The following is a 286,858-nucleotide window of genomic DNA, read 5'->3' as shown; positions in this document are numbered from 1 at the left end:
GTTCAGGTTTAAGTTGTTCCAGTACATATTTATTTGTCTTTTTAGCAGTATTTTTAGAACTCTCTTATAGGGTTGCCATAATTGTCCACTATTAAGAGCATATACTGCAATTACAATAAAATTAACTCTCTCCTTAAATTAGACTTAAGTAGATCTTATTGCTGTGTACTTCCTGAAGTGGTATCATTACATATTAAGTATGTATGCTGATTTTAGTTAAACAATAATAGACATGTTGGTATGTGGTACTCTAGGTCCAACACCACATACTGACATGTCTATTATTGTTTAACTAAAATCAGCATACATACTTAATATGTAATGATACCACTTCAGGAAGTACTCAGCAATAAGATCTACTTAAGTCTAATTTAAGGAGAGAGTTAATTTTATTGTAATTGCAGTATATGCTCTTAATATAGATATTGCAGATACAAATACATAACTGTATTTGTAATAAAATGGAAGCAGAAAAATAGTGCTATGTTATGGTACTATCTTACACCAATTGTGTCCACTGATCATATACCAAAAATTAGAATTCAGCAAAAAATGAGGTTTCTGGCACAGAGGCAAATCAATAACAGGAACAGTTCTATTCCTATTTTTTGCATTAATGCTTTGTCATTGAACTTTACTGGGTGTTGGATTATTGTTACCCTCTGGTTTCATTTGCGTATTATTTCTTAGTTATCATTTGACTTCTTGTTTGTTATTCATTGTAATATTTTATTTATTATGGCAATTAACCAAAAAAGGTTAACTGAGCTCACCTTTGGGGGGAAGATTGGGAAAGGGGGGGGGGGTACAGAGACTGGAAAGTATACACCCAATCTCATTAAGTATTCTACTGCTCCTCACCTTTTTTACTGGTTTAATATGTATCTTCTTTCCAGAAGTACATGATGTTATTTATTTATTTAAATATTTCTATCCCACCCTGTAGCAAAAGGGCAGCATCAAGTAAAATCAGTACAGAGGGCCTTTCGTTTCCATTGGGGTTTGGTTCCAGGCTCCCTCACACACACCATGGATACCAAAATCTGTGGATGCTCAAGTTCCATTATATACAATTGCATAGTAAAATCGTGTCCCTTATATAGAATAGTAAAATTAAGGTTTGCTGTTTGGAATTTATATATTTTTATAATATTATCAAGAAGCAGATGACTGATTCCATAGATACTGGAAGCTGACTGTACTAACAATTTAGACCAATTTAGAATTATACAAATAATTCAAATAGACTAAGAACATATTAAACATATTAACCAGTTAAAACAGGTTTTAAAGATTAAAACCATTTACAAACTCTGAGCAAAACATTTGGAATAAATCAGTAAAGCCCAAAGACTAATAAGTAGTCATGATTTTACTTGGTGCCTAAGTGAAACCAGCATTGATACCAATAGGCCTCCAAAAGGAGGGTCATTGCACCATTGGGTACCTGAGAAGCCCCTCTCTTGTGTCTTCATTCGGTGTATTGGCGTCGTTGGTGGAACATAGGAGAGGACTCCTCGCCTTTCAGCAGACCTCAGTCTTCAGGCTTGCACATTTAAAGGGAGAGGGGTTTTTTTAGGGCTTAACATCATTACAAGCATCTTGAATTCAGACCTGAACCATATTGACAGCCATTTAACACTCATTATATGATGTTTATATGGTATTCCAGTCAACAATCAAACTGCTGTGTTTTATACTAGCTCCAGCTTCCAAGGCATCTTCAAAGGTAGCCCTACATAAAGTCCTAACAGTAGTGCAGGAATTACTATGGCTAGATTATCTCTATTCAAGAAAGTCCATCCCTGCTGCACCAATAAAAACTGGCACCAAGCATTCTGAGCCACAGAGTTCACTTGGGTTGGATGAGGACCAATAAACTGATCCAAGAGTACCACCTAGCTATGCACTTGCTACTTCAAGGGAAGTGTAATCCCTATATGGGATAGGATATTTATCCAATTCCTGGACATGAGACCGTCAATCAACACATATGCCTTATTAGTGTTAAGCTTCAGTTTATTGGCCATCATCCAACCCAGTGAGATTCTTCCTGCTGTATCCTCTGCAGAGTATTCTAGCCTGAGAGAGTCACTTGCCCAAAGCCAGAGTTTGAAGTCTTACTTAACAACTCCCATTATCTTCAGGCTACACTGGCTGTGGAATTTTACCGTTGTAGTAACACTGTTCAAGGGCCTTCACAATGACCTTCAAGATAGAGGTATAACTCTCCAATCCAAATTTAAAATTCTGTTCACCACATTGCCATTATAGGTGCCATACACACACACTCATATTACATCACATCATTATATATCATTATATGCCATTAAATGTGTGAACAAAAGAGCCAAGAGCTAAAAATATGTCCGGCAAGATTGGTTTCTCAATCAGGAATTTAGGTTCGTGACCAATTAGCTTATATATTTTATGGTTCATTGAAATGCCTCTAAACTCAGAATGTTTGCTTATAACTGGGTGATGTGGTGCTCCAAGCAGAATCTGGAAAAATGATACAGCTAGGCTTGTGACATGCAGAGGGACCAAGCTTACACTTGCTAATTTATAGGTCAGTAGTGCATTGTGCTAAACAGTCACACTTCATCTGCTTCAAAATGTGTCGCAGCTCTTCATTGTGCCTAATAAGAAAGGACAATAGAACAATAACCAGCATAAAGAGTGAAATAGCATTTTCCACAGAAGATTGAGCCTGAGTCACTATTGACATATTGCAGAAACAGATGGCTGTATCTAGCCCATAGGTATCAAACATTGCAGCTCATAATGATATGTTAGCCATTTAAAATGTAATATATTACTGAAACGCTTGAGTAAACATAGTTTGACAATTCAAAGAGAATTTGTAAAAGAACCTTTCAGGATATATTTGCCAAGTTGAGTATCCCTTCATTCATAAATTGATGGAGAGAACATCCCCCCCCCCCCCCGAAATACCATGTTGTCAAACACCATTAATTTCATTTGGTATCTGCCTGTCTGTCTGTTTAAGGGTATTAGGTCAGTGTAATGATAATCTGCCTCTTGATATTAGTATCTCAGTGACTTTTAGGTGGTAAGAGAAGATACAGAAACAATTTCCATATGACATAAGTACCAAAAACAGGAAACTGCTTTACACCAAGAATGGGATTTCAGATTCTAGAGCTGAACCTGGATCTGATAGGGTTTGAAATCAGCTCTTGAGTACCCCAATGGCCACACCCCCTTCTTCACAACACTAACATTTGATATTTTCCGGGTTCTCTACCCCCATTTTAGACAGCTGAAATGCTCAGTTATCAACTATATGCAAGCTGCTCTGAGAGCCTTTAGGGCTGAAGGGCGGGGTATAAATACCATATATAAAATATAATAAATAGGTGCTGATACCTTTGCTCCCACCGTTATGCAATTGTATAATGTTAAAAATAAAGTACAATGCATTGTAATTAAAAATACAACACAGTAAAACTCAAGTTTTAAAAGGCACCACAGGACACTCCCAACACAAGAAATTATCTGAAGTTAAATATGGCTTTCGGGTCATCATGATCCTGATACACAAAAGAAGCTCCCCCCCATGCATACCAAAAAATAAAATAAAATAAGCATAGCAACATTAATCCTATATATTTTGATTAATAATTTTCCAAAACATATTCAGTCTTCAAATTACTTCACGTGTAGTATAACGTATCAGACCTGTAAGACAGACTGACTGTCCCTATAGACAGGAGAATAAAGCTGAAGCATACCATGTCAGTGGTAGACTGCAATAGTAGTAGAGTGAGACCTTTTTTATTGTGCGCTTTCAAGTTGTTTCTGACTTGTGGTGATCCTAAGGTGTACTTATCATGGGGTTTTCTTGGCAAGTTTCTACAGAGAGAGTTTTCCATTGCCATCTTCTGAAGCTGAGAGAATGTGACTTGCCCATGGCTGCACTGGGATTCAAACCTTGGTCTCCAGAGTCATAGTCCAACGTTCAAACCACCATGCTGGCTCCTAATACAGTACAATACAGATGTATTGTAAATGAAATATATTAAAAATAAAATAAAACACAATGTAATTAAAAATACAACACTGTAAAAACCAAGCTTTAAAAATGACCATTTTAAGCAGTCCAAAATATGCAATCACCTCCCACAGCCTTTTTGTTTAATGGGAGTTCTTTAAAAGGGCTCCATAAGAGGATGTTGATAAAGGAGCTACCAAGAGATTTAAAAAAAAAAAAGCATGAGAGCATATCTCTAGAAAGGGTTGTCTGCAGCCAAAATGATCATCTCCTTAGGAGCTACTTGCCATGCTTTTTGGAAGAGGCATGCGAAGCAGGGACTCTGAGAAGGCTCTGAAGTTCAGGTAGGTAAATACAGAAGGCAATCTTTCAGGTAAGTTGGTCTCAAGTCATTAAATGAGAAATGTACTCCAGTGTTGTTGTTGACAAAATGTTGTAAAGCTGTGCTATTGTTAAAGGGACTTCTATTTATCCTGCTGACAAGTTTCAGGAAGAACCTTCTTCAAGAGCTGATTCTTCTGTTTTTCTCTTTCTGTGGCCAGAGTTTCTAACATTGATGCCATTTAAGACTGTGGCCAGAATCCTGTATCAGCTACTTAAGTACAGTTGACCCTCCACATTTGTGGCTTTGACTTTTGTGTATTTGGTTATTTGCAGATTTGAATAATATGTTCTCTCTAGGTCCTCCAGCACAACTCTGATGGACATTGACCATAACATTGTGCTGGAGAACCTAGAACTGCCTAGAGAAAACACTTCTCTGGGCACTGTAGGTTCTTTAACATGGTTTTATAATCAACCTCTGGCAGATGTTAATTGTAGAGTTGCACCGGAGGACCTGGAGATTCCTACAGAGGTGTTTTCTTATGTAAAAAGAATAGTGGTTTTTTATTTGTGTTTTTTCCACATTCACGGGGGTCCTTCACCCTAACCCCAGTGAATGTGGAGGAACCACTGTATACTTAATTAAACAACCTCTTCTGGCCTGATGCCCCTGATGGAAACATTCAGCCATCTTCCAATTGCTGGAAGAAAGGATCTCCTCCTCTTTATGCTGCTGATATACAGTAAAGTAGGTTTGAAGTGTAGGTATAATTGTGTCACAATTGTGCCTGTGTAGTGATCATGAATACGAAACAATTATCTGAATTTACTCCTCCACAACTGTTACATATTTGTGATTGGTACCCAATCACAATTTTGATACTATTACCATGATTGCAACTGCATGGCAATAAGGAGATACAGTGGACCCTTGATATACGCTGGGATTTGGTTCCAAGATCCCCTGTGTATAACAAAATCCGTGGATGCTCAAGTCCCATTAAATATAATGACATAGCAAAATGGTGTCCCTTATAAAAAAAAAAAATAGAAAATCAAGATTTGATATTTGAAATTTATAATTTTTGAACATTTTCAAACCGTGGATGCTTGAATCCATTTATAAAAAATCTGTGTATAAGAAGGTCTGACTGTACATTTTGTTGGCAATTGGAGTGTGGTTGAATTACATTTCTGTCAGGTTGGGTGGGGGATCAGAAGTGATTGCTTACTTAAACATACTTAACTAAGGGCCAAAACAGGCAGCCCTAAAGGAGTGGCTTCATACCACCCTTTGATTGCCAGATCGGGACTGTGGCAACCACACACCAAGGCCCTGATCCACTGTTTTTCCATCCCAAAAAGATTTGGTAAAATGACATTCCTTTTTGCACTGGAAAAAAGCCACTCTTTTTGCCACCACTGTGGCTTTTCAGTGCTCCTGCGGTGGGTGGCATCTAAACAGTGTGCCACCAGAGTGCCATAAAGCTGCCACCATGGAAACATTGTGCTTACACCATGCCTCCAAGCTGCCAAGAAGCTAGCTTATTTTGCCAGTCTGTTCTGGCCCTAAATAGCTGAGACAGGATTCCAGCCAGTCTAAGAAATGGACTGAAATCCAGAGGGTACTATGATCAAAATGACATAAAGAAAAAAGATTTCTTGTTTATATATATACAAAGGCCATTAACAATAATAATCTGCAGTGGTTTTAGTAACTTTATTTTTGCATCTTGCTTTACTGTCTGCATCATGCAGAGAGTAAATTCTCTCTCTCTCTCTCTCTCTCTCTCTCTCTCTCTCTCTCACACACACACACACACACACACACACACGTCTTATTCACATCTAGTACATAAAATATACACATAATGTGCCACAGCTTCTATACTAATGTTAATAGTCACTAGTAAAATGAAGCTAATATTGAATCTAGTTAATATTTTAGGAACAGGAGAGAGAGGCGTAGTGATTTAAGTGTAAGACACTTCGGGGTTTGATTGTCCACTTGGCCATGGAAACCCACTGGGTAATTTTGAGCGAATCACATGCTCTCAGCCCCAGTAAACCCTGTGATAGGTTCACCTCAGGGTCTTCATGAGTCAGAAACAACTTGAAGGCACACAACGGCAACAGCAAAAGAGTAACATTCCCAAATGTAGGATGTATTTTCTAAAAACAGTGTGCAGCGTTACAACCTATGTGCTATTTTTCAGACATAATTATGTCTTGCTGGAGAGTTAATACAATAACAGAAGCAGTAACTATAACATTTACAGCCCAAAATAAACAACAAAGAATTTTGGAGGAAGAAGACTGTTGTGTTATTGTCCAAGTATTATGTTTGTGAAGATGGACAAAGGTTTTATTTGTAAAGTGTCTGGGGGAGCACCTCTATTCAGAGGCACCCCATTGCTCAGTGGAGTAAATTGCCAGTACGTTGCCAGGGGATTAAATGTTGTTTGTTATCCCACCTTTTCCCCAAAACTACGACTCAGGGTAGCTCACAACATTAAAAAAGTACAATTAAAAACATACAAAAATAGTACATTAAAATAAAATAAAATTATTACAATATTAAAACAAGTTACATGTTAAAAGAATAAAAAAGATAAAAATGTTAAAATAAAAAATACATTCTGCTTTAAATACCTATCTAAACAGGTTGATCTTAGCCTACTGACAGAAGGACAACAAAGAAGAGGGCATTCTGATCTACCCAGGAAGGGAGTTTCAGAGTCTAGGGCCACAGAAAAGGCCCTCTCTTGTGTCCCCACCCACTGTTCTTGGTGGGATGGAGAGAAGGGCCTCTCCTGAGGATCTAAGAACCTCGGCTGGTTCATAAAGGGAGATACAGTCTGCCAACTAGCCTGGACCTGAGCCATATAGGGCTTTATAAGTCATAACCAGCACTTTCAATTGTGTTCAGAAAAAAAAGCAGCCAATGGAGCTGTGTAACGGGTGTTGTGTGAGCTCTGTAGCCTGCCCCTGTTAACAGCCTGGCCTCAGTTCCCAAACACTCTTCAAAGGCAGCCCCCAAGTAGAGTGTGTTACAGTAGTCCAAATGGGATATAACCAAGACATGTACCCCCTTGGCCAGATCTGGCATATCAAGGAGCAGGTGCAGCTGGTGCACAGGTTTTCAGTGTTAAAATAGTGGTATATCCATACCACACATATCTAACACTTGAATCCCACTTTTAATTGCTATGAAATCATCACATTAGTTGTGTGTGTGTGTGTGTACTTGGAACTTTCTGGGGGGGGGGAGGGGAAGGCACACTAATGTTAGTTCAGAGGAATGCACTACAAAATGTAAAGTTCCTTACCAGACCTCAAATCCCAGGATTCTGCAGGAGAGAGCTGTGGCAGTGAAAGTGGCATTGATCTACAATAATTGTACAGTGTGGATACAACTTGTACAATTGTGATAAACCTTACAAAATATTACAGTGCTATTTATTCTTCTCTCCTTGCCCATTGTCAACAGCCAGAGAGGGGGGGGGGGGGGAATGTGACATTTTCAAAACTACTGGAAATATAAGTTGGGTTTGGGGGTATGTACAAGATAGCAGTTTCTATTGTGCTCTCTTCAAGTGTTCCATATTTGCTTCATAAGGAACACTAATAAATTGGTTCGAGTTGTAGAGATTGTTTTTTTTATATCAGAAAATACATTACTAGGCACAGGGATAGACTTCATATTTTAGAAAATCTGATGAGCTGATGCTAGTCCAAATCAGACACTGCTGCAGGAAGAGACTTGTGCAACTTGCTCCTGCTGGGTGGGGGGACATTATCATCCAGATTGGGAGCCATGTCCTTGCTATGTACCTACTGGACAGGGAGGCACAAAGTGGAGAAGGAATATTTTGCCTCTATCAAATAGGAAAAGCAAGGAGCCCAGTTCACACTGGATCTGCAGCAGGGGTGAAGAGATATTACCTTGTACAAATATTAAGATATCCGTAAGTAAAATGTAACTTTATATATGCCTAGTCAGAAGTAAACCCCAGTGAGTCTGGTGGGAGCTATTCCCATGGAAGTGTGTTTGGACTTCTGCCTAAATGATAAACCCAATGCATCTGAATCATATTTTATACCATAAACAGTTCATCCTGATTCTTAACAATTTGCCAGCTCAGCAAGCCCTAGCAATGGCTTGTAGCCTCTGAAGAAATGGAAAGTACAATATAGTGAAATTTCATACAATTAATTCATAGGTGAAGCCGTCCTAAAGTGGAAGGCAAGGTTTGTGACAAAGGAGACGCCACCCCTTAAACCATGCTTCTTTAGTCTGGATGGGGGTGGTGGGTTAGTTTTTGTTTTCTTCCTCAATGTCTCCAGTAGCTGGGAACTTACTATATCTATGTCTTGTGCTGTTGCATTTTCTTGTTCCAAGAAGCAGACCCAGGACCAAGCAGACTTCAGGCTGCTCTAACCCCCCCCCCCCCAAACTATATTTGACCCCAATTCTGGCTAAGCATTGCCAGTGGTTCTCTCACACAGGTAGAGCAATGCAAAGCCTCTGTAGGTGAATGTACCTCTTTAGGTGGATCTGCCTGTCTTCTCATAGAGGAGGAGGTCTGCCATACCATGTGGACAGCCCCAGCTGTGCCTTCAAGTTGTTTTCAACTTATGGTGACCCTAAGGGCTTTCTTGGCATGTTTCTTCAGAGGGGGTTTGCCATTGCCATCCTCTGAGACTGAGAAAGTGTGAATTGCCCAAGGTCACTTAGTGGGTTTACATGGCTGAGCCAGGAATTGAACCCTGACTTCCAGAGTCATAGTCCAACACTCAAACCACTATACCACACTGGCTCTCCTAGGAACCATATTATCACACCTTAAAATGAAATCTGATACAATTAGCCTCCATATTTCTGTTCAACTGTAATTCCAGCCAGCCTTGGCTATTATAGGCAATGGTAAGAGATTACAGGAGTTCCACTTTGAATTCCTGAACAGTCACAAGTTGCTCACCTTGCAGAAAACAAAGTTTAGGTTTGAGAGAAATCCTGAGTGGTGGGAAATGGATTGAATGCTGAGTGGCAACTGAGAAACAAGTCATTTTCCAAAATCTCGCCCCTACTTTCATGATAAAAACTCATGGAAACTGAAATGCAGTATTGCTAGGCACAATTTTGTGAAGCAAATGTGAATTCAGTTTGATTTTTCTGAAGAAAATGGAGCTGATTGTATCTCTTCTTTGCAAATTATAGAATGGGATGTAAGAAAAATAATTACCTTCCTCTATCTTCATTTCTAGCTGTTTGTTGTAAAGATCGTCCTCTCCCCAATTGTGCATTCCCTAGAGAAGAATTCCAACAGCGAACAGTTCATTAGTTTTCTTTGTACAGTTTCATTTCAAGGCAATGTTAAATAATTAGTAACCTATGTGAATAATTTACCAATAATTTTAGGTGACACTGAATAAATAAATAGGTAGTCCAAGTTATTCCTATTGATCACACAAATGCAATCTGGCATGCTCATGGCAATATACTTTCTGAAATGCAGAGAATACTCATCAATAAGTCACAAGTATAGTTAGGGCTTCCTCTAGAGAACAAATATCTACTCTCCAAAATTCAAAAATATTGAGAAAGAGTGTTACACATCCAGACTTAGAATCTGAATTTTTAGACCAGGGGTGAGCAACAGCAGAGGAAGTAGAAGCCATTCCTGCTTCACTATTCTCCTGTGCCTCCCCTAACCCAACTGGAAATTGCATCATTTATAGTTTGGGAATTGCCTAAAATATGGCCAACCATTGCTGTTGGAGGCAGGGATGTAGTGACAGGGAAGTGGGGCCCAGCCCACCATGTTTTGGGACAATTTGGTGATTTTTTTTCCTGTTCCACACTTACATTTGGATCGGGATCTGACAAGTTTGGGAGTTTAGAGGAGATTCATTCACTGTAAAACAGTACCTCCAAGTCCCATCCCAGAGAGGTGGCCCAGAAGGATGCCATGGTCGATGGTATCGAAAGCCACTGAGAGGTCCAGGAGAACTAACAGGGATATGCTCCCCCTCTCCAGTTCCCTGCGTAGATCATCTACCAAGGCAAGCCTGAAACTAGATTGAAATGGATCTAGATAATCTGTTTCATCCAGAAACCCCTGGAGTTAGCCGATAATTCTTTATTATAGCAGGATTGAGGGGTGGCTTTTTAAACTCTGCCTTGTTATAGGGAGGCACTGACTACCTCCTTCACCCAGTCATTAAGTCCCCCTTTGGCCTGTTTAATAAGGCAAGAAGGACAAGGGTCTAAGACACATGTAGTGGCTTTCATCTCTCCAAGGATCCTCTTCAGTTTATTTGCTCCCCCCCCCCCAAAAAAAAAAAAACCCAAAGGCTGGCTATCTGGAATAAAGTGGAAAGCAATTATTTTCTGAGAAGATAAAAGGTCAGAAACAGTACAGTGTTACAGTAAAGACACTAACAGTACAGACACTAACAGTGTCTGAAGATATCCAGTGGGGCTGGGGTGTTCTGTACTATTACTGTATAGGAAAATCATTCCACACCATGCAGTGTCTACAATGCCTCTGGTCCCCTCAATGGCACGTAAACAATCCAGAAGTATAACCACCCACAAGGAGAAACAAGATCTGCCATTTTCAATGGCACACACATAACAGAGTCCTTTTTCATGGAACTAATGTGTTCATCATTAACCCATCTCTACATACAATAACATTATTAAGCCAACAGTAATATTGAGACTATTATTATTAGACTTCTCTAGTAAAGTTAGCCTGAACCTTTATAATAATAGCAATATACCTCTTATAAGTAATTATTAGGAACCTCTGGATAGATGATCTACCAGAGCAAATTTGCTCATGCTGCGGGTAGCTATGTTGCCAGGGGAGACTTCTCTGTTGCTGTGGCAACCACCTCAACGGAGCCATGGTTGTCAGGCCCAATCCATTGGAGCATATTTGCAATCATCTCCTTCCAAGCAGAATATGTAGTGAAGGTAACTAAGGTGGTGGAGCTCAGCTGTAATGTCAGATTTGAAGGGTGACTAGGATTGACCCTTGTGGGACTCACCTCAGGGAAAATCAGTAGGTAAAGCACTGTTCAGGATCTTTCCATTGTGATCTTTTGGTCTATCATTCATTAGCATGGCTTGCTTGATGCCAGTCCACATTCACTTGCATGTCCAGAAACTTCTAGAAGGCTCATCAGTTTTCCAAAGCCATGCTGCCATGCCCTCTGTGCACTTCCATCCATTGCATACCCACCATCAATGGCCCTTTATGCTCCTACATGGGATCTTTTTACAGTATACATTTCTAGTGCCTATATTCCACTCCAGTGACCATCGCAGCATTCTCTGGAATCCTGTGGTTTGTACTTAAGGGAGGGGCATTTAAAATTCTTAGCAAGTGTTCAAGTGCCTCGCCAAACTACAAGTCCCAAGATTCCATAGGATTATTGCTATAGCAATTAAAGTGGAATATAGCTTTATAATCATGTAGTGTGAATGGTTTCCCCAGAAATAAATGCCTGACCTTGGAGCTATCCACCCTGTTGACTGTGGGACTGGTGCAGACAGACACTGTTGCGTAGCTCAGGATTTCCCTAGCTATGTGTTTCTTCCTCACAATCTTTTCCTAGCACTCCTTTTCTCCCACACAGCTGCCTAACCCATGTTTCCAGTGTCAGAGCATTTCTTTACTTTTAATTTACAATGCACCACATCAGATTTGTATATTTTAAAACTAAATGAAACCTTCTAATTCTCCCTGTTTTGTTCATTTCACGTCACCCACATCTCTTATTTTCTCATTTTCCTCCTGTCCTTCCCTCTCCTTATGCACTGCCAAAGAAAATCTGTTGAAAGGCCAGACTTTGCCAGAGGGAGGCTTCGCAGCAGTACATCACAGCAACTGGCATCTGATATGGGAGGAAGGCAGAAACCACTTCAAATTAACAGTATTTGATAGTTCTCTTTGTAGACTGAAAACACTCCCAGAAAATGTAAACAGAGTAACATGTAAGAGTTATCTTGCCATGGTAATGCTAAAATGTTAAGGGCCATTATAAAGGCTTTGAAGAAACAGACATTATCCCAAGCTGCTCTTTTTTTTTAATGCAGCATGCTTCCACTGCTTTGATCAGAGATGTGAGCTGCTTGTGCATTTTCCTTACTGTTGTCTGTCCTTTCGTCCTTCCCTCCCTCATAAATATCTCTTCTTTCCTATTTCTAGTCTCATAGTCCCATAACTATGAGAGCCGAGTGCTGTGGCCTTTCCTGTGTTAAAAACCATATCCAAAAGTGTGGAAATTACTCTACATCTAGGTGTTACCCAAGTAGAAAAAAACTGAAGCTCCCATAAGTGGGTTGCAACATGTATGCACCCTTTATTCTTTTAAACTGTTGCCTGATACTGGTATCCTCTTAAATATTTTGTCTGGTATGACGGGCGGTTAAGCCAGTATATGTGCTCTTTTGACTATTGCACAAGGATGTTTCAAGTACCTCCTTGTGCAGTATTTTTCTCCAGCTGCAAAATAGCTTTGGGAAGACAGCTCCATCCCTTGACCCAAACTATTACAGTGTTAATTACTGGAGACTCTATATGTGTGGATTAAGATATGTGAAAACCAAATTCAGTGTCAAACAGAATTAAATGGAAACTAAGGCCCGTTACAGACCGACCAAAAGAGGCGGTCTTGGGCCGCTGCCGGTTGCAGTGCGGGGAAGCCGATGCAGCCAAACCGTGCGACTCCCCCGCGCTGTAAAAAAGGAGCGCGAAAATCGCGCTCCTTCCGGCAACCCGGAAGAGACGTCGCAAGTGCCAAAGCGCGCACTCGCGACGTCTATTCCAGGTTTAGACGTCCGGACGCTGTGCGTCCATTACGTCAAGATGGCCGCACCCATCTGTATAGGGCACCGCCATCTTGCTGTACGGAATACGCGCGAGGGGCAAGGCGCATCCGGAAGCGCCGCCCCTCGCGCGTGTTCCTGGCGCAATGACGGCACCGCTTTGGCCCCTCTGTAAGGCGCCTAAGTCACTGATTCTCTGGAGGGGTACTGAGAGACCTTCTTCTCATTGTTGTAGAGCGAACAGTGGTCACACTCACAGACCTGGTGGAATATTATGCTCTGCCAGCATCACAGAGAATATTGGCCTTTTATATACATATAGCATCATCAGTTGTATATATTTACCTTTAGAATGGGGACCAGTAAGAATGGGGAAAGTGGCTATGAAAGAACTAGAAAAGATCCTGAAATGCAAAGATATACAACTGAGTACAGAAGTTAGAATCATACAAGCCATTGTGTTCCCTATTACCATGTATGGACGTGAGAGCTGGACAGCTAAGAAAGAAGTTAGGAAGAAAATCATTTCATTCAAGATGTGGTGCTGGAGAAGAGTGCTGAGGATTCTGTGGACAGCCAAACAGACACAAATGGGTCCTAGAGCAGGTCAAGCCAGAAATCTCCATGGAAGACAAAATGTCAAGCCTTAGGCTGTCGTACTTTGGACACATCATGAGAAGGCACGACTCACTGGAAAAAACAAAAATGCTAGGAAAGGTGGAGGGAAGTAGAAACAGAGGAAGGTCACATTCTAGATGGAGGGACTTTAATAAGGAGGTCACAGGCATGACTTTGCAGGAATTATATTATTATTCACCAGGGCTTCCCCTCTGCTTTGGTCAGTCAAGAAATAATTGAGTGGTTGTACCAGCCCCAATGAGAACATGTTTGGTGGTGGTGTTTGAGTGCTGGACTAGGACTCTGGGAGAGCAGAGTTCAAATCTCTGCATGGCCATGGAAATCCAATAGGTGGCTTTGGGCAACTCACACTGCCTTAGCTTCAGAATAAGGCAGTTGCAAACCTCCTTTGAATAAGCCTTGCCAAGAAATCCCTAGGAGAGGGTCACCATAAGTCAGAATCGAATAGAATGTATAAAGCAGCAGTCACCAGGCCCAAACAGTTCCTATTTAACTGTAGAGGTAAACAGCCATTTATTGACTGTGCTGAGTTTATATGGTCCTTTTCTGCTCCTAAGTGGCTGTCAGAGGACTATATGGGGTGCTTGAAAGTGACTTCAAGTAGAGTAAGGCTAGACTTCCAGGACCTTGGACAGCTCCAAGCATACAACTATTTTTGTTGTGTTCTGAAGCAAAGAAAACACCTTTTATCCTTCTTGTACAACAGTAGCCTTCTTAGTTTCTGTGTCTTTCCAGAAGAAAATACCTTAAGGGTAGCATTTTGGGGTGGAGTTTACCATGCCACTACTTCTTGGATAATTTCTGCCTTGTGCTACAATGGGTAACCAACATAGCTTGAAAAGAAAATTACTCTTTGGATGGTATCTCCCAGAATCTCTCAGCCTCCATGACCAGTGGCCTCTGGGAGTTGTAGTTCAAAAAGTAACTTTACTAATCTCTGGAAAGCATTGGCTTCGAGAATTTTATTTCTAGGAAATGCAACAACAGAAATGTATATTGAATTTATCTTACTCATACAGGAATTACTCTGGAAAGTTATTAGTAGCAACACAGGCAGGAAGTAATAAAACCAATTCAGTGTTCCCTTGGGAAAGGTAATATCACAATACTATGATGTTCCTGAGATGATATCACACACCAGACTGGAAGTGAGTAGATAACAATGATAAAAGATAGATTGGAGCCACTGTTCCTTTTGAAATGTTTCAGCAAGGGGCAAGGGAGAATATTGAATAGGCAGGTTGGAAATTTTCCAGTGAAGAAAAATAGTAGCAGAACTGTGCAGCACTGGAATCAATAGCATAGCTTTTCAGTTTCAAAACATGGGCAAATGTAAGATGAGAATAATGAACAGATGTTCCATCATTATTTCAGAGGTCTGAGCAAGAGCCTCATTTTTTAATGTATGTTTAGATCATGAACTCTGAAGTAATTCTGTGTATCTTAAATTGATCAAATGTTTAACAAATAAGAATGTATATTATAGGTAAAAATGTAAATTTTGGGGAAAACTGAAGACATGGAAAAAACCCACCCACTCCCCTTCAGAGTAATGAGGTGTAGAAAACCACCTTTTGAGGGAAAACTGGGAAAATGTGCAATACTAGCCTCTTTTTAAAAAAACAAAACAAAAACCCTCCTCTCTACACATCTCAAGTCACCCTATTACTTTATTTTTTCATTCAGTCAATAATCCCAAATTTTCAACTGAATTTAAATCTATATACAGTATTTCATATTTCTTATAACAAATGAAACTATAGGGTTCAAAATCACCCCAAGCAATTGTAATCTCCATAGAGCTGCTACTGCTGCAGACAACAGGGGAAAATAGAAGTAACAGAATATGAGAACGCCAGTATAGAAACTGTTGCATGTCTCACAACCCAGGAGGTCCCATTGGTGAGTACAGAAGACAGGACTTTCTCATTAGTAATACCTGAGTGGTGGAACTCAATCGCGAGGGAAGGCACATTGGTTCCATCAGGCAGCCTAGACTTCACTGTTTTCTAGGGTCATTGTTCCTGAAACCAGGGTTGGCTTTCGTGAGTCTTAACTGTGTGAGGTTTTTCAGACTGTGTTTAAAATGTTTTTTTAAAATGTTTGTATCTATTAAGGGCCTAGTGAGTTGAGAGAGAAAGGATATACATTCTAAACAAATAAAACATAAGAGCCAAGACATTTATAGACCAAGAAAATAATTATATCAAGGGATAGCCTTGTTGGGTATGTAGCAAAGTACAATAAGATCCGAAATCCACAGAACAGTAATACCTTTATTGTCTGCACTGGAGTTTCACTGGCTTCTTCGTCAGACAAAGATGTTAAAAATCATATGGGAGGGGGGAAAATATGGCGATGTTAGTCACAAGCCTGCATTTTGTCAAGATGTTGCTGTTCTCAGTTCAGGAGCTGTTGGAGAGACATTCATGCAGGCCGGCCTCTCCTTCTCCTAGTCATGTGGGTACTTCAGGGGGGAAATTAAGTCCATTAGCAAGACAAAAAGAGATGCTTCTCTTGAGATCCAAGTTGAGCTTTGAAAGCTTGCAACATGTATTTGGTGCATTTTGGCTGGCCAATGAAGGTATCCCTGTTTTGTGGATTCAAGAGAATAAGGTTAAATTGTATAGTAGAAGAAAAAGGAAGTCAACACAGTGACTAATGTACACTCAGTGCAGACAACCAGCTTATCAAGTATGTAGGTTTTCTGCACAATTTTGCCTGGTCTTCTCTATTAGTAGACAGATAGCATGTGTGTATTTTCCTTTCACATGTGTTGCTGTGTAGAAAAGGCTGACAGCCTTTTCGAGTGGCAAAGCTTCCCTGCATTTTACAGTTCATAATTCTACCATTTGTTTTCACCTATGGTCAGACTGACAAATGTATATGGCTCTTTTCTCCCCTTCTCATCTATCATAATGACACAATATGTTCTTGGAAAGTATCACTATGGTGGTGGATGGTGGCAGGATAAATGGTGGCTGCAGCCTTAATTTGTGAAAAAGAGCTGTCTAGTTGTTCTTGGTGTAAGGAGTTGGCTATATGCAATCTGAGTTTTATAAATTGTCTACCTTGTGACTAAGTACATACCTATTATTTTTGTCTGTTCACTTTCAGCATTAAATTCTGATTCTGCCTTATGTTTTCCAGGGGAAATCAAACTATCAAAGGTAACACAATAAATCTTGTTCCTGGAGTGGTTGTTTCAAATACAGTTTGGGGGTGGTTTTGTGTTAGAAATAGCAATAACAGTAGCCTGCTTTCATAAATTCACATACTTTTGCTTTATTCTAACACTGCAACCTAGAGATTGTACTTACCAGTTACTACAATGTTCATTCATTTTTCAGTACAGTAATATTCTTCTAGTTCATGTATGATGTTGAAGGGCATGGCATGGACTGTCAATTGTGACAGATTAAGAGTGTCCAGTAATGTTCCTGTCTCTCTTGTTAAAAACAGGGAGCCACAGACTAGGCAAAGCATTGTTGTGTGCATTGAAGTCATCTTTGACTTATGTTGACCCTAGGGTGATCCTATCATAGTGTTTCTGAGGCTCAGAGTGTGTGACTTGCCTAGGATCACCCAATGGGTTTCCACAGCTGAGTCGGGATTTGAACCCTGATCTCCAAAGTCATAGCCCAATGTTCAAACCAGTACACCACACTAGCTCTCTAGAAAGTTATAATGCTATGCTCAAGATAACCACAACTGACCAGTGGAGCAAACAGGATAAATCTCTGGCACCCAAACCATTATCCTACCTCTGAGCATGGATGACTTTAGCATGTCATTATATTTATTTTTGTCAAAAGTTACAAACACTGAACTCAGAAGTAGGCTTTATCTAGTATTCTCCACTTTAGGGAAGTGAAAAGGAGCTAGTCAGAATTTTTAAAGGGACCAAAAGGATTTAAGTCAGATGAGGAAAGATTCACAGTCAGCTTTAAAGGCTTGCTGTTGGACGTTTATAGGAAATTAAATTGTGAGCAAAACAAAAGCCATTATATTTTAAGAGTTTTGCTTCTCTTTGTACTTTGTAACCTAAGCATCAGCAGCACAGGGCTGTCACCTTACAGTGAAGCTATGGGATTTGCCTGCTGTACAAATAGTGTACGTACGCCCATTTAGTTGTTGATAATTGAGCAATCCGTGTGTAGAACCAGTGAGTCGGCCAGAGAGAGTTCCATGATGAGTAATCACACTGAACTAGAAAGAGGGAGAAAGGAAGCTTCAGCTTTCTAAGTGGTGCCCTAAGGAGGTTTACTTCAGAGAGTCTGCACCAATTATGGTCACAGATCCACTGGTAGATCAGCCGGGGGCTAGAGGAACCTCACCCTGGAAACAGCTCCCACTGGGACTAATTTCTCTGCTTCTGTGTAAAGTTCTCAGAACGGAAAAGAACTGTCTCTGGTATGTCGTTATTATCCTTGTGAGACTGATGAAGCTTCACATAGATCCAGGGAACATGACCAGAAATCCCTAGATTTCTGGTGATATCACTTTTCCGAATTACGGTTGGACTGTATCATATTTCAAATATAAATTGAAAATGTTATGAACTCATGTGTAATTTATGGCCAATGCATAATTAAATATCACTGGAATGAACAGAATGAAACAGTGCTTACTTATACATGAATGCTTCATTTTGCAAAAGCATCATCAGAAACTGTACAAAAGGGTAATGGCAGCATCTATGATGGTCATTTTAATCAACCCAGCTAATAATAATCTGCTCTCAGCATATTGTAGCTTCTTTCTGATGGCAGGTCAGCATGGGTATTGATAGCATCCTATTCCAGAGTCCTGAGGCATGGAGACCTTTTATGAATATGTACACTGAGGGCTGATTGATCCAGCAATGTAGAAATGTTGCTTAAGGCCAGGCAGAACAATGATTTTTTTGGAAAAGGAGAACTCTGAATTGATTATATGAATTAAATCCAGCCTAGAGGGCAAAATAACCCATCATTGTCCTGTCAATTCAGGTTGTTTCAGGCCAACAAACACCATTTTCTCTGTGGCATTTAGTTTCGACAATACCACAAAATGTTTCCTTATCCTGTTATAAAACTAAAATAGCATCGTAAACGGAATAGAATTTAGTCACCCTTTTAATAATAATTTGTTTTATTTATATACCGCTATTCCAAAGAACATAGCGGTGAACAGCAAGTAAGCTAATTAGCAAGTAAGCTAATTTGCCCCCAACAGTCTGGGTACTCATTTTAGCGACCTCGGAAGGATGCAAGCCTGAGTCGAGCTTGGGCCCTTTTGCTGGTCTTGAACTCGCAACCTTGTGGTTTTGAGTGAATGGCTGCAGTACAGGCATTTAACCACTGCGCCACCAGGGTACCCTTTTCATTACAGTTTAACATTCAGTCCTCAGCATAGATTTTTGAAAACATTCTTAATGAAATACAAGAACATCCAAAATCAACATTTAGGGCCAACTAACATGCATAAAATATATGTTGCAAGCTTTCGAAGCAACATGTATTTTATGAATTTTGGTAGGCCCAATATTACTGTTTTGTGGGTTTTGGGTGTTATTGTACTTTATTATTGTCCAGCATGGCTATCCCTGGTATTCTTAACGAAGTTTAGGATAGAGCTAAGTGAGAATTTTGTTTAGGTCACTCTTCATGAAGGACTTCCTCAAGTTTGAAAAGTTCTTCATAATTCTGATGGAGAAAAAAGATTAAAAAACAATGACAAAACAAATGTGGGACAAATGTGGGAGTGAGAGCACAATCCACCCAGCCAGAGCACTTCACATGTTTAGTTCTTGTAAAAAGCACACTTTGAGCCCCTTTCTTTTCAGACATATGTGGTGGCCACCTCTTTTTTCCCCTAACCCTAACCCTAACCTCATGTTTAACAGCTACAGGGCAGGCATGATATAATCTTCTCTATCTTGGTAATAGCCTGCACTAGGAAAAATAATAATAAAATGTACATATGCACAAGTGGGCAACAGTAGAGAGGTTAGCAAAGCAAGCTCTCTATTGTCACCTTATTTTGTGTTATTGGGACAATAATAAATTGAGATTGGATGGCAGCTATAAATGGTACTACACAAGCAGTTTCACTTTGTTGGCAGTTGTACAGTGTCAGTATCTTGCTCTGCATACAGACAGCCTGACATGCCAGTGTAAGGTGTTAGGCTACTAGATGCACTGCCTAGAAGATCCTGAGTGTTGTGGGTGGCTGGGGAGTTGAACTGATAGTTGTGTAATGGAAGAATGTATGACTGCAATGTCACTTGCACAATGTATTGCCTAATGTGGCGATCTAGTAACTCCAGTAAAGATAGGATGGGATAAGTTTATACCATGCAGGCAATGAACAAGATCTACAGCCAAGGCCTGTAGATTCTTTCTCTACAATATTGCTAAAATCTGTCCATTTCTCTCAGCCTCTACTGTCAAAATTCTGGTCCACGCTCTGGTTGTCTCGTGACTAGATTATTTTAACCTCCTCACCTCTGTCCTTTAATTTCTGTCCAGCATTCAGCTGCACACATTATTATATCCTCTTGTCGCTTTGACCATGTTTCTCCTCTATTATCATCCCTTCACTGGCTTCCCTTCCCCTTCTGTATTCAGTATAAGCTCCTGTTGTTGATTTTTAAAGCCCTGCATGGGCTGGCCCCTCATTATTTATCTGAACTTCTTTCTCCTTATATTCCCACCTGTACCTTCTGTTCTAGTAGTCAAGGTCTGCTGTCTCAGCCCAGGATTTTCTCTGCTCCATCCCAGATTCATCCCTTTTCACTTGCTGGCCCTCACTCCTGGAATCTCCTTCCCCCACGAACACAGGTCATCACTTCTTTAATCAGTTTCAAAACTGAGTTGAAGAGTATACTGTTTGGGGAAGCGTTCCAGGCATTGTGTGATTATTTATTGGATTGTTATCTGATATTTGATTTGATATTTGATGTTTTTAATTTGTTGCCTGCTTATTTTATCTAATTCTATCTTGTATTATTATCTATTGTTTTTTATGTATTTTATAGAATCTACACCATTGGCAGGTTTCATTTTTATTGATTTTATTGTTTGTATGTACAGTGCTGTGTAAATATACAATGCTATATAAATAAAGTATAATAATAATAATCTCAGCCTTAGTATCTACAGTTTATTAATGAGCTTCACTATTTTGTGAAGCTTTCCATCACTTGAATTAAGCACAGACACATTTGAGACCTTGGTTAACTTGTACACTCTGGGTTTGAGGATATCTATCTGTTTTTGTCTATGTCTCTTTCTAGTTTATACCTCTCCCTCCTCTTAGAGTTGCAATGTAAAGAAATTACAACATGGCTAAAGAGTACAGTAAAAATGGAATGAGCTGTATATGTTAAAATATAAATTTATTAAACTACTAAAAGACCAACCAAGACAATTTAAAACACCACAGTAGTCATAGTACTGAACATTCACATTTGTTTTAAAAGTCATCACTTCTATAAACCATGAAAACTAGCTCTAGTCTTACTGGTACAGACAGTTCGCTTAGTGTATTTGATTGATTTTGTCCCAGGGTACGTTACAGTCTGAATGCCTAACATACTCAAATGTTTCTAAAAATGAAAGTGACACATTGTCAGGAGATGGTGCTATTGTCCAATTGTGAGTTTTTTCCCCAGCCAAAAGGATGTCGCAATGCTGTTAGAGCCCTTCCAGCTGTTATGGTTATGGATGCTTGTCTGTGTGTGTGATGGGTGTTGCAGAGTCTAGACAGAGAATAGTGGAGCTAAAAGATAAAATAATACTTCTACAGATATGAAGAAGCCTGATTTTGCTTCATGGCCTACAGTGATAATCCATTTTTTATGGACTGGGCTTTTAAATTATAGAAGTAATTACTACATGCCAGATGTGACATAATCTAATATAGATATAAATTTATTGCATAGTCCTTGCAGAGTATATGCATGCTATATATTCAGGTATTTTTAAAAGGAGGGGAAAAGAAAGAAAAGAACCAGTTCTCTTTTGTATAAATAAAATATAGAAAGCTAAAACACTTTTAAAATTAATTAAAATTAGATTTTCTTCTAACCTAGCTGCTAAAACAGACCTAAGGTCTTAGAAGTGGACTAAGGAAGATTAACTTAGCTTCTAAACAGAATAGCAATATTAACAATGCTGTTAAACTTGAAAGCATTATACTGTGCTATTATTAATAATTAGAGATGGACTGGAGGTAAGATTTTTTTTTAAAAAAATTATAAAATTTGCTAAAAATTTCCTAGTGTCACCATTGCATTCGAAGTGTCTGGGCAAAACTAGAAACTCAATAGGTTTCTGGTGGTTTCTAGAGGCCTCCATAGCACTAGAAATATAACAAAGGAATATTCAGATTGTGCAAAATATGTATTATCCAGGCCATGTGTTGGCAGGGCCTGCGGTCCCATGGGCGTCAATACCCTTTGAGGCTCCATGATAATGGGTTTGCGTTCCTCCCGTTATTAAACCACCACTCAAGCCAGGAGAGCAGTCAACAGTCCAACTTTATTTCCAACAAGTCCCGAGGTGGAAGACCTTTCCCCCACTCCCTAGTTACTTCACTGGGCGTGGGATGGCTGTTAACGACACAGCCCTCACTTCTCCGTGGGCGTCTCTGCCTGCTCACTCGAGCGCTAGTCCTCCAGGACGAGCCGGATGGTAGGCTTGTCTGGCCTGCGGCTGCTCTTCTCCCGGCCCCACCACTGGCACGGTTGCCTCTCCCAGGTTGCCCCTGTTCCTCCACTCCCACCAGGTGGGTTCCGCTCTCTCTCTACCTCCTTCACCCCGGCCGGCTCCCGGGTTAAAAGGCTCTCCCCTTTCAGGCCTCTGGCCCCTTGGACTCACCGGCACGCACGTGGCAGGGTCCGGCTCTTATCCTCCCAGCCCGCGTTGGGGAGTTAAAGCTGGTGCTGGGTGTTGCCGGGAGGGAACCCCGTCCTCTTTCCCTGATACCTCCTCGAACCCCTCTTCCGCGTATCCCGTCTCCTCCCCTTTCCTCTTCCTCCCTTGGCCATATATGGCCCTCCTCCTGGGGACCCTCCCCTGGCCGCCTTCCTGGCGCCAGCTGCAACTCTTCTTCCCCTGCACTCAGCTGGGAATTCTTCCATCCTGCCTCTGCCCCTGGGTCCTCCCTTCCCCCTCCTTCTTCCTCCTTCGCCCATCCAACCCTCCCCTGCTCTCCCTCTTTACACCATGACTTTCATATATGAGTAAAATCTGCTATAGGATTATCACAGTGCTAGTGTTAATCTGGATTATGTTCTCTGAATGAAGGCAAATCTTAATGTCCAACCTATTATTAAATTTTATTTTGATCACAGTTTGGGTAATAGTGACAGATGCAGGGAAATTATGAGTGTCAGAAAATGTTCGAAATGTTTCACACACTTTGGCGGGTTACAGACCGCCGAAAAGCAGTGGCCTGCACCCGCCCCTTTCCCAGCCAGATTGGGGCTTCAGTGGCCAGAGCGGCAGCCGCTGAGGCCCTGATCCGCCACTTTCCAGGCTGCGGGGAAGCGGCAAAAGGCCCCTTCCCCGAGGCCTGGAAAGGGGTATCCTTGGGGCTTCAAGCCCCAAGGACACCCCATGGCGGCGGGGAGGAGGAGAAAGGGGCTGCTTGGCCCCTTTCTCCTCTGCGTCGCTGGGCGCAGCCATCTGAAGGCTGCGCCCAGTGACGCAAACGGCAAAAGGAGCTCCATTTGGGAGCTCCTTTTGCGGCCGGGGAACGGGCGTACTATGTGCCCTGGCGCGGCGTGACGATGTCACATCCACGCCGCCCCGTATAGAGGCGGCGCAGTTGTGACGTCATAATGATGGCAGCCGTGTGGAACGGCTGCCGCCATTTTGTGCGCACTCCGCATGTGCTAGGGTTGGGGGCGTCCGGAAAGGATGCCCCTGTCTAAGCCTAGCACGCGCGGAGCGCACACTTTAAGGCCCGTCTGTAATGGGCCTACGTTATATTTATTTGATCTTGTTTGATTTATATCCCACTTTTCTACCAATATGGGACCCAAAGAGATGTCTCACATCATTTAACACATTAAGCTACATACCGTCTGAAAGCCAGAGGAAACTAGTCCTTTGAATTTCAGATATAAACCTTTATATCTGATCCAAGGTTTCAACCCACATGAGAATTGATTTTAAAATGTCAATTCATATAATACTAAGGTACTGTTTTACACCTCGAATGGTATTTGCAATATTTTTTTCCTTTAGCATCTTTCAGGCATCTTTTCCTAATCCAGTTGATTCCACCAGAATATGACAAATCAACAATTTTGTACATGCCATGGATTCAGTAGTTCTAGTCTAGTTGGGAGTAACAACTGAATTTCGGTCTTAAAAGAAGAAATATTGTCCAGAATCCTGTTGGGGAGTTACAAATGCACTGTAGGTATGGTGTTATCCAGTGACACCTGTCCGAATGTCCATTTACTGGTCAGCCATCTCTGCAATCTTTGGGGTTCTGCTCCCTTGTTGATTGGGAAGCAACTAGCCGATAGCCCAACTCCCTCCTGTGAGCGATTGCCAGTGTGAAATGTCAAAGCAGGATCCCTGTTGCACTTCCCCCTCATGCTGAAGGACTGGAATTGGGCTGTCATGCAGGTGCTTCCCAAACAATATGGGAACAGATCCCTATTGAACACAGTGGCTACTGCCTGTTAAGTGGGACTTGGGCTACTTTTACAGTTCCCATTTATCTCCTAAACAAGGGACTGCATAGGAATGGTAAATACAAAACAGCCATGACTGTGTACCATTCAACTGTGTTATTGTTTAAATCTTTGCAGCTTTACTAGATTAGAGAGCCTTAACCTTTGACCCTTCAGATGTCTTTATGTCAATTCCACAGATCCCTGGTTGTTGGCTATGCTGGATGGGTCATCTAGGAATGGAGTCCAGGGGCCAAAGGAAGAGTCAGAAATATGCAGTCCTTCAGATATTGGTCCAACACACACTGCAGAAATAATCCAATTTGAGACCACTTTAACAGCCCTGGCTCAGGGTTAGGCAATCCTGGGAATTATAGATTATTGTGGCAGAACTCTCTGACAGAGAAGGCTAAATGTCCATTACTGAATTTAAATTCCTGATATTTCTTTCTATTCAGTTCAACATCTGGAATGATTCAAAAATTCCTAGTTTTTTGTGTTTTTTTTCTGGGTTGTATGGCCATGTTCTAGAAGAGTTGATTCCCGACGTTTTGTCAGCATCTGTGGCTGGCATCTTCAGAGAAAAACTAAGTTTGAGGAATGTTGCAATTCCCTAGTCACCTAAGAATTAGCATCTGATCTCCATTACTCCTTAATTAGTTCATTTTAAAAACAGATTATTATTATATGTCCCACGTATTCCCAGAAACCAGAACAAACAACAAAAAGTCAGTTAAGATGTGACCTTCCATTTATATTGTATTAACAAAAGAAACTGTATTGCATTTAATTAGGCACTCGAGACGATTTCCTACCTAAAGTGAATATCTAAGGGGTAGGGAATGTCAGCCTTCAAAGACAAAATGTAATACAAAGTGCAATAATGGCATATAACTGGAAAACAACTAGAATCCAAACTGAATGAAAAACCTAATACTTACTGACAGCAACAATAAAAACCATTTCAACTGTGTAACAGACAATATACAAATTCAGTGTAACTTTGGCAATAAAGAACAAAAATAAAATAAACATGGATTGATAATGCAACATGAAATTTACGAAAAGTCTATATGGAATACACTACAACATGAAACTTCAAAAATCACAAAAATATGCTGTATATAAATAATGATAGGTAATCAGAAAGAGAATTGAGGGTAATTAAAAATAGAATCTATACAACCTCTCCAGACATTATGATGATGTTTCAACAGGATCTTCCACAAGTTAATTCTCACATTTATTTTTTCAAACAAACTTGAGATGTGAAGTTGATTTAGCAACCTCACTCCAATATATATCTAAATTGATTCAGAAATCTTAATTCCACAAAAAAAAACTCAATAAGGTATACGAGGAGCCATTTTCATCCAACAAATATATCTCATAAGGAAAAGAAATCTAATGGAAAATTTCCTACTCTCGTGTAATATATAGGAAAGCAGTTCAATGTTACTCTTTAACAGATGAAAACAACATTCAATTAATGACTGGCAATTCTTAATCACATTGAATCCACATTTCAGTTGGCCTGATTACTTAACTCATTCAGCTTGAAAGTCCTACTTGGATATACCTATCAAGAGTCGTAGTCAAAATGACAAATTACAGAAATCAAGAAAAAAGTAGTAAATGAATCTTTTCAATTACAAAATAATCCCAAAGAATCCAGACTATGATTAATGTTAGAAAAGTGGACAATAGAAGGGACATCTACATTATGACTCCTAATGCTACTCTTACTATCACTACTCTGTTTCTGATTTTAAGCGACCTAGTTGTCTATGTATAATTTATTGCACAGAATGATGTAAATTACTTCCTTGAAATTACAATTAGTGAAGTCTTTAAGATTAATTTTTTTGTAACACAACGTATGAACCTCTTAATTTCAAGACGTTGTCTACAACATAAACAGTGACCACATTTAGAATGTCTCATAAGACATGGTAAGTGATCATCAGAAAATCAGTACAATCTGAACTAATTTGTCTCTTACGTTGGCAGAGCTATCAAAGCCTATAATATGTGATTATATTCAGGTGAATGAAATCCATCTAAATATGATGTTAACAGTTCTAAAAGTGATCCTAATCATGACACTATGGTTAACCCAGGAGATTGAAAACCAGATTTACGAATTTTGGGTAAAATGTAAAATACTGGGACATGTGAGTGTTCATTACATGAAGTCTTGGCCAAAACTGAAAGTAAAACATGTTTATTATTTTACACTGAAACCTCAGGCTCTTCCAAACTATGGCAGAGAATCAAGAGCGCTCACAGTAAACATTGACAGTTGTCCCTTGCCCACCACCTGAGCATTCACTCACAGTCTGTAAAAGGCGAGGAGGGAGAATAAAAGAAGCCATGTGAAGCCAATTTTCATTCAAATCTCCACATCTTTGCTCACTATTGGCTTTGGAGACATGGTCAACCATCATGTAGATCTCAAAACTGACCAATCATCAGTTCTCTTCCACGTCTTTGCCTACTACTGGCTGTAGACCTTGGATCAGCATGTCTTTTTTTTAAAGGTACAGTGTTTCAAAAAAAAAATCTTACAGTAGTGATAAAGAACCTTGTGCTTCTCCTCCAGTGAGGAGAAGAAAGAATCTGCTTGAACTGCAAGTACAGAACCACATGATTTTTTTGGCTTTTTGCCCTGCAATGTATTCTGGAATAAACCCCATCTATCCATGGATGGAAGTAAAAAGTTTGCTAATGCTGGATTTACCATAAAATATTCCAGGATAACAGTAATGTTTTGGGTATGTTAAAATAAAAATTGAGATTTACCAGTGCTGTAAGCTTTCATAACATTTCAACTTTCTTGAGAACCCTTCCATCTAGAATGGAAAAAACACTATGTTTATCTGTGTATGTTTTGTATTCTGTGGGCAACATCTGGCTGAGTTTCAAAGGAACCAGACAGAACAGTGTTTTTGCTATTATATAATTCATCCTTGACCCAGTAATGGCTACCATAGTTAGGCCTGTTATGCAATTTGAAAATTATAAACAGGAAAAATATTGACTTGTTTTATATATGTGTGCAGCTAAATGGTAAAATGAAGTTTAGATTGAAAAAGAAGATCAACAGATGGGATTGTTGGCTAGAATGACAGTAAGAGCCAGAAGGCACACACACTTACCACTAAAAGAAATCTAGTAGGTCAATACAGGGAATAAGAAGGTTCAGAACTTCTGTCCAAGGTCCTTTTTAAACAAAAGACAGTTGTTCTGGCTAAGAAATTTATAAAACATAATGGTGGAACATTACAGAAAATGAAGCCTCAGAGTTTTAAAAAGGTAAAATAGATGGGACAACCACTTTGATTCATCACAACCTGATACAAATGCTGAGTTACTCTTATATTTATATGTCCATTTGCTTATGTGTATATGGCGACATCATTGGACTGCAACTCTTATTTTTAAGCCAATAACATATGGAGGGCTGCACAGTTCCCACCTGCTCTTCAGCTTTCTCTTATGAAGAATGATTCTATCACGTATCAAAAATATTCCCAGTCCCTAAGAATCTTTGAATAGGTTTTAGTTGGTTGCAGTATTGGCTAAAGCATGCCTAACATGTCATGACCAACATCCTCACTAATATTGGCTTGTTTTAGAAAAGACATTCTTCATACAGTGATGTCACATGCTGCTGTATGTTTCTAATGTCCCCCCCCCCCTCAGTTTAAGAACATCTGGTTTACGTTATTGTAAATGTATTCTGACAAGTCAACAATTTCTCTTTACACACTGTGGCATTTAGTAGTTGTTGTCTAAGCTGTAGGATTAGTTTCTGGCACTATCTGCACCCACTTTTCACAATCTCAACTTCAGGGGCCTAGGGCCATCTTGTAAATGCTTACCACTAAGCTTCTAGTCCTGAGGCCTTATTTTTTGTTATGCAGCTGAATGCCTTTCAGTTCACTTTTTCCAGGTCATTCAACATCTGAATTTTCCTGTCAAAATTTCTACCTCATCTCCTAGCTATTTTACCTTCATGTATATTTGTAGCTGCATCTTATATGTGTACCTTTTGCAGCTGATAGTAAAATCAGACTGCAAATTAACATCGTAAAACCTTTTATACAAACAAGCATGAAGAGTAGAATTAATATATTCGGACTATTTTAAAATCTTATTTCAGAGAGGTAAATGTCAAAGGAGCCAGCTCCCATTTTCTTTCCCTGTGTGGGTTGGGGCTGCCACAGAGAGGTTTTCAAAAGGCTGGCAAGAGGGGTGAATTTAGGGGCAAAGCAGATGGCTCCAAAGGAGCAGCTTGCCATCACCCCTTTGAGTTCTGGATCAGGGCTGCAGCAACCACGTAATGTAGCCCCAATCTGGCATTTTTCCAGCCCCAACAGAAGTGGCAAAATCCAGCTCCTTTTGGGAGTGGAAAAAGTGCCAATGTGGCGGCATTTGGGGCGCTCCTTTTGGCATGCAGTGTATGAATGCCACGCCAAAGGATTGATGTAATGCCACTCACCATGAAGTCAGGAGGGCAGCATGACAGCAGCATGAGGATGGAGTCAAGGCATGTGACATGTGACATGTGGCTACCATGCCCCCATTCCACCCCTGATGCTGACCCTTTTGGCTGGTCTGTTTAGCCTCTTAATTAATGGCCAGAGCTTCCCCATTTCTGGTTAACCAGCAAGAAAGTTCTTATTTGTACTGGAATGTTGCTTATCTTAATAATAATAATAATAATAATAATAATAATAATATTTATTTATATCCTGCCTCTCTACAAAAGCAATCGGGGCGGCTTACAAAGTTAAAATATACAGTCCAAACCCTCAACCCACCCCCTGGGTAATCATTTTAGTAGCCTCAGAAGGATGCTAGACTGAATCGACCCTGAACCCCTGGCTGGTATTGAACCCACAACCTTATGGTTTGTGAGTGAGTTGCTGCAATACAAGCATTTAACCACAGCAACTTTGTGCTATTGCAGCAACTTTGTGAATTAGGCTACAAACAGAGGGAATGACTAGCTAAGACTATACAATAAGCATTATAGCTCAGCAGGGTTTGGGCCTATCTCTCTCACATCCAAGGTATATCCATGTCCAGAATTGTCTAAGCGGCACAGTTAAGTTGTACCATCATATGTTCCCTTGTTAGCAGGCCATACAGCTATATAGTTTTCTTACAGTAAAACAATAAGTACATAAGGCATTTTCCTTTTCTATAAGCTAAGGGGTTAGTAAACCCAAGACTGGCTTAATAGATTTATCTGAGACGATCCAGAGAGAGAGAGAGAGAGAGAGAGAGGGAGGGAGAGAGACAGAGAAGAGTGATTAACAAACATTAACTTAGTTGTTCAATTAATAAGCAAAAGTCATCCCTAAGGGGCAGCCTGCAGCTGCCTTCAGCTGTGTTGGATTGGGGCCACACCAACCACATGCTGTGGCCCCAATCTGGCCTTTCCAGGGCACAAAAAGGAGCTGCAAAAAGTGGGTCCTTTTTGCCCCCTGGAAAGGGTGCAATAGACATGGCGCAGTGGCTTTAAAGTGCTCCTTTTGTGTTGTGTCATGTGGACACAGTGGCAGAGGAACACCTTGATGCTGTGTGCAGTGTGAAGCAGTGCATGGTGTGACACAGCCCTGGGGCGGAGTCGAGGCATGTGCCATCTGGATGCCACACCCCAACTCCACCCCCAGGCTGGCCTTTATGGCCAGTGTGCACAGCCCCTTAGTTGCTTAAAATAAAGGTGACTGTGGAACCAAGGTGGCTGTTACTTTGAACAGCTACTCATAGCCCAAGTGTATATACAAATACCAATGAGGTTCAAATCAGTGCTCCCTTTGTTGTCCCCTGAAGTGCTTGGGATTCTGTGTAGTAGAATTTTCAGTATTCTTTCACTTATCTTCTCCCTGTTCCACATGAGAATGCACTTCTCATCTCGCAAGAAGTGATGTCCAGTTAAATTGTTAAGTGGAGGCCCTGATTGTGACAGTCCACAAGGACAGTCCAAAAATACAAGTGGCTATGTTGATCTACCTATCATTCTAGCAGTTTTCATATCTGTCAAGAGTAGATATTTTATAAATTCTTGCACACTTAAACCACCCAAAAATACTCTGAATTAAATTGAAATAGCTCATAACAATACATTATCCATTTTCTTTCAAGCTACCATATAGATTGAAAATGAACTCAGAAGGAACAGTTGATCTCAAGGGGGTGATATATACTGCCATGGTCTCTACTAATAAAAAAGTCTTAACCTACTAATAAAAAGTTTTAACCCCACAAGCCTTGGTCCATTGAACCACTGGTCCAAGGATACCACAGATGGAATTAAACACAAGCAAAGATTTTCAGGACCTGAACTGATAAGCAGAAGGCAAGGGCACTATTTGCACTATTATGACTAAAATACCAGCATTAGTAACTTCTAGTGCCCAGAATTGTGGTTTAGAGGTCCTAGTTGTTACCCCAAATACTAGAGTTCTAGAAGGGCACCCACAAATATTATTTCAATTGAGGGGATTGATTTAGTTTGATAGGAAGTAGTGAGAGGGCTTCAGGAAACTTTAAAGCCTGAACACAAGCCTATGTATAACAATTCTGAATTCAAGAACTCCAGAAGCAGGTTCCAAATAAAACTTATTGATTAAAAGGAAACTCAGTACACACGTAAAAGGCTGTCTCATGCTCATATGCAAGAACTAAGATATAAAAGGTGGTAGCAGACAACAAATTAAAGGATTTTAGTGGGTGGATACTTGACTGATTTCAAAACAAAGCTCTTATCTGGGGGAAGACTGTCAGTCAAATGGAGCTCAGTACTCTGCTTTGTGGTGCAGCCAATAGTACAAAGGTCAAGCTTGAATCCAACAGAGTTTCTGCCTTATTCCAACTGGACCAAATTGGAATTGACAAAATCAGCATATTTATAGTGGGAAATGTGTCCTGAGGCAGTTTCGCAGGAGCAGAGTGGATTTAACTGCTTTGATCTTTTTGGAAAGGCAGTATATAAATAAATTTATTATTATTATTATTATTATTATTATTATTATTATTATTATCCAGGAGGAAGAATGGTCAGAGATATGTGGGAATGGCTGGACAATCAATGCAAATGTTTTACACAAAGAGTTATAATCTCTGGAGGGAAGTTCTTTTTGATTTCCAGATTTCTGGCAAACACTTGGTCTATCACTCACCATCATACTCTTAAGTGAAGAGATTATGAAGAGTCTGATCATAATTGATCTATCCTAGCTAAGTGCCATTGGGTTTCCCCCATCCTGAGCCAGTAGGATCTATGTCAGGGCCAGTTTCCTGCACTGGAGATGCCCTTTCAGCTACCTGCCTAGAACATTCATTATTATTATTATTATTAACATTTATTTATAGAGCATTGTAAAGCTTGCACAGCGCTTTATATAGCAAGGGTCAAATAAAATAAGGGGGGGGGGAATAAAAAACCTGCCAAATGGCATACAATCTAAAACCACAACAACATTACATGATTAAAATATCTCTAAAATAATACTAACTAGTATACAATAAAAACAAAGTAGACAGCTGATTAACAACCATTAATTTGGAATGCCTCCCTAAACAAGAGTGTCTTCAATTCAGCCTAAAAATTAGCCAAGGAAGTAATAGTTCTTAGCAACACAGGAGAAGGGGTGGATTCGAGCAGGGGGGGAGGAGACCCTTGGCTGGGTCAGGAGACCAGTGTCATAAGATCTCAATGCACATGGAGTGTGATAAGGAGAGATGAGCGCTGACAAATAAGAGGGATCCAAGCCAAAGGTCAGGAGAAGAATTTTATATTGGATTCTGAAAGGAATGGGGAGCCAATGGAGGGATAACAACAAAGGGGTAACATGATCAAAGTGACGGCAGAGAAGATGATCCTGGTCACTGAGCATTGCACAACATTAAGGGGCTAAGATGGGAAATAGGAAGACCCACTAGCAAAGAAACAGTCAAATTCTGATGAGATTATAAAGAAAGAATCTGCATGACTTGGCTGTAGCCTGGATCTGTGGAGAGAACGATAATGAAGAGTCAAATAGGAAGCCATGACTACGGGCCTCATTGACAGATTGAATAGAAATGTCATTTACAGTAACTGACAAAGAACATTGCAAAAATGGCTTGGGTGGGAAGACAAGTAGCTCAGTTTTGGCCATGTTGAGCTTCAGGCACGGGTGAATCATCCACTCAGAGACAGCAGCAAGACACAGTGATAATTGCTGCTCAACACCTGGAGAAATCTCAGGTCTTGAAGTAAATCCACCAAGAGACCATGATAAGCAGTGTCAAATGCAGCAGAGAGATTCAGGAGGAGTAGAATAGAATAAAGACTTTTAGATTTAGTCAGTAAAAGATCATCAGTGATCTTACTAAGAGCAGTCTCAGTTGAATGCAGTGGGTGAAACCAGACAGAAAAGGATCAAGAGTAGAATTAGCAGTGAGAAACTCCAGGCGAAAATAACATGTTCTAGAACCTTAGATAGAAGAGTAAGAAGTTATATCAATATTAAATTGATATCAAAGGTCAACTGGGGTGAAGGAGGACTAGACCTGGCAGTAACATAGGAACTGAAAAATTGTATAGAAAAGTTTTAAATGCCACCAACAGTAATTGCATGATAAACCGTAGAATATCATGTTGAAGGCAAACTTGTACAGGGATCACTTAAATTTGTTTTATTATATATAAAACGCTAAGCAACTTGTCTTTTAACTATAGCTTATTTTCTAGTCAGTAAACAGATGGCAAAGACATCAGTAAAATCTCCTTAGTAAAATTAGTCCAATAAACTGTTCTAGTCTAACAGATTTGATATGTGTACCTTGTGGTTTACTGTAAATAACACTCATTCCGGCAAGGATTACAAAATGTAGATACTTTTTCTGTCTCACTGCAGGAAACACATTTGGCCAATTGATAAAAAGTACTTTGGAGTACATATATAATTGTATGAAGGAGAGGTAAAGGAAAGATATTTAACAAAGTTAATTCTCTGCCTAACAGAGCCATGATGTTAGAGAACACACACACACAGTGTCCTACAGATGTTTTGCACTTCAAATCCCAGAAACATGTTCAGTGGAAAGGAATGGAGGGAGCTGCAATCTAAAACATTTGCAGGGTACCAGCCTGGCAAAAGCTTATCTAGATTGAGAATTTTGAAATAAAATATCTATTATTATGTCTTGATCCATGCATAAGCACCAGAGAATATGAAAGTAGATTCTATGTAACTGCAGTGGCATCCCTGACCCCAGTGTCTTCTGGTGGTGGTGGTGGTGATGGGGCTTTCAGGCAGGGGGCAGTACCTGGGTTTAAGGCAGGGCTTCTGCGTCAGCAGCCAACAGGGTGTACTCATCCCCTCTTTACTGCTGCAGATGTGGGCCACTCTACCCATGAGTAGAGTGGGGGAGGGCCCAATTGTGGCAGTAAGATCAGGAGGGCCATGTTTGGCCCTTTCCTTCACTGCCAAGGTGTCATTCTCCTCATGAGTAGAGCAGTGCCATGGCAGGGGATTCGGCAGGGCTGCACCCAGCCCTCTCCTTCACTGCCATGGCATTGTTCTCCTCATGAGTAGAGCAGCACTAAGGCAGCAAGGTCTGCAGGGCTACCTTCATCTCCTTCACTGCCATGGTGTCATTCTCCTCATGAGTAGAGTGGTGCTGAGGCAGTCAGGTTGGTAGGGCCCTCTCCTTCATTGCTGCAGTGTCATTCTCCTCGTGAGAATGGCACCACAACAACGTCAGGAGAGTTGAAGAGGAGGCTCATACTGCTGCAGGGGAACCATGAGGAGTGCACTTGCCACTCCTCACCCTGCAGCAGGAGAGGACACCTCTTCTGGGGTGTTACCTAGTGCAGGCCGTACCCCCTGCACCCTCTAGTGACACCACTGTGTCACCATATATATAGGAGGTGAAGTAACTTGCAGAGTGAATATCGCCTCCTATACCACATGCCTTACACATGTATGTGATCACCTGGTATGATTCCCCTCCATCCATGCACTTGTTGAAAGCTTAGAGGAAGTGCCACTTAAACTAGTGTACTATTGCAATTTGTCACTATTTCTGACAGAAAGGCAAAACTTAAATTTATGGTGTACATGTATTGCTTAGTGCTTGTTAGGGGGTGCTGGAGCATGGAGGAGGAAAAGAACCTAGAGCCCAGTTTGGACATGTTCCAAATCTTCCACCTTCTCATAAACAATTATTACTAGAGGGTGCTGGCATCAAAGGGCAGGTACATTGCTTGTCTGATTCAACATCATAATTTTTTAAAAAAGATATATAGGCCAAAAACAGATGGTGGTAAAGGGGCAGCTTAATGCTGCCCCTTTGAGCACTGGGTTGGGGCCACAGCAGCCACACACCATGCCCCCAACCTAGCATTTTCCTGGCACAAAAAGAAGTGGCAGAAAGCCACTCCTTTGCCATTGTATTTTTTCCAGGATTCATCAGCATGTGGTGCCTAAATGCCATGCTACTGCAACACCGCTGCATGTTCCTGGCATCCACCTGTCGGGGATGCTTTGATTTGGATTTCCTGCATGGCAGGAGGTTGGACTGGATGGCTCTTGAGGCCTCTTCCAACTCTATTATTCTATGATTCTATGATCTTAGGGGCATGCGTCATGCAAAAGCCATGCCCCGAAGCTGCCGGGAAGCTGGTTCTTTTTGCTGGTCTATACCAGCAGATAATTTCTATAATATAATACTATTCATTATCATCTTTTAAACAAGGGTTTGTGGAAAATAAGGAATATTGATATGCATCTCAGTAGTTTTGGGTTTCTGGTCCTTATTCAGAACCAATCCATTTTCAGCCAAATTTATTGACTGCATCATTTGGCTGATATGAAAGTATATAAATCTGACTATAACAAATGTGGGATGGGATTGTAATGCAATGGCAGCATTCTATTTACCAAGCTCAGCTGCATTGATCTAATGGACCCAATGGAAAGAAAGCACACCATAATGAACAGCACCTCCATAACGAATATTTTCAATGCACTGCACAGTGATATTAGAAAGAAAAATCTGACTGATTTGATAAGCTGCCCTTTAAAGTAAGTTATATTAGCATGATATTGGCAGTTAGCAGTATGTATCCAGTCCAGTCAGCTTTTTTCAGACCCTACAATTCAAATCTCTCCTTTGTAGACAGCTTATGTAAAATCTAATCAAGCCTCACAGCAATATTTTTTAATAAGTTTGAGTTTCCCATTTTTCAAAACCAAAACAGAATGAGACCAAATTGGTTTCCTCAGAACCCCTTATGAATTCTCAAAGTGTTTAAGGATAGACACTTTGAGTGCTTGGACAGCAATATTAGAATGCTTTCTTTACTTGGGAAGTTCTTCCAGTTATACTACTAGCCAAAAGCCATCTAGTGGGGAAGACTTGCAGCGCAATGGTAGAACACCTTGGTTTGCATATTGAAAGACCTAGGTTCAACCTTTGGCATGTCTCGTTCAAAGGATTCCAATAGTTCTTCCTGAAAACACCATAGATTATAGAGCGCTTGCCAGCAGCCAGTTACAACAAAATAGAGGGTTAGATGGACCAAGAGGCTAATTCAGAAGAAGACAGCTACCTTCATGTACTCTCAAAGTGCTTTACTGGGAATGGGAAAATAGTAGAAATGCTTTAGGCACATAGAGAAACCTTTTTGGACTCTGCCTGCACGTAGACCAACATCTGGGCACCTTTCAAGGACAACCATAATTGAACAAGAACGTGCCAATGAATCCATCAAATATTCAAGAATAAACTTACATTGCAACAAAAAAGGGCAGGTGTCCAGATGTCCTCAGTTGCCCAGGCTGGAATATGAACTGTACTAGCACTTTTTAAGCAAAATTTTGGTCTGAATCCCCTTGTTATTCCAACTACAGTATATCTACAGATTCGATGAGATTTACCTATGTGTTCATTCAGCACTAAAATAATTGATTCAATAGGTCTTCTCTAGCAGGAACTAGCCAATAGGAGGCTGGCCATACTTTCCAAATAATGAATACTTAATAGCAAGGATATCTGCCAAATTGACAGACCCATTTAGTCCAATGCTTCATTGACTGACTGTGATTTCAGTAATTTCAGTTACTGCTATACCATGTGCACCAAAAGAATGCATTTAAAAAGCATTACAGGCAAGGACAGCATTAAAGCGTTACTTGCTTGAATAGGAATGGGACTGAATCAGTCTTTTATGATTTAAGTTTTTTAACACCAGTAAGCATATTTTATCTCAAGGTGGCACATGTTTACAAGTAAAGTCCCCCTTTCAAACAAACAGCCATTAGTGAAACAATAGGAGCTTCTAATCTTACTAATCCTCTGGAAGATTGCAGTGATTGTATTGTATGAATAAAGCTGCTGCTGTCATGGGCCCCTGCTTTACTATAGAGGTAGAAGCAGATGACCCCCTTTCCAGTCCCATGTGGAACTGGATATGCAAATGTATTTGCTATAGGATATATAAAAAGGCTACTGCACATGCTTTGAGAATCCAGAATCCAGCTAGTACCTATTTCACGAGCAGGACTCACCTCTCAATGGACTTTATTTTCGCTTTTTAGGATCCTTCCTAGCAGACATGTAAGTGCATTTTAAAATATGCATGACTCTGATGTGTGGTCTCTGTCCATAATTGTCTATAGTATTACAGCAATCCCACAGCAGAAATAAGTAGAGTGCAGTGTGAGCATGATGTATATTGTAAATGGCAGATCATTATACTGAGCACACAATGCTCTGTGTGTTTCTTGATTGTGTGCCTTTTGTGTTGTCCAGACTGGTCCTTCATACTACAAAAATAGAGCTGTTTGGGTATGGTAACAAAAGCAGGAGGAAGACATGCTAGTATGCACTGCAGAGAAAGTCAGTGTCACACATGTGACAGCCAAAAGGAGAAGGGAAAAAAAGAAGACCTGTTTAATAATTTTTCTGTCAGCCATCTTAATTCCTGGCAATGAAATCTTCTGACTGTAGATATCGAGAAGATTGCTGAAGTAAAAATCAAAGAAAAGTGTGACAGTTTTCGAGTGTATAATGAATAAAGTGTGTTTGGTATGACAGTGTACAGGCAGTGACCATTTCAGTGCTTACGTCTACCTTGCAGATTTGTTGAAATTGCCCTGAAGTTTTTGTCTAAAAGCCCAGAAGTGAGGGCATTATTTTGTATGTGTGGTACATTACTTTCCTCCACGGAAAGAAAGTGCAAATCCTTTGTTTCCCATCTCTTCCTATATGATGTGTATTTTCACATTGAACATTATGCTGTAGAATAAATAAAGCAGCACACTTACACATATTTACATACTGATTTACACACTTACAGTCAAAAAGTTACAGCACTGTTCCAGAATTGTATTGCCACATAACAGAGAAAAATAAAAAATGAGCATCAAGCTGTGGAAGTAATTGGCCATTAAAGCTTCCCCTTATTGCACATCACATGAGGCAAATTGTTAGGGGAAAATTCAATTACATTTTCTCATTTGCAACATCCAACCATAGGGAAAATTATTTTGATTCAAACTTGTGTCTAGAAGGAAGTTTCATTATTCCTTTCCCTCATTTCATAATTTCATGATTTGAGCTGATTAAATGTTTGTGGCACAATCAGTGTTCTGTGGATATGAAAAGTGTGCATACATGCTTCCACATGTTTAAATCACAGCATTTCCAGTTTGGGACTTTGACATCACATTCACCCCTACCCCACCATACAGTTATGTTTCTAAATGACACAGAACTGATAAAGGAGGGTCAGGAACCTAGTCAATGAGAAAGATTAAGGTCAAATTTGGATTATTGCACAGTGTTAAATCCATAGCATCCATTCATATGAGTTCAGAAATGTCAGTAGTCAGCAGTGTCAACAAATGAATCAGAACTAGAGCTGGATGGGCCAGGAAGGGATAGACTGCAAAGAAACACCTTCATGCAGGATAAAATAAATCCAGCAACAATGGCCTAAATGCAATTGCCAGTCACAATTAGAGTAGATCCAATGAATCACTGGGACTTATCTGAATGCTTACTTACTGTTCTGCAGTTGATTCAATGGATCTACTTTAGCTAAGGAGTCATTCCCACTGGCAGGATGAATCGCTTCCTGATTTACTCTTGCCCCGGTTTGGAAAGCAATTTCAAAAGATCCCTTGTTCCTAATACAAAAGGTTTTTTTTTTTCCTTACACAGTGTGAAACGTTTTTTTTTTGGCACGATTGTGGTTCCTACTGACCGTGCTGCTTCAAAATCCCCTGTCAGTCATCTGACGTAAGCCCAGCTTGGAAATTATTTTTTTGGGGGGGTTGGAGGCTGAGAGAGTGTGACCTGAGGCTGAGAGAGTGTGAGGCTGAGATAGTGTGACAAGGAGGATGGCAATGGAGTAAGGCCAGGGGGGAGCAGAGAAGAGGAGGAGGATGATGGAGGCAAGTCTGGAAAGGGGTGGCAGTGGGGAGTGAGACCCCTGGAGGCCCCTCTCAGGCCCCTGTCACCCTTGGATCGCCCAATCCATGGGTGAGAGTGGGGAGGGAGATGCCTGGAGGTCCTTCTCGGGTGCCAGCCACCCTTAGATCGCCCTATCCATGGGGGAGGGAGACCCCCAGAGGTCCCTCTCGGGCCCCTGTCACCCTTGGATCGCCCTATCCATGGGTTGCAGTGGGGAGGGAGATGCCCGGAGGGGCCCCAGCCACCCTTGGATCACCCTATCCATGGATTTCAGTGGGGAGGGAGATGTCCGGAGGGGCTCCAGCCACCCTTGGATCACCCTATCCATGGGTGGCAGTGGGGAGGGAGATGCCCGGAGGGGCCCCAGCCACCCTTGGATCACCCTATCCATGGATTGCAGTGGGGAGGGAGATGTCCGGAGGGGCTCCAGCCACCCTTGGATCACCCTATCCATGGATTGCAGTGGGGAGGGAGATGTCCAGAGGGGCTCCAGCCACCCTTGGATCACCCTATCCATGGGTGGCAGTGGGGAGGGAGACCCCCAGAGGATCCCTCTTGGGCCCCTGCTACCCTTGAATCGTGTGGGATCAACTTGAATAGACACACACAATACAGAACTTGTGTACAAGGGATTAATTACACACAAAAATATAGGCATTGTTTTCAGAAAATATCTAGGATATCTTTCTTAAAATTTCTTTTGTAGAATGATGCATTGTGTTGCTATCACTGCTTCTCCTTTATTGTGGGGAAGAGGACAAAACTCCTTTATCATGGTAACTATGGAATTTGAATCTATATCACCGAGTTTTTTAAAAAATAAAAATAATAACAATATTCAGATGATAGTTTTATTTGTATTTTTCAAACAAAGGATTTCCTAAATGGTGAGAAAGACATTATGATGAAATTATGAATGAGCCAGCAGCATGGGTAGCTTGTAGACTGATCATTAGACCAATTTGTGCATGAGTGTGTTGACTTCCTCATATCATGGGTTTGTATCTGAAAATGTTGTTTGATTTATCAATTGTGTATTAGAATAAGGGGAGGATAGCTGTTGTGAGGCAGCAGAGAATTGAATATTGATAAATACTGATTGGTGGGACGTTTTAGATTTGCATACGGTTCGTGAATGACAGCTGAGAGTTAGTTGGCCTAGGGGTTGAGTAGTGTGCAGTTTGAATGTCGTCAGTGTGGCCAACAGGTGTAATATCTGCATTACTGAAATATAAGAAAGGGTTTGGTATTGAATCCCTCTGATAAAGAAAAAACATTGATACAAATTTACAGTGCTCACCTTTTTGGATTGTGTGAGGTTTTTTTTAAGGTGTTATTCATTTTTGTGCAACAACTGACAAATCCTATACCTGGAGTAAAGGTGTTTCTGCCTCTTAATACCATCTGCTTGAATACATTCTATTTGGTTCTATTGGTAAAATAGTTACATTATATTATTACTCCATGCCTCGGATTGCATTCATAGATAAATGATGCAATCCTATACTTATTTGCTCTGATGTTAATATTTTTGATTTCATTGAGTCTTACCACCAGGTAAATTGATAGAATTGCTGCCTTGAGTGTGTTAATGTTTTCTTCAGTGTTATTCATGAGCCAGGAGAGTCTGCGGATTGGGATCCAACAGCGCATGAAGTTAAACGCATCTTTGGCTGAAGTACAACAGCCTTAGTCTAGTCATCCTGGCTTCCAGGGAGATTTCTGGATTGATCTGTTTTTGCACCCATTTACTTGACTTCTTGACTGTCCAAGGTATCCTCAGTTCTTCTCCAGCACCACATTTTGAATGAATTGTTTTCCTTCCTATTCGCTTTCCTAACTGTCCAGCTCTCACATCCATACATGATCATAGGGAATACAATAGCTTGCATGATTCTAACTTTTGTGCTGAGTTGCATATGTTACATTTTAGGATCTTTTCTAGTTCTTTCATAGCTGCCCTTCCCATTCTTAATTGTCTTCTGATTTCATGGCTGCAGTCCCCGTTCTTAATAATGTTTGATCCCAGGTATGAGAATTTGTTTACGGTTTCTATTTCCTCAATGGAGTTTATCACACAGTGTGTGTGTATTGGGACTTTAAACAGTGATTAACCTGAGAAAATCATGCAATTGACATTAAAATACGATTAAGAGCCATTATCCTGTGAATAACCAGGGAATATTCAGGCAATAAGCAGCAAAAAGTTGTTCACGGGAAAATCCCATGAACGAGTTGCTGCTGTTTCTTGCCTGGTTATTCACAGGTTAATGGCACTTTAATCATGTTTCACCTTGACATCATGTGAAAACCAACAGTGTGATAATAATGGGTTATTCATGGGATAATCTCACTTTGAACATGATGTCGTGTAAAAACCAAAGTGCAATTGCGGGATTATCATGGGTTAATCACTGTTTATACACTCATCCCTCCATATTTGCAGCTTTGATATTTGCAGATTTGGTTATTCACGGATTTGATTCGTATGTTCTCTTTAGGAATCTCAAGGTCCTCCAGTGCAACTCTATGGTCAACTTTGACTAAAGGTTGCACTGAAAGACCTAGAGATTCCTAGAGAGAATACTCTACTAGGCCTTTGTAGCTCCTCCAGCGCAGTTCTATGGTCAGTGTCTGTCAGATGTAGACCATAGAGTTGCACTGGAGGACCTAGAGATTCCCAGAGAGGCATCCTCTCAGGACAAAACATGGTGTTTTTGTTAGTTGTGATTTTTCCATATTCACGGGGGTCTTGAGCCCCTAACCCTAGTGAATACGGAGGGACAAGTGTACTTACAATTGTCCACTGTGTGATAAACTCCTAAGTCTAGATTGTATTTGTGTAAATTCATCATGGCCATTATCTTTGTTTTCTTTATGTTCAACAATAAGCCTGCCTTTGCATTTTCTTCCTGAAACTACATACATGTAAATACACTTAGGATGTGCATATGTTATTGTAATTTAAAGGTATACTTTTAATTTTGCTAGTTGTTTATGTCATAACTATTGCCATTATGTTCAGTGATATATGGGAATTATGATTTATGTGTAACATTAGTAGAAAACATGACTAAGGATTCTGTATGGTGTGGTATGGGAGTAAAAGGTCAATGGGGTGTGTGTGTGTGTGGTGACACCATACGTTTACCGCACGATGTCAACCCTAATGACACATTGATCTTTACTTGTTAAGTTTGTTTAGTTTCTACTCAAACACTTGGCATCTTTTCTGCTCTGGGCACCCCTGATGGCCTTGGCTTGAGGTCACCACCCAGGGGGACCAGGTGTCCTAACCACAAAGGAAGACAAGGCACTGCAAAATGTAGGACTGTCAAGAAAAATGGAGGACACAACCAAAGGAAAAAACACTCATAAATATTAATCCATGGTTCTTAGTCCTGCTCAAAATGGAGGGCGTTTTGGAATTCAGAAGGCTGAAATAGAGGATATGTCCTGGAAAAGGAGGATGTCTGGACACCTTGTAGACCAAGACCCAAGCCTTCTTGGTGCAGGATGACCAGATGTCCCAACAGCGAAGGAGGACAAGGCACTGCAAAAAACGTAGGACTGTTGAGAAACATGGAGGAGCTGAACAAATAAAAGTTAAAAACACTTAATACTGTTATAAATTCAGGCTTCTTAGTCATTCGCAAAACGGTGGGCAGTGTGAAATGTAGGACAGTCGAGGGAAGTGGAGGACATGACCAAATAAAAGCCAAGAACACTTAATATAAAATGTAAATCAAGGGTCTTAGTCATGCTCAAAAGGGAGGGCCGTGTGAAATGTAGGACAGTCGAGGGAAGTGGAGGACATGACCAAATAAAAGCCAACAACACTTAATATAAAATGTAAATCAAGGGTCTTAGTCATGCTCAAAAGGGAGGGCAGTGTGAAATGTAGGACAGTCGAGGGAAGTGGAGGACATGACCCCAAGAACACTTAATATAAAATGTAAATCAAGGGTCTTAGTCATGCTCAAAAGGGAGGGCAGTGTGAAATGTAGGACAGTCGAGGGAAGTGGAGGACATGACCAAATAAAAGCCAACAACACTTAATATAAAATGTAAATCAAGGGTCTTAGTCATGCTCAAAAGGGAGGGCAGTGTGAAATGTAGGACAGTGGAGGAAAGTGGAGGGCAGGATCAAGAAAAATCCTAGGAACACTGAGGATAAATACAAGTCCATGCTTCTTATTAGTCCTGCATTTGGAAATGCCTCCTGGGCAGAAGGCTGCAAGGGCTGCATCCACACTGTTTGGCACCACTTTTAACTGTTTGTCTGGCTCAAGGCTATGGAATTCTGGGAGTTGGAGTTTGTTGTGGGGTCCAGACCGCTCTGGACCCCACAACAAACTCCAACTCCCAGAATTCCATAGCCTTGAGCCAGACAAACAGTTAAAAGTGGTGCCAAACCGGGTTATTTCTCCAGTGTGGTTGCAGCCTTAAGGCATCTCCATCCCTTCTCTTTTTGCTGCTTCGCTGGGAAAGAGTGAGCATGTGCAAAGCTGGGGAGGGGAGGGGGGCTGGCATTGCCTTGCACATGCCCAGTAAAGGCCCTTTGCACCTGCAGTAATGTGTCACCAGGAATAGAGAAGAGCAAGGAGGGAGGGAGGGAAACCCAGCCCAAGCAAAGTGGCCAAATGCCATGGCTGCAAAGGAGGACAGTCCAGGCAGAAAGGGAGGACAGGACCAAGAGAAAGCCAGGCTGCTCCAAAGGATGGAGGGCATTTGGACATTCCTCCAGGAGAGAAGGCTGGGAATGGAGGGCAAGTCCTGGAAAAGGAGGACAAGCCCCAAGCCTCCCATTGCATTTGGTGACCAGACGTCCTCCCAGGAAAGGAGGACGCCCCCTCCCAAAAGAGGACATTCAGGAAGAATCTAGGTCACAAGGCAAAACGCACGCGAAAAAGCCCAGAAATAGAAATCCAGGCTTTCTTTAGCCCTGCTAGGAATGGTCCTGGAAAAGGAGGACGGGTCTGGCCACGTCCTCTCCGCCAAGGAGGACAAGGCGGGGCCCAAAATGGAGGACCTTCCAGAAAAAGGCAGGGCATGACTAAACTAAAAGCTCCAAACACTCATAGATAAATAAATAAATCCAGATTCCTTCTCAGTCCTGCTCGAAATGGAGGTCATCCAAGAGACAGGGAGGAGATGCCAAAAGCTAAAACACACTCCTCTCAGCGTCACTCCAGGCCTCTTAGTCAGGCTCCAAATGGAGGACGTGGGGGGAAAGGGAGGACGGGGACCAAATCAAAAGCTAAAGCCTTCAATCTTTGCCTCAGCCCTGCTCCAAGTGGGGGCATCCGAGGGGGAAGAAAAAGGGAGGCTATTGCCACACAGAAGCTGAAACGTATCCATATAATCAGAAATCCTCCCAAAAAAAGAGAGGGGGAGGACGTTTTGGACACAGGGCAGGAGGCTGGCATGGAGGGCAGCTCCTCCTTTCCCTCCTCCATGCCAGCCTTGTGGAAGGTAGGGCAGGTCCTGGGGAAAACGAGGACCCCAGCCCTCCTCCTCCAGTGCTGCCCAGCCAGGAGTCTCCTCAGCTGTGGAGGGTGAGGAGGGGGTCTCCTTCTTCTTGCCCTCCTCCTCCTCCTCCTCTTTCCCGCCCAGCTGGGTGTTTGAGGGGGGACCCAACCAAGCCTCCCCCAGGGTTGCCAGGCTCCAGAGTGACATCACTCCCGTCCAATCAGAGAGCGGGGTTCTCTTGGTTTTCCCACCCCCCCCCCCCCCATCTCCATCTCCAATTCTCCATCCTCATCCCCACCTTCACCCATCCCTCCAGTTGTCTCTAGGCTTCTCAAGGAAGGGAGGGCAGCTAGCAAGGGCTCCTGGAGGGAAGGAGGGATTGAAGGGGGAGGAAGAGGAGGAAGAGTGGGGAGTGCGTGGCCACAGGAGAAAAGAGAGAGAGAGAGAGAGAGAGAGCCCTCAGGTGGGCGCCAGGAGCAGCCCTTCACTCGCCTGGGCAGCAGCAGCAGCAGCAGCCGCCGCCTTCCCCTCCAAAGCCCAGGTAAGTCCAGGCAAGCCCTTCCCATCCCTTAGAGAAGAAGGAGAAGAGGCCAAGGGCTGGGTCAGGGGTGTGTGCTGGTGTGTCTGGGGTGTGTTTGCATGTTTTATTCCACTCCCTGCTGCACCAAAAGCCCTGCCTTTCCCACCTTTTTTGGGTGGAGTGTGGTTGTGGGAATTAAAAAAGAGGAGGGGGGAGAAGAGGAGGCAGGGGGCTAGTTTGCTTTTAATCATCATAATAATGATTAAATTATTAAAATATGTATTATTATTATTATTATTATTTTAATGTGTTGAGTAGAGGCGGGGAATAAATCACAATCATGATAATTTATTTCTCACCTCTCCTCAATATATTAAAATAATAATAATACAATTTTATTTTTTATCCCGCCTCTTTAAGTGCATTAAAAAGCAACAACAACAACAACAACAACAACATCAACCCACCACTGAAATGCCCCTTGGGTGGGAAGCTGTGAGGCTCAAGGGAAGATGCAGTCCCTTTTGGGGAGGGAAATGTGGGTCAGGGGAGATATAACATGCCAGAGCTTCTCCTCCCCCCCCCCATCCATTGCCTTGCTTTCTATCCAAAGGCAGAGGAGCATCCCTCCTCCTCCCCCCCCCCTTTGCAGCCAAGCCGGTTGCATAACACATCTCTGGGCCCTTTTTGCTGGTGGGGAAGGGAGCCAAGGGGATGGATGCTCTTGCTTTGAGTTCTCCAAGGAGAAAGGCGTGCAGATTGGAAGGATTGCTCTTGCTACCTCTGTTCTGGGCTCCAGGCAGCAAGGGCTGCACCCACACTGCAGAGGCAATCCGCTTTGACACCCCTTTGAACCGCCCTGGCTCAGTGCTGTGGGGACCAGGGTTTGTTGAGGCACCAGAGCTCTCTCTGACGAATGTATCACACTGGGGCCTTAAAGGGAGATTAAAGGGCATTTAAAGCATCCCGCCACACATGGCAGGTAATGACACAAATGATTACCACACACACTTGTGAAAAAAAATATTAGAATCCCTTAATATTGGCACTGAAATGCCGAAAGTACAAAGATGCACTTTAATGGCAGGTTTTGTGTGACAATGTGTGGCATCGTTGCACATAATTACACAATTTTTCTGGGATATTCATGGGATAAATTCCCAATTGCCTTTGTATGATAAAGGGGTTGTTTGCACTATGGTTTAAACCGGATTTCAATCCGGTTAAACCACCGGTTCTCACTTAATTTGAATCCCTGAAGCATTTCTGTCCCCAGTATGACTATGGTTTCTATTCATTTTTACCAATTTAACCCATGTCAAAAAGACGCTGGTAAAATGGGGTGTTTGGGGGGTTGAATCGATGTATTTGGAAATAAATCGATTCAGCCCAAGTGGGAACCACTGGAATCAAATCAGATTCGAATCTACCTGGTTCCCACTGGTAGCGGCTTTCTCATCCATGCCTCCATGCTCCGTCCTCCTGCCTGCCTCTCCTCCACTCCCAGTATGGCCAGGAGAATGGAAGAAGGCATGGCAGGGAAGCCACAGCTGGCTTCACTGATTCTTGGAGCCAGCACAAACATAGTGGAAACCACTCTGTTTTCAGGAATCGGTGCAGGAAGCGAATCAAGAGGCAAGAGAGAGAGAAGTCTAAATGCCTCACAAAACTACAGTCCCTAGTATCCCATAGCATTGGAGTGGTCTCAAACCGGGTTATTTCTGCAGTGCAGATGCAGCCTAGGGTGGCAAGGAGGGAAAAAACGATTCTTTTCAAGCTTGGTTTTTATACACGCTCACACACACACATGCACTGGTGCCACAACAAACTACAACCTCCAGAATTTCATAGCATTGAGCCATTGCGGTTCAGTTGGTGTCAAACTGGATTGTTTCTGCAGTGTGGATGCAGTGTAGGATGGCAAGGAGAAAGAAAACAAGATTCTTTTCAAGCTTGGTTTTACACACCTCTAGTGTCACAACAAACAACAGTTGGCCAGAATTCCATACCATTGAGCCAGGACAGTTAAAAGTGGTGTCAAACTGGATTATTTCTGCAGTGTAGATACAGTTTAGGATGGCAAAGAGAAAGAAAAGAAGATTCTTTTCAAGCTTAGTTTTTACACACACACACACACACAGACACTGGTGCCACAACAAACGTATTCCTTAGCATCGAGCCATGGCAGTTAAAACTAATGTCAAACTGGATTATTTCTGCAGTTCAGATGCAGCCTAGGACAGCAAAGAAAAAGAAAACAAAATTCTTTTCAAGCTTGGTTTTTTTACACACACACATACACTTAAACACACACTATATCTCACTCAGAAATGACATTTTCAGTGGGATAATGTTCCCAGAAGCTTTCCTAAGTACCTACTAATTTACGATGGCTGAGTGAAGAGGAGTATTCGCTGAGGAGAAGCCCCAGCATGAGGCTCGCTTTGGAGTAGTGTGTGACACTTGACATCTGCAGAGAAAAAAATCCAATGAGGCATTTTATTGCTTTAGTAGGTAGATCCCGATACAAGAGATTAGAGATGTATGTTAGGGATTCAAAGGAGTATTCTTAGCACCATGGTTTAGGGCTGTTTTCTTCCAAGTATGTAGATTCATTCACCAAACATTGTGAAGCCATCATGAAAGTGCAGATTCTAGGAATCCAATACAGTATTATCATTGTGTGAGTATGTGCCTTCAAGTTACCTGTTGATGTATGGTGACCCCATCAATTTCGTAGTGTTTTTTTTAATGCAAGGAATCCTCCAGTCCCTTCCCTGGAGATACACAGCACCTGGTACTAATTGGTGGTCTCCCATCCAAGTACTATCCAGGGCTGGCCCTGTTTAGCTTCCAAAATCAGACAGGGTCTGGTGCCTTTAGGGTATTTAAGCCCTTACGATACCATCCTCAGATTTCAGCAGCTTCATAGATGGAAATGGGATATTACATAAAAGTAGGCTAGACTTGCATCATAGAGCTGCTTGAGTGGAGAAAGGCTGAGCAACCTAGTTTTGCTTAATAGCTAGGATATTTTGTGGCATATATATGAACAATACAGGCCGGGTTACCTTTTGTTGACATTTGTATATCCATGTTAGCCCTGCTGTAGTTGCTTAATGACATTTTGGGTAGCAACTATTTGAACTGCAGAAGGGAGAAGGCAGCTAAATTTCCCTGATAATTTTTTGTCCAAAACTTTAAATATTTATAGAATAATGGGGAAATAATTTTTTTTCTTGAAATGCAAATTGTCTTTTTATTTTAAAATCTGTATATATGCTTCAATTTATCCTTGGTTATAGTAACACCTGCTGGTGAGAACAGAGAAAATATTTCCAGGGTCTTTCACTGATGAGTTCTGCTTAGCATTTTTTCCTCTAACCATTCAATATGAAAAAGTAAGTATCTCAAGCTGTGAGGAAAATTATTCCTTTTACTATTCTTTACTCATGACGGATAAGAAATAAGGATGATAGTATTTGATATTATATTGTACACACACACACACACACACACACACACACACACACACTTATACAATATATAACTATAAAAAAATATCAAGGGAAACCATGGTTAGTAAACAAAAAATATTGATAACTTGTGCCCATACTTCTTTCCGCTTGTGGCAAGCAGACATGCTGATCCCATTAATTTATAAATAATTGCTGATTTCTGTACTTTACATTAATGATTCCCTATAATATAAGGAATATTGGATAATCATTTTATAATATATATCACTAATAATGGTGAGATCCCATGACCTTTATCCATAGAGTGTGATAATGGACGTAATGCTTCTTGTGGCCTGTGGGCCATAGATCCCTATCATAATGCCCATCGTAATGCTTGTTGGTGAATGGTCAGGCCTCAGAGTGGAAGGAATATGCAAGAAGGTTTTGTGTCTATTTAATTAATGATCCATTGTCTGCTGGGAAACCCCCTGACCCTGGGTGATGTTCATTTGCATGTGCTGAATCTTGATTTTGGTGAGTCTTAATTTTGTTTACCCTTAAAGTAAACAAAGTTTGGATACAAGTCCTGAAAAACACCAAAATTAAGACTCAGCGCATGTAAATGAACATCACCCAGTGTTAAGGGGTTTCCCAGCAGAAAATGGATCACTAATTAAACAGACACAAAGCCTTCTCACATATTCCTCCCACCCTGAGGCCTGGCCATTTACCAACAGGCCAACACAGATTAACATGTAAATCAATTCCCCCCAACCAAGGGTCACACACAGTATATATCCCCCACATACCTCCATGCCACCATTCTCTGAAGATGCCAGCTACAGATTTAGGCGAAATGTCAGGAATAAACTTTTCTAGAACATGGCCACATAGCCCGAAAAACCCACAAAAACCTAATTCTATCATATAGATATCTTGCTGTCAGAGTGTCATGTGCATGAGGTTTCTCCCATTTTTATCCATGGAAGAACTTTGTGAAGAGGACAAGATGTCTAGCAAAATGCATGCCCAGGTCTCCTAAATTCAGCACTCTAACATCTATATTCCACTCACACTCCTCCAATTATATGCCCTGAATTTCTAATTCAACATCTGATCCCACTGAATAGTATTCCTAGCCTAGGTATCACCCATTGGACAGCAGGTTCTTACATTTTCTAAAGGTTCTTTCCCCATTTTCTTAATAGACAACAAAAGAGTCTTGCTTGGTTATGTCTTAAGGGCTCATCCATAAAATAATTGATTCATAAATATTTTGAATGGGTGTCAGATTAAAGGTGCTCAGTGCTGAAGGACAATAGGATTTTGTTGCTGTGCTGAGAAGTTGGAATCCCAGAGTAACATAAACATAGATGTTTGATGAGGCACATAATTATGGTTACTTAGAAAGTATTGTTTTGAAGACAAGTCCTTATGTGGATTCTTTGGGGGGTCAGCTAGATTTTTCAGGATCAAAAAATAAGTTCCAATGTTTTAAAGAATAGAGTAGAAGAGTGGGGAACCTATACCCTTCTAGATGTTGTTGGCCTCCATTTTCACCACCAGCATGACAAATAATGAGGAATAATGGGTATAGTAGTTTCATCCTTATCTGGCTGACAGGATCTCTTCTTTAAGCTATCTACTTTCCCAGGCTTGGTCTAAGAGGTCTCTTCTTCTCTAAGTCCCAGCTGAGATTACAGACCACAAAGGATATTTTATGGTTTCAATTTAAATGTCTCTAGTGCAGTGCTTTCTTCTCACAGCTGTTGAAATTGGCTACTTTGGAATTCTGTTTTTAATAGTTTTAAATATTATGAATTGCTATCTTACAACCATAAGTTCCTACTCTCATCTTAAGAGGAGTCTTTGATGCCAGAGTCATTCTGAACCCAACTAAATTATTTCTGCATGTTTACCACAAATTATGAGGCTGATATATAACCATGTTTCTTTTTGACTACTGGTTGTGTCACTCTTGTTTCAACACACTTCTCTTACTAGCCAGTTGTATTTATTTCTGAATGCTATAATTACAGTTTACAGTTGTTTATGGATGATATTGGATACCTGTTTGTAATACAGTTGTATTGTGCCATATTAGCCATGCTGTGGCTTCTTTTGGCTTATTTTTAATATTGCTTAAGGTGTCTTTCAGTAAAACAACATGAACAATTCAATAAAATAGTGAAAGGGCCAGAGTATGCTGTCAAAATGAGCAAGACATTTGTTTGGGATGTCTGCTTACTGCACTTTTTTTGTGACAAATTGCCAGACCCTGCAGCTGTCACTGTAATGGTATTTTGGTCTGCAGCAGCGGCACTCAGCAGGTGATTGTGTCTAACCCTGTGGCCTATGCCATAAAAATCCATCACCTGCTTTTTGTTTTGCATTTAACATCTCCGTTAAACACAAACAAAGACAGTAAGCTTGTTTGGCTATTTGGCAGTAGCCTTGTTGTTTGGCAGGAACCCCGCCCCCCAACACCCCATATCTAAGTCAGTAGGATGCTAATATCACTGCCAATTTTTCAAACAGCATTTGTAAGTGTGCTCCTTTTAATGAGTTGATTTGAAGGAGAGACTTGTTGAAGAGATAGTTAATGCAGACGGCAAGGAGTGAGGAAGTACAACTTCATTTTGGGGTAATATTTCTGTACATGAATTGAGAGGTTTTTTTTTACAGTTTTGGTGACATTTTCTTGAAAAGCTGTGGCATCCATGAGAGATGTGATATTTTTGAATGTTTAATAGTGAGCTATTGCTGGATGAAGGTGGGGGGCTAACCACTCCCAGTTTTGTTCACCTGAGTTCTCTGTACAAAAGCAAGGTGGGGAGATGTAGTTCAGTGATCTGTTGGGATTCCAACCTTTTGACCAGATGCCATGTCCCATGGTCTGCTAAGTTTGAGTGTAAGGATCATGAATTTGCAGGACATGAGCAAAGCAGTGGAGGACAGGAGGTCTTGGAGATGTCTCAGCCACAGGGCTGCCATGAGTCAGGGTCAACTCAAGGGCAGCTAACAACAACAATAATTCAAAAGTGAATGGCCACAAAAGAATAGGGATTCACCTGGTGTATTGCCCACCCTGCTGCTTAACTTTCTGAGCTGGCTGAATTTGTCTCAGTGTCAGTGGCAATGTTGGAGTCAGTGGCTTGTTGTGCTAGGGGACTTCAGCATGAATATGGAGACCGCTGTCAGTAACAGCTCAGGACTTCATGTCCACCATGACAACCATGAGCTCGGGGAGCCACACATGCTACAAATTTGTTTCTTTTAATTTCTATGCCACCTTTCTCACAGAAAGGGACCCAGGACAGCTCACAAATAAAACTATTTAAAAACATTACAATAAATTTAAAAACAACTAGCTAAACATAATATAACATTGCATAAACATATAAAAGTTAAAAACAAAACTAAAGCACACACCCCATACAAAAGGCTCCCTGACATGATTATACATTAAAAGCCTGCTTGGATAAAATGTTTTTTCCTGCTGGCAAAAAGAAAGCAGGAAGGGGTCCAGCCCAGACTCCTATGGGAGGGGGGGTTCCAGAGGATGGGAGCAGCCACCAATAAGACTGTCTCTTATGTCCTCACCATAAGGCTGTCTCTCATGTCCTGTGATGGTGGCAGAATAAAGAAAAAGCCTTCCCCTAGAGATCATAGGATTCTCACAAGTTCATATGGGGAGGTACAGTCTGTCAGATAGTCTGAATCTAATCCATGTAGGGCTTTATAGGTCATAACCAGCACTTTGAATTGTATCCAGTGGAGCTGTTTCGAAAAGGGAGTTAAATGTTCCCTATAACTGGCCCCATTCAGCGTTCTGGCCATGGCATTTTGAACCCACTGAAGTTTCTGAATAGTTTCCAATGGCAGACCATGTGTCTGAAGGAATGGCTGCAGGCAGTTCACTAGTTTAAGCTGTGCATCCAGGCTTAGAGCTGAGTCCAGGAGACCACACAAGCTCCAATCCTGATATTTTAGAGGACACCTAACCCCATTCAACACAGGCAAAGTCCCTATTCTTTGATTTGCCTTACAACTGAACAAGAAGACCTCTGTTGCATCTGGATTAAGTTTCAGTTAGTTTGCCTTTATCCATTCCATTACTGAAAGCAGATATTGGTTCAGCACAAAGACAACTTCCTTGAAATCAGATGGAAAGGAGACCTGTGGGTCATCTGCATACTGGTGACACCACACCCCAAAACTCTAGATAACCTCTCCCAGTGGTTTCATGTAGATGCTGAATAACATAGGGGACAATGCAGCATCTGTGAGACTCCAGAGCCCATTGTCCAGGGAGTTGAACAGGAGTCCCCGAACACCTCCTTCTGAGTTAGCCCCTCCAAGAAGTAACAGTGCCCCCAAGTCCCATCTCAGAGAGGCAGCCCAGAAAGATGCCTTAGGGCCAGAAAACAGAGTGCAACAATAATCTATTTTGAGATCACGTTAATTGCCCTGGCTCAGTGCTAGGAAATTTTGGGAAGTGTAGTTTATTGTGGTGTAAAGCTCTCTCACAGAGAAGGCTAAATGGCTCACAAAACTACAGTTCCCAGAATTCCCTAGCATTGAACCAAGGCAGTTAAAGTGATGTCAAGCTGGATTATTTCTGCAGTCTGTTTTGATACCATAGTCTGTGGTATCAAAAGCGGCTGAAAGGCCAAGCAGAATCAACACACACATTGTCCTGTTCCCTGCATAGGCCATCCACCAAGGCAGCCAAAGCTGTCTCTGCCCCATAGCCAGTTCTGAAGCCAATCTGAACTGGATCTAGATAATCCATTTTATCCAGAAACCTTTGGAGCTGGGAAGCCACCATTTACTGTAGAACCTTGTCCAAGAATGGAATATTAGAAACTGGCTGATAGTTATTGAGAATGATGGGATCCAGGGAGGCCTTTTTCAGTAATAGCCTCATCCTAGCCTCCTTTAGGCAGGATGGAAACCTCCATTGCTGCAGTGAAGCATTCACCACACCCTCTCAGCCAGTCTCTCTCTAGCTGCTTTCAGGAGCAAGGAAAGGCAAGGATCCAATATACATGTGGTGGCCTTCACTTCTGCAAGGATCCTGTCCACATCTACAGGTTGCACAAATTGAAACCTATCGAATAATACAGGACAAACAGGCACCAAGATTATATTCACTAAACCTGTCTCACTACAGCATTCAAGTCAGAGCAGATCCAAGCAATTCTTTCTGGAAAGTATCTTGCAAAGTTACCTGTGGAGTGCTCTCTATTTTTTTCTTGTAGTCTGAGTATAAAGTGTCATTTGTGTTTTTAATTCTACTGTGCTTTTAAATTGTAAGCCGTGTTGAGTCCCAATTTAGGGGGAAAGCAGGATAAAAATACATGTAACAGCAGCAACAACAACAACAAGAGGCCTCTGACCACACAAGATAGCTCTTCTAGGTGACACTGTCCAAATGCAGTGGTGGCAGAGCAGTATCATTTCCACGCTGCCACCATCACCATGGCGTAGGCCTTCAAGTGAGTTCTAGTTTGTGTTCAGTTGGACTTCCTCTGAGTCTTCCACCATTGTCACTCTAGTCTCTGCCCCACTTGTTTCATCACTGCCAGCTCCCTAGTGAAGCATGGGGCTTGTTTGGCCAGGGATGGGGCATTTCCCTATTCCAGAGATCACCAAGGGCTTTGACAGGATCACCTGCCAAGGCAACAGGGAATTTCTCAAGAGCCATGAGGAATCCATCTGGATCCACAAGTCTCTTCGGGTGGACCGTCTTAATCAACCCCCCACCGTTGCAGAGGTTCTGAGCCCCAGTGAGTCTAACTCTATCAGATAGTGATTAGTGTACGACATAGGAACTACAGAAAGTTCCTCCACGCATTTTGCTATTGGCTCCTTGTCATGCATTTTGCTATTGCCACCAGGCAGGTTATTTAAAAGTTACAAACAACCCAATGCACCCTTGTCCTCCCAGCTAGAGAGACTTGCCTTTGCCTTTGCTCTCCCCTTTAGTGGCAACCCTACTGCCAGCTGGCCTGTTACAGCAGGCAACCAGCTTTTATCACCTTCCCTAGGAGACAGATGGTCCTACCTAGTTATACAGCCAGTAATTGCCTGGGTGCCTGGTTTTGGAGGGAGTTGTCTCCACCAGGCAGCAGTCCACTAGTTGAGGCTAACAGCAACAAGCAAGCAGGCAGGTGGCAGACCTTTTTCTTGGGGTAGTGAGGGTGGGCTGTTCTTCTCCTTCCTGCCCCCATGTGCCTGTACCCCTCATTCACAGCACATACTCCTGGTCTGATTTTCTGTGCTGGGTGGGATGATGGTCATCTGGGTGTGGAGGAATTTTCTATAGTTCCTTTGTCACTGCTTGATCACTATCTGGTGAGGTTTAGACTCACTGGAAATTCAGAGTTGCAGCAGTTTGCTTTATCCTGAGCCTACTGGGAACAGCAAGATTTTGCCTTTCAGTCACCCCTGCTGAGTTCATTGAGTGCAAACTATTTTTGAATTTTGAACTCAGTAAGTAAGCTGTCAAAAGAGATGAAAGTGGGAGGAGGAAAGAGAATGCAGGATATTTTAAAAGCAATTGAAAAAAATGGGATAACAGGTTTAATCAGGACTCCACCTACCAAACTGGGACAGTTGGAATATATACTGATTTGTCTTTAGACTGACCAGAAAGACCTCTGTCTTTTTGGGATTAATTTCAGTTTCTTTGCCCACATCCAGTCCATTACTGATGACAGGCCCTGGTTTAAAACGGAAAGAGCTTCCTTGGATTGAGGTGGGAAAAAAATAGTGTTTGATGTCATTTGCATACTGATGGCCCAGATGCCAGTATGTTGCTGTTTAGGTTAGATTGTATGGAAGTAGTATCTAAGATTTTAACACTGAACTAATTTATAAGGGAATAATCCACAATAAATTCAGTTAGATTGTGCTGATTAAACATGCAAAAATGCATTTTCAAAGCTTGGGCAACTGCCATGTATTTATTTTGTAGTTCTTCCCCCTGACATCTCCAGCCCAAGCCTGACAAATTTAAACACTTTATTTTTTTTCTGAACACTTGATATGGGAGCTTTCTTTTTCAAAATCATATTACCACCATACAGATGGGCTAGTCTTGGAAAGAGATATTAATCTGTACTTCATTATAAGGATGAGATGGAATAAAAGACAAATTGGACATGACCAAAGCATACTTCTTGAAATTAGGATGTATCGCACATTGCTCAGAATGTTGGACAAGTATAAAGAAAGGTTTGTAGTGAAGACAGACCTAGATTTGTGATCCAGCACAGCTGTTGCTATGCCATTCATACTGTCTTATTATCAAATGTTCTTTGGAATTTTTGCAAGCAGCTGAACCAGTCCTTAAGTGTGGTTGATCTGTACAAACCTGCATTATGTTAGCATATTACTGAAGAATTCAAAGGAAGTGATGGCCTTTATTCCTTCTCATTTTTTCTTTTTGAATCTGGCTGCAGAAGCCACTCATGTTACCCATAGCTGACTTTACAGAATTGCTGCAATTTGTTATCTAGAATTACACCAGCATTATCAGCATTAAGAATTCACAGTGGAATAACCATTTGCCATTTCTCACCCTTCAAAATGGATATTCAGTGTAAACTGCATTTGTGAATGGTGTGTATTTTATAAAGTGTCATTACCCATAATGACTGCTTTATGTTTTAAAACCAGATTAGAGAGAGTGGAAGTTGCTTTTACCTTGCCTTCTGATATTGCCTCAAATCCATATTGGAATAAATCAAGCATGAAGGAACAATATAGTGATGAAAGGGCAGTGTTAGGTTCACTGACTTCTTTCTTAGATTTAAACCCAGGATGTCTATGTCAAAATTCTAACACAAGTCCATTTTTAATTTTCATATTGGTAAAATGGGCATATCTGTGTTTGCATTTATACTCTTGACTGCCCAACACAGAATGTATTACTTGAAAAATAAAAAGGAATTGCTTTATCCAATTTATATTTAAGATTGTTGTCTAAATCTACCATATAACAAACTGCAAGCAAAAGAGAGAATTAGAATAAGTTGGTGTGTGATGTCAAGTTCAGCAGAGTGCTGTTCTTGATTTGTGATAGATTTTAATCACCCAGTTAAGTGGTTGGTTTGGAAAACCTGATCTTTCTGTAATCAAATCTGATATGAAAAATTTGGAGACTTCTAAATCAGAGAGTGACACCACTTAAGAGAAACCTTGATACACTACACTACTACTATTATTATTATTAACCTTTATTTATGAAGCGCTGTAAATTTACACAGTGCTGTACATACAATCTTTTAATTAGACGGTTCCCTGCCCTCGGGCTTACAATCTAAAAAGACATGACACAAAAGGAGAAGGGAGTGATGGAGGGAAAGGGTAAGAGGTCCAGCAGTTCCTCTCTACCTCCGAGGCCTGGACCAAGGCAGATGGACTGGAGGGAGGGCTTGGCTTCATAATGGATGGTTAATCTTCTTCCAGGGAAAATATATACTCTCAAGTAGGATAATACATATACAGTACTTAGCAATACAGGAAATGGTTCGATAAAAAGGCACCAAAAGAGCATCAAATAGTAAGTGACAATTATGCAATGCCTGGGAAGGCTTCTCTGAACAGGATGGTTTTCAACTCCATTTTGAAGCTGGTTAAAGAAGTGATGGCTCTTGCTTGTGGGGGAAGAAGGTTCCAGGAGTGAGGGGCAGCGAGTGAAAAGGGGCGAATCCGGGATGGGGCAGAGGAAATCCTGGGCTGAGACAGCAGACCTTGACTACCAGAACGGAGGGCCCGAGTGGGAAGGTGAGGAGAAAAAAGGTCTGATAAGTAAGGAGGGGCCAGCCCATGGAGCGCTTTAAATGTCGACAGCAGGAGCTTATACTGAATACAGAAAGGGAGGGGGAGCCAGTGAAGGGATGCCAAGACAGGAGAGATATGGTCAGTGCGCTGGGCAGTAGTGATAATGCGTGCAGCTGAATGCTGGACAGAGATTAAAGGACGGAGGTGAGAAAGAGGAAGCCCAGCCAGGAGGACGTTACAGTAATCAAGTCGTGAGACCACTAGGGCATGGACCAGGATCTTGGCAGTAGAGGCAGAGAGATACGGTCTGATTTTGGCAATATTGTACAAAAAGAATCTACAAGCCTTGGCTGTGGTCTGGATCTGAGGGATACATGACAGAGAAGAATCAAAGATAAAACCAAGACTGCGGGCTTGCTGGACTGGTTGAATAGAAATGTTGTCCAGAGACAGAAAAGGAGTGTTGAAGGGTGGGCTTAGGAGGAAAGACAAGAAGCTCCGTCTTGGACATCTTGAGCTTCAAACGCCGATGGCGCATCCACTGTGAGACAGCGGTGAGGCAAGACAAAACTTGCTGTTCAAGCCTTGGAGAAAGGTCAGGGGCGGAAAGATACAACTGGGTGTCATTGGCATACAGATGGTAGGAAAAACCAAAAGAGCTAATGAGTTTTCCTAAGGACAGTGTGTAGAGAGAAAACAGAAGGGGACCCAGAACAGAGCCCTGGGGAACTCCAACAGATAAGGGAACAGGAGAAGACGCCTGACCACCTGCAACTACTGCAAAAGATCTGCCAGACAAGTAAGATCTAAACCAGTCAAGAACAGAGTCTGAGAACCCAAGGTCAGAGAGTATGTCAATTAGGAGAAAGTGATCAACGGTGTCAAAGGCTGCAGACAAATCGAGAAGGATGAGAAGAGAGTAAAGGCCATTACTCTCTGGTGAGAAAGGACGGAGGTGAGAAAGAGGAAGCCCAGCCAGGAGGACGTTACAGTAATCAAGTCGTGAGATCACTAGGGCATGGACCAGGATCTTGGCAGTAGAGGCGGAGAGATATGGTCTGATTTTGGCAATATTGTACAAAAAGAATCTACAAGCCTTGGCTGTGGTCTGGATCTGAGGGATACACGACAGAGAAGAATCAAAGATAAAACCAAGACTGCGAGCTTGCTGAACTGGTTGAATAGAAATGTCCAGAGTGACAGAAAAGGAGTGTTGAAGGGTGGACTTAGGAGGAAAGACAAGAAGCTCAGTCTTGGACATGTTGAATACACAAAAAGTATTCTTCCCCAAATCCCAACCAGGTCAGTATTTTGAAAACCAAACTGGGCCATATGTTACAATAAAGATAATGGGAAATAAAGATATTCAGAGACAGCCGGATTTTTTTTCTTGTCTTGCTTCTGTCTACCACTTACATTCATTTAACAGGGCCTCTGATACTTCTAAAAAAGTAAAAGGCAATGTGGGGTTGTAGAATTATGTTAGAAGCCAGGAATACCTGTTCCGTAAATGCTGGAGCTGTGGTAGTCCTTATGACATATATTCAGTGACTGAAGCACTGCTTTTTAGACCAGTGTAATCCAGTGTTAGTTTGCTTATGCACTTCAGTTAGTTTGCTTATGCACTACAAAAATAATCCAATTTGACAATTTTGAAAATTGTAGTTTATTGAGGCACCAGAGCTCTGTGACAGAAAAGGCTAAATATTTCACAAAATTCCAGTTCCCAGAATTCCATAGCACTGAGCCATAGCAGTTAAAGTGCTGTCAAACTGGATTATTTCTGTAGCGCAGTTGCAGCCTCTGTAAAACTTTTTAGTTTTTTGAAGGCAGACTTTGTATTAGATCCGGTAAACCAAAAACTCAAATACTTACATTCAATGTTCTCCACAGCCAGTTTGGACAAAAATGCTATTGTACAATATTGCCTATCATAAAAGTTTATGAGTTTTTGGTGAGCCCTTATAGCTATACAGTAGCCATTCCATGCTTGATACAGAATACCATTCTGAATCTATATAGCAGAAGTGGACAAAGTGCAGCCATCCAGATGTTGGAATTGCAGCACGCATAATTCCTCACCATTGGCTAGGTTTACTAGGGCTGATGAGAGATGCAGTTCAGCCCTATCTGAAGAGCTGCATTTTGGACATCTGTAGTCTATAGTCTTACAAGCTAACCTATTGTATTATTTTCATTGAGTATCTGCCTCAAATAGAGTAAATTCAATTTAAGGGAGTGCCTCTTCAATCTTTTAATCTGTCACATAACAGACAGTACTTTTCCAAATCCTTTCTTTTACATTTGCCTTTGACACACCCAAAATGTCCCTTTCACTCCTACCCCTGGTAATTATCATAAATTTGCTTGACACATGCTTCCTTCTGTCATCCATCACATTGCTTTTGTATGCCCTTTGGGCAATCCATGTTAAACTAATGGCAAATGCCAGTCACATAGGCTCCTCTGATTCTAAGCAGGGTGTTTGTTTGCTGACACATGTCAAAGCAGTAGAAATGTGGTACAGTAATTTTCCTGAAGCATGTTAGCAGTGGGTTCTGAATTGCTGTCTGTATTTTAATGATAGCAGGCTTGGGGGAAGCTTGGCTGGTTACTGTTCATGCCATCAACAGATTTATGTGAAGGATTTAAGATAAAGGCTATCTTTCCATGGCAATATTTTCTTAAGATGGTGATTATTCATGAGTTGGTATGGTACCATTTTAAACAAAACCAAGTCATGGTGTGTGTGTGTGTGTGTGTGTGTGTGATTTTCTTTTTTAGGGATCTGAAAATAAGTACCATAAATTTTACTTTGTTGCATGTCTCAGAAACCCTTCTCTGTTCTTATTCCATCCAAATCTTGTACTGGGTTGCAATTTTTTTTTTGTCCTTTATAAATGGAACCTCATGATATTTTGATATTCGCATTCTGAAATGTATACATTTTGTAACATTTTTCTTATTACTGGGGGTTTACAGACTGCCCCTTTGGGGCAGCCTGTACCCACCCCTTTCCCTGCCGGATCGGGGCCTCAGCTGCCACAGCGGCAGCCTCTGAGGCCCCGATCCGCTGCTTTCCAGGCCATGGGGAAGCAGCAAAAGGCTGCTTCCCCACGGCCTGGAAAGGGGTGTCCTTGGGGCTTCATGCCCCAGGACACCCGACGGTGGTGGGGACAAAGAGGGGCCGCTTGGCTCCTTTCTGCTTTGTGTCACTGACGCAGCTGTCTAAAGGCTGCGCCAGTGATGCAAAGCTGGAAGGAGCTCTGAAACGGAGCTCCTTCTGGTGCCGTGGAAAGGGCGCCCCAGGTGCCCTCGCACGGCACCAGGATGTCACTTCTGTGCTGCTCCATTTGGAGGCCGTGCGGTTGTGATGTCACAATGGTGGTGCCCATGTAGAATGGGCGCCACCATTTTGTACATGCTCGGCACGTACTAGGGTTAGGGCGTACTAACCCTAGTATGTGCTGAGCATGTACTTTTGGCGCGTGTGGAACACGCCATAGGAAGGGACTTGGCAACACTATCACTGAGTATTCATTGCCTAAGAAAACATTATGGAATCTATGGGGTCACCATAAGTCAATTTGAATACACATGCACACACACAGGCATTTTAACACTTCCCCACAATTGAATACAGTGTGTTCAAATACATGTATTTTTGGTTGTGCATATTTACTTTGCATGCAGTTTCAAAAAGAGGAAGAAAAAGGTGATCCTTCCTGATCCTTGCAGCTTCCTACTGATGATAGGAAACTGAACAATATGTGCAACTTTTCATTAACAGTGAATGAAATGATCATGAATGGAATGTTCATTAAAAAAAAACCCTCTATTAATATAGATTTGTTTTCCTTTCCAACCTTTGGGTTATTAATGCATAATCCAGTCAAAGCATTACATAGGGTTATGAGCATTAGCAAATATAAACCTTAGGCTCACCGATCCCCTTCTACATTTATCCCTATGGTTTCATACCTTCTGATAGACTAAACATGCTACTTCTTTTGGCTGAAGTTACCAACCTCTTTTAAGTTTTAAGTTTGCACTTAAAAGTAGGATTACAAATTATGGTAGAACATGGTATATAGCCCTACTTTGAGAGCAAACTTGTTTGTTGCCATCTGCAAGAAGAAGATTTCCACTTGTGGGATGCAGGGACTGGAGGGACGGAAGGAGAGGCTTTGTATACTCATGTGTTGTTTTTGTAATAGTAAACCTGGTTGAGGTGCAGTAGGCAGGTTGGAATGTATGAGATCTCCATAGATCTCTTAGTACAGTGGGCTCTCCACATTTGTTGAGGTTAAGGGCACAGGATCCTCATGAAAGTGGAAAAAGTTTCTAAGAGAGAAGATATTGATCAAATTCATGAATAATCAAATCTGCAAAAATTAAAGCTGCAAATGTATAGGGCCAACTGTAACCCACTAAAGCAGTGGTCCCCAAATTGTGCCCGTTAAGTGATTTTGGACTTCAGATTCCCGAATCCCACACTATTGGCCAACATGGCTAAGGCTTCTGGGAGCAAAATCTCTTAAAGTGCATAGTTTGGAGACAACTGCACTAAAGCCTTGAATCACAGGTAAAGTCCATTAACTGTGTATTGGAACAGAGATACTGGGGAGATAACATTCCACAATTTCAGATGAACTGAATTGAGAAAAATAATAGCTTTAGGATAGAGAATATGCCTGAGTGAAGTAGGAGGGAGGTTGTAATATTTTGTTTTGCATCTCTAAACATAGCAGAAAAAGCAAACACTTTAAATACTTTAAAAATCAGTTTAGATTACTGTGAAGTTTTGTACAGTATTAACCAGCCTGGACTGAAATAAGAGAGGAATGCTAATCTTGCAATATCTACATGTTGTAAAGTTCAAACAAATTTTGGCATATGTATTATAACTGATCTGTTACTAAAGTTACATTCTTAGTTAAATAAGAAACATTTTAGCATAGTTGAGTTATGAAATAATAACTATAAAATGATAAAGATAATTTCAATTCTGGTCCTTTTTCTTTCTTTAGAGTTACTTTATAGTCTTCAGTAGTAACAGATCAGTTCTAAGGTTTGTTTGTTTTTACACTTCTTAAAAACTGTTTCCCATAATTTGAGGTTTCCCCCACAAAGCTGTATTTCTTTCCTTCTGTGATGTGTCTGTTTATCCAGTGAAAGTTGGCAGGTGCTTCCTCTCCAAATGCCTAAAGAAGTAAGAATTGTAAGTAATGCTACTTGGGAATTGGCAGAGAATTTGGCTAAGGAAATAACTCCCTTCCTTTGTGCTACAATATACTCTTTGATAGACAAATTCTTGTTCTGTTCCCTTTTAGGATAAAACAATCAATTTATTCTCCCCCCTCCCCCCCCCACCAAGAGTAAAGGAACAGATATTAGCAGCCGTGATGCCTTGGAACTTCATGTGCTCATCCTCACCAGCTGAGGGATGTGGGCTCTTTTTCTGGTGAAACTGGAATGAAGAGGGCATAGGAAATACTTTCTCTTGATAAGGCCTGGTGGCTGGGGTTCTGCCAAGTTCCACAACCTAGTAAGGGAGCTACTGTCAGCCATCTGACCTTGTTCTTTGCTCACTGTGCAGTTCTTGTTCATGATATGAGCAGCACGTGAAAGCGTATGAGCCATGAGAAGATTGTGAAAACAAAGCACTAGCCTCTGTTTGCCTTGTATCCCCCTTTGAGAAAAGGCCTAGACTGGTCCACAGAAACAGTTTTGCCTTAAGCACATGGAGCGCTTGGAGAAGCCTCTGGACACTGCAGCCAGGAGCAAGCCCTGAGTAGCACAGGACTGCGACCACCAGACACTGCGGTCCCAAGGTTGGCTTCTGCCACGGTCCGCAATGGACCACCAGAAACTAGCGGGTTTTTTTACTGCTCCTTTTGTGGCCAGGTTTTGTACAAGCCTCCATGTACACTTCATTTTATTTTTTTTATAGATCTCTTCTCCCTTATCCAACTGTAGGCTAATTGCCCCCAACAATCTGGGCACTCATTTCAGCGACCTCAGAAGGATTCAAGCCTGAATCAAGCTTGAGCTCTTTCACTGGTATTGAACTCTCAACCTATTGGTTTTGAGTGAGTGGCTTTTTTTTACCTCCTGCTGGAATGAGAGTAGAGAGGGGCCAGCCTGGTTTGCTGACCAACTCACTGAATAACAAGACCAGGCACAGAGAACTGGGTTATAAAATGGACAACTTTGGGCCTCTCCAGACGGGCCTTTGCAGCGCCCTTGTCATGTGCTAGGGGTTGGCTGAGGGTGCACTGCCCATACTGGCCTCAACCCTAGCACATGACAAGGGCATCAAAATGGCGGCACCCTATACACACGGGCGCCGCCATTTTGATGCCACAGACACTTAGCATCCACACACCATGTCCCCATAAGGACGTCATGAGTGCGCCATTAGTGCACTGCAATGTCCTTATGGCGCCGCAAGAAGAACCCACTTTTTGCAGGGTTTTTTTGCTGTGCAAGGGAGCTGTGCAGTTTGTCAGCTGCGACTCCCTCATGCAGCAAAACAAGGTGTGGGCAGACCACCCTTTTTGGGCGGTCTGTATCTCGCTTTTATTTAACTCAACTTATTTAAACTTATTTCTTTGAGAACTGCAAAATCGGGGGGGGGGGGGAACAGTTGGTGGAGGGTCAGATCCTTGGCCAATTCCCCAGCTTCCCCTGGGTGAAAACACCTGAGCCCCAAGGGCAATCCAGAAGTGGGTTGCTCCCTAGCTGGCCTGCATCTGGAAGGCCAACCAAAGACTCCCCCACTTAACTAACAAGATTTAAGTGAGAGTTTAAATCTTAAGCCAGCCCCAAGGCAACTCTCTTTCCCTTCATGTTTAGTCACCAGACATAAACGTCAGTTCCAGAGACCTACCTTCACCCCTTAGGAGGGTGCCGAGGTGTTCACCTGAACCTCTATCTCCCTCCGCTGATGCGTGGGACCTATTTATGACCATACCCATGCCAATTGTCAAAGTCCTCAACCAACAGTGTGGGGTAGGGAAAAAAAACATGGAAAGGGGAGAAAATTCTTAACTGGCCTCATGTTGACCAGAATTAATTCTCATATTCCTTTTTTTAAAGCCATGGAGCACTAATGAACCATTTCCAGGCTGGAAAATAATGCAACAGTTTGTAGTTTCATTTAATAAGCATTTGAGACTGACCAATATTGAGACAGTCAAATATTATCCAATATGAAATGTACCAGTTGTGGCTTGATTCTTTGGATGACACATTAGTTTCCTTGCTGCTGGAAAAAGCTAATGTGACAAACTATGTGTTGTGCTGTTGTATTGTGAAAAGATGGAAAGATCATCTTTTCCACAATCTCATGTGCTTTTGGGCTGAAAATACATCAATAATGGAATTCATAGTTGGGAATAGTGTTTGGGGGGGGCATACAATTAGTGGAAGGAAAATCATGGAAAAAATGTAGCAGAATGTAAGGGACTACAGAAAATAAGTTTTTTTAAATTATGGTATTTATACCCCGCTCTTCAGCCGTAAAAGCTACCAGAGCGGCTTACAATTATTATTTTTAATTAGATGGTTCCCTGCCCTCAGGCTTATAATCTAAAAAGATACAATAAGGGAATGGTGGTGGGGAAGGGGATCAAGTCCATCATTTTTTCTCTCCCTCTGAGGCCTGGACCAAGGCAGATGGACTGGAGGGAGGGCTCGGCTTCTTAAGGATAGGCCCAATGGCATTGGACCTGTCTTTTCACTCCCTCCCAGGGAGTGTTTGTATGAAGTTGTGTGCCTTCAAGTAGTTTTCAACTTACAGTGACCCTAAGACAACCCTATCACAGGGTTTTCTTGACAAGATTTGTTCAGAGAGGGGTTTAGCTTTGCTTTTTCCTGAGGCTGAGAGAGCATGACTTGCTCAAGGTTACCCAGTGGGTTTCTATGGCTGAGCTTTCAAACCTTGATCTCCAGAATCTCCAATGCTCAATCCATTACAGCATGCTGGCTCCCAGATGGAGATTGTGACCAAGAAGTGTGATGGCTAAGAAACAAAGCAAAATAGTCAGTCTTGATAAATATAATGAAGAGAGCATCTTGAATATCTTCTTAATTAGAATCATATCAAGATAGAGCAGATTTGTGCAGTGAGGCCATAGCATAGAATACAAAGTAAACTTCAGAAGCAAAGGTGTGTTGGAAATGTTTGATGGCAGCTGCTGCAACATGTGGCTATTACTTCATGTTTGTTTGTATTTCTATTAAAAATTGACAAATGGATGAAGTATAGCAGAAGTCATCATAAAAATGACATTTAGTTGGTTCCCTATTTGTGTCTTGATTTGGATAAGTGGCTAAGTATTCTTAGCTACATTAAAATGTATTCTTTCATGAATGAATGGTTTGTTAGCATTATTGTTTCTGCAATGCTAAATAAGAACCGACAGCCCTGTCTGTGTGAATAAAATAATCTTATATAAGATAGTTGCATGGTATTGTGTTGTACATACTTTCCTTATATACTATATTTAAAATTTTCCTAGAATATTGGAATATTAAATTGGGTCATGGCATATATGCCACCATATGTACTGGCCAGCTGCTTTACAACTGCTGTAGTTGGCAAACTACAAATAAATTTTGTTTGCCTAGAAAGCTTGTAGAAGATCTTTATTTTCCATAGCCTTGAGTATCTTGATATTTCTACAGAATTTCTCAGTCTACAAGTAGAATGTCACTAATTCAAGTGCAATTTGATTTAGTAAAACTTTGATGGCATGTTTAATTCTTTACCTATTTTATTTTTATGTTTTTGTTAGATTTTAAGTGTTTGGAAGCATTTTAAGTTTTATATATATTTTATGTTTAGAAAATAAGTGTAAAATTTGCTGCTTGTTTAGTGAGATATAACAGGTTTACTTTTTTTTTTGACCATTTGTACAGTCATTGTTGGAGAATAGACCAATATGCTAATACAATCTTAAGAAATTTGATCTGAGCAATATAAAATTTGAGTTTTACTTCATTCTCCTTTTCTTCGATTCCATACATGTCTTTTAGTACATTAGCAAACTCAATTATAAAACCAGAAAAAATATTAAACAAAAGAGGAAAAGACAGAACTATAAGAAAAAAGAAAAGAATTACATTGCCTTCATACTTTTTAAGCAAAGGTTTTATATAATATCTAAAGTTTTACTTCTCCCGTTATAGCTAAACCTACTAAATGGGTCCTTAAACAGATTGATCCTGAACTCTCCCTGGAAACCAAGATGATTAAATTGAGACTATTATAGTTTGGCCACATCATGAGAAGACATGACTCATTAAATACTAGGAAAGGTAGAAGGCAGTAAAGGTAGAAGGCAGTAGGAAAGGTAGAAGGCAGTAGAGAGGAAGAACACATGCCAGATGATTTGACCCAACTAGGGAAGTCAAAGGCTTGAATCTATGGAGATTTCTGCATGGAGGTGATATTGCGATGAAATAGCGCAACTATATTAGCACAAATACAACTAATTCAATAACACAATTGAAACAAATTTTTCTGCATTACCTTATCAATCTGGAATTGCAATTGGTTGCTAACAGTTGCATAACTTATGAGTTTTCCATTCTTGCCTTGAATTTACCATTCTTGCGCATGCTTGTTTGGGTGTTTTGTGCTTGTAGCAAAATTTTGCTACACTGCTAGTGCAATCAACTCCTAGCAACAGAACCTGGAAGTCTTGTGATGTCATGTCACTGATGTAACCTGGAACCCCTTGATCGATGCAGTTGCACTAATCTTCCACACATGGACACTTCTGCCATTACAGTGATATTGGCGATTATTAATGGTTTCCTATCGGTAATGACATATGGTGCTACAAACACATGACTGCATTGACATAACAATGGTACGACAATGATGTCGTGTTGTAGGATTAATTACGAGTTCTGGCAATTCCGCTTTAATTCCATTTTTAGAACACTGTGCGGAAATTTCCTACAAGACTTATTCAGAGCCATGGAAGTCAGGGGGTCTTGGCAATATCTCATCCACAGGGTCGCCATGAGGATGATAAAATGATGTATTTAGAAAATTGTGGTTTAAATTTAGGATGGCATGCTTACATTTGTTATGGAACTGATATAAAAACTAAAGAATTTAAACAGCATTTTATTAGCAATGCTCTATTAAATATCTGGAATAAATATAGTATCTGCAATAAATATAATATCTGGAATAAATATAAGAAACATCTTTATAGACACTTGCCCAGATGGATGTCCTCGCAGGAGGCATTTCATAAGAGAGAGAGAGAGAGAGAGAGAGAGAGAGAGAGAGAAACTAACAAATAATGGTTGAGATATGTTGATATCTTTAAAAAAACTGGAGAAATAGAAGGTTTTAAAAAAAGAGAGAAGAAATATTGGAGGGGGACTCCCATATCAATTGGTTTAAAACCAGAGAAGATTGGAAAAGGAGCATATCTAAAGATGGTATAGAAAGTAATGAGACAGAATTTGATAAGATCATCAAGGGAAATAGGACAAAACTAATTTAAAAAAATATACTTTCTTGTTAAGTATGGATATGATAGAAGAAACTGTTAAAACAAACATGGTAAGATGGTCCCAAAATATAGGGAGAGAAATACTGTACCTATGATCAGTTGGGAGAATGGAGGGAAAGAAACCTTCGTTTTACCAAATGTAATAATTTAAAAGAGAACTATTATAAACTGTTCTTCAGATGGTATATGATGCCAACTAGGCTTGCCAAAATAGGTAAGCATGGTAACACAAACTGTTGGATGTGTAATAAAAAAGGGGGCTCTTTGTATCATCTTTGGTGGCAATGTAGTAAAGCAAATAATAATAATAATAATAATAATAATAATAATGGAAACTGATACACAAAAACATTACACTCATACTTAATTTTCCCCCATTGAATCCCAAATTATTTTTATTAAATATAACTGATGCAATACCTGATAATTTGGTTCAGCATGAGGTGAGTGTTTTGTTGTACATGATTACAGCTGCCCAACTGTTATACATGAAGTATTGGAAATCCAACATCATTCCAACAACAGATGAGTGGAGTTTGAAGCTGCATGAGCTAGCTATATCTGATAAGATTTCAATGTCCAAAAATGACAGAACTTCACAATATGCAGAAAAATGGGAAAGAGTATCCAAACTATAGGAGGATAAGAGTAATGCTCAATATAATAGAAACTGAAATAATTTTCTTTTGTCTTTGCTCGGCTTTCTGTTAGTGTGTGTGCTATTTATGTATATATATGTAAATAAAGGGAAAAAATAGAAAAAAATATGCCAAGCATTTCAGTTAGACCACTTTTCTCTAATCTTTGTACTAGAGAGTTTAAAAAACAAAACAAAAAAACAATTAAAGCTGCAGTTCCCTTTGATGCTGACCACTGGTCATGGTGGTGGGGGCTAATATGGAGCTATAATTTTTTAAAAACCCAATAAACTGGAGGGCGCAAACTTGGGAAAGCCTGTAGAGAGATTTGAGCATCTGAGGAAGTAGGCTGAAGTTTATGAAAGTTCATGCTGCCAATTTCTTTCTTTCACTTAGTCTCAAAGTTGCTACAAGATCTCATTATATACTGATTCTACAGACTAACACAGGTATATATTTGAAGTCTACCACTTGGGAAAACCTGGTTTATCTTAATTCAGATTCAAATTCAAGTGCCATAGTGTGAAACCAGCTAATCAGTTGCACATGGACAACCATGGCAGCCCAACAAAGCCTTGCACAATTTAATAAACAAAATAGCTGCTTTTCAAAAACCAGAAGTAAATTTTGCAGGCATTGGTGGATTCACTCCCCCATCCCCATTTGTTGGCATTTTAAAAGGTCCATGTGGCTTCTGGACCCACCAAAGTTGTCCACTCCTGCTGGAGCTGTTTCATGTAGCTGATACAACATTTAAAAGGATATTAGGTTTCTTGCCATGCCACAGGCATGCAACTGGATGCTAATGCACTCACTTCTGGTTGCTTACAATGTACTCATGTCCTAACTAAACACTTTTTAAAAATTGGGGGGTACTAAACACAAGAACATGCATTTCAGCATCATGGCCTCCAGACTACAAGAATCACTGGCCATTAGACATAGTGACAGGATTAGGGGGACTTATGTTGCTTTAAACCTGTTTTATTTTACTGTCATGTGTGTCTATAATTATTGAGTTACTTGGATGTTTAAAGCTTGCTTCTCAGGGATTATTTCTCCTGAGGTAGCTCATGACATACTGAAAATAAAATTCAATTATATTACAGTGGCCCACATCATACATGGGTGCAACATATGCTGGAAAAAGCCCTGACATGCCCTGGAAGAAATAATGGGGCATGTGCCCATGGGGCGCACCTCGCTGCGACTTAACCACAAGCCCCATTATTTGTAATGGGGCTTCAGCATACATGAGATTTTCCTTACGCAAGGGGGGAGGCTGGAATGGATCCCCCACATAAGAGAAGGGCCCACAGTATATGGTGTGTGTGTGTGCGCACACACACACACACACATATTATATATACAGTGTGTGTGTGTGTGTGTGTGAGAGAGAGAGAAATACATGAATGCCGTTGGACAGAGGTGCTCAAACATGGGTAGAATCCAAGTTGTGTAGTCTTCAGAACAATAACTATATTTTTAATTAAAAATATTTTAGGGAAGGTTTTAATGCAAGCTATGAATTCAAGGGAAGTGCTTCAGTGATAAGAAATTAAAGATACGGTGCAGTTTTTGGTTTTGGGTGACACAGAGATTTTGGTTTGTCTGTAATTTTTTTGTTATATTTTTGTGACTGTTTATTCTGACAAGTTTAATTTGCCTTACTTTGGGTCAATAAAGTCTTTGTTCTGTTTGATTATGAAAGGGTGCAGAATCAGATGCTGTGATCTCATTCTGATAGCTGCTTAAAGAGCAGTCTAAATAGTCTGCATTGGACAGATGGCATCCTGTGTGGTACACTCAAGGATGTTCTTTTGATAGGGACATAATTGAGTTTACAGTGTTGAGAGTAGAGGGATTATGTTTGTTTTCTTTTTCTTTACTTCAGGCAGTGATATGTCCCTTGAGAATAACATTAGGTTATCATAGGAAGCAATAAGTGTGTACTATAAGATATGAAAATTGGGTCATTAAAAGTGTTCTTTTTGCATATATCAGCCACCAAAGTAACAGAAGAGTCAATATGTATCAAAACCTCAGGGCACCATTGGCCAATGCTTGTAATTGCCAAAAGGAGAAGTCTGACATGAGTCTGATTAAATATTTGCATGGTTGAATTTTATGATGGTGAAACGAGTAATGATGTGATTTGTAATTCATATTTTAATGGAAATCTTACAAGACAAATGCTTGAGTACTTTATGCCTATGTTTTATACAATTTTGTAGAATAATATGAATTAGAAGAAAAAATTATTTAAAGGAAGTACTGTAGTGGAGGAAGGAGCAAATGCCATCAAAAAAATCATACAGTCCGTCCTTGCCTTACGTGGGGGATCCGTTACGGATCCCGCTGCGTAAGGCGAATTCCGCCTATGCTTGAGCCCCATTGGAAACAATGGGGCTCGTGCGCGGCGGTGCGGCGGTGCAGGAGAGCGCAGGGCGCAATGGGCGCGCCCGCCCATTCAATTGAATGGGACGCGCCACCCCTTCCGCCCTGTGCGCGCCCCGCGGCTTGAGCGCGTATGCTCAAGGCCGCGTATGGCGTGCTGCGTATGGTGCGGGCTCGCTGTACACACATACACAATCAACTAGGTTTGAGAGCTTACTTAGATATCATCATGTCTTTCAAATATATATTCTTAATGACAGTTTGAAATAACAGTATTTTGTATTCAAATCTATGCCATACTGGATTGGCCAGGCCCAAAGCTGTTTCCACTAGTGAGAAAGGTCCTTGAGTAATATAAAATCTAGGTGAATAAGGAAAATGGAAGCCTAAGTACGTACCCTGAAGGCATCAGAGCCTATCTGGTCTTGGGAGCTAAGAAGGGCCTGAGAACACATAGATGAGGGACGACAAAGGAACACAAGGTATTGTAGTCTATATTCGGAAAAAAGCAAGGCAAACCCTATGGAATTCATGTGGTTGCCATAAATTGACAGGTGACCTGAAAGTACATACACATTTGGGGGAAATGTATGTGTTTAAAAGGGAAAGTTCATGTATTTATTTCAATTTGTATGAAACTCAAATAGGCATTTGTTAGACATTTATCATTGCTATTGATGAGATTTTTCTATTTTGAAAATATGGATTCTTTAATTTAATTATGCTATCTATTTTTGAGCTTTATTGTGCTGTGTGCTTTTAAGTTGAGGAAAATATAAACAGTGCCAGTATAATGTCACTGCATTACAAGATGCATTATTGCCTAGCAGCAAGAAAGTAAATTACGGTAGTACCCAATTTGTACTGAAATGAACATAAATAGCAGATCACTTTATAAGTGATAGCAAGCGTTCTAAGAGTTTTAAGACATATTGAGTCAAACAATGAATTTTAAAAATACTTGTAAAAAGCCAGAAAGAAAGAGAAGCCTCAGTGGATGGCAGCAGTAAAGGACAGATGAAAAGCAAAAGCAAAAGGTAACAGAAATAGAGCCAGAACCCTGAATTCAACTGTTCAGTGACTAGAGTGCAGAGATAAAGAGAACAACTTCAATAATCAATGAAAAGAAATATCAGTAGACAACAAAAAAGGATGAACAAGAGACCTATCCCACAAGATCTGAGAATTTAAAGGAAAATTTAAACCAAGGGTGGGGATGCTGTATGATTACCAGAGAAACACAGTACATGAAAAAAACAAAAAAGATAATGGAACAATACACAGACTATAAAAGAGATTTGAGATGTACCATATGAAACCTCCAGTTTTGGAAAGCAAAGTAGAAGCTTCACTCATAGCACTGGGGAGGAATAAATCACCAGGAATGGATAGCATACCAATAGAACAGCTTCAGTCTACTGAGGCAGAATTCACTCTAGTTCTAACTAAGATCTGTCAACAAATATAGAAAGCAGAACAATTGCCTACAGGCTGGAAACAATACACATTCCATTCTCCCCAAAAGGGGACACAAAAGATTGTAGTAAGCACGGGACCATTGCATTATCCTCTCATGCAAGTAAAGTCATGCTCAAAATTCTACAGCAAAGATATCTACCATATGTGGAGCAAGAAATGTTAGGTGTTCAAGCAGGGTTCAGGAAAGCAAGAAGCACTAGGGACCACATTGCAAATATACGTTGGATAATAAAACACACCAAAGAATTCCAAAATAAAACCAGCACTTGCTTAATGGATTACTGCAAATCATTTAATTGTATAAATCATCAAAAGCTGCTTTTAAAGAAATGGATGTACCACAACATTTGATTGTCTTTATGCACAACCTGTACTCAGGACAAAAGACTACTGTTAGAACATAATACCAAGAAATAAAATGGTTTCCCATCAGAAAGGAGGGTCAAAGCAAGGCTGCATTCTGTCACCCTTGAACTTGTTTGCTGAAAATATATTCAAAGCAGGATTAGACTCAGGAAGGAGGTATGAAAATTGGCATATGAAACATCAACAATGTAAGAAATGCAGATGACACCATACTACTAGCAGAACTACTGACGGTTTACCTATATTTAATATAAACAATGAAGAGAACTATCCAAGAATTTCCATACCTTAGATCACTCATTAATCAGAATGGGGACTGCAGTCATGAAAGTAGAAGACTTGGAAGGGCAGCTATGAAAGAACTAGACAAGATCTTGAAATGCAACAATATTTCACAGATTAATTCTAGTAACATTCAGCAATCATAGCACATTACCTTATGTTTGTTTGTAATAGCAACATAAAGTAATATATGGATTACTGCAGAAAATATATTGAGAATAAATCCCATAAATTAATAGCATTTGTTTTGCATAAATATGAGACTCAGCATGGTATAGTGGTTTGAGTGTGCCATGGAAACCCACTAGGGGGCCTTGGGTAGGTCACACACTCTCAGCCCCAGACAACTCTGTGATATGTTTGCCTTAGGGAACTTAGGTCAGAAATGACTTGAAGGCACACAACAACAGCAGCAACAAATATGTTCAGGTCAACAGTCTAGTGTTGACCATACAGAGATTATCACTGTTATTTTGTTGACACTGAATTCTTATCGACCCCTTTCTCTTTCATGGCTCAAATAATGACTAATATACATGCTTTTGTTTACATGGAATGGATTCTGTAATTCAGGGTAGCAAACAAGTGGCCTACAACATGATTTTTGTCTAGTCTTTAAAATGTGGCCAAGCAATTACTAGTTACCACTGCATTGTGATGTATAAAAGAGGAATTCAGATTCATTCTCCAACCTCTCATCATTATCTTGAGTGCTTTTAAGAGCTGTGTCAAGCTAGTAGAAAAGGAGCCTCTTCTCCCTTTGGGGAAAGCTGATTAGAAGAGAAAGGGACGGCATTTGAGCCTTCATGTACTTGATGATGCTGCTTAGCAATGCTACTTAGCCCAGCCCATAGCCTCCAGTAGGCACAGGTCAGGTAGGACTAGCCTTCTGCATTCTCAAATTCTCAGCTGGTTTTAAAATGCACCTGATTTCCCCCTTGTCTGGCTTCTCATCCTTGAGTTGCTTGCTACAGTCTGTGAACAGACTTCAAAATACTTTGCATTTGGTTAGCTCAGCAGGCAGGAGTCTGGACAGGCACGAATCATGTTTTTGTTCCCTAACTACATTTTCCTAACTGATTTCATTCTATTTACCTAGAGGTATTGTACATCATTTTTATATTGCCCCACAAATTTTATCCTAACAAAGCCATGTGATTGGTTCATGATGACCCCAAGAGTGGCATAGGGAAGCTTGGATCTGACCTGATATACAATATACAAGTATACCAATAAAGTATATATTGGGCCGATTGGGTGGATATAAACAAAGAAGTCATGTTGTGGCTGTAGATCCAAGAAAAAGGTGTAATTATGAGGATGGTGTGATAAAGATATTTTGATTTTACAAAAATATATATTTTGTGTGTGTGTGTGTGTGTGTGTGTGTGTGTGTGTATATATATATATATTGTTAATCGTGTTGAGTATATGTACACACAGAGAGGGTGTTGTATTTACTGATATGGCCTTTCAGGCTTTCCTAAACTCAGTGCATAAATTCCAAGGCTTCCTATTTATTAACACAAACCTGAATAAAATTATTACCCCCACAGTAGTTTTGTGGCTTCTTTCTTATTAATAAAAAGCATTTTGCTTTTTGCTGCTTGATCTCACCCTTTTGACCACAATCTGATACTGCTTGCTTGGCCACATGTGTCCCAGTTTTCATCTCTGAAATGTGGTGGGTTATATTAGTCCCTTGAGTACCTTGACTTGGATGATTCTTTCCTTACACATTAAGCCATGAAATAAATGTTTCAAAAGCTCATAATTATGTAAAATACAATGATGTGTTTATATATTCAGTCATAGAACAATGCACCTGCACTGTGTTGTGAGATTCTTGCTGTTTGTCTCTGTAACACTTTAATTGCTATGTGGTTTTCCACAAAGTAACTATTAACAGAAAATGTTGAGTACTGTAGCGATTTTAAAAATTATGTTGTATATTTATTTAGTGGGGGGTGGGGGGTGTGTGTGGAATCAAATTTGGTGGTTTATTCTGATTCCTGGAGGTTTCTGATACTTATTTTATAAAATACAAAGTGGAATGAAAACAGATAATTAAAGGAAAGGAATACAGGTTTACCATTTTTTAAAAATCAACAGAGCATTATTTGTAAGGATCCTGTTGATGCACTACAGGAGTGTAACAGCCCATTACGTTTTATAGTGTACTTTTACCTGGGTTGCATAGAGGGAAGGAAAGACCACAAATTCTTCACAGTCATTCTCGGTAAATAAAACATACTGGCTTCAAGGAGTCTGTTTTTCCAGTGTTGGCTTTGCAAGGTGAGTGTCCTTGCAAGTAAAAGCACTATGGGAGTGGGACCGGCAGTTTTGCAACTCAGACATACAGACTGTTTTAGCTCTGAGGACTACCATCTGCGTTGCAAGGCTGGCACTGGGAAAATAGGTTGTTTGGAACTAGAAGTGCTGGAGCCAGAAGCTATTGTTCCCTTGCAGCAATGGCAAAGAATCTGCCCTCTTTCCCTTTTGGTGTTGCACCACAGCCTTTTTATTCCTGTTGCTGCATTGCTGCTCCAGGCCACGCTGAGATAGTTGTGTCTTCATAGTTACAACAGCATCCTAAATACTACATTTTTATTTCAGGCAACATAATATTGCTGCACAGACCAGAAAATGCTACAGGCAGTGTTCCTATTTAGTATGATGATGAAGTCTTAAAATGTGCTATAATTAAAGTCAGTGTTTGAGAGAGATAGGAATACATGTTAGTATGCAGGAAATCCATATTTATTCCTTCATCTAGAATGTACAGAAACTTTGAAATCAGGACTAGTAGTCAAAATATAAATTATTTAAATGCTGGGGGGAAAACACATTGAAAGCATATTTGCCCTCCCTGAATATTATAAGTGGATTGGTGATTTCATTATGGTCTCCCCCATCTAAAAATGTATTCTGAACCACCAGTGAAGCTTGGCAAAGATCAGGCATACATTTTGGCCTAGCAATAATAACAGATGAGATTAATAAATGCAATGCCATGGTTTTTAATACATTTTTCAATGCCAGTGTTCAGCAATTTGTGTTCATGAACACCAAAATATTCCTAATGCCTTCAGGCTTGGAATGCTGGAGAAAAACATTGGCAACCTAATTAAGTTTTCCTTCAATGGTAAAAATGAAAGCTAGGCCATCAGCATTCATTTGCATATACATGTTCTTGTCAGGGTTTGCTCTAAACATTGCAGTGAATAAATCTGTCTGGCCTCAACATATTGAACATACACCTTTTGGATGACAAATAGTAAGACTTGAATAATTAAATTTCCACATTTTGTCATTTATCCTTTTTTTATGCCTTTTTGGCTTACATTGTTTTCTGATCTATGTGTGCTGGAAGGCATGTTTTCTATAGAGTTATCTACAGTACTTTATTAGATGCCCTAAAGAGATGCACAGGCACTATTGACAATGCCTTGGGGTCAAATGAAGATTTCCAAGGAGAAAACTGGTCTCATTCTGCCTGTTAAATGGATTCCAGCAGATTCCATATACATTTTTACACTTTCTTTAAACACACACAGGTGGCAAAAATGTTTTTTATTGATATTTGAAGGCATGATTAAAAAGTTGCCACTTAGACTTCACAGGAGGGACTTATGGACACTTTCAGTGAAATTGAAACTTCTTGGCACAACATCCTATCCTAATAGAGCTGCTGGGAATTGATTGCTGAGGAAATGAATTGGATATGAATGTTAAATAAATGGATTAGTTATTTTAACCAATGTAATCTTCTATGTGCGCCCTGAATTTGTAATCGTGTTTAAGGGCACTGGAACTTATAACAGACTGAAATTTCTGTACTCTCCTAAGTACAATTCTGCTGTTATTAGGCAGTAAGTATCCCTGCTAATTCCAATTTGCAGTGCATTCGAATGGTAGTTGTGACAAACGGAAAACAGAGAAAAATAATTATATTGATGCTGCCACAATGAGTACAAACTATATATGTGTTTGTAATATGAATCTTCTGTCAGGGATGATGGGAGTTGTTGCTCTTCACCTCAGGCTGTAACTCACCACCTTGTTAATGAAGCTGAGCTGACCAGCTTTGGTCAGTGGTTATTGCTTTCTCCTAAAGCAGCAGAGTTTTCTGAGAATAGGCTGAAGACCCTGACAATCTTCTCCAAGCCTTCTCACTCTTCTTCATCAGATGTCTCCAAACACCATCAGGATTCTGCTGGTTTTTGTATCTTCACTCAAGACACCAACACAACTCAGTAGTCTTAGATAAAAGATCTACTTTATTCTACTATATACAGTTACTATCTCTATATGCCCAACAATCCACAATATCTCTACACTCTACCAATACTCCTCAACTACCCACAAGTTACATTAGCAAAACTGGCAATTATTATAGCAAATGTTTGTTACTACCCACTAGACAATTACCACCCAGTAGGTGTGTACATTCACAATGATTGGTTGGCTTTTGTTCATCCCATACTCAAGTCCAACCCATGAACATCAGCTGATCACCTTGTACATGTAACAAGTCTCAGGTGTTACCAATGTACATTCCTTAATTTTGTCCTTGGCTCCCAAGACTTCTAAATTATATCATCCTTTACACCTGTGTGATTTCTTAATTGTTCATGCTTAGTCATTCTGACTCTCACATACATATTTTATTTCTATAACTGCATGTCCCATGTTGCATTTCCTTGACATCTTCATACATTGTTATGGCAAATTCAGGTGGCCTATTAGTTTGGAAGTACATGAGAAATGAGATAATGGTTTATAAATCCTTGTGAGACTCCCTGGGTAAACAGATGCATATAAACCCGCAACCAGCCTAATGTAGTTTGAGCACACTTAGTGGTGTCCAGGAGCCATGGAATGACTAGTGTAAACTGGAAAATGAAAATGAAAAACTCTAGCTTGAAAGACTATATTGGTTTGCTTGAACCCATTACTGTTCAAGTCCTAGAGCTGGACATAGCTTTCTGCCTGGAAATGTTCAAAGAAAAAAAATCTGTTAGCACAATAGTTCTGTTATAGTTTCTGTGAAGCAAGTGAAATAACAATATATATTGACATTTATACAAATAGTATGCATTAGTTTAATTCCAACTATGAGTTCCCATTAGACTAGACCCTTGGAATCAATTGATAGATGGTAAATTGGTAAATCTGACTACTTTAATGAGTTTATTTTGGTTGGGACAAGGAACTAGATTCAGGCTACTATGTAATACAGTCGGTCCTTCTTATACACGGATTTTTTATACCCCGATTCAAGCATACACGGTTTGAAAATGTCCCCAAAAGTATAAATTTACCTTGATTTTTCATTTTTTACAAGGGACACCATTTTGCTATGTCATTATATTTAATGGGACTTGAGCATACACGGATTTTGTTATACACGGAGGATCTTGGAACTAAACCCCAGCGTATAACAAGGGTCCACTGTAATATATTTTCATTCGTTACTGTTATGTATGACTGGCTTTGTGATGACCAGCCTCTCTATATTTAGGTATGCTAGTCCTTGGACAAATGACACAATTTACCTTCATAGTAGTCTTCTTGAAAGCCTTATAAACCTGGCAGATCCCACCAGAAATTATACTCCTTTGGCATAGTCTTGAAGAATCTAGGCTTGCCTTCCATTATATCACTGTGGGCCTTTGTGGATGATATTATATGATATAGTATGATATTATATATGGTATCATATATGATTATATGACATTATAACAGCATAAAACCAGAGCATCTTTGGACAATGAATGGAATATTCTCTATTGCAGCTCTGAATGTATACTGAGAAAGTGGTTCTTATTGCTAGTGTTCCTCTGTTTTGAATTCAAACATGCTTATAATTTAGATCCCCCCTGCAGTGCAGCAGAAATTGTATTTTCATAATTATAATTGTCTTTTTCTAAAGTAAAATCAATGTCTTGCATATTTTCCATCACACTATATCTTTATATACAGAAAAACAAAGCAGCTGGCACTATGCTGACTGTTGATGCTGCAAAATACAATAGACCTACACTGCAATCGCACAAAGGCTCTTAGTCCTGTTGAATTCAATAGGACTTAAGCAGCTTGGATTGTATTCCTGTAAGGTACGAAGGCTTCAGTTTTGTAGCTTTCATAAAATATTGCAGTTTTCAAGCTCTCATTCAACGTTACATTTATCTAAGGTTAATTTCATTTGACTCGGAGTAGTATTGCCAGATTTTGAAAAAGAGAATAGGGAACAGTAGCTATTAACAAATTTAGGTTCTTCCTAAATACCAAATGAAAGTGTTAATTTCAGTTAATCAGCCATGTATTTCTCAGCAAAATTAACATATTGTCCACATTCAGACATTACATGATGCACATATTTCCATCTTTATCAAGGGCTCAACCCAAAAATTCAGGATTTTTCCATTATCCCCCTGGACTGATTGCATGGTGGGAGGGATATGAATATGATGGCCTCCAATGAGGAGAGGCCACCATAAATAGTTGTTTTGGCACTTCACACTAAGACAGGGAGTGCTAAGGGGTAAAGCCAAAGGAATACAAGGCTTTGCTGCCCCTCAGGCTCCCACCTTTGGATATTTTTGACCCCCCCCCCCCATCTAACACAGTGTACATTCACTGATCGCTTTAGGGCTGGGTAGGAATTTTCTCCCCTTTTCACAGGTGTACACCAAAAACCAGCATGGTGTAGTGGTTTGAGTACTGGACTATGACTCTGGGGACAGGGTTCAGCCCACTGGGTTATCTTGGGTAAGCCACATTCTCTCGCCACAGAGGATAGTAATGATACCCCCCCCCCCCCCCTTTGAAGAAACTTGCCAAGAAATCCCTATGACAGGTTTGCTTTAGGGTTGCCATCAGTCAGAAATGACTTGAAGGCACTCATCAACAACACACTGTGCTTGGGGATCAACCCAGTTATGGATTTGCCTTGGGAACCAGGTGTTTCACCGAAGGGAAGCTGTGAAAGAGGTCAAGAAGAGACAAAATGCCTCAGCTGGTCCTGTGTTAGGTAGTACCTTTTTTGCATTTCTCAAGAAATGTTTAAATAGGTAACAGTTAAATAAAGTTGGCCATATTTTATCCCAAATTCTGTGTGTCGTCTTATTACATGGTTGGTCATCAAATGGTATCTCCTTCAGTTTATAGAAAAGAAGAAGCATTCCAACCAAGTTACCATCATAAGGGACAAGCCTCAAATATGGGACATCCTCATTTAACATCCTGTCAACTCTGTCTGGGATTGAAGACTCAAGATAGATGTTAATACATGGAAATAATAAGTCTTGCATTCAAAACAACAGTGTTTTGTGGCACCAAAAAACCTTTGCCTTTTATGACTCGTGTTTGACTGTAGGTCTGGTTATGGGTATGAAATGTAAGACCTAATAAAATTATTAAGACACAAGCTTTTGAACATCAGTGAAATGGTTAGTAAAATATAGGTAAAGAATAGGGATGTAAATCCTTCATCCTTGCACATGATGATGAAATCATTACTGTAGGTTTCTACTTGCTGTGGAAGAAAACAAATCTTACTCTGTAGTAGTCTCTCTGTAATCAGATGTCCTGAGGTATTGTAGAGGAGTTACCTACAGAGAAAAAGACATGGTGTTTCGGTGCAAAAACAGATTTCCTGCAGAAGAAACAGTTTTATGCTCAGGAAACCATGTTTTGCAGAGTGATTCCTCTGCAACACTTCAGCATTCTGAATACCACAAGACAATTGTGAGAATTTTTATCTGGTTTATTAAGTCTTTCTTCTGGGGATTTTGATTGTCAAGAAACTAAGTTTTCTATCTGAAAGTGAATAATTATGAATATTCTTTCCATCCCTATTATAGCAAAGAAAAAGAAAAAAAGAAAATAATGAGTTGAAAAGGAAATGATAGAAAAAATAAAAAGAAAGAAATAGTGAGCTCAAAAGGAAACAGAGACTGTGGTAACTGCATTAAAAGTTAAATATAAAATAAGCACAATAAGCACATTAATAAACAGTGCTGATGTTAACACTGGCTTTACTTTGCCTCATTTCCCTCTGACCTCATATTATTGCTCCCTGCACCCTGCCACATTTATATAACACTTCATGGATCTGATGAAATAAACTCTAGTCATCAAAAAGTTTGTGTCATCATAAATTTGTTAGGATTGTATCCACTTGTAATGCAAAAGGAAGGCAACTTGCATAACCAGTCTCTCACTTGCTAGCTACAGCACTCTCTTTCACTGACTAGCCTGTCAAAGAAGTTTGAAAAAGGCCTTGCAGTTAATGAGGTTATTTTTTTGTTTTGCTTTGGGGCTTAAGAATGGTAATAATAATAATAATAATAATAATAATAATAATAATAATAATTTATATCCCACTTATGTGTAACACAACTGGGGCAGTTTACAGATTAAAACTGTGATGGCGAACCTATGGCACGTGATGCCATTTTGCCGGGCACGGGGCAAGGGAGAAGGCGGAACAGGCACGTGCCGCCTCCTCCCTGCCGTTTTCGGGCCTCTATCTGTCTCTGGGAAGCCAGAAAATGGCGCCTGGAAGGAGGAGACAGAGGTGCGCGCGTCTGTCTCCTCCTTCTCTCCCAGCTTCTCTTCACTCCGCATGAAAGGGCTCCATGGAGCCCTTTCACAGGGAGCGAAGGGCCGAGGAGAAGGCAGCTGGGACGTGTGCCCAGCCACCTCCTCCTCCCTTTCCCTTCGCTCCCCGTCAAAGGGCTCCATGGAGCCCTTTCGTGGAGAGCAAAGGGCTGAGGAGAAGGCGGCTGGGACTCGTGCCCAGCCGCCTTCTCCTCCCTTTCCCTTCTTTTGCCAGCCTCTGACGGCCCCAGAAGGGACCCTCAGGGGCCGGCAAAAGCCGGAGGACGGCCCGCTGTCCTGCACGGCCCTTTTGCCGGCCTCCAACAGCCCCAGAAGGGACCCTCAGGGGCCAGCAAAAGCCGGAGATGGCCCGCTGTCCTCCACGGCCCTTTTTCCGGCCTCTGCCGGCCCCTCAAGGGACCCTCAGGGGCCAGCAAAAGCCGGAGGATGGACCACCCTCCATCACCGCTGTTTTGCCGGCCTCTGATGGCCCCAGAAGGGACCTTCAGGGGCCAGCAAATGCCGGGGCAGGAGCCAGAGGCTCCTCCCTCTGAAAAGGGGGCGGAAGCCCCACCCTCAGAGGGCAGAAGCCCCACCCCCGGAGGGTGGAAGCCCCACCCCCAGCACTCAGCCCCCATCCTGGGGGTAGAAGCCCCGCCCCTGGCACGCGAACTGGAAAAGGTTCGCCATCACTGGATTAAAACATACAATCCCATATCCCAATATCCCCCCAAAAAATATAGTTAAACAATTCACAATTAAAACATACTTAAAATAACAACAAATCAACAAGTAGCTATGACAGAAGTCAGGAGTATTACAGACTTTTTTGGTGGCCAGTTGTCTATTCTGTCTTGACAGCTTTTAAAAAGCTGTTTAAGGTGGTAATGTGACAGATCTCATCCAGCAGACCATTCCATAATCTGGGAGCAGTTGCTGAAAAGGTCCTCTGGGTGGTCACAGACAATCTAGTTTTTATAGGTTGCAGCTGAGTGCATGGGGTGGATTATACGGAAGGAGGTGGTCCTGAAGATAGGTTGGACCCAAGCTATTTCAGGCTTTAAAGGCAACACCATGAAATGCGCCCAGAAACTGATAGGCAGCCAGTGAAGAGATCTTAAGATCTGTGTTATATGGTCTCTTCTAGTTTTACCTGAGACCAGCCTGACTGCCATGTTCTGGACTAACTGAAGTTTCCAAACTAAGCACAATGGTCGCCCCATGTAGAGTACATTACAGAAATCAAGATAGGAAATCGAGACAATATCCTGAGAATATCTGCATTAAATAGGAGATGTTGAAGAACGTAGCCACTGTTTTGTGGTTTGCATTTTCTGTTGAAAAGTGAATGATGGGCATGCTTTCAGACTTAAGACATTATCACACAAGCCCCATATCCGATGCAATTGTTTTAGCAAAAGTAAATGATACATACTGGTTTGGGAGTCTTCAGTATCGCACATTCCTTCAATAATGTGACTGGGTCTGCTACAGCCATTGATGGTTCCTTGTCTCTCTTCCTGACCTCTCCTTAACCCCACCTCCTTGCTCCTTTGCACTACCCAGCTTGCCTTTTATGGTTTTTAATTTTCATGTTTAGTTGTAATGCACTTTACCAATTATGGCATCGTGATTTAGTTAAACAAAGAAAAAAAAAATAAAGGCAATGGGGGAAAAATCCATCCTGTCGGGGATAGCGAGGGGGAAGGTTATGGGACTGCAGCTAGAGAAATTGCCCATCTTGGGGTTGCAGCTGGAGAAATTTGTCAAAGGACTAATGCCACAACAGCACAGCTGGGAGCTTATTGATAGATGTTCCCTGTCAATGGCAACACATGCCCTAAGCATGCTTTAAAGCAGTGTTTCCATAAATGTAATCCTCCAGATGTTTTGGACTTCAGCTCCCAGAATTCCTGATTGTTGGCCCAACTGGTTAGGGCTTCTGGGAGTTGAAGTCCAAAACATGTGGAGGACCAAAGTTTTGGGGACACTGCATTAGAGGCATAGCAGCAATGATTTGGAGGTGATGTCATATGATAAGTATCCCCAAAGACACTATGATCCAACTCTAATTCTGATTTAAAAGATTCATGTGATGAAGTCCTTAATGGCAGTTTCCCTTTTTTAAACTTGTATATCTTAATGTAATTTTATACTGTTTTTATATAGATATTTTAAATTGTTTTTAAATGTTTATTGTAAAGATTTAAAATGTTTTTCTATCTGTGAGCTGCCTTGGTTCCCTTTCTGAGAGAAAGGCTGCATACAAATGAAATAAATAACTAAATGACTAACTGAATTAATAAATAAAACTGGCTGAAAAGACGTATTAGCATATTTAGTTTATGCATTTCTTCTCTACTGTAGTCTGTCTGTTTTTTCAAAATCAGAAACAACTCAATCTCATCATAATGAGACTAGCAAGATATCTGATAACTTATGTCATCATGACTTATGTATCAAGAGCCAGCAACTGAGAGATAATATTGATCAAGCTCTGAAAGTGCTTTATAGGTCAAAGGGAGCATCTTGAATTTAATATCCATCTGATTGGCAGCACTGTAAGTGACCCACAACTGGTATTACTTGTTCTTGGGGAAAAATTATCAAGAAAGATAGTTTGGTAGATTTCTCTAAATGTAAATGAATGGCTTGATTTCAAGGAAATGGACTGAGGACTTGAACACAGTAAATTTTGTGAGGTGGAATTGGAAAAATGCATGGAAGGATGATGAACTACAGGGGAAAAGATTAAAACCTAAAGTCTAGTTTATAGTATAATATTCACATTTTAGTGTTAGCACTCTTCCTGCAATAACAGAAATTGCTGTTGCTCTCTCTGGTGATCCTCTCAATGCATATTTTTTACATTTCTCCTTTTTAAAAACTACATAAAACTGAGTAGGAATGGTCCGACATATAAAAATCTTGTTGTATAAATTGAGTTTAAGAGTGAGGTTCTATTGAAAATAACAAAATGGCAAGTCCAAGATGAGTTTCTCTTTTCTCCTACACAAGGTCTCTTCTCACAAGATGAGGAGCAGATTTTGTCTTTGTGATGGGCTGTAGCCCCAGGTTTGTTTGTATTTTTTGACCAAAAATCAATTTCCAGAAATGACTTCTGGTTTTCACCTGAGTTCTTGGTTCTTGTTAGGCTGAAAAATAAGGGTTGGGAGTCAGATGGGGTGTTAGGTATGAAGTCACCTCTTCAGGAGGCATTGGAGTCCATTTTCAACCATTTTTTATTTAAACATAATATGGGGTTATCTGAGGGCTTTGGGAGGGAAAAGGTGGCTGCAAGAATGGGTGTCATTTACCACACTCCCTACAATGTGGTATTGTATCTTTGTATTTGTTCTGTTTGCCCTGCTACAATTTACCAATCTTATAACAGATGGATACTTTTAAGCATTACAAGAAAGAGCAGGATACCTTGCTATGAGAATGTAGTAGCCCAATAATTGTTAGTAGTAGCCAAATGTAGTGAGCATGTTTTGGAGGTACATGTCGGGTTTCACAGACACTAATGCATAGCTCCAGGTAGGTGTGAGAACTATTTTGCACCAATGGATTTGTCTCATTGTGGTCACCCTTGAATCCGTTTTGGAGTAACACTAGCAGACATTGCCATGTAATGGACGTTTCTTCCTCATCTCCTTCCTGCAGCTGTTTGTGTCATCTCCAAAGTGGTTATACATACTTTTCTAGTTCTCTGGTACAAGATTTTAAGGAACACAGTTGGCTCTATTGAGGAGTCTCCTGCTAACATGGTTAGAAGAAGTCCTGTACCTAGAGATAGGGAGGTAAATAAACAAATGTAAGTTCCCTCACCAGAAGCTCCATATTGGATCCTAGCCATATGGTTTGGCAGGGGAAGTGCTTTGCTTGGCTTCCTCACCTTCTGCAGTATACTTTACACCTGTAAGGTGCTTGTTTACATTATTTTCTCCTGTGAGGAAAATGAGCAGTTTAAAAATTTTTCTCCCCATTTTGGGGAGAATGTCTTCAAAAACTGGTTTCTAAAAGGGGTTCTTACAGGGAGGAGAATGCTTGCCCCGATTCATCTTTTTCCTGCTCCCCCACAGTCACAATGCTGTGGGGGCAGGAAAAAGGTGAGTCTGGACTTAGGGGCAGGAGTTTAGTCCTGATAGACCCATGGAAAGAACAAGATTCTCCTCTTTTCAGTTTTCTGACACATGACATTTTTTCACCCATCCCAGGTCTTCAAATATTCTTTCATCCCTACTATAAAGTAGGTCATTTTAACAGTTGAGAAGGTACATATTAGTATCGTATCCAAGAGTTTAGCTGTATCTTTATTTTTTTCAGTTAAGAGTTCCCTTCACCAGCTACATTTGCAGCTGCTGTTTAATATTCACCAGTTTTGCTGTAAGAAAACCATAGGGTACTTTTTTTTTAAAAAAGTCCTCCTTTCCATTAATGTAATGAGTTCCTGGCAAATAAATGCATTCAATATGATATGTCCTAGCCTTGTCATCTGTAGCTGAATTTTTTTTCCATTAATAATTTACCAAAAGGATGGAGTTGAGAAATTGATTTAAAAATAATGCAAATCCTAGGCTTATAGAGGCAAGTTTACATAAGAACAAGGACACTTGGAGTGAAAGATACATTAGACCTCTGCTTTGGCTTTATTCCTTCTGAATTTCCAGTAGGCTGTTAAGACTGTGTTATCATGCATGCCTTTGGTCCTTAAAACTAGGTAGGCTGTTTTAAATGTCAGTGTTTTTAAAATTATTTTTTAAGTTTATGTATTTTTACATTTTAAAACAAACAATCTAATTAAAAAACAAAACCATAAAAAATCAGAAAAAATATAAAAAGAGAAAACAAAATAGAGACAAATAATATTTTGAATAAATTTTATTTAAAATTAAAAAAGATACAAATAAAGCAGTATGCATGTACATATAAAATTAAAACTAATATCTAATACTATAAAACCAAAACACTTAACTCTAACTAAAACACTAAGGGCGGACTAGCTAAAACAAAAAAAGGTCTCTCACCTGCTCTAACCCAGCATGTAATGAGAGAGAACGAAAAACTATTATTCTACCATTATATTTACAACTAGATAACTAGATAATCCTACAGGAATTACTAGTAGACATAGCCACAAATTATTGCATCATAAAATTTCTTATTTCTCAAAAAGGCCATAAACAGATTCTAATCTTTCAAATAATCTTTCTTTTATCCTTTAAGACCCATGTCAGTTTGGCAACCTGGGCTAATGCAACTTTGGTGATTCAGTCCATTTCCAAGTTTGAGCAAATAGTGATCATTGTTACCATGTACTGGAGAAGTTGTCCGTATTTATTATGGACTGTATTCCTTATTATGTTCTGTATTCATAATGCCCAATAAAATCATTTCATGTGAGACTGCAAAATCTACCTTTAATTTTTTTTTGGCGCTAACATGTAGATCTTAGACCAATAATTTTTCACTTTTTAAAATGTCCATCACATGTGGAAAAAAGAGCCCTTCTTATCTTGACAATATCAACATTGACTTGAAACATTCTTATTTGAGAGACCATCAGCTCATGAACCACGCAAAGGCACCAAATCATTTGAATCATGGGCTGCCCCTGCGTCTATCTGGTAAAAAATTAGAATAATTGTTGGAATAGTGAGGCCATAGTCAGTTAGTAATTTCCCCATCCTTATATTTCCCCCCATGTGTTCCCATTTTCTGAATCTAAAATACTATTTCCAGGCCCTCCAGCATTGAATGAATGAAAAAATGAGCTTTTATATATCCATATATGGATAAGAAATTTTGATTACTTAGAGCAGCTCCAGATGACAAATAAAATCACTGGGAAACCCAGGTTTTGTTCCTGTACAAACTAATTTTAATCCATATGATGTTTTCTTCATCTTGAAGTATTTCCTTGGAGGTCTCAGCGTTATCAAGAAGTTTTCATTCCCATTTCCAATGTTGATTTAAATTAATCTAGTATGTTATGAAATCAAATGTATCTGTACTCATGTGTGTGTTCCTACTATCTCAGAAACAGTAAGCATGACTGCTGCCACTAAACACAGCTGCAGTTTCCAGGACACAAATTCAGCAGAGCTCAAGTGAAGAAAAGAGAAATGCAACTGCTAAAATGAAATTACCCTGATGCTTAAGTCATTTAATATTGCTAAAGCACTTTAGCACATTAACATTGGCTCTGTCTGTACTGGCTGTAAGACAGTTCCAGAGACCAGAGTCTCAATACTTGCTTAACCATGGAAACATCTGGGTAACCTTGTGCATGTCAAGATCACATGCTCTCAGGCTTAGAGGAAGGTAGTGGCAAATTTCCTCGGACAAAATCTTGCCAAGAAACACTGAAATTGGAGTCAACATGACTGCTGCCACTAAACACAGCTGCAGTTTCCAGGACACAAATTCAGCAGAGCTCAAGTGAAGAAAAGAGAAATGCAACTGCTAAAATGAAATTACCCTGATGCTTAAGTCATTTAATATTGCTAAAGCACTTTAGCACATTAACATTGGCTCTGTCTGTACTGGCTGTAAGACAGTTCCAGAGACCAGAGTCTCAATACTTGCTTAACCATGGAAACATCTGGGTAACCTTGTGCAAGTCAAGATCACATGCTCTCAGGCTTAGAGGAAGGTAGTGGCAAATTTCCTCGGACAAAATCTTGCCAAGAAACACTGAAATTGGAGTCAACTTGAAGATGAATGACAACTCAGTGAGATCAGGAAACAATCCACTATTCCCACAATTACTCCATAATTCCCACAATGCAAGTTGACAGTGCAAATGTATGAAGTTTAAATAATGTATTAACTCCAATGTGTAAGAATATGTTGAAATAGTTTGACCTTCTAAACTGGCTGACTTTTTAATCGGATAAGCATATTGCATGCCTTTTTTTAAAAGAAAGCTTTTTGGCTTTATAACCATACATCCTTGGAGAATCTCAGAACAGTAGATTGTCTTGTGGAGAAATGACAGTCCTCAACAGGAAAAAAACCTTTAAGATTAGACTTTAAATGAACACTTAAATTACAAAAATATCTATTTCTTGCTGAGCTTTGAATATGTGGCCTTTGAATATATAAATTCAATCTTGCCTGCAATTCTATATCTATTTGAAATACTTACTTTTGTATATCTGGCTGTATCAGTATCATTAAATGACTTCCAGGATCAGTGTAATGTGACGCTGCTTAAGCTTTGTGTGGCGCAGGCCTTAAAATGCATGTGCAAATAAACTTATAACTTATTCTTATTAATAGTAATGTTATTGTATTTTATATGGATTTGTTTTATTGCTGTAATCCCGCCTCGATCTGCAGGGAGAGGTGGGAAATATAAATAAAATTTATTATTATTATTATTATTATTCTAAACATGGTGTACCAAGCATGCTTCATTGGGTTACCATATATTTTGAAGCTTGTTTCTAAATTATAGTCCCAAAGTCATATAGTGAAGAAAAGACAGTGACTGTTTATATACATATTACACCCTTTCTTTGTCCCCGCTCCTTGTTCATCCAAGTTTGTAGTACACAACATGGACAACATGAGACAAAGGGGGCTGTTAATAAGTGTAACATTATGTAGGCCAGAGGCCAGATTGTTATTTGACAGTGGTTTGATCTAGGATAGTGCAAAAAGAAGCAGGAAACATGTCAGATACATGTCAGTATCTGTTGCCTCAAAACTGAATGTCCTTAAGAAGTTCTGTGTGAAGTGACACCCATAATGAAGCAGCCTGAGGACTCTGCCTGCTTGCTGTACCTTTTGAAGTGAATTTTCAAGGCAATACCTGAATTTAATAGAGAACCATAATTAAAAACAGTCCCCCTTTTAAATGCAAATAAAACTATCCAGTCATGCAGCCTAAGTTGTACTTTATTCAGGGGATACATTTTCTGATTGGAGTAAGTAGCAAACAGATATCTATCCCTAGCTAAGTTGATGGCCCCTTTATTAAGTCCTTTTACTCTGGAAGGAGAGGATCAATAGCTGGCCTTTTACCTTTCTATTTGGATTAGAATTGTAGCAGGAGCCTTTGGAAACACAAACAGGTGCGTGTGCAGACCAACATACAATCTGGAGAAAAATAATAATTTTTGACGACAGCTTCTAGCAATCCTGTAGCTAATATGGTCAAATGTAGTAAAAGAAAAAAACAATAACTGGGACTTGTAGACAAAAAGGTAATTTCCCCAAACTGAATAACTAAAAATGTGCTCTTGAGTCCTTGTTCTTTTCACCTCAGTTGAGCTTTCTGCAGCTCTACTCTGTGAAAATAATGAGTATGTTGACATCTCTGGGGGCTTGACTATCTGTCCCTTCTCTCCTGAAGCCTTCCATCCAAAACATACAGGGAGTAAACCCAATTGATCAGTTTTCAAAGAGGTAGCTATATAGGTTTCTAGTGGTTTGAGGGTTGGACTGTGTGGTCAAGCAGACTGGCATCTTGGAGTGGCCAGAGGCTGCTCCAGCCCTGGTCACTCCCTATTCAGCGTGGGACCGCAGCAACCAGATGTCGAGGTCCCAAGGCCAGCCGCTGCTGTGGTCCCAAATTTGCTGCTGGCAAGAAGTGCTTTTTTTGCACTCCTTTTGCTGGCAGAGCTGGGCTGCCTTAGGCACATTCAGGGAAGACTTGGATGGCCGTGGGGCAACTTCAGCCTGATCTGGTGTGTGTGTGTGTGTGTATTATTTGTACGTCATGCCCCTGGATTGGCCCGAAGCCAGCACTTTTGGCTTGTGCGTTTCAAGCCTAAGACTCGCAGATCAGGGTTTGATTCCCAGCTTGGCCCTGAAATCCAGTGGGTGACCTTGGGCAAGTCATATGCTCTCATGCTTTTCCCACTTGATTTGTACTTGAGAACCTTCCTGTATGTTTTCCCAAGTTCTATGATGCCCATCAGCTATAGCTACATTGCAAGAAAGTAGCTCTGCTGGTTGTTTACTTCTGTGTTCTACATTCACTCTTTGAGTCTTTGTATCTAAGACTTTAAGAATGTCTCTACTGTTTGTCTTTCCACAATGGGAGATGCATTGGTTGCTAGGTTTGCAAACAGGTCTAAGATGAGCGTGAAAGTGGGAACTGTGGCTACTGGCCTCAAATGATGTTTCTCTAAAGCATACAAAAGAATTATTCTTCTTTAAAGCAACTCCGAAATGGGAACGTTGCATGGTGGGGGTGAAGAGATAACAATGGACTCACTAAGGCTACAGGGTGCAAGTTCACTAAATGCAGTGTTTCACCTTTATGTGACTCTCAGCACCTTTGCTAATTATGCAAATAAAAGTTCAAGGAGCAGAGGTGAGCAAACAACATGACTTCTAAAGAAATAAACCATGATTTTGGGACAGGTTTGAATAACATGTGTGATCCACAAAGCCATAACAAATAAGAGGACATGTTTTGTTCTTTGCCACTTGACAAGAACTCTCATTCTATATATAGTCCTGGATAAGCAGGATAACATATCCACTTCTCTGACTGGGCTGCTATAAAACCTGCTTCATAACTTCATTGTGGCATGGCAATGCCTGATTTTTTGCAGGCCATTCACAAAAAGTAAATTCTGGCAAGTCCGACCATGTTGCTAAGGTTCTGAATATTGTCCTGGAACCAGACTATGCATTTGTTGGCCGAAGACCAACCTTGCTAAGTGTGTCACCAGAAAGATGGCAATAGTGATTATGCATAGAATAGTTGCAATCTGTATTAGTCGTAGGGCTACCCACTCAGTGAAATCACCAGATCTTGCCATCTATGGCAGGTGGTCTGTCTTAGGTCTAGTAACCTACAGATTAATCAAACCTATGCATGAGAGAGAGAGAGACTTTGTTTTGTTTTTCTATGAAAAAATCAGACCTGAGGAAACCATTCATTGTTTATTGTGAGGAGTACATTTCAGTCATCAAATGGCTTGTCATATAATGCACATCCTTGTGTTTTTAAAAATTATTCTAATCTTTTCCCTTTATATACATGGATTTTGTTCTGGGGAGTACCTTTTGATGTCTTTTACTGTGTATCTTTCCCGCTCAAGTTATCTACTTTAACTCTAAGGACACAGTTAATTTTGGAGTTCTCTTTTCACATCTTGTTCTTAAACCACTTTAGCTATTAGACAGAGATAAATATCTTATTAAAGATTAAACTTGATCTGATAGTATTTAAACATGATGATGCAGTGAAAATGCCAAGCCTGCATCCAATTACATTTCACTGTTTCATACCAGCATAGTTGGTTAAGTGGTGGCTTGGCATGAGTAAATTTTTATACTCTTATAAAGTTCTGGCGCTTATAAATAGACAATGCATAATTACAATACGACAGAGACTTCTGTATGTGAGCAGAAATGCAGTCATTTGCAATGGATAATAATTGCTTTCATTTTCAACAGTGTTCTTCACTGTTATCTAGGAAGATGTGATTTGCACAAAGGGAGAACACCAACACCAAATGGAGAAATTGTCATTCTTCTTTTGTATAGTCCCTTATTTATTGGTTCACTTTCAGTACATTTCAGTGAGCTCTGTTGGGGTGACTTCATTTCTATTATTACTTGTTGTTGTTGTTTTAAAAATATAAATATCTTTGTAGATAACACAGAGACTCCTTTACAACTTCATTAAAATGTTTGATAAATGATAATTAATTTTTTAAAATACTGTAAAATCAATTTTCTTTCAGTTTGCTTTTTTAATTTCAAAGATGCTTGCTGGATAGAGTTTACATGTACCGATTATATTTTGAGAGATTATTTATCATTAGGCATCTTGTTCACCACTATGGGAAACAGAAAGCTAGACTAGGTGAGTCTTAATTAGCTTGTTGTTGTATGCCTTCAAGCTGTTTACAAGTTATGGTGACCCTATCATGGGGTTTTCTTGGCAGGTTTCTTCAGAACGGGTTTGCCATTGCCTTCCTCTGAGGCTGAGAGTGTGTACTTGTCCACTCAGTGGGTTTCCATGGTTGAGCTGGGAATCAGAGCCCAGTTTCCAGAGTCATAGTCCACTGCTCAGACCACTTCATCATGCTGGCTCCCTCTTAATCAGCAGGGTTCTCTTATGTTTTTATGTTACTCGGAGGCTTCATATTAATATAGCTAATAAATAAAAATATGCAGATTCTATGTAGCGATTCAGGGTGACAGCCCTTTTTGCTGAAGCCACCATGTGTCAATGTGGGGAGAAAAAAGGGGGGAAAATAAGAAAGGATAGACTGGTGTTGATCAGCCACATCTCTTGATCTCAGGGTGAATACATCAGCAAAAGGGTTTATACATGAAAAAGAAAAGAGACGAGGAGGAAGGGAACCTTAAAGTGAAAATGCTGCACTCTCTAGGTAGAGACTACACAAGAAAGTGATTCAGAAGCCTTAAAGATGGAACATAATGGTAATATCCCTCTTCCCTCTCTAGAAGCTAAAGAGTCATCCCTCCATTAACACTGAATGTTCTACTATTGCCTCAGGCCTTGAACAATTTGCAGAAGGGGAAAGGTTTTTGCTGCAGTAGGTACCAATGCTGTTACTCTGTATCCAAAGAGTACTACAGTATTTGTGGTGTAGGACACTCCAGTAGCTAGGTCTAATTCCCTCGCTCCCAAGATTCAGAGAAATGATTCTTCCTGGAAGCACTCAACAGGACTAAAAACTCAGCACATGGTGTGCCAACTGGAAGGAAATTCCTCACGTACTCATTGCTTTGTCTACAGTGCTAAAATATAATAATAGAAAATTTTGAAAGTTCAAATGCTTTAATTATTGATCTGGAGGTTGGGTGAAAAATTCCCATACCAAATCCAATTTCAGATGTCAGTCACTTTCTTAAAAATATCATTTATAGTACTTTCCTGATCACCAGTCAAAATATAATTTCAAGTATCAACAAAGGTAATTATTGGATCATATTTCACATGGCAATTGCATCTTAGTATTCACTAAGTTCACGGTATAATTTCATGACACATCCACAATATTTATTTTAACAGAGTTGAAGTCCTTTATTCAGAATAAGGATCTCAAAATAAATTTGCAGATGTATTGAAAAACTATATTTGGTGGTGGTTGCATGTAACTTACACTGTAGGATATTTACTCATTTTCTGAACTATATTATCTAGCATTTGATGTAACGTCTACCTTAATTTTGTAGCAATCTGCCTGTTAAGAAGTAGTATAGTATAGATTTAATTATTCCCATCACTTTAATAATGCCAATATATTTTACTTGAAATCCAGCTCACTCATGTCATTTAATACTCAAGAGCATTATTGGACGTCCCAAGTTGTATCCTTTTAGAGATAACTTTTTTGTGGGCCATATGTTAGAGATGGCCGAGTTTTTCCAGGAGCAATACCTTGTTTCTGTTTTGCTGACTGTTCATTATCTCATGCATGTTGTCTTAATATTTTGAAATGAGCAGCTAACATTTGAATGACAAAGACTTAGTGTTACAAAGTCAAAACTGAAAGCTATGTTTGCACAGCAACAAGTATGGTTTTAGCTCTGTGCATTGTCCTTGAAATATTTATCATGCATTATTGGCAACCTATTATTTTCTTGTCAGGTATTTCAACGTTTTAAGTGCTTTTGGAAATCCTCTGGCAAGGTTGTCACAGAAGCAGTGGTCTTTATTATTTTTCAAGTACTTTTGGAACACATTAGTCCTTGTTTTAAATTTGATTCCCCTTCAACAGCTTGTCAGATAACAGCTTCATACAGCAATCACAGGTAGCAAAAAGGTTCTGAGGAATGAAGGGCAATTTTAGCATCTCAGCACATTTTTTTTTTTTTTTTAGGATTTGTTTTTCAAAAGTTTTCTGATAAGAATGGGGAGAAAATCATTTGTGAGTAAAACATTTCAGAAGTAGTTTTGTGGGATTGTTTAGTCTCAGGGAAGTAATACTTGCTGTTCATACATGTTTTAGAAATGTCCAGAGTACTTCATTTACAATGTTGTGTGCCTTCTAGTCATTTTTGACTTACGGTGATCATTAGGTGAACCTGTCACAGGGTTTTTGGAGGCTGAGAATGTGTGATCTAATAAAATTTGTGTAAATATAATAGTCACTCAGAAGGAGTAATCTGAGGTCTCAGAATGGCCATCTAATAATTTCATGTCACAGTGAAATTTGAACAATGACTTGGCCTCTTGGCTCATAACCGCCTTCTTTAATTAAGGAGTCCTGACCTGGGCTAAGTATGGGCGTAAACTGCTTAAAAATGGATGTTTTCGCATGCCTCCATTTCCAGCTTGGAAGCATCGCATACCTGACCTGGACTTCACAAAGAACAGGACTTTCCTGTTCTTTGTGAAGTCCAGGAGAAGTCTGGATTGGGTATGCAATGTCTCTGAGCTGGGCACAGAGGTATGTGAAAACATCTGTTTTTAAGTGGTTTGCACCCATACCCAGCCCATGCCAAGCTCAGGAGAAAAACGTGTTTAATAATCTCCTAAACTACACCAGACATTTTAACAGAAAACACTGCTTTCATGAAACCAACAGGTTTTTTTTTTTGTTAAAAAACCCTAAAAGTATACAATGCATTTTGAAATTATTAATAATATAGGGGTTGGAGGTGAATAAAAATGGTTTGGTATATAAACCTGCGCTTATGGAGATTGCAGGATGATGAATCACTGGTTGTGGTTTGTTCATTATAAAGCCTCCTCATGAAAGACTGATTTTTTTTTTTAAAAAAAAGTCTGAATTTACTCATAATATTTTGGCAAACATATATTCTCACAGTACTGCTTAGATTTATAAAGCTTTGTAATTTACAATGTTATGAGTTGTTTGTTAATGCCTTGAAAGTTGTACAGTACACAGAATGGCTGGAAATGTTGGCTAAATTAGTTGGTGGGTTAGTTGTTTGGGGGGAATGTTTGTTATTTTCACAAAAAGATGTTACAGAACATCACAATACATTTGCTTTTGTAAAAGCAACTCCACACAGTTACATAAAGTATTTCCTGTCTTTGGATTCTTCAGTTTTCTCCTGGCATCCATACTGATTAAATTCATTTTCAGGAGCGCACATAGAGCTGGGCTAATGTTCTCCAAATTATAATGCCATTTATTTATTTATTTAAAATAATTTCAATTTTAGCTATTAAGGAGGAAGTTTCTCACTGGGAACAGTGGGAATTAAATTAATCAAATTTGCGTTATTTCAGCTCTGTTTAGAATACTGATGTAAAAATAGGACATCAGCTGAAAATATGGTTCATTATTAATTGCAAACAGAGTAGAGTTGCAATAAAACGTATCACTTGCCTTCAAAGTTTTAAAACATGTATGCAAAGATCATGGATATGCCAGAGAGTTAAAATCAGACTTGGCCTAAGTTTTTGGGACAGCAGGAAAGATCTCCTTCTTTCTTAAAACAGACCATACTTTGTGCAGCAAAAAATAATTCACTAATTGTTGAGAAGTTTTTTATCTCTTAAAGTAACCCATTGTTTCAACCAGGACAAGCACACAGCATGAAAATACAATTTTAGACAAGGTAACCCAAGTCCTCCTCTTTCAACCATATCTTTCATTATTTTGAGTCTTATTCTCGTTTTTTTCCAGAGCAGAATTCTTATTCTAAGGGTAGGCAATGCCCATATTGCCCCCCCCCCCACATAACTAAGCTCCATCATCACATGATGGCCATCCTTCTACATCTTTAATTAGGTTGGTTATCTGATAAAAGGCATACAGATTGTTTGCATTTTTATTTTATACTGGATCAAGTCACATTTCATGTTATGCCACTCCAAATGTGGTAAAAGGGAGACCACGAGAAAAACATTCTGGTACAATTGATCTTGGAAGTTAAGCAGGGTCAGCCGTGGTGAGTAAATAGGAGTCTGCCAATGAATACCAGGTGCTGTAGGGAATATTTCAGAGGAAGAAACTGGCAAACTACCTCAGAGTATTCCTTGCTTAAGAAAACCATATGAAAAATTCATGGAGTTGCCAGATGTCAACAGGCAACCTGAAGGCGTGTGTGTGTGTGCGCGCACACACATAGCATTCAGAAGTGTTTATTTTTTTAAAAAAAAACCAGTAACTGAAAGATGAGCACAGTAGTTATTTTTAAGAAGCAGAATAGTACTACAAGCTAGAAACTTGGAAAAGGGAAGATAAAACTATTGCCACATATACTTATAAACAAGTCTAAAAATGTATGCCCAAAAATTGACCCCAAAATCCTAGGTTGACTTATTTCCGGGTCAGTATGGTAATGTGATAGCAGCTCTTTCAGATTTCCCCATGCAGTTTTTTTCTGTCTTGAGACAAGCAGATAGAGTCCTTGGTGATTGATTGGTTGCTGTGGAATTCCAAGTGGAATGAAGGCTGAAACACTGAATTATTATCATTATAGTTTATTTATATAGTGCTGTAGATTTACACAGCGCTGTACATGCAAACAGTAAAATCGATAAAAATGAAACCTGCCAATGGCGTACATTCTACAAAATACATAAAAAACAATAGATATTAATACAAAATAGAATTAGATAAAAATAAGCAGGCAACAAGTTTAACATCAAATATCAAATCAAATATCAGATCACAACTGGATAAACAATCACACAATGCCTGGGAATGCTTCATTGAAGCCTTGTATTGATCGTTGCTTCCCTCTTGCCATTCGCATACCCACAATGAAGGAGCCTTCAAGTTTTACACTTATATCCATGGGTCATGTCAAAATCCATAATTTTGGTCCCAAAATGTGAGCTCTACTTATACATGAGGTCGACTTATAGTTGAGTATATATGGTATATTGGTTTGTTGTGTCACGTGAGGTAGTTTGCTACCAAAAATTTTATACTTAACATTTTAATACCTAGACAGTATCATTTTATGCATTCCTGCACAGAAGCAAGTCCCATTGACTTGATAATGCCACTAGGTTCCAGGTGACTGTGTAAATATAAACTAGAACTTGCATGGGGTAATAAAATGCTATGGGAAAACAACAGAAGCAATATTGACAAATAAAATTATGTTAAGTTTTGAAATATGAAAAGAAGTTGCTTTGTAGTATCAACATTTTTGTTCAAATTTCTGGTTCAAATCTACCTATAGATGTTATCACTTTTTCTCCTTTCTTTCTAATTAGACAATTTTCTGCATATTTTCCTAGTTTATGTTTATCCTTTCTTTTTAAATAAATCTATAATCCAACATGAGTTTCAATAATTCCATTTACTGAGCTTTTCTCTTTTTCCAGCTAAATGTAAATAATTAGGGCATGACTGACTTACTTTTTTATTTTACCTTTTTTGTTAAAGAGGATAAAGATTATTTTCATGTATAGTTGTGCTGGCTGATCACCCTGTTCCATGTCAAAGGAAGCCTTGAATAATCTCTTTGAAGGCAGCATTGAGGCAGAGAATTAGCATTCTCTCCAGCTGTACTTCATTGCACACAGGTTAGTTACCCATTTGCTATTGCAATTTTTTTTCTGTCAGTTCAGTTGAAAAGATGCCTTTCTCCCTTTTGGAATACAAAATCAGAAATGAAGAAAATAAAATAGGACTAAATAAATAAGTCTAGGATAATGCGTGTCAGTTAGCTATAAACATCTATATTGTATGTTTTTAAAAAGTGGATGTCATTTTGTATAAAAAAGCAATTTATAAACAGGGAGGTTACCCTGGACAAAGATTAGCTTGTTAAGTTATAGTAGTATAAGTATTTAACTACTATAAAATGTCTAGTCATTAAGAGATCAATTACTATAACAAAAAGGCATAGACATATTTCAGAAGGCTTGTATGTTTCATAATGTCATGGAGGCAACTTATCTAAGTAACAAAAATCCAGTGTTTGTTGGGATATAAATTAAATTAATGAATTAATTAAAAAGAGTAGGGTATATCAAAAGATCTTCATATCACATTAAAATATTATAGTATACATAGGCCTGTTACAGACAGCCAAAATAAAGCTGCTTCGAGTCACAGTGGAAGTAGTGTGTTTCAATGATGCATGCGTCCTAAGAGTCCAGAAGCCACACCAAAGCCACGCTCCAGTCCTTAGGGCTGGAGCGTGGCTTTGGTGCAACTTCTGGACTCTTAGGACGCATGCATCATTGAAACACCATACCTCCACTGTGACTCGAAGCAGCTTTATTTTGGCTGTCTGTAACAGGCCAAAGGGGTACATATATGCTACCCTCTAGTCTTTTCATTTCCACCCTTATCAGCCCCAGAGTGGGAGTACCCACTTACCTGATATCCCTCAATGACAGTCCATGGCCTAAATTAATAAATCTGGCATATACACCCACACAAATACCTTATACATAGTTCATTTGATATCCCAGCCAATCTCTCCACCTGCATTCTGGCATTTTGATCTGTTGATCAATGTGAGCTGAGAGTAATTTCAATTTAGAGTCTGACAGGTCACATAGGCACTACATCAACATCAACATCGCCACCATCGCTATTCCACTTTCCCCCAGAAATTGAGACTCAAAGTGGCTTACAAGTTTAAAACATACAAAAACTTCATATTATTATTATTAATATTTATTTATATAGCACCATAAATTTATATGGTGCTTTACAGAAATAATCAATTCAACATTAAAACCTGCCAATGGCATACAATCTAAAATCATAAAGTGTAAAGCTGTACAGTAAATAAGCAAATTATGCAATTAAAGTACAAATCTGTAAAAACAGTAATACGTATAATCAAATATAAATAATATGACAACATTAAAATTAAGTTCCAGATGCTTCAGAGAACAAGAAAGTCTTTAATTCAGATTTAAGCTAGCAAGAGAAGAGATAGTCTGCAGATGTTGAGGAAGGCACTTCCAGGAGTACGGTACAGCAAGTGAAAAAGGACGAACCCAAGCCAAGAAAGAGGAAACCATTGGCTGAGTAAGAAGCCCCAAATTCCTGGACCATAGATCTCAAGCAGGATGGTAAGATGAAATAAGGGCTGACAGATAAGGGAAGGAGGATTAGGTTGTGTAAAGCTTTAAACATTAAGAGAAGAAGCTTATACCAAATCCTAAAAGAAATAGGTAGTCAGTGAAGAGATGACAGAAGAGGAGTAACATGATCAAAGCATTGAGCCAAAAATATACTCTTATCAGCAGAATGTTGGATGGAAACCAAAGGACTAAGGTGGGACAATGGGAGCCCCATCAAAAGAAGATTGCAGTAGTCAAGGCGGGAGATAAGCAAGCCATGAACAAAGGTCTAGCAGAGGAAGCTGACAGAAAAAGTATAATTCTAGCAATATTAGAAAGAAAAAAATCAGCATGACTTAGCTACAGCCAGAATCTGGGGAGCAAATAATAATAATAATAATAATAATAATAATAATGATGATGATGATGATGATGATGATGATAATATAAAGCCAAGGCTACATGCTTCCTTCACAGGATAAATGGAAACATTATTAACCGTAATGGAGCATGTATGTTATAAAGTAGGTTTAAGGGGATAGATTAGTAGTCTTAGCCATGTTAAGTTTTAGACGCAAATCAAGCATCCATGATGAGATCACTGAAAGACATGATGTGACACGTTGTTTAATGTGCGGAGACACCACAGGATTCTATAGGTTGGAGACATGACAAAGTGGCATCAAATTGTTTTAACTACATAGTGGAAATATACCTCTGGTATGAAATTGTCGTTAAGTGTTGCCCTTAAAGGAAGATTTTTCAGTGTAAAAGACTTGGTCAACATATGGCCTCACAGCATCCACTGAGGTCTTCTGCTCACCTGTTTGTGGTGTATGGGTGTAGTTTTCTGGAAGAGATTCCTACTTTCATGTTAGTGCAAACTACATTTAAATGAATATTGTTTTTTAAAAAAGAAATATTAAATTGGTGAACTCTGGTATATATGCCAGTAATGTCAACACTTTTGAATAATTTGAGGATTCCAATTATTTTTCAATTATTCTTTGAATTTGCTGTGAAAAACAACTTTTTTTGTTAGATTTGCTTGTAAAAACAGCTATAGATGTTAAATCAAGGCAAAATTGATATATTGATAGCTGGCAGACCTTATTTTTATGAATATGTGAAGATGTGGTAAGATTCTGATAATTAAGGACATCTGCATCAGTTTTCTAGCATGCTAACAGTTTTCATGCTAATATGAAACTATGACTCTACACTTATTTTTGTTGTTGTTAAATGAACTGTATGCAGGGGTGAATTAAAAGCTGTGTATTTGTGCACATATGTAGGTATGTGTGTGCCAACTTTTTTTTCCTGTCTGCCAAATTTTTCTGCTCCAAATAACTGAAGCTACTTTTATGAAGAGCAAACACAGGTTTGAAACCCCATTGGATTAAACCACTTGATAGGAAGCAGTCTGGAACAGATAACTGCAGACATGAAAAGGAGTAATAGGCATCTTTGTTGTAAGTCACATTTACAGCTGTGACCTCAGAAAACTATATTTTAAAAGGGAAGAAATATTTTAGAGTCCACCTATGGTATTAAATATAATTAGGTTTAATGCTCTTCTCCACACAGTTTGTACACATTGTACTGCAACTTCTGATTCTAAGTAGATCATTGGTGAACACCCATTTTCAAGTGTCGCTACAGATTCCCTTGCAGAATGAAACAGGTTCCATCCACCTTGCCCTCAGTCCTGAGCAGTTAAGATGATGTGGACTCCACCATGCCTCACTGTAGAGAAGGTGTTCTCAGGGCCATGAATGCTGTTGGTTTTGCACCACACATAGGAGATTACCAGACCGTAACCACTGGTATTTGCGTGATCAGGGGAAAGATCATCGGAAACTCCCATTAATACCAAATGATGGATCCGTTACTCTTTACGGGTGGGAGAAGAATGGTATATGCACACAGGGGTGTGATAATCTTTCCCCCGATCATGCAAACACCTCTTTGCTCCTTCATATGATCATCTACACTGTATTTTGAAGCAAGGCCAAAAAGCTTAAATTGGTTCAGTCGAAATCAGAGGGACTTGTTTCAACAATGGCTTTCTTATCAATTTTCCATAAAGACCAGCTTTGGATGGTTTCCCCATCTCAGCTACATATCTCTCCAGCACTTTCAGAGTTACTATTGGGCTCTTGGTTGCTTCTCTGACTAACACTCTGCTTTTCCTGGTCACTGCACTTGAGTGGATAGCCTTCTCTGGGCACACTCACAGCTCAGTCATATTCTTTCTATTTCATAATACTGGATTTAACATGGATCCAGGAAATATTCCCAGTTAGAGTTATTATTTTAAAGAGCCCAACTTTTAATTGATACTTCTGCATAACTTTATTGTGTACTTGCTTTGAAAGCATCTTGGTCTCCATGATGCTGATTATTTCCAACACTTCAGCTCTCCAACAACACCTTCCAGGAACAGGTGTGTGTAATGTGAAATCATGTGGTAACAGAATTGTACAAATTCAATTTCTCCTGTGATGTCTGTGATTCCTGGAGGTAGTGGGTTACACCAGCTCTTATTCAAGTGTATCAGAGCAATGGGGATGGCAGCAAATGAGTACTTGTGCAACCAACAACTCCCAGTTTGTTTTTTATTTAATAAAAATAAAAATACTTGGCACTTTCAGAGTGTTGAGTACTGTGTACTCAAGGATAGTATTTGGTAAGTGTTTGTTTGCTTTTCATGAAAAGTAGCCAGAGAATCGCTGGATAGTTTGCATATGCAAGCCTTATCTGTGTAGCAAGCCTTATCCATGTAGATACATGGAGAAAAGGAGGTGTGAACAAAATGGTATTCAAAGACAGTATGCAGCTGCTTTATATTGTGGCTTAGTGAGGAAGGGAGGTATGCCAGCATTTCCTCACACAGTGGAGTAATCTTGTATAGGCTTGCATTGAGAAAATAAGCAGTGTATATGTGAATAATGAAAAATGCATTGGTTCCTCTAGGAAAATGTTACTTGTTCATTTTGTTCCTGGAATTAAGGAACTGAGATCCTCACTTTTAAAATTGTTTTGTGGACATGTTCAAAGATCTCATCTAGCATGGGAGCATGATTTAGAAATAAAATTACCTGTGGCCTTTTAGTTAAATTTCTGGAACTTACAGACATTTAAATCAAAATTTGCCTCAACAGAAGAAACAATTTTAAAAGTAGTGCATTGTTGGCATTGTTATCCTGCACAAAGACTGGCAAAAAATGTGAGTCCAATTGTAGGGAAAATGGCACATTTAGGCATATGTGGCTAGAATGCCCGAAGGAAAGGGAGTTCTGGAATCAAGAAATAGGTTTTGTCTTGTGAATGACAAAAATTAGGATTGCTCCTCAGGGAGAACTTTTATTGCTTTATGTTTTTTGGGTGGTGGGATATAAACAGCCAGATGGACTGTTTTTGACAGCAACTAGAGCTGAAATAGCTTGCTTGAGTCCCAGTTTTAGAGGGGAAGCTGTATAAAATATTGATAATAATAAATAATAATAGTAATATAACATAAATAATTGGAATTGGAATGAACTCTACCTTAATGAGCCTGACTAAATAGAAATGAGTCTTCTCAAGCTAAAAGATAATAAGGGAGAAAACGACTCAGTGTTGAAGTTTACTGATCTCTGATTATTTCATGTATTAATATGAATTGTAGTGAAAGTGAATTTACATCTATACTGGAAAAAATGTAGAAGGATATACTCAGTGGATGACATTTTCCCTGTGAAAACAAAGAAAAAAGGAATGAACCTGGGAATTCAGATTTACCAAACAGAGTACAGTGCACTTGCGTTATACGTGGCTTCCAGCATATGCTTGGAAGACTGCGCCGGAAGAAGCCTTGGCACAGCTGGAAGAAGTAATGGGGTGCGCCGTGGGTACGAGTCCCATTACTTCCAATGGGGGTCCAGCATACATGTTTTTTTCCTTACGCGGGAGGGTCCAGAACAGATCCCCCATGTAAGGAAAGGGCGCACTGTATACATTTCATGATTAATTTGTAGACAAGTCTGTGTCTTCATGCTGATATTATAGATAGCATATTTTAAATTATTCACTTTCTGTCTTTTGTTAATAGATTTTTTTTAAAAAAATGTATCAAGATCTTATAAAGAATAGTTATTTACTTTGGTTTCAGAGTTGTTAGGATTTCTGTTGTTATATCAAAGTCTAGATTTTCAAATATCTGCCATGACCTGGAGAACTTTGAACCCTTCAGTTTTTCCAAAACAGGATAGACAAACTATTAACTGAGTCTGGCCAGCACATTTACATTATGGGTGATGCTTTGAAAGTTCATTTTTGGGAGAGATTCGAAGTACAAGTCTAGCTTTAGAAGTCTCAAATGGCTTAGAGGAAAGCTGTTTAGGAAAATCTCTTCTCATATATAAGGTCATCATTTAAGGCCATCACACAGATGCTTCCACCAAATGAAGCAAGATGGATAACTAAAAGAGAAAGAGAGTGTGCACCATTTCAGGTGTGGTGCTCCATTCATTTTTTAGAATGCTTTTGCCAGAAATATTGGACTAGTGCTTCCATTATAATTGTGCATTCTTGTGTCTATCTCCCAGGCATTTAAAGAATAATTTTAGTGGTTTAATATATTTTCCCCTGTTGCTGGTTTTTACTTTTCTTTTATGTGCTATACTGTTCTTATTTTTAGCTGCCACAGATACATAGAATGTGTGTGTGTGTGTGGGAGTAAACTTCAATGAAAAGTAGGCGGAGTGTGACATTAGCAAACACATTATTAAATACACTCTGCTTCCTCCACAGTTAACACATGTACACATAGGCACAGCAAGTGCAGCCCTGTGAGATTAATGGCCAGGGTAAGGGAGGGGAAGTGAGGTGGCTGTTGAGAGGTGTCCAGAACCAGACCAAAATAACCCTCAAACACCATGGCACTGGTCATGTGCTTTTGGTTTTATCTTGCTTTACCACACATTGATTTTATCCCTGTCTATTTTTTCTTTTTTCTTTTTCTGTTTTTAATCTATTTGTACACCATCCAGGAACGCTGACTATTAAACAGCTTGTGGCTGAAATAAATAAATAACATCTGAACAGTGGGGGAAATGGAGAGGTTACAGAGCCCCACTGCTGAGCTGAGTAATGTCATTTTACCCCCTCGCCTCAGCTCCTAAGCAGCAGGAATTAGAAAATCATTAAACCTACCCTTCCTGAAATCTTCCTTTCCCATCCTGCTGAATAGAGGTAAAACAGCCAAACTGAAATGAGGGAGGGAACACAGAGTAGGTACTTGAAAGAGAGCATGGAGGATTGGATGTGGAGAATTCATAAGCTGTATCTGGCCTATGGGCTGGAGTTTATCACTTATCTTGATGTCTTCTGTGAATATTTGCCTCCAACAAAGGACTCAACCCTTGCTTTGTCTGCTTTTGCAATTACATCTGTATCTCACTGGGGTTTTCTGATAAATTCTGTTCAGTATCTTCTGTCAAGTTGGCCTTTGCTTACCTGTCTTTAGTCAGACAGATTTTTGTGCCAAAAACAGATTTTGTGTAAATGCTTATATTAGACACAGTGCATTTTCTTACCATGTTTTGTCTTGATCTGCCCAGTTAGTTAGTTAGGCAATCACAGCGCAGCTTTGGCCCAATCTGGGAGTGTGCATCATGCTCCTGGATTGGCCCAAAGCCAGTACAGTGGAACCTTGCCATAGGCGGGCGCACCATACGCGGACTTGAGCATACGCACTCAAGCCGTGGCGCGCGCACGCGCAGGGCAAAAAGGGTGGCGCGTCCCATTCAGTTGAATGGGCGTGTGTGCCCGTTGCGCCGTGCACGTGCCCGTTGCGCCCCGCGCACCTCCATGCCGCCGTGCACGAGCCCCATTGTTTACAATGGGGCTCGAGCATAGGTGGAAATCACCATACGTGGCGGGATCCGGAACGGATCCCCCGTGTATGGCGAGGTTCCACTGTACTTTTGGCCTGAGTGTTCTGGGCTGTAGTTTCATAACAACAGGTGGAGTCTTTTGAGAATGTAGTTCTTCATTCTAATCATTTGGAAGTACGCGAGGTTTAACAATCTTATTTCGGGATAAACATGATTAAAATTCTATGTTATTTAAAAGATGATCCAATGAGAATTTGGGAACAAACATGATTAGTTGGAAAGAAGACAGAGAGTCTGGCCAGGTTTTGACCTGCTATTTATCAACATTTGTACACACATATTTTCCTGAGCTTGTGTGCAGCATGAAGATGAAATCCCATTTGGCTGCTAGGGAATGGAATATTCTGTTTTAATTCTTTGATAGACATTTACTATTCAAATATGATGTCTCCTTGCTCTCTCTTGGCCTTTACTATACCACCTCAGTAAAGAGACATAAACTGGATCAACCTTACAGAAAATAAGCGTATTTTAAAGAGGTTTAATTAAAGTATACTATGAAGCTTTGCTGAAGTGCTGTTTTTGTCCTTTCTCTCTTTCTCATGCATACTGTGTGAGGTTAACCTTCTTCTTCACCATTTAGCCTTTAACATTTAAATCCCAAAGGAGGCATTATTTTAATTTACTCCCATTTTACAGAAAATCAAAAAAGACGAGTACTCAATATAATCAGAATAGTTTGTGTTCTGTGCTACAGTATTAAGTCTATGACATTTTTTCCTTATGACAGTGGCTTTCTTTGGATAACTCTTTGAATAAGACTCATTCTGAGTCACTGTCTGACTGAAATTTTGTTTCTGTGAACCATCTAAGCAAACTGAAAGCCCTGCTTCCTAAATCTAATAGGAAAATGGGTCTATTTTGTTTGTTTGTAAACAGACTAAGTATGCAAAACATGATTGTTAGATTGTCTTTTTGTGTTCAATAATTCTGTTGAGTCTTCTATCAAAACCAAAGCGTTTTCTTTTGACTGGATGATTCCTTCACAATGATCATACAAGTTTGGATTCTAAGCATGTTGGTGTCAGAATGTCACATACAAATTCAAGTGGTATTGTGCTTTGCTTCATAGTATAATGTGAATTTGGTTGCCTGTAAATATGCTTTCTTACAGTATATTTAGGCTGCATTTCAGCACATTTTATGCACATATTGGCCTGTTACAGACAGCCAAAATAAAGCTGCTTCGAGTCACAGTGGAGGTATGGTGTTTCAATGATGCATGCGTCCTAAGAGTCCAGAAGTCGCGCCAAAGCCATGCTCCAGCCCTTCAGGACTGGAGTGTGGCTTTGGTGTGACTTCTGGACTCTTAGGATGCATGCATCATTGAAACACCATACCTCCACTGTGACTCGAAGCAGCTTTATTTTGGCTGTCTGTAACAGGCCATTGTCACACTTTTGTGCTCTTTCTTAATACACTTGAAATGGTGATTTTACTTGGTTCTGTTCTTCATTAGTAAGAAAGGATACAGCCTTTACTTTCATTATAAATGTGTGTTGAAAATATAAAGCTAGAAAAATGTAATCTCTTAACACTGGTGATTGTACATATGCAGTGGAAACTCAAGCGGGGGATCCGTTCTGGACCCCCTTGCGTAAGGCAAATTCTGCCTATGCTGGAGCCCCATTCATTTGAATGGGGCTCATGCGCGCAGTGGCACGGCGGTGTGGTAGCACGCGGGGAGCCACGGGCGCACGTCCCATTCATCTGAATGGGACACGCTGCCCCGTGTGCTCCCCATGGCTTGAGTGCATACGCTCAAAGCCGTGTATAGCGCGCCCGTGTATAAGGCGGGTGCACTGTTGTAGGACAATTCATGGGTGCTAAGGAGATGGTGCATCCCACACAGTCACTTTCCTGTGAAGTGTTACTATGTACAGTTATCCCTTCCCTTACATGGTGGATCCGTTACTGGGCCCCCCGCGTTAGGGAAAAAACGTGGGTTCTCAAGCCCCATTCAAATGAATGGGGCTCGTGCCCGCGGTGGTGCGGCAGTGGCGTGTGAGGTGCATGCCATGGGAGCGCGTCCCATTGTTTTATTCCAGTGCGCGACTCCCTTCCTTCCGGCACAACTTCCAGCATATGCTGGAAGCCACATAAAATGCGCCCGCATATTATCTGGGCGCACTGCAATAACATCTGCTCATCTATTGGAAGGTCCTAAGGGACTTAAAAGATTAAATTCATTTTGTAAGCTACCTTCTGTCATATATGGAGAGAAAGGTATATTATTAAATAAATAAATAAATAAGTAAACACATTTAAATACCTTCAAACAACAATGGATTATGTGCACCGCCAGAACTATGGATTTATGCATTGTTTGTGTACCTTTAATGTCTTTTTCATGGGAATCAGTACTGCAATAGTACAGTCAGTCCTGCATAGGCATGGATTTTTCATCCATGGAATCAAGCATCCCGAGTTTGAAAATATTTTAAAAACATCTAAATGCCAAAAAGCAAACCTTCATTTTACCATTTTATACAAGAAACACCATCTCACTGTGCCACTGCATTTAATGGGGCTTTAGTATCCACAGATTTTGGTATCCACAGGGGGCCCTGAACCAAACCCCAGAAAATACTAAAGGCTGACTGTACTGCATTCATTCTAGTATTTAAGAATGGAAGAGTTATCAAAAGGAATTTATATGCTTCATGTATTCATAATTTATATGGATCTATGCAATTTTATGTGTGCCTGACTGTATCTGGCCATCTTTAGTTTTAAAAGCTGTCAACATTTCAACATAGAATCATAGAATCGTAGAGTTGGAAGAGACCGCAAAGGCCATCCAGTCCAACCCCCTGCCATGCAGTCCAACCCCCTGCCATGCAGGAAATCTAAATCAAAGCATCCCCAACAGATGGCCATCTAGCCTCTGTTTAAAGACCTCTAAGGAAGGAGACTACACTACACTCCAAGGGAGTGTGTTCCACTGTCCAACAGCCATTACAGTCAGGAGGTTCCTCCTAATGTTGAGGTGGAATCTCTTCCTCCAGGTCCTAGTCTCTGGAGCAGCAGAAAACAAGCTTGCTCCCTCATCAACATAGTGAATGTCAACATAGTTAATGAGCAACCACACAATTCAGGTTGGTAATGGTCCTGTACATTCTTAATAGTTTCTTTTATAAATGCAAAAGGTAACTGTAAAAGTAAAATAGAAGTGTAGCAGCTTGATACCCTGATATTTAATTTGGGACATTAAATATCAGGGTATCAAGCCAATTGTTCCTTGTCTTGTGGTTAAGTTTTAACCGTGTGATTTTTCTGATGTAAGCTATATATAAGAGCTAGCATGGTTTGAGCATTGGACAAGGTTTCTGGAGAACAAGGCTCAAATCCAATCTCTGCCATATAATCCAACTGGGTGACATTGGGCAAGTCACACTCTCCCAGCCTCAGAGGATAGCAAAGTAAAGCCCCTCTAAAAAATTCTTCCCAACAAATCCCTTAGGTGTTGTCTTAGGTTGGAAGTGACTTGAAGGCACACAACAACAATCTATATATGGATAATATCTGGAACAGATAAAACAGCAACATTCACATTCCGCATAAGAATAATTTTAATTCCAGGGAAGGAACATTTTACTTTGTTTGGATTGCTAGTGGAAAATACTTTAGTGCACTAACACTATGATACAAGATCTAGGTTAAATGCTTAGCAGTAACATAAGCAGTAGACTGACTTAATGAAGATTTAATATATAGTCATGACTTGAAAGAAATTGCTTCTGCCAAAGCAACACTTAGATATAATTTCCCACTTCCTGTACATCAGATACTCATAAAAAATGTTCAAAGGAGGCATTTAGAGAAAATACATTATGACACTATAATTTATAGGCACTACTTAACCTTTAATCCCTCAGATCCAGACCACAGCCAAGGCTTGTAGATTCATTTTGTACAATATTGCCAAAATCAGATCATATCTCTCCGCCTCTACTGCCAAGATCCTGGTCCATGCCCTAGTGATCTCACGACTTGATTACTGTAACGTCCTCCTGGCTGGGCTTCCTCTTTCTCACCTCCATCCTTTAATCTCTGTCCAGCATCCAGCTGCATGCATTATCACTACTGCCCAGCGCACTGACCATATCTCTCCTGTCTTGGCATCCCTTCACTGGTTCCCCCTCCCTTTCTGTATTCAGTATAAGCTCCTGCTGTCGACATTTAAAGCCCTCCATGGTCTGGCCCCTCTTTACTTATCAGACCTTCTTTCTCCTCACCTTCCCACTCGGGCCCTCCGTTCTGGTAGTCAAGGTCTGCTGTCTCAGCCCAGGATTTCCTCTGCCCCATCTCAGATTCGCCCCTTTTCACTTGCTACCCCTCACTCCTGGAACCTTCTTCCCCCACAAGCAAGAGCCATCACTTCTTTAACCAGCTTCAAAACGGAGTTGAAAACCATCCTGTTCAGAGAAGCCTTCCCAAGTATTGCATAATTGTTGTTTATGATTTGAGGTTCTTTTGGTACCTGTTTATTGAACCATTTCCTGTATTGCTATGTACTGTATATATATTATCCTACTTGAGAGTATGTATTTTCCCTGGAAGAAGATTAACCATCCATTATGAAGCCAAGACCTCCCTCCAGTCCATCTGCCTTGGTCCAGGCCTTGGAGGTAGAGAGGAACTGCTGGACCTCTTACCCTTTCCCTCCACCACTCCCTTCTCCTTTTGTGTCATGTCTTTTTAGATTGTAAGCCCAAGGGCAGGGAACCTTCTAATTAAAACTATTATATGTACAGCGCTGTGTAAATTTACAGCGCTTCATAAATAAAGGTTAATAATAATAATAATAATTCTTCTCTGATGGGCTTGTTGGCTTGGTAAATAAGGGGGTTGCAATGACTAACTCTTCCCCACTCACAGTTATGTGCTCTCTGTAAAAGAGAATTTATCATAGTTTCTTATAATGGCCTCACAAACATATTAAGGGGGAAAATGGATTAGGCAAATTATAGAAAACAGTCATGTAGAAAATTATTGTCAAGCAAGGATGACGTCATAACTGATGCTTCAAATAATTGCACTATTATATAAAATTGTAATCAAAGATTTGAAGTTTAGATAATATCAGATTTGCAGGAGTTAGAAAACTAGTTTCAACAATGTACTTCAAATGTACATTATTGGACATTAGAAAGAAAAAAGAATTCAGATCAACATAAAATTTATAGAATCTAAAAATCCTGAGGATGGGCTTATTCTGGCGTGTCTATATTCTTATGTATCTTTCTGGTATGTTTTCTTGTGCACTGCGTAATACCTGTTTTTCTATAACTGTCCAGTTTTATGTCTCATGAAGGATACTTATTGCTGTGGGAAGGAAGCTGCCCAATAGACAACAACACAGAAGTGGAGGAAAAGGCCACAACTTTATTAACAAACAGCACAAAGGGTAGGGTTGGCCCAAAGCATAAGGTCTGGATCTGGAAACATTAATCAACACCCCATTTGATTGATGTAAGGTTGCTTGGTCATGACCAAGCATCGGGATGACATAGGGGCAACGGAAACGCCCTCTCACATATATGCAACTGGTCAGTCGCATATTCCAATAAGCCCCTAGTCACTGGGAGATGTTCACTTGATGTGGCACCCGCAATGGCCACACCACCTGCCCTCAGCACTCCCAAATCCAATGGACTCCTGATCCAGTGCTATGGAGGCCTGGAAACCATGCCCACCAGATACAGGACCTATGCTGTCAACCTAAAACAAAGTTGTGACAAAAACACCCTAGCCAAGGGAGGGAGGGTGGGAGAGCTGAGCTAAAATGTTGCCGGATGGCGCGCAGTGCAGCCTCAAATATGCCCGTCCACCAATAGGGGGCCTGGAAAGAGCGGAGGCAGTGCCTCCCAGGCCCCTACCACCAATAGGCTGCACTCAGGGGTCTGAGCCAGCCAATCATGGCCTCTTTCCTTTTGCAATGAAAGCTGGGACATGTAGTCCCAGCACCCGGTGCAAAAGAGCTGCCCTTTCCACCCCAGCAGCCAATGGTGGGCCTTCTTGCCGGCCCAAAGGCTGCTGGGGTGAGACAGGCCTCTGCAATTGCGGAGACCAGGGCACCTTCTTCCCCAGCAACAATGCCGGCCTGGTAAGTCGGATGGCATCATTTATCATCTTGAAATAATACACACAGTTATATAAAATAATATATGACTGTGAATTTTATATCACTTACTGTGAGCTGCTTTACTTTGTTTGGATTATATGCCTATGAGGATTTTGTTTAGTTGGATCTATATAAAAATCATTTCTACATCATATTTGTAGATTTTGAATGATATGTAGGAAAAAATAGGTTGTGGCATAGTGAGACTACCAAAAATAATTTGCATGTGTACAGGTAACTAATGACTTAATTGTCATATTTTGGGCTTATTGTTTTTAAGGATGAAAACAGTAAAGATGATAAATAAGAACATGGTATTTCTACCATTTCAGGAACAAATGTAGTCCATGTTTATAGTTTCTTATATCTGACATACTTTTAAAAGGGAGATAAAAGAAATGCTTATTTTCCCTTTAAAAATCACACTGGTAAGCAATCTTTTTCAGTCTCTCTCACACACAAGACAAACAGAGACCCATGGGGAGTATATTCAGAGTGATCTAATTTAGGAACTTATTTGAACAATTGATTCCCATACTGATAATGAGTAGGATGCTTCTGTCTACATTAGTCTATTTTCACACCATGTAACTCCTAGGTATTATGGCAGGTCTTTCCCCTGCCTTCTCAATTAGTGAATGATCACTCTACTCAGTGGTTGGCTAGGAGATGTGTAAGGGCACACAAAGTCACCATTAATTTTGATTTTTCTTCAGTAGACACACTGTGTTTTAATTTATGCAGACCTAACAATCTGTCTCCATGTTTAAAAACTGTGTGTTTGTGTTTCTCTGTGAGGGAAAAGAGGACAAGGAACTGGAGCTAGAAGTATAAATTCTGTTACAAGGGCACTTCATTTCAAGTTAGGCAGCAAATGATCCAAAGTAAAGCCTTGTCCAGTGGTGATAAGGGATCAGTGAGAGATGGAACAGTGAAAAAAGAGAGTCTGTAGTCAGAATGACTTGTTATCATCTGCAAATCAAGACACAGAAGAGCACAGGAGAGAGAACATCTGAGATATTGATAGTGGCACTGGCAGGGAGGAATACACAGAAATGATAATTTCTGACTTCTGGTAATTTTCTTTCTGTTTCCAGATAACTCCAACAGACAGAAACATTGTCAGGCTCCAGCATTTAAGGACCATTTGGTGAGTTGGGATTGTATTAAGCTCTTAAATCTTCTCTTACTGTTACAGAGAATTTATTAATTTCTTATGCTGCTGTCCTCTTCCTGCTGTTAAACTAATGTCCGAGTAACATCAAAAACTGTTTTTAAAAAATGACACACACACACACAATGGAATATCAAGACATAGCAGTAACCAGGTTCTTTTCCAGTTGGTGGTAAGCTGTCTATCTGGAAAAACTTTGGGTTAGTTTGTTCTCTGCTTACTTTTCTTCTAGAAACCTTCCCGTAGAGCAGCTTGGTAGATAGAGAGATAATGGTTATGCTGTCATCCTCATCCTCATCATTGTCTGCTTTAAATACTTGGGTATAAAAGAAGAACAGTGTAAATGGGCCCTTCACCAGTCTAATAGAATGAATACAAAATAAAACCTTCATGAATTGTTTTAAAAATAGACATGCCTCATGTCTACCTTGAAATCATTCCATTCCAGTGCCAGGCAAAAACCTTATTTTTCCAAGCCTTCTAATTTTTCATGAACATATGGATGCAATAGAGGATGGAGGGTGGGGTAGAATATAAGTGCAGAGAGAGAAGGAGGGGAGCGACAAAAGCACTTCCCAGCTCTGAAATAATATTACATGATGCTTGAATAGGCCACATATGTTGTCAGTTCATTGGTTCAGGTATATGATTCAGTTTTATAAACTAAGGGTTAAAGTTGGTTTGCTTGAATCAACAGAAGTTAAGGCTACCACAGTTTGTTTGGGTTTGGAAATGTCTATGAACTATGATAAATTTAAAACAGAACTCATATCTTCCAGTCTCCTTCTTACAACCATGCCAAAGCTGCAAAAAGGAAAGGAACACATAGGCCTTTAACACTCAACCATAGTTTAGCACTTTGTCTGAAGAAAGCCATAGTGTCAATACTATCAACTATCAAGTCAATTTGTCCACTTCACTGCTCTCCTAGACCATAAATGATGGGTTTACTTTCTAAGGAAACACTTGTATATGAAAGGCTGTCTTTGATCAATAGGAGAATGGAACGTTCATTCAGGAAAGGACTACAATATTCCATCACTGCCCATGAAACCTGGCTCTTTAGCAGATATTTTATAATGCATACTTGAATCCATTTAGGAGACTGATTTTTAAAGGAAAATTGTATTCAGTCTTACAAGTTTCATGAGAAGAGAACATTTCTTTAATATTTATGATGTAGAGGAAATCTTTGGTTCTGCTCTTCTTGTTGATTCCCACAGCATCAATAATTCTCTTTGAGAGGCTGGTTGGATCCATAGACTTGTTAGAATTATTTTAATTCATTTTGAATGCAGCCCAATCGCATCACGTCTGCAAATATTTCTCACCTGATGGTTGTCTTCTTGCATATGGAACATAAGTTTGTTTCTAGATGAGCTGTAAGACAGAGTACATCTTAATGGCTGTCCACATATATTTGACAATGTATAAAAGCCAAAGAATGATGGTAATATCTTTCATCCTCTGTCTCCAGAGAAAGCATGCAGCCTAAGGCATATAGATTGTTGCAGATGGCCTTTCTGAGGTCATAGCTGATGGATGAACCTCTTAATATTTGTATTTTCTTGATTAATAAGTGATGATGTTCCTCTTTAAGGAATTTCATGAACATATGTATGCAATAGAGAATAGAGGGTGGGGTGGAATATAATTATCACTCTTTTTAAAATGTTTAATGTTATTATACGTGAAAAAACACAGTTATATTATAATTTATTCCAGATATGAATATAGAGAAAAAAGTTTTATTTGGAGTAAATTGCTTTAGAATTATAATTTCAGAGATTACTTTAATTAAAGGAATAGAAAAGATGGCTGTGATTCAGCAAAGCTCAAGCAGTGACATTTTGCTGCACTTCTAATAGGCTCAGTTGATTATACAACTTTAATATAAATCTATATTATGTAATATGATAAGGGATTCTGTGGCATTGGTAGTGATGAAGTCAGATTGTTCCCTGATGGTTGAGCTGATGTAAAGCAAATGTTCAGAATCATTCAAAGTGCTGGGAGAATGAAACAGAAACATGGCTTCCTGGGAAAAGGAGGTAAGGTGAGTTTGGCTGAAAATAAAATTTCACTGGCTGTAAGGACAGTTTGTTAAAGGAGTAAAGCATCAGCAATCTGTTCAGAAACTCTGTTCTGATTGGCTCTACTATGGGTGCATCGGCACTATAGAAATAATGCAGTTTGACACCAGTTTAAATGCCATGGCTCCATGCTCCAGAATCCTGGGATCTGTAGTTTTGTAAGGCATCAGCACTCTTTGGCAGAGAAGGCTAAAGACCTTGTAAACCTACAGAACCCAGGATTCTATAGGATGGTGCTACGGCACTTAAAGTGGTATCAAACTGCATTATTTCTACAGTATTGATGTGTGAGGTCAAGACTGAAGATGCTGAGGAAAGGAGCTTTTCAGTAGTAGCACCCAGCTGTGAAGTAGCATTCCCAGATAGACGTGCCCCTTCCCCTCATAAATTGTTTTTTAAAATAGGCTTGTCTCATGTCTACCTTGAAATCATTCCATTCCAGTGCCAGACAAAGGCCTTATTTTCCCAAGCCTTCTAATTTTTTTTCCAGTTTCATTCCTTTTATTAGTAGCTTTCTCTTTTATCATGTGTTTATTTTATTGTATGAATTTTCAATTTGTTATGAACTTTGTTGTGTGGTGTTTTGAAATCTGGTTATTTAGTGAGCTGTGAATACTGGAAAAGATTAAAATAATTGCATAAAAGTAGACACAAAGTGCTGGGGGAAAGACTGGCAAACATTTAAACAATATTGAAGAAAGGCCTTGAGAAAACATCTAGAGGTCCACGTGAGTGGATAGGAAGGTCCATTATGTGCAGCAGAGTTCATTTTTATATGTATAGGTATGTCAGAGTCTGAAAAACAGATACATAAGAGCCATATACATTCTGCTCTTAATTTTCTAAAAGAATAGAGGCATAGTACACGGACAACAAATGAGACACCTTAACATGCATGGCACAACTTATAGATTCACCAAGCTGAAGGCAGGAGTTAAGGTAGCTGGAAGGGCACCATATACAGTCGCCCCTCTGTTTTTGCAGGGGATCCATTCTGGACACACACACCTCCCGTGAAAAGTTCATATGTCTCTGAGAAGCTCAACGACATGGGAGCAGGGATGTTACAAACATTGGGCAGCCACTGTTGCTGGTTGGAAGCAAGGGTGACTGATGAAAGCTGGATAGACTTGGCAGTGGGAAGGAGAACAGTGATGTGAGGTGTATGAGGATGATTGAAAAGAGAGGCAAATGGGGGCAAAATAGGGGCTAGAAGCAAACTTCACACAGCATCTAGGAATAGGAGAGGTTGGAGATGTTGGTAGGAATAAGAATAGGTAACCAACCAAACAAAAACAACTGTGGAAGACTGAGGACAAGGAAATCAAGTAGACACACAGTACAATGTTCATCTGCTAAGATTCTTTTTATACCTTGAGGATAAGCATAGAAAATAATATTCTGTCAGATTCTCTTCTCAGTATGGGAAATACTTGGACAATTAAAGACAAAATATTGCCCCTCACAACAAAGAGTTGAAGCAGATAACCTAGATCTCCATGAGTTCCAAAATCTAAGGCTCTTTCAACAGCAACAATATAAAGATTGTTCAGGCTTTGTGTATGCTAAGGGAAACCTATCTGTTATATCGTGTGATAACCTGCTTCAATGGTAATGGCTGCTGTGTAGTTTTGAGAACAGGAAACCAACCATGAGGGACGCAGAAAACATAAACTCCAGAAATATGCCTCTCTGGCTGCTGTACTGAGACAAAGGGAGTATGAGGTCTCTGTCAACACGTTACTTGTTGGAGCCCTGGGTTCCTAGGACCCAACAAATAAGCCTGTGTGGAGTATCTGTGGGATGGGAAAGCACTACACAAGGATCGTGTGGATGCAAATAGTATCAGATATAATCAGATGGTCCTGAGACATCTATATTGAGCACACTTCAGGCCACTACCAATATGAGGAATCAGTTACTGTTTCTGGAGAGAGAGAGAGAGAGAGAGAGAGAGAGAGAGAGCCATGATAAGTTTGGAAATAATTTCCTTTTCCTTTTCTAATATATAGTTGTTTCGATATATTAGTGATTACAGTGGGCCCTTGCCTTACGCGGGGGATCTGTTCTGGACCCCCCCTGCGTAAGGCAAATTCCGCACAGTGGTGCGGGAGCATGCGGGGTGCCACGGGCATGCGCCCCATTAATTTGAATGGGATGCATTGCCCCGCGCACTCCCCACGGCTTGAGCGTGTATACTCAAGTATGCATAAAACGCGCCCGCATATAACGCGGACACACTGTATCTGCTTGTGATGTAAAAGTAAAATATATTTTGGTCCCCTCATTATGTTCTTCTTTAAAAATATATTTTTTGAACTATTTAATCTATTCTGGGAATGAAATTTGCTTTGTATTTACTATTTATATACAATCATATTATTTCATTTTTCAATAGCATTCTTTGGATCTGATATGTATTATTTATTGTTCCTGTGTTAAAGATACAAATGTTGGATAATACAAGAATGTAAGAGTCTAGAGTTACCCCCTATGGGTATAGTCACACTGCACAAATATTTGATGCCACTTTATCCTGTGGTTTCATCTTGTGGAACCCTGACATTTATAGTTTGCTTAGTTACTTAGAATTCTCTGCTAGACAACTCTAAGGAACTCTTCCCTGAACTACAGCTCCCTGGATATATATCTTTTTATTTAATCCTCTTCTCAGGATACCTTGGCAACTGTAGCTAAGCAGAATTCACTAGGGCTGTTTAGCAGAAAATTCTAAACTCCTCACCAAAATACAAATTCCATGATTCCATAGGACAAAGACACAACTTTTAACATTGTAGGAAACTGATATAATTATGCTGAGTGGATGTACCCTATGATTTCCAATTAAATCTCCATAGAGAAGGACCTAGTCTCTGATATATCCTAATTTTTAATTTTCCATTGCTGTCTATATTCTTTATCTGTAAGACTTGGAAAAAGAAGCAATATTAGAAATATGATGTTGGATAAAATAGCATTTTATAATCTAATCTCATTTCACCAGAGATTGCCATCTGTTTTCCATTTTATTGGCTTCTCTTTGAACTTGGAAACTTTAGGAAATTCAACACAAACTCACCTGTACTCTGCATACGGTTTCTGGGGTGAATGAAATAGATTTTCTCTTGCATGTGAAGAGATTTAAGTCTATGAATTTTCTTCTGACCTTCTGGAAGAAATCAATTTCCCAATGATTTGTACATTTTGATTGATAGAAACACTCAAATTCTCCATCCCAGTGTTTTGCTCTGTTTATGTTTGTCTGCATTTGGATGTAAACAGGGAAGTAAGTTAAACTGAGGTTCAAAGGAACTGGAAATTAACTTGGAGACAAATGGGTCCGAACAGATAGGCCAAAATCAAGCTGCTTTGGTTCACTTTGGAGGTATGCTGTTTAAATGCTGCATGCATCCTAAGAGGCTGTAAGCCACGCCAAAGCCATGCTCCAGTCCTAAGGACTGGAGTGCAGCTTTGGCGCATCTTCTGGCCTCCTAAAATGCATGTGTCATTTAAACAGCATACCTCCAAAGTGACTTGAAACAGCTTTGTTTTGGCCTATCTGTTTGGGCCCAAATGACTGTGAGAATTCAGTTTGTTAAAACTAAGCTAAACATTAATTTAACAGCATAATTTCCATTAAACAACACTGTGGTGCAACTGGGAATAAATTCCTTCTGAGCAAAAAGCACTGGAAACTTGAGATTATTTTCTCTACGAATAATTTGAATCTAAAGATTAGAAATAATGGTTGAAATGTTTAATGTAATGTTTTAGGGGATATCTATTATTGTTATTATTCTTTTGGGGGATATATATTGTTCTCTAGACTTAATCATTTGACCTGAATATTTTGCTTACAAAATTGTACTGATGCTGCAGGTGCCAGTATTCAAAGAGCCACCAGGTGTTTTCATTAGCCTTTTCCATTTTTTACTTTCCTGCTTAAACCAGGAGGGAAAAGAATAGATCAGACAGTTCTCAAATTGACACTTTGAAGTCATTTAATAATTCCATCTGAGAGTCTGATGAGCTTGGAGACAGGATTTCAGTTAAATTATTCAATGCAGACACTGGGCATATACGCACCCTTAGGTTAGTCAGTAGGAGTTAGGGCTTTTAAAAAAAAAAGCCAATTTTTTCTCCATAAGAAGAATTTTAGAGAATCCTTCATCCTTTGTCTCCATTTCTGTTGCTGCAAACACATTGAGTTATCATTTGCAAGCTATGTGATAAAGGTAGGTATTATTATAAGCCACTATTTAGTAGCTCTTTTCTGGTGAGTATGTTGGCTTGTCAGAGACATGCCACCATTCTCTCCTTTACTGTCCACTTTCTTTCTTTTATCTCTTCTCCATCCCCATTCCCACAGATTCATTTGCTGGCTGCCATTCTTTCCTGATAAATCCAGCCAGGTCTGCTCAACCAGCTTCCTTTCCCATACAATTTTTGACATCCATGTCTCTGCTTCCATTGCTTTCCATACATCTGCTTTAGTAGTTAGAATTATTAGCTGGGTCTTGTTAATATTGTCTTACCATTTGGTGTATGTCTGTGTCTTGTAACATCCTAGACAGTGCACTAAGAGTAACAGATGTGCCATCATTTTCAAATGTACAAATTGGTTTTCTGAGGAAAGTACTAGATAAATATAAATGTTATTGAGGCAGCTGACAGTTGTAGTGCCTCTAGGATAAGTGTTTGGCAACTCATTTACCCCTGCCTGGGAATTACAGATTTTCTGTCCAAAGCTTTCTAGAGACATATTGTTCTTCTAACAGAGATAGTGGCATCATGCATAACAGACCTTAACTCCTATATTCCACCTTAACTCCTATATTCCATCCAAACCTTTACATTTGACCAAGTACTCTCTTAAATACATCATATATGCACCAATGAAGGTTAAAAGAGATTTCATGGAAGTCCTTCAGGTCTATACCTAGTGAGGTTGTTACAAGTTCCTGAATAAAAAGGGGAAAGTGAAGGGGAGAAAAAAATGTGGCAGTACTTTTAAGACTGTTTTTTATTGTATCATGAGCTTTCATGGATATGAACCCACATTTTTAGATGCAGAAAAGTGATAGTTAGCCCTCCATATCCATGGATTTTTTAATCCATGGATTCAAGCATCCATGGCTGGAAAAATTATACACACACACACACACACACACACCAAAAAGACAGGATGGGGGGCTGGTTGGCTTAATACCTGAACTCTGCCCCCGCATCACATGCCCAAAGCTTGGCCCATGCTTACATTTAAAATCCTTGGTCTCATTCATGGAGGGTATCAATGGCACAGCCTCCCTCCGTTGGCTCTGCCTTTCATCCAGGTGTGAGTTACCTTTCACCAGGTACTACTCAGAGTTCATACAGTAACTGTCCACAAACCTGTACCATGTAGGTCATGGTAGCCCAACTATTTATGTAGCTGTACATGCATTGATAACTAAATAATATGATTGGTTCTCTGAAAAGCTCCAAGATATTTCTACATACTTCGACACATTTTTGTAAAATCAGAAAAAAATATGTGAAACTATCTTCAAGAAAATACAAAAGAAAATGTCTATGACAAAACCATAAGCAAGAGAAGACTGCTTTATTGGTTGGTTCCTACACAGGTCAACTTTTTTAAAAAACTGTTTAGAAATGTCAAGATTTAGCATCAGAAGAAGCATAAACAATATACAAAAAGGCAGCCCTCTGAATACTAGATTGTTGTTGAAGTATTTGTGCCAGTCAGTACAGAGAGCGCAATCGTGTTTTATTTCTCTCAAGAGAGATGAATTACTCAACTGCTTATGCTCTTGGTGTTTACCAGTGTTATTCCTGAATAATATGATTGAGTACTTTGCAGAGTTATTCACGTAGAGGGGAATTTCTAAGAGAAGATAAGAACATAATTATTGTCATGTGCAAGCACCCATGAGGTCATTTGGATGTATGGTAATGCAACCCCAAATTTGAGTGGCCTTTGTTTTGCTTGTAGCAAACTCTTATAGCTGTCTGGTAGCCATTTATGCTAAACAAAGAAGGCTGTGGAGTGATAACTTGAGTGGAAATACTTTACACCCAAATTAGATGAAGGCTCTTCCCTTTAATCCATGGACCTCCAGCCATTGGTGGGTGCTGATACCCATCAGCCCCAGAAAGTAAGGCCTGTGATCAAGGATGGAAGATAATGCCAGTTTTAGAACACCCATAGCTTCCTTAAATATACTGTGATCTAAATCTAATCATTTCAGTGAAATACCAATGAAGTTACATCCCACAGTGAAAGAGATTATCTAAATTATTAGAGATGCAGAAATTATAGTAGCTGTAAACTTCTCTGGGTAATACAGAGGATATTATAGAGGCTTTATTTTGTAATTGTTCAAGAAGCATTCCATCTTCCTACAGATAATTTTGGACATTGTAGCACTTTATATCTCCTTATCTGGGATTACTAGCAATTGATCAAAGATGTTAATATGCATCTTTCCTTTCACCCTCACTTGATTCACTGGATTTTGCTTATATTCAGATCTGCCACATTTGAATGATACTAATAAACAGTTGTGGCTGTATTTGATTTGTCAAGCACACTGGCAAGCTGGGAGTACTGGGAGAGGTTAGGGAGGAATGTGGCAAGTCAGAAGAAATCATGGGAGTGTGTGTGTGTGAAAGAGAGAGAGAGAGAGAGAGAGAGAGAGAGAGTTCATGAACAAAGGAAAGAAGGAGAAAGGGTGAGTTGTGGGAAATGGAGTAAGAGAGAGAAAAGAGAGACTGGGGGAGTATATCTTGTGTCCTGAACGTATGATAGTGCCCTCCATAGTTCACCCCTCTGTGAAATTGGTGTTTTATGATTGGTTGCGCCTTTTATAATGGCTTTTTAGTGACTTTGCAAATCCCCATGCCAGTCTTTTTTGTTAGTGACTTTGTATACCCCCCCCCTCTAGTCTTTTTTGTTATTGCCCTCGTCACTTTTTCAAAAATCCAAATGTTTTCCACCAGCTCCAGCATGTTGGAGGTCTTTGTATATAATTGTAAGCTAGATTGACCACTGATATCACCAGTGATATGTTTCTCATATTCTTCTATTTGAGTTCTCTTGAGGCAGATATTCTATGAAGTATTCATTGAATTTTGTGTTAGTGTGTGTGTTAGAGATGGGGAAGGGAGGTGGGAAACAGAGAAAGAAGGAGAGAAAAATTGCAGATGATGACAGGAAGAGGTCACTGATTTACAAAGAAACACAGATAGACACACAGATGCCAGCCACAGATGCTGGCAAAATGTCAGGAAGAAACTCTGCCAGAACATGGCCACATAGCCTGAAAAACCCACAAAAACTATAGAAAGAGAGATTTGTTTTCTATGCATATTTATTGATTGCTATCATCGACAAGGCAGCTATGATGTTTGTATGATTCAATGTGTGGAAATATCAATATACTGAATACAATATTTGGGGCATGGACCGAAATGCCAACATTTGCTTAAAGCTGCTACCCTATGCATTTTTAGGAGGGAACAGGTCCAATTGAATTCAGTGGTGTGTACTTTGGAATAGTTAGGGTTCATGTTATGATGTGTTGTGTAAGAGAAACTTAACGTCTGCCAAAAATGCTTATAAATTGAGTTGTGTGTTATAAAAATGTCTTATACAAGTTAAATACATTCTTAAAACTGAAAATTCAGTTTATGTAAAACTATTTCTATAAATATTAAAAGATTACTGATAAATCACACAGTAAGTCTGTAAAATTTTATTTGCTCACTAAGTTATAAGAGGCAAAAAATATATATCTTAAGGCAACTTTATTAACTATCTGTACATGATTTGCAGCAGGACTGCATAGTGCTTCATGCTGAATCAGGTTTACCCTCTTCAGCCCCTCCTCAATATGTCAAGGGTGAGCAACCCCAGACCCCAGAGACAAATCAATGTATCTAGTTTGCTTGCAGTCTGAACATGATGATCTCCTCCTTCACTCCCAAGCCCTAAAGGAGAAAGCCAGTCAAGTCCAGTCTCAAAGGTTGTTCCCATTACTACCCCTGAAACCCAGGACCCAAAGGACAAATCCAGATAGCTCTCTTTCACTGAAAGATGATTGTGGGTGCTCATCAATACCTACCCTTTACACATTAGACTGCTACAAAAGAATCAAGCCTCTGCTTAGTTACTTTCTCTCAAGCCTTATTGATGCAGCTCCTCTAAAAACAATGTGTTATTCTTAACAGACAGAAGAATACCATAAACTTTTGAAAGCTCTCCTGCTCACAAAGAATAGAGGGATGTGCCAAAAATTACCCCAGCCATCTTTCATGGCATTACTGATAATCCTGTTTAATTTACATCTGGCCTGATGGTGACATCTAGGTTACCCTTCTTTCTTTCATACCTGCCCTCTAAGTAAAGAGATTAGTGCCCCATCTTTTATTCCTGTGTTAAGCGTGGGATGTATGAATGACATTTTCCCATTCCTTAACAAGTCTGGGAGAAATCTGGATTGGGTATGGGATGAGTACTGCCCAGAGATAGAGCTATGCAGTAGAATCCTTCTCTATATGTTTACATCCCGTGCCTAACACAGGAACAAAAGCCGGTGTGCTAATCTCGTTAGTGCATGGGTGTTTGTGGGTGTTTTATAAATTTTAAAATAGTAAATCCTTAGGTGTCTTCCAGTAGAAGTTAGTTGTGATTAAATACTATTTGGCTTTTTTCTGGTATTTAGTCATCACTAACTTTAGCTAGATGGTAGACATAATATTTTTAGCAATTCAGTTTAATATTTTGTCAGTTGTGGAACTTTATGAAAGGCAGTTGCATAAGAGTGAGTCTGAGTATTTATATACTAAAGCTTTGGTATTATCGATGCCTGTGTAGGTAAAAGAAGCAGCAGCCATGAAGTAAATGAGGCATTGAAGAAAAAGACTGCTCAGAACTGGCAGATTTTATCTGCTGTCCCTTGTCTGCACTGTATGAAAAAGTGCAACTGTCAAGATTCAGACCTAGAGAAGTATGCTTACAAATCCCACAGTTGATTCAGTGTGCTGTGCTCCTCATCATAAGTGAAATGGCTGTAGGATACATTCAGTGTATTATATTTCAGACCTGCATTATACATCTTTATGCCTCTTGTAATACATGATAATGACATGTATACCTAGTTTCAGCGATTCTTGGATAGACCTGTTTTATTTTATTGAAATTACCTGATTACCTAAGTGGTCAATGAATGGACAGCTTCTGAGAGATAATAGTTGTCGTTTACTGTCTGATCTTTCAAGATGTTGTTTATCCATGGCATATTCTATAAAAATTAATTCATTAATAAAGTTGTTTTTAAGACAACTAAAAGTTTAGTATCATGAATTATCTTGTCAAATTTCTGTGTGTTCCAAGTAGAATATTTGGGATTCATTCCAGCAAACCACTTAAACATGCTTTTAGTAAATCACAATGAATAGGCAGTGTCTGTAGTGATATTCACACACACATTGATTTGTTAAATTTTCAAATTAATGTTTAATTGCATTCTTATTCTGAGGCAGAATCTGAGTCAAGACTGGGGAAGTCTGGAAGGATAAAGTTCCAGATTCTCTCCTGGAATTGACTAAAGTGCTGGCATCTGTTCCTCCAGCTGAGGGAGGATAAAGAAGACTTAGCCAGGGGACATTCCATTTTTTAAAAAATATAGCAGTAAGCTTATCACATCCTCACAATACCTATGCAAAAAAGGATAAATAGCAGTGTGGGGTGCAGAGCAGTTGTAGTGGTAGTTTTCTATGCTGGTCATTCTCAGAGTTTCTTCAAGCATTTGAGTTTCTTCAACCATCTCGACTGTTCTTATCATAGGAATAGGAGGAAATATCTGGCATGTTGCCATCATCCTGAACTGGAACTGGATGTACATATGGTATAGATCCATTGGCCATGCAAATATATTCAGTGTAGGAAATGATCTAGCATGCTGTCATGGCTACAATTCCAAAGACACAAGAAACTATGATTGCTGGTTCCTTTGCCCAGGCATTTTTCAGATACACACCCATTTTACTGACCACCAACATCTTGCTATCAAGATGTAGGAAACACAGCCCATTTAACTTCCAATGTTGAAAGAGTTTCACTGGCTACTTCTGGCCTTATAACCTATAAAGCCCTTCGGTCCAGATTATGTGAACCATCTTCAGTCCAGACTATCTGAAAGATTGTATCTCCCTATAGGAGCTTGCCCAATTTTTAAGAAGGCTTTTTTTCAATCTCATCGGGCCTGTCTGGTGAGGACTGCTCCCAGGCTGTAGAATTCCCCTTCCACAGGGGACTAGGCTGGCCCCTCTCTGAGCTTTCCTTTTGATGGCAAGCAATAGCCTTTCCATTCAAAAACATGCCACTGATTAATTGGTTGCAGGAAGTCAGTTTCTAAGAGTCTCTGAGTTGTATTTTTATTGTTATCTTTTAAAAATGATTTTACACTTTTAAAAATTTAATTGGATTTTAATATAATTTGTTTAATTTTTTTTACCATTTAATATCAGGTTTTGGGGTTTTCTTCTTTTAGTCTTTTTGTAAGCTGCCCTGAGTTCCAGGAGAGTATTAGGATTTAAATAAAATAAATGAACAACAGCAACAATAGTAATATATATATTTGAAGGAATTATCCTGGCCTTAATGGCTCTGATGGTACCTGGAATCACTGGCTGAATTTAATATTGCCTTTGCTCATCTCTTTCTTTCTCCACATGAATAAGAGAATAGATGAATGAAATGATAAGAACTACTCCCTTGAGTCTGCAGGTCTGTTGCTGCCACATCTTGCCTTCCTTTTGAGGAAACGGGGCTGTAGGGGATGGAGGGGCCTTGTCTCTTGGTCAGAGCTTCAATATGCCTGATTTAAGGCATATCAGTTTTCCCTTGCAGTTCTTCTAACTTTTAACAACTATATTTTATGTGGTTTAATATTATATTTCATTCTATATATTTTATGTGATTTTATATATAGATGTTTTAATTGTTTGAATTTTATAATAATTTTAAAGGTTTTATCTGCGAGCCACCTTGGGTCCCTCCGGGTAGAAAGGCCGAATATAAAATAAATAAATAAATAAAATAATAAATAAATTCTATATCTGGGATTTTTGCAAGAGAATTGGGCAAAGGATCATGGACAAAGTTTTCAAAAAGATAGGGCATGGATTTTGGGATATCTTACAGCTGGATACTACTGCAAACATTTGCCCAGGCCCATTATCTTTATGCCATAGAAGTCCCTAAACACCACACAGCTTTCACCTTGGATTGTCTTTTCATGCTTTACCATCAGCACTCTTCAAGAGGAAGTACTCATGTATCCCTTATTGTTGATGTGTCTGCCCTTGTAAATTGGGCACTGCTGAAACAGTTGAGCATTTTCTTCTGTAGATCCCATACTACAGGGACATCTGGTCCACTTTTAGCAGATTTTTCATGTTGATCTAATATTTTTATTCTATGCTTCTTCTTTCAGATTCCATCAATGAAATTACTTTTAAACTGGCAAAATTTGATGTTTTAGCATGCTGTATTAGAAATTAACTGGCTGAACATTCTTAATAATTTTATTACTACAATAAGTTCTAATAGGTATTTTAAACTCTCCATATCATCGGAATTGAGAACAAAAACAACAAAATGCAGGCCTATGAATAACATTTTCAATTTTTCTTCTGTGATGAAGAAGCCAATGGAGCTTCAAAAGCTTGCAACATGTGTAGTGTGCATTTTGGTTGGTCCAATAAAGGTATCACTGTTTGCTGACCAACTCATTGAATAACGAGACCAGACACAGAGAACTGGGTTATAAAATGGGCAACTTTTCTTAACTCAACTTATTTAAACATTTCTTCGAGAACTGCAAAACCAGGGGGGGAACCTTGTGCGGGAACAGCTGGTGGATGGTCAGATCCTTGACCAATTCCCCAGCTTCCCCGGGGTGAAAATACCTGAGCCCCAAGAGCAAACCATAAGTGGAAGGCCAACCCAAGACTCTCCCACTTAACTTGCAAGACTTAAGTGATGGTTTAAATCTCAAGCCAGCTCCAAGGCAAGTCTCTTTCCTTTTGTGTTTAGTCACCAGACCTAAACGTCAGTTCCAGAGACCTACCTTCCCCCTTTAGGAGGGTGCTGAGGTGTTCATCTGAACCTCTATCTCCTCTCCCCGCCTATGCGTGGGACCTATTTATGACCACACCCATGCCAATTGTCAAAGTCCTTAACTAACAGTGTGGGGTAGGCAAAAAACCCTTGGACCGGGGAGAAAATTCCTACCCTGCCCCGAAGTGACCAGGATTAATTCTCACACTGATGTCAAGGTGGGAGGGTGGGCCAGCATTTGAAGCCAAGTGAGAGGGGGTTGGGCAGGTGAGCCTCAAGCGGGCTAAGCCTCACTCCCCTCTCCCAACAGCCTGCAGAGCGTGTGACTTGCTTTTAAAATGCTGGTTTTTCCGATGAAAGGCCAGCAAAAACTTCTCCTCAGGCCACAAGGTCGGGGAGAATCATTGGTGGATTTTTGGCATTACTGGAATTATTGAAGATTGTTATGTTTCTGTTACCATGTACGTATAACTTATAATTTGTACTTGGGTTTTTTATTGTATTTGTTTTAGAACTGGAGAGACTGGTTTATGATCATAATAAAGTTAAGAATACATACAAGCCTATGCATAAGAATTACCTTTTTAAATATTACGGAGCAGCTACATTAACAGGATAACAGTATAAGCCACATGCCTATTTAATTACGGTAGAAAGAAAAGAAAACAACAAAGAAAATAATTTTTAAAATACTACTTTCTTTCTTGCAGTCACTGATTGATGAATATGTATAATTAATTACAAGGCACTGCCAGTGATATGTCTTGTTTGTTTCCGGCTTATAGATGACAATTATCTTGGGGGATACCTTTGATTTTAAAGATATATATTGTCCTGCCAAGTGGAAGTGACATTTTGGAGGGGGTTTTTTTTACTATACATCTGAAGAAGATCTCTAATAATGAGTCTGTCTATTTACTATCTCTTTCATTTCTGTCACTGCAAAGTACTGTATATAACTCATCTGTAAGTCTAGAAATTTAGGTCAAAAATTTGGCCGAAAAAGCCTGAGTCAACTTATCCATGGGTCAATGTAAGTACTGTATCTTAACTCTTATTTAAAAGAAGGAACCATCCCCCTGTTGAAAAGCAAGAGTATAATCTGTACTGGAAGCACTTACCCTCTGTATTCTCTTATCCATCCAGCCCTAAGACTAAGCACATAGAGTTATGTCTGCTGGAATTTTGTAAGTTCTTTGACATTGTTTTACTTTGCTTCATCCTTTAGATCCTTTGCTATATGCCCCTAAGTTTTACCCTTGACATATCCACGGTCATAGCAAAATCCATAATTTTGGCCCCAAAACTCAATTTATACATGAGGTCAACTTATAGTCGAGTATATACGGTACATTTTGCAAAGTCCTCTCCCCAAAGCAAGTTTACAATGTCACAAGAATTTGTCAAACTCTTAATTTCTTTCACAATACAACTAGAGATCTCTTTAAAATGATAATGTGACTGGTTTTAATTAGCACAGAATAAACAACTTACATGCCAATTTCAGGCTATGATAACTTAGCAAGTAAACATGATCAGTAGTTTATTGGGCAGCACTTTTAGATTTGGCAGAAACAGTTTTTCATGATTGTAAGCTGTATACAGCTTGTCAAATTCCCTTTCACTCAGTTACTCAGTCTTTCTTCAGGCTTTAAGCAGAATTTGGAAAGTCCCTTTGCAAAGATTAGTTAGTATTATATTGCAGTTAGTATTGTGGTTCCATATCTTATTATCATTATAGTTAAAATTTAAGAAATGAAAAAAAATATTTCTTGAATTAACAAAAATAGTTCTTAGTTGCTTAGAAATCAAAATGTTAAAAAGCTACTGGCCTATGCTATATAGGAAGCTGACAGAAACAGAATCAGCCCACAAGTCCCTCTAGTCCAATATTGTCAACTCTGAGCAATGGCTCTTCAGCTTTTAGGCAGGACACTACCTGGAGATCCCTGATATTCCTGGTGATATCTCATCCAACTATTAAGCAAGCCCAGCCCTACATAGCATCCAAACTCTGGTAAGATATGATTTATTTAGTATGGTGTGGTGGCAGAATTGCATTTGCTGTCCCACTGCAATTTTTTTTCATGTGCTATAAAACAATGTCTACAAAATATACTTAACATAATTCTGTGTGTTACATTGGAAACCTCAGCACAACCGACACATCACCAAAGCTACAAAGGTTGCTTGAACAGAGTGATGGCTTGGGAACAAACAACAGCCTCTAAGGGGCTACATTTTGCTAGCAGACAACCAACCTCCCTCAATGAAAATCAAAGAATGTGGGAAGAGTCTTTCAGACTCAGTCTACTAGTCAGATCACAAATGGATAGACATCAGACTAAGCCTGTGATGTTTATCACTCATATATATGTCAAATTTTAACTTAACACTAAGCAATTTATTTCCATTCCATTGTGGGTTTTTGTTGAAGTGTTTGAGAGCTTAATTTACTTGACCACTTCCCTCTTCTTTTTATTTTTAATTTGTAATCTAAATTGATTTAAAACTCAGTCCTTTAACCTGGGTTTTCTTTAAAATTGAATGAGCACTTTTTACTCTCTTAAGTTTACATCCATAATTTATTTGTCTATTTTAACCATGGCAGTCTTCAATTTTGTGGTGGTAAGCTTAAATAAGTTATTTTAATCACATTGCATGGTGGAAACTATCTTTTTCCATTCACTTCTGTCAACAGATTTCAAACAAAGAACACAAGAGCCACGTTATACCGTGAATATCTCAAATTTGTCTGACCTAATTTCTGTCTCAAGTGTTGATCTATTGCTAAAGCACTCTTTCGCTCTCTCACTAAAGGCTATTTTGCATATAACATTTTATAATGCAAATGTAAAATATTCACTTCAAATGTGAATGCAACAAATCTACACTTATTAACCTACAAGTACATTTAGGAACTAGGTTTCATCTCAGCTTTCCTTCACATAGGGTAAACTGAAGCTTGCTGTTTCATAGTTTGTAAAATTCTGTCAGAACTGGAGGTAATTATATTAAAAACATAAACATGTTTTTCTGCCAGAGTGTGCAAAGTGGCTAACTAAAAAAAGTAAAACCATAAATTGATAATTTAAAATGTAACAATAAAACAAGCAAAAAGTAAAGCAGTGATAATAAAATGATACAAAACCCAGAGATGTTTAAAACTGGTGCCTTCCTAAAATACTTTTTAAAATTCAGTTATGACCAGGGACTACTCTTAAATGGGAATAGCCCAGATGCATTTATTGAAAATGCTCTCTTTATGATCTCAATTAAAATAATTTTAAGGGTGATTGAGATTCACAAGAGAACCTCAAAACACATTTTGTTAGATGGGCAGACTCATACTGTCTCATACAGACCTTCAGATAACCCAGACTGAAACACACTTTATGATACATCTTGAGAGAAAATTTTTACAAAATGCAATTTAGGTGGTACTTAAGATGGGATAAATTAGCAACCATGGTCAAAATTCCTTGCAACGCACACCCAACTCTGGGCGCCCTGGCACCACTCCATACAGCACATGCCATCATGGTGCCCCTCTGGCACTGCATCCATACGACGCAATGCCAAAGGAGCACTATATAGCTGCACCACTGCAGCTATGGTGCCCTTTTGAGGGTGCAAAAAGAAGCCCCTTTTTTGGCTCCTTTTTGCACCCTTGAAAGGCCAGATTGGGGGCGCAGTGTGAGCGTGAGCCCCTATAATAGGTAACTGGATTTTAATTTAACAATTTAATGTAAGAATGATTGGTAAATGGATAAAGTAGAGGAAAGCAGATTTAGGGGCAAAATAGACTGCCCAAAAATGCCAGATTGGGGCCACCACGGAGCTGTGTCCTATGGCGCCGTGGCAACCACACACTGCGGCCCCAATCCGGCCAGCTTCTGTCCCAAATAGGAGCAGAAAAAGTCAGCTCCTATTTGGGGTGGAAAAAAAGCTACCTGTTTGCTGCTGGAACTGGCTTTTTGCCGGCTCTGGGGTGAATGGCATCTGAACTCTACACCCCCAAGTCACCTGGAAGCCAGCCAGCGTGTAATTGCTGGTGCAGCTTCCGGGAGACTCAGGGACGTGTCATGGCTAAACGCTGTGTCCCCAAGCCAGCTTTGAGCCAGACGTTCAGGACCATCTGTTTTGGCCCTTAATCTTCTTTGTTCTTGATCAGTAAAAGTGTGTTTACATAATAGGGCTAGTGTTGTAGCGAAACATTAGGGGTTAGGAAGCCATTTTCCTATCTTTGTGGATAATGTTGTTGTTATTGTTCTTATTGTTTATGTTTCTGTGGTAGATGTTTGTTGATTCAATGGTTTTTAAGCCCAAGAAAGTGTGTGTGTGTGTGTGTGTGTGTGTAAGGGAAGTCAGTCCCTCCAATTGTCCAATTTGTGAGGGACAGTCTTCTTTAATCCTCTATTGTCCCTCTATTGTCAGCTGCTTTTAAAATGGGACACATGTGGCAAAGCAACATCAGGGGTCAAGATGGCAAAAGTTACAAATAAGGAAGAACAGAAGCTATAGCAGTTTGCTTTTGCCTGAGCTTATTGAGAAGGACAGAATTCTGCCCTTTCTCTCCTCTTGTCTGTCTTTTGCCAGATTAAATGGATGCAAAATACTTTTGCACTTTGAACTCAGTTTGGAGTAAATGAAGTAAGCTGAAGACAAAGGAATAAAATGAAAGGAGAAGAGAATCTGGGACATTTTTTTTGTCAGTTAAACATTGGAAAGCTGGATAACCTGCATTTCATTTCTTGTTTTAAAACCCTAAATGGCCCCAAAGGACTGAAATATATGGTTAAATTTCCTTCCCACTTTCTTTCAATTCTTTTTCATTGGAAGGGATGCAAGACCCAACAATAGCCCTGATGGGTTATATCCCATCTGAAGAATGTACTGATTCAGGTATGTGTATATAACTGAATGCTATAGGGTTGATAAAAGTTCATTTCAAAACATCTTCCCAACTAAATTTGAATTGTACAGTTCTTTTGGACAAATTGCTTGGCTTGGGATGCTCAACTGACTAGAACAAAGAACAGTAGGGAACAAAAAAAAAACAAAATAATGTGCATTCAGCAGCCTGGGTGAACAAAAAAGCCTTTCAGCGCGGTTGAAATTCTGTCAAACTCTACTTCGGATAGATAAGGCAGCAGGTTCCAAATGTGGCAGCTCACGGCCATTCACTTGGAAAGCTGTGCCATTTCCCCGAGAAACCATGGTTCCCAGCACAAACATCTCAGAGAGGCCAACAGAACTTTTGTTGTGCATAGTCAAGGTTCAAACATGGATTGTGAAATATGAGGCCTGTGAGGAGAAATGAAGCCTATAAAACTACTTGTTTAGGAGAGAGGACAAATAAAGAAGTTCTGAATAATGGGATGTGCAATAAAAGAGATTTTAAAAAATGTAAATTTTGTGCTGTTCAGACATGTTATTCTGACTAAATTTCTCGATAAACACTCAGAAACATTGGAGCTGCTCAAAATGTTATGCATATGTTATTTGCAACGCTGTTTCACCCAGTGAAAATAACTGAAGCTGTAGTTTCATGTAGTAGTGATGTATCACATGTGAGTTTCTACTTTGTTTAGTTTACTGTATCTGCATATGTTAGGACTGACTATGGCTTGCAGTCCAAGTACACATCTTCTACATGCAGCAGAAGACACGGCCATGCAGAAATCATACCTGACTACATATGTGATTTATTCTTTCTTCTTCATAGAAGTGATTTACTCCTAGGGGAAATACGTGATATTTCAAGGGGTCTTAAGGCATATTATATAGCCCTTGGCATTTTTGTTCATTTTTTGCCTGGTTCCAAATGTCACATTAATTCCTCAGCAGAATGGAAGTTATTTTCGGAAGTACTTGGTGGGTATCAAATTTCATGCCTCCCAGCGGTAGCTGCTGTTGCATGATGATCACAGCTCATTTAGTGCCAGTGTATGCTGGTGTCATCCTACATCTGCAGGAGAGCGCAAGAAAACTGACCCCAACAGACTATTCACAGAATAAATGTACCCTTGGCTTCAAGGATCAGGAATGGGCCACAAGATATAATAATGCTTTCCCTCAGGCTTTCTTTCAGCAATTTCACCTTTGCATCTACCAAGATTCATGAATACATTGGACCTTCCTAACCTTAATTTCAAACTCTAGGACATTGGTGGGCCCAGTGTTGCTTTCCAGATGATGTTGGATTACAACTCCCAGCATTCTTCCCATTGCCTATGCTGAATACAGTTGATGGGAGCTGCAGTCCAGCAACATTTAAAGTTTGCTCATTCCTGTTATACAAGTATCCAAAGATATATGGAACAATGGGGCCTGTATCCTTTCATTAAATGCAAGATGTTTTAGAGTTTCAGATTTTAGGCAGTTATTGTGTTGTTCCTTTCAGTCATTTCTGTCTTATGGGAACTCTAAGGTGACCCTATCATGGGATGTCTTGGCAAGATTTGTTCAGAAAAGGTTTGCCATTACCTTCCCCTGGGGCTGAGAGCATATGACTTGGCAAAGGTCACCCATGAATTTCATGACCAAGCAAGGAATCAAACCCTGGTGTGCAGATTTTTAGTCCAACGTTCAAACCACTACACCATCCTGGGAGGGACATATGAGTTAAATTTAGTAATACAGTCAGCCCTCCGTTTCCAGGGATTCTGCAGTCATGGATTTAACCATTCATGGCTTAAAATATATATTTAAAAAACAATTTAAAAAAGCAAACCCTGATTTTGCCATTTTATATAAGGGATACTATTTTACTATGCCGTTTTATATAACAGGACATGAGCATCCATGGATTTTGGTATCCACAGAGGGTCCTGGAACCAAACTCCAGCAGATACCAAGGGCCAACTGTAGAACAAAAAAAGTGTAGGCCTGTCCTGGTCCACTAAACTATATTTCTTGGAGGCAGTAAATATTTTGTTATGTGGAAATTTGTTCTGTCACATTTGTATTGCGTCCTCACTCCTGATTTATCCATTTATGAACTATACGTGAAATTTTCAATTTTATTCATGTACTATAGTCCTCCACAGAAAGACTATGCTGGAAGTTTCTCATATTGATTTCAACTCATATTGTGCATATGACTCTTATGTATAAAGCCTCTTTTGTTGCTCATTTTTACCTACATTTGTTTTAATTCTTGTAACTTGCCTGGAGTCCCAAATTAGGGGAAAAAAACAGATGGTGATGGTGATGATGATGATGATGATGATGATGATGATGATGATGATGATGATGGCAGCTTTACTTCTTGTGCTTTTGTTATGTAAGAAAGGAAAATATGGGATATAGACACATGCAGTGGCAACAGAACTTTAAAAACTGGTTCCAGTTTCATGGAGTGGGGTGGAGTGTCACATGAATTCAAGAATTAGGAGATTCACCCCTTCACTAAGAAAGTTCACTAGTTATTGTCCATTATAGATGGTGTCACTGTTTCCTAGACACCAAAAGCCATGGGTTTTTATTGTCTCCAAGATAGTAGAAATGAGGGATTTGACCAGCAAATCATTCCAAAAGGATAGTGTTCCTCATTTCAAGAAAAGCTTGTTTTCCCCCTCTGCTGGATAATACTTACTGCCATTTTTATCATCATAACTTTTTTAAAATGACTGTTTTTAGGTTGTTTTCAAGGGTGTCGGGGGAGGGCAGTTGGCCAGGAATTGTGACATAAGTGTGATAAATTAATAACAACAAATACCAACAAATCCTTATCGAATCCTTTCCAAATGCTCCTTATTCAGGTATTTTGGCAAATATCTGCTCTTTAGCTTGCTTGTTTTTATTAGGTGACATTAACAGCAGACTCCAGTATATGTATAACTTAGAAGTGAGTTCCTTTGTCTCTAGTAGGACTTATGCATGACTGTATATAAAAATGCAACATAATGCTGATTTGAGGTACCACTTAATACAAGAAAGCTGTATCTTAATTAATATTTGACAACTTGATTTTCTCAAAGTTGTAACGTATCATATGATCCTTATTCAGTAAACATTTTTGAGGTTTCCTGCTAGGTTTTTATGTGTATACCTTGTGACTCAGTATAATTTGTTTTGTTGCTATGAATGCCCTTTATGATTAGTGTTCCTGGCATGCGGTAATACTTAATAGCCTTGTAATATCCTGAACATTTAAAAGGTTTCGGACACACCTCCCTTTACAGTATCTGGAAGCTCAATAATTTCCCCATTTCTCTAGTGCCTGTCTCTCTTTTGGATTACTTGGTGATGTAACTCATTTATGCCAGGGATTACTCATTTATTTCAGGTAATCACATTCTGATTTTATATGACTCTGCTCTCAGTGGAGTATACAATTAGTATTTTTTAAAGCTGTATTGTATTTATACATTCATCCCTACACATTTGCTTGGGTTAGGGGCACAGGACCCCCATGAATGTGGAAAAACCGCAAATAACAAAAACGCTATGTTTTTACCTTAGAGAACAACTCTCTAGGAATCTCTAGGTCTTCTAGTACAACTCTGTAGTCAACATCTGCCAGATATTAACCATAGAATTGTGCTGGAGGAGCTACAAATGCCTAGTGAAGCATTCTCTCTAGAAATCTCTAGGTCCTTCAGTGTGACTTTTGGTTAAAGTTGACCACAGAGTTGCACTGGAAGACTTAGATATCCCTAGAGGTAACATATTAATAAAATCCGTGAATAATCGAAGCCGCAAAAGTCAAAGCCATAAATGAGGAAGGACAAGTGTATACTGAAAGAAATGTTCAAGAAGTAGTTGTAATGATTTAAATGTATAAAATAATAAAGCACAGAGCCATAGAGGAAAATCTCTCCCTTTTAAGATAATAGAGGTAAACTCTATTGGAGTACACAGATAAGTACAGTCTTTTGGAAAAGGAGGCTAGGTGGATTCTGTTGTGGAAAGAGATTATTCCTATTTGACTTAATGAGTCTCTTGATGTTGCAACGCTTCTTTCAGATAAACCTATTTCTTATCTTTTGAAATACATTTAAAAAATCTCTTTTACTCATTATTATATTTCTGAAAAATTAAGCTTCTCATTTTAATTCAAATGTATTACAGAGGTTGGAGTTTTGTGTTATGCATATATATCTCAATGACTGGATAGAAATACTATTTATGAGGTAACTATATAGTATTTTTAAAAGAATGGTATATGGGTGTTTGTATCATCTTACAGGATTTAGAAGCTATTTGTCAATTTAGGGTAGATTTCCTTGATTAAGGACCAGTATAATTAAGAGCCAGCATGGTGTAATGGTTGAGCATTGGTCTAGGACTGTGACCAGGGTTCAAATCTTGATTTAGCCGTGGAAACCCATGGCAAGTCACACTCTCTTAAGCTCAGAGGATGGCAAATTCCTTCTGAATAAACTTGCCAAGAAACCCCCATGGTAACTTTGGCTTAGTGTTGTCATACATCGGAAACAACTTGAAAGCAGACAGCAACAAAAACAACAACAATTAAGTGTCTACAACATGCTGCAATAATCAATACAGTGGACCCTTGTTATACGCTGGGGTTTGGTTCCAAGATCCCCCGTGTATAACAAAATCTTTGTATGCTCAAGTCCCAATAAATATAATGACATAGCAAAATGGTGTCCCTTATAAAAAATGGAAAATCAAGGTTTGAGATTTGAAATTTATACTTTTTTGAACATTTTCAAACCATGTATGCTTGAATCTGTGTATAAAAAATCTGTGTATAAGAAGGGCTGACTGTATTTTCATTTCATTTCCTCTGTTGTGTGTGTGTTTATTTACTTGTAATGGTTAAATTCCATTTTGTACAATTTAGTGAGAAACTAGTTTAGGATTCAAACAGTGGCATCATTAGAGGGATGTAGGGGGTGCAGGCAGCAACGGGTGGCATTGCAGTATTCTCCTCATGAGAATAGTATCATGAGGAGAACGATGCAGTGACACCAAGGGAGATTATTATTATTATTATTCTTTATTTATATAGCGCTGTAGATTTGCACAGCGCTGTACATAAAACAATAAATATATAAGAGTAAGCCTACCTATGGCGTACAATCTAAGAAATAATAGGATAATACATATAAAATACATAGCAATACAGGAAATGGTTCAATAAAACAGGCAACAAAAAAGAACATCAAATAGCAAATGATAATCACGCAATGCCTGGGAATGCTTCTCTGAACAGAATGGTCTTCAACTCTGTTTTGAAGCTGGTTAAAGAAGTGATGGCTTTTGCTCGCGGGGGAAGAAGGTTCCAGGAGTGAGGGGCAGCAAGTGAAAAGGGGCGAATCCTAGATGGGGCAGAGAAAATCCTGGGCTGAGACAGCTGACCTTGACTACCAGAACGGAGGGACCAAGTGGGAAGGTGAGGTGAAAGAAGATCTGATAAATAAGGAGGGGCCAGTCCATGGAGGGCTTGGATGAGCACTCCCCACTTCAGTGCTATCACCTCTACACAGTGTGCAACAGTGAGGGAGTGTGTTCAGTCTCCTTCCCTGTCACGCGTTGTACATGTGAGTAGGACAGTGCACAGCAAGGAGGGAGCATGCCCAGCCATCCTTCTGCTGTGTGCTGATCTACTCACATGTAGAGTAGTGCATGGCAGGGAGGGTGGTGGCGCCCTTTTAGCCTTGACCCAGAATCCTTGCCCCCTGCACTGGGTGACAGCTTGGCTGGTAATGCCACTGGATTCAAATATGCTGAATTTGGGACCTTTACCTTTAACAATGTAACCAGTAGCCTGATTTTACACACATACATACTTGTTTTTGAGTCCCCAGAGACACTGTATTCAGTGAGGCTGTTTTAAAGGAAGCATGTATTTACTGTAACCCACTCATCTACAGTTTATGCAATATTATTGAAGCAATTTTATATGTGCTTTTTATGCTCCAAAAATGGGTTGGATCTACACTTGGATTCCATCCACACTGCAGAAATCATCCACTTTGATGCCACTTCAGTTGCCATGGCTCAGTGTTATGGAGTTCTGGGAATGGTAATTTTTTTAGACTTCTTTGTTAGAGAGCTCTGGTGCCAGAACAAACTACAATTCCCAGAATTACATAGCATTTACCAATGGTAGTTAAAGTGGTATCAAGCTGGATTAAAGTGCCATTATCCCAGGAATAAATTGGCAATAAACAGGAACAAATCATTCATGAGGAAATCCTGTGAATGATTTGTTGCTGGTTATTCTCTGGTTATTCCTGGGATAATGGCTCTTTAAGCACAAGGTGAGTGAAAATCTTTAATTGTGATTGCATGATTTTCACAGGTTAATTGCTGGTTAAGCTCCGATTTTCCCCATGTGATAAAGTCCTAAATCTGGATCCAGCCCAGTGGCCAAGATGAAACTACATGCTAGGAGAGAAGCATAGATAATTCAGTACACAGAATAGAGATCTAATGCATTTTTCCTTAGCTGGATAGGACATAAATTATGTCTTGGAACTTTATTTTGTCTTTGAAGAGCATTACATTTGTAGTTGTCCTTCTCTGCTAGGTAGGGAAGGAAACTATTTGCTACCTTGATGTAATTTTCTTTGAGGGAGTATGGGATTCTTATAAATAAACTTTGTTTTTTTAAAATATAAAATGTCGTTTAAAGGGCATTTGTATAAATCAGGATAGGAATCATGTAGCCCTCTAGATGGTGTAGGACTGTTTCCCACCATTGGCTGTGCTAAGTAGGGATGCTGGGAATTATAGTTCAACAATATCTGGAAAGTCATACTTGATCTAAATGTTGTAAAACTTATAAGAACTGGTACTTTTCTACATTTTATATTATTTCTCAGTATAGCTATATCTAGAGAATATTTGGTTTAAACAATAGCCATTCCTTTTAACCTCAAATAATATTTCATGGGCAGTTGAAAACATGTTCACCGAATCCTTTTATTAGGATTTAAAGCTGTATTGTATTTTATATCTTGTAGAAAATGTGGACTTTGCCATTGAAATACCAGAGCTATTCAGATAAATTAGAGTTTGGTGGGGGTTTTGTTTGTTTGTTTTTACCCGAATTAGTTTAGAATGGAATAGCTAGGAATATTAAGAGCAGAAGGAGGAACATATTGCAGCTGATCTACTGGTTGCTGTCAGTTTGATGTGAACAGCAACTGTTTAAGACAATGCTAACATATCTTGTCTTGCTTAATAAATGTTATTTTCTAACTATACTGGTGGACAACTAACTTTCATTGAAAATACTGCCCTCTTGAAATGATTAAAGCAAAAAATGAAATAAAGGTTAGTGTGGTAGTTTTACTATTTCAGAGGACAGTATGTTGTCACATTGAATAAGGCAATCTTATATTTATCTGCCAGGCAGTGCAGATGATATGCACTTGGAATAAATGGAGAGGGGAAAATGCTGTTGGTGCAGCATTATTTTCCATCTAACAGAAAGAGCAGTAGATATCAGATTAAGTATTTTTTTTGGGGGGGGGGAATGTACATGTTGAAGCCATGCATATTGGCATCATATTTCTGTACCAGGGACTGAAAACCTAGTGTCATCTGACGTTGTACTGTTTGCTGCAGTGACTCATTGCCTCATCCTGATTATTTCAGTGAACTGATCAATATATTCCCATTATGAGCTGCAATGCTGGCTGCAGGAAGTGCACAGAATATTTTGGCGTGTGTTAATGCATGTTGGATTCATTTGTTTTTCATCTCGGAGCTGAGCAAAAGAGATTGCAACATGACGGGATGATCTTTTGCAGAAAGAGACTGCAGTGAGATGCTTTATCCTGCCAGGCACACAGGGCAGGGCTGTGTGGGGCAGTGTGTTTAAGAAGATATAAATCCTTAAGCTTACAGTGCATGGAATGCTTGATTTGAAAGTGTTGCAGCCATCTAGAAAGCCAGTTTCCCTGCTGTCTAGCCTGTTTTCTCCAGAAGGTTGGCTGAGAGACGATAACGGCTGTGCTTTGCTCTGAGGTCACAGCTTGAAATCTCCTCTCCTCTCCCTCTCTTCTAATTTGCTCTCTGCCGCAGGAGAGGATCTTTGAAGTTTATTGGTGCAAGCCTGTGTTTATGTGGTTCAGTAAATAAACTAGAGATACTTATTATGGACAAGAAGACAAAAAGGAGCTCTTCATCTAAGGTAAATATATATATATATGTGTTCCCATCAAATATGGAAAATTAAGAAGATAGGATGTAATACTGCAGAATTGGTAACATTCATTAAGATGAAATCTCTGTATCAGAATGCAGAGTCAGGTTTTTCAGGTACCTGTTATTGTGAATCTGTAGAATTGAGCTAATTTCATATTACCCTTTTACGGTAGGCTTCCGAATGGTTGCTATAGTGTCAGAGGCAGACGTTTTATTTCCCATATCTGTGTTTTGGGTCATTCTGGTCTGCTCTTGATGACTGCATCATAGGGAGGGGCCATATAGTGGAGCTAAATCAAGAGGGAATAATGATATATTCATTATCAGCTCCAGCAAGATAATGATGCTGTTGATTCATGCACTTGATTCTTTGTCGCACGGCCTGTATTGCTTTGTGTTCATGCTTTTTAGCATACATGGTAAGTGACCTATCATGATCTGCTGTCAAAATGGCTTGCAATGACTTGTATGATGTTCAAACTGGCTAGAAGTCTAGGAAAATACAGGCAGGAGAACACATCTGCTTGTTTCAGCTGGGAATAAGCTTTTCTGATTTAATGTGTTTTGTTTTTTTTGTAAAAATACCACCTGGGATAATGACTTCAGTGGCTTTTTTGGTGGGTGCTTGTGCTACTGAGGAAAACTATGTACATGACTAAAGATTCTTAGGACAATTGTAATGCAAAAAATGTATTGCTCTTATTGGGAAGGGGGTGGGATTTATTACTGTTGGAATTTCCTTCCAGAAGTTTTTGAACTATATCTCCAACCAGCGCTGACCAACTGGGCCTTTGTGCAAGGATGATGGAAACTGCAGCTCCAAATACCTGGAGAGCACCCGATGTGGGTGGAAGAGGCTGAATTAATATGAACATTTATATTTCTGTTTACATTAAATATTCAGAACAAGTTATTGGTTTCTATCATTTGAAATGATTCATTTTGTTTCGGTTTAATTGGATACCATTTGTAGGAGAATGGCCTAGATTCATAGATCAGTACTCCATTACCTATATCTGCAAATAAATAGCTATCAGTCTATTAACAGTTGAAATATTTCCTTTCTTAAATGTGATTTTTACCAAGAAATACCATAATTTGGGTATATATGGCTTATATATTGTGCAGGCGGTATGTTGATGCTGCTGCCAGATGATCAAAGTGGCAACAATGTTTTCAAATATTGGTTTTGAATAATTAATAGTATTTATTTATGAATGTACTACCCATTTCTGCATGGCACAGTGTTTTGAGTGTTGAGCTATCATTCTGGAGACCAGTGTTCAATTCCCAGCTCAGCCATGAAACCCAGTTGAAGACCTTGGGTGAGTCACACTCTCTCAGCTTCAAGGGAATGCAATGACAAATCTCCTCTGAACAAATCTTGCTAAGAAAACCTATGATGGGTTCACCTTAGGGTCACTGTAAGTCAGAAATGACTTGAAGGCACATAGCAACAACAATATTTTGCATTCTCTGCCCAATTTCAGTAAGTTGTCTTCATCAGAATCTTTGACCACCTCTTCTCTGGCCTCAACTTTTGTGATTATCCACAGGCCTTTGATACAATTGATGATTCTTTCTTTCTTGACTTCTTTTGTGACCTAAGTTTCTGTAACTCTTTTTTAGTTCTTTCTGTATTTTCACTACTTTAGTAGCGCTGCAAAGGGACATTTTTATTCTACTCCAAAATCCAGGACAAAGTTTTAATCCTTATTTTCAAGTGTGCTATAACTGCTCTGAGGTTCTAATGTTTTGTTCCCTTTGACATTCTCTTCTTCAGGTCCACCACCTATAGTTGTCTAAAGGTCTCCAGCTTCCTGAAGCTGCTCTGCCTCTTTTCTTTCTTACAGAACATCTGTGGCCCTGTCACTTCTTCCATGAGGTCTTTAGCATAACTATCAGTTTTCATTTCCTTTTGTAAACAAGCTTAAGTACATGTAACTCAACTGTCTGCATGTGTCTGCATCTACATAGGATTCTGCATGGTGATTCATTCCTATAGCATCATGCACAATATAATTTCACATTATATTCTTCCTATAGGGTCCAATGTGGCTGCTAACAATTACGATAATAAAATAAACAATGTGTTATTATATTTGTTGCTGTGTGCCTTTAAGTCATTTCTGACTTAGGGAGACTCTAAGGCAACCCTATCACCAGGTTTTCTTGTCAAGATTTGTTCAGAGGGGTTTGCATTTGCTTTCTTCAGGCTTAGAGAGTGGGATTTATAAAGATAATTAATAAAACGGCAATAAAACAGTTTTGAAAAAATCTCCAAAATGAGAAAAAAGAATGAGCAGATAAAAACTAAATAGTGTTAAACATGAAAGCATGTTAATATGGGCCATAAGTTACAAATGCTGAGCAGGTACAAGAGGAGGAAGGTCCATCTAAGTAAAAGTCTGGCAATATGAAGGAATATAACCTGTTTAAATTTCTTCATCAATGATGACGGATTTCAAAATTATTTCTAGTTTTTTCTCTAACTGGAACGTTGTCCTTGGGCATATCACATTTTTCTACAGTTGTGCACTGGTTAAAAAAGCACTTTGTACATGCTCTGGAGGTTACTCTTTTTAATGTATATGTACCTGAGCTGAGCTGTTAGGGGGAAAAAACCTATTCTGCTTTGTAGAATATGATAAGGTTGCCATATTCCATTCCCTTGAATTCCCATTATGCAAATTTCTCTAATTTGTATTCTGCTTGTGCAAACTGGCACGCTAATTTCTGCATTTTCTCCCTTACATTATGTTTAAACTTCATACCATTTTTTTTTTACAGTTTGAACTGATCTATGTGAGCCAGTGTAGAATACTGTTTCAAAGACTGGACTTACACAGGAACATCCAAGTTCCAATATCTGCTTTGTCATAGAATTTGCTATATGACCTTGATCCATCACTACCTTTCAGCAAACTTGCTTTGCAGTCCCATCCCTCTGTTGCTTGGACCACATATTCTCCCTTGCCTCCAGTCCTTTCACCTCACAAACTCCCTTGCTTCTTGCACACTGGTGCTCCCATGCCTCACTCTTCTCCTTTACCTCCCACCATTACATTGCACTTCCCTGTTTATTATACACTGTTGCTCGCACTGTTCATTCCCACTCCACAATTCACCTCACAGCCTTCCCTTGCTTCTTGCCCTCTGCTCCTTGTACCACCCGCTCTTCCTTTTCTCCTATTCCCTCCCTTACCTTTTGCCACCCACAAAGCCCCACCTATTTTCTTGCATGGCACTGCTCACAGTTTTCCTGTCTTCTGTCCCACTCCCTCCTCACACTGCACTCCTCTCTTGTTTCCTACACAGCACCACTTGCACTGTTTATTCCATTTCTCTCCTACTCCCTCCCCCTCTCCCTCCCCTCACACCCTCACAATACACTGTCCTCTTGCTTATTTCTCTCTACCACTCATACCACTTACTCTCACATTCTTTCTTCCTTCCCTTACTTCATGCTTTCATGATGAGCCCCACCTTGCTTCATGTATACTGTTCATACTGTTCACTCTCCTTCCCTCGTACTCCTTCCCTAGGGTTGCCATATCCCGCCGGGGGGCGGGACAATCCTGGTTTGGGCGGTGCTGTCCCGGTCCCGGCCCGGTTTGGCGCCCAAACCGGGACGGCCCCGCCCACCGCGGCCACCTCAGGCCCCGCAGCGGCTCCAAGGCCTTGCTGAGGCCTGGGAAGGCTCTCCGCGGTTGGAGCTCCAGCCGCGGAGACGCTCCCTCCCGGGCCCCAGCGAGGCCTTAGAGGCGGCTCCGCGGTCGGAGCTCCGGCCGCGGGGTCCTCAAGGCCTCCACGAGGCCAGGGAGGAGGAGCAGGCCGCTTCCCACCGCGGCGATCGCCGCGATGAGGAGCAGCCTCCGCCTCTTTCCCGGCCTGGGAGCCGGCCTAGGCTCCCTCCCAGGGCGGGAGGAGGAGGAGGAAGCCTGGCACCTCGGCGATCGCCGCGATGCCAGGCTTCCCCCCGCCCTTCTCGGCCTGGGAGCCGGCCTAGGAGCCCTCCCAGGCCGGGAGGAGGAGGAGGAAGCCTGGCACCTCGGCGATCGCCGCGATGCCAGGCTTCCCCCCGCCCTTCTCGGCCTGGGAGCCGGCCTAGGAGCCCTCCCAGGCCGGGAGGAGGAGGAGGAAGCCTGGCACCACGGCGATCGCCGCGATGCCAGGCTTCCCCCCGCCCTTCTCGGCCTGGGAGCCGGCCTAGGAGCCCTCCCAGGCCGGGAGGAGGAGGAGGAAGCCTGGCACCGAGGCGATCGCCACGGTGCCAAGCTTCCCCGCGCCCCTTCCCGGCCTGGGAGGCGGCCTAGGCGTCCTCCGAAGCCGGGAGGAGGAAGAGGCCACTGGAACCGTGGCGCGATTCCAAGCGGCCCCTGTTCCTCCTCCCGACTTGGGAGAGAGCCTAGGCGTCCTCCGAAGCCGGGAGGAGGAGGACAGGGTTTGAAAATGTAGGACTTTTTTTTTAATTTCCTAGCCAGGAAATTAAAAAAAAAAAGTCCTACATTTTCAAACCTGGTCCTACATTTGTCCCGGTTTGGAGGTCCTCCATGATGGCAACCCTATCCTTCCCTTGCCTTCATGCCCTCACTCTGCATCCCTCCCTTATTTCTGAAACACTACCACTTGCGTTTCTTCTTCCCTTTTCCTCCCTCCTTCACCTCACCTCACTCCACACCACATACCAATCCATTGCTTTCTTTGTGCCCTTTGCCACTCATACTACTCACTTCTTCTCTCACCCCACCTTGTGTCCTTGTAATGTACATTTTACTCTCCCTTCCTTCTTGCCTGGAAGGCAAAGGCAGACTTGTTTCTCACAGAAGAGTGCTTTTACATCTTATTCCATACTTCAGCATCTACATAGGATAGAGACTTTCTCTCTCTCTATATATATATATGCTTGGAATTCAGGTCAGGTGATGACCTAAATTGGCATTAGGTGGTATGCCTAGCATCCCAGAAAATTCAAATCAAATGGTAACCATATTGTTAATCACTATGTTTTAATAAATCTGATATATATATATATATATATATATATATAGAGAGAGAGAGAGAGAGAGAGAGAGAGAGATTGGAAGCACTCCTTGTAAGTGTAGAGGAGCTCAGACCCTGCGAATATTAAAATTTGTGCTGAGTACAGATTAAAATAGGAATATTTTTTTAGATTGTAAGCCTGAGGGCAGGGAACCGTCCAATTAAAAAGATTGTATGTACAGTGCTGTGTAAATTTACAGCACTTTATAAATAAAGGTTAATAATAATAATAACAATAATATTCTATGCATAATAAAAATATGCAGAATGATTGTATTGCCGTGGTGTTATGGGTTCTCTAAAATTTTTTAAAAAATCCATGAATAGCTCTGCTTTGCTCTAATTAATATCATCAGAGAGGCAAAACATGCCATTGCCATATTGATGTGTCCAGCCTTTTAGAGAATATGCTCAGCTGTCTCTTTCCTACACTGGGTTTCTGAACTGGTTAAAGAGTTGGTGACGTGCAGCTTCTGTGAGGCAAAATAGCTTGCTTGTGTTCTGAAGGCTTCTTTGATGCTGAGTCACTTAGACCATCATAGGCAATGCTTGATTGCCTGCTGGCAATATATTATTTAGCAGCTCTTGCAATGAAATAAGAATTATTTGCAGAGAAGCGTACCTGAAAAATGTCTTGTAACAGGCAAACCTTAGAGTTTCCAGTTTAAGCAGTATCTTAAACGAAAAGTGGTAGTTTCTAGCACACCTCTGGTGATATTTTCCCATGTTACGTGAAAAGGGATAGTCTGAAGAAATGTGAATAGACAGTTCTAACACAATAATAATAAAGACGAAAAAGGGGCTATGCTGATTAGACTATTTATTGCTTCTGGAACCTCAGATTGACATCTTGGGAACAACTCTGCTATTTTTGTGTCATCTGGTACAGTTTGTTGCCTACATTTTTGAAAAACATGAAGGTAGTACTAACACTCAATACTAAAAACTAGAACAGTTTTTAGTAGGGAATATTGGGCCCTACAGATAGGGTTGCCATAATTGTCCATTAAAACCCAGGACAAAACATAGGACAAATTCTAGACCAAACTGTAGGACAGCTGCAGGACAAAACTCAGCCCAAAATGTAGGACATTTAAGGTCCTCCATTTTTCTTAAATGTCCTACATTTTGGGCTGAGTTTTGTCCTGCAGTTGTCCTACAGTTTGGTCTAGATTTTGTTCCACATTTTATCCCGGGTTTTAGGGGACAATCATGGCAACCCTACCTACAGATCTTTGAACTATTACTCCTACAATCCCTTACCATTCCTTGCCTGCACTTGGTAGGACTCATGAGAGTTTAGACCAAAATATCTAAACAGAGTTTTTCAACCAGGGTTAACTGAAATGCTAGGCTTCCATGGGAGGTTTTTAGGGTTCCTGCAAGAGATCATGGGGGGAAACCCGACTTTTTATTTTTTGAGATGTAAATATAATAATTTTTACACAGGGGTTCCCTGAGGCATGAAAATTATTTCAAGGGTAATTTTTCCCTCTAGGGTAAAAAAAAAAGGTGAGGAAGGGTGATCTAGGCTGCTCCCACACTGCAGAACTGGTGCAGTTTGACACCGCTTTAAATGTCATGGTTCCATCCTATGGAATCCCTGGGATCTGTCATTTGTTGTGACACCAGAACTCACTGATAAATATCTCACAAAACTACATATCCCAGAATCCCATAGCATTGAGCCATGACAATTAAAGTGGTGTACATTAATTCTTCAGTGTAGATGAAGCCCTAGAGAGTCAAAGGTTCCCCAGCCCTGGAACAGAAGGAGCAGGGGAGTTAACAGAGATACAGAGGGCCACCCACAGTACATGTAGGTATTAACTGGAATAAAAGGGACACAAAGAAAAGCTGACCTGCTTGAGTGCCGTCATTAACCTAATAAATAAAGGTTGGGAGGTAGGAAGACTATGCAAGTAGAATCTGTTTATGAAAGACACTATTTCTCATCCTCACAACATATTCCCCCATTTACTTAATTTCCCCTTGGACTCTGCTGGAATATTTGGTATCTACATTAAGAAGAGTGCAGCAGGGCTAGTGCAATATGAGGTTGTGGTAGAAGCAGAAGTAAATATTTAGGATGCTCATGTATGGTAAAAAGAAAACCTGCACCTATTGTGTCTGAAAATCCATTTTGGAATATGAAAATAGATAAATGTAAGTGGTTACAAGAGCCCTAACAGCTGGCTCTCATGTATGGTAGTGTGCTAGCAGCCAGCCCCATGGCTGCACCTTTCCCAGACAAGGGGAACAAGGACTTTAAATTTTTGAAGAAAGGGGAAGGGACCACAGATGGTAAAGAGGGAGTAAAAGGCTTGAATACATAGACCAAAGAAAGATACCAAGAGATGAAACAAAGAGCAGGTGTTATCTAAGCTTCCCTCAACCAGTAATAACTTCATATAAGTGTTGATGCCTCTTTGCTTTCAAAAGGCTCTTCTTCATCTAGTTTTCAGCGACCTCACCTGAACTTATGTTTTTGTTCCTTTGAGCAGATGCATCCATCAGTGCTGTCTTGTAGTCTCAGTCCCACAAAGACTACTAGTGCTCAGTTTACAAGCTAGCTGAACTGACAAGTTGGGCAGCCTATTGAGAAATGGCGTGTGAGACGTTAGGAGCATTTTAAAGATGCCAAGCCTTTTTGCATACCAAATCATTTGACTGAGAATACATTATAAGATTGGGCACTCAAAACAAAAATGGATGCCTTGGACTAAGATAGTCAGATTTCTTCCAAATGAACATAGAGATAAATTCAGTGACAATAACATGAGGATCCCTAACATAATGCTGCATGTATTAGAATAATGCAAGTACCAGGAAACTCTAGGATCTGTCATTTGAGATGTATGTAGGCTTGTGCCACTGCCACCTGAGTAAACATGCTTTCTCATGGACTACAAAACCCAGTGTTCTCATTGTCCCTGCCACAGGAGTCAGCACATCTCAGGCTTACAGGTCTACTTTGTTAGTGCCCCCCTCCAAATCTGGAGAGCCACCAAAGGGAAGCCAATACCAAAGACATAAATTTGGAATTTAAGAAGTTTGACCTGGAATTTGTTTTGAGAATTGGAACAAAAGGAAATTCACAGTCCTTTGACAAAAGTCTACTACTGCTTATCTTAAGGTTGTTGGTTTTTTTCCTCCATTTTAGCATAATCAATTAGGACAGTAGGGATGGATAGTCATTTTGTCATTGCAGTTGTAGTAGTATTCCTTTTTTGCAAATCACACAGTGATCTACTCTCTTGCACCCCAGACCTATGCAACATCCAATGTGCAACAGCCAAAAGTGAATATGTAACCAGCAAAGTTGATAAATTCCTTGCAGCTGCTATTACTCTCCGTATAAGATATTTGAAACAGATACCTTGTAAAATTAACTATAGCTGCCATTATTACTGCCGATATTATGTGACTTGTGGTATGAAATTTTATCTGTTTTTACAAATTGATTGACGATGCCCGTCTACATGTATATGGGTGGGATATGCCTTTTTTATTATTTTTTATTATTTTCTTGCTATTGACACTTAAATGACTATGCCAAAGAAACCCTTTTGTAATATTTCTATAACTCCTTTGAATTCCCCTGTAATCCTGCACACGGTAGAGAGTTTTATCCCATTTTAGATTTCTCATTTATATGATTGTATTGTCTCTATATGGATATTTAGTCATTATTGTATTCTATCTTTATACTGGCTGTATGCTGTAATAAATAATGATGATGAGGAGAAAAAACAGCCCAAAGCAGGACAGGTAGAAGCAGTTCTCAGTAGCACTGGGATTTCAGGGACAGGAAAAATTGTTGCTGTTGATCAGATTTACAGGGTCTGGAAGAAAAAGTTAGGCTTCTTCTTTCCAGACTTTGGAAAAGACTTGACATTGTATCAGAGGCTGGTATATCATGAACAGTTATGTTTGTTATTTATTTCCAGTTAATATACCATTTGTGCATATGGTGACTTGCTGAAATATTCACTTCTTCTTTGGCTATTTCCATATTTGTGTGTTATAACCTGAAATTGAAATGGATTCAATTGATGTGATATACTGCTTGATGTTCACAAGATACACTACATAGTGAAGATGTGAAATATGTTTATTGTGTTCATGTTTTTATGGAGCTGGTGTTCTCTGGGCCATGAGTGCTGTTGACTTTGTGCCACATAAAACATTTTATGGGAAGACCGAAAAGTTCAATTTTGATTGCTTTGGACCACATAATCTTTTCTTACATGGCTGCTGCATTTCCCATATGCCTTTTTGTAACTGTTTTTGTTACATTTTCTCCTCCATCTATCTAGCATTTTGGATTCATATTAATTTCATATCCAGCATTCCAAAGCCACTTTTGCACCTAGGCAATTTATTAATCACAACATAAGCCCACAAGAGTAATAAGCCAGATATTTTTGTTTATTTTGGCGCAGTTCAGACTGCCCAAATGCACCGTGCTCCCGGCAATACTAGAGTTAAGGAGCACACACCAACCGCACACTCTCTAACCCTAGTACATGTGGGGGGGTGCCATGATTGCACGGCCCTGCCCACACGTTGCACACGTTGGTGACGTCACAGCTGTGCAGCATCCAAATGGTGCTGCGCAGCTGCGACGTAATCACACCGTCCTACAGCGCTTTGCTGCATTGCAGCTGCGCAGCAAACAGGGGCTGCTTCTAAGCACTCCTTTTTTGCTGTGCAGTGGTACTTTTCGAGCAGGCTTACCCCTGACTCCCGCCCCTGGATACTCTCTCCCCCCCCCCTCCTTCGTCAGCATTGTTCAGCTGGCATGAGTTTGGGTTATTGGGTTGCTGTTTTTACTGTATGTTTTAACTGTTTTGGATTTTGTTGTATGTATTTTTGTTGTAAACCTCCTTGATTTTCTTAGAAGGGCGGTATAGAAATAAAATATTATTATTATTATTATTATTATTATTATTTGGTTGCTGCGGTAACGCTGCGCAGCAAAGAGAGGCGGCTACAGCCCTCCTTTTGCAGGTGGTCTGTACTGTGCCTTTGTTACCCTGAAACCCTCTTGCAACCATCATGGTTTACATAAAATTCCATGTAGTTGAAGTTCCTTGTTGCCTATTGGGTAATCTATGAGTGCTTAAATACAAGGCTACATTATACACTCTTTCATTAATTTCTGTTTGCTTTTTGAATTGCTTAGCATGCATTTTAGGTATTTTAGATATCTCTGATATTGGATACCTTCTGAACACTGGTAAAGGAAAAATAGTGTTTTCTGTTGTTCCCCTGCTTACACATTTCTTGATGCATTGTGGCCTTATCTCCAAAATGTACTAATTTCCTTCCAGACTTCTGATAAGGTCATTTTTGTTATGTCCAAGATGTCATGAAACACCCTTGATTCTGTCATAATGATGTGCTTAATGCTATCTTCCTATTAAAATTAGACATATAAGGGGCAAATTAACTCTACTTTGTTAGTCTATGTTTATTACATATAATGAATGCTTTAGAAGAATTCATGATTGATTTCCTAACATATAATTGTGTATTTTTATATCTGTGGTTTTTTAAAAAACTTGTTCATTAGTATTGCAAAGAGAAGAATGTCCATGCTGTGATGCTGTATCATAAGAAGCTGTGATGAAATTAAGAAAGAAAATTTCTACAGGGAAGGAGATTAAGCATCTGACCCCGAAGCATGTCCCAAAGAGAATATTCATTTGGGGGCATTGCAGAGAAGGTCTTGGAGTTAAGAAACAAGGAGTTAAGGAACATACCCATAGCTGGAAGGGGGAAAGGCCACAACTTTATTACATATAGACGAATGGTTTTGGAATTGTATGAGGCACAGATGCAGGTACTAGGTAACCTGTCCGTCATTCTATGTACTATATTTAGCCTGCCTACCAGGGAAGGCAACCATGGAATGACAGCTGAGGATTCCACATGGGTGCACCACTACTATGTGTACTCCCAGAATGCAACAGGAGGCAGCCAGAGCAGTTAAAGTGGAATGGTAGTGCCATAAGAGTGTAATGTGGTAATCTAGAGAGTCTATCCATCTAGCATGTGGCTTTCCTCTCTTTCTACATTCCTTCACCTTTCCTAGCATTATTTTATTTTCTAATAAGTCATGCTTTTTTGTGATGTGGGCAAATTAGAACAGCCTGAGCTTGATCATTTTGATTTCCAGGGAGATTTCAGGCTTGATCTGTTCAAGGACCAATTTGTTTTCTTTTTGCCTGTAGTGTCCATAGTATTCTCAGCACTCCTCTCCAGCACCTGGTTTCTGTCCAGCTCTCGCATCCATACACAGTAATGGGGAATACAGTGGGTTGTACAATTCTGACTGTTTTGTTCAGTTGTATATCTTTACTCTTTTTGTGCTGGTCTGTGACCGTAATAAAACTAAACTGAACTGAAGTTTATTCTTTAGGAACTTTTCTAGTTCTTTCATAGCTTCCCTTCCCATTTCTAGGCCTCTTCTGATTTCTTTACTGCAGTCTCCTTCCTGATTGATGTTTGATTCAAAGTATGGGAATTCTTTTACGATTTCTATTTCCTCATTGTCTAAGTTGAATGTATGTCATTCTTTATGGTTATTATTTTTGTTTTCTTTATCTTTAGCATTAAACTTTAGCCCTTTCTTTTTTTGACCTTCCTTAGTAATTGTTCCAGGTCCATGATGCTTTCTGCTAGCAGTATGGTGTTATCCACATATCCTAGATTGTTGATATCTCCTATCTTATATTGTTGATATCTCCTGTCTCTTCCTTTTTCCAAGACTAAGCATGATCATCATATTATATTTTCTGCATACAAGTTGAACACACAGGTTGATAAAATGCAGTCTTACCCAACCCCTTTGCCAATTGGGAACCATTCTGTTTCTCCATATTCTGTTCTAACAGTAGCCTCTTGTCCTAAGTACAGATTTCTCAACAGAGCTATCAGATATACTGGCACTTCTACATCTTTAAGAGCACTCCATGGCTGTTTATGACCTATGCAGTCAAAGGCTTTGCTATAGTCTATAAAACACATGCTGATTTTCTTTTGGAATTCCTTGGTGTGCCTCATTAGCCATTATATATCTGCAGTATGGTCTCTAGTGTCTCTTCTTTTCATGAACCTCACTTGCACCTCTGGGATTTTCTTCTCCATTGGAGTCTATGTTGCAGAATTTTGAACATAGTTTTTCTTGCATGGGGACTTAATTCTATGGTCCTATAGTTGCTGCAGTCTTTAGTGTCCCCTTTTTATGAATGGGAATGTATATTGATTGTTTCAAAACTGTTGCCAGCATTTTGTTTTCCATACTTGTTGACATATATTGGTTAACATTACAGTTGACTCTGTGTGGATTATAGCAAGATGATTTATTGGGCTTGGTTCTTTCTGGAGCATCTATTGTAGTTTTGTTCAACTGATGGCGATTGTTTCTTGATCTCAATAGAATTCTGTTATGGTTGAAACATATTCTTGCTCTTGGGTATGAATATAAAAAAATATACAGGTTTAATGTATTGGTAAAGAAAATAGATCTGAGATGGCCAATCTTTTAACAGCTCTTGATCTATATTCCCTGAGCATCGGAGCTCCAAAACACAGTCCTCTTGCCTTTTGATGAGTGGATCAGGACTAGCATGTCACATGTGCTCTTTTAATACAGGGACTGAGACAGGGTGTTTTCAGTGAAAGCTTGCAAAAGCCTGTTTAAAGATGAGTGAGTGGAAGCAATTTATAAATGGCAGTATGGAGCTAAAAATAGAGATCAGCATAGAAAGAACATTCTAACTGTTCTTTTGTGTGTGTGGCAAATGTCATCCTGTCCCTTCATTTACTCTCCCTTGTGAAGATAAATGCTCTGTTTCAGTGTTTTTTCAAGGTGACTTCTTGGGGTTGCTTCTTTCTGCAGCATCTGTTGCAATTTTGTTCAGCTGACAAGGGTTGTTTGTTTCCTGATCCCAATAGATTTCTATTGTAGTTGAAACATATAGGTGCTCTTGTGTATGAATATAAACAGGGAGGCTTATTTGCAGTTATTTTCTGTTTTAATTAGGACAGTCTTCAGGGGGAAAAAGGTCATTCTTGAAAGGAAGCCATTATATCTAGGAAGATATAATTGAATGATCAGTTCAAGACATTTTGGAAGATCAATTGAAGGTGTTGTTTTCAACCTAAAATGGCTTGGAGCCTAGCAGTCTAAGGGTCTGCTGTCTCATTAGGAACCTGTCCTGTTAAGATTTGCCTGCCTGATTTTGAACCTATGTGCTTACTAAGCTTTTAGGGAAAGATTCTCTTGAGCTTACTGTACATCTCCATCAACTTCTGCTTAATGGGCACATGGAAGAAAAGTTCTCCAGAGTGGCTCCCGTCACACTGTGGAATCCAGGTTTTTGAAGCTGTGACCACTTCCTATTCTAATTCTATCAGCTTCTGAGGTTTTGAGACTTGTGTTTTAGATCATTTTGTTCATTATTGTTGATATTAATTGTTTGATTAATGTAATTGTTTTAATAGTTCTATTGCCTAATGTGTTTTAAACCTGTTTTTAATTTGTTGTAATCTGACTTTGAATTATTGTTAGTTCCCTCAAGCATTGTTTATTTGGTGGAAAGACAGGGTAGCGGCATAATTAATAACAATGAAAACCATAGTAGCAGTTCTTCTGCTTGAGCTGAATCCAAATGTGTTTGTTCCAATCTCTATGTGGTGTAAAGCAGTAATCAAGACAAACGATCCAGAAGTGTGGGTGTGGGCAGTAGTAGCCAACAGTTTCTTTTTCTTTTTCTTTTTCTTTTTATGTTTTTACTAAGAGTTGCTTTGACAAGAACTGGTCATGCTTTTAAATACAGTAATACAGGGAGACTGCATTTTCAGGGAGACTGCATTTTCAGGATATGAAGCGCATACTGTCCTGATTCGGCAGGATACCCCCAACATTTTCCATTGTCCCACTTTTTCAGCTGCAATAAAAATGTCCCAGTTTCTCTCTCTTCCCACCCTTCATCCCATCCTTTATCATGTCTTCAGTTTCTGCAAACTGAGAGGCTGTACAAATGCACACCCTGACGCCACCATTACATAGTGTGCCCAACTGCATGGCGGATGGTGTCACAGTACTCCCTTGGCACTGTGTCCAGATGATGCAGTGCCAAAAAGAGCATTGGAAAGTGCTGCCATGGTGCCAAAGGCACCTTTTACCCGGCGCAAAAGGTAGTGGCATTTAGCCATTTCTTTTTGGATTGGGAAAAGGTTGAGTAGGAGCCATGGCATGTAGTTGCCATGGCCCTCATCTGGCGCTGAAAGGAGTGGCAACAGGCCGCTCCAAAGGGGCAGTCTGTTTAGCCCCCTCAGTCAAAAGTGGAAAAGAAGTTAGCGCTCAACTAGATTAGCAACTAGGAAAGGTGGAATCTTGCCCTTCCCATTAGGCTCAGGCAAAAACAAATAGCTGCAGCATCTTGCAGCTTGTCTGCTCTTCTTGATTAATAACTTTTGTCATCTTGACTACTGATGTTGCTGGGCTACATGTGTCCTAGTTATTCTTCTATGAAATGTTGGAGGGTATGCAAGACTGTAGAATGTGAGATTGGTGTCAGTTTGCACTGTGTATGTGTAATGAGTGCCCTGTTCTTGATAATTGCCACTGCTGCATTTGTCATTGTACTGTATTATGAAAGGTCACACCTAGAGGTAGTAAAATGGCCATTCGTGGATAGGTCTTTAAATCTGTCTCAAGGGAGGTTTGCATTGGGGTAATTATTTGTTGTATTTTATATAGCAAATATGAAAACAGTCCTTCAGACTGGAGAGTTATTTATTGAGTCAGGCACTTAAGCCTTGTATATAACACAAACATTTATTCTCAGAGATGAAACTAAAGGTTTTGTACAAAATATTCTAAAACCTCAAATATTAATATTAATAATAATAAGTTTAAAAATAATAACTTTTGTACTGTTGTCAATATAAACTAGTGGTGCTGTTACATAAAAGAATTCATAACTGCAGTAAGACAACAGTGAAAGCATCCAGCGGCCAGCATTGAAAGTTCATTGCAAGAAGCAATTATCATTCAGTGCCAAGGTATTAGCAGAGTAAAAACCAAATCAGCCTTGCAGGGATGTAAATGTTTGTTTATTTCATTCTTGCACATAAGAACAAAACAGTTTTCTCCCTGCTGATAACATTTTGTAGTTTTGCCCATTTTGGGTGTATGTTTCTATTGCAAAAATTTAAGGAGAGGGCTTTTGTGCATATAGCATTTGTGTGTGTGCAGAATACAATGTGTTTTCTTGGGGGGGGGGGGGCACCTGAAAATATCCGAAAAAGTTGGAAAATGGGAACAGTCTTGTAATTAGTGATATTTTCAAAAATAGGCTGTTCATGTCCTGGGACTCCCATACTTGTGGAGGGAAAGACAATTTTAAAGAATTAAACATGGAAAGTACAATATACCTTCAGTCCTCACTTTGAAGGTGGTGTGGCACAGAACAGGGATGCCCCATAAGTCTGAGAACCCAAGAAGGAACATATAGGTTGCGAGGTATAGATTTTTCTAAGGCCTGATACAGACAGCCAAAATAAAGCTGCTTCAAGTCACTTTGGAGGCATGCTGTTTCAATGATACATGCATTCTAAGAGTCCAGAAGCTGCACCAAAGCCACGCTCCAGTCCTAAGGACTGGAGTGCAGCTTTGGTGTAGCTTTCAGACTCTTAGGACACATGCATCATTGAAACACCATACCTCCAAAGTGACTCGAAGCAGCTTTATTTTGGCTGTCTGTATAGGGCCTAAGTACCAAAGTACAAAATCAAATTAATCAGGACAAAACAAGTGAAGCAGCAATTTCCAATTTATTAATTACAATCTTGCAAGAAGGAGTGTCAGGCAAGTAGGCACCCCTGCCCCATGTTTTACACAATATTTATAAACCCTTTTCTATTACAATTTTCTTTATCTCTATTTTCATTGGCCAGATCAAGACATTTGATCTATTTTAAGACCACCTTTTCATGTATGTAAAAACTCCACCCATAACATATCTCATCGTACATCCCACGACCATTTAAATTAGTCATTATAGATTCATGGCTGTGTTATAATATTCATAAATTTTATTAGGCATGCTCAGAAAAGAAAATTTCTTGAACTCTAGTTTACCTTTTAGCGAAAAAAATGAAATCTATTGCAATTAACAGTAGCCAGAGCTTTCCACCTCTTTCTTTATCTTGTTGGCCTCATAAGTTGAAAGGAATGCCTATTCCTTTGAAACATGTACACCCACAATTGTTACAAGTTTAGTGATAGTTATTCTTTTATCTTAAACAAACAAACAAAAGTCTGTATTTTTAGCACATTAAAAATGTTTTGAAGAATTTAAAAGGTAACTATTTTTTATCTGGAGCCTGAAGTCCAAACACTCTATATAGAGGATGTGTGTGTGGTGTGTATTTTAAAAAACATCTCTATCTTTTATACGGGGCCTAAAATCTAAACTCTCAAGTTTATTTCTACCCGTTTCATATATACTCATATATCTATATATGAACATATACCTATTTGTGTGTTAAATCCAAACATTCATTTTCCTCATAGGTACACTCTAATTTAATGAAGTATTTAAATTAGGGGTGAGTAATAGCCGAACCTCTACATGTTTTTGAACTGCAGCATCCATCTCACTTAGCTCACATAAGCAGTGGCGAGGAATGCTGGAAGTTACAGTCCAACATTTTCTGGAGGGCCATGAAATTCTCACCCCAGCCTTAAGCTATGAACAACACTTGGAGGTACACCTAGAAGCAGTTTTTGAAAGAACTGTAGATTTTTTAAAAATCTGCTGACATTTTTTTTTATTTTTAAAAGTTTTTAAAATCAAATGGAATACACTCTCTCAGAGAGTGATGAAGTCTCCTTTGGAGGTCTTTAAACAGAGGCTGGATGGCCATCTATTGGTGATGCTTTGATTGTGAGTCCCTGTATGGCAGGGGGTTGGACTGGATGGCCCTTGTAGTCTCTTCCAACTCTATGATTCTATGATTCTATGAAATACTTATCAAATTAAGATTATAAAAAGAAGAAAAGAAAGGATGGATGGATGGATGGATTGATGGAAGAAGTTACATGCTTAGGCAATGTTCAGCTAGTAAAATCAAGGCCTAATTTAATCACATTGCTATTGGTCCTCTTTTTGTAGAAGACAACACATCTTAGTAAGAGGTCTTAGAGAAAATTATAATGAATAATTTTTGCCCCAATCTGCAGGCTTTACCAAAGAAGAGAGTAATTTGATCTGCGCTATTAGCACCTCATTATTTCCCCAAGTGGAGCTTAGCAGAGCTTCTCATTAAAGCATAAATAGTTATCTGAAACTCACAAACCTCTGCTGTACAAAAATCTTACCTTAATCAGAAAGTATTGGAATTTCATATAATTATTTTGATGCCATGTGAAAGTGGAGTTTGATTTCATAAAATAATAGGAACTGTTGTGAAATTGTTGAAGCAATAATAGCTCAAGAATGAGGCAATAAAGATCATTTCAAGGCAGGAAAATGCACTGAAAATAGGATTGTTATCTGATCAGTTGCTTTAACTAATTTCAATACATTTTTGAAGATATTTAAAGCATGAGATGTTGTTTCATTTGTTACTATTATTTGAAGTCCCATCTTTAAAAAACAAACAAACCTGGTCTAACAGTATGCTAGCTAGACTAAAAAAAAATCTTAACAGACAGCTTTACCATGTTTACACTCATTAATTAAAATTTTCTACCATAGAATTAATCAACTGAAAAGTAAGTTGATTAAACTTTTGATTAAACAAATTGAAGACTACATTCCTAGTGGAAAATTTTACCCTTCGAAATGCTGTGAGAGAGCCAAGATTTCAGGGGAGGCTGGAACATGACCAAGGTAGCAGCCAAATAAGCCTCTATACACAAAAAGCAAAAGGTCATTTAGCTTTTGTAAAACCGCCATTAAGTGGTATTAGGCATTCCCTGTACATAATTTTTATGTCTTATGGAACCAGATAGAATGTTACATTACCCTATGAAGTCAAAGTGCCTAAAACAAGGCTTGGGTTAAAATAGGTTGTTTCTCTGCACAACACAATTTTTGTTTTTACTTGACATAGCCTGGCCACTCAAGTTAAAAATGTCTCTCTCAGTATTCCTTCTGCCTATGCGCTTCTGTAGGCTGTTTTATGGAACATTACATGTATGGTTTCACCTGTCATGTAAACTGAAGTCAACAGTTACCTTAAGCTTCTGTCAACCAGGAATTTTCTCCATATAAGGGAAAAACATGTTTGAAACAGCCCTAAAATTTTCTAACATGCATCTTTGAAAAGTGAGGAAAACATAATTAAGCAGGTAGATATTCCTGCTCTTTCCAGTCTGGGAATCAAGGCATCTTACCAAGTTTAAAACAGATACAACTAAAATATTCATATCATACAAAAGTTAAAAGTATAGTTAGTCTAATAATAGAATTAAAACAGTTTAAAAATATGACAAAAAACAAAACAATAAACATAGACAGCACATTTAGATCCTTCCTGTCTGAACAATCAGCCCTCAAAGGCCTTCTAAAACAGACAAGGAAGGATAGCAGGAAAAATGCCAGTCTAATCTCATGAGCAAGGAAGTTCCAGAAACTGGACCAGTAGTTGAGAAGGTCCTCTTCCATGTTTCAACCAGATGAACCTGGGAGGATAGAGGAACAGAGAGTAGGTACTCCTCAACCATCTAAAAAAACAGGCCTTCTCGTATTGGAGGATACAGTCAAGATCATCTGGATTGAAGCTGTGCTTAGTAAATACCAGAGTTCTAGTAACAAATTATTCATTCAGTTTTTCAAGAAACAAGAGACCAAAGTTTTATCAAAGCAGTCGGGTAGGTTTTCTTGTGTGCTTGTCTGCCTGCCACTATGTTAAAAGTAACCACATGTTTCTCCCAAGAATGCCATTCTTCCTCATCCAAATGGATGCAGGCCTATTTTGCCACCTTTTCTTCATATGGAGAGAAATAAAGACAATTGGATATTTGTCCTGCTTTAGCCAATGGAGGGGGTCATTACACATGGGGTGCTATCTGCAGTGACAGTCTCCATTCCTATGTGTTGCTTAAGGATGGACATTTGCATGGAACCCATACTGCCATACAATTAGATTTCAGCATGATTTTAGTCAGATGACATATGATTGCTAAGTAGGAGTTTTGACTGGTTATCCGAACTAGCTGAAGATCACCTCCTTTTTTTTTAATCTACTCATTGCTGTGCCATTTATGGATGGGCTGTCATCTTATCTGATTGTTAATCTAGATATTTCAACCCCTTTTGAATTTAGCCTTTTATTATGTTATCATTTTGAATGTGGGTAAAGGAAAGGCAACCCCCATCTGAACAAATTTTGCCATGAAAACCACATGGTAGATTTGCCTTAAGGTCACTATATGATGGAAATATCTTGAAGGCACGCAGTAACAGACATCAATTGGCCTTTTATTCATTTGGATGTTTCATCTCTTTTAATCTGACTAATTGGACATTTATTTGAAGTTAGGTAACACAATGCAGTCCATGGTGGACCTGGAAGTCTTAGTGAAAACCTTTGAAGCATCACTTAATTTAGGATTTGCCCACATTACTGTGACCCATCAGCGAAGGCACTGCCCTTTGTGTCCTCAGCTATGTTGTGAGAAGACATGATGGTGCATTGTCTCATATACATCTTTAAGATGAAGTATTTCACATTCAGATTGCCCTTATATGATGACTTCTGGGACCACATTGTTTGATGATAGTGTAGATAACTTCTATGTTGCTAATTATTTAAACTCATGTTTAAAGCCACATTTGTTGTCCTGCATTCATTCCCTAGGGTGTGTTGTTCTTGCCTATTCTGGTAGTGTTTATCTACATGTAAAGCATAGCAGAGTTTCTCCTGAGGTTTATGAAATCATACTGTGAGAAAGTAAATTCTTTATGCTGAAATTTCCATATTTGACAGTGACTTTTGATGGTACTTGAAAAAACAATGCCCAAATTCTACATTTGGTCAAAGCCCAGAGGCAGTACATGCCACAGTTTCAGACAAATTGGCAGTGCTTTCCATGAACTTGTAAATGAAAACTAATATAATTTATTGTCATCAGGAGCTGGATTTATATTACAATTTGCTTTAAATGTTATTTTTAATTGTTAATTTTAATATTGATTTATGATGAAGAAAAACATTTGGATTATGACAGAACAAGGAATATCTAGAAAATTTAGAAAAATATGCCTGGAATATAGCATTAACAATGTGCAATAAAATACAGATTGAGTCTCCCTTATCTAAAATGTTTGATGCCAGAGGGGTTTTGGATTTTGGAATATTTACATATACATAATGAGATATCTTGAACATGGTGTCCAACTCTGATCATGAAAATCATTTACGTTTTGAATAAATCATATAAATGTAGCTTGAAAGTAATTTTATTCATAATATTTTAAATAATTTTGTGCATGAAATGAAGTTTGTGTACATTGAACTATCAGAAAGTAAAGCTGGCACTGTCTCTGCCACCCATGTGGACAGTTTTGGAATTTGGAGTATTTTGTATTTCAGACGTCTGTATAAGGGAGATTTAACTTGTAGTGTCATTGTGAGTACAGAATACAAAATGTCACTGGAAGTACAGAATGCAGCATTTGTATTGAAATGCAAGGGAAAAAATATTCTGATTGATATTTGACTTTTTCATTGGAAGCAAGCTTCAGATGTGTAAATTCATTCCTCTCTCTCTTGCGTGTTGTGATTATCTCCATGGGTTTCCTTATATCTGAATCTAGTCAGACTACTATTTGTACAAAATTATAATTTGCCAAGATTGGTACAATGCTAATTGATAGTTTTGTTGTTAATCAGGAAGACATTTAGATATAAGGTAGGCTTGACTCTAAAATCTGTTCATGGCAACCAAACCATAGTTTTGGTGTTTCTTGTGGGCTCTGTAGGAGGAGCTTTCTTTACAAGTTGCTTCATGGAATGTAAACAAGCACACACACTTACAATGATTCTTTTTTAAAAATACAAATTTTGTCTTATTTTATGGCCCACTTCCTAGCTTCACCACTTGAATATTCAGAATACTCTCTATCCCAATAATAATAATAATAATAATAATAATAATAATAATAATAAATTTATATCCTGCCTTTTCCCAGAGAAATCAAGGCGGGTTACTGCAAAAACTATTAATGAATACAAATAATAAATTCACATTTCAAAATCATAATATACATGATGTAGGGAGAATTATGTCCCTAGCCTAATATCCACCACTGCTGGCAGATAATGTTATGATGACAAGTGAGAGGGGGCTCTGCTAAATAAAGGAGTCCCTATCGTAACAATGATATGCCACAGCCTCCCTTCACTACTGCCATGTCACTGGTGCCTCTCTCACAGGCAGTGTTCTTGGGCTCAAAGGTCTGTGAGCCGGCTTTTAAAGGTGCCTCTCTCACAGGCTTTCCATGTTTTAATTCAGAAATTAAGGAGCCCTGATGGCACAGTGGTTAAATGCCTGTACTGCAGCCACTCGCTCCATAAACCACAAGGTTGTGTGTTCAATACGAGCCATGGGCTCAGGGTTGACTCAGCCTGGCATCCTTCCGAGGTCACTAAAATGAGTACCCAGCTTGTTGGGGGCAGTTGGCTTACACATTGTAAACCGCTTAGGGAGTGCTTAAGTCCACTGATAAGCAGTATAGAAATGTACTTGCTATTGCTAAATTAGAAAATTTGGGGAGGGGGCAGAAGTCCCAGATTTCTCCATCTGGTATGATCATGGTACTGACTATTAAAACTAGAGGTGTCTCAGACATCGTATTTTCAAAATGTGAGATGTATTAATGTGAACTTTGTATTTAGAAGCCTTGTTATATGCTGTATTACATTTGTGAACAAATATTGACCTGCAACTCTGAATGTATTGATTCCCACCCCCAAACAAAATCTGATATCTGATGCAGAATAGCAGTGTGAAATCTGAAGTTTTGCAAGATATTTTTTCTGTTTTGGAAATATATTTCTGGACTTCATTACTGTATAGAAAACTTTGAAAAATTTAGTGCGTGAAAGGCTCCACACTGATCAAAGAGGACATCTCTGTCCCCTCTATGGCCATCTGTTCCTTTCTTTGTCCTGAATAATATTCTTGTCATGCGATCAGCGTACAAAGCTCAGTACTATTACTCCCACACTGTTCTTCAAAGTACATGTCATTCCAATCCAAATATAGTATTTAATTTAAAGCCTGGGAATTGACTGTGCTTTTGCCAAAGCATGAGTTCATAACACATTGGCACAATTGTAAATAGTTCTATGTGAAGTAGCAATAGGCTGAAAAAGTAAATAAATACATTGTTGCTGTCAATTGCCCTCAAGTCAACCTCTACCCATGGCAGCCCGGTGGATCAAATATTTTCCTGTCTTCTGCTGTTCTGTTTAAGTTTTGCAGACTCATGCCTGTGACCTCTCTCATTGAATTTACCCATCTGGTGTGCAGTCTTCCTCTCTTTCTTCTACCCTCAACCTCAATAATTTGGATTTCCTGCATGGCAGGGGGTTGGACTGAATGGCCCTTGCGGTCTCTTCCAACTCTATGATTCTATGATTCTTTCCCAGCATTATTGTCTTTTCTAATGATTCATTCCTTCTCACTAAAATGAGTTGGGGGCAGTTAGCTTCCACATTATAAACCGCCTAGGGAGTGCTTAAAGTGTACTGACAAGCAGTGGACAAAGAATGATAGCCTCAGTTTGATCATCTTGGCTTCTAGAAGTATTTCAGACTTGGTCTGTCCAGTAACTCATTTGTTTATCTTTTTTGTTGTCCATGGTATCCTCAGCAGTCTTCTCCAGCACCACATCTCAAATGAGTTGAATTTCTTTGTATCTACTTTTTTCACTGTCCAACATCCACACACAGTGATGGGAAATACCATGGCTTGGAGGATTGTAACTTCAGTGCTCAGTTGTATTTACTTTACTCTTCAATATCTCTTCCATGGCTGCCCTTCCCATTTCTAGTGTTCTTCTTATCTCTTGATTGTAGTCTCCTTTCTAAATGATGTGTGATCCCAAAGTATGAGAAATCTTTATTTAAATTTCCTTATTCTCAAATTTGAATTTATGTATGTCTTGTATGGTCATTATTTTTGTTTTCTTTATGTTCAGCAGCAAGCCTCCCTTTGCACTTTTTTACCTTGACCTTCCTTAGTAATTGTTCCGAATACATGATGTTTTCAACTAGTAATATTGTGTTATCCACATATCTTAGATTATCGATGTTACTTCCTCTTATCTTCACTCTTCTTCAAAGTCTAACCCTGTTCGTTTTCTGCAAACAAGTTGAACAGAAAAAATCAAGATCTGAAGTGTTTTCCAGTCTACTACTTTTTATTCTTATTTAGCTTTCAGAATGGTAGGGTTTGGGAGGGTTCAATAATGCACATCATTTTGGGCTCAAACTACTACTCTTGTAAGCTTCCTGGAGCAGAAAAAAATATTTTTTAAAAATTAAAAAATTCTGAGGGGCATTGAGGTTATGTCAAAACAAATAAAGCTGTAGGGGTTACATATCATGGTCCCATTTCCACTCCACAATCAAGGTCCTATTATTCCACTTGAACTGACATGGTTGCATCCTGTAGAATCCTGGGACTGGTTGTCTGGGCACCAGCGCACTCTGTCTAAAAATTAAAAATGCTCCTCTCTAAACTGCCAATCTTATGATTCCATAGGATGGACTATATATAATAGCTAAAGTGGAATAATAGTGCTATAATTCATTATAGCAACTTTCAGAGACAGATAGGACAATCCTGTGGAAGCCCCCAGGACACAACTATGAGCAACTGTTTCTATTTAAAAAATCTTATCCATTTATCCTGGATGTAGATATTTGCATTTCTATGGTGCATTAATACTGATACTGTAATGAAATGGCTACAGTATTTTACCTTGTCTTTTTCCGGAACAGATGCCAACAGTAAAGTCCCTATTCCCTTCATTCTCTGACAGCTGAACCAGGCCTTCCAGGAGAAATTGTGGTATTCTGAACAAGAGTGCCTAGAATTGTGGCTCAAATTGGCAGCTTTAACAAGCTTTTGAAACTGATTATACAATCAACATAAATATGAGTTATTTTGCTTGCAGAGTATTGTAATGAAACATGTAACTTTTTTCTCTAGAATAGCACACAACTTGACAGTGAAATGCAGTTGACTTTATACAGAGTATATTCATACAGAATGTAGCATAGGTATCAAGGAATATTTTTCCCTAAAATATCCTGGATTTTAATCTCTAACCATTTAAAGTATATTATGTCACACACACACACAAATGCTGAAGTGCTTATCTACTTGCATGTATGATTGCAAAATAGTATTATAGCCATATGGAGAGATATTAACATTTTGCCCTTGTGTTGTTCTTTACCAGTGATTAGAAAAATAAGACTACCCTGTGACACACATGTTTTACAATGTGAAGAGACTGCACAAGAAAAAAAAAAGCATATCATGTATAGTTTTTTCTTCATCTTGTTATAACAAAGTCAGGCACAAATTTGGGATCCTGGAACATTTGTTATATTGTCCTTCCAAGTAGTATTCATATGTCACAGAAAAGGAAATTAAATTTTCTACATCACTTCCAACCAAAACTCTTTCAGGTGTGATGCATCAGCTGTTTCTCTTAGTGTATACGTCTGGTTTTTGGGAACCTGTGGTTGGTATTTAAGATTCTCTTATCTCAGTGTGAATCAGAATAGTGTTCTGACTCTTGAATAGTTTGTAATTAGGAAAAGAAATCTGCCACACTGTGATATGCATATATTTGTATTTTTAGTCTGTGTGTGTGTGTGAGAGAGAGAGCAATCATGCTATCCTGATGTGCCTAGTGAGGCATGAAATGAGGAAGTACAAATCAGTGTGATTTTATCATGCCAGAAATTTCTGCTGTTAAATAGTCTGCTGTATTCCTGTGAAAAAGAAATGTTGACGCCATGTTTGACACAGAAGGAAATGAACTTCTGTGTATCTCTAGTGTATATCTCCAAAGAGTATTTCCACTGTGCTTTGTAATAGGAAAAGGTGGATAGCTTGATAGTGTTCCTGGATCCATCACTGTCATAGGAAGCCCAGATGGACTCCATAGCTTGTGCTGATGCAATGATCTTTCTTTGACGGGGATAACCAAGTCACTATAGATTGTCAGTTCTTGCACTGGTACCCTCCCAATTAGGCAAATGCAATTAACTTTGTTTTTGTTTGGCAGCTTTTTCCTCCTTGGTTGCAATGTCATCACATGACTCCTGTGGATGCCATAGAGAGGGTTTAAAAAGAAATCTTGCAACACATTCCTCAGTTTTTCTATCGTTGACATAAATGCCATTCTGCCCCCCCCCCCCCCCCCCAGTTAGAAGATACTTTTGTTCTGTAAAGCAATGGTTAAAACACACAACATACATTCAAACAAACCACAGTGTAGCCTCAGAGAAGGAGAAAATGGAATACAGAGAGTGGAAACATGTTTTTTCCCCTCATCCTAAGATGCAATTTCTCAAATGATTTCTACCCCTAAGAACTGTGGTAATTCTGCACACTTGGCTGTTTAGATGGAAAGGATATTTCACCCTAGAGATTTAACACACTATCTAAAAACAGTTTCCACAATTTTTATCTCTGCAGTCTGAGCATATGTGCTCTTCTTTGCTACAGTGACATCCAGTGGCCAGTTAGTTTTTCCTTTAAAATTGAACCTGGAATAATGTTATGGATTCATTGCTCTTCATGTTGCGTCTTTGCATTCCATACTTTAAATGATAATATACACACTCCATTGTGTACCGTAGTTTAAAAAAAAAAAAATGTTTGCAGCATCATGGGTTAGGAGTTGTCTTTGGGTTCTGGAAGCCAGATAAATAAAATAGAACATTCAGGTCCAGAAGGCCTTTAAACCCAGTCCTTTCCCCTGGGCAAGATACTGTATACAGATTAAGAAATATAATCCAAACCAAAGTGTGGCAGAAACAAAGTAGAGAAATGGCTTACAGAAAAGGTCAATCCTCATAATTCTAGCACGTGAGAAAAGTTATTTCATGAGGAGAAAAGAAGCTGGGGGATCCATATGTTTACGTTATATAATCATGCCTAAAGGGGCATATTATTAATTTTTTCTTCCATTGATGCATTACATTTAGAGGGCATATTGGTAGATTTACCAAGAAGACCCTATGATAGGTTCACTTTAGGGTCCCCCTAAATCAGAAATGACTTGAGAGCAGACATCAACAGCATTTGTCAACTAACATTTTTGATAATGTAGCTTGTGTTAAATAGTTAATATAGATTATGTATAGATTAGACAAGTATAGATTATGAGCAAATTAAATATTATCAATTATGTATGAAATTATGATACCATAAACTATTAAAGGAGGCTGACAAAAAACACTTTCACCAGGGGGCTGAGCAGATGGGCCAGGATAGCATGAGCTGAGACCTGTGCTATTGTGGTGCCAGTGCTCACCTGGGTCAGTCCCAGATCAGCACAGAGACAGGTAGGTGTTTCCATACCCAATTCCGCACTGACCCAGGATCCGCTATTGGTGCGTTGTCCTTACTTTGGTCCTTACCTTGCCATCTCCACATCAGACATTAAAACAGGGAAGCTAAGCCACACACTGGACTTGGAGGGCAGCTCCCTCCATAGAGATACCACCCCACCAGGTGACACTTCTCTCTGGGGTGTCACCCAGTGTAGTCAAAAAACCCTTCACCCTCCCTAAATGCTTATCTTAATTTACTAAATAAATTACATCTTCAATTTCCCAAATAATTTTGTTGCAGGATAAATGTGTGATGTGTTGAGAATGTATTTACATATAAACTGGACAATATGATTCAAACTAATCACTTGAGTTAGAGAAATCAGATAACTCATTTCCTCACCATTTCATTTTAAAAAATAGCTATTGTAATTCCAGACATATTATGAAACAATACATCTTGGAAGACTTTTTTTGTTTTTGTTTTTTGCACTACAATTCCCCCCAAATTATGCTCCCAATCTTTGTTAAACAACTGATATTCTGAATGAGAGTGCTCCAAGTAGTTGTGATCAATAGACCTATAATAGTATTTCCATCAAAGAAAATGAGACTTTTAAGAGATCAAGGACTTACCTTCAGTTCTGGAAGTGAAATTGATTAGTACTGAACTGAAGTGGATTTAGATGCAGTTGACCTGATGGCATTTATTTGTGAAAGCAGCATGTTGCCCGAATTTCAGAAATGTAATTAGATCAATTAATACTTGAGATGGCAAATTTATTAGCACTTTGTATTTCGTTTATTGTGACACCAGAGCTCTCTGAAAGAGAAAGCTAAATGTCTCACAAAACTACAGCTCCCAGAATTCCACAGTATTGAGTTAAAGTGGTGTCAGACTGGATTATTTATGAAATGTGGATGCAGCCTTTGAGAGATAATGCAGAAAAGTAACCTACTTATTTAACAGTTGCATTTTCAGTTGCTGCTTTCCATTTGTTCCAGTCCTAATATTCTGATTTCCAATAGTTGAAGAGGCATAGAGTTCAAATAATTGGTGGCACTGTGGGTTAGGGAACATTCCCTCAGAGCTACCCCAGCAGAAAATATTCATTGTAAACATGCTGGAAGGTACATTTTTAAACCTATCTCCTAAAAGAGCAGTAGGATTAGCTCAGATTTCAAGGCTCTGATTTTATAAATATTGGGGATCTCAAAAATAGCATCTATGGCCTGCCGTCTTAGAAGAAGCTTTTAGAGTACTTAAAATTATATTTTGAATGAAGTAATGGAGATGATGTGCAATTTCATCAGTCCTACACTTGAGGAATATATCCAAAGTTTCTTTCAGTCTTTCTGGCAGAAATATGAATGCATAAATAATGGTGCGAACCTTTACTCTTTTTACATTGATTTTTTAAAAAGGCATAACTGTTAAATATATTCTCATTTATTGTTATTTTATTCTACTGTAGCATTAAAGTATAGGCTTAAGCTCCAGACTAACCTGTCCCATCACTGCAGCATTAACCCCACCCACCCCCCAAAACCCCTTCCATGCTAACTTTAATTTTACAGAGTTACTTTTCTTACTACCATTACAATAATATTTCTGCAGAGTTTTTCATTCAGACATTTTACTGGATGTGGCTAATACTCTATTTCTGTTTTATTGTTCATGCAGCACAATTTCACATTTGATGCCCTTGTCAGCTAATGAGTAAGGAGTTGGGTAGGGAGCTATAAGTTGGTTAGGGAATGATTTAAGATCCTGACTTGTTCCAAGTTAGAAAGCATAGTTTGTCAATTTTGGAAAAAAAAAATATTTGTCAGGATTATAAGTAATGCATCCATACAGCAGCATCCCTTCTTCATGTGTTTTTACATGGGTTGTGTGGCTGGTGAGCATGGCCCCACTTTCTTCTTCTTGTGGGATTGGAATGCCAAAATAAGGATTGTGTGTCTTCAGCATGGCTATATTTGATGGTAAGACAGGATGATTCTTCTGACATTTCTACACATTTGCATTTCCAAAGTCAAGGAGATTAAAGAGACAGTGTTGTTCTGTGAATGACCTTTCTTAACCTCCGGTGCAAAGGAGACCCACACCTGTCTCCTCCAATGCCAAAAAAGGATATTAGAAACATCTAACTCCTGGTTTAAACTAATAACACTTTATCATTACATGTAGATTAGGACAGGTTAAGTGATTTATTAAACAAACCAGGATCGGAAATCATGGTTTAATTTTGACTTGTTTTGGCAAACTCTGGTTTGAATTAACCACATTAGATCAGTTAGGATGTAATAACACACCAAAAATTAGCTTTAGACTCATGAAGTTTCCCTTCCCTTCCTTCTTTGACATGGCCACAAAGCAGAATTTAAAAACCCTAGGGAGCACTGGAACCCAGGGCTAGAGCAGGCTTCTACATGCGGTGCTCAGTTGTAAATTACTACTGCATTTGAAACCACAATATGCTCCTGGAATTACTTCGAGCACTAGTTGTTGCATCTTTGTGAAAGAGCAATTCCAAATTGAACCTATTGTCAACACCCTGGATAGCTCCTTTAAGAGTTAGACTGAAACCCAGACTGGATTTATAGCCCCATTGGCATGGAAGCCACCAGCTGGTCCTAAATAACATTGACTTCTCTTCCATCAATTTAGCAGATTGTCAAATGTAATATTTGTTATTAATATGATCAATTATTAATTAACCTATAAGCAATAAACAAATAAAACATTACATCCTCATTTTGGTGTGTAGGTATCTATGGTGGGGTACAGACCACCAGAAAGAGGTGCCAGGGAAGTGCCTCTCTTTGCTGCGCAGGAGCACCACAGCATACAAATTGCACGGCGCTGCTGCGCAGCACAAAAGGAGCTCCAAAAAGTGGCTCCTTTTTGTGGTGCCGCAAAGTGCCAGAGAGAGTGCAGTTAAGTTGCAGCTGCGCAGCACCGTTTGGAGGCAGCGCAGCTGCGACCTCATCATTACATGCGCCATCTGTATGGTGCTGTGTAATGTCGGTGCTAGGGTTGCGGGGCATGTGCACGCACCGCCCCCAAGGCAACCCTAGCATGTCATGGACACGCCGCAAAGGGCCCATCTGTACAGGACCTATATATGTTACTTTGTGATAAAGAAGACATATTTTTAAAATAAGAATAGGGAAGTATCAAATACCAAATATGAGAGACCAACTCTTCATAGCCACAGAAAAAGGAAAATAGAATTTTTCAGTAGAAGGATTAGTAGAAAATGGCCAGAAAGTGTTTGTTTTGGTCTTGCTGTTGCTTATTGTAAGTGGAACAAAGTATCTTGGCACAGTTGTGCTTGGAATTAAGCAACCCTGGATGCTTTCATGATACAGGAAGTTTGCCACCAGCATAAAAGAAACAACGTTTGGATAACTGTCCTAGTATTGTGAAACTGACTTGGCAAGTAGACTTGAAGTTTCTTTGGAACTGAACAATAACTATGGCTGTTCTGGACTCCTTTCCACCTCCACAACTTGAGACTGAGTTCATCTTCTTATATGAGCAGTTTTTTTACCAGCTAGAATATTCTGGAGTATTCATTTACTTATTCTTACAGTGTATGACAATTACCAGAATTCTGGATGATTTCTAGAATTGTACACAAAATGTGTGTTCTTTCTGGCTTTCTTTTACTGCCTCTGTGCCTGCTTTGAAACAGCTAAAGCAAAATTGAATCTGTAATGCATGCTGAGTATTTATAGAACATCTGCTTTAGCCCTAAGCTGCCACCAGATCATGCCTAGTGTTATACACATTCCCTGATGAGGAGATGTATAGCTCTCTTCTCATATATTATTACGTAAACATAAAAAGAAAATGGTGCCTCACCTATTACTCCTTCTGCTCCTTTTCATATATGGAGAATTCCTGGATTACATGTTTATAAAGATGAAAAAAGTGAATTTTCTTTGTAAGGAGTGCTTCTACTTGAGTATGGAGTTAAGTAGGTTAGGTTTTTTCCATTTAATTTTCTTTCCCTAAATCTAACCGATTGGTAAGATGTCATAAGTTGAAGAGTAATTTACGTCATTGTCCACCTGATGAAGTGGCTTAATGGACTCTTTAGCTTGATGCATTGATTAGTCTCTCTATGTGAATGTCCTGCCATGCATCTATTAGTGCTGTTTGTTGAGTTCCTGATTTTAAATTACCCATCTTCTGAAAGGCTTTCTGGACATCTGGTATCACTCATTCTGAAACAAGAATAATATTTAAACTCTAATTCAAAATGTCAACTGTTAGTTGCTATTTTTATCATTTGGTCTGTTTTGTGTTATAGCAAATTTCAATTTATTTACTTATATACTGGATTTGCATCCCACATTACTTTCGGAAATGATATTGAAGATGATGAAGTAAATGTTCTTAACATTTTATTAAACTGGTAATGAAATCTTACAATTAGTATTATTAGTCTCCTGGTTCTTTGCTCAATGTTGCCATTTAGAATAATCTGAATGACACAGTCATTATTAAAAACAGAACCTAAATTTCTATTTTCAAGTAAATTAAACATCTCTTAATATATCTTCCTTGCTTTCATAATTGTCTAGCTTTCTGATTGGGGAAATCTAAAATAACAGTGCAAGTCATTTCAGCCGAGGTTTAACTGATTAGATTAAATGGCCTGGGAAAATAAAAAACAAACAAACTTTTGTAATGAAAATAATTTCTAAAAAAAATTAAAATATTTTTACACTTATTACTGCAACCCTTATGATTGCGAGAAACAATTCCTGAGGATGGCCTGGATGTCATATAGCATGCAAGGTAAATGCAGAAACAGAGGAAGAATTAGAGAAATTTAGCATGCACACACACATTCCTTGCAAAAGCACCTTGGGATCTGAGGCACACACTTTTCCTGTTTGTATTTTATTTTTATTTTGCATTATCTCACTGGCCTTGTTCTGTTTTTCTCGTAATTAACTTTTTCTATCATCTTTCGTTTCCTATTGCTGTTCTGCTCATAACTTACTGCCTCCCCAAAGATCTGCTTAAGTGATTCCTTCTCTTTCCTTCTCTGAGTCTCCTTCCTTGGAGGTCTTTAAGCAGAGGCTGGATGGCCATCTGTTGGGGATGCTTTGATTTGGATTTCCGGCATGGCAGGGGGTTGGACTGGATGGCCCGTGCGGTCTCTTCCAACTCTATGATTCTATGATTCTTTAGCTGCAAAAGTATGCATTTAATATTCATTCTGAATGAACTATACACATATCTGATGACCTTACTTGATAGATAACAAACAGCTGGTGAAGATCATTTAAATGTCTTGTACCTTTGGATGCCACCTGGCTCTTGTATTTTTCTTCTTAGAGTGGGAGGTGGCAGATATGGAGTAAATCATTAGTGATTTCTCTCCATAGGCCCTTCACCTTGGGGTTAAATCATTTAGGCCACAAGACACAGGACCTTATCGCACTCACAATTTTCAACGTTCTGGGGACTGGAGGAGGACGCTTGTGTGCACGCGCGTCCTGCAAAAAACGGAGTTTATCGCACATGAAGACATCCTCCAAGAGGCCCTGTTCCGCCCCCCCAGCGTGCACTGGATGCGAACGAGTGCGCGCCGGGGGAGGGAACGGGGCCTCTTGGAGGACGTCTTCATGTGCAATATACTCCGTTTTCTGCCGGACGCGCATGCACATGAGCGTCCTCCTTCCGTCCCCAAAACGTTGAAAATTGTGTGTGCGATAAGGTCCTCAGATACTGCAGAACTCATTTTAATTTAGTTTGTCCTCTTCTTCTCAACTAGATTTCTCTTGCCATCTGAACAGAGCAAGGACTCTCACACCTCCAGAAGAGCATATTTTGCTGTCTGAACCAAAGAAGAAAAATGCTATACTGCTGCTGTATTTCTTACTTCAACCCAGTCTTCTTGTTGTTGTTATCTGCCTTTTTTATCTGCATTGTTGTTATCTGTCGATTTTGACTCAGGATGACACTGTGGATGAAACACTTTCAAGTACACCTATCTTCCATTTCTCTGCTTATTTCCTGCAAGCCCATGCTTGTGTACCCCCTGATTGAATCCATCCGTATGGTATGCGGTCTTCCTCTCCTTCTTCTGTCCTCTACCTTTCCTAGCATTATTGTCTTTTCCAGTGATCCATACCTTCTCATTATATGGCCAAAGTACACCAGCTTCAATTTAATCATCTTCGTTTCTAAGGAGATCTATGGACCCTGTACAGATGGGCCAAAAAGCACGTACACAGTACGTGCTACGGTTGCCTGGGAGCGTCCTTTTCAGATGCTCCCAAACCCTAGTACGTACTCAGGACGTCAAAATGGCAGCGCCCTGTCTACATGGGTGCCGCCATTTTGACCTAACGGCCGCGTTGCATCCAAATGGCACAGCATGGCTGTTATGTACTGGCGCCACTGAAGAGCGCTTGTGGTGCTCTATCAGTGGTGCTGAAAGGAGCTCCAAAACGGAGCTCCTTTCGCGCCACGTATCACTGGCGCGGCCTTTACATGGCCACGCCAGCGATACTGAAGAGAAAGGGGCCAAGGGTGCCCCAAGGACACCCCTTTCCAGACCTCAGGGAAGTGGCGTTTTGCCGCTTCCCCATGGCCTGGAAAAGCGGCAGATAGGGGACTCCGGGGCTGCTGCTGTGGCAGCTCAGGCCCTGATCAGTCGGGGAAAGGGGCGGTCTGTATCCTGCCTATGTCTTGATCTGTTCCAAGACCCATTGTTTGTCTCTTTGGCTGTCCACGGTATCCTAAGCACTCTTCTTTAGCACCACATTTCAAATGAGTTGATTTTCCTTGTGTCTGATTCTTTTACTGCCCATACATGGAGAATACGATGGCTTGGATTATGCTAACATTTGTGCTCAGTTGTATATCTTTACTATTCAGGAGCATTTATTTATTTATTTATTTATTTATAATCTTATTTTTTTATTTCCCAGTCTTACCTTCGCAATTATATGGAATTCTGTTATGGTATTACACTGAGATGGTTTTGTGTTTCTCAAGGTAACATGGGTCTCATTCACCCCACCATTTTGCTGGCGCAGAATAGCAGACCACAATAAGGACACCCCAGGCCATGTAAACTGTATGACCCATAGTTTGCAAATGGCAGGGTCTTACTCTCCAGCAAACCTAGGTCATTACTGCCCAGGTGAATGACCAAAACATGGGGTGGAGGCCCCTTGGGCTTCCCAAACAACATTGGTAGCAAGCCATGCCAACAACAGCCTCTCTTCACAAACCACCTGATGGTAGCCAAAACATTTAATCCCAGTTGGGGCGCAAACTAGCAAATTCAGACCTGGTGCCCTGCCGAACAAATCATAATGTGGCTGCAGATCATGACACAATGCTGGATCTGCTCTGGTGAGGCCACTCTGCCTAGCAAGGTGTAAATCTCACCTCGATCCATAAGGAGAGGCAGGAAATAGAAATAAAAATGTATTATTATTATTATATTATTAAAGGTGACCGTAATCAGATTGGTCAGCCAAGAACCAGTCACAGGAATCTCTTCCTTTAACATTTCCAATGTGAGATGTCAGCTGCTTGAAAATTCCCGCTTTTGCAATCCCAACAAAAGCAAAAGCAAACTGGCAGTTTCTGGAGCTTCTGGTAGCTATCTGTAAATTGGTGGGTAGGGATGGAAGTCTTCATTTATAATTCTGTGCTGACAAGCAGGAACAAAAGATATGAAAACGCTGCAGGATGAGATTACAAGAACTTTTGGATTTTTTGGCAACATGACATAGTGGAGCCTGATGGGAAAAGATTCCAAACAACTATTACAGCCCTGGCTTCCCTTTGGAAAGCCTGGATGGTTGTGAAATCCCAAACCCTGAATCACCACTCCACCCCCTCTATCCTGTGAGGAACTGTAACTGCCATGTCCTTTCACTTTTCCATGGCTGTGAGAGATGCACTAATAAAGGTCTCCCATTTCCTAAATGCAAGAAGTTGTGTGTGTGTGAGAGAGAAATTCTTATTCATAGAAACCTGATTTTATTGAACTTTTTATAACATATAAAGCACGGTGGTGTAGTGGTTTTCAAAGCTGCAGCATCATGCCCACTGCTGCCTCCCCGGCCTGCCTCACTTTGCCTCACCTTCTCTTGCCTCCTGTGCTGTGGCAGCAGCAGTGACAATGCAAGAGGCGGTGGATGGCGAGTTGGCACCCTGTCTTCTCCCTGTCATCCTTCAGAAGTAGAGACCCTCCCTATGTCCATTAGCTCTTGCATCATCACCACTCCACCAATCCAAGTCCGTCTCACCAGGCCCACCTCACCTTGCTAACTTTGCCAGGGGGATTACAATGGCAACATCAATGCAAGAAGCAGTGGATGGAGATTGGGTCCCACCTTCCTTCTTTTCTCTCTCAGAAGTGAAGACCTTCCCTCCATCCACTTCCAACTCAATGATCAATTTGCAACACTGATGTTCATTCCAAGTGATCATTAACCCATGAACACTAAAAGTCAAGTTGAAATTTTAAAGATTCACTTACTGTTATCATAAGTATTTGATTATACGTAGGGGGTAACTATGCAGAGGAGGCAGAGCCATATGTTAATGACCTGAAAGAACCAAATATGAAAATGGAATCATGCAAGCCATAACCCTTGGACAAGCCAGTGGTGGATTCTCAAGTTTAGAATCGAAACCTACAGGACCAGTTACATTATTTTCCAAATGTTAATTGTATGCACAATCATAATGTAGTGAACACAGAATTGATAGAATGAGATCATTACTTCAAAAATATTAAAATCTACACAGCATATATTTTTCTTTTGGTAATGATAGCTGACATTTCCAGGCCATAAAACATATTGTTAAGTTAGTAAAGCTAGTACTTAGCAAAGATATTAATAGATGGAATATACTTGTATGGTTGTTGAATTTTCTGATTTTGCCCCCTTGAGTGACACATCGCAGCTTCAATCGTAGCATTCAGATATACTGGTTTTGATGGAAGTTTGAAATTGGGTTCCACTGGATCCAGTGATAAGTGGGGAAGATTATGATAATCACACTGCAGAAATGGGCACAATCCTTGTTCTGATGATGAAAAGAGAAATCCTGTGGGTTGTTGTTGTTGTTGTTTGTTTGTTTTTTTGCACTAATAAACATTATTGACACTTGTTGTTATACAGTGTCATTATACCAAGCAACTACGGATTCATTCCTGAACTATACAAAACTCTATGCATTGACATATTTTAGCATACTGTGCAAGTCAGTATAAAACGTTTTATTATGTTAAAGACTATAAATTGCCTTATGGACTATAAACTTTACAACAATTTCACAGATCTGGTACATTGCATCGCACTCTCCATGTCCCTTGTGTGTTCATGTCTAAAATCTAGTTGGGATTTAAATTAATGTCACTTTTAATCACTTTTATTAACTGTAAATGTCTGAAAGGCATGTCATATGTTCCACATCTATCAGTTTGTAGATAAATTGTCAGGGTGCTATTGTTTTATTGTTGAAATTAATCTCAAATACGCCAATGATTTTAATGGATTTTATAGTCTGCAGGGTATGTGGATGAGGACTGGGAAAGGAGAAAAAAATGACATGATTGTTAGGATGATTATGTAGATCTGTAGCATTTAATATTTATTATTTTTATGATATGCCATATGGAACAATGACATGAAAATGTGTCCTTAAAAATAAAATTTAAAAAAACGAGTAGGGCATGAATAGGTATCCCATTTTCATGAGAGATCGTTCTAACAAGTGTAATAGATACAAAAAGATCTAACAAAAACTCATGAGTGTGTAAACTTTTAATGAGTGTACCCCTATTTTTTCATGCACTGTTAAGAGAGGAACAAGAGTTCTCACTAAAAGTGGAATTACAAATTCAAGCATCATCTGTGTATCTGTATGTTTAACTTAAAAATAACCACTACAGAAAGCATGTATTTTTATTAATATTGGTATTAGAGAAACTTCTATGTAAAACATTCTTTGAGTAAGGTTTAGATTTATGAACAAAACAGTAAATTTGCTGAAATTTTCACAAGGCTTCATCTGTTGAAGTGCAGCTGGTAAGAAATGGCTGGTGGATTACCACCACGATTGCCTTTTGACAGAGAAGCAGGGTATGAATAAAGTGTTGTTGTTGTTGTTGTTGTTGTTGTTACTACAACTATGCTTGAACCAGAAGAAATGAGATCTGTGTGGATGCAAAACATGTCACTCAAGAATGGGCAAATCCAAGCAATTCTCAAAGGGGTTGTCCAAATGGGGCAAAAGGCCCATGTTCCCCCCAGCCTTACATTGTCGTCTTTGGACCACATAGACCAATACTCCCAGGCTTGCAGCAAGCTGGATCTCAGCAGATGGAATCTGGTCTGGTGGATCCAGCCCAATCCCAGGTCAAAGAGGCCTTAGTGCAGGGCAAAACAACTCACTGTTTGCTGCAGAAATTCTCAGAAACTCTGTGGCAAACCTTGGCAGGTCAGAAAGCCCACCTGCCACTTACCTCCCTTCACTATTGCCACCAGTGAGAAGACCCCTGTTGCTGCATCTGATGTGGAAGCAGGGCACCTGGCCATCTGGATGCAGCCAAGCACCTGATTTCCACATTTGATGTAGCAATGGGACTCTTCTCACTAGTGGCAATGGCAGAGGGAGGCAAGGGGCACACAGTTGTAGTGAGTCTGTGGTGTAGGAAGGGAATGGCATTTAAACACCTGCCCGTCCCTACACCAGCCTGGGGACAGACACAGGTTGGGACCCAGATCAGGAAAGCATGGGCTTGGCCTGTGCTATCCTGACCAGTCTTCTCAGCCCTTTAGGGGTGGGAATTGTTTGGCCCTTTAGTGTGCTATAAGTCCCTTCCCTATTGGCAAGGTCTGTTCTGGCAGCATGTGCTGTGCTTTTTGTAGATGTTAAATACTGTTTCACAATGCAGTCATCCCTTCCCTTACACGGGGGATCCGTTCTGGACCCCCCTGCGTAAGGGAAAAAACATGGATGCTCAAGCCCCATTCAAGTGAATGTGGTTTGTGCCTGTGGCGGTGTGCGGTGCATGCACCATTGCTTTTTATGGCGCATGGCGCTGCAACTTCTGACACAGCTTCCAGCGTATGCTGGAAGGCACACTGTATATCTTAAACAACAAACACAAGTTCAAAGATTAGCATATGTTTATCAATTACAAATATATGTTACTTCTGATTCAGTGGGTTGTTCAATAAATCTTTAATTCAGTGCTGTCCCATTTTTCCAAGACACTCAGCTAATTCACATGTTTCTTCCTCCTCTTATCCCAATCCCAGCAGTGTTGGGGAAGATTAAGCCAAGAGATAGTGACTGGTGAAAAGCTACCCAATGAGAATGATAGCAGAGCAAAGATTCAAAGTTAGATCTTTTGCCTGTAGTTTAATGTTCTATTCAGTAGACAGTAGTAATAATTTGGTTTGGCCCATTTTCTAATCATCTGTAAAAGTTTTTTATTATTATTATTTTTCTACATATATTCGTTCATATGTTATCACCTTTGCTTGTGGTTTTATTTTTTAAGCATCATGGAAAATTTCAGCCACAGATTTCATGTCCTGAAGCTAGCATGCCCACAGAAGCTAATTGTGCTCTCTTTTGGTTTTCAAATACTTCTAAAGTTCTGATTTCTTTGCAATTCTGTTCAGGTCTATGGCAGCACTACATCAGGAGAGACAAGTATTTCAGAATTCATATATTTGGATAAATATTGTATATGTAGAATACTTGCACATTTTGTGTATATTCAAACTGATGCAGAAATTGGATAATTTCTGAGGGGGGGGAATGTGATCAAAACTGAAGCTGATAGATTCATGCATCCCAGGCTATAAGGCAATCAGTTACATTTACCTATTAACTCTGAGATGCAATGTTTAGGCAATACAAATATAATGAAATATATAAACAGCTAGCATTGTTCCAAATCAGCTGGAGACCTGGATCGGTGTTCCTTTCCTTCTTTCTAGCTTGCAGCTGCCTGCTAGTCTAATTTATATTGTGCATTCACAGGATGAAAGAGATGTTTTTAAGCGTTCTCAAAAAAAGCAAGTGACTGATGTTAAAAAGCCACTCCATTTGAAATAGTTGCTAGGAAACATGCAGTTTGGGAGAAAATCTCTTGCTGTGTTTGTCCTCAGTGGACAGAGGATATGAGGAGATATATATATATAAAGGTGTTATGATCTTTATTTTTAAGGCTCTGAGAACAATCAGTTAACATTATAGCTAATTAGAGGTTCAGAATCTTATTTACACAACTTCAAGGAAACAATTAGTTTGCAGAAGATTGGATTGATCACATCTAAACTGTCTTGTGTCTCCAAGAGACTCAACATAGGAAACATGGAGTTATGCCTGCAGAAACATGAAATTCAACTCTCAACCACCGTTTCACTGCTTCTGTACTTGGAGTGCATTCAAATGGTTTTTTTCCTTTCACACACAAAAATATCCACAGCTGCTGAGTGAAAAGGTCTTAATATCTTTTACAAAGCAAGGATAGGATATGTACACCATAGATATGAATTCCATCTTTTGAAAGAGTGACTGTTAGATCAGTTTGAACTGCTGATTGGGCATTTCATCTGGAGTAGTCCAGTCAGTTACAGTCTCTCAGATTTTTTTTTACAAAGGAACTGGCATAGTGTCTCATTAACAGCAAACAGCTCTGAGAACATTTGTGACTGAAGTATATCAAAGAGTCCCCCTACATTCACTGCTCACTAGGTGAACAAGTTTAAACATACTACACACCTAGTTGCTGCTGTTTTGAAATACTGGTAACTCAGGAATGGATTTCCTTTCCTATACATACCCTTTGGTAGTTTTAAATAAATATATCTAGCACAGCATTCAACTGCACTTGCTCCCTAATGAGTTCTTGGTGGCACTCTGCTTGCAGGTGATAATCTGACAGTCTTTCAAAATGGAACCTGATTAAATAAAAGCAAATCCAAGGACCATACTTCAGACAAGTAATGTGCTTGGCATAGCACTGTCTGACCCCTACTTAAGACACCTTCTTTCTAAGGCACAGTGTGATGAGCAGGTTATAACATCCGACATCCATTTGTGTATAATTATCATCAGTCTCCTCCTCATGGGGTTGCTCTATTATTTCAATTTACTCAAGTGAATCCTTTTCCAGTAATGTAAAATTTAAAATGCATGTTACCATTGTGCAGATTCTTGAAGTAAGCGCTAAATGAATAGGGGAAAAGAAAAGGAAAGCACTAGAAAGAAAAATAAATCAGTATCAGGAGAGAAATAATGAGAATTAATTTGCCAGAGTCTGCATTTGTTAGAACTCCCCAATGTGGGTTTTTTGTGTGGGGGGGGGGGGGAGGGGAATCCTTTGTTGGAACAATCTGAAAAATGTATCAGCTTACTTGAAACTCCTTTCCAGGCAAGGTTAGCTCCATTCCTGTTCTTGTTGTACTTTTTATTCATGTACAGTTGCCCCTCCTAATGTGCAGATCTGAGATCCGGGCCCTTGAATATATATGGGGGGTCAACCTCCACTATTTGCAATGGCGCGTGCACAGTCGCATGCTCCATTCAAGTCTATGGGGCTTGAATGAGCATGAGCCTCCATTTTCACAGGTTGGGGGTGGGTGGGTCCAGAACAGATGCCCTGCGAAAACAGAGGGCCAACTGTATTTTTAAATGGAGCCAGCATTGTATAATCATTTTAGTACTGGAATAGGATTTCAGGAAACCAGAGTTTGTATCCCTGCCAGGGAAACTTGTTGAATGACCTTGGGCAAGTTATACCCTCTCAGCCTTATGAAGGCCATAGTAAGTCTGCTATGATTTAATCTTGTCTAGATGGTAACCCTAAGATAGAGTTGACACAAAATGGAGATGATTTGAAAGCACAGAACAGGAGCAACAACCAACAATTTTAAATAGTGTTTAAGCATTGGTGATATGTTTTTATCTTTACCTGTTTTTTAATCTTGTGAGCTGTCATGAGTCCCAGTTTTGGGGAGAGATGGAACATAAGCCAATCTGCAAAAAAGCAGTTCTCAAATTGCCTTTGATGACAGAGGTTTACCCAGAAACAAATCTAATAACCACAGGTACTGTATTGAATAACTGTACAAGTCTGTATTGAATAAATTGCCCCATAATAGGTTAAGTAAAATATTCTTGAAGTAAGCGTTAAATATTCTTTGATCAGCTCAAGTAACTTTCAGTAATTGATAACACCTTCTTGTCCTGCTGGATGAGAAGAAGGTGAAAGCTAGCACCTAAGATGTCTTTCTGAGGGCTGGACAACTGAATGGTGTTACAGTCTATGTTGTTTTTTTTTACCTTGACATTTGTATAGGTCACTCAGGTGAGAGAGATGAAGATTTGTGCATCCTATTCTCTTGATAGTTGATAACGGTCCCCTTTCTCTTAAAATATCTGAATTAACACTATTATGGGTGTTTTACATCATACCACACATTGTTTCAGAAATGTCATTTTATTTTTAGGCACTGAAGACTTCCACAGCTTTGGGTTTACAGTTAGCTATGTATTGGTTTGAAACAAAATAACTGATGCTTGTATTTTTCTTTCTTTCTTTTTTTATGGTCAGCTATTTTCTATTATCTGAACATCAGTGTGGCAACCTAAATCCGTGTGAAGAAACATCCTTGTTAAGATGAAGCTACAGCCTTTAACCAGTCATTTTGTTGCAATCTGTTTCATATTCTGCCTGACAGGTAAGATGACTTCTAAGCTGAAACCAACTAATAGCATCTGAAAAAGCTCCAGGGTTGCTGTCCTGTGCACACTTACATATGAGTATGCTGCACCATTAAATTAAGTGGGTCTTGCCTAAAGGATTGTATTGTTAGGTGAGAACTAACAAACTAAAGCAATGTTTAACAGGTTTACTCAGTAAATTATTTTACGTCTATATATATTTGCTGAGAGCCCAATTTTATTTTATTGTTTTACAATTTAACCCCCTTGATTTGCTTGTGTTTGGAAGCCATGACTTCCAGCATTAATGGAGACTAAGGTCTAATCTGCACTGTAGAAATAATGCAGTTTGACATCAATTTAAGTGCTGTAGTTCCATCCTATGGAATCTTGGGATTTGTAGTTTTACAAAGGCTTCTGTGCCAAAGCATGTTAGTGCCTCAGAAAACTACAAATCCCAGGATTCTGTAGGATGGAGCCATGCCAGTTAAGGTGTGACAAACTATTTCTACAGTATAGATATACCTTCGGATGTGACTGCAGAAAGAATCACAGCCAAGTAATTATCTGTTTAAGCAGCACCAGTCATGAATCCCTGGGCCTCCCTGACATGATACCAGTACCTGTTCTTAAACCACATCCTTAGGAAAAAATCTTCTCATAAACTTGTAATACAGTATTGTATTAAAAGCAATTAGAGTAATTAGAAACGGGAGAGAAGGCTAGAATGGAGAAAAAAAAGTGTTCGTTGTAAAATGGCAGAATTTTTGAAATGTATCACTTGTATATGTGGTTTAAGTACTTATATACCACTTTTCAGGTATTGCAGAAGATTTAAAACAATGATGATTAAACTGTCCTATAATAGTACAGAATAAGATTGTGGATATAAATACCTATTAACTCTGGGGCTATACAGATTGGGAGAAAGGTCGTTGTGATGTTGCCCCTTTCTGCCCTGGTTGGAGACCGCAGCAACCAAACGCCACAGCCTCCAGGAGGCTCTTGTGGGGCTTGTTGTTTTTATTGTTGTATATTGTATTCAATTTACTGTTACCTGCCTCGATCTTCAAAGCGGAAGAGGTGGGATATAAATAAATATTTATTATTATTATTATTATTATTATTATAAAAAGAACCTGCTCCCGGCAGGTTCTTTTAGCCCAGGCGTGGGGCGCCATTGGCACGCTCGCATGCAATGATGACATCTGTGCGGCACAGCATTGTTTGGGCGCTGTGCCACGTGGATGTCATCATCACGCACCCCATTTGGACTTGTGTGCGCAATCATGGCGGCCAGGGTGTGTAGCATTACTGAGCATGTAAACACTCAGCCCCTGTGTACCCCTAATTCCGGCCCAGGCTGGCACAAAGCACCTGTCTGTTGAGCCCATTAGAGGTGGAAATCACATGGTCCTCCAGATATTATTGGACTGTAAGTCCTAGCATTTCTCAGCATTCACTACTCTGGCTTATGCAGCTTGGAGTTATAGTCCAGCAACAAATGGAAAAATGGAGTAGATTAAAAGCTTATGTGTATGCCTAGCATGCTAAGTTTGTAGTTAAAAGAAATAAATTTTATATTCGAAACCTATCAAGAGGTTAGAGTTCATAGAGATTACAGTTATTTTTACACTTGCTTGAGACACCTAGATCTAAGTAGACATGCCTAGGATTGCACCATCTAACATCCCAGAACTTAAAACATTATTGTACTGTGCAGGATAGTCCCCAGAGACCATTCATCACATCTGATTCTGTAAAGGGTCTTCTGGAGTTGACTTTTCAGTTAATTTGCAATAAAGGAAAAGAAATTGCTGGCCCTGATGAACTTTTCTCTCCTATCACTCTTTCCTTGTGTTTCTTTTTCCTCCTAATCCATTGTCAAAGAGATTAAAACTGGAATTTTTTTTTTGCTATTTTCATAAAGACAATGGCTTCTTTAACATTATTTAGTGCTTAATCTTTTTATTATTATTATTATTATTGTTGTTGTAACCAGGTCCGAGGTGTTCCAGTGCAGCAGGGAGTCCCGGTGAGTAATAGCCAGGGGACCTCTTGATTTGCTTCTGAACAGATACATATTGTATGCACAGAGAGCACTGAAGGGACTTATAGATTCTTTGTAGAGATGGAAAGAATATTTTCAAATATCTGCAAAATCATAAAAAAACATATTCTCGAGGGCTGGGAAACTGTCTAGGAGAATAATGGACTGATGAGAATTTCACATTTTTGGCCTAGTTGTGTGCAAAATATATACATTTTTGCATAACAGCATATTTTGCACAAGAAGTACCCTTTTCTGCATTGAAAAATAATATTTCTGCAGACGAGACAGTTTTTTTTGTAGGGGGGGGGGAATTGTGCAAAATTTTCTGCAAAATAAGTCCCAAACTGCAAATAGTCTTCAAAAACTGCACTGTTTCTAAAGACTTTCTTCATTGTCTGTTCTCTGTTCTCTTCACTGTTCTCATTACTCATTGTTTCCTCTGATAACAAATTGGTGAACAATTTCATCCCTAATACTGTTCTGACAGTCCTGATTTCAGTATGCTGTAGGCTGTTTTGTAGATTATGATGTATCCAGACAGTGGAATCTGGCAGTACTCTAGCACTAACTACTGCACTTATTCAGAGCCACAGCTGAATAATCCTTTAATTATTCTTTTTAAGTTGGTAGCCATAAAAACATATGAAAGTGCACTGAAAGAATCTGTGGAAAATTCTAGTACTACATAGATTTAATGGGCCTATTCTGTTTGGACTAGCAATAGGACTTAAGACACAGAATTTAGAGAACCCTCCACCCCACATAAATCAAGATTATAAATATTTCCAGTATGGAGATTTGGAGAAACTACAGAATTCTTTACTGCACTGAAATTTTTAGTGTAGTGGTCTCAGTATTGATTCAATTTCCTTAATTTGAATTATTTTTAAGAATCTAAATTTTCAAAATACGATTAAAATTAGCAGTTTTCCTATGTAGTATTTACACTGACTTATTGATAATCTTGATTACTGACATACTTTTTATGCATATTTCCCTCTTTTTTTTTAAAGAAAAGATTGAGGATTATTTTATAGCCCGATACTGTCCTTCCTGAGAGCTACCAATTCACTGTTGTGCCATGAATGTCATATCTGTTCAGTTCTTTTGATATCTGCATGCACCAAAGAGCAACAGGTAGACATTCTTCAAGATGATATTGAAGAGTCTGAATATATCTGCTTCAAGCTCGTGCTCAGGGAGGTTCAGCCAATCTTAAGTTCTTTTTGTTAGGATTCATTTTGTTCCTAATAATGAGACAGATAACACTGGGCAAATCACACATAATCTTCAGTAATCCATTCTTGCAATGCCATTCTGGCACTTTTTAATTTAATAATAGTGTTCCTGAAGAAAACCTAAGAAAACCTTTAAGAAAGTAATTTTCTCTCTTTCTCTTTCTCTCTCTCAACTTTGTTTGAAGTACGTGATATCCAAGGACTCACAGTCTATGTACGAGGTAAGTTGCTGTTCTCCAACTTGCAAAATGAGATTGCCCAATTATCTACTAATTTTGTTTCCTCAGAAGGTTGTGCTTAGCTCAAAAACAAGGCTCAGCAGACTAGAACACAAAAACATTTTAATTCAGCTAATAGTGGTGTCTTATGTCTACTCAGGCATACTTCTTACTAAATTCAATGAGGCTAAAGGTGTAGGGGATCCATATAACATAGTAGGCATAATTTGTTTACAGTATTTGTGAACTGTTCTTAAGCCATTCTTAAGCCATATTTGTGAACTGCTCTTAAGCCAACAATAATAGGAAAATGTTCCATCTGTACTATTTCTGAACAACAATACCTGTTTTCATCTTCTAATGCAAAGATGTGTTCTACCTAGAGATATGCTGATATAAAATGGCAAAATTGTACATAAATGCAACTGAAATTAAATTACACAATGAAAATTATATCACAGTTATTTTTTATTTTTATTTTAAAAAATCATAACTCTTGTCAATGGAAAAGCTGTACCTGTTTGTATCACCAATGGTCTTCAGTAGTTTGCTAGAAAAGCAACAATAATTTGTGTTTCAGATAACTGATGGTTTGATATCACCTTCACTTACTTGTTTTTCTCTAACATATGGCTTTTCAGAGTGTTTTCTGTAGTCAGTGGAGAAAAAGACCAACAGCTTACTGAGTTGGGAATAAAGGGACAATGGCTTTTGAGCACTTAAAAAGATGTCTCTTAACTTAGGTACCAGTTACTCCCCCCCTCCTTTTCTGGCAGCATGGCTTTGCGGAAATGATTTTATATTTAATGTATAGATAGTGTGTGTGTGTCTTAGAGAGTAAGAGAAAAATGTGTGTGTGTGTGGGGGGAAGAAATAGACTGAGTATACACATATGTATAGTTCTTAAGAAACTGGATTTTCTGAAAATGAAGGTTGCAAAATGCTACTTCAGAATTTCACTGTCAACATGTCAGATAATGATTTCTGAACAGACCTTTTAGTGTTAAAGAATCCTGTGAAGATACTTCTCTTTCTAAAAACTTGAGTAGCTTCTTTTTTTCTTCTTCATGCTGGGAAAGACATTTCTTTGAAAGCTGTCTAGACACAATAATGTTGTTGTGATTACATTCCCAATAAAAGCTAAACAGATCATTTTTTTTTTTTTTACTTTTAAAAGCAACAACCTAAACTGATAGTATATGTAATGAGCATGATGTTTTTCTAAAGCAACAGATTTGGCAAGGCATATTATGAAATGGAAGATAGAATATATACTTAAATTTTTCCATTAAATATACAATTTTTACAAAGTTCTTGCTTCTCAAAATAAAAAGTGAGCAACTGTATATGCCAGATATATGCTATCAATTTTTCCGAATCTCTCAAGAAATAAAAATAATGATGCTTGATGAAGTTAAAGAACAACTAATTATTCTGTGTGACCATCATCTTCTGAAATATTGTAATATACTTTATAGTATGTATGTATGTAGTTCTTTCAGTTCACTGATGGCAGATGTTTGGGCTTCTTTCAAGCCATTTATATTTAATATGATATCCTTTCATTCTACTTGAGAAGCCAATTCTTGCACAACCAAGCAGTTATTCAGAGACTGGAGGCAGACATTCTGGTTTCATATCTTATGTAAGATTGTTTTGACATTACTGCCTTCTCATCTTTGAACGTTTTCCAGAGCCTATTTAAAATGATACTGGATACTGGATTGCAATCAATTCTAAATTCAAATGTTGGTTACCATGAAACTGGAAATAATTGTAATATTTTTAGCTGATGCAATTTTATATTATTTATTTCATGTAATTATTTCTCTGTTTGGTACATTATGCTTCCAAGCTTGGAAAGGAGCAAGCAGGCTGGATTTAGTCATTCAGTTTTCCCCTTAACAATTATTTACTTTTGTTCTGTTGCTAAGGGATGGGAATAATGTGGACATAGTTTGCCTAAAGATGGAAAAGGGTGGCATTTACTGTCAGAACATGGTACAGCTGAACTTTGCTACATACTGAACATTTTTGTGTAATCTGGGGTGTTATTGCCAGTTGACATATTTTTAGTTCCAGAAGGTGTTTTTGAAAAAATGAGGTGGATCAGGTTCCTATAATAGGGATAAATAGAAAGGTACTGTCATGTCCTACCTGGAAGAGACTTCCACATATGGGTAAGTAGAAGGGGAAAGCCAGAAGAGGCTAGCAGCCCCATGCTGGGAAAAGTGCTCGGACACATCCTGTGTAGAGAGGAAGAGTTAGGAAAGGGAGTTGGGGGCTTAGCTACCAGTACTTCATCTTTTGGAGTGTTGTAGACTGAAATGACAGCAACCAAAGCACAAGAGAGACCTCTGCTAGCCTTAAAAGGGAAGTGCTGGGGTAATTAGGCCAGTTATTCTGAATTACACATTTAAATTAGCACAGTCAAGCCTGTTCCTTTGCTTTAAAACAACTCCATAATATTCTTTGCACTGTATGACATTCACTTCCCTCTTGTTTCCTGAAGTTCAACTTGTTCTTTGAACTATTCTCGCTGGTGAATCATTGACTGGCATTTGACCATCCTGTAGCTACCTTTTGTGCTGAGATCCTTGGCTGCCTCAATCATGCTCCAGTTCTTGCTGGTGCTATATAGATAGGGTTGCCATTTGTCCTGGAAAACACCCGATTAAAAGGACTAAAAAATGTCCCGGCTGGCAGGAAGTTCATCCTGCCCTGCAAGCTCAGGTTGCTACTGGACAGGAGTAGCATTGGCACTTTGTTTTTGCATTCCCTCCCCCCTTTCCCTGAAAGGCTCAGAAGGCAGAAAAGGAAAGAAAATGAGCAGAGATGGCCTTGTATTGTGTGGTGAGTGTGTCGGGGGGTTGAGCCTAGGATTAGGCAGCATGGTGGACCTTCTTTTCCAAACAACCTCAGGAGAGTAAAGGGACTTGATCTCTCAGATTTTAAGTACACTCACCTGGGCACTGTTCCCCTGAATGGACAGAGCTGCATTTATGTGGAAGTAAAAAGCAATGCAGCACAAGGTATAACTTGCCTGGAATTCTCTACATTTTCCTTAGAAAATTTTACATCACCATCATATATCATAAATAAATAAGTGGGCCTTTCCTATAATCAGGGGATCTGTTCTGGAACCGCCGCATATTGGAAAAACGCATATACTCAAATCCCCTTGGTTTTTATGACAGTACGCTGTGGTGCACACACCATTTTGTCCTCCCAGACTTGTTGTATTCTGGATATGCACTGGCAATGTACATGTGGGGTAAATGATTGTTTCAAATAATCTATGTATTTCCCTGATAACTTGCAATGATATTTTTGAGGCTTTTGCTAAAATTGATGCCATTAGCTAAAATGATATTTATATTTCTTTTTAATTAATTGCTTTCTTCCCAACAATCTCTTAGCTTCCCTTTTTGCCTTCATTACTGAATATAATATGATTGCAATATTGGTTCATGAGAATAAAGGCCATAGGAAAACAAAAAAGCCACTAAAAGGAAACTATCACTCAGAACATTGTTTGTATTCATTCAATTAAGGTGACCTAATTTAAGTGCTGCTTCATTTGAGATGCAAACATCCTCCTAATCATTGGCATGTAGTATCCAGAGTGTAAAGAAATTCACTTGAAAGATCCTCTGTATGCAGTCCAGGAACGATTTCCATCATTTCCAAAGGTTTTATTTATCAGCTAGCCTGTTTCATAAACACATTTCACATTTTCTGGCAGAAAGTTGGACAAAACACACCCTAACAGCAAAAATGGGTAGCAAAGTAAATTAAATAGCATGCATTGCTGAGAACTTGGGAAAGATGCTATAAACATTAAGCATCTCACATCCGATGACATAGACTACAGTTAATAAAAACTTATGTTTTGAAAAAGCGGATTAGTCTTTCAAGTGCTGTAGGACTCTTATTGCTATTGTTGAAAAAGACTTATACTTTGGAATTTATAGCCATTATAGTAATTATTTATAATAACATTTTCATTTTTAATTTAATGCCATTGCAGGCTTTCTAAAGGCTTAGGACTTCTATTTGTTTTAAAAGAATGTACAGTTCTAATCTTAGTCCAGTGGACCCTTGTTATACGCTGGGGTTTGGTTCCAAGATCCCTCGTGGATAACAAAATCCGTGGATGCTCAAGTCCATTAAATATAATAGCATAGCAAAATGGTGTCCCTTATAAAAAATGGAAAATCGAGGTTTGATATTTGAAATTTATACTTTTTTGGAACATTCTCAAACCGTGGATGCTTCAATCCGTGTATAAAAATATGTGTATAAGAAGGGCTGACTTTATGATGAAAATGAGATCTATACAGAAAATTCAGGGCGTCAGTATTTTTCCATAATTACATATCTCTATAAAGTTCATGAGATGCAAGGAAGAGATAAGGACAATTTAGTCCAGCTGTCTGTTTAAACAGCAGCTAGTCTGCCACAAAAAGAAGGCATTTCTCCACTGTTTGACATCATTTTAAATGCTGTAGCTCCATCCTATGGAATCCTGGGATTTGTATTTTTACAAGGTCTTTTCTGCCAAAGAATGCCTGTGCCTCACAAAACTACAAATTCCAAGATTCTGTTGTATTAACAGATTCATACAGGGTGATTAAAGTGGTATCAAACCACATTATTTCTAAAATGTACATAGAAGTCATTGTATTCCCTATTACCATGTATGGATGTGAGAGCTGGTCAGTTAAGAAAGAAGATAGGAAGAAAATCAGTTCATCGGAGATGTGGTGCTGGAGAAGAGTGCTGAGGATTCCAGGGCAGCCAAAGGACAAACAAGCCGGAAACCTCCCTGGAAGCCAGTGTGAAAAAACTGAGGCTGTCGTACTTTGGACACATCATAAGAAGCAAGGACTCATTGGAAAAGACCATAATGCTGGGAAAGGTGGAGGGAAGTAGGAAGAGAGAAGGCCACATGCTAGATCAGTGGTTCCCAACCTGTGGACCCCTTTAGGGGTTGAATGACCCTTTCACAGGGGTCACTTAAGACCACTGGAAGACACATATTTGCATGTAGCAATAAAAATAATGTTATGGTTGGGGGTCACCACAACATGAGAAACTGTATTAAAGGGTCGCAGCATTAGGAAGGTTGGGAACCACTGTGCTAGATAGATGGACTTTATTAAAGAGGTCACAGGTATGGGGATGCAGGAATTAAGCAGAGCAGTGAATGACAGAGGGTCTTGGAAATGATCACCATGAGTTGAGATCAACTCATGGGCAGTTAACAATAATAGTGTCCAGTCATCTCCCTCTTATTCATGTTCCCCAGCAGTTAATATTCCCCTGGTACTAAAGAGAACAGAATCACATCTGTTGTGATTGGAAAACACTAATAGCTGCATCCTCCAAGATTTTTTTAAAATACAATCCCCCTTTCAAGCTGTTGAAGTTGGCTTCTTCCTAATTATCTAGCAGAATGCAGTATACTAACTACATTTTGCAAGGAACATGATGGAATGTTTCATTCCACTGAAGACATTTAGAGAACAACTGTTGGAGGCAAACAATTCTAATTTTGCCTTGGTTTTGCAAATCCACTTCTGGCAGGGTAAATTTATCTCCTTTGTCTTAATATGCAGAGATGACTGCAGAGAATTTTCAGTGCTGATTGAGGAAGTATTCTTCCCCTGCAGTAACAGTTTGCTTCTACAAAGTGCAGTGTACTGTATAAAATTATTCATGGTGTGGAAAAATTAGAGAGGGAAAATCCCCCTCCCCATTTTTATTCTGTAAGCTGAAACCATCAATTGAAACTGAATGGGAGAGTCAAGATTTTTTAAAAATCTTCTTCACATAGCCCAACTGTGAAATTTGCTATTGCAAAGAGGAGGCTAACTTGGATGGGTTTAATAAGGAATTAGTCAAATGCATTGTAACATGTTTTGTAACATGCTTTGTTGCTTGGCGAGGGATGATGCTATCCCACCCATGTTTTGTGGATGATTTTTATGAACAAAATGTTGGACTAGCTATGAACTGGTTTGGTCCAACATAGTTCTTCTTATAAATGTTACTGTAGCCCTGCCCCTGGGCCTGGGAAGACCAGGACTGCTCCTTCCTCCAAGTTTCCATAGCAAATATTTACCATAGGAAGGAGTGAGTTTTGGGAGCAGCCAACAAGAAGGCCCTCTGCCTTGTTCCCACCAAATGAGTCTGAGAATGTGATAGGGTAGTGAGGAGGGCCCCTCCAAATGATTTTAAAACCCTAATGGGTTTAAATAGGAGGATATGGTCCTTCAAATAGCCTGGATCCAGGTTGTATAGGGTTTGATACATCAAAATCAGCACTTTGAATTTTGCCTGGAAATGGACCAGCTGTTGCATTGGTGCTGTTGCAACAAGGGAGTTGCCAGACCAAGGTTAACAATTTGGTTGCAACTGAAGCCAGCTGAAGTTTCTGAGCACTTTTCAAAGGCAGCCTCACACAGAGTGCGTTATAGTAATCTGAACAGGATGTAAGCAAAGTATGTACTTGGACTACACCCTTACAATGCTGCTATTCCACTTTAACTGCTCTGGCCACCTCCTGTTGTATTCTGGGATTTGCAGTTTAAGGGGAACATTTAGGCGGGTTACAAACCTGAGGATGCCCCAGTTTGAAAAAGGGGCGTCTCTTCTAGATGCCCCTTACCCTATCACGGACTCAGTCCGTACAAAATGGCGGCGCCCTGTACATACGAGCGCCGCCATTTTGACGTAGCGGATGCTCTGCATCCGCACGTGGCGAACCAGAAGTGATGGCGCGAGAGCGCCCTTTGGCACTCGCGGTGCCTCTTCCGGGGCCTGAGAAGGAGCGTGATTTCCATGCTCCTTCTCTGCATTTAAAGGCTGCGGTTCCTGGACGTTGCAAGCGGAGGCAGAGCCAGACCGCTGCTTCTCAGTGGTCTGTAACACGTCATAGAATTCTCAGCCAGAGAGCTCTTAGGTATCACTGGACTACAAACCTCAGAATGTAATAGGAGGCAGCCAGAGCAGTAAAAGTGGAATAGCAGCACTATAAGAGTGTAGTGTGGTAATGTGGTAAGCTTCAATCTGTTTGCCTTCGTCCGGTCGATTACAGCTGCCAGGCACTGATTTAGCATAGGAACACTTCCTTAGAATTAGATGGAAAGGAATAGTAGAGCTGGGTAATATCTACTTTTGGGATTCTACCTAACCCCCAAACCCTGGACAGCCTCTCCCAATGCTTTCATATAGACATTAAATAGCATAGGGGATAGGACTGAATCCTGGGGGACTCCATAGGCCAATAGCCAGGAAGCCAAATAGAAATCCCCCAGCAACACCCTCTGAGAATGCCCTTCTGGGAAGTAGAACAGTGCCTCCAAGCTACATCCAAGAAGGATACCATGGCCGATGATATCAAAAGGGTCTGAGAGATCCAGCAAAACCAACAGGGACACACTTCCCATGTCCATGTCCCTGCACAGGTCATCCACTAAGGCCACCAAAGCAGTCTGTCTCATAACCAGGTCTTAAACAAGACTGAAATGGATCAGAATCATATGTCTTATCCAGGAACTCCTGGAGTTGAGAAGCCACCACACGCTCCAGTGCTGTGCTCAAAAATCAGATGTTAGAGATTGGCCTCTAGTATTTTAGGATCCAGGAAAGGTTTTTTTCCCAAAAGAATTCTAGTGGGACCCTGCATTATTGAAGAGAAGCATTTATTATTTCCCTTACCCACTCAATCAGTCTTACTCCAACATGTTTAATTAGCCAGGAAGAGTGTCTAGTACACTTGTGGTGGCTTTCACCTCTCAAAGGATTCTGTCCACATCCTCAGGCTGCACAGTTTGAAAAGTATCCATCAATACTTTGACAAGCAGGGGCGAACGTTGCATCCACTAGAACTGTATCAATTCTGGCATTTGAGTAAGAGCAAATCCAGTGGATTTTATCTACAAAATGGTGGGCAAATTCTTCACAGAACAAGGTGCTGAGTGGCTTACATTTTACTCTGGAGCAGATCGTAACAGATCCCTGACCATTCAAAGCAGCTCTGCTGAATGGTTGTGTGCATCAGGGTCCAAGGCATGGGTGGTCTGAATTCCAAGGCAGCCTGCAGGAGCTGGATGGTCAATTCAAAGACTCTAATGGGCCAGAGGCAGGAGGTAATGTCAGGAAACAGACCAAGGTCAAAGCATAACAAGGCAGAACTCCAGGAGTCCAATAAGCCAGAGTCAGGAGACAGACCAAGATCGAAACACAGCAAGGTTAGCAAGACAAGGCAAAATGCAACCACAACAGTTACAGACAGCACAGAAGACTGTGTTGCTGCAGCAAGGGTTGAGAGGCCAATGCAGCCCTTAAATGGCTGTACCCCTAGCTTCTCCAGCTGCCCTGCATGAGTAGAGCCAGCTGTGTCTATTAGCTCTGATCCGTCCAGGACTCTAGCAGCTCAGGCTTAGTCCTACAAAGACTTTGGAGGCAGACCTCCAGCAGCCAGAAGTCCCATCCTGCAACCCTTAAACTGTGCAGCTTCAAAGGTTCTAAAAAGCAACACCTGTTTTGCTGCTTTTATTACCCCATTGTAAGTCTTCAGATAGATTTTAGCTGGACTCACCATGGTCTCTCTAGCCTCCATCTCATTTGTTTCTTTGCTGCCACCTCCTTAGAAAATCAGGGGGGTGATTTATGTTAGACAGCTTGCTTATGAGACATAGGCCCGTTATAGACGGGCCTTAAAGTACGTGCTGAGCACGTACTAGGGTTAAGAAGCAGCGGCGCTTCCGCATCCCCCAACCCTAGTACGTGCTCAGCACGTACAAAATGGCGGCGGCCGTTGCACACGGCCGTCGCCATGACTACGTCATGACCGCGCCGCCTCCAAATGAGGTGGTGCAGTTGTGATGTAGTGGGGCTGTGCGAGGGCGCTTAGTGCGCCCTTTCCGCAGCCCCGGAAGGAGCTCCATTTCAGAACTCTTTCCAGGTTTGCGTCGCTGGGCGCAGCCTTTAGATGGCTGCGCCCAGCGACGCAGAGGAGAAAGGGGCCGCTTGGCCCCTTTCTCCTCCTCCCCGCCACCACCACCGGGTGTCCTCCGGGCTTGAAGCCCCAAGAACACCCCTTTCCAGGCTGCGGGGAAGCGGCCTTTTGCCCCTTCCTCGTGGCCCGGAAAGCGGCGGATCGGGGCCTCGTAGGCTGCCGTTGTGGCAGCTGAGACTCCGATACAGCGGGGAAAGGAGCACCTACAGGCTGCCCCAAAGGGGCGGTCTGTAACGCTCCATAGTGTCAACCACCCTGGTCATTTCCCCATTCCAGAGAGCATTCCCTTGTCAAAGCAGCAGTAAACTGCCCAAGAGCCACCAGGATTCCAGCTGGATCCATAAGGCTCCTGGGGTTGATCATCTTAATTGGTTCTCCACCCATGTGAAGACTCTGAGTCCCGGAAAGTCTAAACCTGACCAAGAAGTGATCTGTCTATGACAACAGAACAATAGACAGCTCCTCCATTATCAGATCACTATCCTCCCCCCCGCCCCCCGCATGAGTGGGGCTAGATACCACTTGGAACAGGACCCATAATGGTCATGCTGTACATGCTGTCCTGAGCCAATCCTGACAAGGTAGCCATAGTATGGATATTGAAGTCCCCAGCATCACAAACTGGAGATTCCAAGACCACCCCCAAGATAAGCTCAACAAACCCAGGAAGAGAAAGTGTTGAGAAGAGGGATGGACAGTACTCCAACAGAATCCCTAATCTGTCCCATCTTTACACCTTTAAATAAACACACTCAAATCCTGAAGATTTAGGGATAGGGTGCCTGGTCAGGAGGATATTATTCCCATAAACCCCCTCCCCCCCAAGTCAAACAGAGTGTAGCACAGAGAATCCTGGTGGGCAAAGCTGAGAGACACTCCTTAGCTCTTCCAACCTGGCCTGTCCATCCAGGATCATGTCCTCAATGGCAACTGACCGGGCAGCATTTTCTACCCAGGGCAGTTGCTACCATAACTATGCTGATTATTTGGATTGGTAGACAGTTTGGGGTCCTACCCCCCAAGACAATACAACCATCTCCATTTCCATGCCTCCCTCTGTCCTCTATAACTTAAATGGCTGCTCCCTGAGTATTGTTACATTCCTCTCCTTTTTGGCAGCACATTTCCCCTCCCCATATACAAGGCTAGTGTCTGTCAGCAGGTGATGTTTCTTTTCCTACAGGGCAGGTCCTCACACACAAGGAAGCTCTCTCCAAAGGAAAAGTTCCGCCACTGCTGGACTCCTCTTTTTATCTGCCAGTTCCACAACTCCACAGCTGGGGAAGATGGAACAGGTTGAGCCACAGCTGGTGGAGAGTCTGAGTCTGCAAGGAGGTAGGAAAGGTGTCTCTTTCCCCTCTGCAGTCCAGGTGGAACAAACCAGGCAATAACAGCAACAGTAGCTGGATGGAAAAGTGATGCTTGTCTTTTGTTGACTCTTCTGGGCAGATCTTGTGGCTTCCTCTTGTGGCAGAATATACCATTCATAAAATGAGTCTTTCTGAAATATTCTGAAAAATTTTGCTGATGCTGAAGACAGAGTATTTGATTGGTAAAGCTTATCACATACACAGACTATGAAATGACAGTTCATTACTTTATTTCCAAGAACAGCGTTTATTTGTGGGTAAAATTGATTTTCAGCAGTAAATTAGATACATCCACACACTAATTTGGTAGATGATAAAATAAATTGATTCAAATGAAAGTGATTTTAGAAGGGTGAGGCTTTGCTAGTTCTCTCCAGAGTGAAGTTGTTTTTCTGGCACCATAATTTTGACATTGATATCTAGAAGAAAGGTCAAATAATATATAACATGTGGTGGTAGGCTATGTTGATTGCTTCTTGAAGCTTTTAGATGCTAAATGAATGATTTTTTAACATCTATCTTTAGTTACTGTATTTTTTAGGCTTTTCCCTCTTTCTTTCTTTTTTTCTTTTTGTTATCCCAGAATTAAAAAGAGATAAAATCATTTGCATCACATTTGGTTTATTGCCTTCCTGATTGCATATCTGCAAGAAGGGGAAGAATGTTAGACCCATATGCCCTATTTATAGGCCAGGGGAAATAGCAGTGTCTGAATTTTAAGCATTTCTGCCATCATTGCTGTAATTGACTTAATTGTTTCCTGCATTTCTTTGTTACTGTATATCAGGGGTGTGCAACTGTGGTGGGGCTGAGGACTGCATTCAGGAATGTGGGGCAACTTGGGGGCTGCACTGTATTTTATTATTTTTTTAATTATCTGACTACAGTATTATCTTTTTAGGAAGGAGCAATGGGAGCATTTTGAGAGATCAATGAGTTTTCTGTTAAAGGGGGTTGAGCAAAGAAGATTTAAAACAGGGATCTGTTGGAAGGATTGAGGAATGAGGATTTAAAGCAGAGATTCAATTGAGAGGGAATGGAAAGGAGTGGTGGGAGTGTTTGGAAGAACCTATAAAGATTGCTACTGGGGACTGAGTGAGGGTAGGCAGTAAGGAGGTTAAGCAGGAACTACAAGAAGGGGGTGAGAAGGCCTGCGGGGCCCTCATACTTTGCAGACCACTGCTAATTGATGATAGTAGTAACAGAATTCAGTTATGAGAGAAATATATCATTACAGCATAGTAATGGAAGAAATACTTCCTACAGAAAGGCACTAATTTCTACTACATCTTCTTTGTCTAAAAAAATGGGCCTGAGAACCAGCCTCTCTAAATTCTGGGGAAGCTTTTGCACATTTGACATAGAGCTACTTTCCTTTAAAAGAATTAACAATGTAATCATTTAAATCCCCTTTCAGAACCAAGTACCCTTGGGTTTGATGAGGTTCACTGTTGAGTAAGTGAGTATAAGATAGATGGCAGCCTCGGCAGACTTCTACCTGCACCCCTTCCCTTCCCATTATCCCTCCCTTCCACTGCTAGCAAAATCTAGTAGTTGTTCTTGCTGTGTGCCTTCAAGCCATTTCTGACTTATAGTGACCCCTAAGGGAATCTATCAAGGGGTTTTCTTGGCAAGATTTATTCAGAGGGGATTTGAGTCTGAGAGTGTGACTTGGCCAAGGTCACCCACTGAGTTTCCATGAGCAGAATCCAGTGTCGTGGTCCAGAACTCAAACCAATGCACCACAATGGCCCTACTGTATCAATACTTTTTATTAATAAAATAAAAGAAAGCTGCCATCCTACCAAGCAAGTGAAGATATGAAGCAGGTAGCAGAAGCTGTCATTCTCCCTCTCTTCACATATATATGTATGAACACACATTTTGTCTGTCTGTCTGTCTCTCTGTGTGTACACAATGACACACACTTGAAGTCAAGACCACTTAAGGCTTCCAGGCAGTGGGTTTTACATCAGTAGAATCCAGCAGTTGGAAGGGAAATGAAGGCTGTTTTTTGCATGTGTATGGTTTACTTCTCCACAGCCTCACCTGAACCAGACCTCAAAGCATCTTGTTCTTGGAGAGAAGCCTTATTATTGAGGAGTTCTCCTCTGAATAGTCTGGTATGTGCCATCTGGTCACCTAGTTCTCTTAGTATGCTGCCAAGTGTCAGATGTTCAGCTGTCACTTTCTTGATGCTGTATCTGAGGCAGGCAGACAAACACACTTCCTTCTCCTCTTCTTACTGTTATTGTTCTTAATAACTATCTTGTAGATAACCATCTAGGAATGACAGAGTAAGCAGTCAGCCTCTCTAATGTCCCCTTATCTCTCCTGACATGCAGGAGGTTACAGCTACATAGACTAGTTCACCACATGGATACATTTTAATTATTCCCCGACCCCAAAAAAGAACACATACACTGACATCTAACAAGTGGATTTCTACCAGTCTGAATATATTTCAGTGCTAGAAACTGATCAAGAGCATTCCATACCAGAGAGTTGATCAGATCTCACTAAAGGTGATATCTGCAATCCAGATACTTATGTAGCTGTCTTAGTAATGTGCAATTAAATCCACCTTGCAGAGTTTTGAAATTGTCAGAAATACATATTTCACCAGTATGCAGAGTATCAGGTTTTTCTTTTCAGTCTGAAATATTCAGATATAGATAAAGCTTTTAATATATGTATTTTCTTCAGGTGAATTGAGAATACAGTTTTTTAAAAATGACTTAGAAGTTGCTTAGATTCAAAGCTTCTTTGCTATGATGAGGGGAATTTTCTATGACGTAAATATCCAGAGTATTAATCTTATCCCAAAGGTTAATCTCTCTCTTTTTTAAATAACGTATGAGTTTTACGCTAAATATCTTGTCATTGCCTGAACGCAAAAACATAATTCTCTTGATACTAGAGAATGTTGATTGGTCCTGCTAAAATGCAGTGAAGCCACGTGCTTTCGAGAAATTTGCTATGTATAGTTCTGCTAATTTACCTTATGTATATTTACAAGTAAGAAAAATAATCCTAAAATTAATATCATGGCTTCTATATATCTGTAGACCATCTTCTATTTCTGTTCGTTGTTTGCACAGAGGACTGTAATGCTGAATATTAGCTCCTACTGATTTTGTGAATGGAACTAAATTTGTTCTCCTATAATAAAAAAATGGTTATGTGGTGTCTTTAGTTTTAGTTGAAATAAGTGAGATATGCCTCCATGTTACACTTTTAAAGCTGATTCCAAAGAAGAATACAATATTTTATCCAGTGGATAAAGCTTGAGAAAAGAGGTGTTTTTTAAAAGAAAAAAAAAGTGCAATTGTATTATACAGTATCTTCTAAATAATTATTACTTATTCTGGGAAATAGTCATACAGTCATAAAACTAGATGAGAGAATTTTAGAATTCTCCCATCTCCCTTTCTGGTATCATCTTCTTGGAAGCTCCTTACCATGTAATAAATTACTTACTTCTGCATCTGAGGAGGTAGATTAGGGTCCAAAACACACTGCAGAAATAATCCAGTTTAACTGCCCTGGATCAGAGCTAGGGAATCCTGGGAATTGTAGTTTCTTGTGGCTCCAGAGATGTCTCACACTACAACTACATGTCTCACAATATGACAGTTCCCGGAATTCTCTAGCATTGAGCCAGGGCAGTTAAAGTGGTCTCAGACTGGCTTTCTTCACAATTCAGTGTTTTGGCACACCCATTTCTTTAAGAGTTTTTCATGATCTACACAGTCAAACCCTTTGGTATAATCTATAAAGTACAGGCTACCCCCCCCCCCCCTGAAATTCTTGGGTGTGCTCCATTATGCACATATAGATTTTTTTTTTATAAAATATTTTTGATAAGTTTTAACATTTTGTAACTTTGCAGTGGTGATCTGAAGTGTATAATGATTGTATTTTTCACAAACTACACCTTTTTATGCAATGTTTTTTGGAGGAGGGGTTGCACAAACCATTTTAGTTCCAAAGGCCATATACTTTTTTGCACAACTTCCTCCTGAAATTTTTACTCTAAAGTCCTGAATTGTGACAAATATTGTGGTGGTTGACGTTTTTCAACTGAGTATGTCAGCATGTGAAGACACTCTTTCTCATCCATGATAATAAAATTTATAAATATTCTTAATAAGCCTTCTCAGAACTGAACCCTGGTTGTTGAACTCTAGATATTCCTAGATTGAGATTTGGAAGCAGCTGCTGTCCGAAAAAAATGAGTTCTCTAGTTTTAGTCAGATGGCAATTTAATTCCCGAATATGGTAATGAGGTATGTTGCTAATGAAGCTAAACTCTGAATTATTTTTTTCTGTTTATAATGACCTGAGCTAGAGGACATAAGATGTCATCACCATCTGGTGGTGGCTTTTGCTGAAGAGATTTTAGTCATCTGTTTCTTCCAGACATACAGATGTCACAAATGCCTCCATTAGCTTTGGCACCTCTTGGCAGTATTGTTGACAGCATCAGTAGAGACCCAAGGACCTTAGAATGTTACACACTCTAGAGTTCCTGGGTCCTTTTTTATAATATAAATACTGTGTTGACAATGGAAAATGGGAATCTGCAGCATTTAAATGGTTGCTATTGTGTGTATTGTGGTGACTCAAAATTATTTACAAGTATATATACTCTACTGTTGCATCTGCTCTAAACCGATATTTTAAATTTATTTAAATAACCAAATAAGTAAATGTATTTCAATTTCTTTTTAGACGAACAAAAAGGATATGGGCCAATTTTTGAAGAACAGCCCATTGATACAGTCTACCCAGAAGAATCTCCAGAAGGAAGAGTTACCATGAATTGTAGAGCCAGAGGTATCCCTACCCCTACTTACAAGTAAGTTAATGTGAGTGTATAGGAGTTGTAATTCAATTCCATGCTGGAGATCTTGGCCTAAATCAAATTGTTCATCTCAGGTAGACAGACCAGTAAAATCATTGGTTACTCAGTAAGTAAAAATATACTAGCTAACTTGAACTGCTAATTTATTTTGGTAATAGGTCTGGAAAATGTGTAATGTTGCCATGGTAGCTTTGGACCAGTCAGAATCACTCATTCCTTCATGGGAATACACAATATACACAGAGAAGATGAAGGGTGACGAGGGCGATGATGATGGGAAATTGCACAATGATTTTGAAGCTCTTTGTCTGTTTTGTTAGTAGATGTGTAAGACTCTCTCTGTGTGTGTTGTGTTGTGTGTAGAGAAGTAAATTGGCATTCATAACCTGCTAATCATTATTTTCTGACTGGTGCAGCATTCCACACATTATAAATGATAAATACACAACCCATATGCCACTGTATTTAGCCTTACCTCACTCTGAGTTGTGAATACCATCCTGTCCTATAAAGCAGCTTATGTTTGTTCCAGAGGATGCGTGAAAAATCCAAATGTTTAGAACTGTTTTTTTTATTACTATAAGTTACTGTGAGTTTTCCCATTCTTGTCTAGTATTCTTCACAAGTCAATGTGTGAATTTTTGTTTTGCAAACTGTATACTGCTCTACCCTTGTGTACGTGTTTCTGTAAAAATCTTAGATTTAATTTTAGGCTCTGACAGGTCTTTGACTGAGTCTGAGCATTCTCAGATAAGCAGCTATTAAAATTCCTCTGTAAAAAGGTTTGGCTATGAAGTGGAAACTCCCCCTGGTGGCCAAAGTTGTATCTTGATCTTTCCAACACACTTCACTAGTGTAAAAGAGAAAGCCCAGGCATGAGGCAATACAGAATAGTAGGTCAGTCATGAGCTTTTGAGCACATGTCAGCCTCTGTTTTTGTTCTCTTTCAATAATATCAAGCCCAAATCACACTAGATCAGCATCTCTCAGCTGGTGGGTATACAAGTCCCCTTAATGCAGTTACAAGTCAGTAGTGGCTGGCTCAAAATGAGGGGTTGTACAGCAGGAGTGGGCAACTGAGGTGGGTACAACAGAAGTTTCCCACCCCCTACAATCCTCTAAGGCAGTGATTCCCAAAGTCTAGCCTTCCAGATATTTTGAACTTTGGCTCCCAGAATCCCAGACCACTGGCCAAGATGGCTGAAGCTTCTGGGAGCTGAAGTCCAAAATGCCTAGGGAACCAGAGTTTGGGAATCACTGCTCTAAGGGCTGCATGGACTGCTAAATAAACAAAGGAAGAAACCTGGGAGCAGGCTGAAAGTCTACTTCTGGTATTAAAGAATAGATAATTTTCCAGGTGAAGCAGCACAGCTGGGTCCTGCATGCTGTTTGAAAGATGAAATTCTGCTCCTGGAGGCTTCCAGGTGAGGCAGTTCAACATTTTGGGTCAGGGGAGGAGCAGAAAAGGGCAACACAGGGTGTCTGTTTCACCGGCTGAAAAGGCTGCATGAATTTGTCAATACTGGCATAAATCCAGAGAAAGAAATTTGTCCATTCAGCCAAGGTTGCAGAAGCTGTAATCAAATGAAAACTCAGAATGCTATGTGTGAGAGTTTGAGTACTTAGTCTTTCATCTCAGCATCTGTGGTCTCCCATTGAGCAGAAATGTTTGCTGAGAGCCCCTCCATGGTCTTGAAATGTAAATAAAAGCCCTCAACAGTTCTTCCTGCCGATACAGAATGGTCAGAAATGCAAAAGTTGGGACTGGCATGTGCAAAGTTGAGGGGGTCGGGTCACTGTGCACAATCCATCAGTCTTACTTAGGTACCTGACCGTATTTAAAGTACAGGAGCAGACAGATGGGGGTATAATGTGGTGAATGAGTAGGTCTGTTTACATGTTTACATTTCAGTAAAAATTAAATCTCTCTTAATAGGTGGCAGCGTAACAATTGGGATATTGATATTAAAATAGCAAAGGAGCACCATGTTATGATAGGAGGTAACCTGGAAATCAATAACCCTGAAAAATCAAGGGATGAAGGAACATACGTTTGCATAGCATACAATGTACATGGAACTATAAGGAGCCGAGAAGCAACTCTGAATTTTGGATGTAAGCAGTAGTTACCGTCTTAACAAATGAAACTGTTTAAATTTTAAATTGCTTTATAATTGTTGCTTTGTAAACACTGTTTCCCTAATGCTGGTTAAGTTATCATATGATTCAGTTATCACGTGGGCTTAAATGTATAAATTAATGCCAAACAAAATGCATTTATAGGTCTGGGAGAACAAAAATATATCTATAGTGTACATAGTTGTAAAATAGATACTGAGGAAGCAGCCACTTCCATCATAGCTGGTATCAATCTACCAGTACCTACCATGGGGAGTAGCAATTCCTCACAATAGTTTTTAGAGCTTTAGAGATAATTTTTAGAGCTTTTGAAGAAAATAATAATAATTTTAAAACTTTTGTCAAGTTGCTCTGTGATCCTCATATCTCCAGGGGAAGTATTATGGCATTTTATTTTTCTCTTTGATGAGAGTCTTGGAAGACTTGTGATGGCTCTTCTCCATAGATCTCCTTACTTACATTTGATGAGAAAGTGCCAAAGACCATCAGTGCAAGTCAATAAAACAGTATCCATTCCATAAAGCATGCCTTTTGGAGCTTCTAGCTATCAAGACGCCTTGCTGTAGGCCAGTCTCCCCTATCACCAAGGTATTGTCCTACCTGCGTGCCATTTTGAAGTGTTCCCCCTTTTGTCATACAGAGGAAGAAGGAATAGATGGGATGGCAGAATATTTTCCCTCCTACTGCTCCACCCTACAGCTAAGTGTGTGCTGTTGGTAGAAGCTACAAAAATATTGTGGAGCCTTGAAAAATATCTGCTGGCTGTTAGCTAAACAAAAGATGGTTTATCTATTGCCACACAATGCCATTCTTTCAAAAGGTGACAAGAAGAATATGCTCGGTTCATGAGAAAAGTGGGATATGAATCTAAATCAATAAATAAAGGTACTAACATTTCAGTCACTGAATCCCAGATGCTATAAGCTATATTTCAGAGGAAGGCAGCAGCAAACCACCTCTGAGTACTTGCCTAAGAAAACCCTATGTAATTCATGGGTGCACATAAATTGACAGGTGACTTGAAGGCACATACACACATAAAAGATTACCTTGGCACTATTAAGTGGCGTGCCTGAAACTATTAAGTTTAAATATGGAAGAACCTGAAGTACAATTACATTCATACATTAAAAAAATCTTTATAGCCCACTTTTATAAGGACAAAAACAGTTTGGTTATGTAATGGCCTAATTAATGTTGAACAGGGAACATAGCACAGAACAATTGAGTGATAGATGCCAATAGGTTTTAGTAACAGTCAGGTCATGGAGAAGGCAGTTGATGTCTTTCTATTGTACACATTTGAGTATACATTTATGTATTGGTCTTGTATACAGACTTGTTTGCTGATGCTATCAGAAATTAGCTGCAAATTATGAAGGCTATTTAGAAAGAGAAATGGAGTGGGGGAGATAATTTCTAGTCTTGCAATACATAAATTATTTACATAAAATAAATCAGACTGCTGCAGTCCACGCTGGCAGAGTCTACTACAACGCTAACTAATATATGTCAACAGATATGGAAAACAAAACAATGGCCAATAGATTGGAAACTATCAATATACATCCTCATCCACAAAAAATGAAATATTAAGGACTGCAGCAACTTTAGGACTATAATACTAATGTCCTATACAAGAGAAATTATGCTTAAAATTCTGCAACACAGACTCCAACCATACATAGAATGAGAAATCCCAGAGGTCTAAGCAGGATTCAGGAAAGGAATAGGCACTAGGGATGGCTAATGAAGCGCACAAGGGAATTCCAAAAGAAAAGCAGCAGCTGCATTATAGACCATAGCAAAGTTTTTGACTGCATAGATCATGACTAGCTATGGAACACCCTTAAAGACATGGCAGTGCCAACACATCTGATAGTCCTAATGAGGAATCTGTACTCAAAACAAGAGGCTACTGTCAGGACAGAACACAGAGAAACAGAATGGTTACCAATTGGCAAAGGAATCAGACAAGGCTGCATTTTATCACTCTACCTGTTCAACTTATATGCAGAACATATTGTAAGAAAAGCAGGATTGGACATAGAAGGAGGAGTGAAAATAGGAGGAAGGAATATCAACAATCTAAGATATGCAGATGACTAGCATAATACTAGCAGAAAACCCCTGAGACATGGAAGAACTGCTAAGGAAGATCAAGGAAGAAAGTGCAAATACAGGCTTACTGTTGACATAAAGAAAACAAATGTAATGACCACAGAGAATCTACACGTATTCAACCTAGTCAATGAAGAAATAGAAATAGGAAGAGAGTTCTCATACCTGGGATCAAACATTGATAGAAATGGGGACTGCAGCCAGGAAATCAGAAGCAGATTAAGAATGGTGAGGCTGGCTATGAAAGAAGTGAAAAATATGTAAAGATATACAGCTGAGTACAAAAGTTAGAATCATACAAGCCATTATATCATTACCATGTGTGGGTGTGAGAGCTGGACAGTTAAGAAACAGGATAGGAAGAAAATCAATGCATTTGAGATGTGGTGCTGGAGAAGAATGCTGAGGATCCTGTGAATGGCCAAAAAGACAAACAAATGGGTCCTAATGCAGATCAAGCCAGCAATCTCCCTGGGAGCCAAGATGGCAAAACTTAGGCTGTTGTACTTTGGACACATCATGAGAAGGCATGACTCACTGGGGAAAAAAGTATTAGGAAAGGTGGAGGGTAAGGTGGAGCCACATGCCAAATGGATGGACTGTATTAAGGAGGTCAGCCCAGCAAAGGAGTGGTCTCCAGGGCAAACGCGTGCCCTTGGAAGCCCGTCCCTTGCTGGGCTTCTTCTGCAGAGGAAACCCAGCGAGGGAGAGGTCTCCAGGGTGAACATGCGCCCTTGGACATCTGACCCTTGCTGGGCTTCCTCTGTGGAGGAAACCCAGCGAGGGAGAGGTCTCCAGGGCGAACGTGCGCCCTTCCCAGGCTCTCCCCAACTGAGCTGCCCCTTGCGGAGGCAGCCCAGCTTGGTCGAAAGACCCATTGCCCCATGCATAAGTCTACCCAGGATTCTGGAGACTATTTTGGGGCAAAAATTTCTCGACTTATAGTCGAGTATATACGGTAGTTATCCTTTTGTTAGATATGGAAATCGTGGGGGGGGGGGGGAGGTAAAGACTAAACAGGAATATTATTTTAGCTCATTGTGGTATTATTTTGGAGGGGAGGAAGGAAAGCAATTACTCAGAAAAATAACTAATATTTATCTGTATTGTTGTCTGTATCTTTTCATATATCTTTGTATCACGTGTGAATTTCTTCTTGATACATTATTTGTGGACATTTCTGTAATATAACCGGCATGTTATAATATGATCATATAACACTTGCATGTTCTCCCAAATAGATCTATATCCTTTTACACCTGAAGAGAGACACGCGGTAAAAGTACGGGAAGGTGTAGGTGCTGTCCTTCTCTGTAACCCTCCACCTCATTATCCAGGTAATTAAATCCATATTTTCCAGATTTCATTGGAAGTACAGGACAGAAACTAATATGATTACAAAATCACTAACTTTGAATATTACTATATAAGCTACATAAGCTGCTTAAGTCCTGTAATATGAGAAGTGCCAGTCGGCTTTGCTGCTTGACATCTTTTATTTCTTTAGAATGTAGTGGTTTTCTTCAGATTTAAGAGGAACTGTGTCTGGTTGCTTTAAAAGCTATTATTGATTAAGCTTCATGAACTTTGTATGTAACTTCATTCATATAGAATTGGATGAACTTTGTCTGTCTAATATGTATTCCAACAAATGGAAAGAAGTCTTTTCAGTCATAAATTGAATATGCTCAATACCATCTTATAGCATAAAAATTGCATTTGCCTGTGTGCAAATATATGTTACATATGAATTAGTGTAAATCCCTTCGTGGAATCTCTGAAGTATTGGGCTAAATGAAATAGGCATAGGGCAGTCTTATTGTGATAGGCATCAGCTTGAAGTTACTTGGAGGCAGAAACATATTATGAATTGGAGTGGAACTAGAAGAATGTAAAGGGCAGCCTTTGCTGGTGGAACCAGATCTTTGTTTGGCTTCAAAAAATAGAATGGGATAAATGATCGAGATGATTTACAAAAGGTGTTTCACAACTGCTGAACTTTTTTTTTTATTCTGAGGCGGGATACAAACCGCTGCTTTGCGGCGCTTCCCTGCCGCCGCCGTTTGCTCCGTGCGGGAGCTGCAGCAGCCAAACGGCGCGGCTCCCGCGCGGAGCAAAAAAGAAGCTCCAAAATGGAGCTTCTTTTGCAGTCGCGTTTGCGACGTAGCGAGGCGCCAGGGGCGCACTCGCTACGTCACAAAGGACGCGACACGTCTGGACGCTATGCGTCCAGTACGTAAAGATGGCGGTGCCCATGTGGAAGGGGCGCCGCCATCTTGTACGTATAGGATACGTACTAGGGTTAGGGGGGTGCGGAAGCACCGCCCCTTCCTAACCCTAGTACATATCCTATACGTACTATATGGCGGTTTGTATCCCGCCTGAGTTCACATTGTTGCTGGATATGATGAAAAGTCAAATATTCTGAATTCACTTCCTTAAAAAAGGTAGACACTAAGATCATATGTATGAGGGCTTAAATACCCTAAAGACATTTGTTTCCATCTGATTTTGGAAGCTACATTCCAAACAAGATTAGAACAGCACCATCAGATTCAACACTACAATCAAGGACCAGCATATAGAAGTAAACCAACCACAATCAAATAACTTGATCATAAAAAGTCAGAGAGGTATGCAAATAACCTCATTGCTCAAAAGTTTGGCAAAATAATCTTTTGTGCTAAGAAGGTATTGATTCATTTAAATGATGAAACCCGAATGTTACACTATGGATTCTTTGTTTTTGCACTAGTTTCTACCTGGCTAGTATGTAGACAACAGTGAAGAGAGTACTGAAAAGCTTGTTGAAAAGCAGAAAACAGTGAGGAGACAAGTTCCATCTGCTTGAGATAGGCAACTGTTTATTCAGTAGTTTTTTGTGGGGTTTTTTTTTTGGGCTACGAGGCCATGTTCCCGTTTCATCATTTAAATGAAACAATACCTTCTTAGCAGAAAAAATCTTTTGTAAAACTTCTGAGCAATCAGGTAATTTGCATACCTCTCTGATTCCATCCTATCCTTTCAAGGTAGACCTGAAAAATAACCTTAGAGAGCTACCATCTTCAGCCTTGGTAAGCTGCTGGTGTTCATATGATGCCTTACAGTGGGCCCTTGGTATCTGCTGGGGTTTGGTTCAAGGGCCCCTCATGAATACCAAAATCTGTGAATGCTCAAATCCCATTAAATACAATGGCATAGTAAAATGGCGACCCTTATATAAAATGGCAAAATCAAGGTTTGCTGCTTGAAATTTATACTTGTTTAAAAATATGTTCAAGCTGTAGACGCTTGAATCCATAGATGAAGAATCCGTGGATACAGAAGGCTGACTGTATATGTTAATGTTATGGGTTGGAGCAGTGTACAAGATCTTTTTATATTAAGTTTAAGGTTCAATTGATGAGCATCTCTAGTTAAAAGGAAATCTAGCTAAGAAAATTCCCTGACATGTTCAAGAACCTCTGTTAGTCAGCTTAGACAATACTGGCTCACATATCCAATAGCTTTAAACTCAGTAAAATGCTAAGTATTTGTGTCCATAAATTCTTGTCAGGATATATTCTCTTCTAGTTTTAATTAAAATGCTTTTCTTTCTTTCCAGATGATCTGAGTTATCGATGGGTTCTTAATGATTTCCCAGAATTCATTACTTTGGATAAACGGCGATATGTTTCACAATCAAATGGCAATCTCTACATTGCCAAAGTGGAAGCATCAGATAAAGGCAACTACTCTTGTTTTGTGACCAGCAATTCAATCACTAAGAGTGTGTTCAGCAGTTTCATTCCACTTATTCCTCAAGCAGATCGTAAGTATATATCCAGGGTATCTTGTATAACAGACGTCCTTTTTGGCTGCTCACCTTTCTTTTAGTTGCAGCATTTCTTAGTTCTGTGTATTTAAAACTAAATGTTTGTGCATTTTGCTTCAGCTTTGAGACAAAATTTAAAATTTCTCTCAACATGGCATCAGTTTACACAAATGTTAAGTCAGACAGCAGAGCGAGATAATCCCTTGAAGGTATAATTTGATGTTTCATTAACATGAACCATATATATTCTGTTGAAGAATCTGGTCTGTAATTTCTCTTAACTCCCATGCATAGGGTCAACTGATCCCATGCAGTTGACCAAACTACCCGAAGTGAGGTTAATTGTTTAAAACTTCCTGCCAAATGATTTTGATACAAACATGGTATGAATATGTGGAAGATCATATGTATTGGTCCTGGGCGACAGGCTGCATCTGCTGATGATTGCTTCTTCCTTCACAATAGGTACAAAAGGCTATCTTCCAGATATCAGAGTAAAGTTTAAAGACACATATGCACTTTTGGGACAAAATGTGACACTGGAGTGTTTTGCACTTGGAAAGTAAGTAGGCTTTGAATTTAGTTACACATAGGAAAATGTTTGGGTAGCCTTAAACTGGGCTGGGAAATGGCAGCCTTAGGGCATCTTTGCACAAAGACTTAAGTGGCTTCAAGTGCTGCTTTTAGCTAAGCAGTCATGCCATGTTAAGAGCAGTGCACTAGTTTTACTGGTCTGGGGGAAAAGGCTCTTCCAGGCACTAACTCTCTGCAGGACCTTAAAGGCTAAAGGTTTTAAAAACTGTCAGTTAACCAAACTGATTCCAAGTAAAAATGAAGTAGAAGAACTGTGGGGTGCAATTTGTTTCCCAGGATGTTAACCCTTTTAAATGGAAACAAAAATCAGCATGTCTGGAAGTCAATGCTGTTCAGCATGGAGGAGAGAGACAGATCTACAGCATACAAAATGGAGGGTTTTGTAGATTTTCTACAGACTAACTAATGCAGAAAGAGAGAAGTTGTGGCTGTGGGTGCATCTGCACTGTAGAAATAATGCAGTTTCACACCACTTGAACTTTCATGGCTCCATCCTACAGAATCCTGGGATTTGTAGTTTTGTGAGACACCAGTATTCTTTGGCAGAGAAGAAAAAAAGACCTTGTACAACTACATATTCCAGGATTGGAGTTACAGCACTTAAACTAGTGTCACATTGCATTACTTCTACAGCAACCAACAAACAGGAAGTGCCATTAACACATCCTGTGCCTAAACTCTTAGAGAGGCATGCAAACTAGCAACAGCTGTGTATAAACATGCTAAGCTTGCTAATTCTTAACACAGTTGACAGTGGTAAGAGGTGGTAGAAACATATCAGGAAAGCAATGAAGTGAGAATGTGATTGGTTTAAGAAAGCATTTCTTGAAGAAGTGAACTTTGTAGAGTAGGATGCCATTCTCCTGTATTTGTATTTCCTCTGTTTTCTTTCCCAAAGCCCTGTTCCTGAGATTAGATGGAATAAATATCTGGAACCTATGCCAACTAGTGCAGATATAAGTATGTCTGGTGCAGTTCTCAGGATCTACAATATTCAGTTCGAAGATGAAGGGACATATGAATGTGAAGCTGAAAATCATAGAGGGAAAGATAAGCATTCAGCAAAAGTTTATGTTCAAGGTAAGTATAATGCTTTTTAACAGTGAAAACTGTACATCTTATTCCATGCCTGTTACATCTTATACCATGAAAAAAGCTATGTTTCAATTACAGTGTTTATGAAACCTAAGTGCAATGTGCAAACCTAAATGCAATGAACCCTTGTGGCACAGTGGCTAAATGCCAGTATGGCAGCCACAATGTTGTGAATTCAATCCCAGGACTCCAAGGTTGACTCAATCTTCCATCCTTTCATAGGTCAGTAAAATGAGTCCCCAGTTTGTTGGGGGCAATTGACTTACAGATTGTAAACCAATGTAAAGTCGAAGGCTTTCATAGCCGGCATCCATCGTTTTTTGTGGGTTTTTCAGGCTATGTGGCCATGTTCTAGAAGAGTTCTAGAACTCTTCTAGAACATGGCCACATAGCCTGAAAAACCCACAAAAAACTATAGATTGAAACTGCTTAAAGTGTTCTTAGTTCCCTATTAAGCAATATAGAAATGTAAATGCTATTCCTATTGCTGTTAATGAACAGTACAACTTTTCAGAACTAGTGTTTATATTGTGACTACTCTGTGAGACAATTAGTAACACAAAGATCAGTTAACTGTAAAACTGAAGGTTGTAAAGAAATATTACCACCAGCCAAGACGTATTATTCCACCTTTTAATAAAGGCATCACTTATTCAGTTCTTACTGTGTGGAGATTAGAGATGGGTTCAGACTATTTTGGTTCTTACTAATTTCTTATGTATTCATTCATAAATAAGTACATTCCCTCCTGTTAGCATTAATGTGTAATTTTAAGGAAAGCATCACACAAAAATCACTCAAAAATAATCATATATATATATATATATATATATATATAGAGAGAGAGAGAGAGAGAGAGAGAGAGAGAGAGAGAGAAGAGCATACTTCAGTTAATGGAGCAGCTGTATTCTTGGGCATTACTTCTTTAACCAAACATTTGGTACCAGAGGCTGAAATAGCATGGAAAGAATAGGGATAGGTTCCTACACCACAGAAAAAATAGAGCAGTTCAACAAACTTTAATTAAAATAAATTGACAATATGCACATGTGAAATGAAACAGCCAGACTAAATAAGCCTTGCATAAGTGAACAAAAATATTTTGAGCCTCCTAAAGATGTAAGAGAGGCAGCGTGATATAGTAGTTTGAGTGTTGGACTACAGCTCTGGAGACCAGGGTTTGATTGCTACTAGGCCATGAAACCTGCTGGGTGAACTTGGGCAAGTCAAATGTGCTCAATCTCAGGGAAAGGCAATGGCAAACCTCCTCTGAATAAATCTTGCCAAGAACCATGATGATTGCCTTCTTGGGGTCACCACAAGTTGGAAATGACTTGAAGGCACACAACACACAGAAACTATGTGAAGTCTTCTTCAAAAATGCATCTAGGGATATATATTTTTTGTTTCATTAGCCTTTGCCTTCCTTACAATTTTCATTTTGTCTAGATCTATGTTTTTTAAAAACATGACATGGTTCTCTGATGCACCAGACTTATCTCCTGTCCCACTTCCACTCATCCTAGTTTCTTCAACAGATGGACAGAGGAATTCCTAGCCATACATCTTCCATCATTGTTTTTCTCATGTTGAAAGTGATCTGATGAAAGAGGAGACATCCCTTTTCACATGAAGGCTTCCCACACGAGCAAGATCCTTGTGAAGCACCTCTATCTGAGCACGAATCTCACCTTTCAGACATGTCACTTTCCATGCGAGGAAAGCAATGGTGTAAAGGGTAGGGCTAGGTTCTCTTCAGCTCAGAGTTCAGCTCAGAGGAATATGAACTGAGTAATGCCTCAACATGGATGAAGTGTAGAAATATAATGGGAGACCATGGTTTCTGGTTTGTGAATGGACTGAAGTGAGCCTTCCTCCTCCCCTGCATCCCAGAAGAGAAGATAGAATTGTGAAAATGCAGTTTACATTTAATTCTGAACTCAGACAGCTATGGTGTGTTTAAACCAGGGATGAGAAACATGTAGCCCTCCAAATATTACAGCAAGCCCTCCATACCCACATTTTTTTAATCCACAGATTCAAGCATCCATGGCTTTAAAATATTTTTAAAATATAGAAATTCCAAAACAAACAAACAAACCTTGATTTTGCCTTCTATATAAGGGACACCATTTTACTATGTCATTGTATTTAACGGGGTTTGAGCATCCATAGATTTTGAAATCTACAGGGGGGTCCTGGAAACAAACCCAAAAGGATACCAAGGGCCCACTGTATTGGACAGCAATTCCCATCAGTCCTGGAAGTTAATCATAGAGGATGTGTGATGGGAATTGCAGTTGAACATCTGGATATATCATCTATGCCTATTTTAAAGTATGGTTCAAACCATCTGTGGTAGAATTTAAACAAATTAGCTTTCTGAAGTTGGACATGATAGAGATTAATCATTTGTTCAAAAGAGGAAGCAGGTGTTTCCAGACTCCTTTGATGATTGATAAGGGAAGAGCCTGATGGAAGCATGAGCACAAGGGAACCATGATTTAATGAACTAGACAACAGCATATGTTTGTTTCCATAAGTGTAAAAATATTTTTTTGATTGCCTCTTCACATCAAAGAGATGGTGTAACTGCTTGTTCATACATAAATTCAAAATGGGGATTGTCCATTAAGTATGTCATGTAGTAAAGGAAAAGATAAGATTAGAGAGACATTAGAATTTATTAACATTGCAAAGTATGGTAAGGGTGGAGAAGGCTCAAAATAACTGTAAGGCATAAAATGCTCTAATCAACAGTCTCAGCATAGGACTAGGCTGATCCAGGAGATAAGTAGGTAGTGATTGAAACAACATGTTGGCTTGTAAAACAAGTAAGCAATTGATTTAAAGCATGCATAAAATACAAGAGTTGTATTTTCTTTGCCTTTCAGCATATCCAGAATGGGTGGAACACATTAATGACACAGAAAGAGATTTAGGCAGTGAGTTCCACTGGCCATGTGTCGCTGCAGGCAAACCTATTCCAACAATCCGATGGCTGAAGGACGGAATACCGGTAGGCTTAGATTACTTTCTAGTAGTAAAAAACTATATATTTGATAAATAATACCCCTAAGTACAAAAATGTTTCTGAAAATGTGTCTCTGGCATACCTTTATCTCAGTTTTCTTTTTGGTTGTGAAATGCCTGTTTTCACCTGTTGTTCCACTGAAAATAATTATGTTCTCTTTGTACTGCTCCCTGTTAATACAAGGAATTAATTTATTATTAGTGGAAAATTTTAAAACAAACCAACAAATATAAACATCCTAGGCCTGAAGTAGACAGGCAGGAAAGCCGCACACCCAGTCGGGAAAAGCCAGCACAAGAAGAAGCAGGGAAAGTCCACTCCTTGCCAGTGGCCTATTCGAGAGCATGGCAGTGGCCCAATCAGGCCCATGCTTAGCGGTTGCAGCAACCCCGCTCCAATTGGGGTTGGAGCAGTCTCTGGCTGCTATTTTTGCCCCATCCGCATGACCCTTTACTCATTGTACAACCTTTCACTATTATTACAATGTTTCTGAATTCATGGGCTAGTAAATACTAATTTCAGAAAAGTTGCATTTTCAACTGGCATTCACTTGTTCAGAAAATATATGAAAAGTAGTCTTATGTGAAGAATGCCCCCTCACTTCTGCAGCCCTGTTTTAGAGTGGCAAACTCAGAATGGCTGGCAGACATTTTAAATATGGAGCATGGAAAGGACTCTTTACTAGGAAAGGTTGGAGACAGCATCATTTAAAACTAAATTGCAGCCAAGGAGCAGCCCATTTTGGTAGTGGAATGCATTTCCTCTTTCCATGTTCCTTATTTCTTTTTGCTGCAATATGGTTGTGCTAGATTTGTCACATAGTATTTAAAATCTCATGATGTCTTTCATGATGTTTCTCTGAGAATTTCTCAGAAGGTATTGGTTGACCTTTAACTTCCAAAACCTGATCCAAGCATCAGGACCACATATTTCAGTTCTCCCAAGCTTTCTAATGTGGGGGGGGGGGGGGCTGGCTATTATTATTTCCCCAGTATGCCAGACACCATCACCATATTTGTACCCATTGGCTACAGTTGTTTCTTTCTTTCCTGGAAACAAGGGACCAGCAATGGCTAGCACTAAGATACATGGCACAACATCACTGAAGTAACGTGAATGCTAATATCGAGATTAATAAGAAACTGTCTTGCTTCTCTTAAATACAGGAAAGAACTGATGTCAGCACATTCACAAGCACTTTCCTTTCTTCACTTGTCAGTTTACAGACAAGTGATATAACAAACTGAATAGCATTTCTGACAGATAATCTGCATACAGGATTATAAACAGGATTGCAAAAAGCAGCACATTATTTTCAGACAGTAAACCATGTAATTATCCTGAATGGAACAAAACAAAGTATGTTGATTGCTGTGAGAATGTTGTATTTATCAAACTCAGATACTTCTGTCTATTTGCATTCCCCTCCAGAAGGTAAAAGGCTAAAATAAAGAAAAATAAAATACAGATGTAATAAGAACAAATCATTTTCTCTTGGTTTTTTAAATACAATTAATCAATAGATGGTGAGACCTTTAGATTGCATATACTTGAACTATATCAATCACTCACCTCCTCTAAGGCTCCAGTGTAGCTCCTTCTCCATCATTTGTCAAACACAGAATTTAACAATTACCTTTCTCAAACAGATATATTTTGATATTAGCAAATAAAGGGAAATTATGCTGCAATCCTGCCTATACTTATATGGGGACTGAAGTTAATGAGGCTTACTTCTTTTTGCACATGCATACTCATATACAGGGCACCCATGCCATATGCGGGCGCACAATACGAGGCTTCAAGCTTATGCTGAAGCTGCACTGCCATTAGACAAATGGCGCATGTGCCTGTAGCACGCAAGCACATGACGCATTCTTTGCAATGGGGTGCGAGCATGTGCAGAATTCCCCTTATGTGGGGGGGGGGGGGATCTGAAACAGATCCCCGGCATAAGGGAAAGGCCCACTGTACTAAAAGCACATAAATTTTGTTCCACATTTTCCATATCTTATCTACTGTGTCAGTATAAATATATTATGCACTCACCATGGTGCATTAAGGGAGATACTATCGAGTCCATAGCGGTTGCTGGGGCATTCTGGGAGATATATATTTAAATAATACACTTTTCAAGCTCTGATGCACAAATCACCACACCTTGTAGTTGCATGTGCAACAGTAAGGAGAAGATACTTGAGCAGAATGCTGTCCTCAAATGCACATCCATTGTGGAAAAGGACTTTAAGGAGATATGAAACCTCTCCTGCCAAAACCTAAATGAAATTTTTCTTCTTGTGTCTTTTTTTTTTTAGTACTGGAAGGGAGACTTGAGATTTTCTAGCCTGAAGAATGAAGACAGTGGCATGTATCAATGTGTTGCAGAGAATATACATGGAATGATTTATTCAAATGCAGAGCTGAAAGTTATTGGTTAGTTTTTTAAAAAATATTTTGCATTATTTCAAACCATTGTAAATAAAATATGTTATGCGTTGTCAGTGGCATTGGTTATTTCTGAGCTCAATGTATGACTTTGTAACTCCATGTGTGACTTTGTAAACTCTAACATCTTACTACAAGGACCTCCTCTGAATGCTCCCACCACTTGAAGTAGATAGTAGATTGTTTCACGTGAAATACGATTTTTATGGAGACACCCTGATAATGCAAAGCTTGGTTTCCAGGAGACTTTATCTGGATGCCTCCTGATGTTATTTGCAAGCCATTTTCATTTCCCTGGGACACTGGAATTCTAATTTCCAGTCTAAGCGGTTCTGTATTGTGTGTGGTAGGAAAATGCTTAAATGACATTTTTGACTTCACATATTTATATTTTTATGGGTGTGATATTTTACTATACATTATTTTGTTGTGATTACCTAGCTTATTCTAGAAATTAGTTGAAGGGATAGTATATGTATGTAATTTTCTTTTTAAAAAGTAATCAGAAATACAAACGTTGCTCAATTTAATGGATAGATTACCCATTAAAGTTCTAGCCGATAAGAAGAACTATTTTCATTATTTGCAAATCTGCTATAAATATATACTTGTCTATTTTAGGCTATTTTGGTTTGTAGACATTAGAAAAGTAAATTAAAGTGGGCCTATGGTCAGGGCAAGATGGCTTCCCACATGTCCCTCCACCCTTCCAGAGCAGGGACTAAACTGGTCAGTTTTCTCACTGTCCTTGCCTTGCCCTCACACATATTTTTCTCCTGGTGAATGAAATAGATCCAGTTATAGCAAAATGTATTTACAAGGAGTGTTACTTACCACATTTTTCATTTAACTATGCTGGCCAGTCTCAAAATTTCTGGCTATGTGCATAGTATGTATAGTAGCTTTTTTTAATAGAAATTCTTGTGCTGCCTTCAGTATCTTGGAACAAGATTTCTATCTTGACATTTTGAAGATTTGCAAATGTGTTTATGCTTAATCACATTATCAATGTATTAAGCTGATTAAAAGAATAAATTCATTACTAAATAGCACATTTCTTCAATTTTGCCTTGTGAAAGATGTAAACAGCAATTTTATATATGCTTCCTGAGAAGTGAGGTAATCTCAGTAGGCAGGACATACATCTGAGCAGACACGTAGGCTTGTACTAGTAGTGTGTTACACAGCTGTATACTTATCTAGCAATGCATGTCTTTCTCTACAGTTTTAGCTCCAACTTTTGAATTCTACCCAATGAAGAAAGAAGTCTTGGCTGCTCGAGGAGGTCAGGCTATAATCGAGTGCAAGCCCAGAGCAGCTCCTAGGCCAAAACTCACATGGATCAAAGGAGCAGATATTCTTAGAAATTCAACCCGGTCAGTATTACTGGTTACTATGGGCAACTCATAAGGTGTGAGCCACTGTTTCAAATGGATCATACCACAAATAGCCAAATACTTCACAGAAATTTGATAAACATCCAGTTTTATTGTTTGCCTGGAACAGGGGTGTGGTGGGAAACACCAAGTGATCAAAATAAAAGTTCACATTTTTGGATTATATCTCTTGGAAACACACAGTCACCAAGGGGGATACTGGGAACTGTTGTTTAAAAAAGTAACTTTTCCAGTCACAGAATAGATTTCTAAGTTTAGCTTGGTGGGTCACATCAACCTCCTTCCTACATTACCCATATAGCTATATGTATCTCTGCACCTCTGAACTCTATGTGTTGAGGGAATGTCTGAGGTCCATGAGTACAGCCTTTCATTCTTTAGATAGTTGTTCAATGCACTAATTTCAGAATAGGGAAGAGAAATAAAGTTGGATACAATGTCTGGGGAGCATCCAACACCAGAGATGTATTCTGAGGAGCACCTTCATGGAGGCAGTACATGAAAGGGGTTCTGGTATTGTCAAATAATTTTTTAAATTATGTGGTGTGTGTGCACTGGTAATTCCATAATCCAGCAGTGGTACTCTTAACTATTTTTTCTTGGATTTGTTTTTGTGGATAAGTTAATAGGAGACATTTCTTACAATATTGTTCTATTCTTAGCACAGTATGATAAGAACCAGTATACCTAAACAATCAAGTGCTTTTTGTCTACTAAAGCTGTTCTAAAGTTAACAGTGGAAGGAAAGGTGTCTTCCAAAATGGGAAGGATGATTTCTTTTTTCCAATGTTGGGCTGTAGTATAGTTACCTGGTGTTCTAGACAACATGGGAATGGTTTCTCTTCCATCACTATGCTGCAACACAACAGTATAAAATAGGAAGAATCACCTAGTTGTTTGGACAGCAAGATAGTTCCCTGTTGGTGCATTGCACTAATGCTTCATAACAGAAGACAGAGAAGTGCCTCTCCTTTGCCTTGGTAACTATGTGACTATCTTCTGGCATTGCATAGAAGAGCAAAATGGTCACTGTAGCTGAAAAGAGTTGTGGGAGTCACTATCGTATATACTCATGTACAAATCGACCTCATGTATAAGTCTAGGGAAGGTTTCAATGTCAAAATCATGGATTTTGATATTACCCAAGGATAGGTCGAGGGTAAAACTTAAGGGGTTATAACGAAGGATGGAAAGGGGGAAATACCACTTTGGTCCCTCTTCCTTCTTCTCTGGACCTCTCTTGACCACCTAACACTGATTCCCAGGTGCTGGAGGAGAGGTTTTAACATTGGATTGAAAGGGGAAGCAAGTAGTGTTAAATGGGGATTTTCTTCTGTGGGAAGAGAAGCCTTGCAGATTGGACTGGGAAGAGAAGTGAATGGCATTAAATGGGGAGGTTTTTTCCCTGGGAAGAGAAGCAAGTGGAGTTAAATGGGAAAGTTTTTCCCTGGGAAGAGAAGCCTTGCAGATCAGACTGGGAATCTCTTTCACACACACACACAGAAAAACACAGGCACCTTTCTTGTTTTAATAATAATAATAATAATAATAATAATAATAATAATACTTTATTTTATTTATGTACCACTATTCCAAAGATCATAGCGGTGAACAGCAAGTAAGCTAATTAGCAAGTAAGCTAATTTGTCCCCAACAGTCTGGGTACTCATTTTAGCGACCTCGGAAGGATGCAAGCCTGAGTCGAGCTTGGGCCCTTTTGCTGGTCTTGAACTCGCAACCTTGTGGTTTTGAGTGAATGGCTGCAGTACAGGCATTCAACCACTGTGCCACCAGGGCTCCTTTCTAAATAGTACCAGTGTACTGACCCATATATAAGTCAACCAAGGATTTTAGGGTCAATTTTGGGCCCTAAATTTCTTGATTTATAGTCGAATATACATAGTAATTTTAAATACTTAGTGTATTGGGGGTGGGAGGGCACAGATCTTGTTCTTTATTCTGTGGCCTGCCTCAATTTCTGCAGCCTATTCCTAGACTTTTAGGTATGATTGTCTGGCACAGATGATAAGAAGATAGGGTGAAGTCTCTCATGCTTTAGAAATTACACAATTCTTATTTCTAAAGTGCATAATTTATATGTGCATTGCAGGTGAGAAACATCTCATATGGAAAAAGACTAGCAATGATTTTTGTAATGTGTGAAGTGAGCCCTATTCTTATCACTGATTCATATGTTGAAAGTAGCGCTGCTGACTGAAAGCCTACATAGCCATTATGATACTGAGTTAAGTGGATCATGGGTTTGATTCTGTAGAAGGCAGATTTCTGTGTTCCTAAACCCAGTGTTCTTACAGTATAACAGATTTATGTATTCCTTTTTAATAAAATAGAGAACAGTTTATTTAATAGAGAACAAGTATATTGGAGCTGTCAAAAAAAGCATAAATTATCACTGATCAACATTCAGCATTTTGTGATGAGCTATTGATATCACTGTGGAGTCTATTGAAGACTAAAACAGGAATATTAAACTACTGGTGCTGATTGGATGTTCTAATAATGTGCTATACAGGCTTTGTTTTTAGACAAAAGAAGAATAATGGTATAATCCCATATGTATCTACTTGGAGTTCAGTAGGGCTTGTTCATGCAAGTACTGTATACATCTGTTTGCAACTGGTCACTAAATAGTAGCTGTGGTCTTCCATGTGACCTGCCCTTTTTGTGGTTCAAGGTAGCATTGATGTTTTGTCATAAAGACTTCGCAAAATTAGTAGTATAGTGCTTCTGTTAATTAAAATGTATCTTTACTTGATAAGGTAATTCTGAACATTTTACATATTTACTTGTCTCCATAAAATTAGTCCCAAAAGAAAACCATGTCTTGTTAATTTTGGCCCTATACAGACAGGCCAAAATAAAACTGCTTTGAATCACTTTGGAGGTATGCTGTTTAAATGATGCATGCATAGTAAGAGTCCGGAAACTGCGCCAAAGCCATGATCCAGTCCTAAGGACTAAAGTGCAGCTTTGGCACAACTTCCGGACTCTTTAGTATGCATGCATCATTTAAACAGCATACCTCCAAAGTGACTTGAAGCAGCTTTATTTTGGTCTGTCTGTATGGGGCCTTACTTAAATTATGAATAGGTGATAATGTGCTTGTGAACATATACGTTAGTGGGAGTGATAAAATATTTCAATTCCTACAGCCTGACCTTGTTATTGAGGTATTTCAGTGGGTCACTGGAGATTTAGAGTGCCATTGGTTCATGTAGTCTGTTCAGATGAAAGAAGCTATTCACATCTCTGTTGGATAGGGTTTTTCTTTTCTTCTGATATGTTTCCTAACAATTTTTCTTTGAACAGGATACGAATTTGGTATGATGGAAGTCTAGAAATTATTAATGTGACAGCAGCAGATGCAGGCAACTACACTTGTTTTGTAGAAAATTTCAAAGGAAAAGCTAACAGTTCTTCTGCTCTTTTGACCACAGGTATTTTATTCAATATATGTAAGCTAAATTCCCAATGCACATAGAGAAGATTTCATACTGCTAATTACTGTTGCATGTCCAGAGACCAGATCAGCTGTATATGAATACTTCAGTATATCGAAAAATTCGCTGAGAATACATTGTGCACAAAAGCAGCCAAGATAGCTTGAATAAAAGCAAAGAAAATACACTAAAATTCAATTAAAATACAGGGAAACTCATAACAAAATAAAACCAAAGTAATGAACAAGGAGAGATAAGAACTTTACAGTTAAAAGCTAACAAACATTAAGAAGTTCTCATTGCTTGATTTTTTAAAAAAAAAAAAAACCTTAAAAGATAGGGAAAATTTTAAATGGTCTCCAGAAAAGAAGTTTCAGAAGCTAGGTGCAAGAACTGAAAAGTCATGTGACAGATAAGAAGAACCTGATGCTGCTTCAGTGGAAAAAATATTGCGTTTAAGCATTCTCTGCCATCAATCATTTTTTTTCCTTTATGCTTACTGATTTCACAGGTCACAAAATTAACAATTATATGTATGCTTCTTTTACAGTAAATAGTAGGCAGGTCCTGATAGAGCAAGGGACAGTGGTGGAATGGGCAGGGAGTGATATTTTGTTTCCAGCATGGTTCAGATTGGGGGCTTCACACCTGCTCTTTGCAGCATGTGAAAACATTCCTTGATTTTAGAGATTGCCCTTAATTTTTGTACTCTGTTTCTGTTTATAGACTTTTTCCTAATATATGAGTGCATTTTTGTTTGTACATCTATCTATCTATCTATCTATCTATCTATCTATCTATCTATCATCTATCTATATATCTATCTGTCATCTTTTAAAAATATTGGAAGAAATCCTAAGTCTTGTGTGATATAATGATTGTGAATACAGAAAGAAAATACCTCAGTATTTAAAATGCTATTTAAATTGCTATTATTTTATCATTTCTCAAAGAAGAGGGAATTTCACAACAAAGTAACAATGGCATTGCATAATGGATTAGAGCATGAACATCTTAAAACATGAATTCAGATGCTCTCTTAGTCACATCTCTCTTGGTCTAATGTTATTGTTCCTATAATAAAATTGGCCTAGTTTGCACATTATTATAAATATTATTGTGGTAGTCTCTATGAAACATTTTATATAATTAAAAAAATGTTCCATATAAAGATGGCAGTCAGGCGTACACATATAAGGAAGTAAATTTCATCATTATCACCAAGAAAATTTAGCAGAAATATTTTATATATGTTGACAGTCATACTTTCCACTTTATCTTTTCACCACACAGCTCCCACAAGGATAGATCTAGCGCCAACTAATGTTGATGTCATTGTTGGACAGAATGCCACCATGCAGTGTCATGCATCCCATGATCCCTCTTTAGACTTGACTTTCATTTGGCTTCTCAATGGATATCCAATAGATGTTGATAAAGAGAGTGAATATTATGAAAGGAGCATCATGGTAAGATAACATGTATTTTGTCTGGTATACTCACACTTGCATGGACATGATTTATCTTTATAGTCTTATTTTCCTATTTTATTGGGAAGGACTACTTTTGTGGGAGTGGATAAGCACTAATCCTTTCCAGGTATTGAGGTACTTTCCTCATAAAAGCAGTTACCTAAGTACTGTTACCGAAGCATAGAAAAGCTAGTATGTTAGGAATTATGATGTTGTGCTTGTTTGTAGAAAATGCATTTTGATACGTAAGGGAACATCCCAAATTCTATTAATTTTTATTGACAATAATAAAGGCTTTTAAGACAATGTTGATCTAATAATTAAGGCGCTCCAAAGATGTACATATGAATTGGATGATATACAATTAGCCAGGGGTGTAGCTATGGGAAGGAGATGGCATTCACCCTCCAAACAGAAATTTTACCTCCCTCCCACGAAATGTTCCTTCAACCCTGTATTGCCACATTCCAGAGAGTAAGACAGTGAAAATTGATAATTATATTTGATGTACTCACATTTCCTTTGTAACTTGGCCTGCCAGTCTAACCTTAGTAGCAGCCTTTTTAATCTGGACGAACCCTTGAAATAATGATCAGGTTTCAGGGAACTGCTTCATAAAAAGTATTTATCTGTAGCTCAAAGCAAATGAGGGCTTATAAACAATCTCTCACAGAACCCACACTGACCTTCCACTGAGTCCCAGAGCTATGGAGAGCCTGAAGGGTCATTCACGCTGCATTTTATTTTGGATTTCAATCCGGTTTAAAAGTGGGAAGTTCCCACTGGCACTGGTTTTTATCCACCCGGATCAGGGCAAATCCCCCTCAGAGCGGATTTTCCGAAAGCGGGTTTTTTCCTATTTCTTTTTGGAAAACCTGGTTCTTCCAGGCTGCCAGCAAATGTGAACTTGTCCCCAATCATTATTGGGTCAGGTTCAGGGGGAGCGATAAAGGTCAGAGGGTGGGCAGTGGGCAGAACATGCCTCCCCTTTCGCACCGGTCACTTTGCAAATGGCATTTTAAAAAATTATTTCTTTGTGGGTGCATGTGATGTGTTAGAGTGAGTTATAATAATCCACACAGGATGTAAATAAGGCATATGCTATTATGGCAAAAAGTATGCAACAACTGGAATTGTTTGGGAAGGGGCAACCCGTACAAAGCCCAAATTACAGTGTGGATCCTGCCACCCTCCAGCAAACTTTTGTATATATACTGAGAGACACATTTAACAGGAGCAAGAATATCTGTTCTTATGGTAAATCTACGAATGAGAGATCTCCAAGACAGCCTGTCTTCAACAGCCCTGCTCTGGTCCTGCAGACTCAGGCTGTGACCTCTTTGATTGACGCTGCATCTCCATTGCAGAAATAATGCAGTTTAACATTGCTTTAACTGCCATGGCTCAATGCTATGGAATTCTGAGATTTGTAGTTTTGTGGGATATTTAGCCTTTTCTGTTAGAGACCTCTGGTGCCATTATGAATTACAAATCCCAGAATTCTGTGGGATGGGTCCATGGTAGTTAAAACAGTGTCAAACTGCATTATTTCTGTAGTGCAGATGCAGCTGGAGTCTCTCCCTCTGTAACGCAGTCTTCTATGAGTCTAATGAAGCGTGCCATCTCATGATACTACCAAATGTTGATAGCCTTAGCTTGGTCATTGTGGCTTCTGGGAATAGTACAGGTTTGATTTGTTCTGGAATCCATTATGTTTTTGTATGTCCATGGTTTCCATAGGACTTCTTTCCAACACACATTGCAAATTAGTTGATTCTCTTCCAGGTCCTTTTGTACTCTTCTCCAGCTTCCATTTCCTGCCTTCTGGTTCCCACTATACATTCTTTTTCTTTATTTATTTTTCAACATCTGTATATTGAAAATAAAACTGGAAAACTGAATAAAAGGAGCCCTGCTGGTGCAGTAGTTAAATGCCAGTACTGCAGTCATTCACAGCCACCAGGTTTTGAGTTCAGTCCCAAGCATGGCTCCGGGTTCCACTGAGCCTTACATCCTTCCGTGGGTCACTAAAATTAGTACCTAGATTTTGGGAGGCAGTAAGCTTACACATGTTGTAAACTTCTTAGGGGGTGCTTAAGTGCACTGATAAGTGGTGTGCATTACATTTTGTGCAAAAATAATCAATTCCCCCCCAAATGTCCCCAAACATCATCTAGAGAGTGTGTGGGGATTTATCACCCTCTTTTTGCCCCAGGCCATTTGGACCTAGGAAATGCCTTTTTTGCAACAGGTTAATAGAAACCCATACCCCCTTTCACCTTCTTTTCTGCATTAGTATGAGAAGGATCAAGAAAGGAGAAGGGATGATGCAACCCTCTAGTTGCTCTTGGGTTGCAAGTCCCAGCAGCATAGCCAGCAAAACCCAGTGGTGAAGAACCCCGAGAGCTACTGTCCAGCAACTTTGGGAAGCCACATAATTCCCACTTATGGGATAGGCAGAGAAACTGTATTGTGTGTGAGTGTATCACAAAATAATTGATGATTGTATGGTGTTGATGTGTCCCTTGGACATGCAGATTCATTTCCTTTAATCTGCTAGAAAACCTAGGAATATTGGCCATGGAGAGGTGAGTGTGAACTTGGCAGTTTTAAATCTATTATCCTCCTCATCCCTGCTTTGGTACCAAGGGTAATTTACTTCCACATGCAGTTTTAGTCTAAAATTGCCTTCTTTCCCAGCTTGGAGTTATAGGCTGCACCCACCAGATGGCAGCCTTGAATAAGGTTTGGGATGTTTGGCTCAGTGGGGTGGTAGGAACCAAGATTTCAGGCAAACTGTTTTTATCCGCTAAAGTGTAATTGTGATGAATTACACTAAATATCGAAATATGAAACATCTGTGTTTATCGCTACAAAATTCTGCTGAATGTTTTGTCTCATAACATTATGTTGAATAAATATCAGGCATTTCTCAGAGCTTTTGTATCATTCACAGAGATTACTATATTTTGAGAACTTGAGTAATATTAACAGTCAAGAATGACAGGATATTAATGAAACTGACTGTGATATCTCAAGAGATTAGTGTATCATAATGCAGTCAGCAATGCAACAGAAACAAATTTGCATACATTACAAATGTAGGCAGCTTTTGTAGGAATAAGTGCCACTTACTTGGGAGTAAGTGGCATTTATTTCATGATACTGACATTACATCTTGTTTTAGAAACTAGTTGCTGTTTAAATGGCTTAGTTTCATTCGTCAAAATCTAGTAGTGGTGGTGAACTTCTAAGAGAGAGACTTTGCTAAGCTGTGAACTTCTAAACAAAATGGAAAATAAAAATAGAGAAATATTTGGTTTATTTTAATTTAATTTTGGTCAAAGATGTAGTGTCTTTTTCTTGATGGCAAAACTGAACAATTGTCAACTAGGAGTGCTAAAGTGGAGACCTATCAAGCCATTTGATGGGATGGAATTGTTGCAGCTTTGTCCACAATCAAAGAGCTAAAAAGTGCAAATATGAAAAGAAGGGGAAAAGGAGGGGGGCAGGCAAAATATATATTCCTCTCCTGAGCAGAAGCAGGGCCAGGGTATTATTGAGAAGCTTTGGTAAACTAAAACTGAAATTTAATCTTTGAAAGAAAGAAAGAAAGAATAAATACTCAATAATTATTCAAAATAATGCATTTATTAAAATTGTCAAAGTGGTACAAGTACTGGCCCAACTGGAGTTAAACATGTGTTCCTAAAAGCAATATCTGAAATTTTTTAAATAAATGTTATATTCTGGGATTCTTATATTTTTGGGGGCTGAGAGGTAGTAAATGAATTATAGACCTCCCTGTAAGGTAAATCAGGGTGAGAGAAAGAAGCCGAATGTCACCCACTAAATTTTATGCCTCACTAGAGTGTGGCTCTCCAAAATCTTGGTTCAGCACCAACCACTAAACCACAGTGCTGGGGACAACAGAATTTGTCCCTAATGGTGGCACGGCCATATGCTTGCACCACCATTGGGGTCAACGGATGGCTTGCCATCCATGGATGCTTAAATCCATGGATAGCAAGTCTGCAAATACCGAGGTTCCATTGTATATACAAAACCTATCCCTTCATTCCACATGAAATCCTGGACAACGACAAGCTAGTGCGACCTCCATATCTGTGGTCTTGCCACCTGCGGATTTAAGCATCCACAGATGGCAAGCCACGCATTGTTCCCAGTGGCAGTGCGGGTACATGGCCACGCCACCATTAGTGACAGCTCCCATTGTCCCTAGTGGCAGTGCATGCACACAGCCATGCTGCCATTAGGAACAATGGGACTTCACCTGAAGTCCCATTGTCCCTAATGTCGGTGCAGCCCCATGCACATGCTGCCATTGGGGGACAATGAGACTTAAGGTCCCGTGGATTTTGGTATCCATGGAAGGGGTCCAGAATGGATCCCCTGCAGATACCAAGTCCCACTGTATTATAAAGTCCTAGTTAGATGTGCATGTGTGGAGTATGAGTTGTCCAAGCTTTGTCCTCTTCCATTCTCTGTACAGGACCAGGAAAACTGGAAAATTGAAGAGTGCAAGTTGTCGTGATTTTCTCTAGTTTTGTCACCCTAACAATCTTCCAGATTTTGTTCTTGAAGTTATGTGTCTGGAGTAGGATGGGAATTCCCTTGGTGTACCACCCATCCGTTGCCCAACAAACTGCTAGACTGAGTTAGAGTTTCTCATACATGATATTGGGTTCAGTACGCCAATATCTATGCTGAGTCTATCTTGTTGAGAGAAGTTCAGGATTCTGTAGCCTCTACGGCAATCATAGGAGTTTACCAAATGACTACCCTCCATTCCACATGCTAATGGTCTCTTGACATTCTATTGTTTCCATTCTTGATGGGATGATAGTGACCAGGATATGGGGCCCATTGTCACAGACAGATCTCATTATACTAGTTGTTATAGCCATAGGCACTCTGCAAGGTTAGAAAGGTCATCTCAGAGAAAAATAGATTCAGTTTCCTGACTATTGGGGGGTGGGGTGGATTTTCTGCTGTCACAACTGGTGCTTCAGTTGAAACTTAAACTGATCTTTGGGATAGGGAAATGACCTGGTCATATTCCTGGCCACCTTTTTCCTTTTTACTGAGCCAGATTTCTTGTTTTCCCTGGGAACCTAGGACAATGAAACAGTAGAAATACCGACAGCAGAGAAGAAAGATGAAGGAAGACCTGGGACAAGTCCAGCAGAATACAGAACAGAGTTCATATTATGGCCTATGAGTGGTGGTGATGTCAAATAATTGCACTTTTCCTCTGTCATTGCATTTGCAAAGTTGACTAGTGGTCCACATTTTGAAATGCCATCAAAGACAGTGGAAAGTTGAAGAACAGGGTGGTACATAGCTAGTTAAGGCAGCTGCTGATTTCATATTTAAGGATTGTTAGCCTTGTATTAGTCCACTTTCAGATCTAAATTTGAGACCCAAATAACATTGATTGCCCTGGTCCGCTATCTATATCAGCAGCTAGACAGCTAGAGCATATTTATGTTGGTTCTTCTTGGTGACTGTGCATACCAGCCATAAAGGCTGGCCTGGGGGCAGAGTCAGGGCGTGGTGTCCACATGATGTATTCCCTGACTCCAACCCTGGGGCGGTGTGATGCCGTGAGCTACTCCACAGTGCGCGGAGTGTCACGGCACTCATCTGACAATGTGTCCAAACAACACAGCGCCAAAGCAGCTTCTTAAGGCCACGGTGCTATGGCTATAGTGCCATGGAAAAGACAGATTGGGGCCACTGCGTGCAGTTGCCACGGACCTGATCCAGCGTGGCTACAGGCTGCACAGCTGTTGGTCTCTTGGCAGATTTCTGTGCTAGCAACCATGGTATCATGGAGATCACTTTCATGGAGATCACTTAAGGAAATACAGTCTTGCAATAATTCTGGTCCATCTTTGGGAATCAGTTTCAAAAAGTGATATTGGGGAAGTTTTGTTCAATCCCATAGAGTGGCCTATAAAATATTAAATAATTTAAGTCCTGGATACTTAATCCTCTTTTCATACAAGCTTCATAATATTTGACAATATTTGCTGCACCATCAAATCCCAAACACAATGATGCCTGGTGCAATTAATTTTTCAGTTCCATGACAATGCTGCTGTTTTTCCCAAACAACTTATTAATGCTGTTGTGTCTTGCTTGGGAAGGAGTTACATATTACAGGATGATGAATAAATGATGGATAGTTCTTTTATTTGAGAAATTTTGACACGTTCAACAAATGAATTGTTCAAGTGTAAAAGCAGATCACAGGAATCATAAAAGTACCCCCTCCCCCCGCAAAACTATCAACTATTAGAAAAAATACCACCAACAACCACAGTTCATAGGAAAATATTAGGTTTCATATATTCATCTGTTGTCCAAACCACATTTTCAAGGCATGTCAATAACATGGAATTACTTATACCATAATATAGAAAATGATATAAATTATCTAATGTAGGGGACTGATGAGAGGAATATGTTAAGTTCTCATGTGACAGCAGCAAAACTTAAAAATAGTTTACATATAAGCATGGAAGAAAATTTTTAAAATGTAGATCTTTTGCTCTCAACTTTCATCAGACTTCTAAATGGTAAACTGCATGTATCCTTTTGAATATCTCACAAACTTTTATCAACATTTCTAGTTGGTAATTCAGCTCTTCCTGCAGCTCTTCCTGTAACCAAATTGAGGCTTACAGGGAAAATATAATTGAGCATTAATTTATATGTAGTGGCTAAAACATACTGCTGACTATGCTTATTATCTGCTTGGTAAGCTTTATTTTTTCCCTCAGAGAGAACCAGCATTCCCATGGAAGGCTGGCAAGCTTGATTACAAACCACTAAATGTTTGATTACTTCAAGAATTTGTGTGCAGACACCATCTAGATATGAAGATTACTGTATGCTTCCTACCTCAAATCTGCAGTTGCATAACATCAATACAAACAATGTCAGCAACACAAGGTTTCTATGGAACTGTTTGGAGGGATTGGTTAGATTTTATACAGGCAAAAGTATGTGTTGGGCAATGTATACTTGCCCAGCATTTTCAGTATTTATAGTTACATTGATTCACACTTAACAAACGGGTGTCTTTCCATAGTTTTGGACTATAGCTTCTGTAACCCCAGGCACCACCAATGATCAGGTATGATTAATGTTATAATCCAGGATGCCTGTGAATGTTGGCTTCAGGAAGACTATATGATGTAGGGTGCATCTACACTGTTGAAATAATGTAGTCTGACATCACCTTAACAGCCATAGCTCCATCCAACAGAATCCTGGGGTGTGTAGTTTTGTGAGGCAGCAGCACTCTTTGGGAAGAAGGCTAAGCTACAAATCCCAGAATTCCAAATGATGAAGCTACAGTACTTAAAGTGGTGTCAAACTGCATTGTTTCTACAGTGTGTATGCATCCTTAGGGATGTAATTCTTTACTAATTTTCTTTTCGAAGCAAGCAATAAGTAATAGCAATTTTCTTCCTAATACAAGAAAGGCTGCAAAAAACAGAGTTTTGGAAGTTGGTGTGCATTTTTCATGACTTATTCTGCACAAAATTGACCCATGTTCTTTTGCAAGGAAACATTTTCTGTGTAAGAAATGGGATTATCATGTAGAAAATTTGTTTTCTTAATAGAAATCGAATACTAATAGAAAATACTATTTTCTATGCTAATTTTCTGCAGAGGAAATCCCCAGTTACTGCTTTTTCTATACAGAAAATAATATTTTGTTTCCTATGACCAGAATAAGTCTTGAACTGAAAAGATTCTGGTCATTCCAGGATACTTCTTGTCAGGGTTTCTTGACATACTTTTCAGCTATTTTAAAAATATTTTAAAATATTCTTTCCATCCCTAACACGAATCTGTGTTGTTGAAAAGTAGATATAAATATTTGAATAAACAAATATTATTCACCAGTCTCTGAATTTCTCGAGTCTCACTATTCATGTTACGATATATTTAACTACCATAACTGGAAGTAATTTACTTTTTTATGAGGTAATTTTATCATAAATAAAATTATGTATGTCCATTTTTAACAGTGCAACTTCGATCAAGACTCATTAACAAAAGCCTCAAAATATTTTCTCTTTCTCTGAAAGGCAATTCCTTTGCATTCTTTTCCAATGCTTCGATAAACAAGTATGAATGAACATCTCTGTCATCTCAGAAGAGTTCTTGTCCCTTGCTCCCATTGGGAAACAGAATAAAATGAAGTGAATGAATTATCTGGAATAAATTCAGGGGATTAAAACAGTAAATGTTAACCATTCCAAGATGGTATGATAGAAATCAGGCTGTTGATCTCTTGTAACATTTGATTACATATAAGTTCTCTAGAAATATTTTGAGAGGGTAACTGAGAAGTTTGTGAAAATGCTTTGTGCAAAGTAGGGTTACAAAGGGACATGCGAGAAGAATGACCCTTGGGTTACAGTACTGAAATTGATCCTTCATTGTAATTGTTTGCCATTGAACATAATAAAAATTGAATCAGAAAAAAAATCTAGATTTATATTTGATACAGTGAACCATCCAAAGCCATCATGAAACTGAACTGAACATTGTTGTTGTTGTTGTTTGTTGTAAAGTCATTTCTGATTTATTCTGAAGGAAGACCCTAGGGAAGACCTATCATGGGGTTTTCAAAGGCTGAGAGTGTGCGAGTCGCTCAAGATCACCCAGTAGGTTTCCATTGACTGAATAAGGAACTGAACCCTGATCTTCCAGTGTCCTAGTCCTAATGCTCAAGCCACTACACCACACTGGCTCTGAAATGAGCTTTACATGATATTTAAAAATTACATTCCATAGAAAACTAGAACTCTGCTTAAGTCATAGCTAACGAATCAGTCTAAAGTTATATTAGTCAGCATTTCCAGAAGAGCAGATAGTTAATTCACATACTTCAGTTCCAGGTTATCTAGTTTATTATTAGGTAATGCCAGCACTTTGGTTGCTGCTATTTAAATGTTGCCAGAAGTAAACTGATAATACTTGTTCTAAATAGTGACTTCTGCTATGCACCCTTAGTAATCTTATTATGACCTAAATGAAGTTGTACATCCACACTGTAGAAATAATTAAGTTTGATAACACTTTAACTTCAAGGCTCAATGCTATGGGATTCTGAGAATTATAGTTTGTTGTGGTGCCAGGTCTCTCTGAGAGAGACAAGGCTAAATGTTTGGCAAAACTGCACTTCCCAGAACTCATAGCATTGAGATGTGGCAGTTAAAGTGGTGTCAAACTGGATTATTTCAGCAATGTGGATGTAGCCTGAGTCTAAAATTCAGTTTGAGAGTACACTTACTGATCTCTATAATCTCTTTTTTCATAGATAAAGGATAATGGTGAACTCATAGTCAAAAATGCCCAGCTGCGGCATGCTGGTAGATATACATGTGTTGCTCAGTCAATTGTTGATAATGCAACAGCTTCAGCTGATCTAGTTGTGAGAGGTAAGAATTTTGTTAAAATATATATATAAATAGTTTTTTGTGGGTTTTTCAGGCTATGCGGCCATGTTCTAGAAGAGTTTATTCCTGACATTTGGCCAGCATCTGTGGCTGGCATCTTCAGATATATATATATATATATATATATATATATATATATCTGTGTGTGTGTGTGTGTGTTTTAATCTCCTAATAGAATTATTAGATTGTTGGCAGGCAACAAGGAAAAGCATAATTCTCTCCTCCAAAGAGGTTATGAGCCAAGTCTTGATACGTTATCAGCATTTAAATGTGGATTAAAATGGCAAGAGAGCCAGACAAGTTGTGTTGTTTTTATAACCTCGCTTTTGAAAATGCAAACAAGCCTTGAAATACAAATGAGAGGAGTCACCCTCAGTCAGAAAACCTTGCTTCTCCTTGCATTCGCCACATAATTTGTGCTAAACTTTTCAATACTATAAAGTCTGCTCCAGAAGTACAGTATATCTAAATATTAAATGTTGAAGAATCCAGACCAATTCCCTGGATTTACCCAGAAATGAACTATATATGTGTGAGATAAATTTCTTGAGCCAATCCAGGGGGCTTGGTAAATGGGAAATGAAGAGGAATCATTCACTTCCTGTTTTACTTATCTTCCATTCATGATAAAGCTGTCATTCACATTAGAGAAAATATGAACTTAATTTCACTTTTATGGTTAGTATTAGATAGGGTTGCCATAAGTGAGGACCTCCAAACCGGGACAAATGTAGGACAAATGTAGGGCAAAATTTTCATTTATATAAATGGAGGACGCGCAAAAAAATGAGGTTTTTTTAAAAAAATGTTAATATAAATGCATGTTTTTAGGCATGATCAAAATGGAGGACATTTTGGCATTATTCTTAGACAGATGGCAGAAATGTACTTGCCCTCGGGTTCAACTGTACTTCTCAGAAGTGTGTACTTGGGCAAGGGACTGTGGTTTTTCTTCACTGCACATGAGTTTGCAAAAATCACAGCAAGTTACATTGGCCGTGCCTCAGAGGCTTGTTGATATCAATATCACCATCATCATCATCATCACCACCACCACTATAATTGGCCAAGAAAGGCAGACTTGTTAGCATTCAAAGCACCATAAATACACAAAAAATGCACTTGCATATATTTAATAATGAAAAAATAATGAAAAAATAAATAAAAAACAAGGCAGGGGTGTATATATTTGATAATAAAAATTAATGTAGTAAAATAAAAAACAAGCAATAATAAAATTAATGAAATAAAACAAAAACAAGCAATAATAAAAATTAATGAAATAAAACAAAAACAAGCAATAATAAAAATTAATGAAATAAAACAAAAACAAGCAATAAAATTAATGAAATAAAACAAAAACAAGCAATAATAAAAATTAATAAAAAATAAAAAGCAATAATAAAAATTAAAAATAAATAAATAAAATAAGTATTTTATATTTTTAAATATAATTTAAAAACCCCAAAATACCAAGGCAGACCTAATGGCCACTGACTCAGCTTTCCTCCTCCTCCGGCCCAATTCTGCCCTGGCCTTCAGGCACCCTTCCTCCGGCTCCTTCCTCCTCCTCCTTAAGATGGCTGGCGCGCGCGCGAGGAGGAAAGCGGGGCAGGCGCTCGTGCGCGAGGAGGAAAGTGGGGCAGGCGCGCACGCGCGGAGAAAAGTGGGGCAGGCGCGCGCGCTGCCACTGGCCCCTGCTGAGGCCTGGGCGGCGCACAATCCCTCACAGTGGGGGCGCGGTGGCGGCGGCGCTTCTGCCGCCGAGGAAGAGGAGGAAGGCAGAGCCGGAGGAGGAGGTGGGTTGGCACCGCAGCAGCCGCATTAGCGGCAGTGGCAATGGCCAGAGCGGGCCCCCAAACCGGGAACAAGGCACGGGTGGGGGCCCAAACCGGACCGGGACCGGGAGGGCCCCCCCGAAACCGTGATTGGGACGGGGGCCGCCGGGTTATGGCAACCCTAGTATTAGATTCAGTGATATTAGTGTCGTAACATCAGGATCAAAGAGAAATTAGAAAGAAGGATTTCTCTCTCTTTCCTTCCTTTCACTTATCTTCGCTATCATCCTGACATACTATATAATGTGTTTGGGTTTCCAGACCTGTGCTGCTAGAAGGAGCCCTGGGAATTAATATTCAGCCTGCTCTTGGACAAATCCATTTCAAAACCCTGATAGTGGATTCTTAAGACCCCTGAATTATTCCATAATGTTTCTTAGTAGGGAATGTGTTACAGTATAATGCTTTAACTGAATGTACTGTGTTTTGTTGCAGTAATAATTGTAGTACCAATTGTGTTTTTGTTGTAGTAATAAAACACAATAATTACATTATTATTACTATTATTATTAACAATATTTCCACCAAAGGGTATAAAATCAAACATATATAATCAAAGCTAGAGACAATAAAACTTAACAGTATATATATGCATAAAATCCCCAACATTCCACCAACGACTACCCAACTCAACAGCCTCAGGCACAACTCTACCAAATCAAAGAAAAAGATCTTCAACACATTATGAAAATGGGTGGAGGTCCAAAGGAGGGCCATTCCCCAGATACAGAGACAGTTCTTGAAAGTCTCACCCCCAGTGGAAAAAACAATAATTCTTTGCCTGTAGACATTAAATTCCTAGATAGTGTATGCCATGCTAGCCAAGCTGCCAGGTTAGAATGCTAAATCCTAAATGCACAAAGCAAAAGTTAAAAATTGGTTCTGGCCCAAACCGGTAGCCAGATTTACAGAGGAAGAAACATGTGAGTATTTAGGGAGATTTAAAACAATTTTGATGGCACTGTTCTTATTTAAAGCCAGAGGAAGAAAAGAACGAAAAGGCAAACCCACTAGAAGGCTATCACAATATTCCAGGTGTGACATAACCAAGGCCTGGACAAGCAAAGGGGCAGTCTTAGGGATCAAGAACCTACAAAATGTTTATTGCTAGATATCTGCCTTTTCAATTCTTGATAAGCTTATTATTAAGCTTATCAAATTACTTTTCATGGAATTATTTTTCAGGGCCTCCTGGTCCCCCTGGAGGACTCAAAGTAGAAGAAATCAGAAACACATCTGTAGTTCTTACTTGGAGTCGTGGAACAGACAATCATAGTCCTATTTCAAATTACACTATCCAGTCCAGGACTTTTCTTTCTGACTACTGGAAAGATATGAAAACAGGTAAGACTAATAAAAAAAAATTGGCTTGTGTCCTCAGAAATTCTCCAGCGGTAATGTTTCCTCAATTGCAGCAGGAACAGTGATGTTTGATCAGTTGATCATAATAAATCTACTACTAGCAGGAACAGTATTTCAGTGATGACTGAACAGAATCATAGAAATCAAGTGAAAATTAGCACATATGTTATTATAGTGATACCAGGTTTTAATCTGTAAAGCATCTTTTCGAAACAAGGAAAGTCACAAGAGGACTAACCTTTTATGCACTGTGTTTTTGTTAATATGAACATTTCAATGTTACGTTTTATGCTTTGAAATAATTCAGCCCAGATGCTTCTCCTGTAACACAGAAAAATTATATCAAATGTTTGCATGCATTCACTTTAAAATTACAGTTGCATGATTGTCCAAACCTAGGCGGCTATGTTTAATTATGTTGTGAACTGGGGTTATATTATGTCTTGTTTCATATATGGGTTACTAAATATTATGCAATGATGAGATAGTAACATTACTTTGACTATACATGCACAGAACATACTACACAGTTATAACCTTATTTTGGCAGTTTAGTTGTATATTTAATTTGTATCATGCCTTTCTCCCAGTATGGGATCCATGGCTGAACATTATCCTAATGATTCTTCTCCCTCATGAATAGATTGGGGCACATTCCCTCCTTATGATGATGGAATGAAGACACTTGGCTGTGTTTCCTGCCTTGAAGGAAGTTAGCCATTGAGGGGGGATGTCATGCAGGGAGTAATCTTTACAATGACAGTCTCCTTCACTGTGTGTTATTCCAGCGTGGGGTTTTTGGTATCATTCATCTTCCTACCCATCTAGGTTTCAGCATGAGTTTGCCCAATTACTATTTTTGGCACTAAGTAGGAATTTTTGAGGGTTGAGGATCACTTCCTTTTTTCACCAACTATATGCTGCACCACAAGTGTGGGCTTCATCTTATTTTATGATTAATGCGGCTATTTCAACTACTGTTTAATTTGGTGTTGTAAGATTTTATTGTTTTCTGTTTGGCTGTTTGGCCTTTCAATCTTTGGGTTGATTTATTTTTCTCAATTTGGCTATTTGGACTTTTATTTGATGTTAGGAGTCATAGTGCAGTTCAGATCTCCTGGTGGATCTTTGAAATAAATTGTGATGGATAGCTGGCCATTGTGAGGCCCTCCTTTTGTGCATGACAGGGCCCTAATGCAACAAGGGCTAGCCAGCCCTACTAAACTAATCAGCTGTGTGTCCCAAATTGGGGGATTTGACTATGACAAGACATGATGGGACATTGTCTCATATGCACCTTGTAACTGATTCATTTCACCTTCTAAGTGCCCTTATGGAATGACCTGTCAGACCACATTGTTTAATGCCTGTGGTTTCATTTAAATCAAGTTATGTCTATGTTTAAAACATATCATTCCCTAGTTGTGATAGAGTGGTGGCAGGCAATGTACTACATGTTTAATAGAATGTTGTTGTTGTTTTTTAAAAAGGTAAAATTGTGAATTTTTGATCAATGCTACAGCATTAATACTCAAATATGAGATTTAGCATCATGTTCACATAGTTCACCCAATTATTTGCAAAGCGCAGCCACATATAACACCCTGTTCCAGAAAGTAAAGAATGAAAAATGTAGGCCAATTAAATATAATATCTCAATAAAGTTTGCTAGATGTGGAGCCCTGGTGGAACAGTGGTTAAATGCATGTATTACTCACTCACAAACCACTCACTCAGAAACCACAAGGTTATGAGTTCAATACCAGCCAGGGGCTCAGGGTCAACTCAGGCTTGCATCGTATATGTCATCTGACACAGAGAAACAGATTTTGAATTAGCACATTCAGGTGGATCCTTACTGATTTTAGTATATTTGAAGTATTGACTGCATCCAGTGTAAGGGAAAAAGAAATAATGACCCAGTTCAGATATAGCAAAAAGCCATAGTTCCAGGGAAACCCTGGCAACATCTGCAAAGAGAAGTAATCCAGTTTGACACCACTTTAACTGCCATTGCACAATGATATGGAATTCTGGGAACTGTAGTACTGTGAGATATTTAGCCTTCTCTCTCAGAGAGTTCTGGTGCCACAACAAACTACAATGCCCAGAATCCCATAGCATTGGGCCATGATAGTTAAAGTGTTATCAGACTGAATGAGCAGCCTGTGAGGTCAATCCTGCATGCTTTCTCTAACAAGCAGAAACAATTGAACAAATCAGATTTTCCCATCCATGATTTTCTGTGACATGCATACCAAAAGCTGACTGAGTGCCCAGTTCACACATTACAATTTGCTAACCAACTGTGGAATAATGAGACCAGAAACAGAAGAATGGGTTGAATGAGGTCCACTTTATTCAATCTAAGACCTATTTAAATTGTGTTGAACCAGGAAAGGAGCAAGGTGTGGACAGCCTAGTGTGGAATCAGCTGAGGCACGCATCACCTCTTGACTTCCTCTTCAGCCTTCCCCTAGCAAAACGCCTGAGCCCTGAGGGCAATTCAATAGCTGGATTGCTCCCCATCTGGCCGTCTACTGGAAGGCAGATCTGAGGAATCTCCCCCAACTCTTGAGACTTAAAGGCAGGACAAATCTCCCAGGCTAGCCCTAAGATAATCTCCTACCCATCTTCGAGGTCCCAAAACCTAAAGAGGCAGTTCCAGAGTCATCTTCCTCACCAAATGTGTGCCAAAGTGTTCACCGTAACTCTTACTTTTCTTTCCTAACTACCTGCCAAGTGATTTCCTTAGGGTTCACCCTTAGCCAATTTTTAAAAAACCCCAGATACAGTGTAGGGAAGAGTTAAAAACAGATAAAAGGAAGAAATTCCTAACCAATGTACAATGCTGACAATGTACTGGAGACAGGAGGGTTCAAAAGAGGATGAAGAGGGGACAGAAAGCTTTTAAAAACCAACTAACTCCACCAACCCACATTCAGCATCATGGCGCTTTAGCACTGGACAAGAGCACCATCTGGCTCTTTCCATTGAAGGCCAGCAAAGGCAGCTCCCCCCTCCCAGTAGTTTGCACCACACCAGAAAGAAGCTGCAAAAACATGGAAAGAAAGTCTCTGATTTCTTCATTTTTTGAAATGATTAAATAATGCACAGCAATTTTGGAATATCCCAGGTTCATCTTGTGAGTGGGTCTTCATATGTGACTGAACTAACTAGTAATGGCAACAGTTTCCAGAATGGAAGAAACAACACTGGATGTTATTGTACCATGATTTTATAGTGTTCATTTGTAACACCATCTTTCTGTTTTCTTTCAGATCCTCTAATTGTTGAAGGAAATGTTGAATCAGCCAAAGTGATTGATTTAGTCCCATGGATGGAATATGAATTCCGGATAATGGCCAATAATATTTTAGGGACAGGAGAACCTAGTATTCCATCACAGAAAATTCAAACAGATGGATCTCGTATGTACACGCTAATACTGCACCTGAATTAATTGTCTTTTTTAAGTTCCCCTTTTCAAGTATAGTGATATAAACATCTAATGGGCAAATGTACTAAATCCTGCTGCAAGCAAACTTTCTGTGAGTTTGGGTGAACATTTGTTTTTCTCATTCTGCATTATATTTTTCAGTTTCTGTGTAGCAGAATCACTCTGGCCTAAATCCAATTGCTAGTCCCAACTGGAAGTGACCCACTGAATCAATGGTAAGTGTTGACTTACCATTCAGCAATTGTTCCAGTTAGTGTGCTCTAGTTGGGATTAATGGTTGGATTTAGGCTTTGGGAACAATGTTAGTGAAAGAAGCTAAGTGCATAAAGACCATGAGAACTAGATTCATTTCCATAACAGGACCATTTGATTTTGGGGGAGTGCTAATTGCAAAATTTCATAAATGTAAGGGGAAAACTTGTTGTCTAAATCCCATCATTATAACAAAACAGAGTATTTCTAAAAATCCATATATATTCAGTGTAGTTCAGGGTATTTTAGAGCTTTGCAACATTTTTGTGGTTTTGGAAGGTGGAGCAGAAAACCTACTGTATAACAGTGTCCTAAGGAGGCCACACCTCAGAAGACCCACACAGGAATACCAGAACACTCTTTCTAGATGGAATATTTTGAGTATTGTTACAATTTCACTTAATTTATGTGAATTGTCATGAAGACCCAGTTCTTTCCTTTTTTGCAGATAAATTGGGATGCTACATAATGTCTCTAATGGACAGAAGCATTTCTGAAATGAAACCTGGAGCTTCTGTTCCAGACATGCTCAGGGGGAGGGCACCTCTAGGACATAAAGGGAAGTTACACTGTCCTTTTCATTCTTGCCTAGGAAACAAGGGCCAGAACAAAGGCCTAAAAAAGTTTTGGATCTAATTAGAACCAAACCTTTGCACCAATAGGAGGATTTTATCCCAGAGTGAAATTGCTCATATCCTGTGCTACCGCTCTCTTCTTCGTACTTGCCTCATCACTTTCAGGGAACCAAACTGCCAAGAGAGATGTCTTCCCTTCATTTTAATGAATATGAGAACTTTCATATTGAGCTGTGAAGAACTTAGTTTTAGTGTGTGTGTGTATGGCAGGGGGTGAGGAGTAATAAGAATAGAACTTTGTATCAGACACTTCCAGAATTGGGCAGGGGGACATCTTCAGCATATGGAAGTGTTATCTGAAGGGTTTGGTTTAGTCTTTTTGTCCTTACTGATAACCCTCTAGGGGACTATTTTGCTCTGAGAAGAAATACATATCCCCAGATTTGACCACAAGAAGATGGTTATGTATCATAACCCAAGCTGCATAATGAATCAATTTGAAACTGTTTTGGTCTAGGGGTGAGCAGCTTGTTTATTTTTTAAGCATTCTCCAAAGATCATTGCAGTTGTTGATACAAAACCAAATGAAGTGGGAGCAATGTGTTCTTCACTAATACAAATACCTTTCCTTGTGATTCTGAAATCAGTAGATGTGATACAGTGATCACAATACAGCCTCTGGGTGGTTCTAGTTCCTGCCCAGCCAAGTATCCCAGTTTAGCCATGAAGGCATTTTTTCTTATCAGTTGCAGGATCAGAGATACAGAGCTTTGAACTCCAATGAGTTGAAGGATAATACACACAACTCTCTTACTCCATGAGTGTCTATGTGTGTCATCCATCACAGCCTCTGAGATGTGCTGCTCAACAATCTCCCTGGCACTCCCAGTTCATTAATCAAATGAAAGCAGCACTCCCAGACCCCCATTCCTTGATGACTAGAGAATGGAACTCAACTCAAAATTCTTATCCACAAGTCAATATCTGGAAGTCTGGTAAAGAACCATTCCCCCCCCCCCCCCCCATCAAAAGGTGAATTCCTCTTTAGGAAGTAATGATAAATATAACCTAAATAGCTATTGGGGGAAAAAAGGCACAATTTAGATAAGTATGCAATACTAGCAACAATTCCATTTTTGTAAATATCACTCCTTCTTTTCTACAGCTAGCAGCATAATGTTTCATGAAAAGTACTATATTTTCTTCAGCTAGTAGCACAATGTTTCATGAAAATCACTATATATGTTATATAAGGATTCTCTCTGTTATCTGTAATGTTCTGTTTACATATGCAAGAAATCCCTGGATTTTCCAACCATAAAGAATAAGCGAACCAGCTTCTAGAATACAGTGGGCCCTCTCCTTACATGGGGGTCCGTTTCGGATCCTCCCACATAAGGGAAAATCCACCTATGCTCGAGCCCCATAGCATGTGGCACGTGCGCCATTGTTTCCCTCCCAAGTGGCTTCCACATATGCTGTAAGTCATGTAAAACGCATTTGCGCATGACGCGGGCGCACTGTACCCACATCATGCTGGGTTTGAAGATCTTAGGTCTACATCTACTGAGTGCTCAGTTTTGGGAAAGAGATTAATATATAGTGTTTCATTTTAGATGGCTCTTCACATACTTGGACACAGACTTTTTATTAAATGTGAAGTGGCTTGACACAAGCAACAGAAACTGTCTTGGAGTGATAGTGCATATGTTTTTCCTTGGAACTATAACAATTTAAAAGGAATAGGCAAATGCTCTATTATGATCCCAAGAAAACTAGCATGCTTGTGTGTTGGACTAGATGAGGCTTATTTAGAGCTGATTGTATGCTTCTAATAGAGCCTCAAAGGCATAACCTTATCCTCTATAACACATACTCCAGTTTGTCTAATTGCTTCACTTTAGATCTCAGCACACAGTTGGGCATATTCTTTGCCTTTCAACAGGCTTTAGTCTTCCTACATGAGAAATCAGCACTGCTTTTATTGTGCAAGATAAAAGTGCATTGTTTTGACTGTGTGAAGGATATAACAGTATTCCTCTGGAAGCTCATATGTCATTGCAGAAATGTCCAGAAAAGGCTGGATGTCATTCATTGACAAATTATTCTTTTGCCTTTCAGTCCAGATATTAGCTCATTGTCGAAAATGTATGCATATCTGAAGTAGAAATGTGCACTGCTGAAGAACACAACTGACATCAGATTGTTGAACCTGGCATTGATTGGGGGATTAGGGAAGCTTCACACTAATGGGGCGGGGGGAGACATCGGAGGGAAAAAAATCAGAATCCTAAAGAAAAGAACATTTCAGTAGAACTAATGACCGTCACATTTCCTTTCCCCACCCATGTTGCTCTAATAAAAATTCTTAAATATAAACTACAGTTTGTATAAATATTATCGTCAAGGAGCACTCCATAGCTTAGGATTCAGGAAGAAACAAAATGAGGACATTTATATTTATGAAGAGTTTAGGCATGTCTCAAACATCTTTCTAGGGGGAAAAACACCCAATTTTAAAAGGTCTCATGTGTCTCCTTTTTTCCTTTTCCTTTTCCAACTATGTATTTAATGAATTTAAGTCAATATATTTAGGATAGGAGACAAACCATTTTTTTTTCATAATTTCATTATCTTACAGTTTTCATGTATTATATATCTTATATAATACTGAAGGAATACATTGTAAATTTTAAATCTTTGGCTAAATCTGCACTGCAGAAATAATCCAGTTTGACATCACTTTCAGTGCCATGGTTAAATGATGTGGAATTCTGGAAACTGTCTGATGTCTCTGGGAACTCTCTGATGACGCCAGAAGTCTCTGACAGAGAAGGCTAAATAGCTCAGATAATATATCATAAGTCTATACACATTGGGCACTATGTATATAGTCCACTATATGTGTCATGACCAGATTGTTAGCAGTAATTTGGAGGGAGAAAGCAGCAAGAGAATGAGGGAGGCCATTGGCACAGACCACTGAGATACAGGATGAGCCTTGATTCCATTGAGCAAAACCAAATTCAAAGTTCTCAAACAGATTAAGTGAGCCACATGAAAGGAACAACATCCCCAAGGGCCTTGCATGACCAAGTCTGGGCACAACTTGATGAAATGTGCCTCCATGAGGCCAACTTTCAGGTCAGAGAGATTTTACTTTAAGGATCTTGAGCAAGAGGACTGGGAGGACTGATTGGTCTCAATAACTACTTAAGAGCTCAAGCAATGACAAACCTTGTCCAAAAGCCACTTCTTCCTTGAGATCTGCCCAAAGTTCTGAACAAAATATATCTTCTAAAGTTAATGTGCAAAAGCTAAGACATGAGCCTATTTGCTAACCACCCCAAGTACTTTTAATCCCACCTCTCAATCTGCCACTCTGTCACCAAAAATAGCACTACTACTACAACTATTAGTGTTGTAGCTATTATTATTATCCTTTTCTTTTCACCAGCACTGGAGAAAATAACAAAATAAAAGGCAAACTATTAATTTTATAATGATTATCAGTCATTTCTCAAAAGCCTTTTTAAAAAAGTTCCTTCTAACAGAAGGACACTGTCGAGAGGTCCAATCTTATGTTTATAGAAATTGACTTCCTGCACCTGGGATGGTGAGATGGTGCACTCCCACACTCCTATTAGAGATACCTTTCAATTTAATGGAGCAGAGAGAAGAGATTCCCTGGAAGGACTGGCATGGAAGAATATAACCTGGGCTTCATAGGCCATAACCAGCATTTTTAATTGTGCCTAGAAACAGACTGATAACCAGTGGATGTCTCATAAGAAGAAAGTTCTGTGCTTGCTATAATCAACACTGGCCAACAGTCTGGCTTCAACTCTTTTTGGAACAGCTATAGAGCCACTGTGCTGCCATGGTTTGAGAATTGGACTAAAACATTTGAGACAAGACTTTGAATCTTTGCTTGGCCATGGAAACCCACTGGGTGACCCTCAGCAAGTCACGCTCTCTCAGTTTCAAAGGAAGGCAAAGACAACCCCCACCCCCGAGGAAATTTTGCCAAGAAAATCCTGTGATAAGTTTGCCTTAGGGTTACCATAAGTCAGAAACGATTTGAAGGCATACAACAATAATATTTTCTGAACCTCTGCAGAAACAGTCCTACACCGAGTGTCTTACAGTAATCCAAATGGAGTGTGACAGAGGCTTGAAACACACGGCCAAAAGAGCTAGCTTTGGGCTGCATTGAGGCTGTGGCATTTAGATGCCCTGAATAGAGCCGAAAGCTGCACCAACACCATGCCATCTCAGAAAAACCAGGCCAAGAAGGAACATATACTTCTTCTGGTGGTCCAATTCAGGACCATGACAGTGGCCTGGATTGGGACCATGGTCCTGGTGCAAATTATGCCAGAGCAGCACGAGGCTGCTCCATCCAGGCCGTCTGTTCCGCCACTAAGCCATATGTCACCATGGCCAGATCAGATGTCTTTTTGGTTTTTAAAAGTTGCTTTCCCTCTTCTTTTAAACATTTTTTAACCTTATAGCTTGCTTGGCAGCCTGTATTTGTGTTCTAGAAGGATTCCTGTAGTGCATCATATAGAGTGCTGTAAAGCCCTGTAGAGTGTTTACATGAATGATTGTTTTTGGATCTACCCAAAAGGCTTACTGAAGTGCTAATAGAAATCAAGTTGTTCATATGATTTAAGAATGGGGAAGAGGTGGGAAAATTTTAAAGAAGAAAGGAAGTTATTTTGGCAGCAGGATGGCTGGTTTGATGACTGGGTGCACTCTTTTTTTAAAAAGGGAGAAGAAATGGCTCTACTTTCATAAAATGATTTTTAACATTAAAAACAGAACTAAGAACAAGTTAGTTATGGTTAACCTAATGTAATACCTTTTTGGAAATGTTTGTGATAACAGGTCAGTTGATGTGGCCAATAGCAAATGTTGAAATAAATTATTTTTCTTCAGACCCAGGTTCTGGGTTATCTCTGGCACTCTACAGACGAGCCCTTTAGCACATCCTGGCGATGTGCTAGGGTTGCCTTGGGATGACGTGTGCACATGCCCCGCAACCCTAGCACATAGCGATGACATCATCACTGCGCGGCACTGTATACACAGCACACATCACTGCTGCGCGCCGGCCAGATGGACCCACGCAGCAGCGATGTGCTCACACTGCCACAGGCAGTTTGCGGCAGCGCTAAAAGGAGCCGCTTTTCAGTGCTCCTTTGATTTCCATGTAGCCACACTGTGCAATTTGGTTGCTGTGGCACAGCTACGTGGAAAAGAGAGGCGGCTCCTGGCCACCTCTTTCTGGTGGTCTGTATCCTGCCTCTGTTACAGGCATTTTTCTACCATGACTAGAAAGGTTGTATAGCTTTGTATTTTGGAGAATTCCAACAGCCTGAGTACAATTGCAAATATTCTTTAAGACCTTAGAATTACATCTCCCTTGATGGCATTTAGTGGTAAACAGTATGAATTCTGCATGGAACCATTATTATAAGTTATTGATAGATGTTAAATTTAAGGATGTGCTTATGTGTCTGACCTCTTGAGATAGGAATGATAAATTCTCTGAATGTCTAATTACCAATAAATACAAACAAAAATGTAGCTAATGTAATCAAGAAACAGGTATCATTACAGTCAAACCTAGATTATAATGAAAGGAAACTGGCATATATTCTCTGGCAGCAGTTTACACTTCACACTTGGCAAGTCCTGAGACTTTCTTAGCTATTACAGGCTATCATAACTATAATTGTGTGAGCTTTATGGGCTTGTTTGCATTTGATATTAAAGGAGAGCTTAAATAATGGGTTCTTTATTTCCTGAAAGCAGAGAAAGTATTTCTTTTTTCTTCTTTTATTATTTAGCTCCTAATGTGGCTCCTTCTGAAGTTGGAGGAGGGGGTGGCAGCAATCGAGAACTGACAATAACATGGGTGGTAGGTATTGCAATGAAATTGCATGGATTGTCCAGTCTGTTACAAACAAAGTGACTATGTTGGTGGGTTGGTGGGTTGTGGCAAACCACTCCAATAAATTAAATGTTTGATATATGACTATATCATCTTGATTTTGCAAGCATAAACTATATTTTTAAAGGCTACATTCATTGAATAACTTCTTGAAACTCGCCTTAAAGATATATTAGTCACATAAATGAACAATGGTGCTGAAATTTGAAATTACCTTATTGGGCAAATGAATTTCTGAAGCTTGTAATACTCATCTGTATTAGGAATAGAGCACCATTTTCTTATAAATTATTCCCTGGCTGAAAAATATTGAATGACATTCTAAACCATAGACAAACCTGGTAATCAACGCAAGTTATGCTTGCAAAGAAGTTACTTAGGTGAATTTCCTAGGCAGAATTCAAGCCATTGAATCATGGCAATTTACATAAGTATTCAGTTACCATTCTGCATTTAATTCCCTGGGTCTACTTTAGCTGCGACTAGCAGTTGGATTTAGGCTTTAAATTTCATTTTACTCATTGTTGATTGCTGAGAACTATATGGCCAAATCATCCAACCAAGCAGCTTTTTGTTTGGTTAGCATCCTCTGCAATTTTTCAATCATCTCATTGTTGCTAGTATCTCCCATCCAGATCGCAAACCCTCTCTTGTTCCTAGGTGTGTTTTGTTTAGGGGAGGCTGATTGAATTTCCAAGCAGCACTCCACTATAATGATGGAGGATAGGTGACTGAACCTACATATTCCAATGTAGAGAGGTTTTGTAGCACCTTTGAGAGTAACTGAAAAGAAAGAAGTTGGTAGCTTCAGCTTTTGTAGACTTCAGTCTGTTTCAACAGATGCCTGCAAAAGCTCATGCTGCCAACAACTTTCTTTCAGTTCATCTCAAAGGTGCTACAAGATCTCTCTATATACATATTCTACAGACTAACATGGCTATATCTTTGAATTCTACATATTCCAACTGTGGGAGAATAATTTGCATGGATATAATATGGACCAACATTTTGGGCTTGCAGAAAACTCACAGAGACATCATACACACACTTACATAAAATATACTTATGAAACACATAAAACCTGGAACCAGTACTTTGGAACTCTTAGTTAGAACACGTCATTAAAAACACCACTTTTCTTCTTACACTTTATTAAATTTTAAAATATTATTTGAGCTACTCTGTTAATGAAATGACCCCACAGCTCTGGAACTCCTTTACCCTGATGGCAAATTCTTGGTCTTTTGAAACAATATTTTATTCTAATTATAGGGAATATAATCTTTTTTGTGGGTGTATAAACACAGGACACATTCTACTGATCTTCAGTTTGGAAGTTTTCTAGGTATGATAATATTTTAATGGCCTAGAGTCAATGGGATGAGAAAGACTAAACTTCTAGTAAAATTTAAAATCAAAGGACGGAAGAAATTCTTGTTTGGTTCTTATCAGCAGTCTATATGAACAAGTGTTTTATCTGCTGTAGTACAAAACAGTGTTTTGTTATCATAGGAAGCATAATCTGAGCCTATGTCAATAATTTTGAACATCTTATTCATCTATTACATTGTGATGTGGCTCCATCTTTTCATGTTCACATGTTATGCTTTACAAAAAATGAAAGTAGCAGACAGGAAGAGGAAAATCAAACAGGACTTTCAACTAAGAATTTAATTGAATGAAATCTTTGAGAAGGTCAATATTATTAATCCTAGAGAGGCTAAATTCGATGAAGTCGCAATTTTGGTACATGATCATCTTGTTTGTGATCTTACAAGTTAAGGAACAAGTTTGTCTATGGGAAACTGTTTAACTGTCATGTGTGTTTCATATATTATTTTTGTGTTTTCCATTCATATATGGACATCAAATATTATATCTGAATACCAGTAACTTACAGTCACTTAAGCTGAATGTACATTGCAGAAATAGTGCAGTTTGACACTGCTTTAACTGCCAAGGCTCAATGCTATGGTATTCTGGGATTTGTAGTTATGTGAGCTATTTAACCTTCTCTGTCAGAGACCTCTGGTGTGATCACAAACATCAAATCCCAGTATTCCATAGCATGAACTCGTGGCAGTTAAAGCAGTGTCAAACTGTATTATTCCTGCAGTGCAGATTCATCCTTAGTGTAAATTCATCAGTCGATCCAACACTTATTGCTTCATTGTGTTCTGTTTTTCTGAGGAATATTCTTCCTAAGTATTGTTTCCAAGTCACTGGAATAAAAGTTCATGGTTTGACTAATGGTGGAGAACAGGGAATTAGGAAGTGGAACTTGTAGATTTAAATAGGGAAAGCTTCTTTTCCTCCACTTCCTTCATTTATTTAAGGTCTAATTTTGAGAAGCTGTGTTTGGTTTTTGATAAAGATGAGCATGTGCATGCATGCATGTGTCCTTTACCATGTGATGATACTTCTCCTCTGAGTCAAAAAGTTCCTAACTTATCTTCATTTTATTAATAAGCCCAATTGCTGCATATTCCTCACCGTCCATCAGAAAGCATTCTTCATTGTGGGCGAGGAGGAACCACTAGGTTTAGAAATGAGAACTTTAAAGGAGATTACCACACGGGCTTTATAAACCATGACTAAAACTGCTGTTAATCTTTGGAGATTATCGCATGGGCTTTATCCCATTGTTTTCCCAATGGGATGCACATGTGTTTAATGTTAAAGATGGGTCTTACCGCATTCTTCCCTCTGCAGCCCATCTGCAGCCCATATGTAACCTGTGCTTGTCCTGTGGCTTTTCAAGCGCAGGATTTTCCCATGCTTGAAAAGCTGCGGGATAAGCTTTAGTCCAACTGCGACTAAATTTTTTAAATTATAACCAGGGGGATGGTGACTAATGCAAGATCAGAGAATACCAAAACAAGATCAGTTTGTTCTTTCACACGGACCCAAACATATAACAAACATTTATCTCATCTAATGGGTGGCATTACCATCTGTTCTAACTGCAGCAATTTGTTGAATCTGGAGGAATAGATAGGTAAATTTGCAGTTATGGCATATGAGAATATACCCTTATTCCCAGTTTTCTATCATGTGTATCCAAGATGTTAAAGAATTTGATTCTGCACTGCAAACCTGGCTCAGTGTAAATAAACTGGTTCAACTAAGGTCAGTTTTCTAAAATATGCAGACAGCATTTTGTATTCCAGTAACTGCAGAAATTATGGCATGAGAACAAAACATAAGGCAAGTTGGCATACCTTGATGATTTACTCTGATTCATTCAATCCCAAATAGTGAGACATTTTCAAATCTTGGTTTGGAAATAGAATTATGAATATGAAGCTCCTTCCACTGTTTTACAACTTCTTACCATTTTTCATAATGCAGATTAGAAGGTAGGCTAGGTTCCTGTTAAGGCAAGTTGTACAAGTGATTGCACTTTTCTCAGAGATTGTATAAATGATGCCCAAACTGCAGTCAGTTATGTGGCAGGTACATACACCACTTTCTAGCTCAGTCTTGACGTGGGTGGGAAGCTCATCAACTGTATGAATTCACAGGCATGCCACCCTTTGTCCTGTGGATTGTACAAATTTGGGATCTAGTGCACTACACTGGCATGTATTTATGCTATGCTAAAAATGTATGGGATCCTATTTGTTGTCCATCTTTGGGATCCAGTATAACTACGCTGGATGTACATAGATTCTGTATTGAAAGTATATAGGATCTTGGGCCTACTATTCTGTGTCTAAACTAATAATAGGACAAAAGATTAATATACATTTTCCAAAGGAATTGAATGCTCACCATTTGTCAGCCTAGCCCAAGATAACTCATTTTCCATCCAGTATTGTTCTCAGGTGAGAGTTTTGCATCCTTGCTGAGAGAAGCCAGGAATTGAATCTGGTACTTTCCACTTAACAGCTATTTCTTCTGTGGGTGCATCTACCCTGTAGAAATAATGCAGTTTGACAACACTTTAAGTGCTTTACCTCCATCCTATGTAATCCTCAGATCCATAAGTTGAAGGTTTTTAGCTATGACAAATAGTGGTGCTGCCTCACAAAGTGCCAAAACACACTGCAGAGAAAATCCAGTTTCAGACCACTTTAACTACCCTGGTTCAGTGCTAGGAAATTCTGAGAACTGTAGTTTTGTGAGACATTTAGCCTTCTCTGTCAGAGATCTCTGGTGCCACAACAAGATACATTTCCCCTGATTCCCTAGCATCGAGCCAGGGCAATTAAAGTGATCTCAAACTGGATTATTTCTGCAGTGTGTTTGGCCCCAAATTATAAATCTCAGGATCCTTTGCATGGGGTATGACAGCTAAAGTGTTGTCAAAATGCATTATCTCTACAATATAGATGCACCTGCAGTCTCATCTAGTTAAAAGGAAGTATAAAACATGGATTAACTCCTCTCTCATTTTTTTTTCCCTGTGGCATAAAACCGATTTTGTACAGTTTAATATGTGGAAACACATGTAAAATAAATAATGAAATGTGATAAAATTGTAAAACTATCTGTATTGCATCTGAAAGAACTGGGTTTATATCCATGAACATTCATACTAAAATAAAAACCAGTTAGTCTTAATGGTGCTGCTATATTCATTTTTTTTATCCCCCCCTTCCTCCTTTTCATGCTATAAGAGACTAACGTGGCTACTTCTTTGAAAACATGACTTCTGATTTAAGGATCATTTCCATTGAATTAGGGATAAAAGCTGAAAGAAAAAGAATAAAATATAGATCATTTGGGCTGAAATTTTTTAGAACTTTCTATAACAATTATTTTACAAATGTAGAAAGTTTCTATTATTATTATCATTAACATTATCATCATCATTATTATCATCATCCCACTTTTCTCCCAAAATTGAGACACAAAGCAGCCTACAAATTAAAACAATCTACAGTTTTAAAAGAAATCAAAAGTGAACATTGAAATAGAATTAAACTAGTACAGTATTGAAACATGTCATTCATTTAAGAATAAAATGCAATTAAAAAGATAAAAGTGTGAAAAACAGGACCTATTAAAAGTAATGAAACACATTGAAACAATAAAAATAACACTATATACAGACCTTTTTTAAAAAATTCAAAATCAGCACCACACAGCATTAAGAGACCACCCTCGACTATTAGTAAAGGCCTGATGGCACAAAAATGTTTTAAGTTGCCACCAGAAGGACAGCAATGATGGGGTCATCCTGATCTCTTTGGGGAGGGAATTCCAAAATCTGAGCAGCCACTCAGAAGGCCCTCTCCCTTATTCCCACTAAATGAGACTGAGAAGGTGGTGGAACAGAGAAGAGGACCTCTCTCGATGATCTTAAAACCCTAATGGGCTCATGCAGGTCAGTGAAATTGTGCCAGGAAAAGATACCAAAACCATGGTAATAATCCCCCCCCCACACACACACTATAGTAGCGGTTTGTAGTGAGTGGAAGGGAAAATGATGCCCTTTCATTTAATATCCCTCCAGAAATCTTCAAGATCCTGAACAACTTGTAAGCTGGCCCTGTAAAGGAACACTCTTTCTAGGGCATAGGTGTACTCATTAACATTTGTTGTATGCCCCTACTTGTAAACATAAATCTTACTTTTTTGTTTTGTAGCCTTTGCCAAGAGAGTATCACTTTGGTAATAATTTTGGATATGTAGTAGCATTCAAGTCCTTTGATCAAAAAGACTGGAAAAGAGTTACAGTTCCTCAGCCTGATATTGGTCGATATGTGCATAAGGATGAATCAATGCCTCCTTCAACACAGTACCAAGTGAAAGTGAGAGCATTTAATAACAAAGGTGAAGGACCATTTAGCCTCACTGCTATCATCTATTCAGCAGAAGATGGTAAGTAGAAATTGTGTGGTGTGAGTTAAGAGTATATTCCAATGTGTTGTTTTTTGTGTACCTTCAATTAGTTTCTGACTTGTGGACTTGGGAGCGGGGGCTGAGAGTGTGTGACTCACCCAAGATTTCCTAGTGGATTTCCATGGCTGATCAGGGAACTGTACTGTGATCTCCAGAGTCATATTCCAACACGCAAGCCATTATACACCACACTGGCTATCTAATGTACTAGCTGCTTAATTCGCACTAAACAGACTGATCCTGCAACTTAACTATTTGCATGACCAGTGTAATATCTACACACTCTTGTTCCATTTCCATTGCATTAAACTAAACAGTTCCAGTTGGAGAAGACCACTTATTTTAGTGTATCCATTGCAAGCACACAATGCAGACATAGAGAAGAAATTTATGACATCTTGGTAAGTCATTGTTCTTGCCATAACTGAGCTGAAACTACATCTGAGCTGGAATTTCTTAGAGCAAGACCTAGTTCAGACAGCTAGGTGATTCTGGGATTTGTAATATGTAAGAGTAACTTTTCCAAACTTGGAGTTGGAGACACACTGACTCTGACACTCTGACGAAATAATGTATGGCCATCTTGACCAGAAGCAACTGATAGAGTTATCTTCCATGAATATGTCTAATTTTGCTTTATTGGGGTTGGTGGTTATCTTGTGATAATGTACTTCATAACTATACACTATGTGAAGAAGTGCATCTCTTTGTCTGTCCCTTCCTTATGAACTTTTAAATTAATACCAGAGCTGGGCTATGGCCTGAATATATAAACAGTACTTTTATTATGCATTATTCAGAAATTACTAACCAGTCAAGACGTTTTTGAAAAGTAATTATATCTTCACAAATATTCAAAAACATTTACCTGTGCTGAGGTCCTATAATATAGATTTTGAATGAAATATATTTGAATCTTCATTAACAACAGCACCACAGAAACAGGTTCTCTGTTGGAATGACAGTCAAGGAGGAATGATGCTGAGTTTGAAAGTGTTTCCACTGTGGGTTACAACTCCCAGAATCCTCAAGCCATAATGGTCACTGCCATGGCTGTAGGATTCTGGAAACTCTAGTCTTACAAAGTAATTATTAATTACACCACTCATATTATCCTCTGATTGTTTCTCTCCATCTGGTTCCAGTTTTTAAATATTACTTGTGATAACATAGAAAGAATCTATACTATGAAAGGATCCTTACTCCTAAGCAAATACAGGTGGACCCTTGGTTTTAGGATCCCCCCTGGCTACCAAAATCCATGGATACTTAAATCCTATTATACACAATGGTGTAATAAAATGGTGTCCCTTATATAAAAAAGTGAACAGCAAGGTTTGCTATTTGGATATTGTTTTATTTATTTACTTTGGAATATTTTCAAAGTGTGGTTTGTTGAATCCGTGGATATAGAATGTGTGGATAGGGAGAGCCAAGTATACATTTATGTTAGAAGTTTTAAATGATTAATTAACAGCCCATACTTTATTAACATTTGAATAAAATGTTCAGTTTTGATCTTGGATAATGGCACCACACTAAAAATATAAACAAACTCACTCTCTTGAGAAATGTTTTTCTGTACCCAAGGGCTTCCTGTACAAATTTTAAAATGTGAACTCTCTAAATAAATTATACATTTTAATTTTAGAAGCAGGTTATGAATTGTACAAACACATTACAGGACATTTTGGAGTTGGAGGAATATTGTCCACAACTATGTCTAGCTCTAGTCCTAGGCATCCTCATTTTTGTTATCGTAGATTTTAATTCTCATCATCCACATAGCTGTAAATTATATAGAAAAATTTGATCACTCTTTGCATTAATTAGATCATTCATTCTTTTTATATTAATGAGGTGTACCATGTATTGATCCTGAGATAAATCCATATGTTGAAAAGTTTCAGGGAACCAGTTAGTTATGACAACCATGTGAAAATCCACTGACTTTGTTTCTCCGCATAACAGATTAGAATTTTGTGGGTGATATATTAGCTGTTACTGAAAGCTAATTTTAAACCATAATGTCCCATACAAGAAGATTTGGGTTTCCTTGACACTGTTCATTCGAGCTGAAACTGGATTTCACTGAACAGTGACCATTTTGATGCATAGTTGAATGGATGCCCAGTTAGCTGATGAAGCATATGAAAGGTTTCCTGAGCTTGTCTGTTGCAACTTGTTTCTGAAGATTTCCAAAACAGCATTGATTTTTGCTTGGAAAATGAAATCCTTTCTAGACACTGCACTTCCTTTATATTAACTACTTATTTAATCTTGAATTTAACTTAAGAAAAAATAAGCATGGGTGCATTTATTTATGTCATCATCATCATCATCATCATCATCATCATCATCATCATCATCATCATCATCTTTATTAATATCCCACATTTTCCCCAAGACTGGGATTCAACATAGTTTACAATTAAAAACATACAAAAAGCCACAATAGAATCTAATTAAACTAAGAACTGTATTAAAAACATACAATCTAAAAGTTTTCAGAAACAATAAACAATTGAAAACAATACAGCATTTACAGCTCTTTTTCAATCCCAATTTTAGTTGTACTGAAACATGATGCAGTTATACAAACATGGTTTCATGTTCATAGACATCCATTCTGTCTCCCAGCAGCATGATAGAGAACACTCAGCTTTTGTGTACAGGCACATCCAGTAAGAAACACAGTCAGAATTCATAATTTGCCCTAAATCCAATAATTAATCCCAGTTAGGACCTTATCACATGGGAGCCAAAGTGCCCAAATCCTGTGGATAAACGGGGTTTAGATCCCAGGAATAACCCACAAAAGTGAAATTGTTTTCAGACATGTTGGGCAAATTGAGCATTAACCCGACATTAACGCATACAGAAAGTTGGCCAATGGTCCTTAGATTATAGAACCACTGAATCAATAGAAATGTACTAATAAGGTCTTTAGATTACAACCATTTAATCAATAGCAATTTACTAAAACAACACTCATGTAAATTCTACTGATTTGATTAATCTACTGTAGGTGGGAATAGAACGTGGATTTACGTAGGTCTTTGTGTGCTAAGGAAAAAAGGAAACATATTTTAAGCATTAAATTGATGCCGGAGCAGTATTATTCCACAAAACCTGCTTCTATATCCTGAAAGTGCAGTGGAATCTTGACTTGTTATGTTTGTTTACAACTTGGTGATAAAAAAATGCAAGTAAGCTTTTCAAGACCTGAGTAAAATCAGATTAAAACAAGTAAAATTGAACACACTAGCAGAATTTTTATAAGATTACACAAACCTACACCAAAGGTTAAGCAGAAGTGAATTTTTATATACACTCATCCCTCCATATTTGCGGATTTGATATTTTGGATTTGATTATTCATGGATTTGATTAATATCTTCTCTCTAGGAATATCTAGGTCCTCCAGTGCAACTCTATGGTCAACTTTAGAGAATACTCTACAAGGCATTTGTAGCTCCTCCATCACAGTTATATGGTCAGTGTCTGTCGGAGATTGACCACAGAGTTGCACCGGAGGACCTAGAGATTCCTAGAGAGGTGTCCTCTTAGATAAAAACATGTTATGTTTTGTTATGTGCGATTTTTCCATATTCACAGGTGTCTTGTGCCCCTAACCCTAGAGAATATGGAGGGACAAGTGTTTTCATAAATTTGCGTTTTTGAAAGAGAACTAAATATATTGAAGGAACACCATCAATGGACTGGAGAAGATGGGCAGGAAAAAGCGGTTCAATTCTGCTTTTTCCTAGCGCTTGTTGAACCCCTCTTCCCTCAAGGCCGACTCCCAAGGTGGGCCAAATGTTCTTGGCCCAACTGCACAGCATGGCATCAAGCCATGCCAGTGGCTCATTTTTGGTGTTGCCTCCCCACCATGCATGTGCACCGTCACATGAACACACCTGCCTAGATGCCAACCCATTGCATGGCCACCCCTTAGATTGGCCACATAGTCACATGTGAGATACTCCACAGGGCATTGGTACATTGGTGTGTGAGTGATGCATTGGCAAAGCACAATCATGGTGCTCCCACATGCTCCCATCAGCCCCCCCCCCCCCCCCGGTTGGACTGTCTGGTTTATGCACATTGTAATTCCATCCATTGGAGTTGTTGCACTTTCATTTAGTTTGCTTTGCCACAGCCCCACACTCAGCGTTTTTATATGTAGTCATGAAGATGTGCATCTTCTATGCTAAGATAGACTATTCCAGGTTCTGTTTGCTCCAGTTTTTAGCCCTGGAGTGTGGCTTCGGTTCAGTATTTCCTGTTTTGGAGGTGTGCGTCATCTAAACACTTTGCCATTCAAAGCAGTTAGAAACCTCATTATTTTGCCCATCTGTTTCACCTCGTAGTAAATTATTCCTGTCATATCAGTAACATTGTAATTGTTAGCATCAACCTTCGGAGCTATTGATGTGTAGGATGGGATAACTATGCTCCTCAGGAGCTTTAAGTATTTCTGCTCATTTTTATAACAGTTTTATACGCAGTATTCATTAAGAAAACTTGGTTGCAGTATATATCTTATTCAGAGTATTTGATATGACTTGTACTAATCCTATTCATTTTTTTCAGCTCCTTCTGAAAGACCAAGAAATGTTAATGTAAAAGTCAGATCATCCACAGAAGCTACTGTTTCCTGGGAGCATATTTTTAATCCAGCTGTTACGGGATATGAGGTGAGCTAAGAAAATACATTCTCATTCATTAAATAATATCACAAAGTATTGCCAGCAGTGTACTGGGGGCCTTGACAGACCGGTGATAAACGCCAGCCAGGGTGGGAGTGTCCACATTACGCACACCCAATGCTGCCCTGATGCATCTATGGCACCTTTTCTGCAGCGCAAAAAGGAAACACCTTTTCAGGCTCCTTTTTGTGCCCGCAGAAAGGCCAGATCAGGGCCGCAGCATGTAGTTGCTGCGGCCCTGATATAATAAATAATAATAATAAAAGTTTTATTTCTGTACCGCCCTTCTAGCAATCAGGGCAGTGTACAGCATTATACAAACATTATACAAAACATGGCAAACATGATATGGCAAAGAAAGAGGCGGTTGAAGGTCATCCCTTAGGAGGCAGTCTGTTCAACCACTTAGTGTAGAACAAGAATGTGCTACAAATGATGTTGAATTTACATTTGTTTTTGCAGTCATGCTTGGAATGAAATCGAAATAATGCAGAGTCATGGAATGATAGGAGCTTTTTGGTTATCTCGCTCTTTCTTTCTTGGCCTGTACACACGGACCAAAAGGCCCATGTTCTCCCCCCACCAGCCTGGCATTGCCCCAGGCCAGGATCTTGATGCCAGTCCAGCAGTCCTGGCTCAATCTGTCCCAAAGGGCATCGGTGTGGGACAAAACAATCTACTGTTTACCTACCACTGTCTTCAAGTCTTCTTTGAAGACCCCTGTCACAGCCTGTGAGGTTGAATGGGGGCACCTGGCCACATGTGTGTAGCCAGGCACCCTGCTTCTGCCCTTATGGGCAGGGACAGGGAAATATTGGACCATCAGAGAAGATGTGACAGTGTCGGCAGGTAAGGGGTGCACAGCATTGGTGGTTCCGTAGCACGGTGGCAGGCAGACATGTAAACATTTGACCCGGAGAGTGACCCAGGTTGGAACCAGAGGCAGGATACCACAGGATTGGCCTATGATATTCTGCCTGTCTGCCTAGGCCTGTATAAATATCAATTAGACCTCAGTATGGAAAATATATCTACAGTATAAAGCACCTATTCAAGAACTTCTCCCTTGTCCAGCTGGCAAACTGGATACCTGGAGGGTCTTCAATGTTGTCAAATTTAGAAATTGTGAGAGAGGATCATCTGCCCAAACCATGCCCAGGGCCAGAAGCAGACTTGTTTTCTAGGATATGTAGGAAGCCCAGAACAGCTAATACAGTACAAAATCAGTATGAATGCAAAGAATTCAAAGGACCACGTGAAATATTTTTGAACAAAAATGCAATAGTAAACCTATAAATATTAGATCCAATACGTGGATACTACTCCACAAATTTCATAAGTAATACATCAGTAAATAACAAGAGGATGTTAATATCCAATTAGTTTTTTGACACACACACACACACACACACACACACACACACACCAACATATATCTTCACTCTACCAACCAATATACTAGACCAGTGCTTCCCAAGCTGACAGTTTTTTCCCCAGTGTGCAAGGGACCACTATTGGCTACAATTGTTTCTTTATTTACTGTAACCTTGACAGGGTCAAGCAGCTCAAGACTAGTTGGCCAATGCCAGTCCCCTGACAAGCACTTTGAACAGTGCTGTTTTAGATCATGTAGACTTTTCATTCAAGAACACAAAGCCACCCCATAGCTAGCAGAAATCCAGAAGAATCCCACAGTGGAAATCAGCTCATGGCAGTTAATCATTTTTTCAACAGGAAATTTTGAAATGTCAAGGCACCCTTTTTGGATGTGGTTGAGAGAATTTGCGAGTATTCTTTACATTCTAGTAGCATATCTAGTACTATGTGTTGTACCTCATGGTGTCTATTTCTGATTCTGATTTGAAGATTTGGGCTAAGAAGTTTGGTCATTCACATGTTTTGTGTTACGCGGGTAATTAATCTGCTTGGTCTGAACAGAATCTTTGCCTTTTTGTCTGTGAAATTTGAGTTAGATCTGAAATCTCTTCTGTTCTCAAAAGACAATTTCTCATTGTTTTTGAACCCACACATTAATCAAGAAGCATTATTTATAGAAATCTCTTCTGCCTTGATCATATTTACAGATCCGTTATTGGTCCAGTCGTGAAAAGGAAGGTGCTGCAAATAGACTACAAGTGGGCAGTATGAATTTTTCAGTAAGGCTAGAAAACCTGAAACCTGACACACAATACTATGCAGATGTGACAGCTTTCAATACAGCCGGCTTTGGACCTACCACACCACCGCTGGGTTTTCTTACAGAAAAAGCACGTAAGTAGCTTGTATGGTGATTTCCTCATTTGTTATATAATTCTGTGCTTTATAAATCAGTTTTATTATAAGTTTTATATCACTTATTATTTCTCATTATACAGACAGGGAGAAGGGAAAAATAAAGTAGTAAAAGCGGAAGAAAGCAAAAATAAAGTAATGAAAAATATTGGCCTATGAGTGTCAATGCTATACTTTATCATTAAAAACTATGCATATATGCCAGGTGTTAGCAATTTCCCCCCATTTTATGGCATTCAGTTTTGTCAGGCTATCTGTTATTATAAAAACTTGAAGAGAAAACGTTAGAGAAAATGTTACAGAAAATGCAACCATCCTGGCTCATTAAAACAATGCTGCTTTTCAGTTACATCAGAATTTATTTTAAAATATACATACTGCCTTTACGAATAAAGCTTAAAATTGGTGGCAGTCATTAATTATCAATAGCAATCACAAATTCCTTTTTTTAAAATGAGAGCAAAAAAAATTGATTGATTAAAGGAGGGTTCACAGGACAAGTTGTAGTTGTACAATAAAGGACCGATAGTACTTGTTGGCATGAGGGATATGTGATATTTTTCAGCTCCAAGGCAACGACCAAGAATTATCAGTGCCGTAAGATCTGGTTCAAAGTATATCATCACATGGGACCACGTTAAATCACAGTCTAATGAATCTACTGTGAAAGGATATAAAGTAAGATTTGTATTAATATAATTTGGATTCACAGTTTAATTTTTGAGTACTATGCTGTATCATTTTCATTTTCTTGTTTTAGTTTTATCTCAGTCATTTGAAAGCAAGACAACTATTAGACTATTTCTCATCAGCTTTTATAACCACAAAAAAGAGCAACCTCTAAGGTGTGCAACACTAACATCAATTAGGCAAATATAAATTATTTGATTAAATAGCAATAGCAGCTTCATTTAAATACCGCTTCATACCACCTAAGCAGTCTCTAGGCAGTTTACAATTGTAAGCTAATTGCCCCCAACAAGCTGGGTACTCATTTTAGTGACCCATGGAAAGATGCCAGGCTGAGTCAACCCTTAGCCTCTGACTGGTATTGAACTCACAACCTTATGGTTTGTGAGTGAATGGCTGCAGTACAGGCATTTAACCACTGCGCCAGTGCTCATGATTGCCTCCAAGTGATGCTGTCTTCTAGTTCTTATAACTTGTTTTCTAGATATAAGTCTTGTCAGGAAATCAATACAATTAGATGGTACAATTGGGGAGAATACTTTTAGCTCACATTTTAATATGAACTTACTTTATTTTGCACTTTCAGGCCAATATAACAGGGATGCCAATTATATGGGCCTTCGTATGCTGTCTGACTGTTTCCAGAAGCCCCTTGGCAGCATAACTAATGGTAACAGATACTTGCAGCTGCAGTCTGACAACATATGGAGGGCCTCATGGTTCCTGTCCTTGCAATATGTCAATAAAAGCTATTTTGCACTTCTCCACATATAAATACAAAAATCCTATAAAATGCTTATAACCAATCCATATTAATTTATATTAAGAAAGTGTAAAGTTTAATATATACTAATAAAATGTATGTTAATTAACAAAAAATGCTTACAAGAATGTATATATTACACAAAATTGCATACAACAATGTTAAGGGCTGGCCTGAAAAACACAAACAAATGTAAACTTAAAAAAAAACCCAATGTTTGAGACAGAATATCAAAATATCAAATATCAAAATTTTGGATTAAAGTGAAATTAATACAAGAAAAATTAGACCTCTGAGAAATCCAAATTGACAGATTATTCCTTACTGAGTCAGAAATATTCAGCTCTACTGCATAACTCTGTAGAAACTACTGCAAAACCCATTACACATTATAATAGGTATTAATTAATGAACTTCATTACTAAAATCAGGCAACAGAAGGCCTCAACAGGGACATCTGCATGCTGGCCACCCAGATGCTGCCACCCGCCTGCCCAGATGGCAGGCAGTGTCATGCCATGTCTTTGGCACAACACTTACAGGGCACCCTTTCTGCAGTGCAAAAAGGAGCTGCTTTTCACGTCTCTGTTTTGTGCTGCGGAAATGCCAGATCGGGGCCGTGGCGTTTAATTGCCATGGCCTTGATTTGGCAATGAAAGAGGCAGCTGCAGGCCACCCATTAGGGGCGGTCTGTTCAGCCCCTGAGTTTTTTAATGAAGATTAATGAAGGTGATAATTATGGATCTTTCCTTCTTTCAGTAGGGGTGCCAAGTATTGGGAGCTGTAGTCTGTGAGTCACACACTCTCAGCCCCCCCAAAAAAACCTGTGATAATGTCACCATGAGTCCGTCCTAGGGTGCCTGTGTGTAACGGGCCCTAGGTAAAGAATTACATCTCTGTGTTAGCCAGGCAGAGATACTTAAAACTGGAAATCAATATAAGTACCTGAACTTTCCCTTTAAAACAAGTCAATTTGCTTTGCTATTGTTTAATGAAAAAGGTTTATTTAATTCTTTTAGCTATCTTGATGGTTTTCTTAGACCAGAGTATATATTTTTGTACTTGAAGTATATTGTGGTCTCACATCTGATGCCATATTATATTTTGTCTTGAAAAGGTGCTCTATAGACCAGATGGCCAATTTAATGGCACATTATTTAAGACTGGTAAACATTATATAGAACTTCCTGCTCCTCTTAAGGGTCAGTATGTTGTTGAAGTCCGAGTTCACAGTGAAGGAGGAGATGGAGAAGTAGCTCAAGTAAGAATTCCAGGTATGTTGACTTTATAATACACCTGACTTTGAGATTTAAAAGTATAGATTCCCTTTTTGCCAGAATTGTTATTTTTGAATGGGTATTTTGGTTGTAAAATTGCTCTGATCTAAAGGGAGGATGAGGCATCCACCTCAGGCCACTGTTTTGCAGGGGACAGAAGAACTTTGCCATTGATTCTTCCATCACCTTCTGTCACACCTTCACCACCTTATAGTGCCATTTAATTGCTTCACTTAATTGTCTAGAAATCAAGATGTTTCTAATATAAATCCAGCTTCCTAAAGTGGCGTGTTTATTAGAAAGCACTGCTTGTTAGATAAAACCTTCCTCAGTGTAAATCTCACCCTGGACACCTGAAGAAGAAGTGGAAAGAAGAAGTGGGTAGCAAGGAACAACAGGAATCTGGAAAGAGGTTATTTTTACATATTGAAAATATAACTCACAAACAATCCAAGCAATTTAAAACAGAAAATGAATCAGAGGACCAAAACCAACAACTAAATGTTGTCACCTGTTGTTGTTGTTATTGTTATTATTAAAGTTTATTTATATAGAGCTATAGGTTTTGCACAGCACTTGACATAATCATGTTGAAATGAGGCTGGGATTATTGCCAAATGGACTTTTGTGTAAAAGGCATTCTACATGTGGAGTGCAGCAAGAGAGAAGGAGGAAAATTTATATGATTTTCAGAGATCTAGCACTGGTTTCTTAAATACTATAGTACCAAATAAAACAAGTGGGTGTCATGCATGCAAGGTTTTCATTTCTTAAAAATCAGTCATAAAAATATTCAGAAATGATTTCATATCAAAATTGACATTGAAGAACAAGTTTGTTTTACATTTGGTTTCAGTAAGTGTTTAATATAATGGCTCTCCCTTGATTTTCTTTTCCTTTTTTACAAACAAACTATCACTTTGATTTCTAGGAGCTGCTGTGGGAATATCACCTAGTTGTCTTGGTTTATTGCTGCCTGCCATTGGTATCCTTGCCTCCTTGGGATTCTGAATGTAGCTGGATTTAACACGTCCACAATTTAGTGCAAAGAACCTTCCAACCTGAGAGGATTTCAGTTCCATTTTGTCCCTGTGGCACCATCCTAAGCCAAATAAATTACACTTTCAAGCAAATTATCCTCCTATGGACTTCAAAGACTGAGGCATCCAGGAACTCCTTCATCAAGCAACTCAACTTTTGAAAGTTTGAGAAATGATTTTTAACTTGTTCCAATTATGCCTTATGAAACACTTGTGCTGATCTGCGACAGTTGCATGATTCAGTCCAATCGGGCAAGTTACAGTGTTAAAACCCAATAACATAGGCTGTACAGAAAAAGTAAAATCACCACACATAGGTGCTTTAACTTTAATAACAAATTGTGAAAACATAATAGAGATTGAAATGTTGATTGTATGTGGTATATGTAGGAGTAACTACGTCTGTCCGTACTATCCTATATGTTTTGTGTACTGCATATTTTCGAATGGCCCATGTCATTTATGACATTCCAAGTTTTTAGAGATACAGTCAAAGCAAATACATTGCTCTCATTTATTTTATGATTATTATTATTTTGCAGCTTTTCTTCTTGAAGTGATTAAATTGTGGGTTGAGAACACTGGAATCTAAGTTCATTAACAATGAATCTTATTTCAGATGGATTTGGAGGTGTTATACCAATAATAACAGTAAAGAATTTCCCAGCACCTTAATTTTAATGTGATAGACTAATTCAAGATATAGTTTTACAAATAATGCTAGTCAAGCCAAGTGTGATTTTTCTCAGTCACAGAGAGGTTTGTTTTGCTGTAAAGGATATTAATGGCTATATAAGCAAATTTATTTAAGATATTTCAATGTATCCAACTATTATTGCTACAGTCATAAAATACCAGATTTAAATATCAAGATTATAAACAGCCTCAGTCTTTAAATAGCCAATATAATGGTACAGTGAGATTTGAAAAATGATTCCAAGTTAGGATCAATATTAAAATGGATAGAATATTTAAAGTAGCACTTTAGTGTGAATCATCTATAGTAACAACAGATAGGATATGCAGTAAAAAGAAAGAAAAGTGTAGCACATAGCAAAACTTATCCTGAGAGTTATTTTTTTGTGACACATATATTGCCTTACTTTAGTGAAGGCCAACCGTTAGGAGAATGATTTGCATTTTCCAATAAATTAATATTGTTCTACTTCCTAGAGCTGTAAATAAGAGTTGTAAAGTTCTAATATGATTTTCCCCTGTTTAATAATCCCAAAAGATAGAAAGGATGTTGTTAAAATTCAGAACTATCTCAACCGTTCTGCCTGTTTTTTAAGTTTTAGTTATGCTTTCAAAACTGGAATCCCTATAGGAGATACAGAATGTCTTTGTTCTGACTGTTTCTATGCTGTATTTAAAGTTATTAAAAAAAGAAATGCCAATTTCTTTCAGAGTCCATGGTGTGCTGGGAATATGGTGTGAATGTGGGGAAGGGGGGATGGACCACTCAAGTGATATTGAATCAGCTGGCTCAAGTAATAGTGCAATGTCTGATGCTTCAAGAATTATAAGCTTTGAATCATATTTTATTAGCACAGCCTCGCTAGCTGCTTTAGAGATAGAACTGAACTTTATAGGACTGATAGTGTAGCCGCCCATGATACTACTGTCTTCGTGAAGAAAGAACAGACCTGTCGATACTTTACACTCTTTCTTTAATTTGTATAATTTTTGTACTGTAAATTTACATTTTAAAAGTCTAGATTTGTCATGAAAAATATCAATAATACTGTTTTATTTTAATTTTGACTCTTTGTTACAAGTTGAAACTTTTTTAAAAAGTAGATGAAAATTATAATTTCCATGTAGAAGAATGTCCAAAGCTGTACAAGCACTACTGAGTTTCATAAATTATGTACTTCTTTGAAAGAAACAAAGATGTCTTCATGCAAGAGGAACTAATACTTTGGAATCCATCTGTGGTATGTTTTAATTTGGTTCAGTTTTTAGCCAATGTAATTCATTTTTATATAACCTGCAATACAACTAAAAAAATTTGCCAAAATGCATGATTGCCTTTAATTTTCTAACACATAAGGAACAAAACCAGATCGTTTTTGCATGAAGACAATTTGGAAGGTCAAAGCACACATATTTAATTTAATCTGCAACACAGAGTTTTCATCAGTCATATTAATTAGCTAATCTCCAATTTACATTGTTGCACAAAAATGCTCAAATTTTACTGGGACTTACAGTCCCCAACAATTGTCAGCACAACTAATTATTCACTGTATCATCTGCTTTACAATGCAAGGTTCTTAATTAAAGTTTCTATAGATAGACAAATTGGTTGTTTCTTTGTATTCCAGGTAATATTGAACTTAGTATTCTTTGATACTGGTGACTTTTGGATTTTTGAGTTCCTTTTTATCATTATTTTTCCTATGGAGTAGACCAGGACCATGCTTTGTCCATTTTATGGTTGAAAAATAAATTATAATTAAATAAATGTATTAATGGTACTTCACATGCAACAATTGTCACTTGACTTTTCCAGGGGGTTGAGTCAATATTTTTGCAGGATGAGGGAGACAAAAATGGGAAGAACCACATCCATAGAGACAAATTGTCCTTCAGAAATTTTTCACAATCTTGGAATTTATGGCTTAATTGATTTTTTCCCTTTGATAATGCAGATTCCCCATTGTGAATGCTGAAAACATAAAATTACTTTTTCTTATTTTTTTTTAAATGAATCGATTCTTGTTGTAGTCAAAGTAAATATTTATGTTGTCTTTCAGTTGGAAATAGTGAAATATAAAATCTTATTTAATGTAACTATACTACATAGTTGAGGAGAGAAAAAACATGGTGAAGCAAAATTATACAATAATTTGTAGGGTAACCAAAGATATAAAAATTTCCAAGTTATAATTCCAATTTGGTTGTTATTGGTTTCTACTCGAGTTAAGTTCTAAGTACTGATTTTCATGACCATATTTGACAGTCTCTCATTTCCAGTGTTGAGGTGTTTGTCCTTGCTGTTCTTCTAAATTGGCAATGAGTGAAACAAACTCATAAACAAATTTAATTGGTGAATCTTGTCATTATTTTATGTTAACATCTTGTTCCCTGTTTGGATGATTTCTCTCTGATCTAGGAGGATGAGGCTTTGTAAGCCCTTAGTTAGGTCACCAAATAGCTTCATGTTTTCTGTTGTGTAGTTCTGTTGTATTCCTATTCTGTATATGAACCCTGATGACTGGAATCACTAGTGTGTCTAATAATGAAAACATACATCATGGGGGCAGTTGCACAGAAGCAGAGAATGCAAACATGTCCAGCAACCAACTTTAAACAATTGCATAAGGAAAATATTTTTTCCTGAGGAAAAATATTTTTGCTTCTTTTCCCATGATGTGATGTGATTCTGTCTTGAGCAGACCATGTGAAATGTCTTTCTAATATAGAATCTTAGAATCCAGAGACTTGTGCCCCTTGAATCCCTTCTCTCAGATTTTATTTTTTTAAAAACAAGTTCTCAGTTCAAGATTCTTCATTGGCTCTGGGAAACCAGTCTGTAAGCAAGAATGAAAGGCAACAAATTTTGTTCCTGGCATGATCAGCGAAATATGGAAGTAGATTTTTTTTGTTAGCATCTCTGACCATTGTCTGGTGCAGATTTTTATGTGTGTGAGAGAGGAAAATAGAAGAATGTTTATATAATTGCATTAAACCATAGTGAAGGAACTATTGTCCTTTGGTAAAGCTGGCAAGGGTTAGTGAGAATTGGGAGTCTTTACACCATGCGGAAGGTCACAGATTCTGCAGCCCTGTCTTAAACAAAGGATTTGTCTGATGTGACAAAGTTGGTTATTGTAGCAGCAAGATGTGATAAACTTGAACTTTGGAATTGAAGATACTCCTCTGTGTGTATTCTAAGGCAAAGCCCACATACGCGCACACACACCAACACAGTTCTATGACACCATTGGGTTTGAAGACTTTGGAACAGTATAGTAAAAAGGAGAGAGAGTAAATGAAAAAAGAGAGGGTTTTTTCCCATACAATTTAATCAGGCAGATTTAAAAAAAGTCAATATTAAATATTACTGGATGGATTTTTCTATTGCTGTTGCCCTAAGGGAAAATCTACAATTGGCAATGGTGAACAAGGAGCAATGTACACAACTGTGCTACAACAGTCTCACCACACAGTGCCTTCCAGTCAGATACAAGGTGAGCATACCTTATCAAAAATGCTTAGGACCAGAAAAGTTCTATATCTTGGATGTTTTGGGGTTTTGGAATACCTGTGTTTGCACATACATAATGAGACATACTGAGACACAAGACAGACTGAGCATCTGTGAAATGGCAAGAATCCAAGTATTGTGCTTAGCAGAAATCCACGCCTGTCACCATATCAAAGATCCCTTTGTGTCTCTCCAGCCATGTCTCTCTCCAGCCTTGCAAATACAGGTATGTTCTTCAAAAAGGTTTGGATTTTGGAGTATTTTGGAATTGCAGATACTCAGCCTGTTTTGTCTGAAACATATTTGGGCTGAGTAGTCATAAACTAACATCTCAAAAGATGGGTTGCTTCAGTTATGAGGGCACAAAAGCAAACTGATGATGTTTCGTGAAGTGTTCCAGAGACCAGAGGGTTTGCGTGCACATTTAGGCCAAAATGGATGATAGCAGACCATCTTTTATCCTCAGAACAGCATACAACAGCTAAGCATGGCATGCAAAGGAAATCTACCAGGATGACAGACTCTTTCCATATCTGATCTTTTTAGGGATTGTGTAGAATCCACAGGAGTTGGAAGATGCAAAGTTAAGGTGACCCATACATACACGTGCCTACATACACTGACACTCATACATACTGAGGAGGGTGGAGCCAGAAAACAACCAAGTACTCTCCAATTGAGTTGATTATTATCATTTCAAATTGGTATCAGCCCCATTTCAGTCCTACAAACTGTTTCACTTAATGTAAATGATCAAAAAGATGAAACACATGCAGTCCTTTAGTTCACCTGAAGCTCTCAATAGCTTTGAGTGCAATCGGCCATGTTTCCTTTCGGATTTGGTTCCTTTTCCTGTACTGTTTTTCTGACATATTGCCTGCTGAGGGATGACTGTATTTTTTTCATATGAAGCAAAATAACAGCTTTACAATGGAAAATACTACTTCCATTTTAATTCTGCAAAATTTCATCTTAATTCCAACAAATAATTGAAGTGAGTGGGGGACAATACTAATGTCAGTCAAATTTTTATGTTTTGCCCTTCCTTTGTGTTAGGAGCTTATCAGATGAAGAAATAAGCCGTTTTACCTCTTCTGCATTCAATTCAGGATCTGATGCCCCCGGATATTATCAGACCTAAATTGCCACTGCAGTGCAGCCACCCAAATACATCCCATGTCGAAGCATCACTCAGTTGGCCATTTTTTGAAGTCGGATACTCTTCAAGTTGGAAAAAGTGCTGGCTGAGCAAGGCTTCGACCCAGGATGTATCCAGGTGGCTGCATTGCAGCTAGTTCAGTGGCGATTTAGGTCTGATAATATCTGGGGGCATCCCAGTTTTGTTTTCTCTTCCCTGTCTCCATTGTTTTTTTTCTCTTCACAACAATACATATCATGGTGAAGGGTGTACATATGGACCTTTGTGTGTCTACATGTGCATATGTGTGTATTTATATTTGTGCATTCCTCAAGATGTTGAATTGGAACACCCAACATTCCCCACCATTGTCTATGCTGGCTACTGTAGGTTGCTAGGAATTGCAGTGCAACTATATCTAGATGGCTACACAGTTCCCGCTCCTAACCTAAACAGAAATTGCTATAAATACATATTTGCTTTTGAGTGTGCCTTATCATAAATCAGAAATAATTTGGAGGCATGCAACAACTTAAGTAACAATGATGATGTTAGTAGCTTTTAGGTTTTATGCAAAAGGAACCATTATACAGACTGAATGAAAGAAAGAATGAATGTTAAAAGTGATTTAGGCTGGGTAGAAGGAGCCAGATTCTTCCCATTGTACTTCACTGGTTCCATTGGGACTATGTTACTTTGAGCAAAAGACAAGATGAACAACAGGATTACACTCGTGAAACCCAATTCTGACTGGCTTGTTCCCAAGAACCCTGCTGCACAGTAACTGCAAAAACCACCGTAATATTAGCATGAAGTTGTCTGTAATTTGATGTGAAAATCTTCCCTTCCTAGAAAGATCTGGTCTCTGTGCAGGGATTTAGAGTTAATGCAAAGTTATTTTTATGCCTCCTATTTTGAGCTTCTCTCTTTTCCCCTGCTGTCCCAGTTTTTACAAGCTAATAGCTGTTCTTGAAAATGATACTTTAGTTTTCTTATAGGGTTATAGATAATCCATTTTCACACCTCTTGGTAAATTAATTCCTTCGATGATCTGTACATAAGTCTTTATAAATCTCTGGCTAGGCACTGGATTAAGGAACACACAATCAACCTTTGTAGAAATATGATTTGGAAGGAAGTTCACTGAGCCATATGTTCTTTCCATTGTTTTCCTCCTTCTACTTCCTCTCTTGTTCCCCCCCCCTTTTTTTTTTTGCAAAAGATAACAATCAGGATGAATTTAACTAAAGCTTGCCTGGAAGCATTCTTAACAGTAGTTTATCATCTGGTATTCTCATTATAACCAGTTGCTTTTTAAAGCCCACCACAATTGAAAAGGGCACATCTTTCCTTTCCTTTTTTTTTTTTTTTTAAAGTTGTAGCAGTTTTTCATTTTGCTTGAAAGTTTACTAATGCTGCAATTTCCCTTGTATTTAGTCATGTTCATTCAGACACAGAGTGATGGCCTAGCTTCTCTGTTGTTCATCTTATAAATTCTAGTGTTGTATTTTATATTTGACTGCAACTTTCACTACCTCATCAGGTACTGCCTCCCCATCTTTTGAGTTTCTGAAGCAATGAGGATGCTGCTGTAATTCCTAGCAATCTAGCTGAAGAAATCTCTTCACAAAATGCCAAATAAAGCATGACACAATGGTGAGGCCTGCACCGGTTGACACCCGAGAAGAGGGTTCAGGGATCCCAAGAGTAGCAATGTATCTTTTTCAAGATTTGCAACACTAATTCACACATTCTATAGTGTGCATTGCATGAATCTGGTCTCTTATTTTTGCCACTTCCACTAGGAGGAAGAACCAACTGGAAGTGATTGACCAGCATCCACCAGCATACGTTCATATTCATGGAGAGCCAGAATATGAAGTTATGCTGCAGATATGTATCTCACAGCAGCCTTACACTTCTTATATTTAACAAAAAGAGCTGTCTCAGCCCAATGATATATTGTCCAGGTACAATTAATTCTTCTTCTGGGTATTAATCCCTATCTCACTTCTTATTAGCTGCTGTTGCCCTCTGCTGTTTCAAGTCAGGACCATTGCAGCTCCTGGTAATAAAGAAAACCATTTAATGTTGCCTGAAGTTGGAGTTTCTAACACCACTTCATGTCTCATGCATGGCACATACCTTACTTTTCCTGCCCCATTTATCATCCCTTTCTCATCGAGAGCTGTGACAGTCAGAAAAAAGGATCGCTATGGCAGTATACCAGGACAGATAGAGGTTGGTGCAGCAGGAGACAACAAATTGTGATCATAGGCTTGGGATGTCAAAATCTCTGTGTTGATTTTTTTGCATTTCTGCAAATCCCACCTTCATTTTTTCCCCCTGTCCTTGTTCTGTACTGACTTTCAGTAGGGGATTTCAAATGGAATTTATGTGCATTTTAAACATTTTTTCCTAATCTGTGCAGTAAATGTTATCCAATTTAAATATTTCGCCATTGTCTACAGCTGTAATTATTTTTCTTTTTTCTCGATCATGAGAATACACTTAAATACACTTAAACATAATTTTCACAGTAAAAGGAAGGAAGTTGAAGATACTCTCCTTGACTCCCCAAAGCCTGTTTTAAAATGTGAACATTGTTCTGTGCACACTGTATTCATCCAAAATGCCATGTATGCCTTGCAAACTGAATTGTCACGGTGAGGTACATTTCTTCCTGTAAGTCTTTCACTGAGATTGTTTAAAGTATTCTTTTCTATCCCTGTCTTAATATCTTGTGCTACACATGGACTCTGGTAACCAATCTGCAAAGTACAGCTGGCAGATAGCAGCAGGCTCATCCTCTCCATCTCCATTTGAAATACACTTTGCAATGTCCATCTGTGTTAAGGCAGGACTTCTTGTAATTTCACCCCCTGACTTTTGGGGAAAGGGAGGGAGCCTTCCCAGTTGTGCAGAGCATGATCTACACATAATTGCTCAGACACATCAATATACATTATAGAAACAATTTTCAGTGTGTATGATCAGAATTCATTGCTGCCTATAAACTATGTATTCATAGTTTATATGTGCATAAAGAGGTGATCTAAACTATGGAGACAGTTCATATCTTAGCACTATGGTTGTCTAGAGAATCAGGTTATTAGAATAGTGAGTTGTATATGAACAAATTTGACAGGCACTATTGTTCACTAATAGGCTTCTGTAAATTCTTCTGCACTAATGAGGGTGAGCTGCAACCATAAACTATAGCGGGGCCTAAATGAGAATGGAATTCTACTTTAATTTTCTGGCTCTTTCTACTTTTTCCCCCTTTGGTATGATTGTCCTTTTCAGAGAAGCAGCTCACCAGGCTCCTTTCAAACTGGCCTGAGTGCAACATTTCTTCAGTACAGTACTGTGATTGACTTCATCCATTTCCACTGGAAAGCCTACAGTTCAATAATACAGTGGAACCTTGCCATACGTGGGGGATCCGTTCCGGATCCCGCCACGTATGGCGATTTCCGCCTATGCTCGAGCCCCATTGTAAACAATGGGGCTCGCGCACGGCGGCGTGGAGGTGCGCGGGGCGCAACGGGCGCGCACGCCCATTCAACTGAATGGGACGCGCTGCCCTTTCCGCCCCGCGTGCGCCCAGTGGCTTGAGCGCGTACGCTCAAAGCCGCTTTTAAAAAGTCCGCGTATGCGGAGGCCCCACTGTAATACATAGAAGAAAGTTTGGGGAATGTGCTTCTGCATGCCTTCCTGTAGGGTAGAGCTTAGAGATGGATTCCTGCCATTCTATTCTGAATCCATGTGAAAAGTATCAAACCCAGTTAGCTGTGATTCTTCATACAGCTGGTGTCTTTTCACAGCTGGTGTTCTGGTAATATTCTCAATGAGATACTATTACACTCAGGATCTTGGGAAATGGACACTGATCTGTTGCAGAATACCAGTCCCAAACCATGTGGATCCAAAGAAGAACTGTACTCAAACAACTAGCAGTGGTCCCCAAACTGTGCCCTTTAAGGGATTTTGGATTTCAGCTTCCAGAAGGCTTACCATGTTGGCCAATAGTGTGGGATTCTGGGAGGTGAAGTCCAAAATCCCTTAAAGCGTACAGTTTGAGGACCACTGAGCTAGATAGAGAACTTATATTTCTACAAATATCTGATATTCACAGCTCAGCTAAATGGTATCATCTCTTGGAATCATTTTGGTCAATTTACTTTTCTCACAGTTAATATTTAAATCAACCTGTGTGAATTTTTAGGTTTGTCTATATTACAGGCATATAAATGCTTCCTGAAAGGTTATCAAGGTCAGAAAAGCTATGTAGTCTGAGCATAATATTCAATAACATTACCAATGTCTCTGCACCTCTTTGTCATTGAAACCAAGGGTAGGAATAACATGGAGCTCCAAATGTTTTTGAATTGCAACTCCTAGCAGCCCTAGCTGATATAGCCATTAGTAGGAAATACTAGATGCTGCAGTCTAACACCTAGAGAGTCTCACAGTAACAATTTCCATGTTCAGTCAAAGTAGTACCGAAATCTTAAACATTTTGACTCAAAGGTAAGGGACACTACATGCAAACATGTTTACTCCACATTAGAAATTCCTTGCTTGTTGGATTCCATCTTTGTTTATACATGCAAACTTTTTCAGCTTTTTAGCAAAATCCAAATGTAATACTCTGACTTGAGCCCATGTACTAAATATTCAGTACATTTAGCTAGACTTGACAATCTGTATGCTGCCATATACTCCCCAATTTATCACCACAAATTGCTGTTCTCTATGATTCATACTGTTGATTTTCTTCCAGTTTAGTTAGGGCAGTAAGGCCTTCTATGCTATGAATCACAGTGGAATTTGCAACTGTTACCCTTTCTGTGAGGTTGGAGAGAACATGCCCAGGCTATGTGTACAAGCTATGCCAAGTTGCAGAAGCTGTATACTTCCTTAGTTCCTAAATGTTATACATGACACAAATAAAGAGATGTATAACTGAAATATCAAAGTTGAAGAAAGTTTGGGGATTTACTCATAGTTACATGGGGTGTGGGGTGGAGGAGAGATAAAGAACAAAAATGGAAAACACATTCTCAGCTTTTCTTATGGGGTCATTAAATTTTAATGGTTACCAGATTGCCTAGAGGACAGGATGGGTCTCTTATTAATTGAAATGGCACCTTCTTAGATTCAACAGGATAAATAAATAACCTATCTAATACTATAATAAGGGAGAATGAAAAGATGTTGCATTCTAGTCTTGTATTAGTCAATGTCCTTCCAGGTAAAGGTATAATTTGGATGCTGCTGGCATGTGGCCTGATCATTTGGAAGCCAACTTTGCCATGAAATATGCCTTTACATGCAGCAGAAAGCATTGCTGTGCGATACTGCCTCTAAAACTTGCTCAGCATTGTATAAACATTTTGCTTTGCATATATGTCTTTTAAAAAATATCAGAAACTAATTAAGAGACAAGATATAGGCAGAAGGTATAAAACTAGAAAATAATGTCATTGCAAGTAATTTAGTTTACTTTTGTACACAGGACATTTCCTAGAACATCATTCCAGAGAACAGGTTATCATTACTATGTATTAATTTATAGTTCACACCAAGGACCTGAGAATGTCCTTGGTGTGAACTATAAATTAATACATAGTAATGATAACCTGTTCTCTGGAATGATGTTCTAGGAAATGTCCTGTGTACAAAATATTATCTGAAACATGGATCATACTTCAGTAGGACCTGTTTAATGGGGGGAGGGACAGGAAAAATGAGGATGATTATTGGAGCATTATATTTAGTCATTTAGCCCATGCAATCCCAACAATTGGATCAAGAAATAAAATGCAAATAGAATTGGATTGATATTAAATGGAGAATTATTTCTCTCTTTTTCTAGAGGACCTCCGCTCCCCCTTTGGTTTTGAACATAATCCAGATTGTGAGCATTTCCTTATGTCAGCATTAACTCAACAGTAGAGCATTATATGGAGCTGTAAGTTTGGCTTTCCTGGACGAATTGTCTTTGGTTACCACATTTTCTACATTTTGGGATTTTCATTGAGAAACAATCTCCTGTTGCCTGTAGGAAGGTGAAATGAGAGCAACACTCTACCTGAGTAGTATCTACTCAGGTTTTACTGCCCTTGTTTTGGTTGTTCTGGACCTGGCATGGAACTAGGTGCACTTTGGAGACAGAATTCTCTGCATCTCTATGATTGTGATGGAGTCTAAGAAAGAACATTATCTGACAGTACAGACACATTTGAACAATGAAAACTGCATACAGTTGTTAAATGAGACAAATACACTTTAGATGCATGTACAAAAGTCCATATGTATAAGTATTGCACACAAAAATACATACACATTTCTGTATAAGAAAAACAAAGTTCTTATGAATCTTGTGGAAATCGGCCTCAAGCAATTCAAGCTTGACAGATCCATGTTTCCATATTAGTTACTGACAGGCACAAAAGGATGAATGATAGTTTGTCATTTGTAAGAATGCAGCAGAGTCCAGGAACCTAGACTGACCCAGAATCTTTTATTGAAGTCAGAGAGAGTCATGTCCATCCGAATGCTTCTTAGCTGGAATGAATTATTTCTCTTGAGTCTTCAAGTACAGAATTTGTTTCATATTATTTACTGCCAGTAAGAAACATAAACTACACTGAGCATCACCTGGTCCTACATTATTACCTTGATAGGGCCTGAGCATTTTTGGGAATCAAGCCTCTGCAAAGAGACCACATTGGCTGTTCCCATGGATGGGGCGGACTATCCAAAGTCATATTTTCTCATGGCAAAGCTAATGGCTTGAACAAGCTATTTTTTGGATTACAACTCACAAAATCTCCCACTGGACATGGCCACTCACTGTGTTAACAGGGATATCTTGGGAGTCTCAGTCCAGAAAAGTAATGTGTCCAAGAGTTGGAATTACACTATCCCTTCAACTGCTGTGTGTAAATTTGCCAGAACTTGTTATTCATCAAAATAATTGGTTAGAGTGGTAACTATCAGTCTGGAAAATATAAAATAGCTCTGTTCCTTCTCTTTGCCCAACCAGCTATGCCTGATGGAGAGAAAAGTTTTACCTTGCAAACCATACAGTGCTTTAAACTGTTATTCACCTTCTCCATTTAATTATACCAGTAATTTTTTACTGGAAGTTTCAGCACTCGTATCATTTATGAATACATGAAAAGAGAAGCTAATGTGCCTTTTTCAGAGACATACCTGGTTCATTGTTAGTACACATACCAAGATACAATGTTTAAGCAGAGAGTTATGACAAGAATTTTGCTGTACTTGTCAGTATATCTGTCCATTAGCTGATCATTTCTGTTGGGCTACCCTTGTGCCTAGTCCGGAAACTCCAGCTGGTCCAGAATATGGCAGCCAGGTTAGTCACAGGAACAGCAATGAGTGACCATATAACACCAATATTGAAGTCACTCCACTGGCTGCCTATCAGTTTCCGGGCACAGTACAAGGTGTTGGTTATCACCTTTAAAGCCCTACATGGCTTGGGCCCAGCCTATTTAAGGGATTGCCTGCTTCCATACAATCCGTCCTGTACACTCAGGTCCTCTGGGAGGAATTTATTACAACCCTTAAAGACCAGGTTGACGGCGACCTCCCAGAGTACATTTTCTGCAGCTTCTCCCAACTTATGTAATGGCCAGCTGGACGAGATCCGTCAAATTACCAATGTAGAGAGTTTTAAAAAAGCCATTAAGACGGTTCTCTTCCAGCAGGCCTTCCTGGAATAACATACTCGGCCACAAATAAGACTTCCTATCTAGTGAACTCTGCACATGATGATTATTTTTTTGGATTAGTTGGTTTTAATGTGTAGTTTTTAATCTTATACTGTTTAATCTTGTTTTAAGGGGGATATATATGGTTGTATTTTAACTTGTCGTACGCCGCTTTGATTGCTTGTCAAAAAGCGGGATAGAAATAAAAATTTTATTTATTATTATTATATAATGAGAATATCAAATGGGAATTGCTTACAGATTGCATGTAGATAAAAGGAGCTTCGTTGCATTCAAGACAATAATAGTTTTCCACCACCACAATTAAACAGTGTGTTCTCATCTCCCCTGCCCTTGCCCTTGCCCCCACCCCCATACCTCTATCATGTGCTAGTATTCAATGCCCCATCTTGCTAGAGGTATTGGCCATTGCCTGTGTTGGCTTGAAATAGTGGAAATTTCAGGCCAAGATTATATATGGTAATTGCACAGACTAAAATTTTCATTTCCCGGTCTTAGCTCCATGGTGTGTTGTTGTTGTTGTTGTTTGGTTTTTGTTTTTTTTTTTTTGCTGGAAAATAAACATATTAGTTTGCATATTAACTATGACTCTAGTGATTAGTCTTGTCTTGGAAAATTTACTTGAACTAAAACTCCCAGAACCCCTTAGCTAATATGGCCTAAGGTCATGGCCAGGGGGCATACTAGCTGAAGGATTCTGGAAGTTGTGTGCTATGATGGACATTTCATTCATTTTAGAAATCTGATTGGCACTGTCTAGGGAACATTTCACATTTTAAGCACTTTTCCTGATGGATATCTGTGATCTGTTTGGCAACATTCATTTAATAATAATAATAATAATAATAATAATAATAATAATTTATTTGTATCCCGCCCAATCATGGGGAATCCAGGCGGCTAACAGCAATAAGAGAAATACAATAAAAAGAAAATACAATAATATACAAAATACAAAATAATCCCTTCCTGATCACATAACCATGTATTTGTATGTGGATAAATTACTAATATGACGGATGGATGAGAGTTTACTGACATGGGACAGAGCCGCTTGGCTCCCTTTATTTTTCTTTTGGCTCCTTAACTGATAGATTTAAAAACTAGAAAACTCATTGGAGCACTTTTTATTTTTTTAAAATTATTTTTATTATTTTAGCATATATACAAAGAAAAGAAAACGACCGTACATACGTAATAGAAGGAGGGGGGGAAGAAGGGGAGGTGGGGGGGAAGAAACAACAGGAGGAGAGAGGGAAGGGGAATAAGGGGGGGAAGCACCTTTCATTTTGAGTGGAAGGCTGAAGAGGAAAGGGGAGTTCATGAAAGGGGAAGAAAGTTCCAAAAATACTGGTTTTAGACCAATGTATAAAGCAAGCTACTCCTCCTTTCATTCGATGTGAACTGGTAGTGTTGAAGAGAGAACCTCTGCTGATAACTTCCAATGACACATTTGGTGCTGCAAAATGTGAAGTTGTTGTAAATACATTTTGTAAGTAATCCTTCATTACTGCCTGTCTTTACTGCTAAGGCACTACGATGTTCAGGCTAGTCTTCAAAATAAGGTGCTTGTTCTGCTGATTTATGACTCAAGGTGAATAATATGATATATGTGGTGATAATTGTACTGGATGGAATCCAGATGCACTGAAATGTTGCTCTTCCCTCTTCGGCTCATTCATTTTGATTTCTGAACTGACACATGAAGGGCAATTTATTACAGCACTGTGTTTGTGACCTCCTACGATAGTTAAATTGTTGGCATGCCGACACACCTTGGTTTGTCCTCCTTCACATATTTTGGCACATCATAAAGAAAAAGTGGTGTGCCAGGTCTTGGCATGGCAGCACACAATCTGGGAGTGACTAGGCTGGTTTCATTAGACCAATGTGCTTGTTTGAAGAAACATAAGTGTTTCTCCTGTGATATTATTCTGCAGTAAGAACACAGGATGCATTTTTAAGCCTGTCTGCCTTTCCTTCAAAGAGGGCTCCTGTTTCTTTAAGTCAATGGTATAAAATGTGTAGTTCCCAAGCCTGCTTTCTCTCCCCAAAGCCCTCCAAGGCACCATCAATTTAGGCAATTTTGCCATTTTTTGGAACCTATTTTAGGCCAGACAGGTCACTTCCTATTGGGAAAAAAATTCTGTCTCAGGCTTAAAATAGCTCACTCCTCCCCAGGAAACATTTCCCCACACCAGAATGTGGGTAGGATTTTTGAATCAAAATATTTTAAAAATCAAAACAATGTGCAGAGTGGGGCTTTCAAAAAGATGTAGTCCTCCAACGTTCATTCAAGGGTGTTGTAGTTTCTGGACTTCTGGAAATTGCCCATCCCTGCTTGAATGGGATAAGTTCATCAGGTACTGTTTCTCCACTACAGCACCAGTGATCCATCTTCTTTCCCCATTCCCCAGATTACTTTGGCATATAGTATTCCATTTCTGTACAAAATAGATACAAAGGGAAATCCATGATGTCAGATTGCAGAAGTGCCATGGCAGGGAAAGAGAGATCCTCTGAGACTTAAAATAATAGCAGCTACTTTTTAAATGGCTTATTAAAGGAGGTCACTAGTTTTAGGCTGCATTGTATGAAACAAGTATATTGAAAAATTCTCAATCATGGTGTAGGAAGCCATCCATCAAATTCTAATATTTATTTATCTCCCTGTGGGGGAGATATGTCTTTATAAGTGGACTTACATATTTGGGAATTAGAATTGATCACATTCATAATCTTCATATCCATTAGGGGGCTGCTGTTACATACCTACATAGCAGAGCAGTCAAAGTGCCTGATGTGCATCACACATCACCACCAGATGAGCCTTGGTCCTGATGTGCATCGACCACTCTTGCCTGTGTTCTGATACATATCTTTGCAATTCACTAACAGGGTTTCTTCCTTCCTTTTGCTACTTAGCTGAATATACAGTACATCAAGTTACATTAAGTAAAAGGCGATATAGGATTTCAGAAATCATTTACTTCAAGATGTTTCTATGCTATTTTTATGTTTTTAAACAAAGCTAATGTGGTTCACATTTAAAGGCAGATACAGAAAAACAGTTGCTAAAGGAATTATAGTTCATTTGTGGAAAGGGAAGGATTTTACTATTTGTATGGTATCATTATTATCATCATCATCTCAATTTTTTGTGGGGGGGAGGACAACAACAACAATAACAAAAATACCATAAAAATAGCATAATCCTTCTCTCTCCATAGCTCAGGGATAATGGAGAGAGTTAATAGATGTAGCACTGATTTGTAGATTTTGGATTTTGTTGTACTTTATTCTTAATCTAATCATTCTTAGTCAAAGACTGATAGAAATAAACTAGTATCCAGTCATGATACTGATAGACATGATAGTATGTCCTCTGCTTCTCTTACGAACAGCTGCTGTGCATACACAGCCAGAGACTATGTGTTCCAGGTGCTGACAATTGTTAGTTTAATTTCTCTCCCACCTTTCTACTTCCATGGGACCCAAAGCAGCTTTCAACACCTTAAAATAAAGTTCAGTTTAAATCTTATTTTAGATTTTTTAAAAATTAAACAAACAATTTAAAATAGTTGAAAGCACATTTAAAAACTAACTTTTTAATGAAGGCAAATAATAAACAACTGAAACTCCCACTGGAGGGAGTTCCACAGCCTGGAAGCAGCCACCCATGTCCTCACCAAATGTGACTGTGTTAGGGCAGACAGAATGCCCAACTTCAAAGTCCTTGAAACCTGGGAAGATTTATATAGAGAGATACAATCTTTCAGATAGTCTGAAACTAAGACATATGGGCCTTTAAATGTCAATTGTTCATTACTTTCTCTGTGTGTCTTTCTTTGCTTTCCACAGATAGTTCTCTAACAGTACAGTGGGCAGGCTCCACTTCATATTCTGTAAGCCCACCACTGACTGGCATCAGTGATTGCAACATTTCTGGCTACTCCTCCATAGGGTTACTGGCCATTACATACCATATACACTGGACTATAAATTGAAAAACTTAGGCCCCAAAATTGACCCGAAAATCCTAGGTCAACATAGAATCATGGAATCATAGAGTTGGAAGAGACCACAAGGGCAATCCAGTCCAATCTCCTGCCATGCAGGAAGTCATGATCAAAGCACCCCTGACAGATGGCCATCCAGCTTCTGTTTAAAGACCTCAAAAAAGGAAACTCCACCACACTCTGAGGAAGTGTGTTCCACTGTTGAACAGCTTTCACTGTCAGGAAGTTCCTCCTAATGTTGAGGTGGAACCTCTTTTCCTGTGGCCTGCATCCATTGTTCCAGGTCCTATTATCTGGAGCAGCAGAAAACACGCTGGCTCCATCCTCAACATATATGAATCAGTCCAGTAATATTGCTTAGAAAGGACCCAGAAGCATGGCCCGATACCGCATTCTCTCTGCCTTGGCAATGATTTCTGAAACAGCTGCCAAGGCAGGAGTGTGTGTCTGTGTGTGTATGAAAAAGGTGGTTTCATTCACAATCCAATGTTAAAACTTTTCCCAGCACCAGGAAAGTGATATTAGGTGGTTGGAAGAAGTCCAGAGAAGGAGAGAGGAAAGTGATGGTTCCCCCTTTACACTCTTTGTTACATGCCCTTAAGTTTTCCCCTTGACTTATACATGGGATCATGTCAAAATCCATGATTTTGGCTCTAAAATCTTCCCCCGATTTATACATGAGGTCAACTTGTACATGAGTATATACTGTACTTGGAAGAACCATGATAGGTAGGAGCTTATCAGGTTGCCTTTCCCCCCGGCATAGATGTGGGATGTAACTTTAAGAAGGCGGCTTTTATTGGATCACCCATCGCCGGGCAGCAGGCAGCCCATTTGCTACCTGGGCTTCTCCAGACTTCTCTCACATCTTTGCATGAATGCGATTTTCCTGTTCTTGAAAAGCTGTGGCAAACCTCGGGTCACGAACAGGCTGCCTGCTGTCTGGCAACAGGTGAATGTGATAAGATCCATCTTCTTAAAGTTATATCCTGCATCTATGCCAGGACTAAAGTTAATGCGATAATCTCTGTAGCTGTGAACTACTGATGGTGTTACTGGCATGAAGATGGAGACATAAGGGCTATGCTGATGCTCTGCTGCCTACTGAAAAAGAGCCTCTTTTTTGTGAGACAACAAATATTATTTTTAACCTCATCCCACCCTCAGTCAATATATAATTTTTGTTTTTATTCTTGCCAGTTCCTAAAAGAATGACATTAATGTTATGCTCACTTAATTAACAGATAAAATGAATGTTATCCTAACTCATTCCAGAAACATAATCGCAATGTCCGGTCATCATCAACAATGCTATAGAGACAGATTTAATGCAATGGAAACCAAGTCCAAATAAATAAACAAACAAACAAACAAACAAACAGGAACATGCTTATATATTTAGTTCATTCAACTCTTTGGATCACAGACAATAATAAAATAACCCTAATAACTTTAGCTCCGAACAACTATATAGTAGGAAAAGCAAGTAGAAAACTCCATCTAGTCTCATCTGAGCTACATGGCTACCCCTGAATATGTTTCATGGATATGATGATACCAAATTTTGCCACAATGGGGGACATTTTAGCAAGAGAGAGAGAATGGACTGGGATTTAATTCTGTGAGGTTTCTGTCTCAAACAAAGATAAAAAACCTTTCATTTGGACTACAGTTGGTAAGTTTTACCTGTTAGAGGGGAATAATCATGAGAGATTATTATTGTAACGAAAGGCCTGCTAGAGCCTTTACTCCATCCACAGTGGTGGTGACCATCTTAGGATGAATGTGAAAGAACCAAATTGCAGGCAGAAAAGATAAGTTTACAATCTTCAACAGGAGGAACATTTTTTATGTAAATATATTTTTGGATAGCAATAGTATGATCCTTTCTAAACTCATCTAAAAAAGAAAAGGATGGTGAGCGGATGGGAAGAGAGAGGGGTGGGGGTTCAGTCTAGGCTGGTTCTTTTTCTCTTACAACAGAGGGCAGTTACTTAATTAACTCTTGACTGGACCAAGAAAATATATTCTGCCCATTGTGCTTTTGGGATAGGTAGCTGACAGAAAAGAAAAACAAGCAAGAAAGGCAGACCAAAGATCCTAATCCTTCTCAGTCTAAGCCATCTCATCCCTAGTGGGCAAGAAAGCAGTAAGAACAAGTGCAGAAGCTGCTGTTTCGGCCAACATTACCTATACAGCACCTAAACGGTAACAGTGGAAAGTAATGCAGTTTGACACCAGTTTAACTGCCATGACTCAATGCTGTAGAATTCTGGGATTTGTAGTTTTGTGAAAAAATTAGCCTTTTCTGTCAGGGAGCCCTGGGGCCATAACAAACTGCAAATCTCAGCACTGAGCCATGGCAGTTAAAGCAGTGTTAACCTGCATTATTTCTTCAGTTCAGATAAAGACCAAGAAGGGTCAACTGCATATGAAATGGTTTCAGTTGTAGAACTCCACTCATGCAACTGTGAACTGAATACAGATGTTATATATACCTGCTCTGAGTGCTGTAATAATGCCATTGACACTATGTTCAGCCTTGTTAACAGAGTAAGTTCAGGTAAACCTGAGCAAGTTTTTACAAGGCCGGAACTGCTGTTGGAGAGCAAAGAAGAAGTTTCATTAACCTATTAATTAATCTGGCAAACAGAACAAGTTGTTCATACTTTTGGCCTCAGGCACCCTACCTGTCCAGAACAAGGAACATTTTCTGGGAAACAAACTTGTGCCAACGGATGATGTTGGAAAGCAAGAAATCCCTGTTACATTTTTTCCTGGTTTAAGTGGTCCACTAGGAAGTGCCTGCTGGCCTGGGGATTAAAGTGGATAAAGTTGCATGTTCATCCCAACTATGCCCTGGGAAACATAAAAAAACAAAAAACAAAACCAACACTGAGGCATAACACCTAAAGAATGTGACTGATTTCTTAAATGAATGAATGAGAAAAACTCTCCTTCGTACTACAGGAAATACCTTCCAACTCACTTCACTTTAGCACTCCACTTTTGTAATATTTTTCGGACTATATATCCCAGAGTCCTACAGTCAAGTTGGCTGGCAGATTTTGGGAGTTGTACTAAAAAAAGAAAAAGAAAAGAAAAATCTCAGTTTTAGTATGCTTGTCTCTTTATGAAACAGATAATACAATAATTTATTTAATGTGTGTCATAGGTACATACTTTTGGGAACAACAGCCTAACTAAGGGGCAAAACAGATGTCCCCAAAGGAGTGGCTTATGTGCTGGATCGAGGCTGCAGCAACTGCATGCTATGGCAAAATGCCACTCCTTTTGGGAGCAGAAAAAGAGTGCCTTTGCTGCAGTGGTGGCACTTTTTGGCGCTCCTTTTGGCATGTGGCATCTGAACAGCATGCCAAAGAAGCACTGTAATGCCACCCACCATGTGGTCAGGCATGCAGCGTGATGGTGGAGTCGAGGCATGTGGTGTGCGGCCGCCACACCCCACTCCACCCTGATGCTGGCCCTTTCAGCAGGTCGGTTTAGCCTCTTAGTCTCTGGATCAAAACAAGGTAGTTGGGACCAGGAACCTCAATTTTAATTTCCAAATATGTCCTGCAATAATTCTAAATTGGATGGAGCACTGTGGGAATTTAAAATGGCTGTTCCTGGACCAACATGCATCAAACTGATCAGAGCTTTGAGTACTAGCTACGTCTGCCATGGGGTGGGGGCTGAGGACTAGATATTATCTATATCAGGGCATCTCTCATGTTCCCACCAGATATATCTGTGAAGGTGGTGGGAAAGAGAGAACAGCTTCTCCAGCTGATCTGAACCCTTCAGATATCCTGGACCCAAACCATATAGGGCTTTATAAGTCAAAACCAGCACTTTGAATTTTGTCTGGAAATGGACCAGCAGCCAGAGGTGCTGCTGCAACAATAGAGTTGTGTGCTCTGTCTAGCCAGCCCCAGTTAGCAAATGTTGCAGTTCTTTGAACCAGCTGAAGTTTCTGAACACTGTTCAAAAGCAGAAAATCAATATGCAAAGAGATCTTGCAGCACCTATGAGATTAACTGTTTTGGGCCCTGGTCCACTGACAGTGTGTGAACTCCTGTGAACTGTCCTGGTGATGTCGAACCAAATACTCCATTTAAAACATTTGTAAAAAGCTCATCTTTTTCTCCAGATGTTCCCAGAAACTCTGGAACATTCCATTGTGATGCTAGGTGGTTGCTTATAATGTGACCTTCTGTGGTGCCCAGTGATTGACATCGGGTGCCTTGTTCTGACCTCAGGACAAGCTATGAGCTACCACCACTGCAATGGAGGGCTCCAAGTAATAGGTCAATGTCAGGGCAGCTCTGGGGCCAGAATATTCCAGGCTGCGTCCAAAGTATTCTGGCCTGTGCAGACCCAGCCTCCATTAGTCTCAAAGGTGCTACATGATCCCCTTTGCATACCAGTAACCCAACAGTAATTTAAATCCAGAAATAGAGCAGATGACCTGAATGTTACAGGAAGCATGGTGGCTGTTGTGTGGTTTTACTGTTTTACTTGCTTTTTAGTTCCCGCTTCACTGAAATATGTTTCAAACCTTGGGGTATAATGAAATAAATAATGCACATATAAATTTCAAATCATCTGAGAGCCTTTGTTCAGATTTCACTTATGCAATGAGCAGAGTTTGCAAGATAGTTGCTGGATAAGGATATTATATGCAGCACATTAGACTTCAGGAGGCAACAAATGAGTGAAGAAGAACCCAAGGTTTTTAGACTGTATACCAATGGCAGGTTTTATTTGTCTTTCATTGTTCGTTATGTAAGGTGCTGTATAAGTCTACAGTGCTATATAAATAAATAAATGATGATGATGATGGGCTGATTTCTCCCTGCCAGCCTGGCAATTCAAAGGGCATATGAAACAAATTGTAGGGAATGTTAATCATATGTAATGCTCCCTCCCCTTGGTCCTCATCCATTTCATACCTCTGAAACAGCAATTTCCATTAGACAAAAACAAATGACCATTCATTCCAATGGCAATTCTAGCCCTCTGACAATTTATTTATTTATTTATTTATTTATTTTGTGTAGGAGACTGATCTGATTGAAGACCACAATTATAATACATTAGTGTATAGGGATTGTGCTTTCCTTCGGAGGTTGTTGAATTGCAACCCCTAGCAGCTAATGGTGAAAAATGCTGGGACTTTCTGTCCAACAACACCTGCAGGGAATCATGATTACTGTGTATATAAACCACTATGACAATTTTTCTATTCTAAGTATTTATTAATTACTTACATAAAGAAAATATAACTGTGTTCATTATAATATTGACATTAGATTTATAGTCACTTTCTGCTCAGTGTCATAGAATCTTCCTTATTTTTCACTTTTGCTTGGTGGAGCTCCCTGTTTTAATAGAGCCCATTTTATGGTCATAGTATACTATAGTATGGCCATAAACATAATTTTATGTTGAGCCACATAATTACTAGGTATTTAGCTATGATGCTATTCTAAAGCAAAATGTCAGAATGAGTCATGTAAATTGTATTGCCTTCTGTGAAATTGTTATTAATGGATCTAGAAATAAACTGAATGGAACACATTCCCCACTTTACCACTAGTAACCAAGTGACTGGTGTTTAAGAACCAAACTAGAAGTGACATTAAATGTATATATATACACACACACACACACACACACACACGCACATATGCACGCACACACACACTAACGCCTAGAATCTTTTGGCTTTGGGGTAGGGTCTAGTAGCACTACCTTGGAGGTGGAGCATTGACCATTATCCTATGTGGACCATGATGAGGAAGCACAGATACTGAAAGCATCTGAATGTTAGAGACTAAAGCCGTGGCAACAAAAGAGCAGGACCAGCAGTGGTATTCTTTAAAAAGCTGTGCTGATTTGCAGCTGGCTATAAATAAGCACACCCAAAGCCATCTCATTTGCTGCAAGGCAACAGATCTACTCTCTTTGCTTGGCTGTTGAGTTACATTCCCTGCACTTTTGTTTTCTGCCTTTTGGGTTATTCTGTGCACTTATTCCTTCAGTGACTCTCTGCTTGTCTTTAGGCAATTCTTGGAGTGCTTATTGTGCTTCTACATTTATGGGTCCTCTGCATTTGATCCCGGTATGGCTTAGTTCCTCCCTTGTGTGTTCTCCTGAATCATTGGGTAGGGGCAGGCAGGGGTGTTAACCTACCACACCTCTGGGAAAAGTGCCCTTCAAAATTGCTACTGCATTGAGAGGAGATTCTGCACTGTTGCCAGTGGAATCAGTTCTTGTATGTTGCAACCATAATGCTAGGGGCATTCTTGGGGTGTAATACGAACAGCAGCATTTCCAAGTTTAGCTGTATACAACAGCTTTTTGTGATCTTCATCTCCAGATCCAGTAGCTTTTTGTCTTGTTTTGCTTTGCTTGAAATTTTAAGTTCTTAGATTTAGGTTAAGAATCCCTGATTTAAGCAATTGAGGAAAATTGCGATCCATGTGGGTAACTTGAGTTCAGTTCAGCTACATCCGTCTCTGTGTATGATTCATCCTTTACTGTGTCAGTCATGTGGTAGGAGTAATTTAAGTGTTCTGGCACAGCTAGAAAGGAAGATATAAGGTATAATTATTGTTAATTATAATTGTTTTGGCCTTCAGTTTGGTAAAAACATTGGTACTGGTATTTCCTAACAGCCTGGCTCTACACTTGGCTGCCTTTCTTACTTACCATCTTACTGAACTTCACTGGTTCAAAGCCAAGCTGATAATGAGGATGAAGTAGACTCAGCTACTCATCTTCTTTGGGCCTCAATCCAGCCAAAGCTAATCATATCTTAGAAGCCAATCCTATGCAACTCCCATTTAGTTTGGTGAGGCTATGTGTATAGGCTTGCAATCTGAGTCACTCTGGAAGCAATGGAACAAACTATATTCATGGCTACAGCTGGATTGGGACCTGAGTGATGCCTACCAGAAGCTGGTTTGTCCTGGAAGTGTGAAGAAATGTCCATTATATAATATCTCTACTCTATGGCTGTAGTAGGCTATATAATTTTTTTAGGAATAAATATAACATACTACAACAATGACAATTGTCACTACTAACAATAATTGAAGAAATATTTTAGAGCACTTTAAAGTTCTTTATTTTGCTTTTATTGCCCTGAATAATTTTGTATTATCAGCACACTTGGTATCTGCACTGCTCACCCTAAAGAGTGTTGCTGAAGGTGGGGCTAGGAATGAAAACATTGCTCTCCAGTAAGGATTGTTCCACCCCAAATGAAATTTTCCCTTAATCCCCAAATTTCTACAATTTCAAATAACTTAAAATTTAACTTGAGCATTGAGAAATATAGTTTAGGCATCCTAATAAAAGAGGCAGACAAAATGACCAAGAAAATACAACATACAGTTGGCCCTCCATATCCATGCATTTTTAATCCACAGATTCAAGCATCCATGGATTCAAAATATTCCAAAAATATATAAATTCCAAAACCAAACTTTGATTTTGCCATTTTATGTAAGGGACACCATTGTAGTATACCATTGTATTTAATGGGACTTGAGCATCCATAGATTTTGGTATCTATGGAGGGTTCTGGAACCAAACCCCAGCAGAAACCACGGGCCCAGTGTACAAATGAAAGAGTTCTAGGTGTGAACAATGTCTTATTCTCTCCAATTCTAGATATCTGAGAATGGAAACAAAAATTAATTGGGAGTGGCAGGCTTTTTATTTGGAGCTGCAATGCTCTCATTCTGCCACCCCACCTGTAGTGACATCCAGTGGAATAACTAAGAGGTGGGGGGGGGGGGTCAGCCTGTGCCAGGTGACACCCCAGAAGAGACCTGCTTCAGGAACAGATGGTGAAAACAGATGAAAGCCAGTACTTTGAATGGTGCAAGAAAGCTTTTGAAAGGTGGTGATGAGGAACTATTTCACCTTCATTTCAGGCAGCAAAACATTTTGTGGAAGCAAAAGGCAAGGAATTGAACAAAGTTTTTCTGAGACTGTTTACCAGGAATTCAGATAAATGGTAGCAAATATTATTTTTATATAATATATAAAAAGATGTGAAGTACTAATATGAAATGCATTTGGTGTTTTATGTAATTGCATTTTATTTATAACTTATTTTGCTTAATTCCCCCAACCCCCCCCCCAACCATTAGGCACTAGTTATCTCTTATCTAGTAAAATAAATAAATAAATATGTGAAGCCAGTGTGCTTAATGATGAGTAGCCATGAATGCATGGTATGTGTGGCATTTAGGGGGAATTAGTAATCCTTCCCTGCTTAAATAAATATTCCAGTGGA

General features: G+C 39.3%; 1 protein-coding gene across 1 annotated transcript; it reads left to right on the top strand.

Annotated features, from left to right (window-relative positions):
* Positions 1-44,751: 44,751 nt before the first annotated feature.
* Positions 44,752-263,703, top strand: LOC149312253 (contactin-1-like). Its single transcript, XM_089524286.1, has 26 exons — positions 44,752-44,989; positions 112,658-112,710; positions 181,374-181,500; positions 183,486-183,518; positions 184,960-184,995; positions 200,125-200,251; positions 202,194-202,372; positions 205,759-205,854; positions 208,122-208,328; positions 208,797-208,893; positions 209,824-210,005; positions 212,915-213,039; positions 215,370-215,487; positions 216,725-216,875; positions 220,227-220,354; positions 221,651-221,826; positions 231,197-231,317; positions 234,359-234,517; positions 237,817-237,966; positions 244,678-244,748; positions 250,376-250,610; positions 255,228-255,331; positions 257,428-257,614; positions 258,201-258,313; positions 260,206-260,362; positions 261,297-263,703. The coding sequence occupies exons 3-26, from the start codon at positions 181,440-181,442 to the stop codon at positions 261,374-261,376; spliced, it is 3,093 nt and encodes a 1,030-aa protein (XP_089380412.1). The 5' UTR covers positions 44,752-44,989; positions 112,658-112,710; positions 181,374-181,439; the 3' UTR covers positions 261,377-263,703.
* Positions 263,704-286,858: the final 23,155 nt, after the last annotated feature.

Source organism: Sceloporus occidentalis, unplaced genomic scaffold, assembly GCF_023333645.1.
Source record: "Sceloporus occidentalis isolate IW3139 unplaced genomic scaffold, rSceOcc1.0.p SCAF_5, whole genome shotgun sequence".
Lineage (NCBI taxonomy): Eukaryota > Metazoa > Chordata > Lepidosauria > Squamata > Phrynosomatidae > Sceloporus > Sceloporus occidentalis.
Note: the sequence above shows the minus strand (reverse complement) of the source record. Positions and strands in the feature narration are given on the sequence as shown.

What these genes read in the sequence shown, in the direction of transcription:
- LOC149312253 (XM_089524286.1), top strand. Translation starts at nt 181,440, where the DNA reads ATGAAGCTACAGCCTTTAACCAGTCATTTTGTTGCAATCTGTTTCATA. An exon ending in AACTGACAATAACATGGGTG is followed by an intron (nt 244,749 to 250,375) that starts GTAGGTATTGCA and finishes TTTGTTTTGTAG; the next exon opens with CCTTTGCCAAGAGAGTATCA. An exon ending in CTACTGTGAAAGGATATAAA is followed by an intron (nt 258,314 to 260,205) that starts GTAAGATTTGTA and finishes TGTCTTGAAAAG; the next exon opens with GTGCTCTATAGACCAGATGG.